Here is a 237,500-nt window from a genome sequence, read left to right on the forward strand (position 1 = left end):
CACGGTGGCTCGCATGGCTCAGGCTCGCTGGCTCGCAGATTTTGCAGCCCCATTGGAATTTGTCATAGCTCGCACAGCTCGTTTTATAAGGACATATGCAATCTTTATATTAATTTAGTATTTGACAGGAAAATATCAAGCTTGCAAGTCTGTAAGATCTGTGAGACTGCCTGGTTTTTTTTAGAGAAGCTCCAACAGCCCTTACCAAGACAATGGTCCTTACATGGAATCTTCCCTGTCTTTTCAGTTACTCTTCTCCAAAGTAAATTTTATGGTCAAGCAATATATGATCATGAATATTTATAATTGTTCTGTTGCCCAGAACTGTTATCCTATTCAATCGGTCATTGTGAAAGGAAAATAAATGTAACTTGAGTGGTTTCTTAACAGTAAATTATATTGAAAACTCCACGGGTAAATCGCAGATGCTCTCCCCTCACAAATTCCCATAGCAGCCAAGAACGATGAGAGGTGACTGCATTCATGGACTATTTTTAATTCCCGTAACTTGTACCACTGTGTTTGAGAAAATACAGTATAGCGATAAGCAAGGATGACTTAGGACCCGCATTCTTTTTGGGCTATTCCAGCTATTCTTATTCCGGTTTAGGAAGAACGACTACACCAAATTTCAATTTGGTAAAGATAGCCCTCCTCAAATCTGGAAACGGAATACCCTTGGCAGAGGTGACCTGAGAACTAAGTATCTCTGTGAGCGCGAGCGGCCACATAGGATTTCCTGCCAAAAGTTTCCTAAAAGAATGCATTTTCTGTCTATTCCAAGCAATTACCTAGCAAACCAAGTATTCCTATTCTTGAATAGTCCCAAAATATTGCGTCGACCCTTAGACACTGATCACTAATGGCATGGGGCTAAAAGAGTTCAAGCCTTTAGGCTCAATTTACAGAACTTAAGGGCATTCAATTGCAAAATGAGCATGCATGTACCTTCATTGAATTATAGAATTATTTTCCAGTTGACACACCGGATTTAATCCCTTTTATTATCTATTTAACAATTAGATTATGAGCTCAAGATTTCTATCGCGTGATAGTTGATGAGGGCGAAGCCCGAATCAACTATCACCCATAGAAATCGAGAGCGAATAATCTAATTGTTTTAGTACAAATCTACTTGTCGTTCAAAACTAAACAGGTAAATTATCTATTTCCCCATCGCAGACACTTCGAAAACGCGACGAAGAGGCCACCATTTTGTTGAAAACCGCTACTCACTATCTATCACCGAATAGATAGTGAGTAGCGTAGCCAATCAGAGAACGGCATATTTCGTGATAGAACACTAGTAGATTTATACTAAGCATTATTATAAGTCTCTTAATCAGGAACTTCATGGATTAAATTCTTTCCCAAGCCCTCTTAGAGAGGTGCTTTTTATCCTGCAGATATGCAGAGTTTCCTGATTGTCAAGAGGTTATTGCCAGGAGTCCTGAGACTGTTGGTAAACTCATGTTGATGGTGGCCAACCAGTTCCAAACAGATGGACCATACAGTCACACAACATACAATAAATACTCTGCCCAGATTGCTGCAAATTACACTTTGTTCTGCTGTGCATGCAGTATACAAACTCCAAAGGTGCTTGTTGAGTCTGGGATGCACAAGAGAATGATTAACCTTATGAACCTGTGGCCAGTTAGTGACTTGGTAGTCAGGTGAGTTGGTTAATATTTCTTATTTCTTGTACATGTGTTGTAATTCGCCTTTAAGACCCCATGAGATTTATTAATAAACCATCATCATTATTATTATTATTATTATTATTATTATTATTTAGTTATTCAGTGGTATTAAAAGGGAAGTATCATGTGAATTTGATGTTATTTCAAAACCCCAGAATGTTTGTCTGTCAACAGAAACAAAAAAAAAAACAACAACAACAACAAACAAACAAATAATTTTATAGTTTTGTTACAAATTATCATCCCAGTGCAAAAAAAATGGGATTAGTACCTCTGGCCAGAGACAAGAACAGGTCAGAATGGATTGAAACTTGAATAATGTTCTAGGTTAACATTTTTCAAGATCTTGCATTTTTGTTTTCAAAATCAGGTCCTAAAACCGATCACAATTTGTTCCTTACAAGAATTGAGTTGATTTCTTTCCTCTTTTTGTTCTGGATTAATTTTATTGTTATTATTATTTTGTAGCTACAGTAAGAGAAGGTCTTATTTTGCCATTCTTAACCAAAGAGCTTAAGAACCCCGTGACGCTTCCCCTTTAATTTCTAAAAGGAGGTTTAGGCAGCATGACTTATACAGACTAGTGGTTACTGGGCCCTAGACTTGTAATCCAGAGGTCCCCAAGGCCTCTCTGAGCTTTTTGAATTGTTTCACTGACAGTAGTCTGTGTACAAATCCCAGGCCACGCCATGTCAGTAGCTGACAGGTCAGCCTTGCACCAGCTGTGATTTTTAAAGTATTTATGTTCCACCTGTAACTTACATTACTTTCCATTATTTAGTGTCTACAGTTAGCATTGCAGGGTGCTATATACTTTGACAGTTTAATAATGATTGAATTCAAAGTGATTTAATATTTTGATGTGTTTTGTTTCCTACTGTCATCTCTTACTCTCTGTCAGATTGTGAAATGGGCTTAAATCAGGAAGAGAGAAGAACCAGATGAACAAACGGGGCAGGAGGGAAGGGGCGGGAGTTTGATCAACTGGCCACAGATCACTGTAAGTTGTTAATTTTTGTTTGCTGCAAACAGTGGATCAGGGCCATTTGACCCAATCATCAGTTGAAGAAAGCAGTAAATGGTCAAAACATCAATATAAAAAAATAAAATCATAAAAAAATAATAAATAAAACTGGGGGCTTATAATCAGGGTATTGGTAATTCCTCGCGAAGCGAGGGCCGAAGGCCCGAGCGTAGCGAGGTTAATAAATTTGTCGGGCCGAAGGCCCGCCGAAGGCCGCGCTCGGGAGCTAAGCCGTGAAAATTCGAGCCGAACATATATTTATATATATGTATGTATGTATGTATGTTTATATATTTCCGTGAAGGTGTCCGCATATTGCCTAGCAACGGTGAAAAACAAAGTATGAATGACGTCAGGTTGTCTGGCGTCGTCTGCAGCAAAATTTGCATACATCGGGAAAGTTTGCGTGTCGGATAAAATGTAATCAATATTCCCTGGATACAGATCAATCTCTCCAGAATCTTTTCCCTTTCTTCCAGAAATCTTTTTTGTGAAAGATTGCATTGAAGAAATTACACGTTTTGTGGCCGCGGTAAAATAATTTTCCGTGGGAAATAAATTCATCGATGCACGCCCGTTGTACATTTCATCTCGTCAGAAATAGATTTTTAACCGCAAACCGCAAACTAGCCTGTGGAACTACGAAAAGACCATGCTCATCAAAATAGTTGCTATGTTCACAAAACCTTTTAATCTCCTCATTCGATGCTACAATACGAGTAAAGAGGGCTTTCCACCCAGCCCCAGCCTCGCGAGGTTTTGCGAGTCACGTATTTCTAGTAGAAGTATAATGTGTGCAGTTCCAGAGAAATCCACACTTACCCCATGGAAGGTCATCAGAAATTCCTAGGGGGAGGGGGGTCTTAAAAGTCCTAATTTTAGAGGCAAGGTATGAAGTTAAACTGGAATTTTCTGGGGGTGAGGGGGGGGGGGGTACAAAACAAAAAACCTTCTGTGGGGGGAGTATGGATATTTTCTGGAACTCCACATGTTATTTAGTTTTTCAGAATGCTCGAGTATCTTTCTAAATAAAGCAAGATAAAATATAATTTCTTGTAGTATTCCATCGATGACCCTTCAAGAAGCTTTTAGAGCTGTTTTGGGCTGTAAACTTGACTTGTCTATTGTATAAATTCAGTGTATTTTGCTTAGATTTAATATCAGTCGGAAAGGGTCAATTATAAGGTATTTCAAAAGGTACACGCGCTAACAAGTGTTTTAACTACGAGACGTTTCATCGAATTTGATTTGCACAGCGTCGTGTACATTTCGACATTAGAATAAACAGTCTGCTTTAGCGGATTTATTCCATTCCACAATAATAACACACTTCCTCAGACTAGGACACCACGCCCGAACTCTTTTAGACTTGGGAAGTAAGTAGTAAGCCAGGAAACGACTAATGGAATCTCGCTCCTGTTTTGGGACAATCCTGGAACAAAAATTTATCGAACTCCATCGATAAACAAATAAAGAAATCTGAACGGTTTACGTTCTTCCTTCAGTTTTTCTCAGTATTATGGCTGCTATACCTGGCTTCCCTCACAAAAAGGGCATTTTGCAAGACTGGTTTAAGGATTCATGAAAGCGAGCATGTACTACAACTAGCAAGTTAACACTCGCCCAAATAGCTATTGGTACCACATTTACTATCGCTACGGAAATGTGCCTCTTCCATCGTCTTCGCCAGACAGCCATCGTAGCAATATTCTGGTAACGAGTCTCTATCGCTAGAGATACGCTGGTGAAAAACCATTCAATCACCAACTGAACGGAGGTATAAACAGCAAATGATTCTAGTAAATTAAAAAAGGACTTGTTTTGTAGATAAACAAACTGATACAAGTATAAGAAGCCGTTAGCAGCCACTATAGCAGTTGATTCAGACCACATGCTTATGATTGTGATATCAGCCATTAGTCTCTCACGGCGAGGAGTGCGAAAACTTCCCCAAGGAGCTGATCGTCTTTTCCATAGCGTGTGACAAATGTGATCAATGAAAACCATGCTGCTTCGTTCTATAACTTCTGCAGCGCCGTGAATTATCCCAAGAACAGCAATCGATTGCAAATGGTCAAGATCTGCTTGTAAAACTCGAAACGAAACTGCTGAGCCAAAGTACAGCGGTGCCAGCAAGACATACGAATATGCTGGATGGGTGAGGTTATGCATTCGTTGAACACAAATTCGTGAGATTACTTTAACAACGACTCCAAGGAGAGGAGAAAAGAGCGCGATTAACAGTTTCCCTTCTTTGGTTTGGTTGTTATAAGCTGGGTAAACTAAGTAGACTGCAGTGATGGAAATAAGTAAACAAAAGCAACCAGGTACAATAAGTTGGAAGGACAAAGACAGCTTCTCTCTCCTTGACCGCGTACACACGTGATTCGTTACCAGATAGATTTGTAAGCAAACGCTAATGAAGAATAAAATGTTGAGTGGAATCTTTTGCGCAACCGAAGTAAAAGAATGTGATTTTTGTAAGGCTAGTAAAGCAACACGGTATATGGCATCGAGGCAATAGACTAGATTGCAAACTAGAACCAGTTTTCTCTTCACACCCATTAACTGAAATGGACGGAAAAGGAAAAGGAGATTTACAAAATACCACAAGTATAAGAAAAAAGTAGATATTACGCCACTTATAGTTCTCATCCGTTGCACCTGTACCGGAATCGAGTTTGCGTTCTGAAATTGACAGTTGAGTAAGGTCTTGTAGCATAAGTAGGAGATCAGGATGTATAACAAACCAATGACAGTAGCGGTTAGAAGTGAAATCAATCCTCCAATGTACATTGATTGAGAAAGTGTACGCAGAGCAGATGGTCTGAGCCGCTTCCATGCCATGGCTCCATCTTCATCTTCCTGATCGTTATTCATTGCTTCATTTTCATTTTCCTCTACAGTACTTGCGTCGATAACCCTCACATTAAGTCTGCTGGAGCCAAGATAGTAGTCCGAGCTACTGGCTTCTCTGTCGCTATATTCTTGGTAAATAAGCTCGTTAACAGGACGACAATACCACTCTCGTCCTGTGCTTTCAAGAGGACTGTATCCGAACGATTCCGCGGTGAATTCAGGTTCTTCAGGGTTGTAGTGCTCTGTTACGCCTCGTGTAAAACTGAACACGACGTGGCCAAACAACTCTATCAGTGTACTGCCAGTCATTTTGATTACTGAATCAGTATAGCTAGTAATACTAATAACACTGTAAGTTGGTGCTCTTAAAGAAATTGGGGAATGACAGTTAAAATGAGTGATGGAAACTGAAATGTTCGCGTTGAGGGACATAACATATCACCAACCAAAACTGCCATCAGTCTACTGAAAAGGCATTAACAAATGACACTGAAACCTGAGATCAGAAAAAAACTGATATTCAGGCGATGACCGACGTGATAATTATATTCCAGTCGGAAACCGAAAACAGCTAATGAGCGTGTTTTTAACTGTCAAACTTTAAATCGATTCCACAATAATCGATTAATCGTGACTAGTTGTGAACCTTGCCAAGGAATTACAGTCAATCCACGTCACGTGTGACCAGTATTTCCGAAAATGAAATGAAAATGAGTTTCTCTTTGTAATGTCCGGCATTTGAATGGAATGTTGAACATTCAGTTTCCCTGGAAATCTTTCCGAAAAAGACGCATTAAAAAGATTAAAAAATACTTGAGAAGCAATAGGCCATTTCCGAGTTGCTGTGAAAGTTGCTGCGAAACGTACAAATAATATTCCATCAAGTTTTGATCTTAAGCCAAGACCAGTTTTTTTTTCTTTTTTTTTCTCGGGAAGTAAGTGAGCACTGCAATTACGTTTTCGAGGAGAAGAAAAAGAAGCACTTAGCACAACAACTGTCTTTCAGTATTTGTGACAGCCCTTTGAGCATTAATTTTTTTTTTGTAGATTTGAATAATTGCATTAATCAATTGAATTTATCTTCTTTTGCCATAGTTACTACTGTACTCTGTTTCTGGCCAGAACAAGAGGATCACCTCTGGTTTGGATGGACCCTCACACAGCAAATTGCATTGATAAGATCATTGCCTCTTTCTTGGCCAAGAACAAACTCGATGATATTTCAACTTGGGAAGAAAACCACAATTATGTGTGGGTCAGTATGATTCCATTTGTTAGCCTGGCATTTTCAGGCTAGCAAGCCAAGGAAACAGATGTCTCTTCAGTGTAAAGTGACTGCAGCAAGCATGAAGAACTTGAAACTTCTGCGATTTGTGAATGCTTAAGGATGTCCGAGAGTTGTCAAGCCATTGTGCTGGCAAGTCAGGATGAAGCGGATGGCCCAAGTCTGCTTATTGCAGAGGAGGATGTCATAACAAAGAATGATAATATTATCAAGGGCAACCATGAATCCTTTAAGGCAACTGTTGACATCAAGAATCAAATACAAGGATCTGGAAATTCAAATTCATCTTGTGTTGATATACCAAGTGCTCAACCGTATGGTGTAACAGAAGACAGAACAGGAGTAATGCTTGGATCAATACAAACTCAAAAGCTTGGGTTGCTTACACTGCTACAAGAAGTTCTAGTATAAAAGGGGCCTGGCCTGGCCATTCTCACCTTCAGCTGATAATCAAGCATCAGAGCATAAACAACTGACAAACAACATGTGGCATTTTCTACAGCCCTTACTGATAAAATTAACTTACCCGGTACGTAGTTTTCGGAATAAAAAATAATTTTATATTGCGTGGTGATATTATGAAATTTTGAGGCATGTTTTTTTCAGTGGACGCCCGAGTCAACAACTTGCCACGACTGAACGGCGTCTAAATTTGCATCTCACGCCCACAAAGGTGTGAAATGAAGGAGGGGCTTGGACCTTTATAGCGGAACTTCTTGTTTAAGGGTGTTTATATGTAAATCAGCATCTGGGTGGGGAAACCTACGACTCACTAGTTGTAGTTAGGTTTTTAAGTCTGTTAAAGTTAGGTTGCATTGGGGTCAGGTTATAGATTTGGGAGTCTACCAAGATGGTCTCTGAATGCTCAATTTGAATTGTTTTATGAAGTCTCTTGTTTTTCTCTGGGATAGTAGAATGCATGAGCAAAACACACATGAGCAGGCAAAAATTGCCTTACACACTGCATCTCCTCATGCTTGCATGCAATCACCTAACAAAATAAGAGCGTACCTGTAGGCTGTGCTACTGTAGTACAGATAATATTGTGTTACATAGTGGCAATGTGCATTTGGCAATGTGCAGATTTAGTTGCATAAATGCAGTTATAATACTTCACTACTTATATGACTTAACCTTAAGTCTAAACAAGTGATTACTGTATTATAAAATTAAAACTTGATTATTTACTAACTTTAACAAGTACTGGTAAATGTTTTGGAATGTTAATATAAACTGCGAACCTGAATTGTTTATGTTTATTTTATCTGATTTATTTCAAAGTTGACCTGCAATTGGAAGAGTTACATAGTGTAATTACTACTGCATTACAAAGATAAAGAGCTTGAGCATTTTACTAATCTTACGACGACTTTCAGAATTGCATGCATAGCCGGGAATTGCCCGTTCCGAAGATCATTAAGGGACTAGTCCCTAGTTAACTTATTGTTTAAAATGCGTCATGAAATAATGAACCCCATCACCAGAAAGATCACATAAAAATTAATACGTTTGGCAAATTCGGTTATGTTTCATTGCGCAGTAACCAGGCTGTGACCTGTCAGAGGTCGCCCAAATTCCATCCAAATGTCTCTAATAGTAATTCTGAGATGGCATCCCCCATTTCCGATTTTTGAAAGCCTTTTACATGGTTGCAATCTAACGACAGAACTTCAAACTTGGTAAACTGACTAATTTGAATGTGATGTTGTGATTCGACACTCTTCGCCTTGTTTTATTTTGCGTTTGCTCACAGTATATCTCCGAGATTTTTGTTGCGTTTCTGTCACAGAAAGAAAATTCTGTTCAATGGCTTTTCTGCGATTGATTGGCCACACCCTAGAATTTCATCCTAAGCTCAAATAAAGTGATTCCAGGGGTCCATACGCTCCTGGTGATTTATTTATTTATTTATTTTTTCTTAGGTGGGGAGAGATCTACTGCCGATTTTCGACCTATGTGTATAGTAGATTAATTGCACTCAAGTTATTAAACGGGGTTCGTAAGCTACGTCATTAGACCGTTTTTCATTGTTGTTTTGCAGCGGACGATTCTAACGTGCACCAAGATAAGCGTACGTGCAACGGAACGGAAAGCACGCGCATTTTGTTTAAACATTTTTAATTTTCTCGCTATCCCTGCGAGCGGAGCCTCTCGCGACACTAGTACTTGCAGATTGCAATTTTAATTCAGTATTTTTCCACAGCAAACTAAGTTTCTTCGATCCCAAGTTTGCATTTTTGTGCTTTTCCTTAAGTCCCTAAACTACTGTTTTCTTTATTTGTTGAGATTTCCACTCAATCGTTGTATGTTTGTACTTGTCTTTGTAATCTGCATTTCTCATCATGCAATTTGAATTGCAAATATAATGCGAAAATTCATCTTTAATTCATCTCTCATCTTTACGCACATGGTGCCGTTCGCAAAGTTAACCTTTCAGTTTCTAAATGCTTGTTTCTGAGCTTTTATGGAGTATTATCTATACTCATAAACCTCAAGGGTACAGGAAAACGCTGGGGACTTCAAAACTCTCGGAAGATAAAACGACGCAGAGAGCAAGGCTTTGACGCTCACCAATGGTGGATTAACGAAGATGAAACTTCAATGAACGTTCGGCATTTTAAGACAGGTAAATTATCTACGATTTATTCTCTTTTTATGAGTTAATCTTGAAATGGAAGTCAAGTTTCAAGTATGAAATTAGTTGAATTTTCGTGGTCGGTCATTTGTTTCGCTAAAAGTTGTTAACTTTGCTTCAATAGTTTGAAGCAGATGAGGAGCCACGGTGTTGTTTAGGTTTATCAGAGAGTGATAACCAGGCGATTTTTTTTCTGACAAAATGATTGCTTTTTTGTTTAGTGTTTTTGCTTTGTCGTTTAAATAATATTTTGAACTTGTTCAACAATATTCCAATTGTCCATGATAAAACATTTTTGAAACTGTTCAACATTTGCTAAACACAGGTCGCAACTTAATTAACGTACAACTGAGTTCTGAACCGTTTGTCTATAGCTTTTGGGTCATAATTAATGTATGGATGAGGCCCGGCCCCAGTTGTTCAAAGAGTGGTTACTTTATTTATCCCCTCTTGGGTAGTGATTTATCTAAGATGAACAATTGGAGCCTGGTGATTAAGTGTAGAGGCTTAATCCATTTTGAGGTGGGGGTTGGGTGGAAGGAGGAGCAGAAGGGGGTGGGGAGAGGAGTGCAAACCTGCCCTCATGAACTTTGGACTTCTAGATCCAAGTAAAAACTACCCCAAACATATTTTTGATATGAACTGTCACTGTTCATCTACAGCTTATTCAATCAACGTTGTCAGATTTCAAAGCGACAAGACCGAAATGTAGTATGGGTAACAGTAAATAGTGTAGTTTGGCTGCAATTTTACGATTAGCAGTGCTAGGGGATGGAAGAAAATACCACTAATATTTTGCCTGGTAATTTCTTTTCTGCAGGGGTCAACTGTAGTTGAGTTTTGTAAAGTTACTAAAATGAATTTCCCATATCAACTTTTGAGGTGGGGGTTGGGTGGAACGAGGAGCAGAAGGGGGTGGGGAGAGGAGTGCAAACCTGCCCTCATGAACTTTGGACGTCTAGGTACAAGTATAAACTACCCCAAACATACTTTTGGTATGAAATGTCACTGTTCATTTACAGCTTATTCAATCAACGTTGTCGGATTTCAAAGCCTTAAGTTTAAGCGACAGGACCGAAAGGTAGTATGGGTAACAGTAAATCACGTAGTTTGGCTGCAATTTTACGATTTGCAGTGCTATGGGATGGAAGAAAATACCACTGATATTTTCTCTGGTGATTTATTTTCTGCAGGGGTGAGCTATAGTTGAGTTCTGTAAAGCTGTTAATGAATCTCCCATATCAACTTTCAGTCTTGTCGCGTAGGCTTTTCCTCAACCTTTATTGAAATAGCCGTATGATATGAAAATGACTGTTACCATGGATGTTACAAGCCATTCCTTGACAAGCAGGGTATTGAACGGTTTAAATAAAAATTCGTAACTTATTTCATTGTTAGACTGCATTAATGTTCTTTGAGTACCTTTTGGTCAATTTTGGTGGATTCCAAGATGGCCGACGTTTTTAAATAGTAGGTGGCATCACCTCAGTGACAAAGGACGTGATTAGTCCTTTTTAAGAACATCAAAGAAAGCAAGTTTTGTGTGTCTTCTTAGGGTCGTTGCATAGCTGTAATAGGTTTTTTTGGGGTGGGGGGGGGGGGGGGGGTTGGGAGGTGACAGTGCTTTTGAGAGGGAGGATTCCACACTACTCCCTTCTCCCTAAGGTCTAAGATAATCTCAAAAAGCCTGGTTGATATTCTTTAATCCCATCAGCTTATACCTACATTGTGTTCTCAATTATCAGGATAAACGTTTGCAAGAGGTTCTAGGATTTCAATGGAGCTGGCAGCATATTACCAACCCTGTTTCTCAGTGCAACTCACAAGTTGTTTCGTCAGCACAAATGATATGCATCAGCAATGTCAAATGGCCCTACATTTGAAGGTGGTTTATGTAGGATGAAATTATGGAGATTTTAAGCGAAGTAAGTGATACCTTACTTTATATTCTCTGAGGTAGTGGTTATGTTAGCACATAAGAAGCCTTGATTTCAATCAGCGTAATCGAAACTTTTCTATTGTTATCAGTTAGTGATATGACCAATCACAGATTCCGGCAAAAATATGTATGGAGTTGTCAAGCGTTCGGATTTTTTTTCAGAATATGGTTTGGGATGTTGCTATCCATTCAGCAGTTTCACGAGCTCTCCCAATACAGCACGGTTATATCCATTAAGACGAGAAAAATAAAATGACTACAGCGGTCACTGTGAACACTGTGAACTTTCTATGGCAGCAAAAAGCCCTGTCCAACATATTAATCGCACGTGCTTTTAATTTTAGGGCAAACAGTGAATGCAACGGAACGAAGTTTAATCAGAAGCACAATTTAAAGAGCAAACGGGTAAGTATTTTAATTGCTTGGCAAGAGTGACAGAATTACTGGGCCATTTAAACAGCAATTAATTATTTAATTTGTAACGTGCCATCAAGCAGGGTAAGATTATCCCTTGTTGGTGCTCGATACCTTGTCTTAACTAAACCTTGTCGTGTACTTAACTGTATCTAATAAGGGGGTATTCAATATTTAGTATCATTGCCTGAAAAGTCCAGGCATTTATACCAGTTCATCATTCCACTGGCTGAGAGATGGACCAAATGAACTGAGAGAGATTACCAAAACAGAATTACTGGGCCATTTAAACAATAATAAATTATTTAATTTGTTACGTGCCTTTAAAAGGGTAAGATTATCGCTTGTTCGTGCTTGATACCTTATCTTATATCTAGTAGGGAGTAGTCAACATTTAGCACCAGTGCCTGAAAAGACCAGTACACTGATCTGGGTAAAATAAGAACATCATTTTACTGGCAGGGAGATGAATTGAATGAACTTAGAGGGGGTTGCCGTAGACGCCTTAACGCGTTACATTTACCTTACTTTACGAATGCGCCGCGCAAATTCCATTGACATCGGAAGCTGACTGAGCCAACTCTATGTCAGAGGCATTCCTAGGTGACACTATTGATTCGTTTGGCGTGCGTAACAACTGGGTAATATATCCCAATTAAAGTGAAGATAAAACTTGAACTCAAAGGAGCTGCCATAGGCGCCTTTAAATTATCTTAAATGACGCACAAATTCCACTGACATTGAAAGCTGGCTGAGCGTAAGAAACTTTAGTAAGGGACCCAGCTGCTTCTTTTGACGTGCATTACAACTGAGCAGTTTACACCAGTTAACCTCTGCACTATATTAATCAAACCTACGTTTAATTTTAAGGGCAACACTAAGCATGATGGATCGGATTGTGGTTAAAAATGGAAGTTCACCACAAAGCGAAAGAAGAAGCGTTAATCACAGAAGGTGAGTTCCCCTTTCTGATGTTCATTTAGATTGCTTGTTTTAGGGTATTAAAAATATTTATTGCCGTTTACGTTTTGGGTATCAAATACCAAATGTGGTTAAAGAGAACTTCTGCTCTTCGAACAAATTGACGTTAAATTGTTGGAAATGGTGTCTAAATTTCAAAGCTTCAGTGAAAAAATGGAGATAGCATTTTACTGTTCTACAAATTGGATTTATTATCGCGATCTTCCCCTTTAAATTTTCTGCGTGCCGCCAATTTGGTTTCCATGACGTCATACGATTGCTTCCTGACAAAAGTGGCAATCGTTTGACGTCATTGTACCCAAAATGGCGGCACGCAGGAAATTTGTATATGTAATAGCATGAGGCCGAGTAGAATTAAAGATTAATTTTCACGCGTATTTTCAGAGTTTCCCAAATTTGCGACGAGGGCAATTGCGAAAACCTTGAAAATACAACTGAAAATTAATCCTTAATTCCATGAGGACCATCGAATAAACTTCGTAAAACAGTCAGTCCCGGAGTAAAAATACTCACCCGTAAGCGAAGCAAACAAAAAAAATTATTTTATCGTTTCATAGTGTACAAAACAGACAAACCTGATAAAAAAATTGATTGTTATACACATGTAATTAAGAAAAGATAGAAGTTTAAAATTCAGAAGCAAACTAACAACGATGAAACCAATTGTTAGGCATAAATTAATATATTCGCCTGCTTCAAAATCGCACGAACACAGATCGATAAATATAGCAAACGGTGGATCCAAAGAAGAAACTTGCAGAGTAATTTCTTCCATTGAATTTGACCTGTTCCTTCCTCCCATCAAAAGGACACTGCTATGTTCGGTTATCGTTCGTTGGAAGAAGTCGTAGCACTTGGTCGTCATGACTGATTTCAGTTTTTCAAACAAAAAAAAAAAAAAACTGATCCAAGTGTTTAGCGTTTGGAACAAATAATCCTTTTGCTGTTTCTAGTAAGACACTAAAATTCACCTTTAGGAATTCACTTTACAGCTGCAGCACTTGATTGCCATATATTTTTGGCACAACAGTCTCGCTTATTAAAAAAATGCAAACTCCAAAGACCCTGAAAAGAACCTGAACGATTTCGTTGTTGTTGGGCAGAAATGAAAAATTGAACCAACTAAATGTAGAAATGGCGTGCTTAGCCAACCAGAAAGGGGTATTTTCGCCCTCGACCAATAAAGAGTGAGTAATTTTGCCCTCGGTGAAAGGAAAATTAAGAAAAATGTATTCTCTAACAGCCAATCAAAATTCAGTAATTTTACTCTCTATGTTATGAAAGCACGAAAATGGGCGATAATCACATTTCATAACTTTTAGGACAGTAAAATGTTATCTCCACTTTTTAAACTTAGCAATTTGTTTGGAGGAGTAGAGGTTCCCTTCATCAAACGCTCCAACTTTTTTCGTGCGATATTGTGCCACTGCTAGCCTCACTGTTACACCCCAAGAAAAATGAGGAAAGTTTCGAAATCTTGTTAGTGTGAAGCATCATGTAATTTAAAAATGAAATTTTAAAGTAACAAAATAGAATTCTAATGAAGTTTGAAATGAGGAACCCCTAAGGCGCAGCGAGCGAAGTTCGACTCGCCCGACAATTTTTAAGACGAAACCATCTATTTTCGGAGAAACCAAATTTTTGCGCATCAAATGGTATTTCTGTTTGCTATTTAGGTAAACTTGGGATAAATCGTCTAAAATGTACTACGAAATCCAGAAAATAAATGTTTAAGGGGTGTACCTTCAAAATTATTAGGCATGCGGTCACTTCAAAATTTTGCGAAAGTCCTTGAACGAGAGTTCTCAGCCAACGTAGCAGTCGCTTTCTTCCAAGCGTTCGTGAGAAAAGAATTAAAAAGTTATTGGAGCGAAGGAGCAAAATGGACATTAGGGAGGGGAGGGGAGGGGAGAGGAAGGGAAAAACTCCGCAAATCACTCATACAGGCTTGTAAAATTTTCGCGGGAAAAATTACTACGGCGTTCGAGTGTAAAAAAAAATTGTTGTCAAGAAATGTGTCGAGTGAACGACCGAAAGTACGGGATAGAGTTCATGCCACCCTTCTTTTGTGTTTTGAACAGCTACTCAAAGCAAAATGGATTTCAATTTTGATCTGCGAATGAATTGCCTAAGACGTCCTGAAAGGTTCCCTAATACCTTTTAGATTTCAGCCAAGTAGTTACACTGGGCATTTTTTGTCGTTCAAGGTTGTTTCCTTGGGATTCCGCAAAGGGAAATGAGGAAGTCATATGACTTCATAATTAAGTCATGATTGCGAAATGGCGGCCATCTTGGATTTCTGGATTTCCCCAAAACTTCAGGAGAGCGGCGAAATCGAACTAAAAGTAATCAAAACCAACAAAGGAACACTAATGTGAACTAAAAGTATAAAAGTTACGGCAAGAAAAGTAATTGCCCTTCATTTTAAGAAGGTTTTTTTCCATTTTCTGAAAAAACTGCCTGTCAAAAATTGGTTGCATTGGTAACATCAAAGTCAATGAATACTAACCGGCCACATCGAATTTTTTCCAGATAAGTTACTGAAAAAGTACTGAAGTACTCATGCCGTTTGCTTCAATATGAAAAAATTATTCAGGTTCAGGTTCAAAGCTTTCTACCCCTAAAGCACAGATTTCGTCGGAGTTTGTAGATTTTAAAGTTATCCCATTTATGACGTCTTCGATTTTTGCGATAGAAAATGTTTTTGACTAGCAACTTGCAGTTCCGTTTACTCTTAGTTTTTAGGTGTAGTTTTGTCTGACCGAAATATTGGGCAAACGTATTCCAGTAATGGCTGCTAGATCTGCCTTGTATCTCGAAGGTTTACCTAAATGAATAAGATCAAAGACAATTTACCAGTCATTCCTAAAACTAATAGAGCGGTTTAATCTGGGTTTGTCAGACTGAGGACATTTTGTGATTGCACTTCGTTCGAAAAGGTTTATTTTAGAGTCGCAATTTGACGATGATGACGTCATTACCTCTGATCGCTTACCATCTTCAATCGTTTCGTGTAACAGAGCTCTAAAGCTGAGACACGCACAATTTGTGAGAGCTCATTTTCCGGTAAGCGTAAATTTCTAAGGTTTCTCTCTCTTCCTTTCTTGAAGGAGAAACGAGGAGTATGCGGTTAGATTTTGGGAACGACGCTGTACAAGCCATTGAAAACATCCCACATATCCTTTAATACCCCACGCTCACCGGGAACTAAACAAGAACAATGACAGATAAAGGGGAGCTCTTTTGTCCTTATTGGGATTCCAGGGTTTATCCATAGCTGCCCAATTTTAAATGTAATTTGGCCGTTCGCGTACCAAAGGTTGTACGTAGCGAAATAAAGTATTAAAGTGCATTCAATTGTATCCCTGCTGAGCAAAAAGTAAATAGTATGTCCAAGAGACTAGTTATTTTTTAATATTTTAGTGGCGAAATCAAAAAATTTTGAACCTTTTAAAAATGGCTGACCTTATAGACTGAACCTATTTGACTAAAGATGATTAAAATTTAACTTTCTAATTGCAGATTTTGCTTAATTTTCAGGGCACTTTGTAGATGACAAGTCTTGACAACACAAGCATGGGAACAAGATCAAGTCAAGCACTTTTTATTCAAGGTAGAATATAAGCATTTTATTTTTCAAAAGCCGACTAACATCGAACTTTATTTCTGTACACACGAAGGCGCACAGTATCGAAAGGCCTCGATTGTCATTAAATTTTTCTCGTGAATTTTCAACACATTTTTGAGAATTTTCACTCTTCGGTAAGCCACATTTCCTGGTTTTCGTAACAGAACAGAGAGCAATGTTGTTTACTACGTTAAAGAAACTATTATTTATATAGCTGAGGCATGCATGTTCGGTTTAAGGACGTTCCCAACAGCTTTTCTGGCATTGGGGGGGGGGGGGGGGATTTTTTCAAATCAATATTTGGCATGGAAGACTTGCTTCGATTTCCGATGATTTAAACAACTCAACCTAGACAACTTAGAAAAAAAATCTGTAAGAGCGTTTTCATGTTGATAAAGAATCATTAGATTAGTTATTGCCGGATTTTTTGTTCAAATCGCAAGAAAAATAAAACTTATAACTTCTCATTTCTGTCCAAAGGTTTGTTATCACAGCAAAACATTCTTTAAGTACCTTGAGCTTCTTAGTTGGCTGCGATGTCAAGTTATTTGTGTTTTAAAACAGCTAAAATAAGTCGAAAGCTTGTAATTTGCATAAATCAAAATATTTAAAAAATTGACTTACAGACTTTACTTTTCAATTGTGAGGCTTAAGAATAATTATTTGTATTGATGTTTGAGCAAGTTTTAGGTTTAAGAACCATTTCGGGTGTTAGATAAGAAGGCTGAAACTCGGTCAAGCTTGATTCAGTCGCTGTTCTCTTTCTCGGAACACGAGTTTTATTTTGTTTTTCCTGGTCTATTTCACTGCTATTCTCGTGCAATGAATATGAATATTTATGTACATTACGCTTGTGTCAACTCACGGGTTTATCATTCACGCCTTACAATAAAACATTTTGTGATATCAACAACAACAATAGCAGTAGTAAGAAAAGTCTTCAACTTCTCAGTATTTTGGTGGTGTAGTATGACGGTAATCGAAGCAAGCCTTCCATGTGAAATATTGATTTGAAAAGATCCACCCCAATGCCAGAGAACCAGTTGCGAGCCTCCTTAATTTAAAATTATTGTAATTGTCTACAGGTTTGGTCAACTTCAGAAATTTGAAATTCTCTAAATCTTCTTGTTTTTGTCGGGTTTTAAAAATAATTTTTCTTATGAACGATCGTAAGCAAAATTCTACGTGTCAATGTAAACTGGATTAGAATTTTCTCTCAAGTCTTTTTCTTGAAGTTTAATTTCAAATTTTAGTGTACAACCGAGTTTGATGGAAAAAATCGTGAAAAACTTGTACTCACCGGTGATTATATTCAGTTATAAACTTTTCAAATTTACATTTTGTTTATTTAGCGAGCCAAAACATTTTCATTCGCAATCTCCGTTAAACCACGCATTTCAAAATGAAGATTTCGACTATAGCATTGCCAGTATATTTGATTCGCTCGTTAAAACAACAAATAAGCGAAACTAGGGTTTTCATAGAAAGTTCTTGTTTATAGTGCGCCTTCGTGTTTATTTTGAATTTGCAAAGTTTAGAAAACTGACAGTTTTTCTATGAATCAATTGCAAGACAGTTTTGACAAATTTAGTCTGTATAGAAATGGAAATTTTCAGCAAAGTTTAAGATGCCGCAATCGTTCATGTTTTAATGAAATTTTATTGACTAACGCATGTTCAAAATTAATACATTTTGGCATAACTTAATATTTTTTGTCTCTCGTTTGTTTTTATGGTAACCTCTGTTCAATTTTGTCTAATTTTCCCGCCAAAAAACTTAGAAAAAATACGGGCGCTTAAAATACGCATGCGCCGTTTTTTTAAAAAAAATATTTCCTAGCCAATTTTTATATTATTGTATTCTGTAATTAGCTTAATATAATAACGATACAATTAAAGAACTTAATTTCAATAATAAAAGTCACACTCAAGCAAACAATTGTTTCATTTTCATTGTGTCCTTTATTTTCTTTGTCTTCTTACACAATAAATATTTTAGTTAATTAATTAAGTAAAATCAATTAAATAATTAAAAGGTGCGTAGAAAATTTTTTCCTATATATACTAAGTCTTTTGGCGGGAAAATTTGGAAAAATTTGCACAGCGTTTCCCTTGGCAACATATTTGGCAAAAAAATTAACGGGGTACTCTTTGAACATTTCTCGCTCACAAAAAATTCAAAGAGTGACCCTACAAATTTTGCCCGTCAGATAAACATAAACCATCTTGGAAAGAAACTTCAAGCAACGTTCAATTTTTGGGCAATTTAAAAAGCGAACGTTTGAAATTTTCAAAGAAACGTTCGTTTTAGCGAAGTTCCATTTCCGAGATGGTTTATGTTTAAACAATCTAAAGTCACCTTCACAAGGCTAAGTAAAGTTTGCAAACTAGTGTTGCCAAATACAAGTTGGCGTGAATAAACATTGCATGTAAAAAAGGCTTTAAAATATCCTGAGAAACTCTTTCTTTTCTTTTCTTTTCTTTTTTTCTGCAACTTTTAATACGCCAAATTTTATTTGACAACACGAGATTGAAAACCTTAGTTTGACGAGTGAAGGTGACTTTAGAAATATCGAAACGACATGGCAATTCAAGACAAAATTTTGCAACAGAAGAAGAATCGTTTTTGGATTGCCGCGAAAAACTGAAACTGATTATTTCAGAAAAAGCTTGGTTAAAATTGACTTGATGTTTGAATGTCTTTTCCTTCTAACTGTTGCAAAATTGTCAAACTTGCAATGTCGCTTCTTGTGACCTTGTTCAACCGGCAGAGTACTAAACTCCACGACTATATACAGTGTTACATGTACACAGGACAAGACTTTTGTGGTGAAAGCATCTAGCAAATAATATGTGTACAACCCACACCCAAATTTGAAAGCTATTCTGGTTTGCAAGTATTAAGACAATTCGTCCTAAGTAATGTTCGAACTTTTTCCCCTCTATTTTTCGTTTGTTTTCTGAGATTTTACTTGTGTGATCGATAAAGACAATTTTCACTGGTAATAGCTTCATTCAGTCCTCTTGTTCTAACTCTTTTTGCATGGTCAGAATAATAAAAAAACTATAGTTTCTTGGTAAACAATCTGTAGTTCTGGTTGTTTAATTTCACTGATCGAGATAATGGATACCTTGCTTGTAAGTACGTTTTAGCGATTTCTTTTCAACTATCTATCAAAAGAATTCTATCCCCTGTTTACATCTCTTCAGTTTCAGTCAATTTTCCTTCAATTTCAACACTGCTGCTCCTTAGCGATTCTTTTTGTTTGTCTAGTTCCTTTCGTCTCTTTTCTAATTCTTATTAAAAATTAAACGTTCGAGCTTTCACTCATTTCCCTTGTCCAGTGTAACACTATCTACAGCTAAACAAGGTCTTAAATATCCAGTAAACTACTAAAACTAATGTCTGGTTGAGATAATGCAAACAATTAAAGCCTAAGAAACAAAAACTAGATTGAGAGAGAGCCAACGCCTGAACGCCAAAAAATTTGTAAACATTTATTTGTAAGTTAGAATGATGTTTGTTTATCTATAATTTTTTAGAAGTTTATATTTTCGATTTCCGAGGTAATGGAACACCAAAAATTTACTAAAATCTGCTTCTTTCGAACATCAAGAAGTTCCTTACATGCGACCAAAAGGTTCAAAAATAACATTTTGATGTTTTAATAATTGAAATTTTTCATTAATAGAAGTACTAAATATTCAAATGTACGAAAGTGATTAAAAATTGACTTGTGGTTATTATTCCATCAGGGCAAGTTTTGACTGCCCCAGAGGAATTTATGCCGAGAAATAAAGCGATCGCTGTCAACAAACCAAACAACCAAGTCAGCCAATGCAATAAGTTTGTTTTCCGAACTTTTTGAACAAATTGAAGATTTCGCGTACATGAAACCTACAAAAACAAGTTTCAGATCTTCTATTGCAATTGGTTGGCCGTTTGAAAATTTAAAATGCATGATTCGAGGAAATAAATACAAATTAATGCATAATCTTTTATTCCACTAATGTTTAAGTCAAATTTGCAAATTTAATTTTGTCCTTAACCTTCCTGTCAAATCATAGTACTTAAAAGAAAATAGTGAACAGCATAAAACCCATCGAATTGAATGACTACATGCTCCTTAACTGAGTTCCAATTGCCTGAATATTTTTGGTGGAAATGTAGTACTTTTGATCTAATAGTCTTTTGCGGTCTTTTTACTCTTATTTCCCGCCAAATTTGAATGCCGAAGGTGTTTGAAAGCGTTTTTGTAAACATTACCTCAACCAGACACTAGTTTACTATCTGTTGTAATATGTCAAGAGAACATGAGGGATTAAAGAAGCTTTTCATTTGTCCCCTTTCCCCAAAAGTTTTTGCTTAGAATGGAAATGATTTGATTAAATCGCTTCAATTAATTGCTGACTTTGTAAATTTGTAGAATGAGGAATATAGAAAGAAATGCTCGTGTGCATTAGCTTTTCTGCGACAATTTGGTAATACAGTTTCCCTTTTTCTTTAGAATAAGGATTCCTTTTGGAGCCTTATGTTCCCTCGACAACTACAAACACTTACAAGGTCCAACTGCCAGGTTCCATGTAAAATAATCTTTTAGGATTCATAGCTAATTTTAACAGCCACGATCAGAAAACATCCAAAACAGAAGAAATATTTTCAATGCTTATGATTTGTTGTCTTCTTCCCCTTATGAAAGTTTGAACGGAAGGTCACACAAAATCTCCGCGTCAAAACTCGTAAAGAAATTACTTTGTACACAATTGAATAACCCCCAATCAAGGTAATCCAGATTTTATAAGTACAGCGAGACAGCACCTAATATAACTAGCCATATTGAGAAGAGACTTGAAAACCCCATTTGAACTGGGTAAACCTCTGGTCAAGGTATCCCAAATTACACAAAACGATTATGACAACAAAAATGTTCAAATAGCAGAGCCGTACCTAGGATTTTTTGTCTGTGGGGGCAAACTCCGCACACCCCTCACGGGGGTCCACCGTATGCAGACAGGGTTTCTAGTTGGACATTAATTTTGTTTTCACTCCTACACAGAAAGTTGCCTCTACGACGTTTAGAGAAAAATAAAACACACCGATGCTTTTTGATTTAAATTGTCATGACTTTTTATGGAGTTAACGTCTTGTTTACCTTGAAGCAAATATTGTCTCTCATTTTAAAACACAGTCGATGCACTGCTGTAAACAAAGGGAGAAAATCACTGAGCTTCCACAATTCAAACGCACTATATCAGTGGAGCGAAGCATTTGAAAAAACACAGTCGTTATTTAAATACAGTTCAAGCCTTTTCAGTGTTACTGTGACACGTTGTATAGCTCTATAACACGCTACAACGATTATACAGAGAACCAAAAACCAAAATAGCCGTGCCAAGAAACGCAACTCCTTGTGACAAACACTAGCCGGGCCCGGCATTGCAACAATTACAGAATGAAGCTGATCGGATGATACCAGCAATGATTAATTTCTGTCCTAATATTGCCAAATCTCAACAAGAAAGGCAGTTAAAACTATCAAGCACTTAAAAGAGCCAAGCCAAACCCAGCTGAAATGCCCTATGTGGCATAAAAACACCGTCGTTGAACACACGGAATAAGAGGTCATATTCAAAACAAAGAGAATTCAAAAGAGGAAACACAAAAATCATTAGGCGCAAATGATCTGTCGGATGATGAACATATGATGGTTAAATCCAAACCCGCTACAAATACTTGCGAGCAGCGCAGGCTTTTAAAACCAATTTATCTCTGAAAAAAAAAAAAAACTTGTGTAAGCTAAATTTAAAAAGGCTAAAACACGCGCCGGAAAGTGGCGTAGGCTTGTCAGTCTTTATTTACACACCAAATTCTAAACCATAGGCAGCCTAAACTGACAAAGTCATTATTTTCATAAGAAAACCGGTACTGGGTTTTGCCTCAAAAGATTTTCCAAAACAATTATTTGGAATTCACGTTGAAGGAATATTTTTTCAGTCAATTAGTCGATTTTCTTGTGATCAGTGTGATTTTAGAAACAAATTGAGTTTTCCTGGCGGGGGCAGCTGCCCCCTCTGCCCCCGCGCTATGTACGGCCCTGAATAGTCTGGAGATGCCGGGAATCAGTTTTCACCGTAGTGGAATTTAGTAGTCAAATTTTGTTTGAATGGGAGAAAAAACTTTTGGATTTTGATATCAAGGCTAGACAAATAAATACTTGTGACAATGACAAGTTTTTTTGTATCATTTTCAAATTTTACCACTTCTTGTCGTTTTTGTAGTTCTTAAAACTCTTTGATGAATTTTGAGTGGCAATATTTGCATTTTGAACAACTATTCTTCATATAACCCTCCAAATTTAGTCCCACTGATTTAAGACACATGTTAAGAGGGGAGGGGTGCCGCCCACCACCCAACCCCCACCCTGTGATTAATCACTTTGGTCATTGACAGTCTGCGTTTTAAATTCGGTTTATTAAAACTGTGCTTTCTTCAGTTTTGAAAACGGTTGTCCTGTTTCGTCAGATATGACAGTAATATTTTCGTTTTGTAACCATGGTATCTGGCAGTTTAACCTTGTAATATAACTATCTGATAAACAACCCAACTTTGATCGCTGTCTTATAAAACATAGCTTTCACTGTCGACTATAAAATCGGCCAAGATAAATTAGATGAAAAGATATTCATCGAAGTCTCAAATTCTATCAAATGTAGAAATTTACGTAGATATGTAAATTTAACTGACCGACCGAAAATATGTGAATGTAGAAGATCGCTCAAAATTGACGTTAAAAAATATCTCTTAATGGACGATTGGTATATTTGGACAAAAGCAGGAAACGCGACCCACATTTTTAATGATTTAACAACAACAAAAGAATCGTTCAATGTTGCGAGCTGAAGTGTTTTGGCTAAAATTTGGCTCAAATTAGCTCAAATTTGCTTCGAGGGCCTAGAACCTCCCCGATCGCGGTAAATATAAAAACGAATTTTAGGTGTAAATTTTAAAAAACCTCATTTATCATTGTCACATGTGATCATCGTCCATCAGAGGTATTTTTTTAGCAAACTAAACAATCCATTTTCTTAGCTCTTATCTTCAATCCCGCTTCCTGCAGTCCATTCCTTGATCTACGATTCTTTTCGTCTTCTTGTGCATTGTTCCTTCCTCTGATGACTTCACCTTCAAGAGAGAAATAAAAAAGACTCGTGAGCTATTTGTCAGAAAATACGACATATACCCATTTATGCTAAGGTATGAAGGGGTTCTGTCGAGATTATTTAGTTTGCCTCTAGCCGGTAAATTTGAGACATGATTTGACAACTAAATTGTCATTGAAGCTTTTAACTAGCTCAAACAGATATTTCTGGAGTATATTTTCAAGCTTTCAGAACGTCAGAGAAACAAAAATACGAAATATGTTGATTGCAACGAAGTCCGTGAAAGGAACCAAGGCGCCACGTCAAAGCACGTGCTCAGTGTTTCGAACAAGTTGATCCATAATCGCTTGAACATTGAACGGCGAACAAAACCAACTTCCTCGCAGTCATTTCCTTTCTTTCCTTGTCTTTCTCAGGATAGAATTTTGTGTGATAGCAACTGCAATTGAACGTTTGCGAATTCTGATATTATTCTACCTCGGAAAAATACAGTGAACTGAATTTGCTCAAGCAAACCAAAATAATTCCAGGACCTTCTCGCTTTCTAAGAGTTCGACAGTTTGAGGGCTGAAGTCCTATGAAAATATGTACTCACCATTAGTTTGTTGGAAACGAAGGCCTTTTCTTAATATGTCCAATTCTTCCTTCCATTTCTGTACATTTTCAAGGACGGAGTTCGTCCTCACACGTCTTCACTCGTCGGCAAGTTCTTTGGTTTGAAGCGAAATTCTCGACCATGTTATGAATATGCATTAGATGCTGGAACCAATCAACAACGGCTAAAAATGGCATCAGTGCATGTTTTGACAAGAATGCATGCCTTTTGAAATACTTATGAATTAATTTTCTACCGCCTTCGTCCTTTCTTTTTACTCGCCTGGACAATTAACCGAAAAATGTTATTGAACAGTGTCTTACAAAAAGGAGAAAAAATTAAAGGCTTCTAGTCCCCCAAAGTAAACACAACAACAACAGTAACATGTTTTATTATATAGCTGCAGTGGTCCCCGCTGAAAAGGAGCATTCTGATTGGCTCTCCGGGCGGTCCGAATTTTCCTGTACGGATCGTTAAGCCCCGTCTACACGAGCAATTTTTATATGGCAATTTTTATGTGGCAATTTTTATTTGCCACATAAAAACTAACACGCCAGCTTTTCAGCAAATGCAGTTGTTACATACAAATTGGTCATTTCTCATCATCTACACACGCAAATAAAAATTGCCACATAAAAATTGCTCGTGTAGACGGGGCTTTAAGATTGACCGCTTGCGTTACAACGTACGTTTGAAGGGAGCAGACTGTTTCAGTTCTAGCAGAAAACAAAGCAAAAATGCTTTAAATTAAGCTTATGAAGTAGAAACCGTTCAAACCATCATGTCGCAGTTCTTACTATTTGATCTTTCATCCGCAGTTCAAAGGTATGTTTCATATATTTACATTTATTTAGTTTTTACTTTAATTGTTGCACTTTTTCTCGCACTGCTTGAACATAAACCAGTTTTACGCGCGGACAAGAAAGCAACAAGCGGGAAAGTCTATATAATAAAAACCTTACGGAACTATCTTGTTCATTCCTTCTGCTCCGTCCATAAACTTGCAAAAAAAAAAAAAAATTTATATATTTTCCCAATACGAAGCTCACATTAGTTCAATAATGTATATAAGTAACGTGCAAAATTCCTTATAGCCAATTTTATTCTTAAAACCATTACAATTTCCTCGAATTTGATTGGCTCAACAGTTGCTCTTTTTTGCACTAATTATCTGGCAAAGCTGTAACGGAACAGAGCAATCGGACAGTTGACTGTAATGGATAGTGTTATCGTACAGTTCTATGTGCCAATCACATTAAAAACTCTGCACTAAATCCACCAATCACATTTATCATTGTAGTTTCTATAGCAACATAACTCACAAGGTTTTCTTTGTCAAAATGGATGATTTCTTTACCAACAGTTTTCTCCATTTTTTCTCAAAACTCATTTTGCTTTCAATTAATTAAAGGTATTCTGAAAACTTATTTCCCGGAGAAATTGCACTGTAATGGTTTTGATTGATTTAACGTTAATTAATCAATTTTCCACCCTCGCGTCCGGTCGACTATACCCCGTGCAGCAAGCGTGTCCATTTGTGCGTTTTTCGCTTTTTGACGGCGCGGAAATTGGGACGAGAGTGGAAATCGGCTTTTAGTGCAGAAAACTGCACCGAAACACTTGCTTCGTGGGCTAATCATTTTGTCACATCCATTTGTTCTTAGAACATTGTAATGATTATGATTAATTCCTAACAGGACTTCATGTCATCCGATTCGGTCTGTAATCATTCGAGTGATTAAACAAATCGTACTCCCGCTGCGCAGTCGTCCAATGTTGTTATTCACTCGTATGATAACAGACCGAATTGGACTCCACACAGACCTATTACCATTATACATTATATAAGCTGCGGGTAAGAAGACTTTCTCGGCTCACTCGTGATGTTTTAATTAGTTCTCAGATCACACAAGCCGTATTTTAAGACCGTTTTAAACGTCACTGTTACCCATAGATCACAGAATTCACTCGCATTCATACCGATTTTTTACAATGTCGCGATATCTTCCTATAATACGATACCTGTACATTTCCTCTTTGCAGATCAATAAGTAAGACCCAAAAGTTACGCTCACTGTGTTGTTACCATGGCATCAATTTTGCTTTCGGGTCTATTTTATGCTCGATTGAGGTTCTCACTTTTTGTCTCAATCAGACATTGTTTATTCCCAATGAGCTGGCGAGGACCTGTAGGGTAATATGGGTGCTTCGTGCGTTTAAATAGACCTGTCTGCCTCTCCTTATCTGGTCGAAAATGAAGATATTTGGTTCATAGCAGAAAGGGACTGGGACCGAGACTTTTGGGTCTCATAAGGTACATTACTGGTGCCAAGTTTGAGCAGCATCATCCCAATATTTTTTCCCGAGATTCTTGATTTTGTGATTTATCTTTGCACTGAGATGATTTGTGACGACATCAGTTTTTTTTAACAACAAGACGCCTGGAGGCGTTTACACGTGAGGTTTTGGTCGCTGTAAGCATTAACTTTGAATGGGGTTCACATTGAATGAATGTAAATGCTTTTTTCTCTTTTTTATCAACTTAATGGCCTTAAAAATCCCACTCACATGTGCTTCAGCAATCACATTCTATAATTAGTCCAAGCAAAATGACTGATGACCAAAATTCACAGAAAATGCTAGTGGATTGTACTCCATTTTGAATTTAACGTTGACCCGTAGGATTTATTCCGCCGTTGATGTGTTTACAGTTATTTGCATGCGAAATAACGCAATCATATGAAAAAATTACCTCCCGAGTTACCTATTCCCATCCGAATGGTTCATAAACAGCGAATTAAATTAAACAGGCTTGGGTCATAGCGAGCAAAGGCGAAAAAGTATTTTGATTCATGGACATGCGCAGAACCGTGAACCTCTCCCTGTAAGCGGCCTTTTTTGCTCCATAGTACGCCTGGCAGATTTGTTGAACCCTTTTCCAGGCCCGATTGAGCTAACTGAATACTAGTTTTAGTCAGAAAGATAGCGTGATATTGTTTTGCTGACCTTAGCTAGCTTCCGTTACGCTGCTTGACGTCATGCCGGAAATTTCTTTATGATACCGTAATGACCGAGGCACACATTCCATCATTGCTTTATAGTGGACGAGCCTGGAACTCCTGCACTGTTTGACTGCAGCGCCAGCGATGATTTTACTTCAATCTGTCCCTCAAAGCGTAATTTAACAGTAACAGTAACAGTAACAGTAACAGTAACAGTAACAGTAACAGTCGAGTCCTTCTTAGAAGTTATTCTTTCGATTTACGGCTTCAAAAAGGTTTGCTTTCTTTCTGAAAACGGCATATTAGAGTCTTAGAAGCGTGAAAACAACATGGCCGCCAATTTGAAAGATCCAATTTACGCGAAGGACAAAAGCCTCCTTTCTAGGGCCTAGTGAGACCTATAAATACATGGGCAGAGAACGGATTCTGATTGAGCAGTGTTTTCTGCAGACAATTGGAACAATAGACCGAAACCATGATGCAGTCTGCCCCAAGGCATCCCGCGTAATAAAAAGAAATTATAATTTGTGACTACGACGAGGAAAAAGAGAAAAAAAAAAGATACCCCACCGAAACCTTGACGCATACCGCGTAAAAAACTTGAATATCACCAGAACGAGAGAGATAGATTCAAACCAAGAAAACGCCATTCTTGCCCTCTTTGAAGGGTCTTTCAAATAGACATAAATTAGTTTTTACTTCATAGGCACTTTAATACAGGTTCAAACACAATAAAAAAGAAATTTTTATATAATATTCGATAACTTAGCGTACACTTTATGCACAAAAGCGCTCACAAATCACTTACTTGGTTAAGAAACTGCAGAGATAAAATGGTATGACAAAGGAGAACATGGTATAAAAACGGACTTTTCTAATAATAATAAAAAAAACTAACGCCTCATGTCTATGGACCTACAATATTGACTGTAGGTCGTTAGAAAATCAGTTGCCTGGCACACTATTTGTTACGATATTTGAGTGGTTTCCTTTTACAAAGTGACGCTTTAAAAATAGGTCAAGGCAATAGAAACAGCTTGTTGGGACTTAGTAAAAGGGTGACCGCGACCGCTTAATAGAGGTCACTGTTTAAAATAGAGGTCAAAATTACAGTAGTAATTTTCGGGACTTTGACAACTTACCGCTAAATAGAGGGTGGCCGCTGAATACTGTGCCCCTAATACAGGTTTGACTGTAGCTGGAACTAATGACCTCAAACGACTGAAGAGATATTATAATATTCATGTATGCAAATGAGTACTGACGTCAGCATTCATGCATATTTAATGAGGGTGTCAGCATTCATACATAAGTAACGAATTGACGTCATATGCATCTACGTCCGACGTTTTGATGTTACTTCCAACATTTTCAAGACAAAGTGACTATTTCTTCATGGTTTGAATATATATGAGTTAAAACAAACAATATAATAGACATTTTGTTTTTTTATTCTTATGTAAGTAGCTTAGCACAGATGGAACCAGTTTGTACGTTCAAAGTTGGTTTAACGTCTTGGATGATTCGTTGCCGCATTTTTTCAGTACTGAAAAGTTGTTTATTAAATTAGGTCCTGTGGATATCGCGCATATGCTTGCCGATTGAGAAATTTGATGAACTGTGTTTGGCAACATGTTGATGTAAGTTGAAAGCTGAAATTCTTATTGTGGCCTTCAATTAAATAAAAAAATTTATTCTGGTGGCATGTTCTAGAGATATTTTGTTGAATGAAACAAAAAAGAAACCTTACTTTGTTTAAAACAAATATATTTTTAAAAGCTGTTTCTGAACAATTTGCGGCACGGTGGCGCACTGATTTCCAGAAATGCACACAATAGCAATTTTGGCCATGTGACAAATTTTGTTTGTCAAATCCACTATTTTTCTGAATTTTTCCTTTCATCTCTTCTATGGTACCCTTTGTAATCAGCTCATTCATAAGAAATCTAGACCTTTACAAATCCCATCCAATATTCCATACCACGTTTTCCACTTCTTCCATCAAATTCATTGCCTTTCGTGTAACATGCTACTCAGCTCATTCACAGCAAATCTGAACGTTTGTTTACATCCACCGTTTTCCTGTGTTTTCCTGCAGTTTTAAGTCATTCTAGACCAATGCAACTGATGCAAGAGCGATTTTCGCGCCATTCAACTGGTTAAACTGGCTCGAATTCTCCCATGAAACTCTTTTCTAATCGCACTTGACTTTATGCCTAAAGAAAACACAACATACAAAAATGTCTGTGAAAGCACATACCTTTTCATGAACTTGCAGCCCCACAAAAATCACCAAAGGCACTTCAAAATTCCCGCCATGGAATCTATCAGCATCTCACAGCCAACAACCCCACGGGAACATTACGCGGTCAACACTGGGTACCAGAGTCTAATTGAGCCCCATAGACCCTTCTCACTCGGTGGCCATGTTGAGTATCGTGGGAATAAAATGCTTTGGTTTTGCTCGGTAAGCCTCGGCCAGACGCGAATGCAGCGCGAGGCTTGCCGTGCAAAAACAAAGCATTTTATTCTCCTGAGAATCAACATGGCCACCGATTGAGAAGGCTCTATTCTCGTCTCCAGAGCCTCCTTTTTTCTCAGTCTTCTTCCTCTTTTTCTGCTTTTGGGAGTGGGAGAGGGCGGTTAAGATTCTATCACGTTCAAGAATAGGAAGTTTAATATCGCTCTGGCTTCTCGATGCCTGCAACCCCTCTGAGCTATGACGTATCTCCATGAGTCAGCGTTGCCGGGACTGAAAATCCATTTCCGGGAACTGAGGAGAGTTTATTTTTAGGACAACGACGTCACTCGTCGGAAGTCAAGTAATTGCGATTCCGCCATATTGGAACAATCTACAGTCTTGACGAGGCAAGAAACGTTTATTGAGGGCTACAATCGCCTCTTCCTCGTCTGTTTTTACGATGGGAATATTTTCAAATTCTTCAACTTTCGATACCTATGTTGGTAAGTTACTCTTGTCTTTTGCTAAACTTAGAATCGAAACTTATGGGCAACATTAAGAAGCTACTACGCACTTAAATTTTTCGATTGATATGCCTAGAAATTAAATGGTTTATGTAATACTTTCATTTTGTAGAAAAAGCAACAAGTCAGCTTCTTTTGGAGCCAGACTGGAATAGTATTCTTCAGATTTGCGACTGCATCCGACAAGAAGATGTCAAGTAAGCTGCAGTGTATTCAGTATTTCGTGACAGTTTGCAAATCACCTGGCAAATGCATGATCATCTCAAGTTAAGCTTACTGATATAACTGAAGCGAATTGCAAGTGTATAAAGGCTTAAACTTATCCAGTTTCCGTCTTATTACAGTCCCAAATACGCTGTGGCAGCCTTAAAGAGGAAGATACATGACAAGAATCCACACGTTGCTAAATTTGGGCTGATTGTGAGTATGTTGTTCTTCTCAAGCTAAGAAGGAAGGATACACGACTTTTGTATATGTATTTCCTTTCCATGTAAGGCAGGAGACGCTACTACCGTTTATACAAAAATTTCAAAATAGACATAAAGCTTCGCAGTAATCACTGCTTATTAAAGACTTAAATAGCCAGCAAAACACATTAAGAGATAAAGGTCAAGTTGCTTATAGGCCAAACAGAAGGCTTTGTCTCTTTACTCAATTTGGAGCAAAACAAAAGAAACTGCTGTATGGTTGACTTGTAACTGAAGCCTTGTTTGATAAATGTTGGATGTTCCATGATACAAGGTTGAGGAATTTTTTAAAGTAGTGTCATTCTTGTGTAATGTGACAAGGGTGTTATGGGCAGAGCTATCAGATTCATTTGCCACTTATCTCCTACCAGTATTAGGGTTTGGGGATGATACAGTGTATCTCCACTAACTACTAACAAAGAAGGAGAAGTAGTGCTGTCCATGTCATGAATAGGGAGCACAAGATTTGAAGTACTCCATCGAGGCCGCCATCAAGCAGTTATAATTTGCAACCTTGATGACAAAGTAATCAGGCATTTGTGCCAAGTTTGTGCAATACATTCACAAGAGCATTATTTAATGCTGTTGGCTGAATCAAATTGCTATAGATGAGCAAGTTTTGCTTGTAGATGATAAGCAAAGGGCACTTATTTAAGCTTCATGTGTTTTGAATCTGCAGAAAGCATTAGTGTTTCTTAGTACATAAAATGTTTTGTGTTGATGCAGCTTGATTACAAGATCCTTGTAGCTTAGGAAGAACAAAAATATTCCTTGTGAGCTGCAGAGTATATAACTTTTGTGTGCTTGTTTGTACGTCTACCATGTTGAGGTGTTGGAAGCATGTGTGAAGAACTGTGGAGCTCCTATGCACAAAGAAGTTGCTACAAAAGAGATGATGGATAATTTCAGAGAACTGGCTAAAGTAAGTACACAAAATATATCACTTAAGTGGTATATGGCAGTATGATCTCCAGCTGTAACATTGCTTGATATTATTAAAGGACTTGGTAAATATAATAATAATAATAATAATAATAATAATAATAATAATAATAATAATAATAATAATAATAATAATAATAATAATAATACAATAATACTTTATTCAATCTGATTAATGTAAACATCGATACCAGGAACAGGAGATATCAGAGGTTATCCCTATCGAGGGTGTCCCCTTTTAAATCAAGGCAATTCAATCAACTCAACTCAACACAACACAAATCAAATCAAACCAAATGTTAGTTTTTGAGGAGAGGGGAAAAACCGGAGTACCCAGAGAAAAACTTCTCAGAGTAGAGTAGAGAACCAACAAACTCAGCCCACTTATGACGCCGAGTCCAGGAATCGAACCCGGGCCACATTGGTGAAGGTAAGTTCTCGACCACTGCGCCAACCCTGCAACCTATGGTACATTTTAGATCACTTTTTTGCTGTTTTTAATTAGCTCAAATTCACTGGACATTTTGCATGTTGCCTTCAATTCCACCAGGAAATGATCCGCCAATGTTTTATTTAATGCTTTATGCTTCATGTGAAACAAAAACCTAACAGATGATTATCCAAGCCGATTATCCAAAATTTCCGTTTTTATGACAATATGAAGTGCAAAGCAGTGGATAAAAGATTGGGCAACGTTTACTGAAAGAATTGAGGCCATAGACAAAAAAATCTGGTAAATCGGAGTTAAAACAGAAAAAAGTGATGTAAAGGTTGGTTCAGTGCACCAAGTACTAGTAACTGTAAAGAATAATATACAGTTCTGTACCTCTTTATAATCCTAATTTTAGTACAGCCATAATACACTTTGCATAACAGTATCTGATGATGTGTTATTGCTGTCTTTAAGATACTTTAATTGTACCCTTTGTATTTCAGTCAAGCCCTGAACCAGTGAAGGAACAGATTCTGAGCATGATACAGACATGGTCAATGGCATTCCGAAAAGAGCCAAAATACAAAGTTGTTCAAGATACTTTTAATCTTATGAGAATGGAAGGTGAGGAACTGGCTTGTTGCAGCATCCTACAAAGTTACAAATACCAGCTGTTTTCTCTGCGGATAGCGTGTTGTTGAATCATAGACATTTTTTGTTTCAGTCTACTTACATTTTTGGCTTTGAATTGCATTAGCACATGCTAGCAATGCCTTGCACACCCCTGGTTGTAATGGGGTTGCTACTTCTATGCACAGGTGAGGGACATCACACAGCTGATCATTGTGTCAATCCTTATTTCAGACCAAAATTTCGTAAATGCTAATTGGCCTCCAAGGCTCAGAGAGGGAGGGGGGATTCCAAATCCTGATTTATGGAATGAGTCTCAATATACCGGTAATCTTTCCCAGAATAGTTATTTTCGGACATTGCACAAACAGAAACCTAACAGTGAATGTGTTGTCATAGTAGCACATTAATTCTTCTGTTCATTGAAGAATAAGTTTTGCTACTAACTGAATGAAACTTGATTGAATTTTTTTGGAAATAATTACATTTTATGTTTTGGTGGACTGAGGATCTGGTGACAGCTTTTATGGTATAAAGTTTTGCATGCCACATTTCAGACCTCAAAATACATGTAGTTCCCTTTTTGTTAGCCTTTATTATTTATAAGACTGGCTGCCTGGAAACATGTATGACGTCTTCAATGATAATGTAAACAATAGCATTTACAGTTTTCTCACCTTTTAAATAGGGTACAAATTTCCCCCAGTGAACGAGTCAAGTGATGCTTTATTCACAGCAGAAACAGTAAGTGGTTTTGTATTCAAATTACTACCTTGAAAAATCACTTAGTACATGTATGTACAATACATGCACCCTTATGGTCTCTGCAGTTTGTGACTCTCAACAACTGGGAGTAGCATGGTAACTATCACTTATTTAATGCTATACATGCAGAACATGGCCCCAAGTTTTAAGTAATTAATATGACTTATGTAAAGTTCTTCCTTAACTGTTACTGCCTTTCATTAGCTTGAAAACTCTAAAAATCAAGCTCAACTTCGTTGTTACCACTTAACCGTGTTTTGTTTATGGTTGCCAACATGTCCACGACCAAGAGACCACAAAAAGGCAGATCATCATCCACCTAGCTTATGCTGCACATTATGAGCTCACTGAGTGAACTTAGACATGTATGGTCTGTGAGACGTCTGCAATGATGATTTCAGATAGTAGTACTGTTGACTGACATTATGATATCTCGCGTGGTGATTGATATAACTTGATCTGCGTGACTCTCGAAGTTAGGATAATCCCACAGTGGCCAAACCTGTAAGAGCTTGACATCTACAAAATAAAATATTTGGTTGGACTCCTGAAGAGTCATTTGTGTCTCCACAAGAAGACAGACCCAACTTGTTACACCAGTAATAAAATTAATGTTAATTTTTTTATGTTTTATTCTATTGCCAGGCTCCAGAGTGGGCTGAAGGTGATGTTTGTCACATGTGTAGGGTGAAGTTCTCAACATTTCAAAGACAGGTGAACTGACAAAGCTTTGAACATTTACTTTGATTCTCCTTTGATAATTTGTGTCCTGTACAGTACTTAGGTGTATAAAAACCCCTACATCTAGGTGATGATTTTTTTTAAGTTAAGAATTGAAATAAGTATGGGAACCTGTTGTTTAGCCAGTTGCAGTTTGCCAGTGGAAGGCCCACAAATACTCACAGTGTATGTAGTGGTATTTACAGACCGCAACTGCAGCATGGCAGGTAAATACTATAATTATAATGCTTATGTAAGTGCTATTCTTCTACCATCCTCAGCATCACTGCAGGAACTGTGGTCAAGTATTTTGCCAGAAGTGTTCGTCCAAAGTCTCCATCATTCCACAGTATGGCATAGAAAGAGAAGTGAGAGTCTGTGATCCCTGCTTTTTCAAACTCAACCCCTCAGCCAGGTAAGACTTGAGAAAATAACATCAAAGGGCGATGGTGTAGTATTACCATTGATAATTACTTTTTCATAACTTTTTATAGATGGGAATGGGTTCATACCACCATAGAAAATTACCCATCCTTTGCTCAATAGTTTTTGATTGAATGTTTACATAATTATCAAATCACCTTCTAGGGCACAACATCAAGTATGAAGGGTTTTTATTTGAATTGACACATTAAGAATTTCTTCCACATCCTGTCATTCACTGAGTCAGAGTGAACCAACTAACCAACCAACCAACCAATTAATCGATCAATCAATCAATCAATCAATCAATCAATCAATCAATCAATCAATCAATCGATCAGTCAGTCAGTCAGTCAGTCAGTCTGTCAGTCAGTCAGTCAGTCAGTCAGTCAGTCAGTCAGTCAGTCAGTCAATCAATCAATCAATCAATCAATCAATCAATCAATCTATCAATCAATCAATCAATCAACCAACCAACCAACCAACCAACCAACCAATCAGTCAGTCAGTCAGTCAGTCAGTCAGTTAGGGTGGGGAGGGAGGCAATTCTCTAAGATTGGCCAAAATTATTTTCATACAGTACCTTAGGACAAACACGAAAAATGTATTTTTGTCTTTCAGCAAAAGTGAAGAAGGCTCAAAGAAGTCTGAAAGTGCATCATCAGACAGTGATTTGCCAGCAGAATACCTTAACAGTCCTCTGAGCAGAGAAGCTCAGGTAAGGGTGACTTTAATACAAATCATTTTACAGTGTAATTGTGATTTCAGTCTAGTCGATCATTAATTACCTGTAAGGAGAAACTTCAAGGAGTAAATAATTAAAGAAATGGTCACGATTGTATGCACTGAACAAAACATGTAGCTGTTTAGGTTTTGTTAAAAAAACTCATCTTCAGTCTGCATGAACCAATTGGTTTATTAAAACTAAAACATGTTGTGTTCACTGAACAAAGATGTGGCATGTACATGTAGTTCTTACAGTTGTGTCATGTAGATTGCTTTTACCATTTCACAAGGGATAGTCAACATAAATTATTTCTGCCACCTTGATGTGGCCAAGAGATTTGTGTCTTTAACAGGATAATCCTTTTTTTTTAATGCTAATGTAACTACTGTTGTTAGGTGCCACCCAAGAAAACTGCCAAGGAAATTCAGGAGGAGGAAGAAGAGGAGTTACAGCTGGCTATGGCATTATCCTTGTCGCAAGAGGAAGCTACTAAGGAGGTATGTTTGGAACAAGGCAGCCCCTGTTAAGGGTGCTGCCTCCTTTGCTACTGTGCATGTGTTCTGTGCATCCCAGCATGGTCAGAGAAACTCAGTTTTCTTAAGGACAGTGCCTACTTTTGTTACTGCGCATACGTTCTGTGCATCTGAGATAGTCGGTTTCCTATGGGTGGTGCCTACTAATACGGGGATATTTTTGCGCGGTTTAAAACTATGCGGAGAAGGCAGAACTCAGCAAGCGCTCTTGGTATCCAAAATGAAAATTGGGGGTAACCATGCATTTTTCAGAGATAGTAAAGCTTCAATTTGGAAAAAAAAGTTACAACATACGTTTTGTATTTTATGGGTTTTTAGAATAATTGTTGCTTAATATCTCTAAAAAATGCATGCTTACCTCCAATTTTCTTTTTGGAATCCAGTAACCCTTGCTAAGATCTGCTTTCCCTGCATAGTCATAAACCGTTCAGCTTTAGTAGGCACCGTCCTTAAGGACATGGTACATACTAATTCAAAGGAATTTTGTGCATGGTTTTTGACTATGCACAAAAAGAAGATCTTAGTACTGCAAGTGTTACTGAAACTTAAAAAAATGGAGTAACCTGGCATTTTCTTTAGAGATAATTAAGCTTCAATTTTGAATATTGCTTAATTACAGTATCTCAGTCTGAAAAATGAACATGGCTACCCCCAATTTTCTTGAACTTGGATTAAAAAATCTCTTGCTAAGATCTGCTTTTCCTGCATTGTCACAAACTGCCAAAAATACATCTGTTTCAGAAGGCACTGTCCTTAATATTATTACATCATACCTGTGAAGTGTATGGGGAATTCCTGTGAGCTTCTAGCTTAATCCTTTAAGTCTCAATAGTGACCACCCCCAGAAGTGACAGTTGAATCAATGATGGTATTTTTCTTTTCAGACCCAACTCCGTCCCAGCGTCAAGTCATCTCCCTATAGTGCAGCCACGGAACCACCCTACAGCTCCCACAGACAGGCCAGCAATCTGTATTCATCTCCTGTATGTGCATTTTCTATTTTAACATTCATATAACTGGTGATTGTTGTATTACTATAGATTGCTAAGATTGATTTGTTTGTCACAATTCTTACATAAGTATATACTGTAGTATAATTATTATACCCCCTGTTCTCAAATGATAATTATCCATCTAATTATCCATCCTTTCCCCTTCCAGGTTGCCCCTTGAAGAAAACTTCACCAACCTCCCCCCTCCCCCCCCTTAAAAAAAAAAGAAAAGAAAAGGTTGTACCATATTGTTTTTGGTGTTACATGTATTCACATATTGTTTATATTTTTTTCTCAGGATGTTGAGACTGACTCATCCACTATGGACCCTGAGGTATTCATCATATTGACTGTGGATTGATTTATTGAACCAGTTTAGCAGGAAGCTTGTTCTTACTACAAATATTACAATTGGTAGCAAGTGTTGAAAACCAGATACCTTTTCTTTTAGACCATCCTTTGTGCAGTTAAATATTAATTAAATGTTAACGGCATGTGATCCTGAGTAGTTTCTAACTGAAAACTTATACAAGGTTGAAAAATTTCTTATGATAGAGTAACTTGTACTTATCTCTCTGGCAAGTAAGAAACAGAAGGAATGTATTTCTACACAGTGTATGTGGCAGGAAATTTTAATTTTGGCTCAATAAAATCTTTGTTGTTGGAAATTGTTGGATCATCTAAAAGTTTGAAAGCTGAGTAATATGAAGATGAAAATTGTTTGTATTTGACTTGAGAAAAGTTGGCAGGTATGAAAGAGTACAGTGTAGTAGCGAATGCCAAAGTGTCAGCATTAACGGCTTCTGTTGTAGGTGTTTGAGTTGTTTGTGTTTAAACTGCAGCTTGCGCGATACCTGAATCGTTCTTACTGGGAGGAGAGGAATGAGAGGCAAACATCAAGAGATAGATCTAGTGCTCCTGCCAGCGCACCAGTACAGAGAGAAGAACTAAATAATTACTCAGATCAGGTATGCTATAGGGGCACGGCGAGAGCATTTACCGTCCACCAGTACATTCTCAGACTCAGACTTTTAACAGGGCTGCCATTGAGCGTTGGTGACGCCAGCTCAATAAGAGTAGCCACTAATAAAAGAAAGAAATTCTTCAAGTCTTTTAGTCATTTTCAAACTCCAAAGTAGACTGCTGTCTTCACTGTAATTACCAGCCTGGATACACAGCTGCTGCTAATAGCAGTCTGTCTTTAGCAGGTTGAGTTTGCTGGTGGCATAATTAATTTAGGGACTAACTGGTTATGAAACCTTGTCATGACAACAATAGTGCTGTAATTTATGTTGGAAGGACTGCGACCCTGCACAATCCTTTGTTTTAACATTCATGCTATAGTTGAATATCTTAACAGTAACGTTTCTACTGGTCAGTTGCTCCAACACAATTCAAAATCTATTGTAGTTTGTGAACGGTCAAGGCCAAAAATGCTAACAAACACAAATAACAAAAAAGTTTGTCAAGGCTTCATAACCATTGCCTTTCATTTTAAAATACGCAAGCAAGCCCATGCAGGGCAGCTTAAACTTGCTAACATCAACTAACGCCTTTTTGCTTAATCATCCTAAAAAAGATGTGAGAGCTCTTAAAATAAACAACAATATAAAAAAATTGTTTATTTCAGATAAGAGTGGGTGGAATCTTGAAAGGAAAAAAGAAAAAGAAGGGGAAGAAAACACGAAGCGACAACTCTGAGCCCACGGTTAATATCTTTTAAAGTATCTATAACCTGTCTCTAATCTGCTCCTGTCATTCAAGGAATAAATTTTAAGAAATTTAAGTTCCCGCCAGTGTGGCTTTCTTAACACTGAAATAAAGTTATATACTAGTAATATCTTGTTGAGGTGGAACTGAAAAACGAGGCCTCAGCAATGAGTTAGTTAACCTTTTAGCTCCTAAGAGCACTGACGAAACTAAGAGACCCTCTACCAAATTACAATTTACAAAATATTTGGAAACAAATAGCACCACAGAAAGTGCTGTTTAGTAGTTTTCCTTTGAATGGTGTACTTAAAGAGTTCATCCATAGACTAAAAGTTAGAACCACAGGAAAGTACTGCTCAGTAGCCTCACGCTTGGATTAATTACATCCACAAACTCAAAAAGATAGGGCACAGAGGAGAGTTACAGCGAATAGTATGAATGGTGTTAAATTACGTGAGACAAGAGAGGTTTTGCACTTTTCAACCCCCTTACAACTACACAACACTGCACAACAGGAACACTGCATGCTAACAAGTATAACCGCTAACTCCAAGAATAACTTTCTCACTGAAGGTGATTAACATACTCCATTCGAGCCTATTTAGCCTATAAAGCTGTAAAGTGCATTTAATCTTCCCCTAACCTGATTTTAAAAATTGAGTGCATCGACAAGAACGTTTTAAAACATGTGTTTTTTTACGTTTTTTTTTGTTTGAGTAATGCACATTTTATGTACATGCAATCAACAGATGTAAAGTAATGTTTTTATATATTCATTTTCTTGGACAAATTACATGAAAAATTGTAGAGGTAGCAGAACAAAAGAATCAACTTACTAGTTTTTCATTGCAGTTAGAAAGTTTGCAAAATTTCTGAAATTTCAAGTTGAGAAAGCCATTACATGCAAAAAGAACCTCATAAAAATTCTTTATAAATAAGGTCACATTTTCAAGATGGGCAACCCATTACCGCATCAGCCAAGTTTGGAGTGATCCTTAAAGTTTTGACCAACACACACATGGAAACTTTTTCACCATTATTCTATATCGCTCTATCTATCAACGTGTTTTGGTGTTGAATTTAAAGTGAAAACGACGTTGCCTTCAGCCTGTGAGACAAGATGAAGTAAATACTTAATTTTAATGGATAATTCTATAATCTGTGTCGCTTATCTTGTTTCTAGGTTGATGGCGGAACTACCGAAGTAGCTGAAGTGACAGATGCAATGGTAAAGAACTTTCAGAGCAGCGTGGAAATGCTGTTAGAGCGAATGCAGAAAGTTTCAGCTCAGGGGAAGCACATTGCTATGGACGCTACAGTACAGGTGCGTCAGCTGGTGAAAGTAAAAAGGCCACATTAAAAGTAACATCCTCATTTTCATTGGCTGCTATCAGTTATTTTGTTTTAAAGCTAATACTTTTGTATTGGAATCAAAATTAATGTGATGGAATATTTTAAGCCTGGTCAATAAATGAGAATGATGTATTAATCAGTAAATGACACAGGCATACTCAGAAAAAAATCTGAGTGCTCCTATCAGGAGTCGAACCTAAGACCTTCCAATGACTAGTTCGGATGCTCTACCACTGAGCTACAGGAGACTCGTGGGAGATAAGGCCATTAAACTAGGTTCATGGGACAAACGTCCTGAATACTGCTAGGATTGGAATGTCATGTGTGGCATATGCGCAATGGAAATAATGTGATGGAATATGTTAAGCCTGGTGAATAAATGAGAACGATGTATTAATCAGTAAATGACAAAGGCATACTCGAAAAAAAATCCAAGTACTTTTGTATCGTTAGCCAATTTTCTCATTTCATAAGTCGGTGAAGTATAATTGTCCGTGTGAGTGTAGTCCTGAAACGGACTGTTACTGCTGACAAAAGTTTCGGTACCCTGAGCGGACGTCCAACGATCATACTCTACCGTAGCCTGCGCAGCAGTCGTTTCCTTTTCCTTCAAGCCAAGCGGGGCAAGCGCGCGAGGGCATTGGGCAAAAAGGAGCAAAAAAGCTTGCAAAATTTCTGAAATATCAAGTTGAGAAAGGCATTACATGCTCCTTTTTGCCCAATGCCCTCGCGCTCTTGCCCCGCTTGGCTTGAAGGAAAAGGAAACGACTGCTACGCAGGCTAACTCTACCGACTTATGATATGACTTCAGTGTTCTAATCGTTCACACTATTCCCCTGATTTTAAGAGTATTTTGTCGCCGTTGTTTCTCCATTAGTCTTTGTTTCAAACTGTCAGCGCCATGCATCCGCAGATACTCAGACTCATTGAAGAGCAAGAAGAAGAGAAAGGTATGACATTTCGTTATTGTTTGCTTCTGTCGTTGGTCGTCCATTCACCAATCTCTTAGCTAGATATTTATCGTGGCAGCTGACTATTGGTCATCACAAATAACACTGACAGTGGTCTGTTGAAGTATGTAAAGAAGAAAAAATTATTCCGACCTGGACCGGAATTATTCATAATTTCACTGGTGACTATTTTACCTTTTCAAAGGTACCTACTAGGCAATATCAATTTCTGAAGCTTTTAAAACCAAAACACCTTTCCTTTCCAAACTTCGGAAAAGGATTCATGATTTTAAGTAGCTATGTGACGCGTAACTACAGATCTCTTTTTGGTATCGGTTCCACCAGTCATGATTCCGTGGACTTCTTATTAAACGCATTGTGAGCTAATGGCTCCTGGCGCCATTGAGCTTAACCGGCTTGAAATTAAAACTTTCATTTAACCAGTAACAATGGAGCATTAGAACGAAGTTGATTTTTAGCTCCCTTGTATGTTGTTCGTGTCACTAACTCTTCGTTTTTTCGTTTCAGCTAAATACGAAGCACTTCAAGTAAAGTTGGGTCTAGTGCGCGAGGCTCGTTCATCTTTGGAGGAGATGCGAGAGCAACACCGCGAGAAAGTGCGTCAACAAGAACTGGAACAGGACATGCTGCGAAGAATGCAGATCGAGCAGAAACTGGAGCTTATGCGGCAACAGAAGGCTGAGTACCTGGCTTATCAACAGCGGTTGCAGGCGGAGCGGCAGGCAGCCATTGAACAACAACAGCAGCAACAAAGACTGCAGTACCAGAGACAGATTCAACAGCAGCAGCATCCGTATGCTGGAGTACAGTACCCTGCGGCAGGAGAATCCAGTCCTTACTCTTCTTTAAATTATGCTCCAATGACCGCAGCCAGCACACAGCCTTACAATCCCCAGAATACACCTGCAGCTTACACCCCTGCTGTTCCACAGGGGTATCAGGTGCCTGAAGGTCCGCTGCCATCGCAGTACCCGTCACGACCCCCCACAGACGGTTACATGCAGACCTCCCGTACTGATTACATGCCGTACAGAAATGATGCCCCCGCACCTCAAACGGAGCTCCCGCCCCAACCGAGCTCCCTGGAGTACCAACCACCCTCCTATGCTTCTCAAGTTCCACCGGATCAAGGTCCAGCGTCTCTTCAGCCTTATAACCTTGGGGGTCCTCCCCCAGTACCTACTGCTCCTGCGCAGGTAATAGCCCAAGCACCACCCCCTCAATATGCTCAGGTTACTTCACAACAACCTAGCTCTCTACCACTGTATGGCCAATCAGGAGGCCAGCAGCTGCCAGCACAAGCCCCACCACAGAGTCAATTTTCAGGGGCAGCACCCCCTGCTCCCACGGGGCAACCCCAGTTTAATCAGATGCCACCACCTCAAGGTCAGCCGCAGTTCCCACAACAAACGCAGTTCAGTAACACAGGACAGCTCATACCTGAAGCCGCCCAACCACAGTTCGCCAATCCACCACAAACCCAACGTATACCAGAAGCTCCTCCGCCTCAACACGCCCAGCCACCATCACAGGCTAAACCTCAATCATTCCACCAGTCCCCTCAGAGTAATGGTTTTCCTCCGGTGGATGCCTCTCGGGGGTCCCCTCAGATGTTTTCTTCTGGCCCAGGGCAACAACAATTAAACATGGGTCCGCCAACGGGTCCTACCTCGTTTCAACAAGGACCCCCGATGCAACAAGGACAACAAGGAGCACCAATACAACAAGGACCTCCAGTGCAGCAAGGACCTATGCAACAAGGGCCTCCAATACAACAAGGACCCCCAATGCAACAGGGACCTCCAATGCAGCAGAGCCCTCCTATGCAACAAGGTCCTCCAATGCAACAAGTTTATGAACCTCAACAACAACAGCCTCAACAATTTGCACCTCAGCAAGGCTATCAACCCAGCCTAGGTCAAGGGCCACCTGGCCAACAGCAGCCACCACCGCAGTACTTTGGGTCAGCACCACCTCTCCAGCAGTCTGGCCCAGCTCCCCAGAGACAGCTGACTGATTTAGAACTGATCTCTTTTGACTAACTTATACATCAATAATATTTCATATCATATTGAGGAAACGTTACCCTCTGCAGACCGTGATTTTGTACAGTGGTGTGAAAGGGATTGCCCTGTCAAAGGTAATTTTTAAAGGACTGAAACTATTAGAATAATTTAAGTCCACTTAGTAATGTAAAAATTAAAGAATAGATAATACCCTGGTTCGAAAGTTAGTTAACATTGGATGAAAAGTTTATTTGTCTTGAAAGTAGTTTTTTGCTCTTATTCAGTTTACCATTAGCTAAGCCATAAAACTGTTAAACGTAGATTTTTTTAAGCGAGCGTGAATCATGTGATAACCTGAGCGTGTTTTCAGGAATCTTTTCCATGTATGTAAATGTAAATGAAATCCTTGGAGTCATTTAAGGGAATTTTAGTTGAGAAATGTGGAAATTAGTACCCAGTGAGGTTGTGCGGAATCCGTTAGACTAAGTATTTCATTAGCAGGAAAATCGCCGATGTAAAAGGTCAAGTGAATTTTTTTGTTGACCTTAATTTATTGTAAATAAACGGGGGAAACTACTTCAAAAATGTAATAAAACAATATAAACCAATTCATTCATGATAATGTAGTGTGTAAAGTAGAAGGCATGACACAACACGGAATATTTTATACCTTCAAAAATACTCTCCCCCCCCTCCACACCGGAGAACTATAAACGGCATCCCACAATGCTCAGCGGTTGCTACAAAGTGGGAAGATATTCCACAAAATACAGAATATCTTGTTTGTCAAAATCGGCAATATGTCAAGTCAAAACAGTCAAACAGATGAAACCAGATGACAACAGCTATTGAGCAAAAAAAAAAAAAAAAATTCATATAGACACCAAAAAATAAATGAATAAAATAGCCCCTCCATAACCTATTTCTGTTGTTTCAATATTCATGCAATAATGACTCTTTGAAAGGGAAAGCTCACAGATATTTCACATGCTTTTGACATACTGCAAATTTTCTGCGCAAATATCGATGGGACGGCTAGAAACCATCCTCGTTCCCAGAGCCATCCTCTCTTCTGGTCAGCGGTTGGATCGTAGGCCCTGGTAACAGCCGTTACCGGATGTCGCGAATTTCACGACATCCGGTAGCGCATGCTCAGTGTGATAAATTACCATTGCGCTTGCTCAGTATTATAACTGCTCAGTACTGCTCAGTATTAGAAAGTAAAGACAAATGCGCAGAAGCGTAGCATTTTTCACCTTATAGCGCATCAGGATTTCGACAGCCAATGAAAAAAAAGATATTTTTGGATGGACCCAGAGCCACTCGTTCATTAATTTAAAAAAAAAAAACGTTGGGGCTCTGGGGACGAGAATGGCTAGAAACTGGAAAAATAGCCTATCAATATTTGGGTGAAGTTGACCAATCACGGAAGGTACCTTGCCTAGTCCCTGTACGGCTTTCTCTCAGGCCCTCACGGTCAATTCGTTTCGGTGACGTATCCGAAGCGAACGGCCAGGGAAAGCCTAGACAAAAACAGACTGCGCATGCGTTTGTTTTATTTTTCAAAATGGCGGACTTTACGGGTCTATATAAGGTGAGATGTTGCAAACAGCGGCAAATTAGGGAGAAAGCAGCGACGACGGCAACTGCAACGAAAACGTCACCTGGAAATATGACTTAATTTCATTTGTGCTATTTCGCGATTATTTGAACTCGCTCAACTTTTACAAAAGTGGCGAACTATCCAGGAACCAAATTGGCGGGAATGGCGTACATGTTAAGAAAGAAAATGAAAAATTCACCGCCGTGCGTTCACGTTCTCCACAAAACCTTGAATGTGGTCATTTCACGTTGTTGTTTTGCAGAGGACGACAAAGAAATGTACCAAAATGTAAAACGCACGTGCAGAGCGATTGTTTTTGCTCATTAAGCCTATTGTTTTGCGGCGTTGTCTTTACTGTCGCCGTCGTCGTTGCTTAAGCTCCCTAATTATGGTTTCAAAACCCTTGTGGATGCATCTGTAATTGTAGATCGACTGTTGCCATCTTTGCAAACTCCTGAAAATGTAATGTATGGACCACTTGCGATCGATTTTAGCTCTTGCGACCATATTCCGATGGAGCTTTAACATTTAAACAACTGCGACTGAAATATGAAAGTTCTCTTAACTTTTTCTTCAACCGAATAATGTATCGAAAATTAAAAACCGGTCACGACTTTAATTCTTTTGCTGTATGATGCAAAAATGAAGAAAAGCAAAAGCTTCCACGTATTCCCCTGTGAAAAGTATAAAGTTCAAACTTAAAAGAAGGCTTCCCTTCGTCTTTCTCCTTCGAAGGTGTTGTTAAACTACCAAATTGCTGGGTCATACGCTCTAGTTCGCTTTCTAAAAACGTAGTAAATAACCGGTTGAAAATAGACAGCCTTTCATTACAACATGATGATTTCCATGGTGAAGCCGATCGCTCATTTCCCAGTTAAACAAACCTTATGTTTACCTTCAAATTGCTCGTCGAAAAGGCGCTTTCTAGAGGATAAAGCCGTACCGTATGGTCCATTTGTTTCCTTTTCAAAAATAGTATGAATTAACTACTCTTATACACTCGACCGAAGCATTTGCTTTGAAAATGAGTTCGAATTTACCTCTTCTGCCGATTTTTCCGCCATGGCGCGAACCGCTCGAAGTGAAATTTCGCGCCAGAAAAAATTGAGACATTTGCCTCAATTTTTGATCTTTGTGTAGGCCTCGCTTTTTCGCTCGGATTGACCGAGATGAAAAACAGAGAGAGGACTAGGAACTAGGCAAGGAAGGTACCCACTCAACGCCCTTAAACCATTGTTATCCCATGAAAAAAAGGCAACGGTGATTGGTCAAAACCATCCAAAATCATTGACTGGGTGTACCCCCACCCCCCTCCCCCATCTACCACAAACTTTAGTCTTCCCGTGAAAAGGAATGGCGATAATTCGTCAACTCCGTCCATAATCATTGGTAAACAAGTGTCCTTTGGATTTTCGAAGTACTATTACCTGTACGAGACTGTCCAAATTCACCAACGGAATTTAAATTGCGGACTTTTATTTTAAAGTAAAAAGCAAAGATTAAGAGGCTACTCGGTTAAAGAGATAAATCGTTTTATTATCACAATTTAGTCTGTGCAATATATAGAGAAATGACAAAGGAACCGCTGGCTTCTTTTTCCAGAAAAATAAATATATTCAAGTATAGTTTCATGTTCACGTTTGTGAAAGGGACGGCTCCGTTTAAAATTGTTTCATTGTAAAAAGACATTGAACTGGGATGTGATTTTCCTGAGAATCGCCAAGTTTCTTTTTCTTACCAGTATAAATTGTAGCTATCCATTGCCAAGGTTTTTCTGCCTTGAAGATAGGCAATCGTGTAACAGGCGGGACTTCTTCAGACTTCTTCAAGAGAAATGGATGTCGGGGAAAACTCTTCCGATCAACTTCCAGTCTGAAAACCCAAAGCCTTGTTACCTTGAAATGTTCCCGTCAGAAAAGACCGCTTCTGGTGGTGTGTCTTCATAACTTTTAGTCAAAAAACACCGCACGTCACGCCATGTTCCAAACCTCGTTCAGGTATATTACGTGACGCGTGACAGGAAGCTGGGCTCACTGGGAAGTCAAGAGCAAGTTTGATGATCCTTCCGCGAGTGCTAAGGATTGGCTGCTACAATGGTTGATGTTCCTCGAAGAAACCAGTGTAAATGTTTGTTACCATACCTCTCTAGAAGATCCTAAGGAGAGTAAAAAGGACAACATTCAAGTTAAGGGGGGATTTTACCTAAACGCCATTTTTCCGCCACTTGACATGGCTTTAATGGCAATATCTCGTTCACGTTTCAAGCAATCCAGAACCTCTACACTCATCCCGTGAATCTGTATTGTGGGGAGTTTTGTGAATTGTTGGGTGATTTTTGGGTATATTTGGGAGGAGATAATTTTTCTTGAAGGATTGGTAAAATTAAGAGAAATAAGAAATATTGAAGATTTAGTGAAGTTTTAAAATTAGAATTTTTAGTTAATAATCGATAGACGGATACCAAGTTAGTCCACTTGCAACCTGGGGTGCTCTTGCGTGGGTATCAACTGTCTGTTAGTGTTCCAAAAATCATATTCTTTCTTCTATCCCTTTCAAATTTCATTCAAATTTTGGTAGAATCCCCCCTTAAGATATGCTGGACTAAAAAGTAAGCAACACTTATCAGTAAGGCTGGCTGTATTGCCCGCCATCTCAAGTCTTCTCTGTACGGTCGAGGCATTATGGATTCTGAGCTTTTATTGAAATTTACTGGGTATTTCCCAGGCTACCTTTCGGCATTGTCGCGTACGCTTTTACGCTTTTTTGGACAACCTTTGTCGAAACAGCTGTATAGGCCGAATACAATGATAGTTTTGTTTTGGTACTTAATATTTTTCTGAACCTGTTTATGATGGCAATTTGGTTGCTTATCTTCTTGCATATTAATGCTATGTGTTCGCCGAAGTCCAGATTTTCATCTACATAGGCGGGGAGCGAGTATCCGGGCTTTAGGTTTAGTTTACAAACCTGCTGAATTATCATCCAGTCTTTTCTGCTAGGTACGGGCATATTTTCCTGCGCCACCCTGCTGTGGAATTCTTTCCTGGTCACCATCCACGATTTGCTGAACATGTCCAGCAACAACGCTCGATACTAAGACACAAATAACGTGATTAGAGAGAAACAAGCTTTCAGGACGTCGCGATGATTTTGCTGTATTTTAGTCAAAACTGCTCGAATATTTGACAAAGAACCTGTTTTGTAACATGAAATTGCTCTTACAACATCGGGAAGAAAATATTAAAAGGTTTTTCTCGTAAGAAGAACATACCATAATAAACTTTTAGTGACTTCTCTAAAATACACAGGAAGAACTTGAAAAAAATTGGCCAAGTTTTTCAAGTTGCAATCCACTTCCATCCTAGCCATCCGCAGCCAAACATAATTAATAGTAGTTTCTGTGCACTAGTAGCGTTATTGTTAACAAACCTCAACCAATATTTTAACGATTCCATTGGAATAAATATGTTTTTGGGCTATTCATAGTGACACTAAAAATACGTGACACTGCCCCTTTGATTTCTAATTCAAATGAATGGTTAGGTGATTTTTGTTTGTCGCGTCTATTTGGCGGCTTGGGAGAAAAGTCAAAACAAAAACGGAATGTTTTGGAGAAGTACTGCAACGTACGGAAGTTTTACTTTACTTTACGTTAATAGTTTGGCAATACAAAGAAAAGTATTGACAGGAAAACCCTAAACAGGAACTACGTCCCTCACTGAAGGGTTACTTAAAGCCTACAATAACTAAAAATTAAGGACGGTGCGTAATGTTGTTACTGCGCATACGTTCCGCGCATCTCGAGATACTCAGGCTTCCTATGGGTGGTGCCTACTAATACAAGGATATTTTTGCGCGGTTTAAAACTGTGCGGAGAAAGTAGAACTTAGCAAGTGCTCTTGGTATCCAAAAAGAAAATTGGGGGTAACCATGCATTTTTTAGAGATAATAAAGCTTCAATTTGCAAAAAAAAAAAAAAAAAAAAAAAGCCATACATTTCAGGGCAAAAAACTTCCACTCGTCCGCCCGTCCGAGACGAGTACTCTCGTATCTCGGACGAGTGGATTTCCAAAAGCACTTGTCCTACGGGACGAGTAGAGTTTGCCTAAAAAAAGATGTCCTTTTCTGCTGAGGTCTGAGTTCCCAAGCATTTTGGACATTGTAAACTAGCCTGAGTTTCACGAAGTTTGGTTTCTTTTCACGGTAACTTTCCCGTTTTTGCTTCTCTTTTTCGAGAATATCTGGTTCTGTTGTTTCGATGAAGACTGGGATCCACATACCATAAATGGGAATGACAACCTCGTTTGAGACAAGGCTTCATTAACACTTGAACGAGGTGATAACCGTTGTGGCAAGTTTTGTGATTATTAAAGAAGTAATAAAACCTGTAAAAAAATATGAAGACATGTGAATTCGAAAATTCCAACCAACATGGAAAAAAGAATTTCCCTGGGTTAAAATTGACGCGGATAAGAATGAAATGTTCTGCATTGTGTGCCGCAAGTATCCGACAGTAGCCGATAAAGCGAGCCGGCTTTATGGTGGATCATCCGTCACTGGTTTTCGCCGTCACAGATTCTCTTGTGAGTCACGAGAAGAGCCATTCTTATTACTTTTGTTTTCAACGAGCTAAAAACGAAGAAAAACCAGAGCAGGCGCCGCTACAGTGAATAAGCCGGAGTCATCTTAGATCGCAGTTTTAATGCCTCATAGATGTGCTACATTTTCTCAAGTCGTGTATAAAGAATGTGAGTGATCCCCGATGTGTCTGTATGAAATGGTGTTGTATTAAAAAGTGCAAAGAACAACATAAATTGAAATAACTGTTAAATTAAATACTAGAGATTTGGTACAAAACAGATTATACAATTTCTATGTTTTTTTTTATGACATTTTGTTATTCACTTTAATAATTTTTTCGGACTAGTAAATTTAACTTTCGGACAACCAGAATCTGAACGTTACTCGTCCAATGGGCAAGTGGAATAAAAAAAAAGTTTTTTGCCCTGACCGTGATTTCTTTGTAATTTACTGGTTTTTTTTAGAATAATTGTAGCTTAATTATCTTTAAAAAATGCGTGGTTACCCCCAATTTTCTTTTTGGATTTCTGTAGCCCTTGCTAAGATCTGCTTTTCCCGCGTAGTCATAAACCACAAAAAATACTTCGGTATTAGTAGGCACCGTCCTTAAACAGCTACTAAAGTCAAAAATAAGTGCATACATAATCAAGTGGAAAATATATACACTATATAACTAGAAATATAATAAAAGAAGAAGAATAAATCAAGAGAATATAGTAATATCCTTCAGGTGTAAAAAGGATTTAAGGCGATCCTTATATTCTGGAAGTTTTCATCAGTGCGTTGTCTTTTCTTTGTTCCCATAAAAATTATCGCAAAGAAAGATTCAACTGTGTAAACTGAAACGTACTCTTGTTTTATTTGGAGCAGATAATTGGCCCATTTCAAAGAAAGAAATACATGTTATTCTCCTGCCGGGAGGTCTGTATTGGCAAGAACTGTACCCGAAGCCGCACTCAAGACAGAGGACAGAGTTTTTCCCAATACAAATCGACCTAGGCTGGTGAAAAATATTATTTTTTCGAGAAAACAAGGCCCAGGTCTTGCAACAAATCCACCCGGGTTCGCGGGCAAGATGGAAAAATTCCGCCCGCTGCTGGAACCAATCAGATAACATGTTTTACAGAATTCCGCTCGCTCTTGCACTATGAAAATAACAAATGGTTTCTCTTGTATAGAGAAATTGTAGAATAAATTCACTAAAAGGTCGATTAAAATTAAGACTCGTGGATTTACAAGCGCGAGGCTAACGCCACTCAGTATTCACTTACTCCATTTATTTTGATCTAAACCGCGCATGTGTGCATCTTACCTCATCCGAAGAATCGCCTGTACTCCTGAAGGCAAACAGTCTCCGAGACTGAGGATCATTACTCAATGCTCCGGGCGGCCACTGAAAAGCAACAAAACAAACTTAGAATTCTGACCTTGGATTGACAGAAGCATGACTGGTGCAGTGGTGAAAGCACTCGCCTTCAGCCGCTGCGGCCCTGCTTCGATTCCTAGGCTCGGTGTGATATGTCGGTTGAATTTGCTGTTCGTTCTCTAAGATTTCTACACTGCCGTGACTACTGGCTCCTGAACAAGTTGGTTGCTAATAAAGTGTGAAAGAGAATTTCATTTTAAAGTTGAACGGACCTTTTGCAATCTGTAAATTTAAAAATCACTGTGCAAGGAAACCAGGGCCGGTTTGTTCGAAAGCCGATTAACGCTAATCTACGATTAGAAGTAAATCGAGGTTTTCAGCTCGCTCGTTAAAAATGGTTTTAAAGGCTTATTTCAAGCTAAAGGTAAAGAACAGTCTAAGTCAAAACGAGGGCCAAAAATCTCTTGGAAGAATCTTTATTGATTAGTAATTAAACTCGAATCAAAGTTTACGTCAATCCAGGACTTGCTTAATCGGGCTTTGAATAACTGGGCCCTGGCTGCGAAACTTGTACATGGAATTACAACCACAAAGATAAGACTTTTTTACGAGATCGCATGAGATCAAGCATATTTCTTTTATGGCCGACTTTTTATACAACACCGTTGATAAATGTCCATTCTCAGCTGCAGATTATCTTATGACTATGTGGATGAATGACTAAACAAGGAGAATGCCTCCTTTGCTCCAGGCCCAATGCAATGCCGTTCAGGGTGTTTGAAATCTTGTTCTCAAACTTGTTAATAATTCATATAGAGAAAACTGAGGAAATGCTAAAAGGAAACTGTGAGGGAGATTTGGAAAAGTGATCTTAATTGTCATAAAATTTAGAGAACTTTTCTTTGAATTTCTCCAAATATTAGTAACAGTTTGAGAAGCTATATCGAACACTGGTAAGAAGGTTTCATGCGATTTCCAGACACCTCGAAATACTTAATGCTGTAATGTAAAGAAAAAAAATCAGAGCTTTAAACCGTCAATAAACTAGGGAAATTTCTACGGGAACTCTGACATCTCGTTGGCGATGTTCAAAACTGACTTGTAAATTTCAAAACTCCGTTCAAATTTCAAAAAATACTGGTCACGCGTGATGTAGATTGACTGTAAATTTCGTACGAGGCTTAAAAAAACAAACAAACAAACAAACAAACAACAGAAATTACACTGAGGTTCACAGAAAAATAATTAACTTCTTTGTTTTATGCTCCTAAGTCTGGTCACCAAATTCTAGCTTTTATGAAAATGTACCGAAATTGGCCTGTTGCTTTGCACAAACACACAGGAAGAAAACCACGATACCAGTTAGTGCCTCACCTTAAAATCAATCTCCCTAGCTCCAGTGCGTAAAATCGCTTTCTCCAACATGACATCCGGGACACCAGAACACAGTGGGTCACCAGGGCTGCTTGCTAACGAGTAACATCACAGTTAGGAAGGAGAGAAGGAATTAAGACGATATAAGCTCTACCAGTCAAGATAAACTACATGCTAATACCGATGGTGTAACTATGCTAATACTTTGTTTTAATTATTTAACTGGGAGAGCCCATTCCTTATAAGCCCGGTGGCTTTCCTTGGGCTTCCTCGCCATTAGTGTTAAAATAATTAGTTTTTTTTTTCTTGCTTTTGAACAACTTATGGCAAAACAATAAACTGAACTGAACTGATCAACTTTGAAATATTCAGAAGAATTTTCACCAGGTGGAGTCGGTATGGATTAGGAGTGTTTCCAAGGCTGCGTGAATAAGCCCCCACCCACCCCCCCCCCCCCCCTTCCCCCGCTCTGTACCAGCTGGGTTTATAGGCGGATCTTAATTTGTATCCTCCACATTAGCATAAACGACAAAACGTGCTACAAATAGATGGAGTTCATAAACTGAAACAGCTAGACAAACTTTAGTATTTTCTGAAAATTTAAGTGGTACGTTAAAAGCTTTTACAAAAAATTCACGGTTGGGTTGGTTCTTTGTAAATCTCAGTTTTTAAAAGCTGATTTTTCTGAGGGTATTCAATATATAACATTTAGTCTAATATTTACACTGACTACCAAGTGTGACATGTTCTTTTAGTTTATAGTATCCATTTGTTCATAACTTGTTGTTTAATAAATGCTTTAAAAGTATGTATCAAAAGCTTTTTGCTGCGTTGGAAAACTCAAGGATTCCGTATTTCATCCACAGACTCGAAAGCAAGATACAATACCACAGCGACAAACTGATGAGTGGTGCCGGATCTAGAACCACCTTGCACAGAACAATGAACAGTACTAAAGGAAAATACTCTGCACATCGAGTGTTCAATGGCCACAAATTAGACTCCATGGATAGAACTTCATTACCAGATGCAAGAATTTAAAACAAGGTGGGGTGGAAGATTTGAATGAAAATTCAGAAAGTGGTTAGCACCAGATTACAATGTCGAAGTAATTCAGGAGTCCGGAATTTCAAGCCTTCAAGTGGCGCGTGCAAAACATCTATTGATCTACACAACCGAATGATTGTTATCACTATCTGTTACTTGTTTTTATAAAATCGCTCAATTAGTATGCGCGGTGTGATTGGTTAATTTTGCGGGCCGTATTTCACTGTACGGCCCGCTAAATTTGAAAAGAGTTTCTTTTCCGCGCGCTCGATTAACCTCAAAAGAGATATAATAAGTATCTTATTAACCTCGTTTTCTCAGTCCGTACTGTAAGTTACGGATCCTCCCGTTGATTTATGGCCCGCATATCAACGGGAAAAAACGAGGATCCGTAACTTACAGTACGGACCGAGAAAAAGAGGTTAGTAAGAGGTATATACTGCTAGATTTTATTTATACTCATTAAAAAATAGAGCCACTGTGAACCCCTAATAGACCCTTCTCCAAAATGGCGGCCGAAAATTCAAATAAGTTAAAATTAAAAACGTATACCAGCACTAGAAAGAGCACTTTTACTTAAGTAATCCTGCAAAGTTTCAGCATATCAGGTGTAATATCAGCTGAGAAAATGTAAGATGCAAAATGAAAAATTTACAGATGTTTGTATGAGTGGGGGTATGACGTATACCCCCAGTCGTACAAACGTCTGTAAATTTGTCAAATCTCATCTTACATTTCCTAAGCTGATATAACACCTAATATGCTGAAACTTTGCAAGGTTACTGAAGTAAAGGTGCGCTTTCCAGTGCTGATTTCAGTTTTTCGTTCAGTTCAATTTTAACTCATTCAAATCTGTTGCCGCCATTTTGGAGAAGGGTCTATTGGCCTGCTGGAGCTATCACTCTCCATTTAGCTGTTGTTCACTTCTGTACATACATAATATATAGAAAAAGTCGTTTTAAAAATAGCGTGCGTAGAAAACTGCATACAAGACACCTCTGAGGACTCACATTTTTCTTTGCCCCATGCCCGTAACAAGCTAAATGCTACATCTATCTCCAAGCTACTCCACTTACCAGTTTGCCGTAGAAGTAGAAGCTTTTTAAAATCAGCAAAACTTAAAACTGTCCGGTGTAATTTTTCTCTCACAAATTCTTGCAGAATTTTAAGCGAGTCACTGTTAGCCGATAGCGGCTCTTTCTTGAGTTCATGATTCGTGACGTCATTGTTAGTCACTTCTTTACAATCTACTTCCATTGGAGAGTGTTCCTCAGCGGTAACTACTTCATGTCGCACGTCATTGTTCATAACTTTGTCTGTTTTAGATTTAGATGACTTGGGAAGTTTCTTGTTTTCTGAGCTGGAGGCGACATCAGCTGATACAAAACAGATATGAAAATGCAGCTGTTAAACAACTGAATTTATGAGGGTGATTATTTCTTACACTGAAACCACCTAATAAGGACACCTAAAGGACAGACCTAAATGTCCAAAGAGCGGTTTTCAATAGGCCATTTCCGAGTTGCTGAGAACCTCACTATGAAAGCGAGGCTAAGTGCAAAACTTTTCATATGAAAATTAGTTTTGTTTGCATATGAATGAAAACTAATTTTCATAACAAAAACTTTGCACTTAGCCTCGCTTTCATAATGAGGTTCAAAGTAACTCGGAAATGGTCTATTGAATTCACTCCGCTGTGTAATTGGTTAACAAATTCGCCCAACTTGTTCATCCAATAAGAAGCAATCATGACTACTCGCACGCAAAGCAAAACTAAAACTAATCATGTAAAACTCACATGCGTTTTCCCGCGCTTGGTGATTGGTTCATTGCTCTGTTTGCGCCCGTTGTGATTGGCCAAAGAGATTACTTTGGGTTTGGTTTTACCAAAATTCAATACGCCATTTCCGAATTGCTTTGAACCTTAGTACATTGTATAAAGCGAGGCTAAGTGCAAAGTTTCTATTATGAAAATTACTTTTCATTCATATGCAAACAAAACTAATTTTCACATGAAAAGCTTTGCACATAGCTCCGCTTTCGTAATGAGGTTCAAACTAGCTCGCTATATTAAATTGGTTTCTGAATTACGGGGGAATTAAGGGGCGAGTTTCTAAAACAAACTGTGGGCGCTTTCCATTCAACAAAAAATTCCGGAATTTCGGGTGACGAATCCAATGGACCTGAAATTTTCCGGAATAAAATTTCGGCATGTTGAGTATACCTAGCAAGTTGCTCTAGCGCTCCGGAACAACAAAACAACTGAAAATTCCGTTTCATTCGTCCTTTCCAAGTGGGTCCAGTTTCTCCGACGTAAGTTGATTGTGTCAGTTCCCTTATTTATAGAGTGTTTTCACATGACGTCACGGCGGCCATGTTGGTGTCCCAAACTGCCGGAACCTCTGGGAATTAAACTCTATTTTTATGCAAACACTTTCTTTTGTTTCAGTAAACCAATATGACCGGCAGTCACGTGAATGAAAACACTCTATAGTGTCCCCAATTAGCACTGCTGCGTTGAATGCTTCAACACTTGATTCAAGTGATTTATTGCATTCATGACAGAGGAAAGCCCTGAGATTCCAATTAACTTACTGGCATTCATCTTCTTGGTGTCTGCTCCTGGCTTCTCCTGCTTTGGCACGTTAAGCTGTTTCTGAAGCCTGAGTCAATGAAACCAAAAACAATTTTTCACCAATTAGGCCCGATGCACACGGACGCGTTTTTGTTTGAAAACGGAACTTTCCTTTCCATTCTCATGTTCTGTCCACTTGAACACGCACACCAAAGAATGCAAAATTTACTTTGATAATGGTCTCCAGAGTAGAATCTTTAACAAAATCTATTACAGGTGGGCATGTTTAAAGGGGAAGTATCACGGGTTTTCTTATATCTCTTGCTAAAAATACTGAAATAAGACCTTCACTTAGCTACTAAATATTTCTGGAACAACAAGAGGAAAGAGATCAACTTAATTCTTGAAAGGAACAACTCGTGATCTCCTCTAGCCCATTTTGGAAACAAAAATGCGAGAACTTGAAAAACATTAGCCCAACATTTTTCAAGTTTCAATCCATTCCAACCTTCCGTCTCTAGCCAGACGCACTAATCAACAGTTTTATTGCACTGGGGTGATAATTTATAACAAACTTGACAATTATTTTTTGTTTTTGTTAACAGACAAACATTTTTTGGGTTCTGAAATGACATCGAATTCGCGTGATTCTTCCCCTTTAAGGCCTCAAGTTCAAGTTTATTCAAAAATGTTAATATACAATTAAGGACAACACTAACCCGCAAGTAGCTAGAGCTAATCTAGGCGGGTAGCGAGAAGACTAATTTATAAGTAGGCAGCCACAAACTGTAAGTTAATCTTTGCTGTTCTATCCTGACGAAGATGAATGTAAATAATCTAAAGAAGTCTGCGAAAGTAAGCCTCCAACAATGGTATCATATTCGTGTCTTTCGATATGAACAGATAAAACAATCCGAGAGCGGTCACATGAATGAAGAACTATCATTCCATTTTCGATAAAAATAAGACACCCGTGTGGATAGGGGATCAGATAAATCAACATAAATAAGATCAAATTACATAAAGAAAACATGTCTTACACTTGGTATTTGGCCTCCCACAAGGTAAGCTGCTGTTTATAAACATCTGGATGTCTGCAAAGAAAAGAGGAAAAACTTAAGATCACAAGCTCAAAAACTTACACTGAGTTTCATGAATATCTTACTTCTGAACAAACTCCAGATCATATGGCAGGACAAACTCCCAACCCATTGCAACTTTCATACGGGCCACCTGAGTAATGAAAGTAAAAAGCAACAGATTATTTCAAAAACTCATTAATAATTCATAAGCCCATTGACCTATCAAATGGTCGATAAAACATCACGTGCAGTGGTTTAAAAACCTGATAAAAACCTCCTCCTTCTTAGTATGCGGTGTAAAATGTTTTCTCGTATGTTAATTTCCAACGTTCACAAAAGCATCATTGTTATGAACTCTCTTGACACACGCTTTTCCAGGACTGTTTTTGAAGCCGTTCAAAAAACTCGCAGCACGTGTTTTATCGGGGCTAAAACCACTCAGCTGCACCTCGTGGATTAAAATCCCGATAAAACACTGCTGCTCGTGTTTTAAACATTACTTAAAAATTCAGTTTTGTTGACGTACACGTGTGTACAGCATAAGCCATCTTACAAACAGCTACACAAGCATACTTGGATTTTTTCACAAGTTTACCTGTGCCACCGACTAATAAAAATAATACAACTTTTTCAACCACTTGTTTAGTTCCTTGACCAAACAAGAACCTTGAAACTTTGTTTATCTGACACCAGTAATTTTTCGCGCTACTATCCATTTCAAATAGTTTCCATAGTTGTATAATACCGTTTTGTCATTCCTTTCCTTCCTACCCTATTTCATGTTTTCCTTGTCCCTTTAAAGAAGCTCAAAAAAGTTCTTCATTAATTTAGTCCTCCCAAAAACCTTTCCTTATTTTTGTATTTTTGATATTAAAGCTCAGTCTGCCTTCTTACTTGGCAGTAAAAGTCATTCTTTCTTTTTGTTATCCTGGCCCGCCTAGATTAGCTTTGCTACCTGTGGCGCCAAGAAATTGTACATTTAAATTTATACAAACAACTAATAGAGTTGAAGTTGGAGTCCATTTTCAACTACAGTTTGTGAGTTCTTTCCTTTTCTACGTGTGCTCGGCTGCAATCTTTAGTTTGAAAGAAAAGCTTGCAAGTTTCTTTTACCGACCTGATCTAACATTTCTTTGATGTCCTCACTTGGTAACTGAAAGATACAGCAAGTAATAAGAGAGTCAGAACCAATGGTTTTATTAACACTGTGAACTAAATAATTATATAAAACAAAAATTAATGAGTTTATCATTCGATGCATTTTTTTGTCCTTTTCATTTGCCAAGAGCAAACCACATGACCTGCAAATAACTGCCTACAAATAATGGTCTGCTCATGCGCAATACTGTCCAACTTTGTTTTTCTGCAAATAATATTCTGCTCATGCGTAATATTGAAACCATGCTCTTGTGTGAAAATGGTAGATCACTTCCCTGAGCTGTCAGAGAGTGATTTGACGGAAAATAATTATGAAAAACAAGCTCGGTGATCGAATGATAAAACAATTATTGAATTCGGTTATAGCAAAATATCGTGATTTGTCAGTGCCTCGCAGATCAATTATTTGCCTCGGCCACAAGAATTGATCTTCCCGCCACTGACAATCCCGGTATTTTCCTCAACCTCATCCAATAATTGTTAATTATTCAAGTGTCAAAGTATTTAGCGCTGTAGCAATAATTGGTGACACTATAAGTCAGTGAAATAAATATACAAACTGAACATAACATTTGCTGGAAATCCCAACTGGTGGAAGGCAAACCAGTTGGCTATTTACAAAGCATGGTCTTGGATTTGAAAACAGGGGCTACTGTAAAACAAATCCAAGTGGTCAGAGTGGGACAGTCAGGACCTCCGGATTACAAGTATGGCAGTGCCCTAACCACTCGGACATGCCGCCTCAATACAGGATCTTGACTTGCAGCATCTCACCTTCGTGACTGATTTTATATCTTTTCGTACAACCACTCGATTCTGGTTAAATCTCCACATCTGCAAAGGAATGAAAAACAATATTCAGGCTGTATTAGATCCAAGATGAGCCTGAACCACAAACATTAACACAGTAGAGATCAGTAAATATTTCACATGATAGTTATTTTGTAACACACACAAACATTTAACACACTTAACACAGTAAATGTCTTAATTGTGGGAGAAGGACTTTAGTGACGCGAAAATTTTAATGAACTCCCGTTAAACATTGCAAATGCCGAAAGCATACAGACTTTCTGCCACCGAGCAAGACATTTTTTTCTTATCATGACTTTTGATGTTGTTTCCTTGTAATTTTATTATATTTTAGGCTTCTTAAATGATGTAATTTAACTTCTTTTTGTAAGTAATGTAATTAAGTAATGGATATCAGCCTTTGAGCTGAATGGGCCACCCTGTTGGAATGAAGTTTTTACTTTACTTTTTTTTTTTACACAAACTCTTAAAGGCCCACCTTCACCCAACAGCCATTGCGGTGATTTGTTTTTGTTTTGAAATGCTGTATTGTCCAAACGCGTGATCTTATTGGCTGTACGAACTCAAGCGGTTCATGCGGGTGTCCTCTACGACTCGTGCTGGAGGAAAAGAATATTCGTGATCGCTTATTGCTTTCTCACTCGACTCCCGCTCAAATAAAATATGGGGGGGGGGGGGGTTTCATATATGAAAACTTTTCCTCGGCGCGCAATACATCTTGGGTGCATGTGGGCCTTTAAATTCAAACCCAGTGAACCATTATCTCACGTGGAAGACTACTGTCAGTCATAATCACAACAACACACTGATAAAGACAAACACAAAAGGAACTAGAGTACTTGCTTCAATCATGCTCATGGTCTGGCCTTTTGAACCTACTAAGCCGAGTGTCTTTGTTTCCTATTGACACCAACTTACAAGGCAACTAATGTTTCAGTTTTGAACTTTAGAGTTCACGTGTTATAGCTTTAAGGGCAGTGCAAGAAACTCTATTTTCTTTTGGATGGTACAGACTAGTTCAAAGGTGTTTTGCACGGTTTATGGGTACACTCTTTTTCTTATATATATAAGAATTTATATTATAAGAATGTCGAGGCTGAAATTTGTGTAATTTTAAGAATATTTAAAGAATAAACCCGAGGCTGAGATTTTGAAAAGAATATAATTTTGTGTGTTGAAAATTTGTAAATACAATACAATATTATTAATATCTTTTCAACTAAAGTATAAAATTCTTCCCTTCTCTAAACGGCAAAACTAGCCAATAAAACGATAAAAACCTACACTAGCCAAATGTTCGATGCTAATGACAGTTCGATACAGGTCTAGACACCAAACTCTTGTAATTGATACCCCAATACATTCTAAAACGAAAACGTCATATGCTATAATCTAAGAATATTCACAATAATTTTTTCAGCCTATCATCAGCAGAAAAATAAGAATATTCAGCCTGGGCTGGAAAAACAACATTCTTATAAAAAGAAAAGAGTGCATGCAGGAAGACAAGGTCTTAAATGTAGCAGGTGTTATGGAAATCCAAAAAGAAAATTTGGAGTAGCCACGCATTTTTCAGAGATAACCAAGCTTCAGTTTGGAAAAAAATTCCACACTTGTTTTGTATTTTAAAACTTGTTTTTGGGGAAAATATGGTTGGTTCATTATCTCCAAAAATGCGTGGTTACCCCTAGTTCTTTTTGGATTCCAATACCCCCAATTTTCTTTTTGTATTTCAATAGCCCTTGCTAAGATCTGCTTTTCCCGCATAGTCATAAACCGCGCAAAGATACTTCTGCATTAGTAGGCACCGTCCTTAAGAGCTACTTTTCCTGCATAGTCATAAACCATGCAAAAGTAGCTCTGTATTTGGAGGCAGCAACCTTAAAGGAGCATTAATATCACTCACTAAATAATCTCTTCCTCTGCATAAAATATCAGCAGCGATTCCACTGGTTGGACTGATGCTTCCCTCTGGATACAATAACTCACTGAAACAACATACAACAAAAATAATCACCACCACAACACTCAACATCAAATCACCATGTAATTTGAAGTTGTTCCTACTGCAACATCTATCACATTTTGTTAACACGACTGTTGTAAAATTCACTTGAGACATAATTTGCATACAATTTTTATTATTATTGAGAAAAACTGAGAAATAGTTCCACTACTATAGAACCACTGAGAAATAGCATATTTTTGTGTATTAGATGGATAGTCCTGCTGATGACAGACTTGTTAAATCATTTTCTAACATTAGAACTATCTAAGGTAGTCCGTTACATAAGCCTTATTTGCTTCCTCGGGTTCCCTTGCCTCGCTAATCTTTAATTTGTTAATGTTGTATTTGTGTGTGAGGCAATCAATAAACTGTCCATAGTTATTTCGAAATAAATTATCTTCCTAGAAACTAGTTTATTTCCCAGAAAGGTTAATTTTAGATTAGTGCAGTTCTAAGGACCTTTTGAAAGTCTGATTGTCAAATATTTTTTTAAAGCTTAATTCCATTTTTCAAAGTCTTTTTTTTGTAAATGTTTTTAGTGCTGGTTTGACAAAAAGCAGGTAATGACTCTTACCTTTTAACCACCCAACAACCCTGCACAAGAACAGCATACTGCTGGACACATTTTAACACAGAAGCTTCCTTGGCTGTGGGAGACAGCAGTCTACATAACTGAGAGAAGCTGATCACTTTAGCTGCAAAAAGGATGGCCAAGAAATTGAATGAGTGCCGTGCAATCTCTCATTTCCCCCAACCAACATTAGGGACTTTAAGAAACCACAACAGCAACGCCAACGAAAATGTCGCTTGAAAATATAAGTTTACATAACTTTGTACAACTTCAACTTCGCGATTATTCCAATTCGTTCAACTTGTACAATGTGGCTGAACTATCCAGTAACAGAACAGGTGGAAACGGCATTCAAGTTGAGACAGAGATTGAAAAATTTACCGTCATGTGCTCACGTTCTCCACAAAACCTTGAATTTGGTCATTTCATGTTGTTGTTTTGCAGAGGACAGCAAAGAAATGTACCAAAATTTATAACGCACGTGCAGGGTCTTTGTTTTTCTCATTAAATCCTATTGTTTTGCAACGTTTTCATTGCCGTCGCCATAGTAGCTTCTTAAACTCCCTATTAATTCAATTGGGACAAAATAACCAATAATATCATTGGCAAAAACACCCAAGATAAAAATAACTTAAACTGTATGGACAAAATGACATGGAAATGGGTGGGCCACATAGCAGGAATGATGAATAATAGGTGGACAATATTTACTGTAGAACTGCTACCATTGGTAGAAAAAAGAATGTGATGAGAACCAAAAATGAGATGGAGTGATGACATTACGAAATATACTGTGCTGTTATGGCTGAGAAAGGCAAAGAATAATCCAGAAAAGAAAGGAATGGCAGCAGGTTACACAAATGTTGTCTTATTACATTGAGTTTTTATTCCTTGGTTTTATTTTTGACCCTATTTTGTAAATAAATAAATAAATAAATAAATAAATAAATAAATAAATAAATAAATAAATATATAAATAAATAGGAATTTCAGTGGAATCCATGGAGTGGCTCTTCTCTCCACTGTTTCCAGGTCGAATTGGAATTTGGAAATGTTGGTTTTTGTGCAGGGAGGAAAACCGGAGTACCTGGAGAAAAACCATCGGAGCAGGGATGAGAACCATCAACAAACTCAACCCACTTATGACACCGAGACCGGGAATCAAACCCAGGCCACATTAGTGGGAGGCGAGTGCTCTCAACACTGCGCCATCCCTGTATGCACTTTCAAGTTCTAAATCAAGTCATGCCTTGTCACAAGTACAAAGTAGTCTAGTTGGTAGAGCACCAGTCTGCAGAGGAGAGGTCATAAATTTGACTGCTAAACACACCTGTACACAGAGTCTTTTACACAACTATTTAAAAAGGTGCACACTTTGCTCATATAATTATGGCATCTGTTAGGAGCCGGTATCTAGAAACTTCTAGAGTGTTCTGATGTTATTAGACCAGCCACCAGTATGGAGAAAGTTTGAGCATGTTCTTAGTCACCGGATGCCTTACACGTTAGAATAATCTAGAATTGCATGACTCAGCATCACCACTGATGATAGTTCGTCTATTCTCTACCGATGGTAGCTGTTCTACAGTATACCCTTAATGTATGGTCCCAAGGGAAACATTTAGTTTTCTTTCCCAAGAGTCCTGGTTGTCTCAGGAAACATCAGGACTCCAGGGAAAACAAAACTAACTAGTTTCCTGAGGGACCATACATGTACATTAAGTGGTTTGTTATATGTTGACAGACGAACTACCATGGATAATTTGTCTGGACGAATGATCCATCTGAAAGCCCATATTTATACACAGACGAATTATCAGACAAACTACTGTTCTTTCCCCCAAGTTCATCCTAAATGGATGATCCATCCCTATTATAAATTGAGCCAATTATACATACCCAGATACAACCATTATTTCCAGAGTCAAAAGTTAATGTTAGTTCTACACATATTTCTGACAATGATTGCTGACTCGAAAATGGAATGAAAATAGCCTTAACAAATATTTGGGGCATATCAAGACAACGTACATGTACACTGTACATGCTTTACAATGTCTTGACATCATAAGGAGAAATGGAATGATGACCACTCTTAATTCACCACAAGAGTTTTGCTGCTCATACATGTAACTCACCATTAATAAGAAGTGCTTTGACTTGATCTGGCAAGTCCATGTTTTTAAGCTGGGTCATGGATAACACATTGCTTGGTAGATTGGGCTTAGTACTGAAAAAATTAAAATATACCAGCAAAGTAAAGTACACAGAAATAATGGAAATTTTTAAGAATATAAACAACAAAAAAAGAGAAGTAATGTTTTTACTTCTTTTAAGGGCCTTCCTTAAAAATTATACCATCTTGCAAAACTATGAACACAACAGAATTGTGCAGAATAGTTTTATAACATAGCGCGCGTGCATCCTAGTCTAATTTCTATTGGCGTCATCATGGTACATTTCTCAACATACACACGGCCCTGCGTCCATTCGATGACGTGTGCAAATCAGATGAGGGAAGCATGCACGCACTGTGTCATTAAAAAACTTTCACAGAGAGACTAACACCATAAATAATGTATATTTATAAGAGCTTGAAGCTTAATGAAATGCTAAGATTAAACCGATATGAGAACCCAGTTTCGCCTTTTTTTGTACAAAGAATTTTGTAATTAATGAGGAACAAAACCTGTTTTCCAGGAATCATTTACTTTATTTTCACTATGTTATAAAAGAATTGGCTCATGCTTTTAGCTGTGCGTATATCGAGTTATGGATGCACTTGGGAAGTTTGGAGAGCACTCAAGAAGCTACGCCTCGAGCAACTCTTACGCTTCTCTCATGCTCTCCAAACTTCCCACGTGCATCCATAACTCGATATACGCACGCTAAGCATGAACCAATTCTTAAATAATGTTATAATAATAAAAGTTATTATTATACCTTTCTTCTTGAGATGCAGATGGTGTCAAGAGTTTCAAGTAATCCCTAAACAGAAATGCATGTTAATACAACTCACAATATTTTCAGGGTCCGAAATTGCGCTTTCCTGGTCGCTAATGCGACTAAACATTTTGCACTGGCGACCAGAATTTCACAACTAGTCGCCAGCGGGCGATTAACTATTTCATGCCACGATCATTATAAAGACAATAACTTTGATTTTCAGCCAAATCAATAAAAATAAAATTCAAAGCCGCCCGCCAATTGGTCACTTACTTTTTACCTTTCCACTGTTTTTGAAGTATAAAACCGATTTTCCTGTTATAATTATAAATCTATCACAACGCTTCACAGCTCGAGCAGTGCGAAGCTTCGCCGCCATGTTTTTTGAACGAGAAATGCTGCACACTTGTGGCCTGGTGCGAACAACATGGCGATCCGTCGATCGCCTTGACAGAACGCGAAAGGAAAGATCGTTTACGGTTTTGAACATAGAGCAAAGAACCAACCGGCAGTTTTTTCAGTCGGGTACATTTCTTCTCCAAAAGGTAGAGACAAGAGAAGGTATGACTTAAAACATTTAGCAGTCTTATGAAACTGCGTATATAGCTGGCATTCGATTCATTCGTCGTGGTTTTTCAGTGTTAGGTGTATAAATCGCCATTGGGGCCCCAAATGCAAACGCGTTCTCTTCGTTCTGATTCTTAAAAGAAAAATTGGCGACCAGAATTTTCCATCTGGCAACCAAAAATTTTGGTTTGTGTTTCGCTGCGAAGGAAAAATTTTATTGACACTTTTTTTTCTGCTTTTTGGCGACCACATTGTTCCATATGCCGACTGAAAAAAAAATTTCAGTAGCCACTTGGCGCCTGCCTAAAAAAGTTAATTTCGGACACTGATTTTAGTAAAGCACAATGATAGTATTAAGAGAAGGCTACTGTACAGTGAAAATTAGTAAATGCTTGACATTTACATGTTGTGTATTGTCTGGGGTGGTAAGACGCAAGTGATAAAATCTCACATTGTGCTTGTTTGTTCTGTACACTTCTACTACATGTAACAAGGATCATAAGTAGTGATGGTGACAATGCCAGGGAGAACATCAGAAAAAAAAGCAGTATCAATCAGCGAAACATTGGTCCTACATGTGTGTTATACACTTTAGTACATTTCTTTGCCGTCCTCTGTAAAACAACAACTTGAAATAACCAAAAATACGAGGGTAGGTTTTCCTTTCTCTTTGTGAACTTAGAAGCTGCCCCACACATTCAGTTCCTGATTAGGTAGGTTGTATTACGCTAATTAAATTAGTTGGAATTATTCAATTCAATCAACTTTATTTAAAGAGGGTAACACGGGACAGTACTTCAACTGAATAACTAGTGGCCCTCAATTATCACAAGTTTGTTTAGAGAAATTATACGGATTTAATTTTCAAGTTATGTGTTTGGTGGTGTCATCATCCTCACTGCATACATGTAACATCGCTATTAGTAGCTGTTGTGGTTGAAATTAATTTTATTCTTGGTTGGCAAAATTAAACTGGTTGGAAATTTTAACCACAACATATTCACAATCTAAACACATAAATGGACGTAGAATGAGTTGATTTTTAACTTGATACAAAGTGTTTTGGACCTTATTGCTTTCCTAAACTTTTTTTTTGTGACTAATGGATTTACATGTAAGTAATCAAAGGATAGTTATGTTTTACTGAGTCAATACTAGGGAACTTTTTTCTCAAGATGTCATGCACGTATTGAGAAGATTTAAAAATACCATGCACTGTTTCTTGAAACTGTCGATTTAAATAGAGTGTACCTTGGCTTTAGCTGGAACTCTGGTGAATAAGATTCCATCTCTCGGCAGAATAACAAACGATGCTCAGTTTCTGCTACATGATCCTAAAGATTAAACCGAGGAAGAAAAAAAAATAAAACAAATATATAATAAAGAAAGAAACCCAGTGTAAGTAAATAATCTTACATGTAAATAGGATCATACAGGGTCCTCGACCCTAAAGGAACCATTTAAGATCACATAGAAATCTTGATCTGATCTTATTATATAGGCTCCTACAGTATACATGTGAACATTTATGTAGTAAAAAAGGGTTTTTGCACTGTACATGATTATGAAAAATTCAATAAGATTCTAGGTGGGATACAACAGGATTCTGTAATGTTATATAGAACCCTGAGTAGTATCCAAAAGGTACATGTCTATTTGCCATTTTAAAATCCTGGGCAGGATCCTGCTGCAGGGCCGTCAATTGAGATATGAGCCAAGTGTCACAACAAAGCTTAACACACCTGTAACATACTTGTTGCTCTGTGATTCAAAATGAACCTGCAACTCACAACCCAAAACATCAAGAAGCTATCCAGGTTACAACCCTTAATGGTAGCTCTACTGTAGGATTTAAACCAAATCCTAAATCCAACACTGTACTAGCCTCCCTCACAGATGCTCTTTTGGCTCCTCACGCAATCTTTAAGATTGTGTGACAAGCCAAAAGAGCATCTGTGAGGGAGGCTAATACTACATACAGACCTGGGATGGATTTCTATCAAGGGAATTAACACAAAATTAATTTAATTTAAACTATAACTGTGAATAAAGCTCAAAAAAAAATTAAAGACTTCAACAAATTTGGAATGCATTCACGATCTCTGCAATACTAGACAGTGTAGCACTATCATCAGATACACTTGTAGTTTGGGAACATGTAAATAAATTATTGTGATTTACTTGCAGATGTCATGCATTCAAAACCTATTGAAACCTTCAATTTTTAAAGCTTAACATGGTAGATACATTTATACAGTAGAAGTTACATGTATTTCTACACTGTAAGTATACAAATTCAGATTTTAATATACATGTACATGTACATACACTGTACCAAGTAAGCTGATTTACATGCAGTTAAACACAAACAACTTTAATATAAAATGTACCTGTGGATTTGAGAACTGGACATTCGTCCAGGGCTCTTCAGCTTTTTTCTTTTCCAAGTATTTGAAGGATGACAAGCGCTGAGCCTTTGCCCTCTCTGTTTCAGGGCGTGCAAATTTAACCTGAAAAGACGTGTCAATGCCCATCAAAACATTTACAAGTGCAATGTCCTCCATGTTTTACTGAAACACATTTGGCATATAACAGCTTCAAGAGGAAGCTTATAATTGAAGGGTTTGGTCAAAAACTATGCGAAGTGGAAAATTTACCTTTTTTTCCAAAAGTGCCTGAATGTTTGCATGTAGCCCTCAAATTACTAGAAAAACATTGCGCTACACTTTTATCCGCTGGTTTACGCTTCGTTTTAAAGAAAAACGTATGCAAAAAAGAGAGGTTTTTGCGGCGGTATGTTTTTGAGATCTCTTGTAGAATGAGAAACAAAAGAAACCTTTAGTCTGTCTCAACATTGAAAGCGAAGGAGCATCGCATTGATGGCTAGTTGTTCGTTCTGATACGCTAAGACTTTGAAGCACAATAATTATTATTGTGCTGCAAAGTCTTAGAGTACGTTTTTTAGTCGCCACTTCTGATCCTGTTCTACACATGTAGTTTACTCTACTGCACTACCATATTTTTGCCAAAATTATGTCTGGCAGATATGAAAACTTGAACAAAAAATCAGAGTTCTGGAGAGAGACAGGTACAAATGAGGCAGAAAATAATTTTAAAACGTTTAAAATGATGCTGTAAACCAAGAGCTTCCCAACTCTCTAACTCTTGCAAATATGGCTACACTCCAACACATCCACTTTGTATTTGGCTCTATACATGTATGACCTGCAACACAGGCCAATCTGACAGGGATCATTAATAATTCTTAAATACATCAAAACAACATCGAGATCTATCATATTCTAAAATGTCCACTTTTAGAAGTCTTTGAGTAAAAAGTGAAGTTAGTTAACTTACTGTTAAAAGCTTGGCTTCATCCTCCTCGTCCTGAGAATCACCTGGCAATGATTGGTGTAAAACAAAATAATAAAGTTATCACAAGATACATTTAAAAATAAAACACAAAAGGTGTCTTGGCATAAGTACCATCAGAAGCATAAATCACAACCATGTGTAATTAATACCAATATTCCAGTAGAGAGTCTGAATAGTCAAAAACAACTGAAAACTCAGGTCATTTTCAGAGGAAACTGTACAAGTTCACAGATATGTAAAATACATAATTATGCTTGAATTGTGCAAAAAAAGGGCCTATAAATATTATGTACTAGTGGGAGTTACTTTGCTTAAAAGATTTACTAATGAAGTCATCTATATTATTTTATTTAGATTTCAGAATGGCAGAGAAAAACAGATAATCAAGATCTTGACAATCCGGGTTTAATGGTACAGTATCATTGATTTATTTGTTATATGTTGAGAAATCATTGAAAGTAGATCTTAGAGCAGACACCTACAGCGTGAAGAAGGAAAGCTTCCTGCTTTCCCTCTTCACACTACAGGTGTCTGCTTTGTAAGTGTCTACAACTGCAAACATTTCTGGAATGTCATTGAGTCCAGGGGGGGGGGGGGGGGGAGGAGGGGATACATGATGAACGACCTGCAGTATGTTTACATATAACCAGCTCGAATATAGTGAGTGATAGTTTATTCCCCTTCTGAATGGCCACGGGACAATAAATTAATGGCTGCAGCTTTTGGAATTTGCACAGAAAATGCATGGCTCATGTTTCAGAGGAGGTTGGACACGGTTCGAAAGGCATTGTTGTTGGTCGCATTAGCGAATCATGAACGCTCTTTTATCGTGGTCATGAAATCAACATGGCGGGCTTTTAGGAAGAAGTGAGTATCAATATTAATCATTTAACGTACTTGTTTTTAGCTTTGCGATTTCAACCCCACAGGACACGTTCAAGTTGGTACTGGTCTACTTGCAGGAAACTTTTCGACTCTAAACTTAATTTCTAAGACAAGTTAGGGCTCGACTTCGGTGCTTCATTGTCGGCCTTTGTTATGCTTCGTGAAATTTGAGTTGATGTTACATTTTGTCAATTTCCCTCCAAACTCAAGCTTCTCAGACTTCAAAATTAATATCCATTCCAAAGAAGGTTAATTTCTTAATAGAAAATGATCAGGCGCCCCTAAGCGCCTCTTTAGTTAGTGAATTATACGATGTTGAAGTAGTTGGATTTTTGCCACTATTTGCCTTTCACGCCATGAAACGTGACGAAGAACCCGCGAATTTTGCATGCAGTCCGCGTAATCTCCTGGTTTAAAAAAATCAAATTTATAACTACCGGTTCTTCATTTCACCAGGTAAAATCATGACGAGCAAGCGGCCAGTGGATAGTCCAACTGAGGAAAAGCTAACCAACTACGAGGAGAATAGATGGAATAATTGAAAGCATTGTTTTGTTGCTTGTACGTGGGCAAACATATCCGTTGGTTTGACGAGAGAAACTTAAAGTTAATTATCACAAGCACAGATCCACAGAAAAATTAATAACTAAAAAGGGGAACCACTTGCGACTTAGTTCCATAAATTAAGAATCAGTTGTGCAGAAATTACATTCTACTTATACTTTTAAACTATATCTTGTATGCTTGTACAACAATTTGCATGCTTGAGCTGTATACACTCTATGTACTGTATAAATTTCCATATATTCCCATACAAAAAAAATATTTAGTCACTTCAGGCATGTATTTTGCATCAAAAGTCAAGCATATATGAAATCTCTATTGATGATTTGACTTATTACCTCTGTGCTAATAATTTGTATAAATATGTAATTGTGTATAAATTGTATGTAATTTGTGTTGTTAATAAAAGGGATTGACAGCTGATTTGCAAGATGACCTTCAAAGTAAATGTATGCTAATTTGATCTTAATTGCACTTGACTATTGTCAGTAGCTGAAATCTCTGGTATGCTCTGCAAACTATGTCGAGTCATCCACCTTCCCATTGGTGTACAAAATACACTTCGATGTAAACAGGCCCTTAGTTTATGAGTAGGGGGGCATGCCTTGTGAGCAGAGTTCCCCTCAATTTGTATTTCAATATTTCTCCAAATTATCCAATAACATAATCATAATGGATATGTTGTAGATTTAAAGTGACTAGTACATGTAAAGGAGAGGAGGACATCTAGTGTGACTATAATACTGTGCCCCTTTGCCAAGTTATGAATCACATTTGCAATATGTACAGCAGTTTTCATTATTAATGTGATTGTTATTATTAAAGTAGAATAAAAACAGATTTTATAGTTGGTAGCCTGTCTTGTTAGTACTGAACTAAAACTCTCCAAGATTAAAGAGAATATTGCTCACAGGTTTTTTGGAGTTTTTCATCAGGCTGGACCACTATAGTAATGGGAAAGGGGGGGGGGGGGAGGGGGGCAAAACTTTTGTGAAGTCAATATTTTTATATTGTGTGCTATCATAGTTTGTTAGACTATGGAAACGAGATGCCTTTTTTGAGCAGCTATATGTACTTACTCTGAATTTTTATTGTTCATTTGTGATTCCTTACCAACTGACTATTTGGCTTTCACACTTTCTATGTTTGAGAGTACTAATGTACATAATCTCCATAACATTGTTTTGTGTATTGATGTTTGTATTAAAAGGGCTTATTTTCTTTTGAATATATAATTAGAGGGAGCATGCACTCAGGCCCTATGCCCCACTGGGGGCTCAAAGGACTAAGAGAGAGAGGGCCCCTCACTTTGATCAAATACAGTACACTGACTCTTTCATACAAAGTAATGGTCTGCCCAGTAAAGGAAGGTTGAGTATTTGGCATTGTTTACAAGGTTTTTTGACTTATTTCATTCAAGATCAATTTGATGTTTTCATTTCCCTCATGCAACATGTGATGTAATAAAACAAATCATCATTGAAGAACTTTTTATATCAAACATATTTAGTACTCCTGTGTGGCTAAAATCTATGACTCTTGCAAGCTGAACCTGTGTGAGAGCTTTTTTCCATGTCCCAGTCTCATTGGCAACCAGTATACAGAATGGTTAAACAAAATTCCTATCCAGTAAGGCCGTGAAAATCTCCATTTCCCTACAATCCTTGTTTACTTCATTTCGTATTATAATATTCGGCTATTTCCACCAGAATTGGATTCCAGTAGTTATGAACTCTGAATATTTCAATGCCAGATTTTCGAGCCCGTGATCGTACATTATAATTCAAAAGGTACGATTTCATAGAAGGACGACAGGATTGGTTTTGCAATTGTATGGAAGTGGTAATTACACTGATTACATGGAGCAGTTTCTGCTGTACCGGCTTTCGATCGATCGATCGCTAGGATCGCCGTATAAACCCACTGTTTGAGCGTTAAATTAGTCAGTCGATGTGTGCTAACGGTAACCAGAGAAAACTTATCGCATAAATTGCCGAATTAACCGATTTTCTGCCTTTTTGAGGCGAAAATTTGTCATTCCTTGAGGTCCGCACAGCACGAAGGTTTGTTACATCTGACCTCGAACCGACAACTCGTCCCAGCATGCCTTTCGAACCGTGTCCAACCTCCTCTGGCTCATGTTTCAATGACATTTTTTTTCTAATTTTCCAGGTCTCAACCATCATCAGCAATTCTACAAACACAAGTCTGAGTACATGTATGTACATTGCACATACATAAATGTTATTATTCTTCTCAAAACCTGTTTTATACATGTATGCCCTGTTTGTGTTGGCGGCTAAAAAAATAAAATGATAAATCCTTGGTAATTTTCTAATGCAGTTGGTGTGATTTAAATTTGCTTTTTGTTTGAAATTAATTTTTCAAATATTGAAAACAAGTTTAATTTTGACCTTTCTTTGTCTCAGATTCATTACCATAACCAGGGACAAAGACAAATTAAAATCAAACTGCTATTACAAACCAAAAACAAATTTAACTCACATTACAGACTCACTGCTCACAAGACACAGTCACTGACGTGCAAAAATTTCCAAGAGCTGTAACTTAATTTTGAGCCATCTTATTAGAACAAAGACCAATTTAAAATACCTTCCTCTGTGAGGCTGGCATTTTGTCGAGCATTTGCATCACCCTTGTTGAGATACTCAAAACTTGGTCTGAGCTGAAGTGCACCACGAATAGGTGTGAGGTGAAGCTCACCTGTGAACAAAAATAATGTTGTAAGTTTAAGGCATAAAATTAATGAAATTCAAACTGGTGAAAAGTACAGTAAACAATTTCTCCACCAATCAAAAGTTCACTGTATTAAACCCAAACTGTTTGTAATAGGTCTGGGGTTAGATCTATACATTATGAAAACATAATTTTCGGCAAATTGGCCAAGTCAGAGCATCAAGCATAATGCCGGCATAATGGGCATTTTTTCAGCACAACGTGTCATACACCTGTATTCCAGCGGTAATACTTAAATAACGGATTTATTTTAACAAAAATGCCTAAAATTTTGTTTCTGGGGATTTCATATACATATTTAAGGCTTGGATGTACCTCATTCAAGGCTTGGTTGCCATATCTTTTGGCCAGTTACAAGATCTAGCCTTACAAGATTATAGTGCTCCTTGACGATGCAGTCTAACAAGAGATGACCTATAGCTACATCATCAGGAAAAATGAAAAGAACACCTAGAACTGAGATTTGACTGCAATATTATTTATTGGCAGTTGTTCTTTGTCATTTGAACATTTTAAAGGATATAACATGTTGCTTTGATATACACTTAGGATGATTAGGATGATAGGCTGTTTATTTGTGTTGGGGAAGATGGGGTGTAAAATACATCCAATATAATTGAGCATAATGCTAAGACACAATAATTTATTTTCGGCATAATGCTACACTTTCAAGGGTGACCCTAAAAAACATAATGCTCAAATTTTCGGGCATAATGACTGTACCTTACCCTAGCACTGATGGGTCAAAGAAAAAGCTCTGGGTTTCGGTTTTACTAAGTTGAAAGCCCCTCTAATGCCCACTCACAGAATGACCAGGGTTGTTTGACTATCCACAAAGGAACTGCACGCAGTCTATGAATACAAAACATAAATCATACCTTCTCTAAAAACACCCACAGTATAACGACTAACATCCTCTGAGGCCAGAGAGGATGTCAAGACCTGCTTGTCCATCTTATCGCTGAGCAAAAAAGAAAGAGAAAATAACACTACAATGGCTGACAATTTAACGTACATGTAATGTCCAGCTCTTGATTGCTACTATGAAGATCAGGCCCTCGTCTCAACTAATCTGCAAATATAGGCTGTCTCCCTTAGTAATCACAGATTATATCAGAAGAAGATGTCATGATTGTAGTCTGATGCATACCTGGTGAAAAAAGAATCTTCACTAGAGGATGCTGTTGCAGAACCATCAACATCGTGAGCGATCTGTTCTCCTCTGGGGATATAGTAGTTGGAGCTATTGGTGTTTATTGATAGCTCAACTTCAACCTACATGTCAAGATATCACAAGAAATTATGTTGACTGTAATAAAATCTAACTTTAATTAGCTTATCATAATATTATCATCAAGTTTAGGAAATTAATTTGTGATTTTCTTTTTCAATTATGAAAATTTGGTAATGTGAGAAGAAAAGTTGTTCACTCATTAACTTAAGAAAATTTCAACAAAATTGACGTTGCAAAGTATTGTCCCTCCAAATTAAGATCATGAATTATTTATTAGGCATTTCCTGGAATAGGGCAAGATATAATTATACTAGATGATATTACATGGCCACGCAGAGATAAGAAATTTCTCTTCGAGTGTTGAAAAATATTTCACGAGTGAGCGCAGCGAACAAGTGAAATATTTTTCAACACGAGAAGAGAAATTTTGTATCTCCAAGTAGCCGTGTAATGTTCTGTTTATTATACAAACACCTATGAAATACCAAATCATTGCAAAAGGCGGGATTCATTATGTAACCCTAGCAACGGTGATCTTTTCACATGTGAAGATATCATGTTTTTGTGCGAAAGCTCACATGGTATTTCATTAAGGTTTATCTAATAAAGCTTGATATTATTCAACACATTGTAACACTGCCCAAATACGGTCATGCTGCATTGAATATTCGTTGCCGTAGCCATCAGATATCTTGCATGTGTACAAAATTTCGTGTCGGGAGAAAAATGGCAAAGTAAAGTTCATCTCTAGCTTTTCTGCAAATTCATGTAAAACTGTCACTAAAAAAAAGTGGGCTACTGGCAAATATTCTTGTCTGACAGAGATCTTATCATGGGTTGAAATTCCAAAAGAACACAAAATTAATATTTGATTGCATGAGGCTACAATGTAATTTCAAAGGTGCACAGTCTAAAAGATCTGGCTGGGTTTATTAATAAGTTGGTTGAGTTTTTTTGCTGTACATTCTGGATATTCGGGCTGAATGAGTACAATAGGCAAAGGATGTCAAGGTATAACCTTACATGAATTTTTAAATGTGTGGATTTGTGTTAAATGATATTGGTGTCACCTTTTGTTGCCGTGGTTTGATTCTTGCTCCAATATGTGGTATATTATCATAGGTTATATCAGCTGGACGCACTGGATACTGCAACAGATAACAGCACATAACTTACAGACTCATTCAAATACATGTCAGCTTCGTCATCAACCATTATGCTACTAAAGAAGATGTAATGAAGTTGGGTTGGCTCCCAACAAAAGAACGAACTCAAGTCCTTTTGTTTCGAACTGCCCATCGAGCGATGTAGGATCCATTGTGACCAGAGTACCTACCAGTAGAAGAGTATACTGTATGTCGAAGAGAGAGCTACGTTCAAGTGCAGACTCCACAGCTAGTTGTACTACTCGCAAAAGCAACTTTTCAGGATTCTGTACCTAAACTGTATAATGAGCTTCCCAAACAAATAAGATCATGTGCTGACTCTTGCTCTTTTAACCAAATAGTTAACGACTTTTTGTAGGACAAAGCTTATAAACAGTGCAGCTAACATTCAACAATACTAACTTTAGATTCAATGAGATTTTGAATTTTATGATTTTTTCCTTAAATTGAGTTTTTAAAGATCATAGTTTTCAAATAGCATGTGTGTATTTTTTTTATTTAGCTCTTTTGTATAAATTATAGTCTCTTTTACTGTAGTTAGTTTCCAGGTGTATAGGTACTATTTAGATATGCTGGAAATAAATTATTATTATTATTATTATTATTATTATTATTATTATTATTATTATTATTATTATTATTGTCACGACACTCCTCCGCTGAAAAGTTCACCTCCCCATTTCTAAAAGGATTTAGATGGTATACAGCATGTAGCTTGCTATACATATTAGTACTACTAATTTCAAATGTAATGCCAGTGGCCATTACCTTGTATACTTCAACACCGATAAATACATTTAAGCAGGTAGCAGATATCACAGGAATGCATTAAAAAGCTGATCTGTTATGTATTTCCCTGGCTGTGACGTTGTCATAGACTGCCATTTTTACACCTGATATTATTGTCTATTCAGCAAGAATGTTTTTGGGCTCTTTTATTTATTCAATGCAAGTGGTTAATAACTACTGTTCTGTGGTGAGAATCCATAAAAATACATTATGAAAGCTCCATTTTTATTTGAAAATTGCAAATGACCTTTGAATAACAAAAAAACATGCAGTCCAGCTTTTAAAATGATGAGGGTACGTTCCTACATGTAGGTACAGACTACAAATGAGTTCAGAGGTAGACGAAAAATCGCAAACTAAACTATTCTCATAGCAAAGGCTGTTAAACCCCAAAAGGCCTTTACTGTCAAACTTTTCTCAAGAGCCGGTAACGTATAAACTACGTATTTTTAGCTAGCTGAGAAAAAAATTCACCAAGATATTTAAGGTAAACAGTGAGTAAGCAGTTTTAGTTCCTCTGTTATAATTTATAGCGCTTTTGTGAAAAAATAATTATTAGCAAACATTAAAGACTTAATATTAATACCATGCTGACTTTGAGAAGCTTTCCGCATGTTAGTACTAGTTTGAGTAAGATTACCTGAAACAAGTAGAGGTTGTCGGCCAAAGCCTGGGCCAAATATACGTCCACCTGTGGGAGAATCAGAATGATGCATGCCTTATAAAACTTTTTGTCCTGTGTATTGTCCCATTAACTTCACAGACTTGAAATAAACAAACCTCTGCAACAACTGGGTCTTCCTCGTCATCGTCCGCCATGTTTCCTTCATCATCGATTAGCACATGCGCACTTCCCACGTGCGAGAAGCTCGTCCCAGGCTTACATGTGTCGCTCTGCATTTGGCCACTTCTGGTGACCGTAATAGCAGATATTTATTTCAGTCAAACGTCTGTAGTTTATTTTTGCCGGGGATTTAGCTGCTGTCCGTATAATCAGGGTTCCCATAATAGCGAGGTGTCCGCAAGGCGAGAGTTGACTGTAAGAATGTTTTGACAAGAAATTTATAAAGAAGTTTAAAAGCACTTTTTGGCCTTTAGGTTCTGAACGATTTCTCCCTCGGTTTCCAGGACAAGTCCTTTAGAGGACCAAAATTGATATTTTTAGCTAAGAATTAGCTAGTAACTTCTCAATCCCAATGTTTGAAAATTAGATATAAACTCGTCGCACGCGCGGAGCCCCATGGGTAAGAAAATATGGTAACCTATCGATCCGACAAAATTTGGTTTTTGTTATGATGCCGTCCTTAAGCAGAACCACAGAAAAACCAGTGCGACGAACAAAATCGGTGAGAAATTTGAAATCACCTCAAAGTAAGACATGAGCCGACAGTCACAAAGCCTGCGTAGACCAAACCAACAAGAAAACAAAACTGAGAGGTGGGAGGAAATTCACAACAGGAGTCGTAACACTATGCTTTGGACAGCAACGCGGTTAACATGAAGAAAACTGTATATTGGTGTTAGGAAGGTTTTGGCGACATTTGCTGTTAGTACGAGATATCTGTAAAACGTCAGTATCTGAGCTTTAGACCAACGAGTGTATTCGATAGTTGTATTCAAACCAGGTCCTGCGCACGTGGACTTTTAAACTTTCAGTTTGTCACCTTTTCAATAGCTCGAGTTTCTTGAAAAGAATATGTAATTTTTTAATTACTTTAGGATTCAAACAGACTCAGCTATCTTATGTTCCGTGCTTGTAGAGTTAGCCTAACTTTTGTTGATTCGCAAACACTGTCGGTGTTTCCTTCCGTTCATAAATACAGTTAATGTTGAGTTTCCTTTCAAGGGGAGTTTACTTGTACTGTCAATCTTAAGTAAAGTTAAGGACGATGCCTAGTATTGTTACTGCGCATACGTTCTGCGCATCTCGACATACTCGGGTTTCCTATGGGTGGTGCCTACTAATACTGGAATATTTTTGCGCTGTTTAAAACTATGCGGAGAAAGCAGAATTTAGCAAACGCTTTTGGTATCTCGAAAGAAAATTGGGGGTAACCATGCATTTTTCAGAGATAATTAAGCTTCAATTTAGGATAAAATCTCATACATTGCTTCATATTTTAGGGCTTTTTAGAGACATTATTGTTTAATTATCTCTGAAAAATGCATGGCTACCCCCAATTTTCGTTTTGGATTCCAATATGCCTTCCTAAGATCTGCTTTTCCCTCATAGTAATAAACCGCACAAAAATACTTCGATAATAGTAGGCACCGTCCTTATGTAGTTTCTCTTGTTGTACCACTTGTACTCCACGTTATTCTTTTATACAAAAAAGTTTCGACTCAAACAAAGAACAGATGTACATATATAAAGACGTAAACGTGTGCTTCTAAATCGGTTAAGTTTCTGGTTATGTTATGTCTTGTTATGAGACAGAATAAATCTATGCTGGTCTGAGTTCTGATTTGTTCTATGCTGTCGTCGAGTTCCAGTTGGCCAGATCCCGCGTACCACAGAAGTTGTGACGAGCTTCTTTCTCGCGCAAGTGAGTTGCTCTTGAGCTAATCTCTCTCCCCCCCCCCCCCCCCACCCCGTTGTTATGGCCGAAATCGCCAAGTTACATGAAAAGTCGTAATCTATCATCACATTAGTTGACTTCGCGTGTGCACGTCGGATAGTGCATTAATTCTGGCATCAAGACACGATAAAGCAATGAAAAGGCACAAAACTTGCATTTTTAAATTTTATTTCCCGTGTCTTACATGTCTAGTAGCAGCCTACCACAAGCACCTCAAGTATGATGACTCCTAATGACTCCCAAGCGCGAACACTAAAAATCGAAATCGAAATCGAAAACAAGACCGCCTCAGTAGGTGGTCTTGGATAGATCGGAGCGAACTGCTGTTGCCATAGGAATTGAAATGCAAATCCTTAATCTCTTACTTGTTCCCCTGATCCCTTAACGCTTTTTTACGATTCTTTGACGAGAGTATACTCGGAATTCAAAATGATTACACGCAGATGATGTCGCCTTTAAGGTCATCAAAGTTGATGTGACCCCAAGGTTCGCTGGTCAAGTCAACCAGTTTGACATGTGCTGTTTTGCCAATAAAGGCACCGACGTCCCAGGCCTCACGGCTCATCGTTTCAGTGCACTTCCCAGTGGCCTTCTGGAAAACCTACAAATTAAAATGCTGATCTAAATAGGGTCTAAATAACAAAAGAAGGACTTTACAATCAACAAATTAAAGGATCTAAGTATACTTGAAGTTCTCACAGCAGAACAATTGAAGTAGCTACTATTAGTCCAGTATAAATAGAAAGGAAATAGAAGAAATAATCTTTAGGCTAAACACTGGCTTAAACCTTGACAGAACATTCGCTAGTTTTAAGTTAAGACAACTGATTTTCATCCAACTCGAACTCGAACTCTTATGTAATGCCATTTTGATTTATTTTTATTACTATTGCTATTTTCGTTATCAAGAATTTTTTTTTTTAAAAAAAGATAATGTCCTTATACATATTGTAACGAGACTACCATTATGAGTTGCATGAGTTTATATGCGCGAGCTAGAATGTAAAACAGTTAACGTTCACAGCGAATAGTTCGCGTGTAGTGTTAGCGTAAGATTAAGATAAGGTAAGCTTACGGGTTTTAACGGGAACGAAGGATGCAAATACAGCAGTACGTTTAATTAAGGCTCGGTGATTGTGATAAAAACATTTGGCAGTTGCTGTTGTAAAGTGGTCCGCTGCGTTTTGTTATAATATCCTTAGTTAAAGAATCTGGAGAAACCACAAGAGATGCAACTCAAAGGTATTTAACTGTTGGCGCCATACAAACAGCAATTTGTGGAATTAAAACTACATTGAGTCTCACCTCGCCGTCGATTGTCAATTCTGCACGAACTGTATCCATATCGCAACCTCCGCCAATCAGAAACGAAATGTCTTTACCCACGATCTTGAAGGGAGGGGAAGTAAGCGTTCCTTGGGGCTTGTCTCCTTGAATCGCCCCTGCTGGTGCTTCTTTGGAGGGCCTGTTCTCATATCCTCCGATCCAAAAGTCTCCCTGTTGTTTAGCGGGCTGTTGCGAGCGGTTGGATTGTCACCATAGGTAGGCTGGTTGTCAAATACTGTACCAGTCTTTGTCCAACCACTGATGCCATTTTCGAAGTCAAACGTGCACGATAATGCTACAAGAGGAAAGCTGGCGTTAAAGTGAAATATTCAATGACATCGTGCTAAGCCATATCATCCCCATAACGTAATGACCGTTATCAAATTTCGATCTTATCGATCGATGGCAGGGGAATCGATACGCTGAATGGAATAGCTCTATTAGTGTGTCTAGTATGACAAGGAGATTGGAGGTTGTTTTTTGGTCAAAACTACGTTATCAATGAAGTAAATTATTTATATTTTGAGCCCAAAATCACTTCAGACGGAAGTTATTTGATCAAGTGCCAGTTTAGACGCAAATTAAATGGAGTAGATCATAAAGTGAGTATATTTGGAAACATGGAAACTGGTTTGAGAGCCAAAAAGTCCCGGATGAGCAGCTGAAATAGTGACATTTGAAAGACCTTGAAACCGTTTGACCGCAAATAGTAACTGCTTTTTTGACGGTTGACGGTTAATTTTAGGCTGTTTGACGGCTGGTGGTTAACCCCACTGAGAACCTCGTGAAGGTCTGGAGGTCGTCAAGAGAGTGTGTCCATATCATGAAGATGTCGTCTATAAAATGCCACCATATATATGGTTGGAATGGGGCACGTAGTAATGCGTCCGTCTCAGATTTGGCGAGAAACAAATTCGAGTAATAAGGAGCTCTACCTTTTTCAGTTGTCCTTAAAAGATTTTCCTGGTTTTTATCCGCTGTGAAAATTTCAGAAGATTTCACCGAAGGAGATTGCCTAACACACAGTGGCAAACGCAGTGTTTGAGTAGTTTTAACTCACGACTCAAAGGTATTATTTTACTAGCGAGAGTTCAAGGTCACAGTTTTATTCTTGATTGTTACATTTTGGGTGCATTCAATGAGTTGGTAGAAAGAAAACAAGAGAATTGGCTTTCGCTGTGTAACATAACGGGCGCCATATTATAAGTGAAAAGCCTATGGAGCCGCCTTAAGGTCATTCCTCTGTGTTTGCAGTGCGCAACTCTACTGCGTGCAATGGCAAAATAAAAATTTCTAGGTTCATTTCTTGCTAACTACTTAATATTACCTTAATCATCTAACTAAATTTTAAGGCCGTTTTCTTCGAATTGCACATTGTGCGACTCAGACTAGTAACGTACCAGCAAGCTTATCCTCTAGTTGTGTCACTCTTTTGTCCAGAGATTCAACGGCAGACTGGAGCGCTAAGAGATTAGAAAGGAGTATTACACCTATAGCCTTTGCCGAAAGTTAGTTACACATTTCCACTTGTTTAATAGGTCTTTGCCACAATTAGCAGCCTTACTGATTAACTTAATTTTTAGCTGTACCGGGATGATCCCTAAAAATGAAAATAGAATCTTTTATTTAGCTAGAATGTTGATTTTCAGACCAGTGAAAGGCGACAAGGAATAATACAGTTCCTGTACTTCGTTTCTCGACAAAAAAGCGGGTGCTGTATAACCGTTAGAAATCATGAGAGCATAATTACATCAAGGAATTTAAGGCCGTCTAACTGCAACCGGCCGGATGACTAGGGATTTGACGCCAGTTTAAAAACTTGATTTGTATGGAAAAATATTGGAGCGTGACTGAATGGCATGGGTGCAAGTTTTCTGGGTTGTTTTTCAGAATCAGAGAATTTCCAGGTTCGCCGGTTTGAATGAAAAGCTAAGCCACAATCGCAAAACGCTAATTTTCAACGGTTTGAGGGTTTGAATACCAGTAGAGAAATCAATAGATTATGTATTGAGGTGACAAGGCCAAATAAAATTTTTGTACTTAGCTATAGTTTCTGGATAAAAATCGGGCGGGGAGAGGTGCTATATAACTGTAGCAACCTATCCTGAATCTTTTCCTCCAAAGGATCAATTGTCTCCTCGATAACTAAGGCGTTAGAAAGGAAGAAAAAAATCATCTTATTTAAATGTAAATGTCTTAACAACTGTAGTGATGATTGTAGACACTAAACCGCAGCCCAGTTGCTCGAAGCATGGTTAGCGCTAACCCGGGTTAAATACCATGACAACCTATAGGTTTTAATGCTTCTTAACCAATGGTTAGCGCTAACCATGCTTCGAGTAACTCAGCCCAGAACAACAACAACAAAAAATGAAGATAACACCTTTTTCTTAAAAAAATTCAGCTTGTAGGAGGATGACTAGTTGACTAGTTAAAAGGCGAGGCTGAGAATTTGAACACGGGACATAAGGTCTCGGTTGTTCGAAATCCGATTAACGCTAATCATTGATAAAAAATTAACTGAGGTTTTCATCTCGCTGGTTAAAATGTTTTCAAAAGCTAATTTTAAGCTAATGGTAAAGAAACCTGAAAAATCTTTATTGATGAATCATTAACTTGAACCAAAGTTTATGTTAACCAAGGATTAGCTTAGTCGTGTTTCGAACAACTGCGCCAAGGATTAGAAGCACGCGGCTCTAACAACTCGGCCACACTTCATCGCCCCCTCATTTTTATTCTTTTACTCGTGACGAGAATTAAAAGAATATTTTTTTCAAAATGAGAAGAAAAGAACCGAACGACGAAAGAAAGAATAAAAGAAAGCAAGAAAGGGGTAAAGAAATTCGACAAAATTTCATGGAAAGCTCTAGTTTGGTTGGTCTCACTTACGGGTTGTGCAACCCTTGGAACACGCCCTTCGTGCGTCTGACGCAGTAAGCATGTGCGCCAGCAGGACACTTATAATGAGAACGTAAGTAGTCTTCATGATCAGTTACGAATTAACACGTCCAGATCTAGAAAAACAATTTTGTAAGAATTTGTAAGAAAGAAAATAAGTAAATCAGGCATATCTTGGCTTGTAGTACCCTATGCCAAGAGTAAAAATACTGATTTTAAGGAAACAGAATAACAGGTACACTACATTTAATTTGACTCTGAAAAACTCTCAAGATATCTTGCTCGTCGCAGGACTGTAGGCAGGTTTCATTTGGTCGAAACACCAAATCCAAAGTAATCACTCTAACCAATCACAAAAGACGTAAATACAGCAACGAACCAATCAGAGCAGAACACGATTGGTTTTGGTTTTGCTTCTCTTTGGTTTAGAAAGTGGCACGAGCTTTGCTAACCAATCAAAACGCGTGGTGAAGCAAACGCTTAAATCCAGGCTTTACTACAGCGGAGGAGTGACGAGAAATTATGACTAATGTCCCATTCACACCAAGACTTAAGCACGTTTAAAAGCTGTTTAGTTAAACATAGTTTAAAATTGTTTCCTTCGTAAAAGCTGCTTTCGCATTTTTTTTCGAGTACAGATTTAGCACAAGTGAAAGTATTAAGTTAAGGTTTACTTGAATCCTATGTCAAAGCCAATGGTTCAGCTTTCTGTTACCAATTTTCATTTTGCTAAAACTAGTTTAATTGAACATGTTTTGTTGGTGTGATTGGGGCTTTAGTGACACACGCAGACTGGAGGGAAAAAGAGACAAGCTAGGGAAGTTTGATTATAACATAGCGTCAGTAAAGGGCGCAATTTAGTCCAAGTTCAGATGAACAAATTACAAAAGTGGCTCGTATTCACAGGCTCTTCTTTATATCAGTGGAAAGTTCCATCCATGGCTTCGAATCCGCTTTTCTGTATTGTGAACAGTCGAGCGAATATGCAAACATCGCTGTTATCGCTGAGGCACAAGGACTTAGGAACTTAATTGATGTAAACGTTCAATTTTGTTCATCCGCGACACACTTCTGGATTTTTCTGACGACTCTGTTCTAACCAAAATACAAAATGCGAAGTCTATAAATCGATTTCACGTTCATGTTAAAGGGTAGCGAGCTTGGGCTGCCAGTGTATTACCTGTTATTCGTAGATAAAAAGAAAACCCCAAAAACATAACGGAGAATCGAACTCGCGACCATCAGATCGCCACGTTTTGACCGAGCGACAATTGCCAGGTTTTGGGTTGGTAACCATCACGTGGAAAAAGAGAGAAAACCAAAGCCAATAGTGCTTCATAGGCGGCCTCACTTATGCCGCATTGTACGCTGCCTCTATGTTTTAGTCGTTCCGATCAGCGTTTGCCGGTTTAGCGTGAATTTTACTTGCAAATAACTTGCCGGTAACCGTGTAATTAATGCCTCGAGAATAACTTAATGATGTTTGGTAAAAGCTGAGCGAACGTCCCTTGCAGCGCTCAGTTGGAGAGAAAAATAACTCCCCTGATAGCCAACCACGAAACTCGCTTACTTTATGTGAGTGATGCACTTACAAGTTATTTATCGGAATTTGGCTACGTTTAGTTTTAGATTAACGTTCTGTTATCTCACAAAAACGGTAAAGAGTCATTTTAATTTTTTTTCCCTCTTGAGCAGCGAAAGTCAATGTTATGTCTTGAGGCAAAGCACATGAATGTTCATGATATAAAATTCAATAAAATCGGCATAAGAACAGCGGGGAGCATTTTGATCGGCGCGGCTTCTATCATTAGCAGCGAAAAAGGGAATCGAGAGTCAACATCAGAAACTCAATATTTTTCTAAAAAAGGAAAAAAGGGACAGAGCCGAGATAGCTATAGTGCGAATTTTACTTGAAATAACTTGCCAAAAACTGTGTAATAAATTCCTCGAGAATGAATTGTTGATGAAGATGGCTCGGACGGCACCTCACAAGTCAAGTTGTTTTTAGAGGTCCGACGCCATGAGAAGATGATAAGAGTATACGTAAATTCTCGAACGAGGCTGGAATCACTTGAAAGATCGATACTCCACACTGTTCAATTTGTTACAGACCTTTAAATCAAGGACCGGGCCAGTTCGCATGCCGATCCAGCCCAGACGGACCCACTCCAACTCAACGACAGTGTTACAGTGTCATATTATGTACTGGTATCTCGTTCAAAAATGTTCCTCGTCAGGGGTATGGAACACGGAGCTGCTGTAATCTTTCAAAAATAAATTTCAAGATCACACTTCCCTCAAAGTGTGGCCATTCAAATAAAACTATAGAACAGCATGTTCATGGCTGTGGTGCTGTTTCGTTATAGGCTATATATGGACAGCGTGGACCTAACGTTAAAACTGTGAATGGACTCCTAACAATGGTTCTATAACCATTCAAATAAACACTATTAAACGGTACTTCCCTCGGCTGTGCTGTTGTTTAAAAGGGAAAAGAAAAAATCTTTGTTATTTTTATTCATCTCCACATCACAACATAATACATCAGAAACTAGTGTAAATATAACAGAGATAGGGCCAAAGATAGTTTAACTAATAGTTAACCCTTAACATACAAGGATGGTTAAATTATCGCTTTTTGTAGGGTGAGAACGAAAGAAAAAAATGTACATTATAAAACATAAACAGACATACATAGACACAGAACAAAACTATTAATAAGGGTGATAAGAGCAAAATAATTATACCATGTTTATCTTTCTAATATTGGGAGAAGTACACTTTCAAAAGAGCTTTCTTCACTAAATTTCTCGTGAGCATTATAACAATATAAGGACAAAATTTTCGGATGTTCCGGTTCCAAATGGAGGCATCTGTAACAGCTCGGTGGAGGCGCTACGAGTTCTAACTTGTGAGTCTTTAGATGAAATCCTAAAGTATGATCATTCAAATGAAAGCTATTGAGCAGTGTGTACTTTCCTGTCGTGTTGTTTATTATATAGGCTATGGAAAGTGACACTAACTTTTGAGTCTGTGGATGTTTGACCATCCAAATGAAAGTTATTGCGTAACACGTTCCTTTGGAGCTTTTTATTATACATTTCACGTTAGTTCTAACTTCTAACATTTGTCCTTGACACTCAATTTGGCTCAAATATTTAGTAAGGTAGAGGACTTGATGGGTATCCGGAGTCCATAAACTAGAGTCCTTGATCGTAGCATTCAATTCAAGATTATTTTTTGGCTATGCTTATTGGCCGGTTAGTTGACTGAGGATTGCGAGTTTCTCTATTTAATAGACGTTTGATTAAAATACGCACAGACATGCCCTTGAAAATCGTGGCTGATTAATTTGCAATGAAACAGGTAAAATAATTTGTGTTCTCAGTGTCAGCTGGTCTCACAAAACTTTGCTACACCGCTCTATCTGGCTTATACTTTAAAACATGAAGATCTAATTGCTCTACACAAAACACCTACACTGGTACTAAAACGAAATTTAACGAAATACCATCCGATTGCAAAATGCGAATAACTCAGTGGAAACGCAAGAAGGTCCCGGCGGTGGGAAGATGTTAAGACATGAAAAAGTGGCCATGTATGTCTTCAAGTTTGCTTATATATGATGACTTTCAACATCGGAAATTCGTCGAATTGGAGAGAACACGAGAGACAAAAAGGAAATCTTATTAGATCATGGCAATAAAATAGGTTCAGAGCGCACTTTTCGTGAACGACATGCTGAAAACTCAGAGAAAACGGAAGGAGGATACTTACCGATCTTCGTGCACAGTTGTTGGTCGCTGTCTTGTTCAACTCGCCGAGGAAACTAAAATTATTTCACTCTTGATCCTGTACATCCCCTGTCTCTATGAGGCGGAGATTGAAGTCACTTTTGTTTTGCGAGCCAATCATGTCCGTTGTTTTGATAACAGTGGGTGTCCTACTGCTAGCGGCAGCAGAAAAGAAAACAAATATGTTTTTAAGGACCCTCACGCAATTGATGCCGATACAAATGTACAGTTGGAATTACCTTCCCATGTCCAGCGAGGAAGGGGAGTTGAAACGGACGGAAACACATTTACTTTATTGACGAAGGCGAAAAAAAGGAGCAGTTTTGGATTTTTGTTTATGCTCGGCACGCCGAAAGCGGTCGTGGGTGGTGGAGATTGCATGTTGGTCGCCAAAGATCGCTATGGTTGCGTCCACTGTGATCTTACCATGTTGTTTATCTCTAAAAATAATCAATTCACCCGATGAACTGATGCCGATACAAATGTACAGTTGGAATTACCTTCCCATGTCCAGCAAGGAAGGGGAGTTGAAACGGACCGAAACACATTTACTTTATTGACGATGGCGAAAAAAAGGAGCACTTTTGAATGTTTGTTGATGCTCGTTACGCCGAAAGCGGTCGTGGGTGGTGGAGATTGCATGTTGGTCGCCAAAGATCCCCATGGCTGCGTCCACTGTGATCTTACCGATCCTTACCGTGTTGTTTATCTCTAAAAATAATCAATTCACCCGATAAACTGATGCCGATACAAATGTACAGTTGGAATTACCTTCCCATCTCCAGCGAGGAAGGGGAGTTGAAACGGACCGAAACACATTTACTTTGTTGACGATGGCGAAAAAAAGTAGAATTTTTGCATGTTTGTTGATGCCCGTTACGCCGAAAGCGGTGGTGGGTGGTGGGGGTTGCACGTTGGTCGCCAGAGATCGCCATGGTTAAGGTCACCATCACTAGGAATGCGTCCACTTTGAACTTACCGTGTTATTTATCTCTAAAAGTAATTAATTCGCTCGATAAATGGGTCTAAGTGAATCAATAATTTTAAAAAGGATGCGACGACACTTTTTCACTTTCACATGTTGGTTTTAAGAGTTGTTTCATGCTTAGCGTGCGTATATCGAATTATGGATGCACGTGGGTAAAGTTCGGAGTGCACGAAGAAGCGTCAGTCGCTAGAGGCGTAGCCGACAGCAACTCTAGCTTCGTCAACAAGCTGTTGTACTGATGGTAAGAATGCCATGGTCAATGTCATGATCTTACCGTGTTCCTAAACGCTACAAAATAATTAATTCGCTGGCTTTAAGAAATTTAGGGATGTTCTATTTTGTTTCGGCTTATCCTTGTTATTGTAATTTTTCCTTTTTTGGTGCAGCAAGTTTCCATTTGTTTATTGAACCCTGAAATTTCCTTGCGTCAGTAAGGCGCGCGCTCTGATTGGCTGATACGCGCCGTGCATTTGCCCATTTGCCCGTGAGCTTAGTTTTAGCTTGGCCTCTCGCTCGTTTGATTCCATCAAGATTTATTAGAGTTTTTTAGCAGATGACCTGCGTCAAGTAGGTTAACTTGAATGTTAAATCGATCACTTTAGCAAATTTGTCTTCAGCTGTGACGTAAAGAAGTTGAAATCATCGACTCATTTGAGATCTTATGCAAGGCAAGTGAACTCGAATACGTTTACCTTCAATGCGTTGAATGTTTTGGAGGAATTTTAAATGGAATAAAGTTTGGTTCATAACTTTACTTCTAGACTGATTTGTTGTGCCCATGGATCCGGAAAAGAGAACTGGGCAAACAGAGGAGCAACTGAACAAGCCACAAACGCAAATCACGAGCAAACGAACAATCGGATGAGCAAACGGAAAGCCGAATGACCGAGTAAACGATCAAACGGTCCACTGAGAGTTCACCGGTGAAAACGAATGAACGAGCAAAAAAAACCGAGTGAACGAACTCACCGAAACCAGATGAACAGCTGAACGACCAAGTAGAGAGCTCTTTTGTTTAGGCATCACTCTACTAACTATGGTTTAGGATAGATTTTCTGATATTTTAATGCAAACCTAAAAGCACATGTCCTTTCGGAATGAGTGAGATACGAGGTGGCTTTAGTTCTCATTGATTGTTTTAATTTTCAGTACGTTATGATAATCTTATGCACGTATTGTAATGAGCTCCCAAAAAAGAAAAATATTGTAGAAACAGCATAGATTGACAAAGAACTGAAAAAAAGAAAGAAAAAAGAAAAATTCGTCGGCTCAATTGGTGTGTCATTCTCGTCAGGGGCACAGTAAACAGACTCGGTAGAGAGTTCAAGAAACGCTAAACAATGAAAAACACGCAAAGCACCGCGCGGGAAGAAATGTAAACAAAATGGCAAGGGAGAAACTTTAAATAACATCAGGGTGAATGTCTGACCACACGTTTCAAACTGCGGCACCACAGCTGGCCCAACGTGCCTGAGCTGGCAACTATCATTTTATGAAGTTTTAGGTTTCAGTACATTGATAAAACTAATAATTATTTGTACCTGAAAAGTCTGGTTGGAGGAGAAAATAACTCCCCGACTGCCAACTGTAAAACTAGCTCACTTTATGCGTGCGATGCATTTACAAATTATTTAAACCAATTTGGCTGCATTTAGTTTTATAGATTAACGTTCTATTATCCTAAAAAGCGGTAAAGAGTCATTTTAATTTATTTTTCCCTCTCAGCTAAAGTGTATGTTACGTGTTGAGGCAAAGCACATGAATGTTCATGATAAAAAATTCAATAAAATCGACATAAGAACAGCGGGGAGCATTCCACTACTGAGTAAGCCCGATATTTTTTCTCAAGCAACATAGCCGAGCTCGAGATGGCGAAATTTATTTCCTGAGTACAGTACGAATTTCGATTGCAAATAACTCGGCAAAACCTGTGTAATTTTAAATGCCTCGAGATGTAGTTGTACATGAATATTGTTCGTGACGTCATGAAGAGATTGGAATCACTTGAAAGATCGATACCCCACACTGTTCGATCGGCTCCACACTGATCGATACTCCACACTGTTCGGCGAAGGAGAGAAAACCCATTGATACAATTACACAAAACTTCAAAAAACAAGTAATTAGCTGATAGCTGACAGAAATGGCCGAAATTTTAAGCTGTCAGCTGAGAAATGGCTGAGAGTCCAGCAACCCCATGCAAGCCGTCACTGTACTTTTGGCAATGGCAGACTCATCATGGCAAATCAAGATGGTGCCAGTCGTTCGATCGTAGCGCACGATTTCGACCATCAGATAAAAACAGGGAACCGAAAACAGTAAGCTAAGCTTACGGACCCGACGTTTCTCAGACAAAACTTCTTACAGAACACCACTTGTGGTTTGTTACAGAAGACCACACGCCGGTTTTTCTTATAAAAAAACAGCCGGAGTTCGAGTTTATAGCTAGTTTATCGACTCTTGGGGTCGTGTGTTTCACCGCCACTGTATTTTACAGTTTGGTCAATTCTTCGACCCATCATTAGTTATCTTAGTTGGCTCGTGTGATCCGGCGGTACGTAAGTTTCGTCGTGTATCGAACACGTGCTTTTGATGCTATTTAACGTATTCGCGTGCTTGAACTATGATTTCTATTTACTGGCCAAGTCAGTCTGCTCGTGTGCCTTTAATATCGCGTGAATATGTACATTCGGTCAGGTTTTCGAGCTTTGCAAGTTGTTTCGGAAGTGCAGGACATCACAATGACTAAATGCACGACAAAATCACATGAAACATATATACACCTGGCGACCAACCGCTGGTCAAAGGGCCTGAGGACTCTGGGTACAAGATTGTAGGTTAAGATCAGCCGCCTCAAGACTTGCTTCGCTCGCGGCTGTCCTAATAAGGAGCTTGCTCGCAGGCAACCATTGGCATCAATCTTTCAACAGACGCTGAATCTTCATCAGCCGTTCGGTCACGCTGATGTACTCGGCCGGAATCAACAAACTCGATTTGCGTTGCATTTTTACACTGAATTTAGCTGGAATCATGGTTAAATTTGACTCCTCTACGTCAGCTGAGCTTTGTCCAACTCTTTTCGCATCACTTGATAGTGTTTCTCAGTCTTCATTCTCATTTCACCACAGTTTTGGCAAAAACACGGAACCTTCTGTCCTTGTTGAGCACGTAACTATTTATGTACGGGCGAGAAAAAAACGCACTTCATGTATTTGAAGTTTGGGAGTGAGAGACGCTCTCATTTCTTCTCGCGCGGGCATCTCGCGCCTTGCAAATTACTCGCAAGTCCCCGACAAATCAAAAAGCCACATGATTACTCAAGTACCTATTTAATAATAGAGTACAGTATATGATGAGCCAAAGTTGTACTTTTCTCTATCAATGGTTTTCCTCAACAAGGAAGATTTTAAATGATACTTTACAAAACAAAGATAAAAACAACTTAAGAAGCGCTCCCACCTCCACTAGCCTGAAGGGCTTTAACATTACTCGCGCGCACGATCATTCTCGAACAGGAAAAAAATAATGAAGAGAAAAGCTCTGGTTAAAGGGGAAGTATCATGGGGTTTTTGGTATCTTTTGTTAAAAATGATGAAACAAGACCTTCAATCAGCTGCCAAATAATCGCGAGGGCCGAAGGCCCGAGCGTTGCGAGGTTAATAAATTTGTCGGGCCGAGCCGGCCCGAGCGGAGCTAAGCCGCGTGAATTCGAGGGAAAAATATATTTATATATATCTGAGCTAATTTTCAAAAAGGTGGCTACAGAAATTGAGCACATTTTGAGACTTTCTAAGCTGAAGGAATATGCTAGTCATTAACAATACTCCAGTTACGGTTCATCACAAGAAAGTAAGGTCAGGAAATACTATGCAAGAGGAAAGAAGGGCTTTTCTTTGGAATTAGACGTGACATTGACACCTGAATGAAATGAGACATGACCTGTGATCCGACTAAACAAGTGTGACACTTGGTAATTATTAACGGCGCCAACGCATCTTAAATCTCAACCAAAATCCGGTATTTAAGCGCTCAAGTCTCGCCTTCCACAAAAGAATCGGCTTAATCGTGGCAAGACAGCGTTTTAAATTGATTTTCCGTCTTCATTATAAATTCAAGACGTAATGGGAATCACGCCGATCGAACATCTGGTAATTCTTTATGTCATTGAGTCCGGAAATCCGACCAAAATCGCACCTCTCGACTAATAGATGACTAGCCTAACAACGCTACAGTTATAACGGCGAAAAATAATCGAATAGCTTTTCATACTCACGCTTTTTGAAGAGAAAATCCTTGCTTATTCTTGCTTGTGTTTTCCATATCAGCTTAAGTCCAGGATGTTGAAATCAACATTTGAAAAGGGAAGGGTTCGCGCCCTTTTCTACCACAAAAATTTACTAAGTCTTTGGCTGGGTCAAAAATTCGCGGAAATTTCACGTTGCCCGAAAAGAAATCATCCCAAAGACCTCCGTTTTAAAGCCAAAGACTGTCGCCTCCTCAAGCAAAGCACACAACATGCTATCCTTTATAGTTCAGGCCCGAGTAACTGAAAGTTACCCGTTTAGCTCAAAAAGAGAACTAAAAGAGGGAGCATATTAGACGAGGCAGGACGCTGCACTCGTAAGTCTTCTGGCATCACTAGACTTAATGATGTCTCCAGGAAAACTTTGCTTCAGGAAGCCAAACGAAACGCTAGCTCTAATGACTTAGTTCTGAGCTCATAGCGCGCGCCCAATTCAAAGCCAAATCGTTGTGCGGTTAGAAGACGTTTGAGAGAGAGTGGGGCTAGGTTAACAAATCAGGTAGGGAGGGGGGGGGGGGGGCTAGGAGAAAAATATTTTGGTTTTTTAAATATTTGCTAATGACCATTGTAATCTATTAACTTACTGGTGTGAAATTCAGTAGGAAACGCTAAAAGATAAATAAATAAATAAATAAATAAATATCTTAAGAAAAGTTAACAAAAACGTCAATTTCTGTAGCCACCTTCTGGAAAATCAGCTCAGATATATATGTTAATTGCTGCCGCAGCGAGGGAGCCTGAAGCGACCGAGCAAGACAGCAACTCTAATCGGCACAGAAATATACTTATGGGGCCTTGCGAGAGCTTTCTTGCAAAATGCAAAGGATTGTGGTCGCGCAAAGATCAAAGGAAAAAGGAATTGTGGTTAATTTTGTGGGCACCACAATGCAACGCGCTGCTTTGCTTTTTCCAGTTTCGAACAGAGCAAGGGAGGGGAGAGAAATCAAGGTGAGTATTTTTCGTCGTTTTGAATGTCCCTGATTTTGCGGAATGTTTCTACTTCGCTTATATTTTCTAAACTGAATCTCTTTTAATTTCAGAACGCAATATATTTGCAATTTCAGCGTCAGGTATATCCTCGAGAACCCTCGAGGTAAAAGTGAAGGCAAATTCTTGAAAGTTGTGTTGTTGATTACGTAAGCTTATCTGCGTTGATTATTTCCAACTTTGTTCATTTTTAAATACAAAACGTAGGCACTCAAGCTACGTACTCACACTATAATTTGAACACTACCTCATGCGAAAAGTAAATAATGCATACAAGGACTGTATTTGTAGAAGAATCATTCATGTTTAGCCATGTTTCAGAACCCTCGAAGCCGTCCGCGCCGAAATCGCTGAGACAGCGTATTTAATTCCAATCGTGCAATCTTCTGATTATATTTTTTTCAGCAGGGCAAAACTGCATTTTAGCTCATCTTAAGTCATGAATATGTGAATAACATACGCATTTCAAATGTTTTACTGGATGTTAGTCGTTTCCAATGACATGCTTGACATGTAAACAACATTTTATTTTCTATCAGATTTTTATTTACGCGAATCATTGTATTCACTGCAGGGTCAGTAAACTTTAGTTTTCCATTGCTTCGTTTGGTGTGAATTTTCACACTTCGTTCTAAACTTGATCACTTGGTGCATGTTTATACGCCTCGTTCCAAACTTGATCTCTTGGTGTATGTTTATACGCCCCGTAAAACAAAAGTTAGATTCATTATCTTACCAAATAAACAAGTGCAACAGGAAACAACATTTCAAATGTCCGATATTTTTAGCCTTGTATGTAGCTGTTTCACAGGTTTTATGTAATCACTCTAATAGAGGGCGTTTTAGAAACGCTCACTACTTAGTAACAGTAAGTATAACTCAGAAGTCTGTTCCACCGTTAAGTAAAATCACACTACAATTTATTGTATATTTACATGTAACAGTTTCAAACAAATACAATTGTAAGTTCTGTTTCCTTTGTACTTTCAACATGTCATTAAATACACATTTCCGTTGTTTTACACGTTTCTTGTCATCACTGTGTTTTCCGGTTTCAAATGAGCACCATGGGTCATTTTCAACTCTTTCAACCTCCCCTTCTTATTCTCATCATAACAGCAGTCACCTGCCTCCCCAAGGCAGCATTCACTGCCGTTCCGGTATACTAGTATATATTTCGTTGAAGGTGTCCGCACTGTTGCCTGCAACAGTGATAAACAAAGTATGAATGATGTCACACTGTCTGACGTCGTCTGGAGCAAAATTTGCATACATCGGGAAAGTTTGCGCGCTGGATCAAATTTCAACTGCAATGTTTATCAATATTCACTGGATACAGAACTATCTCTCCAGAATCTTTTCCTTTTTTTCCTGAAATCTTTTGTGTGAAAGATTGCATTGAAGAAATTACACGTTTTGTGACCGCCGTAAAATAATATTCTATGGGAAGTAAATTCATCGAACACGACAGCGCTTCAAGCACGTTGTACATTTCGTCTCGTCAGAAATAGATTTTCAACTGCAAATTAAACTAGTCTGTGGAACCTCGAAAAGACCATGCTCATCAAAATAGTTGCTATGTTCAGAAACCTTTTAATCTCCTCATTTGATGCTACAATACGAGTAAAGAGAGCTTTCCACCCGGCCCCAGCTTCGCGAGGGTTTGCAAGTCACGTATTCTCGGTTTTCACTGTCACGCCATTGAAAAAAAAAATCGAAACCATTCCATGAATAAAGTCAAGAAATTGACTTGGTATAGAGGATAAATAAACAAGGCATCTGTCCAAGTCTGAGGTCTGTGCGGCATTCCGTACTCGAGTTATTTGACAAAATGTTCCACATAAATTTATAGAGCTTAGTATGGAGACGCCATGTTTGTGTCCCTCTGAGGGGCACAAACATGGCGGCCGGAAATACGAAAAAACATCTGGAGTTCACTTTTGCCCGAAAAGAGGTTAGTTTGCCCTTGTGAATTTTGGAATGTTTAGATTAATATTTCTCCTCAAACTTAAATTGTTTAGAATGCTGAAAATCACCCGAAGAGTCATTCTTAAGATACGGAAAAGCTCTGTCACAGCCGGTCCTCCTTATGTCACGCACGATGGAAACTCGGAAATTGAAACTGTTCTATTTTCAAAAGGAAGCACGACATGGAGCTAAGAAATTGTGAACAGACATATTTTTAGGTAATCTTTCCTTGAATGAAGGTAAAAATTTTGTAGGCCTCCCAGTTTTGAATTCTAGAATTTGGTGACGTCACGTGAAAACCGAGAATTTCTACATGTTAAGTCGTAATCTATCATCACATTAGTTCGCGTGTGCGCACCGGATAGTGCAATTTTTTTTTTTACGCCCATTTCAAGATGGCGGATAGTTACCGTGACAGACTGGTAACTAGCAAGTCAAGTAGAGTAACACAACATTACTTCCGGTAAATTCGCGATCGCTTTCGCATGTTTCCACGGCTTCTCAAGACGTTGTTTTTACCTGTTTTTACACTGAGACACCAGACATCATTAGCGAAATGTAACTTTAATGAGCTGAGATCAATTAAAGTGCGGATAACCTTGTGAAGAATACTTCTCAAATCGCCTCCGAACATTTTTATAGTCTTTAGTGTATCGAGCCCCTTTATACGGCTAACCCAACCTCTACTACCTTTAAAAAATATGTCTCGAACTTTTATAGTGTCACCATTCCTTGAGTACAGTTCAAAGCTCAGAAGACATTTTTCTGGTGGGCGTAAAACGAAATCGATTTTCATATTACGCCCACTTTTACATGAAAAAAGTGCGATCGTTCGTTGGGAAGCTGGTAACTAAGAGATATGTAAGTTTTGGCGGCAAAATTGTTTTCATTTCGCGGTAATTTGTCACCCTCGTGGAAAATTCGTCTATTTCTCTGTTTACACTAGTTTTCTGTGCGATCGATTGGACATGGCGTTATCAGTTGACAAGTGGGTGTCAGTAAAGCTGTACCTTATACAGCTAGACATAAAACATGATTAAACCAATACTTTATAGAGTAATGATACACTTCCACTTAAGGCTGATGGTCTGTTTTTAGTGGTGCCTCTCACTTCCATGAAGAAATTGGAGGAGAGCTAACCAGTACAGGTTTGTATACATGCAATTATTAAAATAATACAAAAATAAAAAATAATGATAAAAAAAATAATAACAATAAATGAATAAATTAATGCCACAAATGTGAATCATGGCTGCCCCTAATGACTTTCCAGCACCATTTTATAACCAACTGGCAGGATGCTGACCAATGAAGGCTATTTACAAACTGTAGAGTAGTTGAATTTGAGACTATGGAAGAAAAATCCAGATAGTGGCAGGGTGGAGGATTTGACCCCTAGTGGGCTAACTAATAGGCCACGCCTAGTTATTAGTAGGCTTCCCATTGAGAAGTATTCTAGTTACTATAACAAACAAAAATAATAGTGCCCATGTTTGCATGAGGTATGTGACAGTTGTAATTTTGCACAGATAAACAAAGTCAATATCTCCAAATATGCTATTTTATTCTCCACTTCAGTAAAGTGTACAATGTGCCAACATGTCAGCAGCAGAACAATCACCATGTTAAATAACAGTATCGACATACAGGTCGATGTAACAGTTAACTTGCACTTTTCAATAACAGGTGGAATCTGAAATACAAAACACTGCATGAGCAGATGGTTGCATTTTTTCCTGCCATCAATCAAACAAAGTGGATCAAAATCCACCAATCACCGTGCACGAGCGTGACCTATTGATCCTGTTACTTTGTTTCTAAAGCTTCCTGTGCAGTCATTGACGGTAGCGAAAAATGCAACTGTCGGCAGTGATTTCAATTTCGGATTTGGCATGTTATAGCAAAGCACAGTAATCAACAATGATGGGTTATGCATAAGGGATTTGTGTCAATCATCAAGAATTTTGGTCATATTTATGCAAGCAGTAACTACATTTTAATATTAAAAATTTATTCAATTTTCTTATTTACAAAAACGTTTCCTATCAAATTAGCCTCTTAACCATCACCATACATAGTCAAATGGAATTATCTTTTCTTATTATAAAATAGGGGTCCTCCCAATCACTGGTTGAAGCACTTGATAATATACAGACAAAAATTCTTGATGGGGACAATCGATGCTTCTGCGAAAGGTTAGGAAGTCATGAATTTGCAATATGTCTCACAGAGATCATATTAGATTGTGTTTGCGTGTGCCCACAATACCTATTGTGCTTGGTGTTGTACACAGGTGTAATGAGCTGACCAGGGCTGAGAAAGACCAATTTGTTGGTAAATGGCCCAAAGTCCTCACATTCCATTTAAAAAGGTAGGTTTTTTTCGAAGAATTGGTTTTGAAAGTTACATAATTTTGTGGAGATATTTGTCTTAGCTTCTTGTATTTAATACCTGAACTCTAAAGACAAGGGATCCTTTTTTCCCTAATATTTGCGATAATATATTGCAGATTTGAGAGAACAGGAATTAACAAATTGAGGAAGAAATTGATATACCCTGCATGGTTTGACTGCTTACTATTGAATGAGCCATCAAAGGTATGATTATTTTTGATACAATAAGAAAGTAAAATATAATTTTGTTAGAAAAGCTGTAAGTAGTGACATACCCTAATTATTGTCTGCACTATCATTACTGGTATATAGCTTTATTTTAAGAATATTAGTATTATAGCTGACCCTCCGCCAATGCACAGCTCCCGTAAGTGGACACCTCTCAAAAGCAGACACCTGTGCTTGGTCCCAAAGGTGTCCGCTTATGGGAGGTGTTCACTTATGGGAAGTTTGATTGTAGTAATTTTGATCTCTACAAATAAACTGGGTTGACATTCAAAAAGGAAAAGTGATGAAATAGTCCACTTAGCTTTGTTGACCAGCTGATACAGGTATGAACAGGAAAAACTTGGCTAACACAACGATCATACTTTATTCAGGCTGTCGGCCATGTTTTTTACACACAACTCACACTCGTTCCCACGCGCAACACCGCTGACCAATTACAGCAGTCCTACCAACAGCTTGAAAGAAATACTCCCTTGTATTTATTTTGGTTGGTTGTTTAACTGTAACTCTATAGAAAAGATGTATAAATTCATACTTTCCTTATTTCCATGGTAACATTTGTGAAAGTTTTGGGATAACCTGAAACAGGCCACTAGCTGATGAAACACTTGCCTTCTGTTCATGTTTTCCACAACTTCCACTTGCCATATCCATCCCCATTTATAGAAATTGATTCAGGTTAGAATTAACAACATTACAGTCTGCAGGCTCTCTGACAGTGACCATCTCTTTTAGCCAACCACTTTTCCTGACATTAAATAGGAGGTTGCCTATACCAGTATTTGAGAGGTTCCACTGTATTACCATTTAAATGTTTATCTAAGAAAGGGTACACAACTATAGAAATGGTTAAGATTATGCCTTCTCTAATTGTTTATACTATAATTTTTTGCTTACATAGAACAGCAATATGTACGAGTTGCAAAGTGTTGTTGTACATAGTGGTAAGTAAGTGCAAATGTGGCCACCATTATAGCTACTGCAAGGTGGACCAGAGGTGGTTCTGTATGAATGATGAAGTGGTATGTTAAAGCCATACATACAGTTTCTTACTTTTACATTTTTTGCAGGTTTCTTGTGTATCACATAACGAAGCTCTTGGGCAAGAGGCTTATCTTCTTTTTACGTCCTTCAAAATAATCGTGATACAAAAGAGATTAGCCTTTATTTAAAAGGAGGGATCCCAGCCTAAAAAGATGTGCCTGTGTGTAGGGGGTGAGGGGTTTGGGGGGGGGGGGGCATCGGTACAATTTAGGGACAGGACGATCAATAATTTTGCCAACAATAGAACAAGGCCAATATCCTGCCATCTTGACCTAAGCTTGGCCAATAAAAGATTTATTATATGCATCCATGAGTGCACGGGTAACAGGTAATCCTAAGTGGGCAAGATGGCTCCATCTTCATCAGGCGAGTAGCCAATCAGAGCACAGGATTCACTTCATCTTGCAAGCGATGCAATAAAATTCCAAATTATACAGTTATATAGTTATTGTGGGTTCCAAAGGGGGGTGACAAGTTAGAAACAAGATCAGAATAACAGCCAGCATTAATTACTTTGTTAGTTATTAGCAGGCAGACGGTGTACACCAGAAAAATGTGGAAGAGGAAGCAACTCAAAATGGAGTCTGCTTCAATGGACAATCAGTGCTTGACCCCAATGTTCATTAGATTTAACCACACCATCACTAGACCCAACAGACATTACAGACAACAGCAGTCAAGTTGACAGTATTGATGAAATGCATCCAATTCATCCCATAGCAGAAGGTCTTTAGACAAAGGTCTATGAAGTGTGCAATGACATTGTTTCAAAATTAAAGAGTGGGGATGAAAATTTTATTGTGGGAGTCAGCTAGTTTGTTTCAAGGTATGAAAAACTCAAAGAAGGGAGTACCTGTAGCGTGATACCTCGAATTGCGTCTGCGCTACATACTTTTGCAAGCCGTCACCTTAACAGATTCCAGACTACAACCAAAAAAAAAGGATTGGAAAAAGAAGAAAGCTAGGTGCAATCTACAGTAACAGGCCAGAGAAGAAAGGGGATTTCCTGAAGGATGAAGAAAACTCGAGCAGACTGACCTCCAAAACCATTTACAAGAAAGGCTGAGGATGAGGGCAATGACAGTGATGAATTTGATCGGTTTAGTCTTAGATTTCGTGTCAGGAAACGACCAAAGGTACAGAAAAGAAAGTATGATCTTGCAAGTAACATTGCAAAAAATCAGCAAAATTCTGGAAAGTGTTAACAATTTAGGCAAGTGGTTGAGCTTAAAGAATCCCAAGTAAGAGGATGTGACTGTGATTAACAAGGTTAAAGGAACACACATTCAATTACAAACAGCATTTGAGGGAGTTTGGGAGAATTTGAAAGTTTATGCAAGGCAAAGGGGTACCCAAACTCCCTCAAGTGTCTGCATCAGTCTATGTAAACACATGCACAATTTTCTATTTACAAGTTTTGTGATTGGTTGCTTTTTGCATACCTTGATTGCACTTGATTACCCTCTGTATAAGCAGCTGTCCGTATTGAAACGAGCCGTACAAACTTGTACTCTCCAGAGTTCAACATTTATGTCTTAATTCATTTCCAGTCCCTTTTCTTGTAATCTTTCATGCCCAGTTTTCTCGTTAGTTTCCGCGGGCCCAAAAAGTGGGCGTAAAATGAAAATCGATTTCGTTTTACGCCCACCAGAAAAATGTCTTCTGAGCTTTGAACTGCACTCGAGGAATGGTGACATTATAAAAGTTCGAGACATATTTTTTAAAGGTAGTAGAGGTTGGGTTAGCCGTAGAAAGGGGCTCGATACACTAAAGACTATAAAATGTTCGGAGGCGATTTGAGAAGTATTCTTCACAAGGTTATCCGCACTTTAATTGATCTCAGCTCATTGAAGTTACATTTCGCTAATGATGTCTGGTGTCTCAGTGTAAAAACAGGCAAAAACAACGTCTTGAGAAGCCATGGAAACACGCGAATTTACCGGAAGTAATGTTGTGTTACTCTACTTGACTTGCTAGTTACCAGTCTGTCACGGTAACTGTCCGCCATCTTGAAATGGGCGTAAAAAAAAAAATTGCCCGGATAGTGCATTAATTCTTGCATCAAGACATGATAAAGCAATGGAAAAGCACAAAACTTGCATTTGAAATTTTATTTCCCATGTCTTACATGTCTAGTAGCAGCCTACCACAAGCACCACAAGTACGATGACTCCTAATGACTCCCAAGCGCCAACAGTAAAAGGCCCGAAATCGATCTAAACAAGACCGCCTCAGTAGGTGGTCTTGGATAGATCGGAACGAACTGCTGTTGCCATAGGAATTGAAATGCAAATCCTTAATCTTTTACTTGTTCCCCTGATCCCTTAACGCTTTTTTACGATTCTTTGACGAGAGTAAACTCGGAATTCAGAATGATTACAAGCAGATGATGTCGCCTTTAAGGTCATCAAAGTTGATGTGACCCCAATGTACGGTGCTCGAGTCAACCAGTTTGACATGTGCTGTTTTGCCAATGTAGGCACCGACGTCCCAGGCCTCACGGCTCATCGTTTCAGTGCACTTCCCAGTGGTAGTTCTGACAATCTACAATTTAAAATCTGAGGTAAATAGGGTCAAAATAATAAAAGAAGGACATTGCAATTGACAAATTATAGATGCTAAGTATACTTGAAGTTCTTACAGCAAAACAATTGAATTAGGTATTAGTCCAATATAGATAGAAAAGAAAGAGAAGAAATAATCTTGACAGAACATTCGCTAGTTTTAAGTTAAGACAAATGATTTTCATCCAACTCGAACTATAACTCTTATGTCCAAGAATTGTTTTTTAAAAAGATACTATCCTTATACATATTGTAATGAGACTACATGAAGTTTATGTGCGCGAGCTAGAATGTAAAACAGTTCACTGCGAATAGTTGGCGTGTAGTGTCATGAGCGTAAGATTAAGATAAGGTAAGCTTACGGGTTTTAACGGGAGATCAACGAAAGATGCAAATACAGCAGTACGTTTAATTAAGGCTCGGTGATTGTGATAAAAACATTTGGCAGTTGCTGTTGTAAAGTGGTCCGCTACGTTTTGTTATAATATCGTTAGTTAAAGAATCTGAAGAAACCACAAGAGATGCGACTCAAAGGTATTTAACTGTTGACGCCATACAAACAGCAATTTGTGGAATCAGTAAAACTACATTGAGTCTCACCTCGCCGTCGATTGTCAATTCTGCACGAACTGTATTCATATCGCAACCTCCGCCAATTAGAAACGAAATGTGTTTACCCACGATCTTGAAGGGAGGCGAAGTAAGCGTTCCTTGGGGCTTGTCTCCTTGAATCGCCCCTGCTGGTGCTTCTTTGGAGGGCCTGTTCTCATATCCTCCGATCTAAAAGTCTCCCTGTTGTTTGGCGGGCTGACCTCTGTTGCGAGCTGTTGGATTGTCACCATAGGTAGGCTGGTTGTCAAATGCTGTACCAGTCTTTGTCCAACCACCGATGCCATTTTCGAAGTCAAACGTGCACGGTGCTACAAGAAGAAGGCTGTCGTGAGTTATAGATCGTGTACCTCAGGTATTTCTACCCATGAAGTAACAAAGTTAAAATGGTAACATGATGAGTTATAGATTGTATACCTCAGGTATTTCTACCCATACTAACAACGTTAAAATGGTGACGTGATGAGTTATAGATTGTATAGCTCAGGTATTTGTAGTTATGAGGTAACAAAATTAGAAAATGATGTGATATGGTGAGTTATACATTGTCTGATAAATCATGCGAGGATATACATCATCAGTTTCTTCCTGTGGAAGTTCAACTTCTCAAAGGTCCAGGTGATCTGATAAGGAGGTACTCTTGCACCGGCAATGATATCTTGGGCCAGCAATATAATACCCATTCCACAACTTCCACTGCCAGCAGTCTTAAGCTTCCCATCGAGATTTTGCCGTGGAATAGAAATCCGCTTATGCCGCAATGAGGATAGCTGACTGGGCACGATGGCATTGAGGATTTTTGCAGATGGGAACATACCTAATCGAAGAAAAATATGTGTATCTCACAGAGGAAAAAGGCTAGGATGCCTATATCTTCTTTTTAGTTTAAACTAATCCTAACTGCCCCCACCCTGACCGTTATGAAAAATACTGAAAGGAGGACATAAAATTTACAGGTTAAATTTTCTTTTCAGTGACTTTAATCATGTCAATAAGCATATATATGAGCGTTAAATCCCCGCTTTTTCCCGGTGGTCGGGGGGGGGGGGGGGGGGGAGAGATTTCAAATGACTGGTGCGTTAAACGTTTGTATGCAACAAGACATTCGATAGTAAGTTTCGTCGCTTTAAGCAGCTCGTGATCTGTTACGTTTCACTCAGAGATACAAGTTTAATCTAGTGGACATTAAAACTACAAAGATTAATTAGGAGGGAAGCATAATGTAAAACTGATAAAATAATTATCTAGCTTAATGCTAAAAGGTGTGATACATTTCCTGGTATAATTTTGTTCTGAATCCAAGTGGGTAAACACAATAAGATAGTCAGAGTTTGGGACGCAAGGCGGCCTTTATTAACAGTTAACACGAGAAAATGCAACCAAGCTACGAATGTCGTCCGATAATATGAAATAGCTGTAAAGTATTCCTCCTATGGACGGTGGATTTCCAACTGAGTTAACATTCTAACTTTAAAGAGAAATAGGTAGTAGGTACGGAAACTGAATATATCTTTAAAAAAGTCACATTCATGCAGTCCAAATTTTGTATCCTAACGCTGGGTCTGGCTCCTTTCTTGGAGTAGACGTGACTTATAATCTGTTTCAATTCTAGTTGAGATAATTATCAGGCTTTTATAGGTGGATTAGATTAGCTCGACCCAGGATGTAACAAAGTGGTTTCCTAAGAATTGAAGGGTAAAAAGTGACTTTGAAATGTTGTGCTGATGCCTACTTAGAACCGAAAACGTGTCATTCCACGTGAGGGTTTATTTTTAAGGATTTCCCTTGCTGCGGGCTGTCAAGTATAAATACACATTAACTTTATACTACGGTCAGTCACAACATTCATGATCCAACTGATTCTTTGCAATGTGAAGTCATTTTTACCTACCTTCAAAGCAACTGCTGGTACGTTCAATCTCTGCGGCTATTCTGTCGATTAGGTTCTTAACCTTTTCTTCCTGTTTCTTAACCTCGTCGTTTTGTTTGCAAATCGCATCAATGACTTCCTTTTCAGCGGGGGTAGCTGCAAGAAATGTTTTTGGTAACACTCCGAATACATTATTTAACACCACGAGAAAAAATGTTATTTTAGTCATTGACAACTCTGGAGGAGAACTTTCGATAATTACAATTATCACGCTTTTGTAATACTTTTGGTTTTTCAGCCGATAAGAGACTAAACGACACATTCCATGTTTGTTTGTTTTAAAATCCCTTTCTTTATATTCAACAGTCAATTAACTGTTGCTTAACAACAATTAACTTTCCACTCCTTGAGTACTCCTAATCCCCTCCCCGTCTTGACCTCTTTTTTTTTTTTTTTCCAAAATCCTGGTTGAAAAGCTTCACAATTAACCAAGCCTGAGTTTCCCTGAGCTATGAGAAATAACAAACCTTTCAAAGGAACCGAGCTTAAACATTGAAACTTTTTCGGGCAAAAGAACAGCGGAATTGAACGATTCTTGATGCATACATTCAAAAACTTTCGTCCTCATAACTTAAAAACGTTGTCTATTGTAACGATGGCATCGTTTTTAATTATTAAAAATATCATGAAATTCCTTTCTTTCTTATTTAAGTTCTATAATCCCGGTAAAATTTCAACAGCAATAGGCCTAATTTTCACAAGAAAACGATAAAGTGAAGGATTCGGGCAGTTCAGTAATAAAGTGAGGCCCTTCTCTCGCCCCATGTAACGGAATCCGGAATCCGGAATCCAGAGAAATTTTCATGTTGGAATCCGGAATCCAGGACATTTTTTATGTTGGAATCCGGAATCCAGTGAGCTGGAATCCGGAATCCACTCAAGTTTTGGAATCCGGAGTATACTTGTGTCAGAATCCACTTGTGTCGAATTGTTTTGGTAGATTCTTCTATTTTTCTACCCAGTCACCTTTTAGCGGTCTACCTCTGACTCTTCTACACTTGCGACACTCGAAACACGTGTTCGAACTTGTCCACGCACGACACACCTCTCCCGGGGGGGATATTTTCCCCATGACGTCAGCTTCAAAGCACATGCGACAAAAAAGATGCTCGAAGATTCGCTCGTTGACGCTTTCGAGTGCTTGCATCGGAAGTTTTTTTGAAGTGTATCAAGTCGAAGCAAGTGGTTTTTAACTTCACTCCGGTTATGGGAAAGCACAAATCAAAGGAAGACAGGTAAGTTTACAGAAGTTTAACTTTAAGATATTTCGAGATATTGTTTATATGATTGATTGAGGCTGTAATAAGAAATACGTGTCGGATAAGTGAAGACAAAAAGAATCCAAAAAGAAAACCCGTCCTCAAATCAAAATTAAAGTGACTTCTCGATCGATCTCGAGTCTGATTCTTGAGAGTATTTCTTAGAACAAAGCAAAAAGTAGTTGAAGCCGAAATTAGAAGCAAAATGAAACTTCAGAAGCTTGAATGACTTGTTGATACTTGAATTTCTCGACATTTCTGCAGAAGAAACTTTGTTAACTTTAGAAAAACTCGAGGGAACAGTTTTCTGTAGTTTTGGGGCTCCATTTTTCATTTTGATCCGTTGATATAAGACTTTAAATCAGAAAAGTGAATCGTCGAAAAGGCAGATTAATTAAAAACTATTTCATTTTTATGGGCTTTTCGTTTTATTGTTTTTCTCGATGTTTTCTTTCTTAAGAGTCCAAAAACTCAAAACGCTAAGCGATCTAAGGTCTTTGACATACTCAGAAAAACGATGGTCGGTAAAACTCAAGTAAAACTGATGGTTAAAGAGCAAGTATCTACAGTGCTTTGTTTGAATTACTAGTAGAATAAAACACCATTTTGACTCTTTACAAGTAAACGTTTCGACGCAAAGAAATAATTGAACGTAAACTGTTAATTCTAGCTCAGAGTTTAGTTAGAGCAGTTAGCTATGATAGCTAACTTTCGATAACTTAATAATCACGAATAATCTAAATTTAATAATTCGACGCAACATTGTCTACAATCACCCTTTTTATAGTCTTAGAAAAACCAGAAGCCTCCAATTCGGAAAAACAACCGTGAAATTGGCAATTGGTACTGTTCCTTCGGTCGTGCGGATATTCGGTTGTGTATGTTCACTTTGCCTTGTGCCCTCGGGACATCTTGTCTGGTTATTAAGTTAGTCATTCAATGTCCTACGTGGTTCCGGCTTTGCGTTCATTCTTCTTTCCGTTTGTCTGTCTATTCCGTGCTTTCGTATTGATTCCGCCTTCTCCGCCAGTTCTGCTGGTGGCACAGCTTACTCAAAATCCTATCATGGGCTCATACATAAAATTTAACCAATAGAATTTACCAATTAAAAGCTGTATTAAAACATTACGAAGAAGCAGGGGCGGATCCAGGGGGGGGGGGGGGGTGGATTGGGTGGCTAGCCAACCCCGTCTTCAGGGTCGTTTAAGGTTAAAATATAAAAGGGATCCAAAGTATCTCGATCCAAAGTATCACAAATGACTCGACGAACGCTTTTACTCGAATGATGAAGAATGGAGCTGGGACACACATACACTAAAACAATGGACTGAGGCACATCATGACAACTTCTCACATATTTGAGCTTTATTTGCGCAAAGGAACTTTTGGAACCAATGCGACCATTCGCTGCTGCTCTACAAGGCCACCTATAGTTGAAAGTATACTGGAAATGAAATCAAAAGTCGTCGTTTGAACGCTTGTACGAAAAGGTCTTTTAACTCTTTCAGAACTAGTGGGGGCTACAGAACAACGTCCGTGTATTTGCAGTAGACAGCGGAATTGGGATAACACTCCCAACAGATTCAGTGGTACAGTACTGGAAGCCAACAGTGGCATTACCTTTACTGGACATAATTTTCCGCGAACTGAAATCTCGTTTCAGCAAACAAAAGTAGGCCCATTACGAACTCTGTGCTCTCATTCCTACTGTGATCGTCACGAAGTCCAAAGAAGCCTTGGATGAAATTGGTAAATTATTGCAACAGAAGTGAGATCACGTACTCTGGTAACTTCCGCCAACCTTTAAAAGGGACCTATTTCGCTGGACCAATTACTGGAAGCGTCAAGCAGTGTCAGACGAAGTTTCAATAACCTGCCTTATAGAGACACGTGCTAATAACATGTTCTTTCTTTTAATATCCGAGAACTTTTAACGATCCCGGCTTGCGATGCTACAGATGGGAAGCACGGAGGCTGAAAGATCACTTCACGCATGGCTAAGGAACGCACTAATAACAGAAAGAGTTGCTTGTTTGTGATTACAGCCTACTATACGTTAAATATAATCTTACTCTACAAATAAAATCACGATATAGTGCTATTTTATTGCTGTATTGATTATCATCGTAATTTCCGATATCGTTCTGTCGCGTCAGCCACCCCCTCTTCAAAAATCCTGGATCCGCCCTTGAAGAAGTTCCTTCATGTTTTAATACCCGTGGCTGTCTTGCTACAGAGAAAGACTTCTTCTTTCTCCGATCTGACACAAAAATCTTTGGTAGCGACAATTATACAAGTCTCATGCACGGGATGGAAGAGGTAACGCGCCCTCCTTATGCCTAGTTTTGTGAGTTTTGACTAGGGACATAAGCGGAAGCGAAAGCATACGACTTTAAGTCACTGAAAGCAGGCCCGAAATACACACATAAGCATGATGCTTTGAACAGCCACCTTTTAATAAATGCATGTGACAGCTTGTGCGAAAGAGACCAAGAAGGATTGTTATATTATTAGATGTAATAGTCCTTTCTGGTTATGCTTTCTGGTTAGCATAAGAGGAACATAATCATAATAGGAAGCATAACAAAAAGGGAAATTTTGGATTTTTATAAGCTTTTATACTTCTGCTTATATGCTCGCTTTGACAATGACATAGCGATGTTATGCATATACTTGTGCATATTTCGCTAGTGAAACGAACCAAGCTTTAATATAATAAGCAACCATTCGCAACCATGCTTAATGAAAGACTCAAAAGCAAAACCCTTTCAAAAAGCGCCGCTCATCATGATCTTTACTGTGACGCTCAAGTCGACGATGAGTAGAACTTTTTAAATTTAGTTAACGCACTTCCTAAGAATCAAATGACAAAAGCTTTCTCATTTTTGTGACGTGCATTAATTTCTCAGGGAAATCATTTTCCTAATAAACTAAGGGAACGAACGTTTAGATTTATAGCTTGTGCATCATTTGAACTTTCCATTGATGCCACTGATTTATGCAGAAAGTTACGTAATATATTGTAACTAAGTTTGAACATTAGCCGTCAATATTTGTTGTTCGGTATTTGTTGATCACTGATGTAAACGGTATAGGAATTGCCAGTAAATACTACATGTGACGTTGTTCGATATTTTTTGATCATGTAAATAGTATATAGGAATTGCCAGAATACTACATGTGACGTTGTTCGATATTTGTTGATCATGTAAATGGTATATAAGAATTGCCAGAATGACGTTTTCGAAATGTTTTGTTCTATGAGAGGGTATCTGTGTTTTTTCCCAACGGAATCATGACTTATTGTTCCACTACAATATGGGATAAAGGTATGTGTTTTGTTTAAATTATTACACTAGTACCAGAGCTGAAAATACGAGTAGAACCAAGGACGCCGTAATCTGGATTCCAAATTATTGGAATCCGGAATCCAGAGGCTTGGAATCCGGAATCCAGTGAATCCAGAGGGTCGGGATCCGGAATCCAGAGGGATGGAATCCGGAATCCAATACCTCTGTGGATTCCGTTACATAGGGCGACTTCTCTCTTACCTAGATCTTCTTACTCTTTGGTAACTGGTAAAGTCCGTTTTCATGTGTCAACCAATCTCGTACTCAGAGTCCTCAGGCTCTTTGGCCAGCGGTTGGTCGCCAGGAGAGACTTTGGAGAATAAAAAAATAATAATAATTTTTTTGATTGGCTACTCTGTATAAGCTCGTAACGGCTATTGTTTTATCGCAGTAATCCTCCGGTACCCGGCCAGAGTCTCTCCTACCGACCAACCGCTGGCCAAAAAGCATGTGGACTCTACATACGAGATTGATGTGTCAGGAATGTGACACAGCATAACTGCGCACGCTCAACATTTGTGGCAAAAAGGTTTGTTCACGTATTGCCCAAGATGGATTTTCAAATCACTTTTATCGCTATAAATGTCGGTAATATTTCACCTTCCGTATCCAGACAAAAAAAAATCAATTACAGTATAACGGCCCTGTATTAAGCGGCTACCCTGTATTAAGCGGCCAGTTTTTAAAGTCCCGATTGTTTGCTCATACAAACGCTGTATTTGTTACCTGTATTAGGAGGCCACCTCTATTTAGCGGCCGCGGCCACCCTGTAGCAGTTCCATGTTTGTCTTTCTTTGTTATTTTTACCTGTATTAAGCGGCCACCCTTGAATGGAAACTAAGCCATATGCGGTATTTTATTGTGTTTAAAATGCGATCCAGCATCACTATAAAAAAAATAACATGTACAACGCTACTGTAAGCTGATACTCGGCCGTTTAATATAGTTAACGCTTTTCATATGTCCGCAATGTGCTGAAGTACAGTACCATATCACGAACGCTAAAAAAAGTTAGTTTGAATATGCTTCAGTCTTTAGCAAGAAATTCCTCTCTAATTAACTTGCTCTTCAGCCATGTGACATTGAACGTTGAGCGTAACAACTATGAAATGACGGAATGAGATATTTTGTTGTGAACTGTAAGTCATAGTAATAGAGCACTGTATACCGTAGGAGAGCAGAGGAAAATTTATTGTATAGTACTTTTACACAATGTTACGTATATTATATACCGTTAAGTCACAATTTGGCACTGAACTTTGTTTAAAGTATTGATCTCTTGAAAGAGTGTTTATTGTCCTATTGTTTCCTTGCATGAAGTATTTTTGTATGATACGCCATTAAAATTGACATTAGACCACGCCCAGTGAGTATTTTCAGTGATCCTGTATTAAGCGGCCAATTACTCAAGTCCCGAGGGTGGCCGTTATATACAGGTTCGACTGTATTTCAAGTTTCTGGGAAAGAACAAAGACGCCGCTAATATAAGTTTTGTAGGTTGACAATTGTAGCCAAAGTGTGCGCGTTGTATCACGCGGGTGTTAGTTGTACGGGTCACATTGCCAAGCAAACGATTTTCACAAAACTTTGAGCAGAGAGACTATTAAACACTATTAAAACAATGTATGTTTATGAAAACTTGTCGCAGTTTAATCAACGTAAAGTTTAAACCGATAAAAGAAACCACTTTCAAAAAAAATGACAGAGGTGTCAAGATAAAATTTTCTACGAGCACGCAAACCAAAGATCTGAAAAGTTGTGTGCTCGTGCCATTTCCATTGGCCAATCAGATTGAAGAACGTGACTGATATTACCAGATGTTTTCACCGAAAATAAAACCTCTGGGTACCTTATTGGTACTAATTTTCGCGTCGCTTTAATTTCGCGATTTAAAAAAGACTCGCAAACTTAAGCGACGCGAAAAAAAATTCCCGCGAACTTAATGTCGCGAAATTTAATACCCTCCTATATTTCTTGTAAAACGGATCTCCCTCCAGAAGACCCATTCACTGACATCGAGCTCTCCCTAGAAATTGATTAGAGGCCCAAGAACTTTATGCCAATCGTAGACATAGCTCTAGTCCACTTCACGGCTACAATGTAAATATGTATTATACAATTGCAAAGAACGTTAAGCATAAGGATAATGTCTTTGACTATGCCTATAGTACACGATGCGGTTTCTGTAGTTTGGTTTTGTTACGAGTTGATGATTTACAGCAATAAGAAGTGTAAAATAATAACAAAATTCTCGAAATAATTTTTTTTTCATTTCCGCGAAAAATAATTCCCTAAGAAAGTAATTTCACCCAAATCGCGAAAATAAAGACCCGTGAAATATGCCGACCTTTTGTTCGCGAAATTAAGTGCCCGCGAAAATTAGAACCAATAAGGTGCGAGATCGGCGACGCCCATTTGCTCTCGCTGTGAAAACTCTTGCGTTCAAGCGAAAACGAGCGAGCACCTAAGACTCAATACTTATGAATTAGTTTAATTAAAGACAAACTAAGGAAACTATCCGGTGAATTCGAATCACTAAAAAATAATTTCGTACAACAAAGTCGAGAGTGTTTTATTTTAAAAGGAGTTTTAAGTGTGTTTATGTTTTAAGTACGAGAGGTTTTGAAGTGAATGTTTTCAGCTGACAAAAAGCTATTGCCACACGCTCTTACACTGCTTAGGTTAAATTATATGAAAATATATATGGTTGTTACAGCAACAGGAGTTGAACCTATTTACTAAGCTACAAGGGACTCGTGGGAGCTAGGCCATTAAACTGGGTACTATCTATTTCTACTCTTTTTCAGTTCACAACAAAACCTCTTTCCACTCTCCGTCTCAAATGTCACCTTAGGGTAAAAAGCTTTACCCACTCTTTGGAGAACTCTGATCACTACCGTGTAGTATGAAAATTTTGCGGGTTTTAATTTTTGCGGAGTTTGCGGATTGACCTCGATCCGCAAAAATTAGTTCCCGCCCCCCCCAAAAAAAACACAAAATAAAACGCCGCAAATTTTAACTCCCTTCAGTCAAATTAAATACTCCGCTCCACTGGGACGAAATACATTGAACTTAAACAAAAACATTAAGATGATTTTCCATTGGAAAAAGCAACCACGTGCACGGAGCTTAGATACACTCGGTAGTCTGTATCTTGTCTGTATTATTAAACCCTATAATGAACAGTGTTTTGTTGTGCATATGCATGGCGGGGGTAGGCTTTTTGTTTTGTTTTGTTGTTGTTCAGTCTCTTTTCGCAGTAAGGTATTACAGTGTAATATGTAAGTAGAGTGAAAAAAAGAATTTAAAAAAAGTAGAGTGAACTGTGACTCAACACACCGTACAAAAAAAGTTGAAAATATTAACGTTTATTCTACTTAATGTCTGCTGCTTGAACAGAGAATCGCAAAAATTTGTTTCCAGCCGAAATTTCAGTCATCTCGAACCACAAAAACTTGTTCTCGCAAACCACAAAAAATCGCCAATCCGCAAAATAAAACTCCCGCAAAATTTTCGTGCTACACGGTAGCTAAGCTTATGAAATGATGAATATTTACCTCCAGACGTCATGCACTGTTTTGCCATCACCACCACATGGAACACTGTGATGACGAAGACTAGGAACATTGTTTTTTCAAAAGCCACCTTGATTCTAATGAATAAAAAAAAAACCCAAGGGATCAGTTATACATTTGTTACTGTAGACTACGAGCAAGTGCTAATTTTTCTTAAGGACTATAAAGCGGGTGAACCTTGCGAGCAAGGGAAGCAATTTTCGCGTTCACTCGTGAGGTTCGCCAGCTTTACTCCCCGGCTAAGAAAATACAGTAAGGAACGGCTCATAGTCTAGTTACTGACTCGTATTGTGTAATTTGGCAGGGGTGAAAGATCGATATAAACGACTCCAATGTGAACTGTTTTCTCCTTTTTTGCCATAAATACAAGTAGTCTTAGTTGCACGTATCGATGCGTTATCTTAGTGAGAAAACTATGTTGACAGGCTACCGAAAGAAAAAAAAAGAGAGAAAAGAAAAGCTAGAAAGGAAATTTAAAGAAAAAGAACGAAAATAACACAGAAACAAGGCAAAAATCAATTTTCTACTCTGTAGAACATACCTCAAATTTGTATATATAAACGTTGTATTCTGATCAGATGTACGTCCTTTTTCAACTGGGTGTGTGTAGCGCACGGTAGGTATATATGTTAAAAGATAAGCCCCGTTAGTGCCTAGGTAAGTGCCTAGGTAAATTATTAATGTTCAAACTACAGTGTAAGTGCCTCGGTAATTTAAACTGTCTAGGTAAGTGCCCAGGTAAATCATTAATATTCAAACTGCAATGTAAGTGCCTAAGTAATCCAAAGTGTCTAGGTAAGTGCCTAGGCAAATCATTAATCCTCAGATCCAATTGTTTCCTTGTTGTTTAGCGGGCTGACCTCTGTTGCGAGCTGTTAGATTGTCTCCATGGGTAGGCTGGTTGTCAAATACTGTACCAGTCTTTGTCCAACCACCGATGCCATTTTCGAAGTCAAACGTGCACAATGTTACAAGAAGAAAGCTGGGGTTAAAGGGAAATATTCAATGATATCGTGCTAAGCCATATCATCCCTATCCCTTTATCCCTAGTAGGGACCATAATCAAATTTCGATGGCAGGGAAATCGATAAGCTGAATGGAATAGCTCTCTTACTGTGTCTAGTATGACATGAAGATTATAACAAGTATTGATATTTGTCAATAGGCTGTAAAGGTCGGTAATGATATTTTATTTGGGCGTACGTAGATGAAACAGCTTTACTTCTTTAGTGTACTTTACAATGTACTTAAAGTCTTTTTGTAAGGCTTATTGCAACAATAAAATATAACCTACCAATGGTAAAAATCTCGTAGAGGACGATTCCATATGATCACCTGTGAAGTAGAAATGCATATAAGTAAGAAAATCTACCTCCAATAAGGATCGATTTCGATATCATTTTACAAGGAAAATTTGCGATAAAAACGTTACGACGTTTCGATGACTTAACTAATTTCATCATTGTTAAGTACGGAGAAAAGAACATAAGTGGTATAAGTATACAGAAATTGAGTGAGAAAATATTCATGCACACTCTATCCGCGCGAAAATCTTTATTTGATTGCCAATTTAATTTACATGAAATTTTCCCATTCCATTTCTGTATTTATAAAACGAAACGTCGTGTAATGTTTTTATCGCTAGTTTTTCTTCTAAAATCTACCTTTCCGTTCTTATTTAATACTTATAAAATCATCTGCATGATATCACGGTTGTTGCGCACACTGTACAACTTACTGTGTTTCTTTGTTTTGACTTTGGATAAAATTTTTAGAACTGTGGTTTCAGCAGTCTTTGTCTTTGTTACATTTTATTATTCTTAACAAGGTAATTTTGTTAGCAATGAGCTCAATATAAATTCTTTAAGTCTTTTACTCAGTTTTGCTTTTGTAGTCTTACTCTTCCATAAATCTGTGAGTAAGTAAGCTGTGACAATGCAATCCGGTGATCCGCGATAGTACGACCTATAAAGTTTTGAGGACCCCAATTCCAGGAGCTGATGTTTAACGTCATAAATAGTTAAGCATCTGCCATTTTAAATACGTTGCATGAACTGTATCTCCTCAAGCAAAATAATTCAAGGAAAAGCTCGCTTACAAAGCGTTCGACAGTTTGAGGGCTAAAGTCCTATGAAAATATGTACTCACCATTTGTTTGTTTGTTTGTTTGTTGTCCAAGTCTTCCTTCCATTTCGGTACATTTTCAAGGACGGAGTTCGTCTTCACACGTCTTCACTTGTCGGCAAGTTCGTTGGTTTGAAGCGAAATCTCGACGATGTAATGAATATGCATTAGTTGCTGGAACCAATAAACAACTGCTAAAAACAGCAAAGTGATTCCTGTATTTAAAGGTGATGAACCCGATTTATTCACTAATTACAGACCAATCTCACTACTTCCTAATTTTTCGAAATTCTTCGAAAAGGTCATGCACAATCGACTGGTAGAATTCGCAAATAGCCATGATATTTTTTACCAACTCCAGTTTGGTTTTCGTAAAAACCATTCCACTGCGCTGTCGCTAACTTACCTTGTTAATAAAATTGCAACGTCCATTGACCAAAATGAAATCACGGCGGGTGTTTTTCTTGACCTTTCTAAAGCGTTTGACACGCTAGACCACCAAATCTTATTTGACAAACTTGAACATTATGGTGTCTGTGGACTAGCATTGCAATGGATTAAAAGTTATTTCTCCAACCGTATCCAATTCGTCCAGATTAACGATACCCGTTCCTCCGCACAGATAATTAGGTGCGGTGTTCCACAGGGTTCCATATTAGGCCCTTTATTTTTCATATTATATATCAATGATCTTCCCAAAACAACCAGACTGGCAGAATGCCTGCTCTTTGCAGATGATACTAGTATCTTTTACTCCAATTCAGACCCCGATCATGTTGCCTCTGTAATGAATAGTGAACTGACTAAGATTAGCTTATGGATGAAATCAAACAAGCTTTCTGTTAACATAAAGAAAACCAATTATGCTATATTTAAACCCAAACAAAAATCTGTCCACATGAGCTCCCAAATTTCACTTGACAGTATACCCCTCAAGCAAGTAACAGAAGTTAAGTTCTTAGGTATTTATATTGATGAAGGTCTCACCTGGAAATCGCATATCAGTTATATTTGCAAGAAAATCTCTAAGTCCGTTGGTATAATGTACAGTTTTCGTTTCCTTTTGTCATCAAACACTAAAAAATCTTTGTATTATACCTTAATTTATCCCTATTTAACTTATTGTACTACAGTTTGGTCTTCTACTTATGTAACAAACTTATGTAACAAAATTCTAATCACCTTGCACCTTCTGCACCTTTATTTGCACAAGGTTTAAGGTTAAGGTTTTTATTATCGGCACTATTTCAATGGCTTACAACAAAAGGAAATTACAATATATAAGAAAAGTAATATCAAGATAGCATTAAATTACATAAATGTGAAAAGTAAAACGTGCGCAGTGACCAAAGGAGCTTAGGCTTTCGAGTTGGTCACTGCCACGTGCAACTAACTGGCGTATAACGTGCAACTAAATAGCAAAAAAATTAAAGAATAATAAAAGCACAATTGAATATCCTAGATATTTTTAAAGTAAATTCCCTTTATGTTGCAAAATTTATGTTTTCCTATCACCAACGTTTGCTGCCTTCGCCCTTTTTAAATTTATGTCCGACTGGTGGTCAAATTCATAATTATGATACTAGAACCTCAGCTCATTTTCGACCTCACACCTGCCGAACTAATATCAAGCAATTTACTATACTCTATAGAGGGCCAAAAATATGGAATGCTTTGCCATTATCAATTACGTCTTCCCCTAGTATATCCACCTTCAAAAGAAAGCTTCTTGATTTCCTCAGTTAATTGCATGAAACGTCCGACTCTGTTATGTCTTTATAGTCTTACCACTGTATGTTAAAAAATCTAAATACAATGTCTTTACTGGTCTTACAGTCCTAACATATCTCCGAGGAGACCTCTCAGTATAAGCCCGGGGGTTTCTTGAGGTCTCCTCGCCACTTCTTCTTTTACTATTATTATTTACTCTAAACTTATGTACGATACTAATCTATTATTCATTGTAACTTTCTATGTTTGTATGTCGTAGTGAATAAATAAATAAATAAATAAATAAATAAATAAATAAATAAATAAATAACTAAATAAATAATTGAATAAATAAATAAATGAATGAATAAATAAATAAATAAATAAATAAATTGTGCATGCGCGCATTCACGAGTTAAAACGGGCAGCTTGACTAACCCTATTTTGAATTGTGCTTGAATATAGTCTCTTTTTTTGCTTGAAAATAGTCTTTTTCTACTTCGAAAAGAATTGTAAATAGGTTTTTTAAAAGAGCTATTAAAATAGCTCTTTAATTCTACTTTTAACTTGTAAATAACAATTTGCTTGGAATATTTCAGTTATTATTATTATTATTATTATTATTAATATTATTATTATTATCATCATCATCATCATTATCATCATCGTCATTATGACTATTATTATCATTATCATCATGATTATCATTATTATTATTATTATTATTATTATTATTATTATTATTATTATTGTTATTGTTGTTATTATTGTTACGTAGTATTGATGTTAGAAGATAATAGTAAACCTGGGGCCGGTTCTTCAAAAGCCGATTAACACTAATCCCCTATTGAAAGTTGATCGAGGTTTTCAATTTGCTCATCAAAAATGTCTTTAAAAGCTAATTTTAAGCTGATTGCTAAAAAACTGAAGGACTAAAGTTTTTTCGCAAAATATTCATTAATTAGTAATTAAACTCAATCAAAGTTCAGTTTAACCCAGGATCAACTGGCCTCTGAGCCACAGTACATTGTTTGTTTGTCCTAGATGGTTTAACCGGGGAGTCAGCTCAGATATAAGAAGTTCACTTTACACACACTCAGTTGTTCAAATGGTTGTGTTTTATTTCAAAGTTCACTCTACAGTTCAGCTTACAGAATTCTCTACCGGGTGAAGGACTTCTCGCGTTGCTTTTATGTTGGCCGGAATATTATTGACAACCTACTGCCAAACACTCGTCAACTACTAATATAGGCTTACGTAAGAATCCCTATGATTGGTTGGTGTTTGAATTTGTAATAGGCACCTTCCCTTTATTTGATGAGGAATTCAAAATGTACCTTTCTTTCAAAGTTTTCGTAACGTTCTTCGAAATGTCCAACCAAAATAAAGCAACGGCAGAAATTTAAAAATTACAATGAACATTTGTATCGATGAAAATTACACATTGACAATCGTAAGTTTGTTAAATAGTAAGTTGAAGTCTCAAGCAGTGTCCAGCGTACATATTCAGCAGTCAGTGCTATTTGAACCCGGCTTTTCAAAAGTGAGAAGCCACTCAATTATTTCGGTAGTTTTTCAGCCAGCCGGAAAATCTGCGCTAATTTAACGTCACAAACGATTAACCTCAAATTTTCTCAACGATGCACAAAATACAGATCCCACCACTGAAACTCTTTCCAGCAGAAACATCATCCACATAAATTCAAACTTGTTTAAAAATTTGTGAATATCAACCCCTGATTTTAGAATTTGGATATAAGGAATCTTAAAACCAACCTGTGTGTCGGCGAGTCCACTAAAATCAAATAATTTCAGTTTGTATGAGTTTAGTGGTTTGTTATTTTTTTACAACCGATTTCTAAAACCCGATAAAGTGATGTAAAATTCCGCAAAACGCAAAATAGCTGGCAAACGCAAACACAAACGCAAACCCACAGTTTGTACAAGTGCCACGGAAATCGTCTTTTCTCGCAGATTAAACAGAAAACATCGCAAACTAAAATTCTTCCACAAAAGTCGTTTATGGATGTGAACTGTTTCTGCCGCTGAGTTAACTACAGTTTTTCTTCCATCGTATAACAAGGTGAAAATGTTTCGCGTGATGCGAGAAATAGATTTCAATTCGTTTTTATTAAAAGGGAGGTTACTCCATTACTGCATGCTCCCCCCTAGATCCTACTATCCACGCAAACTACGCTCCCTCATCACGCGTCGTTTTCCCGTACATATTAGTACCATATGAAGTAATATTATCTGAAACTACGAATTTTCTTTTAGGTTCCAAACTTGTTGGACACGTCATAGAAACGCTGATTACTAAGACCGAATTAAACTGTGGATTACGATGCCTGAGAAATGGCCTTTGCCACTCTTTCAACCGCCAGTCTGATCGTGCCCATGGCAACATGATAACACAAACAAGTCCAGATAACTTGAGACGCAATTCAGGGATAACTTATTTCGGCACATTAAGTAAGGCTTAATGTCTAGAACTAAGACACAACACTGCTTGCAGAGTACGTCAAGTGCCAAGCCACTGTAACAAGAAGAAGCCTCGTTAACTTCATTCCTCGCTTTTCTTCTTTGGAACCGGCAGATCCGGTGGGATGGGGGATTTTAGATGGGAGTGGCCGGTAACTTTATTTCGAGATGAAAGACAGGGGATCATTCAATTAAGCTGGGACGAAGGGGGTATATCAGACTTGAAGCCATTTGTTTTCGTCTTGTGTAGCACGATGACGAATTTCATGCAGGTTATAGGCCATAACGCCTTCCATGGGAGTTCTGAACGTTTGCGTAAGTTGGAAGAAATAAGAAAGGATCACACTGACAAATTAATACTGCAAGCAAAAAAGCTTGCTGAAAAAAAAAAATTATTTCTGGTGACAGATTCAGTGTAAATCAATTTGCAAATTGAACTGTCTTGATAACACTTATTGTAAATCTTTCATTCCCTTTCAAATGAAGGGATCTGGGGTTGCAATAAGGCTAAAGGCTCCATGCTTTCGAAAATACAGTTTAAACTTATGTTTATCAGAGGATTAAAAGGTCACTTTAAACGACTTTTAACTCCAGTTTTCTTGCGTTTAATAGTGACATTACGACACGGGTTGTGCACAACTGTATGGAGGCAATGCACAACAATTGCGATGTTTAGTTTAAAAAGAAATACAAATTAACTTTGGCATATCTTCGAAATTCCACGATCCCGTTTTGTTTATCTTACAAAATATACAACGCCGTGTTTTGAGCAATGTTTGAGCAATTAGCAATGTAATGAAAACCTCAAATTTCAAAAGATTTTATTGTAATTAATCTTTTCTTTTTTGTACATTGTTATAAGAAATGATTGACAGTTCATAGTCACGTGATTTGGACCACATGCTTCCGCAAGCTAGCTAGGTTTCAGTTTTCATTACAATCTTGTATGATTCTCGCGTAGTTATGGTGGTGGACGAACTCGAAATATTTGAAAATTGTACATAATTCAGTTGTACGACTGCAAGGTATGATGTCTAATAAAATATTTATTTATTTATCTGGAAATTCCACAAGGCATAATTTTACAATTAAATCAATGCGCCCGCAGAACGTAAATCTGAATCTATAACCAGTGTAACGTCTTTCATCCGTAGGTTTTTTGTTCTCAAAACACTTTCGAGACTCAACAAGAAGACTACGATTGTCTGCCTGGATACAAGGGGCCAAAATGCCTGACACGTGAGTGAAAGTCAAATTCTGCCTGCCTGTGAACTTTTTTAAAAAAGGTGTAAGGGTTAAAACCCTTTCGTCTGTTTCAGTTACCAGAATCAGTTAATTTCGTTGGTTTGTATTTAGTTTGGGAAGTTTGGTCGGATAAAATCTGTGATTAACTCAGGGGGAACTCTAATCACCGTTTCTAAGAACGAGTGAGAGAAATGTAGTTTTGCCCACGTAACAGCCCTTTTCGGATGGCCTGTGTTTAGTCTGTGCACTGAAGATTCGGGTTTATTGCTTCAAATCCTGGACATTCATGTAAGCACATTCTCGACTCTGGAGATGCAAGAGGAGACGGGGACTACTGGATTGACCCAGAGAAGAATGGAAACCAATTAAAAGTTTACTGCGATATGACAACGGACGGAGGTTATTATTCATTGCAAAATTACACCCAAGCATAAATGCGGTCCATTTTGCATGCGCACGATACAATTTGCATCTGGTGCGTCTTTGCCTGTATCTTGAGCAGGAATACCTTAAGTTCCGAAAACATCGACAGTCATGGACCCTTGATAGTTCGTGTTCAACTAACAGCCTTTACCCTCGCTTGTCGTATAAGTTCGCTACAAAAGAATTTACAATACAATACAATACAATACAATACAATGTCTATTATTTAAACACGATAACAGTTTAAGCTGTTGCTTGTGGGGTCTTGTTACAAAATTAAAAAGACCAAAAAACTAATTTACATTCGCTAAAAAATATCTAATTCAATTCAGACTAGTCGCGCTAAATCTGATCAGTTAATTATATGGGTATTTTCGGTAGTTTAATTGCAGTTCACCATATTCTCAAAGATAAGATAAGAAAACTTTATTATACCGCATTCAGGATGTCTCTGATAAAAAGAAAACAATGTCAAAATTATCTGCAAGTAGATAAAAATATAAAATCCATCATACAGTTTTTCTTTCGTACTTCCTCGTCACAAGTTGAACTTGATATCATAATTTCCATGGGATAGGAATGATAATTTGGAATAGTCTCTATTTTCGGATTTTAGTCACGATATCTTCTTTCCGGGAACGGGGCTGAGATGTTGTTGTTTGGAAAACGTTGTAGAAATATTTAATCAAGATTACTTTATTTGGTGAAGCTTTAATTGCTTTCTATCATCATCAGGGGGCTGGCTACTTGTGGCTAACTTGATTATGGACAGTCCTAACCCTCCACCTGATTGGACTGCTGAGACAACATACCTCGGGATCAGCAACTATCGGAACAACCGAATGGGAATCACAAACACCGCCATGAATGAGCTCAGAACACACTTGTCTTTCACCCAGCTGAGATTCCACTGCAGAAAACAACAGGGACGTACGTTCCACGTGACCGCGGTCCTTAACTTCACAGGTGAAGCTGTAGTCCGATACTTCAGCGGACAGACAAATGTCCTGCCTGCCTCTTGTGGCTCGTTTGTTAAAATGGAAGATGACACCTCTTATCTGGCGGATAAATGCAGCGCATGGGGAAACGACGGAGCTTATTATGTGGGAAAATGGGGACACCACAACAAACAGGGAGGAAGGCGTCTGTACGACCAACCTGCATTTGTCGCTTATCTACATCACTGGAAAACCGTCAGTGTAATATGGCGATGTGATGACCGATCCAGTGATACTACATTTTCTAGAGGAGACTTTTGGAAAATTTTCGTGCGTTAAAAATGGCCGTTTTTAATTTACGACTGTAGATTGACCACTCTCAACTATGTGTCGAAAGTAATTCTTTTTGCTTTGATTTTTCTTCACAGCGCTTTGGGATTGATCATGAAAAGTCGTAGCACTTTCTCAGCCAATTTTCGCCACACTTGTTTTAACGCGCTGGACACCAATTACTTGCTCATTAGGGTGGCTACTTTTGCTTTGATTTTACCAGTACTGGATACAAAACCCACACATGTACAAAAACAAGTAGTCAGAAGCAACGTGACACTCATCAATATATATTCAAGTGTCACATTTTACTAAGAAGCTGGAATATGCGAATTCTTATATTGTAAGATCGATCCCTAGATCACACCCTTACGAGACCATCCTGAATTAAATTGAACATGAAAACTCTTGAGTAACTTAAATATTATCAGATACTTGCTTTGCTGTTTTCAACTTGAAATTCCTAAGAGTAATGGACCACAATACTGTTATACTGATCAGTGGAGGAGATCCAAAGTTTCTCATTAGAACCACAACACACAGTGGCGTGTTAAAGGGCCCTAGTCAGCCACACCTTTGTTTTTGTTTATGTGCAAGAGTTTTGCTATTATATTTTATTTGGAGCATGCTGAAATGAACGAAATCACTGTGAAACTACTAAACGAGATAATGAAACATACTTTCAGGAACACAACTTACAGTTAAGCAATAAGATTTCGCTTCACCATGCAACATCAATAATTTCGATGGCATCGAAAATGGCGGAGGCTGACTAAGGTCTGTACAGGCCCGCAAATGATCCCGGCCCGCAAATGATCCCCGGACCGGAAATGATCCCCAAATTGAACTGAAATGATCCCCGGACGGGAAATGATCCCCATATTGGACCGCAAATGATCCCCAATCGTCTTACCATAAATCTAGAATGGAATAGACTCAAATTTGGACAGTGGATTTAAACTTTATAGAATTCATTTTTTTTTAATACTGCACCAGTCGTTATATTTAACTATCAGCATGCAAATTTCTCAACTTTAAAAATTATTATATAGCAGCACAGTACAACAGAGCAATTCAGCTATAAACTGTAACATACATGTATATGATTTACTTATACCATTACAATGCCTAAAATGTGCAAGAACTGTACGAAACTCTTCCAAATTAAAGAGCGGGTCAGTTAAGACTTTCGCAAGGTTTTTTTTTTTTTTTTTTTTTTCAAAAAAGGAAGGAGAATCGGTCAATGCGCTTCAGATGGCGGTGAAATCTCACCCACTATCGTCGCCTTTGTTCTTAATCGGATCTTAGTTCTAAGCATAACGTTTAAGCCTCGGTCGTCCAATACGTTATCGTGTAATGTGTTGATTTTAATTTAGTCGTTCGTTTTCGTTTTGCCGCTAGTTGGAATCTCAGTCTTTTTTAATTAGTTTTTTTTTTTTTGCAAAACACACTTTCGTCGGTATAGACCTACAGAAGACCATTGTTCCCCTCCGCCATGGCGAGCCTCATGCCTTAGCAACCGATTTTGCCATCCAAATTTTTCGTCTATCGCTACAGGAGGCCAATTGTTTACGGGAGTGCTGTTGATAGTTTAAAACCACATTTTCCGTGCAATACGAGTCTCACCCGTTGTAAAAAGTTCACAGCAATCAAGATTCACTCACTGCGTGCAGTCGATTATTTCCGCTTCAGTCAAAAACCTCCGAACAATTGAAAAATCCGGAGTAAAATAAAGTTATCCTCGATGTGCAGCGAGTATTAAACGGCCGAGTTCAAAATCTCCCTCTGAAGAAATTTCTATTAAATATATCACAGTTAGCCGGCGTACGAAGCAAAGGCGACGAACCCAATTTACTTATTGTTCTCAGGAGACACACCTGATAGCCTGCGAACGTAGACGTATTTCCGGCTGTCGAGAGAATTCCGGTAGAGAGAATCTCGACAGCAGGTAATACGTTTGCGTTCGCAGGCTACACACCTGAGAGAACTGGCACGCATGTTCCAGTTTATACAAAGTAAATTGTTCTGTTGCACTGAGCTGCTATATTATAATTTTTAAAGTTGTGAAATTTGCATGCAGATGTTATTAGGAAAAACATTAAGTAAATAAAATTTAAATCCACTGTCCAAATTTGAGTCCATTCCATTTTCAATTTATGGTGAGGCAATCGGGGATTATTTGCGGTCCAATCTGGGGATCATTTCCCGTCCGGGGATCATTTGCGGGCCTGTACAGGTCCTTTAAGTCGTTCGCTAGTATTGCTGCTCGTTTTTAGAACAACCTGCCTTCGGCAGCGCGCGAGGCTCCAAGCCTGCGTACTTTTAAAAACATTATCCGGAAATTGAACCTTAACCTTTTATCTACTGTTAGTTATGTATATATTTTGTTGAGGAGGTCAATCGCCTTATTTTAACGTATTTTACATTATTGTATGTAGTTTTATCTTATTTATGTTTAGGGCTGTTTAGTTGCACGAGCACTATTTGTAAACGAGCATTTTTGTGCTCCCTAGCGAATCGTAGATAACTGATTGATTGATTGATTGATTGATGAGGGCGATTAAATTAATACAGTGCTTACCCAGTGCATGTCTGGTGCACACGTTGATAATCTCTGAATAAGTAGCCATCGTCACCAAACAGTGGGTTTAATTGACAAAAGCAACTACTCTAGTCTGCACATGCGTATTAAATTTTGGTTAATCTCTTTGTCGTCTTGTGAAAAATTACCTAACAACGTGAAATAAAAATAGCAAACTTACTTGTCTTCAGGGGTAGGTTTCATGGCGTTTGCTCCAATACTAAAAACGTTATTTAGGTTCAAAGTTGCCACGGGCAGAATCCACCCAAATGTAAGGTTTTGTGGAGAACTAGCTAAAACTGCGGGCCCCAAAATTATATCGCGCACAAAATATGTCACACCTTGCCGAAATTTACCGCCTGTTTCCTAGACGCAATACCGCGGAATTTGCCTTTCCTACATGTATATCCGTAGGTGTGTTCTTACGAAATGTAAACTCTAGTATGAGTTAGGTATATATACAGGTGCTTCGTGTTGTATTGTTAAACTCCCTGACGAAGTGTGCGTTAGTCACACGAAACGCGTAGGAGAAATAAAGAAGTTATACAACTACAGTTCGCAGAGTGCTGCTCATTAGTTTTTATTAAATTGTTTACCTGGCAGTTCGAGTTTTGACTGCCAACTGGATTGTTTCACAGTAGCTCCCTCTTCGTAACTCTAAATTCCTTAAAAAGCCAATTGGCCTGTCTCGTGACAGTTACGCTTTGCTTGTCATGTTTAATTTGGGATCTACATTTATAATAATTTCGGCTTCAAACTGGCAGGCATAATAAAAGATTCACAAATAAATTCGCCAGTCTCTTTTCTGACCTTCCACTTAAAGATGTAAAGTTCCATTCAAAGGGTGTGATGAACATCTTCTAAGTTTAGTTTTCATTTTGCTCAAGGTCAGCTCTTTAAGGTTTCCATCAAATTCCAGTCAAACGACGTCCCTTGCCAACTGATTTTCAGACCCGCCGATGTAGTGGCGAGGCATTTTGATCGTTGCTTGTTCTGTTCTGTCTCCATTTTACAAAAGTATTAAAAATTTTTCCTGTCTCGCTTTTTATCTGAGAGGTACTTCTTTACCCGGAGGCGCTTTTCATTAGCCTCTTTCATCCTAAAAAGTAACAAGTTCGGAATTTAGTTTAATTTCTGATAGACGAGAGAAACATGTTCTAGCCTTAGGTAAAGGGACAGTATCACGCTATTTTTAGTAAGACATTGAAAATCGAAAAGACGCTATTCGGTTGATAGCAGCCAAGATATAATGACAAAATTCCATTAAAAGACTATCAGAATGCAAAGAAACTATCCACGGACATTTTCGCCGGCAGATGACCAAGATAGAGGGGGGTTCAAATTTGAAAACGTCGGGCCGACGTTTTCAAGTTTCGCTCTCGTGACGCACTAAAAATCACCGGTTGTACTATATTTTGGTCCAACCTTTCGTCTTAAAATCACTATTAATATTTCTTTAAATCGGCAATTTAGAAATTAATTAGCACAGTGTTCAAAGTTTAAATTTAGTGAATTTTGACCAAAAATCATGATATCTCCCATGATACTGCCCCTTTAAGAAAGTACTGAAGAACATTTGTCCGCAATTTTTTATTAATTACTTCAATCTTAATAAGGATTGCACCGAAAGGACTACTAGACAGAGCAACCACATTAGACTACCGAGAGGTAAATTAGAGACAATAAAATGCATTTTTCTATCATGGCGGCATGGTTTTTAATCAAATTTGTAGTTTTGTAGATTTTTGATAGTTTTATATTTCTATCATTTTGATGTGTGTGATCTTTTTAGAATTTCTAGAATGGGGCTATAGATAGATAAATAAAATAAAATAATTTGTCGATGGGAACGGTACGGCGCATTACACTGTAAAGTGTGTTAATAGCCATTAGCATCTAATTTCTTCTTAAATTACCCCTACTAAATTAATCATACAGATATTCAAACAAATTCTCCCAACCTGTTTACAAGAAATCTATGAGAATAGAGCGGAGATTAAGCATGTTGATCAGTATTGGGGCTAACAGGGTTAACATATTTCATGTCTTACAGTTTTCGCACATGGGCCTTCTTCTCTGGAGTGGTTTCCTTGGGAACAAATGACGCCTCATCAATAATCATCTCCACTTTCTGAATGGCATCTTCCAAGTTTTTAAACTGGGTTCTGTATTTTGTGGAGCTGACAACAAGTTCACCGTCCTTATTAATACGATTTTTCTCCTATTGGAAATATAAAGAGGACAGCAACAATTTAAAGAGAGATCGTCCTACTTCTTGCGATCCTTCTTTAATTCGATGTCGATATTTTAAATTTTCAGCTGATGATAAAACTTTATACATACTATAAACAAATTGAACGACACTGCTTTTGAACACTGATGTGTGTTCTCATCGTGCAGTTAAATTGTAAGCACACTATTTTGGACATTCATTTGAAATAATCTGCACACTTAATAAATGCACTGCCATAGGTTTCTAAAAATTTAAAGCACTGTGTTTATTCAAATTCTGGAAAAACAGTCGTTTTGCCTCTTGAATTCGCGGAAGGAGACGGTCAATAGCCTCCTTTTGATATATTAAAATTCAACTTGCTGAGTGAGTGAGGCAAAGAGGACACAAACAAAGGAAATTGAATAATCATGTTTATTCATTTCTGTTGTTTGTGTCCTCTGGACCTCGATATCAAGTTGAAGGAGCCTATTGCAGCCTCGTTCCCAGGTCTCTCCTCTTGCTGTCCTCTCCCGTTCCAGGGAATGAGAAAATGAGAGCCCTGGAGTCCTGGGAACGAGGTTGCGCAAATTTCTGAAAGCGAGAACTCGTAAGACAGTAGCGCCGCAGGCGTGTGTTCTCGCGCGCAAGCCTCACAAACCTGTAGTTCGAGTGATTTACACGTTTTGTTCATCGGATCGTCACAGACGAAAAAAACGGACTGTTTGGAATGTGTGATGGACTATAAGAATCAAATACTGGGGCGCTATCTGTTTAGCTACAATGTCTGGCTCAACTGGTCGGTTAAAATACAAATGAAACCTACGGATGTACTGGAATTTTTTTCTGGAACAAACAGACGATCTTCAGAGCTACTCCAATTTTTTACCCGTTCCGAACGGTTGGAGCGAAAATTATCGTCCAATCAATTAGCGCAAAATTTCCATTCCCCTTTTGTTGTCTTCTTTCATTTTTTCGTTTTTATTTCGCCACTAATAAGTTACATTAAAACAAAAGAAAACAAATACACAACAAATTAAAAATATATATACTTAAAGTAGTTACATGTTGACAAATTTACAACACGTGATAAATATTACATTATAACTATATTTCAGTATAGTTATAACATATAGTTTTAAAAAAATATATAGTTTTAAAAAAACTATATTATATTAAAACTATTTTAAACTATATGAACTGGGTAGACACAAATGAAATTACAAATATAACATAATTATACGGATTTACAGAGAAAAACACGCTGATGAGGTATTTGTGGCGCAAATATGAATATAAATAGTGGCGAGGAAACCTAGTAATAATCAAAGATTAAGGAGTGCGTTTGATGATCTCGATCCCAGGCTCTCTCTCCTTTGCCCAATTGGTGATGTCATCCGCCCCTGCAAAATCTGCGGGGGGTGCCAGATACGCGTCCCAAGATCCATTTATTCGTTGATCGATTGATTGTCCCATTTCTAGGTCGAGCGCAACAAAAGAAAAAATAGAAAAAAGGTTGTATTTATTACTTGTTGGTAGAAAAAAAGGGCGGGTGCAGAGAGAAGCTAAAATGTTAATTGAAAGTCTTATTGGGTCAGTGTTTTTTAATTACAAAAGTTTTACGGCTAATTACAACACGAACTTTAATTCTGCTTTCATAGGGACATGACATCTCAATTTACTAAAGAAAATGAAAATTCAAAATTTATATATTTCCTCCAACATATAAAAGACGCCAATTTTCGTTATTGGCCTTAAATTATTTCTGTTTGATTCTTTTTTTCAGTTATGGAAAAAGTTTAAATCATAAAGGACGCAAGGAGCAAAACCGTTTCATTACATAACATTCATAGGTTGCGTAACTATTTTAGATAAGGCTAACAGATGATATCACACAACATAAAGTGCACTTTGTTCATCTACAATCTGATAAAAAGATGAGAATTTGAAATTATTCCAAATTTATTTTGACTTGTCTAACGTATGTAAGCAGGCGCACCATTTTTCTTAAGTAAAAGACTATAGATAAAACAAATTTCGTCGTTCAGTTTTATTATATGACGGTACAATGTCGCGTGTACTGTAGCAGGTGATTTGAAGAAAAGTGTGAATTCTCCTAAAATGAAGAATCTGTAGTTAAACTGCGCCTTTTAAAAGCTTAGTACACAACAAAATTCACCACATTTAGACTTTGAGAGATTAGAACCACCGTATTAGGCTTCTTCTTTCTCACTTTGTGTTGCGTGGCTCACGGCCTTTTTCTCACAAATTATAACATAGCATTAATAAACACCTCTCGCTTTCTTTGTTTCAGTGTTGCTTTTCGTTTTATGACATTTGTCTGTTAAAGTAACTAACCCGCTGCGAATAACATCAGTTACTTTCTGATCAGTGTATTATGTTCTTTTTTTTTCCAATAAATTATTTCTTGTGTTTGTTGTTGTGCAGCTGGAACAGGCTTAATTTTTTTAGCTATAAAAAGATGCACCGACACAAAAACAAACTTAAGCGTATAAATTACAGTAAAAACCCGCATATAAGAACCTAGAATTTTCGAGGTCAGGCTGAACCGGTTCTTATTTTAGGGTAGTTTTTCACAATTCGGGCTGATTAGGTTCTTAATAGGTTCGTATTTTTCAGAGGTTGTCGTAGTTGTGCTGTACTAAAACAAAATGGTTTAGCACTTGTATTTTCAACAACAAAAATGCTTGCCTTGTTGCACTGTAGCTTTATGGAAAACATATTTCTAGTGAAAAATCCAAACAAATGTAAATCAAAGAAAACATATACACAATAACTTTTTGTCAGAAGTTTCTCACACAATTAAAATCCAGAATTTTGACCATCAAAATTGGAGTGATTGTTTTTGTATAAGAACATACTTTTCTTTGCCAGGCTGAACAGGTTCTTATATTTTTGGGTATTTAAATGCCACATTTCAGTCTGTAGGTTCTTATATCACTAGGTTCTTATATGCGGGTATTTACTGTATTGACTATTTATTAATATATAATTCAGTGCTGTTCATCTATTTTACAGTTGATAAGATCCAAAGATCAGAGACCACAGTAACAGCGAACAGTCATATTTTTTCAGACTCTAATGGATGTCAGCCTGCGTTGCAGCCGGACTTGTCACTCAAGACCTATAGAGAACTCGATATCAGGGATTGTATAGACTCTCTGCGTCGCAGGCTAATGGCTGTTCAATTTATTCAAGTCCATAGTTATTGGAAAATAATTGTGCGGGGAAATTAACCACCCTTCATTTAACATGTTCGACTAAATTACTCATACATCAGGCTTGACAATAACCATCTGCGCTATCCTGAAATTAAAAACGGTATTTTACCGTCCCAAATAACAAAACTTTCGCTTCGAAAATAGCCACCTTCGAACAGGACCTCTTGAAATTCTTCAAAATCCCGTGTCGTGTCAGCAAAGTTTATATAATGGAAGCTGGTGGAGAATTCTACTCGTGGTACGTTGTGTATTGTGTTGTTAACGCTTTCTTGTGCTGTACTGCAATCATGTTCAACATAATAACAATCCATGCGATAAACAAAACTTCATCTTTGCCAAAACCTTTGAAAACATTGCTCCTGAGTCTGGCGGTTTCTGATCTTGGTGTTGGCTTGCTTGTTCATCCTTTGTACGTTGCAACTCTTGTCATGGAGATGAAGACGAAAGACAATCCAATACATAGTAAGACGTATCTTTCGTTTGCCAGCCAAGCGAATCTCTTTTTAAATGTTTCATTCGCTGGTGTCACAGCTCTGAGTGCAGACAGATTCCTCGCTGTTCATCTTCACCTAAGATACCAGGAACTTGTGACTCACAAGCGTGTAGTTGCTGTGGTGACCTCACTTTGGTTGTTGAGCGCGGTTTTTTCGTTGGTTACGTTGTGGACCCCGGTGAACGTCATTTACCCCATTGTTATCATTATTGTTGTTGCTTGTTTGATAACTGCAGCATTTCTCAATTACAAAATATACATGGCCGTTCGACGCCATGCACATCAAATCCAAGCTCTTCAGGTACAGCAAGTGGCACCAAATGGCGAAGTGCCGAATGTTGGAAGGGTAAGGAAATCTGCGGAAGCCACAATCTACATATATCTCGTGTTTTTGGTTTGTTATTTACCGCAAGCTTCTATGTTGTTGTTTACTACCATCACCAGCTCCAACTCATCGCTGAATACAGTAATCTTCCGTGGCACGCTCTCTCTGGTGCTTCTCAATTCGTCCCTCAATCCTGTGATTTACTGCTGGAAGATGAGAAACATTCGACACGCTCTTATGGAGATACTGAGAAACACGTTTTCAAGTGGCAACAACTGAAAGGACGCGAGGGTGGGATGGAGTCCGGTTTCATCAGACTGAGAACAGTACTTTAGCTTTCGATGCGATCATAGAAGAAAGACAATTCGGTCATACATACCTAACACGTGTCGACTTAATCATTTCTCGCTAAAAAGTAGGGAATGAATCAGGCGCTATGTCGCTGAAATTTGCGTAACAATCTTTCATTATAGGACCTTCAGTATGTCTACGCAAAGTTAGCAATAGATCTGTGCATGCTTTTCAATCTAAATTTACAGTGAGGGTCAACAACACTGATGTAGTACGCGTCTAGTTTCCGAGTGTTGTTAGCATAACACATATAAGCAGTAATAAAAAAGGCATTATTTTGCCAAAATATCGTCAGCGAGATGAATATCTCCTTTTCGTTTTGAGGTCGGTGTTTTTTATCTATTTCATTAAAAGCGTGAGCAGAATTTTTAAACTATGAACTTCCTATTTTTAGGGATTTGCTGGTTGAGATGTAAATGTATAATATTTCGCGCAAATTAGTTGAGAGAGAAAGGACGAGTTCCTTATGCAAACGTTGCTTATTATTCAGAATCGGCTTTAAAGCAAGTTCGGTAAATCAAATCTTTTACGAACGGCAAAAAAGCCCATTGGGACAAGTCTTGTTTCACCCAAAAAAGATTCTAAGGAACAAAATATTCCTGTCAGGCACGTTTTGCCCACGTTCGATCGAGAATCTTGGGCGAAGAACAACAAAAGGAAATTTGTTTTTCTTCTGTCTTTCGGCTGCTAACTTTTTTCAGAGTACATTAGATTCTACCAAAGCTACTGAAAGTACAGTTGTCTTATTACGTTTCAATTATGTCGAAATGGCAACTTTGTCAGTATTTAAGAAGTAAATGGTTTAATAAACTCACATTATTGGTGGAAAAATGTCATAAAACTGTTATATTACTTTTAGATTGGCGAAGCCAAGTGCTCCTTGTCGCAGAAAACGGAGCACGGATACAACCATTTCATCATCATTATTACTCTTCATAGGCTAAGTTTGCCCCTTCAATCCCGTCGTCTCAGCCATTCTTGTCGCTGGAACTAATTTAACTCCCGTCCTTTCTTTAATATTTGCAAGTCATGTTTGTATGCAGCCATTTCATAATAAAAATGAAAGATGCCCGGACGAATTCGTTTCTGTTAAAACTCCTGATGGAAACGTATCTCCAATCATTAGTAATATCTTCACGTACCCAGACAAGGGATGAAACTAATACCACGTGACTCGTTCAATGTGGACGGAGCATACTGGTGACGGAAACGGAAGTCAAGTTCTGCACTGTGCTACAGGGGCCATTTTTGATCCGCTAAGCGATATAAATAGTTAATACGGCTAAAACATTTGAGCGTCCCCCGTGTCGACGAGATACACAGCAACTGACGAGATTACAAGAGAATCGAAACTGCAGTCTTACATGAGAAACAACATTAGACACTCGCCAGAAGAAATGCCGACTGTCTTAGCTTTAAATATCTGCTGCGGATGCGAACTAAGCCACAAAATAATGGAGGTACATGTCAGCTCTAAGAACACAGTAGCTGTTTTTCAGATTAGAAGCGGCAACCCAGAGAGCTAAAAGACAGCGCAACAAGCTATAGCTCTCGAAAGCGAGAGACAACAATAATCAGCTTTGTAAAGACGAGGATCTGTTAGACACTCATATCCGTGATAAGCAAACATCCTGCAATCTTCCCTTAGCGAGATACAATAGCATAAGCATTAATTCACGAGTTAAGAAATCCACGGATCCTGTGTCTTCACAGATAACATTTTTTTAGCACAACCTGAAATCTTGCAGTTAATCCAAGCTGATAAGCCTTAACAAATGCCACAGAGCAAGTAAGAAGCCCTCCATTCAGTATATAAGTTGAGAATTCCCCCTCACGATCAAAGCCAAACACCATTAAGCAGAGTGGTCGCATCACATTTTGATCTTAAGGGAAGAATCTCTTATACAAAAGGAAAATCGCTTAAAGGACCCTAGTCAGCCTTCGCCATTTTCGATGCCATCGAAATTATTGATCAGTATTGCATGGTGAAGCAAAATCTTATTGCTTAACTGTAAGTCGTGTTCCTGAAAGTATGTTTCATTATCTTCAGTAGTTTCACAGTGATTTCGTTCATTTCGACATGCTCCGAATTAAATATAATAGCTAAACTCTCGCATATAAACAAAAGCAAAGGTGTGGCTGACTAGGGCCCTTTAATTAAAGACATGCTTGTAAAAGCGAACCTGATAAGGCTTTTATCAACACAACGGACACACAGTGGGATTCGCGTAGGCTTGTCAACCCCATTTTAACATGCTTGTGACGTATTTCCGTCACCGGTTTCCTCCGGTCCACATCGTACGACAGCGAACATTTAACCGTAAAAAAACCGTTCCCGAAAAGTTAGCCCGTGAGTAAGCTCTCTTGGAGGTGGAGGATTAAGGTGGCTCAATAGGCAAAAAAATGGCAAATTTTAGTTTTTCTGGAAATACTTGTTTTGGCATATTCAATCATTGTAGTTTCAAGGAAAATATATATTTTTCCGATTTTCGCATTGTTTTACTACGATATTTAGCTTTTTCTGCAAGCAGTCAATTCAGTTTTGTTGGTTGCCAAGGCAACCAGCATTGTTTACGCGTTGTTTTGGGTCCAAAACTCACTGTTTTTGCGTCCAATTTCAATGGAAGTCGCGTACGAGCAGCAATAAATATTCAAGAGGCCTGGTGACTAACTGGAGACACTACGGAATCAATACATGAAATAGTTTGAGAGGAGAGACGAGCGAGCAAGGATAAATTAGCGAAAATCACAGATTACTGAAGAAACATGCCGAAATTTAGAAGCACCAGAAGGAAAATTCGAAAATTTAATGGAAATCAGCTTGTAAAGAAAGCAAAACGAACCGAGTCAGAGAATTTGAATGTGGAGGAATCGACAGAACTAGAAAAGAGCGAAGAGTCCGAAAGCGAACAGACCGACCACGAGGGACCCGCTGAGCATGAAGAACCTTGCTGTTCATCCTCTGCATCTGCATCGAAACTTGAAAGCAAGTCTACTGATGTTATGAATGAAGTTGAGCCGGACAGTATGGAAGGATTCCGTTTTATCGACATTGCTATCCTTGCAACCGTTTTTAATTCATTGTGGTGCCCAGTTTGTAAATACGGCCATGTTGTTATGGAAGAAGACAGAGGAGCTAAGATGGGATTTGCTTCCCTTCTTGTTTTGAAGTGCACAGCTAGGAAGTGTTCTTTCGTGAAGCAGTTTTACACCTCGGCTAAAGTTGAGAAAAGCAGGGCTTTTGAGGTGAAGAGAAGGATTGTCCTAGCCACAAGGAACATTGGCGTAGGGCACCAAGGCCTTGTGAAATTTTCAGGTGTCATGAACATGTTGTCACCTATGAATGAAAACGCATACAGGGACCATGTGGATGCCATCCGAAATGCTGCTGAACGTGTGGCCAAACAGAGCATGATGAATGCAGTAGAGGAGGAAAAAGGATTTTATGAACCTGACAGTGATGGTGTATATGACATTGGAGTTTCAGGGGATGGTACATGGAGAAAGAGAGGCTTCTCTTCATCATCTGGTGTTGTCACAGCCATATCCCTGCTTACTGGCAAAACTCTTGATGTTGAAATAATGTCCAAGGAGTGTAGGGAATGCATGGGATGGAGAGACAAGCAAGGAACTCCTGAATTCGATGAGTGGTGGGAAAGCCATCAAGCATTTTGCCATGCGAACTATACTGGGTCGTCTGGTTCCATGGATGCCGCTGGGGTGCTTGCTATATTTCAGAGATCCATTGAAAATTACTCTGTGCGATATGTTGAGTTTCTCGGGGATGGGGACAGCAAATCTCATAACCTGCTTGTAAATGAAGTTGTCTATGGTGACATTGAAGTCACTAAACTTGAATGTGTAGGGCATGTTCAAAAGCGACTTGGATCCAGGCTTCGCTCACTGAAAAAGAGAACAGGACAGGCACGCCTTGAGGATGGTAAAGGTATTGGTGGCAGGGGAAGGCTGACTGACAAGACAATTGACAGTTTGCAAGTCTATTATGGAAAAGCAATCAGGGAGAACACCCATGATATTGGTGCTATGCAAAACGCAGTCATGGCCATATGGCATCATACCCAAGCTACCGATGACAACCCTGATCATGACCTCTGCCCACCTGGTGAACACTCATGGTGTGGTTTTCAGAGGGATCAAGCAAATGGAACTACAGATTATACACATGAGCACCCTTTTCCACCAGCTGTGGCCAAAGCCATTCTTCCTTCATTTGAAGCCCTGAGTGACAGAGATCTTCTCAGCAGATGTTTACATGGCGGGACGCAAAACAGAAACGAGGCCATCAATGCTCTCATTTGGCAAAGGGCTACAAAAGAAATGCATTCAGGCTTACCAGTGGTTGAACTAGCAACTTTCTTAGCTGTTGCACATTTTAATGATGGGGCAGCATCATTACTTTTGGTCCTTGAAGAACTTGGTATTGCTCCTGGTGTTCACAGTGTTGCCGCATGTGATAAATTAGACAGCACACGTATACGCCACTCCAACCGTAAAAGCTCTGAACCAGCCAAGAAACGCCGAAAACAATTGAGGAACTGGAAAAAGGGATATTCAGAAACTCTGGAGGCACAAGAGGGACCATCCTATGAAGCTGGGGTCTTCTAAAGTAATTTTATGTACTGGAACATCAATGAAACTCATACTTTAATTTTAGACTTAATTTTCTCAAATTGCGCAATTTTGCAGTTTTTTTTTCCACGAAAACAGTCATATCTTAAAAACTATTTAAGATATTGCCATGAAATTTTCAGGTCATTTTAAGTAACATTAGAGCTGTGCAATGAACCTCTGTGGTGTGGTTCTGACTTATACTTTGTATTCTAGTACAGTATATACCAAAGCGTCGTGATAAGGTTTTCTTGCATCTTTTCAGAGCAGGTTTTTTTCATGTAAACATTGACTTACAGTGCCACAAATGGTTCATTGCAAAGCCATGGAACTTATCTTACTGCTTGCCAAGTGTTAAGTTCATAGTCTTGGCCCTTCCAGAGAAATTGATGTTAGCGTGATCCATAGAAAATTTGTCTCGGAATTGGGTGTGGTCAGGCCTAGTGCCATATTTCCTAAGGTATTTAATTAAAGCCCACCAACTTTGGGAATATTAATATATAAGAACTAAAGGAAACACTGAGATAGGTTGATTGAGTTTCTTGCAATGAAAAGTATCTATAAAAACTGACCAAAATTAGTCGTTTTTTGCCTATCGAGCCACTATTCATATCGCTTAGCGGATCAAATTTGCCCCCTGTAGCACAGTGCAGAACTTGACTTCCGAGTTTCCGTCACCAGTATGCTCCGTCCACATTGAACGAGTCACGTGGTATTAGTTTCATCCCTTGTCTCTTTTTCTCTCTCGGCACTTCGTGCCTCGCTGTAAAAGCTTCGCTTTTCCGACGTCGTCGTTCGGGCGACGATCGTTTTCCCACAGGCGGTCATAGCCAGCTTGGGGTAAATCTTTCAGCAGACGCGTAATAAGATCCCATGACGCTTTGTTAGATCACGTAAATCGGTTTGCGCCGGAGAATTTAGCCGCTGATTTACAACAAATTTGACTCCTCTGCGCCCTGTGATTGCGACGGTGTTTTTTAATTACAAACGTTTTGCGGCTAATTACAACACGAACTTTAAGAGGCTGTCCGCGTTAGAACGGATAAGGCAAATTTCGGCTTTTCACCGATTTCGCTGATTTTTTCTATGAACATCAATCATTATTATCAGCGTAGAGTGCCCACAGATTTTATTGCATACATTGGTAGATTGGTGCTAATGCTTTTGAGTTAAAATAGACTTGACCCTAAGTCAGGTCCCACTTTTGAGAAAATAGGTTTTGACTACATGAATGTCACGTTTAATGCATTCTGAAGTTTAGAAGGAGGTATTTTGAAAAAATTGTAACTCAGTCAAAATTTCACAGAAAACAAAAGTTAAACATCTAAATAGTCATTGACAAATGGAACTTCAATGCGTAAAATATTCAAGCTGTTTGAGCAAGGAATGACGTTTTGGAAGCACCGGCAATGTACAGATAAATGGTTGAGTCCGCAAAGGTAAATTGGGTAGTTTTGAGGTCACCTTGTAAACTTTCTCGCCAACAAGGAAAAAAATCGCATTGAGCTCAGTAAATGTGATATTTGTTTATGGGATATAATGATTGATGGTCATAGAAAAAAATCAGCGAAATCGGCGAAAAGCCGAAATTTGCCTTATCCGTTCTTACGCAGACAGCCTCTTAATACTGCTTTCATATGGACAAAACAAAAAGATAATTCTAATCATTTAAAGTCCTATTATGTCGGTGTTTGTTAAAAGTAAAAGTCTCCTGTCTGCTTACTGGACGAAGCTTGATTAAGTATTTTGGGCCATCAATTTCTTGAAGAGAATGCAAATGCAGAAAAATATATTTGCCGCAACAAATAACAAATTGGCCTTTTAAAAATATAGCAGATGCTTTCTTTCGAAAATACCGACAATTTTGTTAGTTGGGCTAATGAACGGGGCAATGAACAATAAAGTTTTTATTAATTCTGTAACGCCGACCCTAAATAAAGGTTTTTCTGCTGTTTTGGACTGTGTTATTGGGTCCTGAAACAATCACCGCAGTAAAAAGATAGGAATTTAAAATTCTCCCAAACTCCTCTTGTATGTACGCACCATTTTTCTTTTAGAACACATATTCACAAAATTGTAAATTAAAAACAAATTTCGTCAACGAGATCGATGTGATGGCACATTCAAGTAGTGGTCAAGCTTGTTTTTTTCGTAGCAGCGGATTTTTGTCAATGTGTCCATTCTAATAGAAGATAATGAACCTACTGTAGAATGAAAAATGATAACTTAGTTGTCCTTTGCAGGTTTTTGAAAAGTCTGTTGCACAGAATGTTTTTCTGGCATATACTGCATAAAAACATTAAGAGTATAATTTCGTGGGATCTGTCTTCTTGTCCCTGTGCCAATAAAGTTTGAGAAAAGGTTGAGATATTTGTCGCAACAGTTGAAAGATGAACACTAAACAGGCAATTAAACTCTTTAATTACGTCCCCATTGCCTTTTCTTAACAAAATGACCTCTATTTCGAAATCGACAAACTTTTTAAAAGAGCTTATAGCGCTATCATGTATATTTTTCATCTACCAAGGAGACTGGAAGTTTAGAACTAAAGACGGGGATCTTAGCCAAGATAAAAAAAAAAAGCGCGCCATTTAACATCGAAAGTTTTACGGAATTTCTTACCGAAATTTCAGGATAAATAGAAAGTACCCATGTTTATTATGTTTAAAAAAAAAATGTTTATTATGTGGTTCGTCTACGACCCTTGTTGCTTGTGTGCACCAATATTGTTTTATAAAATTTCAAGGTTTTCAATAAAAGCTAGTGACCAGCAAAATGTATGAAATGTTATTTTAAAACGGCTACCGTTGAATTTCATCTGCCAGGCCCCGGTTGTTCAAAGTGCGGATAACTCTATCCAGCGGATAACTCTATCCAGCAGATAAAATACACGGTACTCCAACCAATACATTTTATCCGCTGGATAGCGACTTATCCTCTGGATAAAGTTATCCGCTCTTTGAACAACGGGGGCCTGAAGAATAGGGCTTAAACAGAATCTTGTTAATAACAGGTAGAAATGAGGTAGTAATGTGTCACTGTGCAGCTTAAGGGCATGGAACAATATTGGTGAGATGAAACGTTAGGTAAAGACGCACTTGAGTCTAAGTGGCCCACACGGCTGGAGCTTAGCCCGGTTTCTGTAGCATGGAGCAACAAGGAGTATTGCTACTCCCCCCTGAATGGGATGCTAGTCCATCGTAGGGTTACCCCCAGCAGTATGTCGCCGGTAGCCATTTATACACCTGGGCCCAGTTGCTCGAAGCATGGTTAGCGCTAACCCGGGTTAAATACCATAACAACCTATAGGTTTTAATACCTCTTAACCAATCGTTAGCGCTAACCATGCTTCGAGCAACTCAGCCCTGGGTGAAGAGAGACTATCTGGAGCAAAGATTCTTGTCTAAGGAAACAACACAGCAACGAAGAGACCAAAGTAGCCACCTAGACGCAAAAATGTTCTTGTTTTGTCAACAACTTTAAGAAGGGGGAGGGAGGGCGGAATCACTTCTCTGAGACGAATCGAATTAACCTGTGCAATCCTTACTTTTTTGGATGGCCTTCAAAGAGCGAACGAAAATTTTCCAGCGTACCATATTTCTTAGTGCTTTTTCATGTGATACTACTGATTTCTTCACAAACTTGGCTAAGACGCTAATTCTCATTGAGAAGAGTTTATCGACTCTTGGGGTCGCGTGTTTCACCGCCACTATATTTTACCTTTGGTCAATTCTTCGACCCATCATTAGTTGGCTAGTGTGTTGAGAACACCCGCACGTTTTTTGTTCGCGTGATCGGGTCGTGCATTTTGTCGTGCATTGAACACGTGCTTTAGGTGTTATTTATAGGACTCGTGGTTGCGTGCTTGAACTATGATTTTTGTTCACTGGCGAAGTCAGTCTACTCTTGTGCCTTATCGCGTTAATATGCACGTGCGGTCGATCGTGTGCGTTGACGTGTAAGCGTGCACGTGTACTCTTTAGGAATTAAAGGAGCAGTGTCACCTATCTTTAATGTCACATTGAGTGGTCAATAAACATATTTGAATCGGTGGAATCGTTAAAATAATTGTTTAGTTTTGTTAATAATAACCCTACTAGTGCACAGAAACCATCTTTGGCTGCGGATGGCTAGGATGGAAATGGATTGCAGCTTGAAAAAAATAAAAATGGCCAATTTTTTCAAGTTCTTCTTGTGTACTGATTTTAGGGAAGTCGATAAAAATTTATTATAGTTAGTTCTTCTTTGAAGAAATCCCTTAAAGGGAGGGGTTCACATTTCAGCGCATTTGCATGAATCTAAATGCTTTTTACTCTTTCTTATCAACTTTATGGCCTTAAAAATCCCACTCACGTGTACTTCAGTAATCACATTCTATTATTAGTCCAAGCAAAATGACTGATGACCAAAATTCACAGAAAATGCTGGTGGATTGTACTCATATTGTCGATATTGAATTTAGTGTTGACCCGTAGGATTTATTCCATGGTTAATGTGTTTACAGTTATTTGCATGCGAAATAACGCAATCATATGAAAAAATTACCACCCGAGTAACCTATTCCCTTCCGAATGGTTCAATAAACAACGAACTAAATTAAACAGGCTTGGGTCACAGCGAGCAAAGGCGAAAAAGTATTTTGATCCATGGACATGCGCACAACAGTGAACCCTCCCTTTAGTATTTTCTTCCCGGTGTTCTAAACAGCAATTTCATGTTAGCAGAAAGGTTTTCGTCAAATATTTGAGCACTTTGAACCAAAATACAGCAAAATCGCTGTGACAATGCCACTTTAAGTTGTGAGTCAGTCCTGGAGGGCGTCTGTTCTATCCGGCGAAAGTTTGGTCGTTTCTGCGACCAAACGTGAGTTTACTTGTGCTGGCCGTATTTCGGCTTGTGGTGTTTGAAAAAAATATACTGCACCCCTTTCTCTTAGCGCAAAAATGACTAGCCTGTTCCGATGACAGTTAAAAATTATATAAACTGTTCCGTAAAAGAACTAATAAAAAATTTGCACCTTAAACAACTAAAAAATAAAATAAGGAGAAAAGAAATTAAACGAGCGGATCCGTTCGGATTTAGTGCGTACTATCTCGGGGATCTTAATAGGAATTAGATCCACGGAGTTTGCAAGTTTTTTTTAAACCAAAATTTACGTCCCGAAGACATTAAGGACCAGTTATTTAAACTGTCTAACTTAGGGCGCGGTTTAAGACAATCAGTGAGCCTCCAAATCTGTTGATAAGTGGTTTGTTTTAAGTAGGTAAATAGTTTTCTAGTCTAGGATGCAAGCCTTCTTGTTGACAATGTTTAGATATGATTGTTGCCAAAATTGAAAATGGCTTAGAACGTGGTTTTGTTAAACTCTGTCGAAACTGTCATTTAATAACTGACCCTTACATTCCCGCATACAAAGCTCTTCAATTTGTACCATGCCTCTATTTTAAGCCTTCACACATAAAATGTCCTCACTTTGTAAAAATTGCGTATTTTGTGATGCTTTTTCACAAGACTTTACCAGTAGCCCAAGAACTTTTCACACTCACAAGTCTACAGTATCTTACCCTTTCTAATATCTTATGTCGAACATCTTCTGAAATCCACTCTGCACTTGCAACGTGGAATCGCAAGTCCACCTTAGTATTAACTGAAAGAAAATTCCTGAGGTTAGGGTTTATAAATGAGCTTCTTCTGGCAACGGGGTTGGAGTAGCGTTCTGTGGCACAAGCGTTATTTAGCATAATTTTGAAGTGTACATAAATTTAAATTAGCATCAAAACGGATATGTTGTGGTTTAATTTTATCCTTGGTTCAATTTCTATTTTTCTTTGTTTTATACTCATCATCATACATTACCATATACAAAAACAAAGGAAAATTAAAATTGAACAACCACAACAGATACATGACTTGGCATTCAGAGAGACTAAAGAGTACCCACCCTCTCATTTTACCCTAGCTGGACTGAATGGCCCAGTAAAGAAACCAAGGCAAGTCTGTGTACTGAAGCTCCACTGATGACACAATGCTTGAAAGCACAGATGACAATTCAGATATGATGAGGTGACAACACGTTATCTAGCCTCTTACGCAGACTCTTTGGGCTCGTCATGCATTTCTCCCCTACAAGCATCAGAATGCAAAACGAGCCCAAAGGAAGTCTGCAGAGGAGGCTAATTAAATTACAGTCGACTCCCGATAACTTGAACCTTCAAGGGAAATTGGAAAAGGTTCGAGTTATCGGGAGTTCGAGTTATCGAGGGTAAAATTATATAGAAAATGACCTGAAGGGAAAGGAGAATTGGTTCAAGTTAGTGCGTGGTTCAAGTTAAGGAGGGTTCGAGTTATCGGGAGTAGACTCTATCAGCATTGCACGTACATTGAAATTATACATTGATAATAACATGATAGCCACAAAGATAAAAGCTTTTGAAAAGTTTTGCCTTCTTCTCTGCTATTCTTGCTTCTCTACACAGAAATCATGGCCTAAGTCGCTACATACATTAATCAGGTTTGACATTCAAACCTATAATCATAACACAGCTGATCTTTGCCAGTGTTTTGCTTTTAAGTTCTACGTCCCTCAAACAAGCCCACCATCCCATAGGAGACAAATTCATGCCCAAAACTCTTGACTGAGGAATGTAGGGTATTATGGAAAGAAAATGGACAAATTTTTACAGTATATTGTTACTGTGAGAAAACAAGCATACTTTAACAATCTTTCAAGATCAAACCCGCCGACTGGTTGGCTCAGTTGGTAGAGCACCGGGGTCCCGTGCGGGAGGTCGCGGGTTCAAACCCCGGCCGGACCACCACTCAGGGTCTTTAAATAACTGAGGAGAAAGTGCTGCCTTTATAATGGCATCTGCAAATGGTTAGACTTTCTAGTCTTCTTGGATAAGGACGATAAATTGTAGGTCCCGTCTCACAACCCTTGCTCATGATTACTTTGTGGGACGTTAAAGAAGTCAACCCACACACTGTTTGCAAGAGAAGGGGACGTAGTTACCGGTGTTGTGGTCTGGCCTTCTATCTTTCATACCCATGCTTGGGTTAAGTGGGTGGGTGGGTGAGAGCTACTATGGACCGATAGCTGCTGCCAGAGGCGCCTTCACATGCTGACGTCCGATCTCACCCCATAGAAATGTAAACCGCCATGAGACTTGGTGATATGTGCGGTATATAAGAATTCATTCATTCATACATTCAAAACTAAAACTTGGTATATTTTTACTTTCATATTTGATTGATTCATTTGCATTTTAATAATCACTTCAATTTCAGTCAATACTATATTACCTTTGTTCACATTTTGTCCCCCTGGTCCTGAGCTTCTTGCATATTTAATTGTCAAACTATCTGTAATTCAATGAGACAGCGGAGTCACTTCTGAATCAATCATCGAACCTGTTCATTAAATCACTTTTAAACTGCCCTTTGTACTTGTTATTATTCAATAAAGCAATGTTCATCAGGGTTGCAACTTGTCATGATAATAAAAATTCCCACGCTTTTCACTGACGACAAACCACTTTTCAAGGTCTGCAGAAGATAATAATTTCTCGCCAATAAAGCCAGCAATGAAACCATAGAATATTAATTCCTTCCTAAAAGTCTTTTGACTGAAATGACACGACCTTTGCCAACAAGGAAATACTTTCCCAAACCTGGTAACTAACTTTGAGATAGAATTTAGTATTAATTTTCCGTGATTTGATACAAAATTCCCTGCCCTTTAAACTTGCGTCTGAAAACTAGAGCTTTTAATTTTATGTCGAGTATCCATTAACAAATGCTATTAATTGTCAGACAACAGTTTCACTGACAGGAAATTCAGTTTGCTGGAAGACGTCTTGCAAAAATACACTCACATGGAACATTATGGTGCACTAAGTACTCCAGCAAAGTGAATCTCTTGATGGCAAACTGTTGGCTGACAGCTTCTTACTTTGATTAGACAGTCAACATGAACAAATAAGAGATTTTTGAGAAAGTCTTACGTTTTATTTAGCAATAAAAATGAAACTGGAGTAATTATATTCCTTTGTGAGCAGCATGTTCACCTCAGCTGCTTTCCACATATGATAGATTTCTGCTATCTCCAACACTTGGGGAAATAAAAATTATTGATGGTTTGCATGTGACATCATGATGTCCATGTTGGTGGACAGGAACAATGAGATTTTTCTCCTCTGAGAGTTACCTGCCATTTTTATGCAAACTTTGTGAACATATTTTCTTTCGTTTAGTCCACCAACATGGCAGCGATGCAAACCACCTATAAAGAATTGTTTGAGAATGCCGGAGTTCTAGATAGGCAAGAACAGGAAGATGTCGGACACTGGGAATCGTCTTACCAAGTGGAATCCTCCCCTTGTAATAATTGACATGTGGCACATCATCATCCTTAACAAAAAAATATATTATATTAATAAACGCATATTTTTTTCAGTGCGTTTACACAGGCATACTCAGAAAAAGCAAATCTGAGTTCTCCTGACAGGAGTCGAAGCTAAGACCTTCGGATTACTAGTTTGGATGTTCTACCACTGAGCTACAGGAGACTCGTGGGAGCTAACGCCATTACAGTCAATCCACGTCACGCGTGACCAGTATTTCCGAAAATGAAATGAACATTCTAACTCTTTGTAATGTCGGGCATTTGAATGGAATGTTGAAATACTTGGGAAACAATAACAATTACTGTTATTCTTGAAAATTATACTTATTAATGCTGTAAAATAAAGAAAAATTCGTAGATTTATACCATCAATAAACTAGGGAAATTTGTACAGGAACTTAGAAATCTTGTTGGTGATGTTCAAAACTGACATGTAAATTTCAAAACTCTGTTCAAATTTCACAACTACCAGTAATATGTATCATGGATTGACTGTAAGCTAGGTTCATGTGACAAAAATTCTGCATACTGCTAGTACATGTAGACAGGGAGACCACAACCGCTTAACCAATTGTTATAGTGGACCCATGTGAAAGAAATATGATGCTATATTTCAAGCCTGCTTTATAAACAACTGATGTATTTTTTTCAACGAGTAACACAGGCATACTCGGAAAAAGAAAATCAGAGTTTTCCCAACAGGAGTCGAACCTAAGGTCTTTCGATTACTAGTTCGGATGCTCTACCACTGAGCTACAGGAGACTTGTGGGAGCTAAAGCCATTCAACTAGGTTCATGGGACAACCATCCTACATACTGCTAGGATTTGAATATATGTAGATGTACATTACTTTTGAGATTCAAAAGGAGAGCATCCACACCCTTCCTTCCCCTCTGTCCTCTAGCCCTGGCCTCTTTTAGAAAACATTTGAATCTTCATACCTGAAATCCCGAGCCATCTGACAATTTTAAATACAAAATTATGAAGAAAACAAGACCGAGAATTGATATCATTGTAGAAATCAAATTTTGGTTTATTACAAGATAGTTAAAACTTACAATATTTTTGCTCTATTACAGAGTTTATATGGCCTCGCTTTCTTCACTTCATATCTGAAGTCATGCAGTGATTAGCCCATGGACTTTTCTTGATTGTAAAATGGAAAACACACACATATCACTCATTCTAGAGAAGTGACTTAAACGTGGAGAGGGGTTGCAGGATATCACATGAGGAAAGCAGAGGAATATCACTAATTAAGTATATCGGGAGCTAGCTAGGAGGATGGGGGGCGGGGGGGGGGGGGGAGCTTCTAAAGATGTACAAGATTTCCGCACATTTTCCGACTCAAACTCTCTTCCTGCTCGTCATTTGCGGTAGAGGGCTACTATTTATATATGGGGCCATGCGGAAACCTTCCAAAATGCAAGGGGAAATATCAAATATCGCCATCTATAGTCCGCTCTTTTAACCTAGCTACATGTACAATAGCAGCCACTGAACAATTTTTGGCATCTTTGAGATTATTTACCTTGTTTTCAATACTCCTCAGCTTAAAAAAGGACGTGTGAAGATACAGTGCTGTAAGTGCGTTCAGTCTTCTCTGCAACAAACCACGTGAGGTGATGAAAGACGAACAAGAACGGTTTAAAAAGCTCCGCAACATTTCACCTTCATGGCCGCCATTAAATTTACCCAGCTGCCACAGCGTGCCTTCGAAAAATCATCAATCGCGGGAAATCTGTCACGCGTCACGTAATGCTCTTTGCCATAAGTCAAGAAAGAGCGAGTAATCTCGCAAAACGTCACGTACTCTAGGTCAACGCGCAAACATAATTAACACAAGTGTCTGAAGATTGTTCCTCTTTGATTGGATAGATTGTTGCATGTCATGGAAAAAGGCGAGATAAGCGGGAAAAAAGTATGAGTCATTTCTCCTATTTTCAGTTTTTCACATTCAATTGTCAATTGTCACGCAATTGAATATGCGTCTCCGTGTAAATCATTTAAGACAAATTCTGTGAATTAAAGACCAGTTATTTACACAATGATCAGTTATTCTACAGCTCCAATCAATATCGTATTGTACAATTTCTGATGTCAGACCGGCCATAAACGTGTGTCATCTGTGAAACGAGTTACCTTCTCCGTTTAGGGGGTTTAGACGAAAGGATGGAAAAATGGCTGACCAAGCTTTATGGAAGGAACTACGCACTTTGGTGGATTCTCATATTTTCGATAATGGCAGCTGGTCTGAGACGAGTTTCATGTCATACGAAGTTGTAAATTTTGTTTACAATCAGAAACTGTCGTAGATTGCAATATAAAATATAGTAAACTAATTGATTGAATTGATGACATCATAATTTAAATAAGTGCGGTTTTCGAATCACGGAGATGCGCGCGGAAAAATAAACCGAAAGGCTTGGCCTTTTGAGAACATGGTCACATGACTGAAGGTGGAAAAATTGCAAGCAAAAGTGATTTTCGATGATTTTTACTAAAGCACCGCGATGTTAAAATCTAACATCAGCCTTGTGAAAAAGAACGATTCATGGGTCCCAAAGAAGGAACAACAGCTTTCAGCCATAGAGAAACATGGTTATACTTTGACAAAAACCCTCGGAGAAGGGGCTTATGCGAAGGTCAAGCTTGCCGATTCCAAAAAGCACAATTGCCAAGTGGCCGTGAAAGTTATCAACAAAAGGAGAGCACCTAAAGATTTTCTGAAAAAGTTTCTGCCTCGAGAAGTTCATCTAATGCATCGGTTGGATCATCCCAATGTGGTAGGTGATGCGCTATTTGTTTGTTTGTTTGTTTGTTGTTGTGTTTTTTTGGCTTTGAATTTTGTCACTTGTTGAGAAAAATCTCCAGTGTCATGGCCATATGTTACCCTGGTTTCAGATTCCCGATGTCTAAAAAATAAAAATGAGCAAATAACCGCATCGGTGGTTTCTCTCAGTCTCTCTCGAAAATAACTGTGTAATAAAGACAGATTTTAAAATTGCATTTCGATGCATTTGAAAATCGAGATCGTGTAGCCTGGGTACCTGAGGCGTTTTGCTATATATGTAGCTTGGCATGAACCAATTCATGTCTTAAATTTCAAGTTTCTTCTATTTTTTTGCCCTGTAAAGTGAAGCAAGCCGAGAAAAAAAAAACGCATTGCTTCAAGTTTAAGTCGCCAAGGATTATAGCCATCATTTGATTGCTATCTCAAGGCCAGTCCAGTGTTTAATTACTTTAGTTCAGTGCTACGGCATTAGCTGGAGATGTCTTCAAGCTAGAAAGCTTTGGTCACTGGCGCCACTTATTTAACTTTTTTATTTTATATTTGTATGAAAATTATGAAACGTATGAAAAAAAAAAACTATTTTAGAAAACCTCACTGACAAAATTTCCTGGAGACTATCCCGATCTCGAACTTCTGACGAATCTCGTGCTTTCAAAGCTCGCTTTCTCTGCTGTTCACACTTTGCAAATTTTTTTAGATCCGCAAAACAAAAGCAGCGGCCTGAGTTAGCTGAATCTAATCTGTAAAAGTTTCACCAGGTGCTAGAAAACCTGTATTATGCCCTTTTCCCAAGACTACCCTAATGGGTCCCGATTTAACAAAGCCTTAAGAACGAACTTGGGTCACCTCCACCCTTACTTGAGTTTGCTGAATTAAGAAGCTAGAATCTACAATAATCTACCCTGTGACGACCCTGTGAGTATTATTTTCATAGATCAGACTACACGAAGTTGTGGAAACTTCAACCAAAGTCTACATCGTTCTTCAGTTAGCGTCTAAAGGCGATTTACTGGAGTACGTCAACAACAACCCCATGTTAAAGGAGGAAGAGGTGCGCATGTTGTTTTGTCAGCTGGCCGCTGCCATGGCATACTGTCATAAGGAACACGTGGTGCACAGAGATCTGAAATGTGAGAATATCCTGCTTGATAAAGAAGGAAGGCTAAAAGTAACAGGTATACAAAATGCTATATACATTTTACAAACCCTCAGCCACACCAAGCACAAACAATAACATGCAGCCAGTGTCCAGCGCGCGCGGAAACCGGCATACACTAACAGTTGTTGAATTATCGGAGATAAAAAAGCAAACGTTGCTCACAAGGAGAATGCCATCTTTGTCAAACGTGGTGTCAAACATGCACCGAACCACTGCGGAAAAAGGTCGAAAACATATGTGTGCTAGGATTGTATTCGTTTTGTTTTTGTGCCTTCCTAGCCGTCCTAAGAACAATATTTTTCTCTGAATTGTCCACACATTTCAAATGAGCTTATTACAGTAATCCGCAAGCAGTGACGACGATAGTGTCATTGCCTGGAACTCTTCTCCAAATCAGTGAAGGGCCGAAGGGCAGGCGCTCTCAACACCAACTTATTTAAACGTCTCTACTCATAACTACAGTACAAAAGCGTGCATGCTTCATTTAATTCTACCACACAATAACAGGCAGGGAAACAGTAAATGGCTTTTTCTGTGGAAACGATTAGAGACTGGAACCGGAACGTAGTTTTCGTGAGAAATCTGAAGACAAATAGAAACATATAAGCATTTTAAAGAGCTCTAAGAGCACATTTCTTATCCTTCAAGTTCAAGTTCAAGTTTGGTAAAGATTTAAACATATACAAAAAGAAGATAAGCACTGCTCGCAGTTAGCTACAGCTATTCGAGGCGAGCAGTGGTTTTGACGCATAACAAATAACAGCAGTTCAACCTTACAGAATCAAAAAAAAGTAACTTACAATACAGTAGCAGCTAAAACAAGAGAAAGGAAAATACAATGAGAAAGAACTAGGACTAGATGTGTACAGTTAAAGAAACGAGATTTACGATAAGAAGATACTTAGCCGAAAACTTATCAATATTTAGAGTAAAACAGGGAAGTTATACTACTTTGAGTACTTTTAAAGCTTAAAGTCAGGCGAATATCAGTCATAGTGCGAAACATAATACACAAGTACCGTTATAAAGTTGACAAGAGCAGGATGGATTTTGTATGCAGATATAATACGCTGAGTTGTCAAGATATTTTCACTTTTTGATCAAATCAGATAGGTCAATGTAATCATCTGCCTTCGAGAATTTTGCATTTTTGTAAAATTCGTTTTCGTTTTTTTTTTTTCGTTTTAAATCCCTACATCCAAGAATAACCTTGCTACACCTTATTTTCTTTCCAACATATAAGGACAGCTCGAACACCCTATAAACTAGTAGTGATTGCATGAAAACGGCTTTCTTTAAAAATATACACACAGCACTACCACTCTTGACCAAGTTGGCAACGTTTAACAAGTAACAAAGTAGATGTACGTTTAAGTATAGCGACTTAAAAGCATGGTTTTCATAAATTCCAGATTTTGGGTTTGCAGTCAGCACGATAAAGAATCGTCTCTTGGAAACCTTTTGTGGCTCGTTCGCGTACTGTTGTCCTCAGATCGTCCGCGGAGAGCCGTATGATGGCAAGAAAGCAGACGTGTGGAGCATGGGAGTGGTGCTGTATGCGATGGCTTGCGCTAGGCTACCATTCAGTGACGAGGATATGAACGCTTTAGCTAAGGGTACTTATCAAGGCAAGATCAAGTTCTCCAAAAGAGTCAGTAAAGGTGTGTCAGTCACTTAAAACTTTTAATTAATAAACGTGCCCAGCAAAAGTAAGGACGGCGCCTACTTTTGTTACTGCGCATACGTTCTGCGCATCCCGAGATACTCGGGTTTCCTATGGATGGTGCCTACTAGCACAGGGATATTTTTGTGCGGTTTAAAACTATGTGGTGAAAACAGAACTTAGCAAGTGCTCTTGGCATCCAAAGAGAAAATTGGGGGTAGCCATGCATTCTTCAGAGATAATAAAGCTTCAATTTAGAAAAAAAACGCCATACATTGCTTTGTATTTAAATGCTTTTTTGAATTATTGTTGCTAAATTATCTCTGAAAATGCGTGGCTACCCCCAATTTTCTTTTTAGATTCCAATAGCCCTTGCTAAAATCTGCTTTTTGACATAGTCATAAGCCGCGCAAGAATACTTTTGTATTAGTAGGCACCGTCCTTAAGACGTTTGATTTATAAATCTTTCCAAAAACTAAAGCTGAACTGCATAGCGTTGCTCAAAGACTATAATGAGCAACAAAATGATGCTATACACCTGCATGATAAGCTCCTCACAAAATTTCGTTACATACAACGGAAATTACATCCTTTGGCCCAAATATCCGTCCCCCCCCCCCCCCCCCCTTTCCTCGTACAACATTGAAAAACATTCCCCAAAAACTGTCTTCCTTGTAGAACCAAACTTTTTACCGTCGCAGGGGGATGTTGAGGGTTGAAGAAGAAGAAGAAGTGAGAAAAAGAAGAACAAGAAGATGATTTGTTCGAACAACAGGGTGGTTTATGATGTGTAGCAACTATTTCTGTCGATCAATGTAGTCTTCTACTTTTAGCAACGTTGCCAGATATGATGGGAAGTGTAACATGTGTTCTACAACGTTTCTCGCAATGCTGTCGCTATCGCTGTGTTCCAATTAAATTATTGAAAAGAAAATTAACAGCACCTTAAAAAGTGTCTTGTACATTTTGGTGTGAGCTAGGGTACAAAATTTGACCTTTTGCATTGCGAGGAAACTCAGTAGCTTTGATCATTTTTTTAACTTTGTTCGGAAGGAAAGGAAAATGTTCTAGGAACTGGTTCATAAATAGGATATATGGAAAACCACAAGTTGAATGTTTGAAACAGGATATGGAAGTCTGAGATCTACCAGAAATTCATAAAATTACCCCTTGTCGTCGATCTGTCTTCTCAGCCTTTTGACAGTTGACTCATTTACTTTCCTTCTTACAGAGTGTCGTGATCTGGTTCGCAATATGTTGAATCCGGACCAAAATGAACGGTTCTCTGCGGAGCAGGCCTTTCGGAGCCCCTGGTGTAGCAAGGCCCTTAAGTATCATCCCAATCTGCGTTATTTGGAAGAACATCTCATGCCGGTGCCCGTACGTAAACCATCAGAATGTGCTCCTCCTGAGACAGATGAATTTGGTAAGAATAAACTAGCTACTTTCACCAGTAATTTTACCTAACAAATAAAGCAAATGAGCACTGCATGTGAAACCAAAGCTTGCTGTGCTATTTTCTTTTCGATTTCATTGACATTTAGTCAGTGGAAATATTCATTCAAGCTAGCTGAAGTCTAAATTATACAGTTACGTTTAAAGATTTCGTATCACTTTTACGAGAGGGCTCGAGTGTTGTTCTTTTTACTGTAACTGTTAAAGTACTAAAAAATTCATTTGGATAGATACAACCTTTAATTTGTTCAAGGTAATAGATTAAACAACACCGCAAGAAAGACTGAGAAAGCATCATTGGTTTGCCTTTAAATAACCACGCAACGTGTCTGATTTTATGGGGTTAAAACTGGCTTGTACTAAACAGTACCAAACTCTTAAAAACATTTCATTCACAGCCCCAAACTTAAGAACGCACTGGACCAGCAACCACTATTTATATCAAGAACATATCATCGTATCAGTCAGCTAATTTTTTTATCCTTCTCTTTCATTTCTCAGACGAGGAATGTTATCCAGTCGAGGTCAAACAAGTCCACCCTAAACTCGGACAAAATCCCAAGCTGGTCACGTGTTTCACTTTCGCAGCCAGCTCCAGTCCCCCAAAGCATAAGAATGACCAGGGCCGGCGTCACACTATTTCTGGGTTCGAGATACACGATAAAAGTCATCGATTGAATCTGCGCGATGACTTGTTACGAACTTTAGCTAAAAAGGAGGCAAAATCACTGCACAAAATTGAAGAAGAAAAGAAAGCGTTGCCTATTGAGTCTTATAACAGGCATCGGACAAGGCGACGCAGTACTATTGTAACTGATGTATTAAAAGAAGTGACGCCGCCGAAGGAAGCCAAGGATCCCAAGGAAAGGAAACCTTCGTTAGTAACCGACGTTATCAAGTTTGATCAAAAGAGCAAGGAAAGACCCGGTTCCTTAATAGGTGCAAATGTAAACTTGCACGGGCCACCACAACCACAGCCTCGACCTGAAACACAGCTGCAGAGTCCAAAGAGTCATTTGGAGGGTCCTAAAGCGCCCGCGGTTAATCAGCGCACGGAAAGCCCGAACACGCGCATTCCAGGCGGGCGTGACTCGCGCTTCAAGGAAATCTCAAAGCTCAAGTATACGTCTGCGGCAAAAGCGGCCAAGATGGCTTTCAAAGAGGCGCATATTTCAATGCAAGCCAATCGAAGGCTGTCTCTCCAAGCACCCGATCATTACTTGACAATGCAAACGATGGTTAAGATACAAGGGATAAAAGATAACATTGAAAAGGAGCCAAGCGCTAACACAAAGTTTGCAAACTGGCAGAAGAAATTCCAAGTAGGTTTGAAACAAGACACCTGAATCACAGTCTTTCCTGTTCGCTCTTTGTCAGCGGCTCGTACAATGAATGATTAGTAGAGGAACAAAGTGTCCCTTTTGGTCACGTTTCCTAATGCTGACCTGCAAAACTCATGTTTACTGGCTTACATTTAGAGAGAAGGGGCTTAAATTTCAAGTGCATTTTATTGACAAATGAAGTAGAACCTTTCAAAGATTTTTTCCCAGAAGAGTGAGCCGCTCGTTTTTGCTGATACTCGACGGAACGTCATAAGTTCCCCTTGAAATTAATTAAGCTTTATGTGCTTAATACTACAATTCTAAGCTAGGCCGACTTTCAGTGTTAAATGTTACAAACTCTCTTGCAATAATAAATAATTTCAAAGCAAACTCTGTCGTTATTAGTTGCTCCGGGACATGTTCCTTCCTATGAACTGCTCATTTTCATGAAAATAAAAACTACTGTCATGGGGACCAAAAGTTGCTCTCGGCGTCATGCCCCCATGCAGGATTCGAACAGTAGCCAGGGATAACTTGAAGTCCTTCACTCTCTTCCCTAGACTTTGACCCCTTTTCTTTAGGCCAGCGCCAAGAGCGCTGGTCAAAAGCGGCAACTACACACTGATTATGAGCCGGAGCAGATGACCTCTGCAACAGGAACCGCCCACAAGCTATAAACAAGTCCCTGAAAACACAGAGAGGGGGATGGGGGGGGGGGGGGGGTGGGGGGGGGGGAGCGGACCGAAGAAGTATTCTGGACAAGTTGCTTCCTGTTCGACAATTGAGCAAAAAAAAAAAAAAAAGGAAGAAATTCGACATACAAATTCTACAAAGCAACATATTTCAACTGTTTATTTTAATTCAATTCGAGTATAACTTTGCCTTTCAAATACAGTAGCCACCACCAGTTTAAAGTACTTCTGTTATTTACTGTTGATTTTTGTTTATGTATATTGGCTTATTAGAAAAACAATTTTCCCAGGAGCTAAATAAAATAGGGCTTTTGGCGACTCAACTGGCCATTTCAGTTCGAGAAACCATTCCTTTGATTGGTTTAAAACGTTTCACAGACAAATAATTTTATCTTGAACATCAACACGAACAGGTTGGAGAGAAAAATTACTACACTGATACCGTTTTGAAATAGAGGCAAAGTTTGTGCCTACTCAGTAGGCAAATTGATCCAAGCAAGCGTTTCTTTAAATATACGGTAGTCTTTGAAGATCCATATCATTTAATCAAGATTAAGATGGATTTAACGCTACCACAAATGCAGCTTCAATCAAGTTTCACATTAACTTTGAAGCAGAGAGCACTGCTAATGTACACAGTGAAATTTCACTTTCAAGCAAACGAACCGCAATTTAATTCCGTCTGTGGGCTCGGTTCATGATAAACGTACTAACAGCCAACATAACCTCAGGGAATGATGTCAGACAAAGGATAGATTAAGAAAAACTAAATTAGCGTGCAAAACGTTATGAAGCGATGAATTCAATGATTGAAAACACCAATAGTGCTAATCCGCCAATTCAACTTGTAGTGAGGCATATTGATGTGCACGTGAATTTTGACTACGAGTTTTTTTTACGTTTAAGAATACTTACAGTCACAACGGATTTGAAAATTACTTAATGTTAGCTGCTTGAACCATAAAGAGTTATTTCGTGTTACAGAATCCAAACGTACTCTACTTTTGAGGTGACTTGGCAATTCGCCATGTCTATGCAAATTTGCGTCCATCTTTTTACGCCGACACAGACGAGTTTGATTGACTCTGCTTCTTTTTAATGGAATATACAATTACTGCACAACCGATATTTTAGACTGAGAAAAGAAACAATTTTCAAGATCTAACATTTTGTTGGTCGCACTGACATCTAATTTCATGGAGGAATGGGAAGATTAGATATGATAGGGCGGGTGATAGGGATAGTTCTATACAATAATATAAGCCAGCCCAAAGCTACGCAAATGCGACTTGTCATATCAGTTATAAACAGCATAACCTCATTCATATGTCAATATACATATAGCTATGTCTAGTCTTCCACCAGAAACGTCTGTTTTGTGGATAGCATTTCAATTTATGAAATCAAGGAGTTGAATCCTGCAGTTGAGTTTATCAGTGACTACAATTTTTCCTTGTGGGCTCACAGCCACGGCTTCCGGTCCAAAAAACTGGCCCCTCCCCTCTCCACTGGTGCCAACCTGGCTCACCATCCGACCGTCAAGAGAGAACACCTTCACGCAGTCATTGCTGTAGTCACAAACAATTAGATACCTGTTCTTGTATACTGCAATTCCTGAAGGCGCGTTGAAGCCGTCTCCAAACTTCCTCACAAACGTGCCGCGAGTGTCGAAAACCTTAACACAATCGTTGTCCGTGTCAGCGACGTAGAAACGTCCGGCGTGGAAAATTGCATAGCAGGGGTAGTTCAGTTTTCCTGGACCTTTATTTCCAAACATAAATAGAAAATTTCCATCGGGGTCGAAAACCTGGATGCGGGAGTTCATTGTATCAGTTACAATTATACGGCCTCGACTGTCCACTGATACCCCGTGGGGTCCCCTGAATTGCCCCTGTTCTTTGCCTTGTCGGCCAAAAGCGCGAAGAATTGTACCGTCTGGAGAGAGGACTACCACCCGGTTTCTCGCTTTTTCCGCTATTAACATGTTCCCCGCACGATCACAAGCGATCCCAGCAGGGGAGATGAATGCAAACCGCCTCCCGCTCTCCCTCGAGTAGTGGTCATGAACTCGAACGATCTGTCCTTCGTTGGATAGCACTTGCAACCTGTCGTTATTGTAGTCTGCCACAATGATCTCTCCTTCTGGGTTGAAAGCCACTCCAACTGGTTCGTCAAACTCTCCGAATGCTTCCCCTTTCTGTCCAGTATTGAACAACAGTTTGTACAATAGCAACTTGGATGATGTTTTTGCTCGAGCATTTTCTGTATGGACACCCGCATCGCGTTTGTCACGAATAATGGTGATGTTATGCATCTCAAAAATACCATGTTGCGTGTTTAACTGGTTCTTAAAGCCCGACAATGGCTTTGTTTGCGGTAAGGTCGATTGAATTGCCAAACAACTGTTGATACCAATATCCTTCCATGAGATATCATTGTTTCTTGTTGTCGTTTCATAAGTTTCGCAGACAGCATCTTTAGGATAGTGATTGCAATAAAACGGAGTGTCTTTCGGCTTTCCGGTATTATCGTCTTTGTCAGTCTCATCAGCAACTGAGTTGCACAGACTCGTTTTGATTTCCAACATACTTTTCGGGGTAATTAAACTCTTGGCCATTTTCTCTGAGAAGCCAGAAGGAGAGCCGTTAACAGCCGCTAAAAAATCAACTGGATTTGTCGTAGTGAGCTGTAATGAGCCCGGTGGAATTCTACGTTGCAGCATATTTTCGCGAATGGAGTTCAACACTTTAAGATTGTTCGGCATTTTCTGTTTCTCAGACTGTCGCCGAATGACTGGATTAACTTCTCAACTCAAGCTCATCTTTGCACTGTGAACATCGCTGTGTATCTACGTCATTTTAAACTTGGCACGTTTGGAGCTCAGCCAGTAAAATGGTTACTAGACGCAGGTAAAAAGCAGTGTCGCTTAGCTGGAAGCAATAAAATGTAGTGAACGCTTCAAATTAGCTTTGGTCGTTACACCCACCCTTGACCCGGTTATTGTTAAAAGTGACTCCATTGTTAGAACACTCAAATCTGATTGGCGAATGCATATTTCATCGGATTATTTTAACGTAGACTTATTAAAAAGAGAAGAAAAAGCTGTTCATTATTGTCATCAATCGTGTCGTTGAACCACAAAATGTTTTGTGACAGAATATGCAGTCCCAATGGGGTGCTGAACCGACAACCCGAAGATGGAAAGAAAAAAAATGCAATAACAATGTCTAAAGTTTAGAGGAAAACTTAACAATTACTGATGCAACATAAAATGTGCAATTGAAACAATGACTGCGGTGTTGAAATGCGCTTCTGAAAATGTGACCGAAGCCAGCTAAAAAGACTGGCCCCCTGTGGTTAAAACGGAAATGTACAGAAAGCATTGAGTCAAAACTTATCTGTGAACTGTTTCAGCGTTTCAAGGCAACTGACCTGAATCGATAAAGATCTAAGCCTACTGCCTTCTAGTCTCGAAATTCACTGTTTAGCTTGAAGTTGTTAATGTTTTTAAATATAAACTTTAAAGTGAGGTAAATAGTTTGAGTGCTGAATAACGTTGTTAAATTCCCTTTTGTTTCATTAGTTTACATATAAAAGTAGGAGCGTGCAAAACATTTATTGTTCAATAAACAATAGCGACATTAGGATTTGTGGACCAATAAAGTGCAGGATAAAAACCGTTTTAATTGGCACTTACTGTTTATGTTTTGCCGTGTTCGTGGCTAAAAGCGTGCCTCTTCTCGGCGGGTTATCGAGGTTTGAACTCGGTTGAAACCGAGCGAACATGATTGGCGTAAATGTAGATAACTAGAAAGTGACAGTAGAAGGAATCCAAAAAACGTGCACAGAGTAACAAAGTGTAAAGAAATATCTTGCAAAACTTCTTATAAAGATTTTGCTCACTTATAAAATCGACTTGAAAAATAAACGTCTAACTTCCAATCCCCATGGCCCAACGCACAACCATCCGTCCTCGAAAATGACTGATTCGTTTCTCGCTATAAAGTGCTAACAAGCTGGCACTGATGAGCAGTTAATTAAAAAGCCGATGAAAGAGCTATGGTGTCGGAGAACCAACTAGAATGGAAAGTGATCCAAAGCAAAGTAAATTGTTGAAGAACGCATTCTTGTGACATTGTTTTGAAGGGAAGGCAGTGATGTACTTCCCCCCTTGATATACGAGGGATATAAATAAAGTTTATGTCAATATTTGTCTAATCAAAAAGCAATGCTGACGTCAAGTTGTATAATGGTATTTAAAGCTCATGTCAGTATTGTGATGGAAAGTTGGCAAACGCTCAATAGACAGGGCAAAATTGTGACAAAATGAATTTGTAACATGATGACTGTGTACAGTGTCTCCGCGAGCCATCAGTGTTTAAAATATTTGAACTTGTTTTAATTGCTAGGTTGTGTGGGCGTGATTGTGAAAATCTGTTTGTCGGCACGGCAGGGATTAGAAATCGATAGTCTAGGTGTCTCGAAAGGATTACTGCAAAAAATAAGTGTCGGTAATTATGGTTTGTTGCATATTTGGTGGCGAAAGAAAGCAAGCATAAACGCACAATTCAATGGACAAAAGGCCAAGTCATGCGTGATGACTGTACAAGCAAAGTACAAAGTACAAAAACGGGTGTCAGTTACCTCGAGTCAAAATACGAATGACTTACCATAATTAAAAAAAAAAAAAAAATTCTAACCAAACAATTTTAGTTCGTACAAATGAGTTGCACTTTGTAATTTCAAATAGAAGAAAGATCCTCGCAGTTAGTACGCAACTTACGCAGTTGCGAACAGAAAGCCTGAAAAAAAAAATTGATTAATTAATTTGCATCCAATCTAGATCTGTTTGGGATTTTAAAATTTTTAAATGTAAGAGCTCCAATAACTGATTAATTAGTCACTTAGAGGACGGGAAACTAGGATAAGGCGGGAATTTATCAAATCATCTTATTTTGTACGAAGAATGCATGTGAAACACGATTTTAAATTTACGATTCACGTGAATAAAAAAACCTCGTTCTCTTTCAGTCATTGCGACCAGAAAGCCCAGCGAGACGGGAAGCGTGAGAAAAGCCTCAACAAAATTTATTTTGAACTTAATTTTACTGACCTTCACAGGAACAAACTTATGCTGGCAAAAAGAGATATTCTTTGGCCAGAATTAACGTCGGTTTTTCAGTTAATTAAGGATTACAGTGCAAGCACGTGCACGTGTGGTACACGAGGCACGTAGCAAGTAATTCACGAAAAGTTTACCCTCAATGGAAAGAAAAGACACAGCAGATTATCGCACGTGAGCCACATCTCTCCGTCTACCCCCAACCTTTTTTCCATTTCATCAAATCATGCAAAAAAAAAAAAAAAAAAAAGAAAAAGCAAGGTTGATTTTACGGTAAGGGAACTATATTATTCCAATATTTCGAAAGCCACGGCCTTTCTTCTTCATGGTACAGTGGAACCTCGATTTAATGAAGTGCTAAGGGAAATTAGTTCGTTATATCGAGGTTCTGTTCCACATATTTTAAAATTCCGGGCCGAGACATATACATCGTTCGTTATACCGAGGACTTCGCTATATAGAGGCTCGTTAAATCGAGGTTTTACTGTGTTACAGAAACGTACTGACTGTAAGGCGAAGACGATACAATAGCCCCTTCTCTAAAATGGCGGCCGAAAATTCAAATAAGTTAAAATTAAAAACGTATACCAGCACTAGAAAGAGCACTTTTACTTTAGTAACCCTGTAAAGACTCAGCGTATTAGGTGTAATATCAGCTGAGAAAATGTAAGTTGAAAAATGAAAAATTTACAGACGTTTGTATGACTGGGGGTATGACGTATACCCCCAGTCATACAAACGTCTGTAAATTTGTCAAATTTCATCTTACATTTCCTAAGCTGATATAACACCTAATATGCTGAAACTTTGCAAGGTTACTAAATATAGGTGCACTTTTCAGTGCTGGTGTCAGTTTTTCATTCAGTTCAATTTTAACTCATTCAAATATGTTCCCATGCACCATTTTGGAGAAGGGTCTATTGTAAACAAGAGGGAATCCAGTTAGGGGGTGTTTACATGTGAAAACTCGCACCGGTGCGAGTTTGATACCGGTATCATATTGTGATTTCATACCGTGTTTACATGAATGGACAATTCATGTCGACCGAAGTGATTGTGACGCCATATTAGATTGGATGTCGAAGACCGCGCTTGCGCTGCCCGTTCCAGACTCCCAGGAGAGTGATTTCATGCTGGAGCGAACGGCCGCATCGCGTTTACATGACATCGGAATGAGTTTTCGTACCGGAATGAAAATTTCGCTCCACTACAGTTACCGGGGTGAACTCACACCGGTGTGACTCGCTCCGGTATGAGATTTTGTGCTGGTGTCATGTAAACGAATACAGGGCCACAAGAGGGAAACGGAGTGAACTCGTACTAGAATGAAAGTCGCGCCGGTATCATGTAAACACCCCCTTAGATACCACTAATAACATAAGCTTAAGCAAAATAACTAAAGTAAAAAAAAAACTAGCAAAAATATTACAGTTTGGTGATTTGAAAATGCAACTTGCCAACTGAGGCATGAGCAACTGAAAATAGCTTATGTTACAATGTAGAAAACGCAAATAAAAAGCGTTAAATAAGAAATTTGAGAATGCAACAGAGCCTTGGAAGTGAATATGAAATAACAATATGCTATTATGTCAATTGATGCTACGTTCAAAGTGCACCAAAATAAATTTTTAGTTATATTTTGAATTTACGCTTCAATTTGGATCCCAACCGATGGGCCATCGGTTGTTCGCCGCTGCACAAGTTTGCCCCTGTTTCCCATCCCGCGGGAATCCCGCTGGGAGACTCCTGCCCGTTCCGGAGTTCAAATGGCGAATGGGGCAAGTTTTTAAATTTAAATTTCATTTTCATCAGAAATTGGAGTCCATCAAAAGAAAGATCACAGAAGAACTAGTCAGCTGACCAAGTTTGAGGTTCTGTCGTTAGATTTCAACCATATACATGTGGCGGTTTTCAAAAATCTGAAAAATTAGAGACTTTGTATGGATTAATATTTGGGCGACACCATCTAACTGACATTTGTATGGAATTTGGGCGACTTTTGACAGGTCACAGCCTAGCCTGGTTACTACGCAATGAAACATAACCAAACTTGGTAAACTTAATAATTTTTATGAGAAATTCCCAGACTGCTTCAATCGCCGTTTTTTTCATTATCAATTTTCGGCGGCAATGCTCCGAGTTCCTGACAGAATTCCAATTTAAAAGTGCGGAGATGAAACTTGACCTGGCGGAGAACTCAGCTTGCTAGCTTGGTGCGTGGGACAAACAGTTCGGCGCTGGGCAAGTTGAAATCCGGTTTTCCTCGATCACTTGTTCTAGTAGCTCCCCAGAGGTAGCCCAAGATTTAAACCACAGTGATCAACCCATCCATATTATTATAGAATTTGTATGGTGTTTCTTTCGTTACTAAGTGCTTTTACCGCGCTGTTCACAGGCCTTAAATGGCCTTGCAGGGACAGTAAAACGCTTTTATGATAGAAAAGCGAAGCCCCTGCTCATCACATACTGATTACGAGATGCGCTTTTGCTTGAAGGGAGGCAGTTGTTATCAAGACCACTTCAACTGCTAAGCTCAAACATCTCGGACCTTACTCAAGATCAATGTACTTGTATTGTACTCTCTGCTCTTGCCAGAGCTTCCGGTAATATGTACTTTAGCTTATATATTTTAGAATTATCTATATCATATATCCTTGTACCTATTTTTTTTTTTACCTAATCTGTGTTGATTTAATTTTTTCTCTTAATTGGTTTCTATTTTAGTGCTTACTATACACGTTCTGTAGCCGAACCAGTATAGGCTCTTTACAGAAAATGCATAATAAACACTTAACTAGAAACCAATTGAATAAAACTTACTTACGGTTTACTTGAAAACGATATTCCATCGAACTGATAATCGCTTTGCGACCGAAGGCGGGAAGATAAAGAGACTTGAGTTTCAATCGAATTGTTTATTTAAATAACAGAAATTAACCCTGACATAAATTATTGTTTGTAAGATTTCCTGTTTCTGAATACACTCTTTTCTTTTTGTAAGAATGTTGTTTTTCCGGCCCACACTGAATATTCTTATATTTCTGCCGATTTTAGGCTGAAAACATTCTTGTATTATTCTTAAATATTTCCGTTTTAGAATGTCTTTGAAAGAAATAATTTATCATGACACTTTTTGCAGTTTAGTTCATTTCTTTTGTGCTGTGGCTGTACATATATGTATTACATGCACCATTCATCACAAACATATCCTTTTCAATGCAAAATCTCAGCCTCGGGTTTATTCTTAAAATATTCTTAAAAAATTTTGCGAATTTCAGCCTCGATATTCTTATAAAATATATTCTTATATAAAAAAGAGTGTATTCCAAATAATTAGAAACCATCTATTCCATTTCTCTCATGATCAGTAAATAACCCTGATACCCAAACAACGGGTATTTTCATTTAGTTATATTTGCATACCCTTTGTGGCGGCATCGTAGATGTAACCTCCTTGTGGGTATATAACGATCAACTTTAGTTACAATAATAACAACTGAATAGTAACTGTTCATTTCTATAGCGCATTTTTCATACCAAAATGATCAGATGTGCTTTGCACAAAAAAATCCTGCATCTAATTAACTTCAAAAGCTGAAAATAACTTAAAACTCACAGAGTTAATTGTCGCAGACTCTTGATTTTGATAACCAAACGACAGACGACCAGTCTAAAAGATTTGGGGTTAGTTATTAAAAGACAGTTCAGACGGTGTTTATCAAAACCACGTTCTAAACCATTTTCAATTTTGCCAACAGTCATATTGAAACATTACCTGCTGCTAACGGTATCAAGAAGGCTTGTATCCCAGACTAGAAAACTATTTATCTGCTTAAAATAAACCACTTATAAACAGATTTGGAGGCCCACTGATTGTCTTAAACCGCGGCCTAAGTTAAGACTCTGTTTAAAAAACTGGTCCTTGGTTTTTATGGAGTATGAATATTTTGTCGTTTTATATGAACGAAAATCCATGAATACCTTAGACCTCCCAAGGGTTGTGTACGAGAGGGCATCAAAAACATCCCCAGCGTTGACTAAATGACATGGCCGACAATTTAACAAAGAGTGGGAAAACATTGAAGCAATAATATCGTTATGTCATATGCTAGCTCATATTATTTTCGCATGTCTTTTGGATTGTCAGTTTTGAACAATTCACATGAAACTTGATAATCAGATATGATAATACCACTAGAAAAGAAACCACAAAATAAAAACAAATGGTATGTAGCCCACTGTTATAAATAACCTACTAGTAGAAGGCTACTTGACCACGGTTAAAGAAGTCGACTAACTGATTAGGCCTTAATATCCAGTTTCTCCGTATAGTTTTGCCGCTGCAGTGTTACAGTGATGAAAAGATAGCTAGTAATAATTATTCTCGAAAGGAACATTTAAAATCAAATCAGGTGACTTGAATGATATTTTGAATTATGTCCAAAGTTATTCAGGTTGCTTCTTTGTTTTTCATACCAAGAGTATGAGCATAAGTTGTTTGCTAATACACCAAAAGAAAGACCGCTGCGACCGTCCTAATCAGTGGTTCAATAGATCCATGTCGTCCCTTTTTGCTTGTTTTCTTTTATTTTCAACCTTCGGACGATTTTGCTGGGTTGTTGTCGTGGCAAGTCCTCTACTGGAGGGGGCATATTCTGTGTTCATATTTTTTTCCCTCCTCTTTTTTTTTTTTTTTTTTTTTTCAACTGAGAGGTAAAATTTCACCGTATTTACTGTACTAAAAACGACATTAACCGTAATGTAGTGTTCTTCATTACAAGTATTTTAAAATCCATGTGAAGTCCGCACCGTTCGCCTTAATCACTCGAGAGGTTGTGCAGTTAGTTCATCGAATTGAGATTCTTAAAATCCCCAATATCCTCTTTTCGGCGGTCGAGTGTTCTCAAGCCTTTTCATGTAATTTTGATACCTTCAAAAACGTGCATCTTAATTGAAGGAGGAGAGAAACTTAAACGAGCCATGAGAGTCGGTACCCCGTATCTGTTGAAAGTTTACAGCCCATCGAATAACCGATGGAACCGGATGGAACGATGGAACGACCAAGAGAGTGTCATTTTCGTCTATTACGATAAGCTCGTTCATTACGCATGCACAATTCACGTGCTAAAAACATTGCATGCGATCAGAACGGAGTATTTACTACTGATTTCTGCCGTTGTTGATGTCTCATACAGGTGTTTCCAGGATGTATTTTGACCTGGCAAACTGCGTAGCGCTGATAGAACCTTTTCCTCTCCCCTCAATTTTGATAATCGTAATTTTGTTGGTATTTTTGTCGAAGACCTTGACATCACCCTCATCGTTTTCGCATTCTTTGTTCACTTGAGATAGGCATTGTTTTATTGCAAGGCAGTCTGTTGTGTCTAACATCTCGACCAAACTGCACGACCGCCAGAAATCGTCGACGCCGCCCTGCGTCAGGGCTTGGGAGCGACTTACGTTCAGGGATTTCAGCTTCTTGGAACGCCAGTAAGATAAGCTAACACCCAGCTCCAGCAGAATATGGTCATTCACTGCCTTTTCCGCTCCGATCGCACACAGTCCTAAGTACTCCAAGGTTTTGATCTTTGCTATCTGCGGCAGAGCTGATTTGAGTCCAGCTGGGGTGACAAGGCGACACCAACCTAAGTCGAGGTGTTTCAGAGAAGAATAACGCCAACCAACGTTCTGTAGTGTTTCATCGTCTAAACTGATGCCGTCCAAGATGAGAGTCTTTAACTCTACGCAAGAATCCAGAAAAACTTCAACGAAGGCACCCGTCAGAAAAGAACATTTTCGCACACTAAGAACTTCCAGTTCCCTACAGCGTGTGAACAGGGTCAAAGTGCTGTCTTTAAGCGTGCGACAATGACTCAGGTCAAGTTTACGTAGACACTTCATGCTGTTGATAGCTGTCTCTAATCTTTCGTCCGCCAGGAGAATCTGGAAAAAGCCGTCGCAAAGACCCAGCCATTTAACTTTGCTAAGCTCCTTCCCGATAGCACGGTACACGCGAGGGTTACCGTGGGAGAACCGAATGTCAAGGTACTCGAGGTTTTTGGGAAAAAGTACAGTTTCTTTGCTGCACATTTCCTTGGACGTTTGCGCAAATGTCACACTTCTCAATTTCAGAACGCGTAATTTCTTACACTGTGAAGCGAGAGCTCGTAGAGATCCCTCTGTCAAAACACAGCCGCTTAAATCGAGGCAAATTACGCTTTTAGCCAGCCGGTTGCTAACCAACTCTTGAAACTTTTTCGGGTCATCCAGAGATTTGGAAAAGCATCTTAAATCCAAGGTTTTCCACAACAGCATGTCAAATGACAATCTATACCACAACCGGCAGACTTGACAGGCGCGGAGCAAGTCCCTTAAAGGTAGGAAACTAAAAATCTTTAAAAGTGTACCTTCGTCCAGAGAGAGTACCGGCGTTGTGGCAGCTAAATCATTCTGGTAAGGTTTTACGAAAAAAAGGTTCGTTAAAAGTTCTCGTACAGTCATCCCTTCTACCAACGATTTTCCAAAAGAGTACATGATCCGAGCTTGGTGACTAGCAGATGTTTGTAACAAATAAATTTTGCTTCTTGTATATTCATTTTCCTGCACGTGCACTCTGCTCTCATGATATATTTGCACGCGTGTTTGGTCACCGATAATTGACCGTAATCTCGTGCTTCCACTCTTTCACGTGAACAGAAGCCCCGGCCACACGCATCAATAACAAAACACTTGAAAAATAATTAAAAGTAAATTAAACTAAAATTCGAGTCATGGTGGGTGATCGTTTTCAGTCACATATTACAGGGAAATTTTACTCGTATCAAAACGAATTGGCCCCTGTTTTAACTGTTGACTCAGATTTGAAGTCTTTAATATATTGACTTGTATTACCAGCGGCACGCAGCGCGCATTAACACGCAACAGCGTGAAAGACGAAGTGGCGATCTTTGGCACAGCGGGTACTCGCCGAAAAGCATGTGAACAGCTGCATGTTCACATCATCACATCGTGGAGGATGATGTGGCAGTTCCCATAAGGTCTCACGTGCAACCTCTCTAGAAAACAAGTACATTTGTTTCTGTAGTGTATGGAGCCGGCCCTACTTAGCGGGTATCGTAGTATTGTACAGATGGCTCCGATTTGGTTTTCGGCATTGTTGTGGGTGTCATTGCATTGTAGTCATGATCACCCATAGAATAGACCTTTGATATGCAAAAGCTATAAGCATGTCATCGCCTGAAAACTCTCGAACCCTTTTCCTGAAAACTCTTGACTATTTCCGCTCTATAGACATATTGTAAAATATAGAGTGTAGTGGATTTGTTAAACATGGACTGGTATGAAAACCTGAAGCAAACAGCAAAAAACAGAAACAAACAACGAAACGAACAATTATACGACTACAATTGTACTATTTCTCTCCTATTTTCGCCTTTCATCGCCCATGTAAACTCTAGCACAACTTTAACGACATTCCTTCGCGGCCAATTAATCTCATTACTTTTTTGTTTTTTTTGTTTCTCGATCTGACAAACGTGCTATACACCACAAACTTGGCGTCTTCATTTCTCTTACCGGAATCAGTTGAATAAGTGAGGTGCAAAAACTTACTGAGAGAGCTGGCGAACGACTTAACGAGAGTAGTATGATGCCCCTCCCCCCGGTCCCTCTCTAATCTATAAGCTACCACGAGAAGCATCGCTTTGTGAACTGAGTAGCGAGGGTAACAGATACCTGCCAGAAGGCTGGGATGACAACGTACGCGTTATGAGTGGCTTGAATACAATCAGTACTACAGCTGCAATGAGAACATATATTTTGGCATGAATATAATTCCCCATGCTCTTGTTGGCCTTTTAGGGAGGGGAGGGGAGGGGAGAGGAAGGGCGAGGAGGGGAGGGGAGAGGGGTTGTAATATCCTCTTAGCCATGATATTTTAACAGCGATTAAGAGCAGTTATTCCCACCAAGAATGTTGTCCCGGGGGAAAACCCCAATAGAAGTTATATAGTTATATGTACATATGTACAAGGAGCCAAAGGGTATGCCTTGTTTGCGAGCCCGTTTTGATCTAAAATAGGGTATAAATTAATAATTTTAAAGTTTGGATTTAAAAGAAACGGGAATAGATGGATAGATAGATAGTTTATTGATAAAATACTTGGCAGCTCGAAAGCTGAATTGCGTATTTACATAGATACAAAACTAGATATACGAGTATCAGAATAGATAAGAGTCTAAAATACGAAATGTATAATTACAGTCGGACCTCTATTAAGCTGCCACCCTGAGGACTTTGAAAACTGGCCGCTTAATAGAGGATGGCCGTTGAATAGAGGTGTCGAATACAGCATTTTACTGACAAAATAATAATTCGGGACTTTGGAAAGTGGCCGCTTAATAGGTGGCCGCTTGATAGAGGTCCGACTGTACTTAAAATGTACAATCGATTGAAAAATACTAAATATCTATAAATGTACAGTATCGATACAGGATCTTATAATAAAGCTTTTCTTAAAACGGTTTGTCTTATGTGTAGGAATACCAAAGCGCCTGTTGTGCTTCAGTGCATAACAGGAGGGTCCACAGAACGGTAGTGAACCATGCAGACGGCCAGGGTCCCTTACTATAGAATCGAAAGTTTTATTACATATCGCAGTGATAAAGTCTGTTATTGATACAATGTTCAGCAGTTCAATGGCATCCTTATAGGACAGTCCCGATGGATTCTAGGGACTATAGGTTTGAAAATGGGTACAAATTATATAGGTCAAATTTAACGATAGGTACCGGAAATTACATATTTTGGTCCGGAATGAGGTCAGAGTTTGGAGAACGAGTCGCACACACCCGGTACCCACCAGCAATTTCAAGCAGTATCCCCCTCGTTGTGAGATGTATAAGGTCAAGGTCATTTTCTGGTCCATCTTGCTTATGACTTGAAAGCACTTTGGACGTGTGCACGTTTGCAGTGAGCTGAATTCTACAGCATGAAATGGAAGGCTAGAAATCATAAACCGACTCGAGACCAAAAGGGACGGATCAAAGGTAGAAGTCTATTTATTTACTTTTTGGATCAAACGGCACAGATGAAAACTAGATTTAAGACAAACATGCATGTAAAAAGTTATCGTAATTTTCAGAAATTTACAAACCGGTAACACGTTTGGTAAAATGAGCTCCAAAGGACATCGGTCCCTCGAAAATAACAGGAGTGGTGATTGAACCATTGGGGTTAAAATTCGTAGTGAAAATCTAGTAGTAACCTTAAATAACCAAGGTTTGAGTTATTCCAACTCCGGTAGTTTTAAGGGTGTGAGCCCGGCTAAAAAAAATGATATTGAAATGCAACTACTTATCAGAAAATAACTCTTGTACCTTTACCTCTTAAATAGGGGTGAAAATTAGTCTTACCATGGCCAGAAAACAATTTTGATGCTTTTGATTTAAGGGTTCTCTACAAAAAATTTGTGAAATAAAGAATAGTAAATAGTGGTGATAATTTATTCCTTTAGTTGAAATTCGTAGTTATACGTCTTGTGATTCTTTACTAAAATGCCTCAGACAATTGCTCAGTTGATGCCTTTCATGACCAAACGACAAAAAATCGGCTTGAACATGTATCAGAGTGAAAACTCTCCTATCCACTATCCGATTTTAAAAACCGGAGACTCACCTTTTTCTCATCAAGTCAATTTATTTCAGGACCTTCCTAAAAACCAACACGGTGAGCCGGGAGCCTTCTGACTAAATATTTTTTATAATAATAATAACTCTTACAATTATATTCGCGCATAAACAAATCTTGTGCTTTGTGAAAAAATAAATTAGTCGGCTAAAAGCAGTGGGTGCTTAACAAGCGATACTAAAACTTTTTGGAAATAGACATGATAAACTAAGATCCACGGGCATTGCACGTGTACAATACAAACTTGTTTTATCATCCGAACTCAGGATTCCATGTGGCTTCATGCTGCACCAGCTTAACGCACGCAAATCCGTCATTAACGATCTTGCGTTTAAAGGCTGGGTGGCAAAATTTGACCTTTACAAGAAAATCCTCTTGATTTAAGGACAGAGAGAATAAAAAGCAATCTCATTGCATCATTTTTTGTTTTGATTTTCGAGCTACTCGATCCTTTTGAAGTACCGAAAATTGAATTGTTCCTTTCTTTTCCTTCCGGTTGTTGAGGTGAGTGATTTCCCGAGGGGGAGGGGGTACTGCCTAATTTGGCCTTGAAGAGGCAGTATCATGGGAGATATCATGATTTTGGGCAAAAATTCGCTAAAATTAAACTTTGGAAACTGTGTTAATTAATTTCTAAATCGCTAATTTAAAGAAATATTAATATTGATTCTACTGAGACGAAAGGTTGAACAAAAATATAGCACAACCGATTTTTAGTGCGTTCGGCGACAGCGCGAAAGTGAAAACGTCGGCCCGACGTCTTCAAATTTGAACCCATTTTTATTTTGGTCATCTGCCGGCGAAAATATTGTGGATAGTTTCTTTTCATAGTGATGGTCTTTGAATGGAATTTTGGTCATTATATCTTGGCTGCTATCAACCGAATAGCGATCAATAGCGTCTTTTCGATTTTCAATGTGTTACTAAAAATAGCGTGATACTGTCCCTCTGAACGAGCACGTGCTACCCCGCGCCCGTGAGGTGGAGTTTTCAAAACTTCACGTGCAAAGCTTCTCTAAACAGAGTATCGATTATGTTTGTTTTCTCCTTAAACCGGGTATCTTTTACAACAGGGAACAGGCAGAGGCCAGAAAAACAAAATGAATAAAAATATGTTTTGTGCTAGATATTTCGGTGTGGAACTTTTCGCAGGGAACTAAAACAAAAAATGAATATATACGTTAGGATCGTAACTGACAAATACGATGATATGATCGGAATGATAAATATACAATCATTCCGTTGTCATCCGACCTTTTAAACTACTATTTTTAGCGTCCGCATATTCTCTGTGAATGTAGCCAGTACCAATCATTTCTATGGTTTTATCCAGTTTTACTTGTAGTGGAAGTGATGAAATTCATATATAAAAGGCTGCGCCAGATGAAAGAATTAATAAAAGCTGCGTACATAACCGCGATGGGAAAGCCTGAAAAAATTCAGGCTTGAACGCGATTCGAACCCATGACCTCTGCGATGCCGGTGCAATGCTCTACCAACTGAGTTATTTTAATAGCCAACTGGCAGTTAGTCAAAAGGGGAATTTGTATTATACTCGAAGAAGAGAATCATGACAGATGGAAGTGAAATATAGGAAATTACATATAAGAACAGCGGATAAGACTTCAGAATTTTCGCATATCTGTACATGTGTTTCAGTTCTTGACCGTTCGTGTATTTGATATTTGAGACCATTTGCTATATTTCGCATCCAGGCTTTTAAATTGTCACGATCCTTACGTATATAATTTACAACTTTATGTTTTACCCCAACCCGAAGAAAGTTGTGTGCAAACCGAAATATCAGGCATTAATAATAATATACTTATTTATTCATTTTGACTCTGTCTTTCCTCCGCCGCAAAAGATCAGTTTGCAGTGTTGATCTAGCCAGTTTACTACTGATCCCGATCTTGTCACGGATTCACGGCCAGGCGCGTATCCAGAAGCACCTTTCACCATTTTACGGAAAAAGGTCAGATTTTTTTACAACAAATAGATATTTTTGCTTTTAAGCGTTTGTCCTTATGGCATTGGTTTGCATTTTTCATAAGCAATTGTCTTAAACGGGCAGAACTTTCAAGAGCAATTTTCTACTTATCTGGTATGGGCGCAAGGAAAACAACTTTGGCGGTAACAAACAATGTCAGTGGAATAAACTGTAGTCGTAGGTCCTTCCCGTGCGGTCCGTGTAAACAGGGAAACAAAAATTAAAAAAGCATAATTTGTCCTAAGACCTCCTCTACATGGAAATGTTTTCAAGAGATTGCGTTTTCATCGAAAAAGGAAACAAAAGTTTTGTGTCATCCTACACGATCGTTTTCAAATCGTTTTTCGGCGCTGTCTACACGAAAACGATACGACCCCTGATCATTTTCGTTCAGTTTCCTTCCGATAAATGCTCGCAGATCCTCCCAAAGCTTATGAAAAGACTCTTTAATCATCGTCCTTTGACAGAGCAAAACTTTTCCGTCAACAAAATTGTACCGCTAAACCTTCCCCTTCTCTGGATTCGGAGTTGCTTTGCTCGTTAACACACCGGTGTACGACAGGATCAACATCCGGGCGAATTTTTGCCTCCTTTCTTTGTGAAGTATTCACTATGTTAATTATTGTGACGTTTGTGTAACAACTCACTATCAGTATAGCCCGTAAACAGGCGCTCTTACTTTTCGCACGAGTTTTTAACGGGCAAGCTTGGCAAATCGGGAGAACCTGCCCATGACTCGCGCCTTCGTCACGCGAATTCTCACCCCCTCCCCTCCACCCCCAAACCCCACGAGAGTGACTTCAAGAATTCGTAAAGCAAAATGATGATTTTATATTTGATGGGAACGGAAGGAGAAGAGGCTTGTAGGTGACATGAAGACACCGGAACTGAAGTTCGTTTGAGCGTGCCAGTTTATTGATTAACGTAACGTGTTTTGTTTCACGTACTGTTTTGAGAAGATGCAAAGCAAACTGAGAGCAACAAACCATTTCTTCAAAAACTGACGAGTTGCTGTTCGGGGAAACGAGCCCTCGCTTCCGAGTCCAGCACTGACTCAGGGACTGTGAGAGTCCGAGAGAGCGGAAGAAATCAACACTAATCTAGTTTCGGGTTTCGGGCCAAAGCAAATTGAAAAAATCTTCGTAATTTTCTTACGCTTCAGCGAAAAACAGAATCTTTTAGTCATTCAGTTCCCCTACAATCTTGGACGGAAACAGGAAGATATATAAACCGGCCACACCCGCACCTCGAAATCAATTATGCCTTTCGCTATAAAACCAAACGTGCTCCAAAACACGTCAAATGAGGGAAGGGGTGGTCTTAGTTATCAGTCATTAATCGTCGTGACGTGTCATATTTTGTATTCCTCGGCAATTGCACAGTAAACGTAATCTTCATTGATCCTCACTTTCATTACCCTGGGTGCCAGAGGTTATTTAGGGTACACTTTGATTAATTACAGAAGAAGTATGATATACTTATATACAAGTTTTAAAATTAGAGAAAGAAAGGTAGAGACTCGCTCTGGACTCGCGACCAACTTCAATGTATGAACTTTTGATGATAGATAGACTTGCTTCAAGTCGACTTTCGCGTGTGCAGTCGAGTTAAGACGAGAGAGAAATTAGTGCGATGAATTAACGGACGACTTAAGTCAGCCAAGAAATAAGCGTAAGGAAAATTGTTTTCTTGCAATTACAACACAAACCTTGGTAATTCCAACCAAAGGCAGGTGATGATATAAAGCTATATAAGGAAGAGCTATTTTAAAAGTGGAGTACGGCCCGAAGTGAGATTTGATGGCATGTATTCACTTTCAGTTTAAGGCTTGTACTAGGTTTCTACATTTTGTAGAATAATCTCAGTTTCAGGTGGCTTGTCCCAGCAAGTGATTTCCTGATACCGTCCTGTCGAGTTCTGAGCGTGGCAGTAGTGAGTTGGTCTCTGTCTTGTGACCTTTGACTGATCACTCACTGGTTAATAAAACTGAATTTCTTTTTCCATAAGTTAATCAATCTTTATCATCTCTCCAACTGACTTAAACTGAGCGCTTTCTAGCCCATACAGGTGAGTTTTCGCCCGTTGATTCCATTTGCTTTTAGCATTTTGTTAGTATCAGTTTTGGTAAACATGTTGAATCTTAAGCTATAGAAAAAGTTCGAAACGAATTGTAGATACCTCTTTCGAAACGAGTTTGAGGTCTGCACTGTACGTTACGGACCGAGTTTTTTTCCCGTTGATTTATGGCCCAAGCGCGAAGGCTAAAACACGCGAGAGGCAATCTTTATTTACACAATGTGGCCGTTGCATAGCTCTATTAGAAGCTACAACAATAATGTAAGAACAAAACGACAAATAGCCGTGGCAAGAAACACAACAGCTTGGAACAAAAACTAATAGCTGGGCCCGGCATCACAAAACTACGGAGTGAGGCTAATTGCGCGATTCAAGCGATGATTCCTGTCATATATTTGCACAGATCTCAACACTGGAAAGGCAGTTAAAACTATCCCGCACTTAAACGAACAAAGCCATACTCAGCTAGTGAAATGCCCTATGCGGCATCAAAAACACCACCCCATCGTTAAACACACAAAATAAGGGGTGATATTCAAAATGAAGAGATTTAAAAGTTTGAGAAACAAAGAGGACCATGCAAAAATGACCTTTGATGGTTAAATACAAGGCTCTATTTTAAAAATCCTCCACATACGCTTCAAATACACTAGAGTAGTTCTGAAGTAGTGCAGGCATTAAAATAAAAACTAATTTAACTCTGAAGGACGTACACATACTCGTGCAACCTAAATTTAAAGAGGGTAAACACACGCGAGTCACTCTTCATTTACGCAATGTGGCCGGATCAGTGTCCTCCAAAAAGAACAACCATTTTACACAGAGATGTTTTTTTTTTAATTCTGGTTAAGCTGATTTATTTTGTATTTTATAATTTAGTTTGCCACATTTTCAATTTTCATATAAATTTTTACATACTTTTTGGATCCTTTCAAGATGTAGAATTTTAAATTTGTGAATAGTTGTTGTAGTTTTTTTTTGTAAGCATTATACTATAGAATTTTATCCTGTTCATTAATTAAATATAATTTTATTAAAACTTGATTACTTGATTTACCATTTTTTTGGTATCTACATTTAGGGTAGTTGTTTATTAATGAGGGGCACAGGGTTATTAGTACTCTGATGTACTATTTGGTGTTACCCTCTATAAATTAAGTTTGGTTGATAGATTGATTGACAGGTTTGGCAAGGAGACAAGTACGCCTAATTTTTAAACATAGAATTGGTGTTAACATGTGAAAACACGCACCTGTTCAAGTTTTATACCTGTCAGTGACATTGTGATTTCATACCGTGTTTACATGAAGGGATGAGATTTCATTCCGCGTTGACATGACGGGACACTTCATGCCGGACGACGTGTATTTAAATAAACAAATTTGTGATTAGATTATGACGCCATCTTGAATCGGATGTCAAGAACTACGCATGCGCTACCCGCTCCAGACTCCAGGGAGAGTGATTTCACACCGGGACGAACAGTCGTACCGCCTTTACGTGACATCGGCGGAATGAGTTTTCGTATTGGAATGAAAATCTCGCTCCGGTACAGTAACCAGGGTGAACTCGCACCGGTATGACTCGCTCTGGAATGAGATGTTGTGCTGGTATTATAAAAATGAATATAGAGCCACAAGAGGGAACTGGAGTGAGCTCGTACCGGAATGAAAGTCGCGCCGGTATTATGTAAACACCCCCTAACCTGTGTGAAATCGCACCAGTATGACTCGCACTGGTATGACTCGCTCTGGTATGAGATTTTGTGCTGGTATCATGTAAACGAATACAGAGCCACAAGAGGGAACTAGAGTGAACTCGTACCGGAATGAAAGTCGCACCGGTATCAATCATTCCTCAAACTGCTATCGTGTCACTCATGTCTTGAGTTTATTATGCTGAGTAGGAAAGTCATTTAAGAAAACTTCGGATCGCCCGAAAGTAATATCTTAGCTATAGAAGCCTTTTTAATAATTCACTATCCAGAACTTTTTAAATTTGATTTGAAAAATAGCTACACATCGAATCATATTCGGGTTTATATCTGCCAAAAGATTAGCATCATGTGATAGGGCATGTAATAAGACCAGGAACACCGGAACACAGTAACGGTATAACACAGTAACACAGTAACACAGTAACACAGTAACGCAGTAACGTAGTAACGGTGTAACACAGTAACACAGTAACACAGTAACACAGTAACACAGTAACGCAGTAACGGTGTAACACAGTAACACAGTAACGCAGTAACGGTATAACACAGTAACACAGTAACGCAGTAACGGTATAACGCAGTAACACAGTAACGCAGTAACGCAGTAACGATGTAACACAGTACCACAGTAACACAGCAACGGTGTAACACAATAACACAGTAACGCAGTAACGGTGTAACACAGTAACACAGTAACGCAGTAACACAGCAACGGTGTAACACAGTAACACAGTAACGCGGTAACGGTGTAACACAGTAACGCAGTAAACGGTATCCAATCAGACAGAAGCCGAGGACAGCTTCAAAAACATCACCAGCAGAAATGCATATTGACTTGTAAATAGGCTGATTTAGCAACATAACGGGAACGTCATTTGAGGACGCGAGAGTGCGCGGAATAGCTTGGACGCGAGTCCATTTCGACTATATATGGGCGTTCTTTATGCGCGCGCCGTTGTCAACTGACGTTCCCTTTCTGTTGCTAAATCAGCCTAATATCTCAAGGTTGGTGCGTTTTACTGATTTTTACCGTTGGGCTTTTTGAGTTTGTTTTTCAGTCAGAGCGAAGACGACGCGGCTGACTTCTTCGCTCATCGAAAAAAGAATGATTCAACCATTGCATCTATAAATAAAAGCTGCTTCTTCTTCCGCACAAGATCGCTTGCGTTGAATAATCCGTGTGAAAGAATGTGCATCAATTAAAAATGGCCACACTTTTGGGCTTTTTGCATAGTCATGTACAAATGTCAAAATGTTCCGGGGTGTATAATCTACGCTTTTGCCAAAAATGTTCTGGTGTTCCGGTTTACTGAGTTCCAGTGTTCCGTGTTCCTGTCTTCTGAAGTTCCGGTGTTCGGTGTTCCTGTCTTCTGGTGTTCCATGTTCCGGTGTTCCGTGTTCCGTGTTTCGATGGTCCAGTGTTCCTGTGCTCTGCTGTTCCGGTGTTCCGTGTTCCATGTTCCATGTTCCCTGTTCCGGTGTTCCGGCACATGAGCATGAATCAATTCCTTATCAATTTTTAATATGACTTTAAAAATCACACTCACATTCAGTAACATATTTAGTCCCAGCAAAATGACATGACCAAAATTCCCAGAAAATGTTAGTGGATTACACCAAGTCTGTCAATATTGAAATTAGTGTTGACCAGAAGGATTTATTCCACGGTTGATGATTTTACAGGTTTCTGCTTGAGAAATAATGCAATCACTTGAAAAATCATCAACCTTGAAATTTCCATCAGCAAATTTGCCACCCGAGTTAGCTCCTCAGCTTCCGAATGGTTCATAAACAATGTATAAAAAGTACAAAGTGCAAGTGGTTTCCTCACCGGACGCCGGTACGCTGGTGTCTGGTGGAGAAACCACCATAGCGTGCAAGGGAAAGGGCACATGCGCCGAACCGTGAAACCCTCCTTTAAAGGTCCGTTTTTTTCGCAGGTGGAAGCAGTAAGTTCTCGTACAGGCCGTATTGCACGGGAGAAAGGTGAACATGCTAGTCAACTAACTTTTCACGATTCTGGTGGTGAAACGAGAGCAGGAAAATGGGAACTGAAATATCACTGGGGCAGGTCCCTGCGAGCTGTGGCTCTGCTATTGCAGCACCGATGTCTTGCTTGCACGAAGAAGATTTGTTAAAGATTTTCAGCTTCCTTTCCCTGGGTGACCTACTCCATGTTTCGCAGGTTTGCCGACGGTGGTACAGATTGTCCTTCGATTGCATTTTGTGGAGAGATGTTGATTTGAAGCGCTTTGCGTCACGTTTTACCGATGCTGTAAAACTGGACTTGCTGATTTTGAAACGATTTTCCCCGTCAAAAATCCAGCGCCTCGATTTGAGTGGATTTAATATATCTGAGCGAACTCTTCAAGTCCTCGATTCGTCTTGTAAACAGCTCAAAGCCTTGACGCTAAAGAGTGTAACTTTTACATCAGACAGAGACAGGGCAATAGTAGAAGAGACAAATAGAGAAAGGTTTTTCCCTGCGAAACTCGAATATTTGGACATCAGATTTTCACAAGGACCCTGTCGTGTGTATCGAGAAATTGCGTCAAGTTGCAAAAACATAAAACATTTGCGACTCTGTGACGCCTTTCTGTATACACTTCTAAGAGATGGCAGTTTGGAAACAACAATTGAAAGAATGAAAAGTCTCCGCCAGTTGGATTTAAGTCACTGTCGGTTACTCAAAGACAACTCTTTGGCTCTGTTCGCCAGCTGCAGAGAGCTTGAGATATTGTGTCTGCACAAATGTTTTCTGTTGAGGGGCAGCTTTATTCAAGATTTTCTCCAGTCCTGTGTTCATCTCAAGACTCTTGTATTGGACGGGATAAATATAGATGACGATATGCTACAAGGTATAAGTTGGGACAGTTGTTGCCTGTCGCATCTGGAGTTGGGGTGGTTACCTCTCATCACTCCATGTGGACTCAAGTCAGTCTTGCCCCGGGTGGCAAAAGTTCAGACCTTGGAGTATTTAGGACTGTGCGCTATTGGAGACAGCAAAGCGGTGAACGATGAACTTCTTTTTCACCTTGCAGCCAGTTTAACGCGACGATCAAACAGGAAATTAAAATGGCTAAACGTGACTTGTTCACGGTGCATAACGAACAATAGTCTTGACAGGCTGCACCCGTTTTTTGAAGCCGTAGACGCAACAAATTGCCCTGCCGTGGAGTTTTCATATGACAAAAATAATAACGTTGGTTTGCTTGATGCCGGGGAGACCAGATATAACCGCTGCCTTAGTGGGAGTACTGATGCTTTCAGATTCAATTGGACGTTAGAGACCCCCGTTTAAAAATTCATTAGTGGATAAGGAAACATGAAAAACCCCAAAACCGGCCGACATAGTTTTCAGTACTTTTCATAAAGCCGTTTTAGCCCTAGCTTAACCGAGGTTTAGATAGAATAGAAGTGTTTCCTTTGCACTCCGCAATAGATGACGTCACATGACAAAATGTTGGGCAATCTTATTCAGAAACACTAGCTGTCCGATCAGCCATAAATGTTTCAAGTTGTTGCATTTAGTCCGTTGCTTATACTGATCTAAACTAAGATTGCTCCGGTTTATAGAAATGGCCCTTGCTATTAAACTTCAGGGAAGTCATTGACTATTCATTCAGTATGCAATGGAAAAAGGGTGGCTCCTTTTCAATACCGTTGTCGCTGATTACTTATTTTCTTGCCCCTCGTCCCGAACCTGCCCGAAGTCGTGAAAAGCTCTGCAAATAAATTCACTTCAAAGTCCTTGATTAAAATAAAGTAGAACTACTTCTCAGTTTTTGTTTCACATCACGGTTTGTTCTAGTGTCGGAGGAAACAATAAAAACTCATTCATCTTTTCGTAGAAGTTTTGTGTTTGAAAAATGCAGAATTTTTCAAGTCCGTCGTGTATATGGCTGGCTTTACGATTGTAAACTACACGGATGAATATTCAATAATCGTCACGTATGTTTTTTGGTAATCGTCTATTAGTGCCATAAAATGTTTTGTTTTTCATCATTCTCTTTTTATCCTGTAAAAGTAGCAGTTCGTACACCCGGTTAAAAATAAAAAGAAAAGGAAAGAGATATCGAATAAGAAACGGCTTAAAACATTTAACTATAAAAATCTGCGATAAATATCCCGACGACGTTGGTTGACCGTCAATCTCAATTCAAGTCAAAGTAAAAATAATAAAAAAAATTTAAGTCTATAAATAAAACGGTCCATAAATACTGAATGAGTCATTAGATGATTACCGGAAGCGAGTGATACAAATTGATGTCAGTTAAACAAAGATTGAGTTTCGCACGAATGGAATCAGTTTGATTAGTTTAAATTAGGATTGAGTTCCTTTTTGTCAGTATGCGGCAAGCGTAGCGTAAGAAGCACGTACAACGATATAGTAAAAACTTATCAACCCCTACTACATGATGTACCATAACAATCTGGGCCCAGTTTTTCATGATCAACGCCCGATTAAGCTAATCCTGGATTAACGTGAAGTTTGATTCAAGTTTAATTACTAAAGAAAAAGCATTTTCCCAAAAGAGTTTTGCTTTTCAGCTTTCACTTGGACTTTTCTTTGCCTTACCCTAAAAGTCAGCTTTTAAAAACATTTTTAACCAACGAAATACAAACCTCGGTTAACTTTTGATCGGGGATTAGCGTTGATCGGCTTTCGAACAACCGGGCCCTGAACGTTACAATGATTGATTAAACAATGAACCAGGTAAAACTTGTGCTTTGTTTGGTGCAGCTGAGTTTGCGATTAGAGCTTTTAATATAACTGTCAAAATTCCCGCCCGCTGATAAGCTCGTAGCTATTTTCTATAAGAATACAGACAATAAAAAGCATATTTAGTAAGCTTACGCAAAAGAAAAGGTCACGGTGAAGTATCGTTGTGTGACGAACATGACATCTTTGTACCTTCACATTTTTAGGCGATTTTCTACTAAAACTGATGTTCTCTAGAAATCTGGAATGTTGCAATCTAGAGTCATGAGAACTTGGCTGTCACGTTCGTCACACAAGGAGAATTTGCCGTCCCACCACATCAGCCATCCTGTTGCGTAAACTCGCTATTGTAAGAGAGTTTATTTAATATGGCTTAACGGCCATGGTAAATTTAACAATTATCCGACGAGGCCGTAGGCCGAGTTGGCTAAAATCAGAGGATATTCCGCAAGTTTGAGCAGGATAATTGTTTTGTTATTTTGATAATAACACAGTTTTATTGCAGAAGAGGTGGAGACTATCTTTATTTTCCCATTTTCCTCCCCAACACACAAAATTGCCTATATCGCAGGATATCTGTTGTATATGGACGACGAATATTGAGGGCGCCATGACAATATTTGGGCACGTAGTGTAACAATGTGTTGAATAATAAGAACTACAATACCAAGCCCGAGAAATACATAGCGACTATTACCTTAAATTTAGTAAACAGCCCAAGTTTTACAGTCTCATGTAAGCGGGAGACTATCCCAGATTCACATTCGCCTTTATTACTCGGGCCGTGAAGCGCCCAGTAAAGTTCTCGGTCGCGCTCTTTTTAATTTTTTTTTTTTTGTGTGTGTGTGTGTGGGTGTGCGTCGCGATTGTCCAAGAGATAATGCGGAAGACTTTGTACGTGACCAAATAACGTGTCACGTACAAGATGGCGGATGCAAGACAAATGACTAAAAATAAGACTTAGCATTCATAAAGAGAAGTATCTCGGAAATTCTTAATTACTATTTTAAATCATTTCTGTCCAAACCTGTAAATATCCGGACTTGAACAATGATGACGGAAAACGCTTGCAAAAGTTCAAGTACAATACCAGTGATCACCACAAGATTTGGTAGAAAGCGTAGAACACTTGAATGCAGCCTTCACGGCGACCATTCCGGAAATTGCGTTCTTTAAGCGTCATCATGACCCGGGGTCACACAGATACATATCTGAATCACGGTTAGTATTGAAAAAAACAATCAATGTACAAATGGTTTCTGTCTCCAAATAAAAGGTGAAAACGTCAGGATTAAAGCCCGGGAATTAATGCATGCGAATGAAGCACAAAGTATTCGACTTAACTTAAGTCGAATACTTTGTTTTCCCTATATTTCATTCTGACTGCAAGAAATGCAATTCTATCTGGTAAGTAGTTACTTATTGCCTCACTATATCTCTGTATCTATCGATTTGGGGGAGTTAGCGATGCTGGAGGTTATCACTGTTAAAAAATTGTAGGCTTATGCACCACGCGGTCAAATATGGCCCGAGTATATTTAGGCCCGGTTCATACGTCGAACTTTACATGAGCCGAACCTAATACCTATTAACGTCGACCAAAATAATTAAGTTCGGCAGTTGATTCAGACGTCGAACCTAACTGAAGCTAAAGTGAGAAAATAGATTTTCGTGGTCAGCGGCTGTTGTTTTTACTCAACAAGATTCAAAATGGCGGAAAGATGAATTCTGACATGGAAGAGCTTGTTTGGTAAAATAATGAAGGCCATGCCAAACACGGCTCCTATTGCGCGAGATAGGAAGAATATGACCTTCAAAGCTAATTTGCTCTTACGAGTACGTCTTTCAAAGATCTCCCTTTTCTGTACGAAAGTAGGGAAGGGTCTTTGTAGATCTCTCTTAGCAGAGGCTGATTTTCTATCAAGTGCCATTTACTCATCTGAATGGTTTTAGGTTAGGCACAGAAGGGCGATATTCCGTAACAAACGGCAAAATGTTTTTGCGCGTTTTTTGTTTGTTTTGTAGTGCCGACATTCTTTCGCTGAAATTGACTTCTGGGAGAGTTTTATCTATAAGATTATCGAGGTAACCTCTGTCGCCTAATCTCTGTTTGAATAGATTAATGTTTTCTTCAAATGTTGTTTTTGAAGATTTTGTTCTGAGAAGTCTTGCTGCTTCGCCTTTGATATAGCCTGTATTGGAAAGTTTCTGTCGGTTTGAAGTGCGTGTGCACATCAAGAATAGATTCTTTTTTTTAAAAATCTTTCGCATCTCAGACAAGTATATTTAGTTGTTTCTAAACAAGAAGAACAAGCACATTCCTCTTTTCCCGTCATCTTGTTCAGAATGAAGTCCTTTGCATATGCCAAGTCGATGGAACGCGCAGACCTCTGGGATAGATATAATTTATATTATTTATACGTAACGTATGCATTTGGTTCAGCACATATAAAAGTTCGACGTATGAATCGTAGTCGAACTGGTGCCGCTCTATTTGACTGGCGCAGTCGATTAGAACGGCGGGTCGACCCAAATACAAATCTGTCGATCTTAACTGATTCATACGTCGATCTTTACATGCGCCGAACCAAATGATTAGGTTCGGCTCATGTAAAGTTCGACGTATGAACCGGGCCTAAGCTGGTAACAGCTTCTTGTTTTTCATCAGCCCTTTCCACCATCAAAATTTTCTCATTACGAGGACCCAACTTAAGCCCCATCTCGTATCCCACCAAACCAGTGTTGGACCTCCCTGAATTACCTGTCTCCGTATATTTTCGCTCTTTTTACGCGGATATTCATTTTCAAAGTTTCGTGCTCGCCCAATCAAGAGCAAGTATGGCCCAGTTCACAAAGCCTGGTTAAGCTAATCCTGGGTCGACGTGAACTTTGATTCGAGTTCGAGATTCTTGAAAGAGTTTTGTTCCTCAGTTTTGACTACGATTTTTCTTTACCATTACAATTTGAGTGAGATTAAAACCTCAGTTCATTTTTAATAGGGGGTTTTTGAACAACCGGGCCCAGAAGAGAAATTTTGCCCTCGGGCAAAAAGATTTTAAAAACTGCCCTTTGTCTTGCGCATGCCCAATCAGCATTCTGCAATTTGCACACTCAGATGAAGGGGTGGGGGATTTAATATTCTGACCTCCATAAAGTGGGGGAAAGAAGAGGGTGGGGGAGCTTTATTAGAGGGCTGCCGAAAAAACTCGACTCCTTGTAGCACTTGCCGGAGGACCATGAAAAGTTGTAGATAACTAATAGCCGCCTAGAGTCAACAATTTGTTCATCAACATTTATACATGGCAAAGGTTGCCCATCGCGCCACGGTGTGCTGGTGCTGGTGTATATACTTGACACATTAATAAAAATACAGTGTTGTGTAATACACTGCTGTGTATGGCGTTTATACACGTGCAGAGGAAACATATATAAATATAATTAAAATTATTTAAATGTCAAAATGTGCCCACAGGGCAAGTTTGAAGGGGGCCTCTAATTGTATATTTGGAATGTCAAGTGGCAGTACATTGTACTCTTTAAGGACGGTGCCTACTAATACCGCAGTATTTTTGTGCGGTTTATGACTATTTGGCAAAAGCAGATCTTAGCAAGGCCTATTGGAATCCAAAAAGAAAATTGGGGGTAACCACACATTTTTCAGCGATAATTAAGCAATAATATCTCCAAAAAACGCCAAAATATAAAGCAATGTATGGGATTTTTTCCTAAATTGAAACTTAACTATCTCTGAAAAATGCATGGTTACCCCCAATTTTCTTTTGAGATACCAAATGCATTTGGCAAGTTCTGCTTTCTCCGTATAGTTTTAAACCGCGCAAAAATATTCCTGTATAAGTAGGCACCACCCATAGGAAACACGAGTATCTCGAGATGCGCAGAACGTATGCGCAGTAACAATAGTAGGCACCGTCCTTAATACTTCTTGGGAAGAACGAGTTCTTGTATATCTCCCCCCGTGCGCCAGGATTGCTAAGGGTAGCCTGTGATCTCGTATCATATCTATGTGGTGGTGTTCGCAAGTGTGCTGGTATTGTGATTGCGTTCCTGCATTTTAAAAGACACTGAAATTATTTCTAAACGGTCGCACCGTGTCTCCAGGGTTGCCCATTTTAGGTCACTCAACGATCTGGTTACGACGCCGTCCTCTCTATGTAGTTGCTCTTCACAAATCTGGCAGCCCGTCTCTGAACGGTTTCGATTTCCTTTATGTCTTCCTTTAGATGAGGGCCCCACACTGCCGATGCGTACTCTAGATGTGAGCGCACAAGAGCTTGATACGCAAGGCTCTTCTTTGTTCCTTCTAGGCATTTTGACAGGTTTCGCCTCAGGAATCCCAGAGAACGGTTTGCCTTTGCGGTTACTTGGTGTATATGTTGGTCCCATTTTAGATCTGATTGTAATTCTACACCAAGATACGGATGGTAATCAACCGATTCGAGTGTTTGCCAATAAAGGGTATATGCAGTAACAACGTTATGTTCTCGTTTTCGAACACTCAGTTGGCGACACTTTTTGGTGTTGAAGGTCATCTGCCAATTATCTGCCCACAGCTGGAGCTTGGTAAGATCATCCTGTAATTTATCTTTGCTCACAAAGAGAGCAGTTTATTGAAAATTAGAAATATAACTAATTATATTACCTTTCCCCCGATAATAGCTTATAAATTAATCGAGGCGGGGAGATCTGAGGACATATTACGAGTACAAAGTCTATCTATATATAGATGGACTAAATAACAGTGAAGACACTACTATACAATGAATAGGATAAACTAACATAAAACAAAGCAAATACATTAAAATTACGAAGAGAAGCGAACCTAAAGTCTTAAATAACTTAGTAAGACGGGAGACTTCGACATAATCATTTTCAGTTAACTACAAATAAACAAAAAGCCAATAGATAAAAAGTCCAATTTATTTCTCAAAAGTTCATTAAATACAAATTTCATTGAATTATTTATTTCTTGAATTCTTTGGTATACAGACCGGTGGGCCGCCATCTTGTGGAGCATGGTATCCAAATCTTGCTTGTTGAGGTTATGGCCTGCAAGAGATAAAGGCTGACAAAAGGAGTGCAGTCAGCAACAGCAACAGCACCAGCACAAGCAGCAACGGTAGCTCTTTGTACGTACAAACCCAAGCACGGTGATTCATCTGCTACTCTCTGAGGACAATGCTCAACACTCAAGTGCATACTTACGGAACATAAACATTAACTACTACTATTACTATATTTGTACAGGAGTCGGCAACAGTTCTCAGTTCTCGTCGTATTTACAGAGATAAATTAGAAGACCAAAATATTCTAATAGTTCTACTCTTTCCCATACCAACAAAACACCTGTTAGCAAATATGAGGAGGGCATAGCGGAGACAAGCCCACTTCACATTCGCTTGAAGATAAATTTATTTTCCCTAATAAACACTAGTTGATGACTTGTCGGGATTGTCGGGGCGGGTCAGCTGGCTGTGATGATTCCCTGGGATTGCTTGCAGTCGATCTTAGTGCCATCTGCAGTGAGGACAACGCCTAGATCTTGTAAGAACTTGACACACTGGTCCTCTTCAGAGAAACCTAACTCGCATTCAACGAAGGAGACGGCTATTGAGGGGCGGTACCTACAGCACACACGGGACAACATCAGGAGCAAGGGAGAAAGTAAAATAACACAAGTTAGTAAAACAATAATACGAACAGAGACAAACTACAGCCATCATAGAAATGAATGTGATGGAATATTTTAGGCCTGGTGAAAAAATGAGAATGATGTATTATTCAGTAAGTGACACAGGCATACTCGGAAAAAAAAAGTTTGCGCATATGCCACACATTGACATTCAAATCCTAGCAGTATGCAGGATGTTTGTCCTATGAACCTAGTTTAATGGCCTTAGCTCCCACAAGTCTCCTGTAGCTCAGTGGTAGAGCATCCGAACTAGTAATCGGAAGGTCCTGAGGTACGACTCCCGATAGGAGCACTCGGAATTTTTTCCGAGAATGCCTGTGTCATAATACATCATTCTCATTTACACCCATCATGTTGGCTAGTTGGCTTTGTACGAGTGGGAAGACACTGTATTGATAGTCCTTATTCAATCTTTCTTCAATTCAAACTTGCAATGGTCAAACCCACCCTGCACCACTCCACATAGCATATAAACTCAATCCCAAAACAACAGAAACTCAAACTACATGGCACATGAACCTTTGAATTTGCTTGCTATCAACGTGGCTGAGGTCACTTGCCCATTAAACGCCTTTTCTATTCAAAGAGCTGTGTTAGACTAGGACAGGAACCAATTGAAAGTAATAGAAACACGAGTTTAAAAAAGTATAAAAACACTAAAGTGGAGATTACAACAAGCACAAATCACACAGTAAAAACAGTCTTGGCATAGAGCGGTTTTCTAATGAAAAACAAGTATAAAACAACAACAACAACAACAACAACAACATCTAACACATACTACTAAAATGGCAGGCATGAGGCAAGTTAATAATAATTTGGCTCTAATATAACACAGCACAAGCAAAGTTACTTCAAAGAACATCTGCACAAAACTACACAGAAAACCGCTCCATCAGCCTGGGGCCAGATCCATAAAGGCTTCCTAAAACGAAGAACCTTCTTAGTATTACTCCGATACAAAGTATATCGTAAGAAACAATACTAAGAATGTATCTCAATCCTAGGAAGCCTTTACGAACCTGGACCCTGGGGCACAAGTTTGGCGATCAGCTCATTCATGGCCACTTCTAAGTTTCTTTTACACAATCTAGAAAAACCATCTCTTCACAGACAAATTATTCCTTTTCCTCTATTTTTTCTGGGTACTGCCAAACTTTCAATAACCAACTAGTGCAAAATGAACAGATCGCCAACGCCCCAGTAAATAGAGAACAAAAACAACCCACGATTTAACCATGGCCTTGAGGGCTTGAACTCTCTCACGCTGTACAAAGAGATCTAATAGATAGCCTGACATGTTGGGTGCACTCAAATACAGCTGGAAAAAAGTGTGATAATTAGACAAAGCCCAAGCTGAACGTATTAACAATGCATGTCTTATAGCCGGGTCTGCTTTTTCTTCTTTCGTCAAACGTGCTAAGGCGGTGGTCAGATCTGATAATCTTCAGTTAAAGAACAAACCACTAAAACTCTTCAACAAAAGGCAATTAAATTACAAGGGGTATTAGTACTTGATTTGAAAACATGAAGCCCTAGGGCTCAATCCTTCAAAATTTTCAGGTTTTGTTTACACTTGTGAGTTAAGTAGAAGCATTAAACAATAATAGCGAGTTTACGCAACAGGACGGCTGATGTGGTGGGACAGCGAATTGTGTATATGTGACCAACGTGACGGCCAAGTTTACATGACTCTAGATTGTAACATTCCTGCCGATCGTGGTTTCAGGTTGTCACAGATGAGAGAACACCAGTTTTAGTCGAAAATCGCCTAAAAATGTGAAGGTACTAAGATGTCATGTTGGTCACACAACGATATTTCACCATCCCCTCCCATCCTGTTGCGTAAGCTTACTAATGTGTGAACCAGTGTGAGTCATGGACTACTTTCGATTTTCTTGCGCTTATGTTTGTGCTTACAGTATCTCGCACAGGTCCCCGCTACTGAAACAAGTACAGAGGCAACATATCCATGCACAGTGAAGCTAAGCTCACATGTCCTTATCTCACAATGATTCACAGAAATAATCAATTATAACAATCACTTATTGACATAAACTCAATTGCCTCTGAAATAAGCACATGGACAAGTATAACAAAAGAAAATAGCCACTTTTGTCTTTGTTTTTGTCCTTATCTCACACTGGTTCTCACAATTTTTCTTATGGGTGTTCTTGTTCCTATGCTTATCCTTATAAGACAAGTGAGAACCATGCTTAATGATCAAAAACAAATTTTAAAAGTCTGGCTCAGGAGACCTTTCCAAAAGCCTGTGGCTTGTTGGCTTCAGTGCAATCACCTGCTTTTTCCTTGAGTTTTATTCGTTATCAGTGATGGTTTTTTGTTTTGTTTTTGCATTTGATAATTTGTCCAAGCATATCAACCCCCATCATGCAGAGAGCCAATGTCAGGTTTGCTATGCAAGCCTCTAAATGTTTCCTGTTGGCTATCGTCTTAAAAGTTAACGAAACAATAATTTCTTGTGTGCAGGGGATGCAGTAAGCACAACAACTGAAAGGTTCTGTTAATATTCTCACTGCAATAGAGTAAGAATACAAAATGCATTAACACAGCCTTCCTAATTTGCAAGCGAGCTTGTAAAGTTAGGTGTCAGCAGTTATCAAGGATACCCAAGGTATTTTTGGTGAGTATGTAGTAGAGCAATCTATAGGCAGTGAACTCTAAAATATTTCCCGGCAAATTCTCAGCGTACAGGGCTTTCAGCTGTGTCTGGCACTGGTTGAACTCTTCACGATCTCCCTGTAAATCAAAGCACAGTGGACCACAAATATGTCAGATGGTTATATTTTAGAAAACATATGAGATGGTTTGAGGAGTCCAAGAACACAACCAGGCTAACCTTTTCTAAGGCTATCCTTGCATGAATTTCGTAAACTTGAACTGTGAATGAATCTCTGATCCCTTGCACCTAGTAAATAATGAATGTTGAAAAAGAAATTATCAAAGAGGTCTTTATACTCTGCAGCATCTACAATCCACATTTGAGTACAAAAGCAATAGAGTGGTACTTTTTAACTTTAAATCAACGATCATCCAAAAAAAAAAAAAAAAAAAAAGAAGAAGAAGAAGAAGAAGACAGAAGGAAAAGTTTGTACCGTAAGATCCTGGCGGACAGACTTGAGCTGTTCACAAACATACGTATAGTCTTGTTTTTCCTTCCAGCGGTTCTTTATATTTTCCATAGCCTTGGCTAGTACTTCTGTAGGACGAACAGTGGATGGGTCTGGTGCCTGATTAAAAAAAACAACTTCATTAGTAATTACAATTTGTACATCAAATTGAAGGAGTTTGACTTTCGCTTGATGAACTAATTGAGGTTTTGCATTAAACGTTTTGTGTTGAGTTCTTCATTCTTGATTCCATAAAAGTTCAAACACTAATGAGAGGGATTTTTGTACTGCCCACCTCAAAATTTCCCCTCAAAACATGTAAGGCTTTTTTCAATGCACCCTTCATTACTGTCTTCTCAAAATAATGTCTGTGTGAGGTACATACAGTACAGGCTTTTAGCACAATTTCACAACTAGGTGTCCAAGAGAAATGTTATCCTTCAATTTTTCAACCTATGTGTTAAATTTTCTACATTTTTTCACCCTCTTGGATGTCCCCCTACCTGAGGTGCCAGCGGCTGTTGGTTAATTTTTCTTTTTCATACAGATGTATGAAAATAGTGAGGATCTAGAATTGACTTCTGAAGCCAGGTTACACTTCACAGTAATAGCGCTCCTTTTTTCAACGCTGAATTAATTCACGTACCATCTGGCTCATTTATTCTTCTACACTGTATGAAACCATTTTTTTTTTCTGCCTTACCTAAAAACTTGGAGGTTACTTACAGAAGTGAGTCTGAGATAAGGCTTCTCTAGATCCTGACATGTACCAACCACATGGTATTTACTCCAATCCATCTCCTCACCATCTTCAAATGACTACAACAAAAATTCACCAAAGAAATTCTTCAGACACTTTCACCTTTCCTCTTTCCTATTGTTATGTGCAGAAGCAGGACGCAATGAAGCATTTTTGTAATGTGTGTGGTGACAAAAATAGATGAAATGAAAAAAAAAGGGTGTAAACTTCACGGCATGCTTCCAAAATTTCTTTTGGTTCCAGCTGCAAAGAAATACCAAAATCGCATGCACAACAAAAAAATTCACTCATCTGGTAAGAACAAATAAAAAAGGAATAATTTGAAGTTTAAAAATAATAGCTTCTTACCATTGTCTGTATGGTGTTAAGAATACTTGGTGTTGTTGACCGTTGTTGGTTCAAAGATGACTTGAACCTTTCTGCACGTCTTTGGATTTTTTCTTGCGCTTCTGGGTCAACACTTGCATTATGTACAATCTGTTGCCTGGAAAAAATGCAATGTACAAACAGTTGTGCTTGTTGAGCACATTAAATTTTACATGTACTGCATTTTCTTTTCTTTTCTTTTTTTTTTTCATCCATCTCACTAGAAATCAATGTTTCTTTATTATTTACATGTACATGTAAGCCAAGTAAGAATATTTATGTTTTTGTTTCACCTCAAAAGTACAATCAGTAACTGTCCTAATGTGCTTAGTTTAACCAATTACTCTTACCCTTTTGCATTCTTCTTTCCTTTCAGGGCCTTCACTCCTTTGCCTTTTGCTTTTGGAGTTTTCTTTCCAAGTCTTTTGGGATCAAATGCTTTTGGTCTTGTCTTGTTTTCTGGACTATGGCTTCTGCTCCTACTTCTACTGCGACTCCTTGAGCGTGACAAGCTTCTGCTTCTTTCTTTTTTTCTTCGGGTTGTTGGTGGGGACCTCCTCCGTGAAGGATGCCATCTGGGTAGCTTTTTCTCCTCGTGATGTGATCTCTTAAGGCTGATTATAAGATTTAGGGTATTGCAATCCAAGGATTAGTTACCTAAACACTTCCTATTCTTTGGATAATAGTGTACAATTACCCTGTACCATTTACGCAAACCACCTGGCCCCGGTTGTTCAAAGAGCGGATAATTTTATCCACTGGATAAGTCGCTATGCGGCAAATAAATGTGTGCAAGAATTTCCCTATAGCCCTATAATTTGTGTATAGAGTAGAAGCGTATGTCGAATTTAAGTATGGGACTGTGTGAAAAACTTCCCAGAGACGTTTTGTGGAGTACATTTGCACCGCTGAATACTGACTTATTCAGTGGATAAAGATATCCGCCCTTTGAACAACTGGCGCCTGATTGGAAATTTCAGCACACATAAATATATAAACATTTAATGATTTAGCTTGGTCTTAACACAAGATGGATAATGTGCAAAAATAATTTGTGTATCACCATCAACTGCAAATCCCAAAAGGAGCAGTAAAAGTGCATCACTTCAATCACAAGCCGATAATTTCAGAAATGCTCTAAACAGAACAATGTATACATCTGTACCATTAATATTTTGATTTTTCAATTGGAATTTCCAGGTTTTCTGTGTAAACAGTATGCACCCCTGCTCTCCCAGCAAAATACAAATTACGTACATATGGAGGCAACATCCTGTAACCAAACAATGCCAGGGGATTATCCACCATCCCCTTCAAATTTGAAATTAACATCCCTGCAGGGTTGTCATTAGAAGGCGGGACCCGGGTACCAGTACCAGGATACACAAGAGCCAGTACTTGCCTACTTTCAAACTGAACATGAAGAAGCTCACTTCAAGTGTAATTTTCTGCCCAGCTTCTCTCCTATAGGTGCCCCCCTACTTCAAAACTTCGTGAAACCCCTGCCCTGCCTGAGTAAGCAATCAGCTAACCTAAGACAAGCACCTCTAGCCATCAATAATTTATTCAAAGACCTTGGTTATTTGTTTAGCTGGATATCAAAACTCTGATCTCCCTCTCTGCATTCATGTACCGAACCAATGTAAGTTGCCCAGGTGATGGTTATTACTAGTGGCTACTTATTTAATTCACCTTGGCAAGGATTCTTTGTCCCAATCTATGACCCACGCAGTGCCATCTTTAAATGAAGTTGTCAGCATATTCTTCAGAAACTGCTCGGTCTGATCTTTATCTGTTTCTGTTTCACACTTTTCAAATGCTCTCTGGACATACTCCCTGCAAGAAAAACAAACAACACATGTACTATAGTACTTCAGTCACTTGCCAAAAGCAGAATAGAAAGGGACTGTTTGGAGACTCACGATGTTTTCAAGCAGAAGGGCAGCTACTCTTAAAGACAGCAAACCCAATTTGATAATTTAACTTAATAAATTATTACATGTATTAAAGGGGAAAAAAAATTAAGATGCTCAGGGCTGGTCAGTCAATTCGCCTTAAAGAAACCCTTGCATCATAAACTGCCAAATCTGGGAATGTTCTAGAGAGATTCTTTCCCAGTTCTAGCAGTTTGTGACGTTAATCATGATGAGAAACCTGTGAATAAATAATTATTCCAATTTTAGTAGAGAAATAATAACATTATTGTAAAATATTCTATCTGGAGAGATTCTTTCCCAGCTCTGGCAGTTTGTGATGTTAATCATGACTAGAAAAGTGTGAATAAATAATTATTCCAATTTTAATAGAGAAATAATTGTAAAATGTTCTATCTGGACAGACAAAACTCATTTCCAAGGTAACAAACTTGTGCCCAATAAAACAAGAGAGGTTCGGTGGTAAAGTACACATAAATTTATTCACCTCAAGCTTGGTGGCCACTCTTGTGCTGACAAAGAGCTGTCATCTCTGCAAACCAAAAAAATACAAAAAATATAAAAAAATATTACACAAGTAGATTTAGAAAAAAAGGCTTACTTTTATCCTGGCCATTACTTTCAGCCCTCACAAAAATGACAAGTTTTGTAGAAGTATCTGGAACAATAGTACTACTGAAAGGATATGTGATGTACATAATATTTTAAGCCTGGTGAACAAATGAGAATGATGGATTATTCAGTAATGACACAGGTTTAACTGGAGTACAAGTAAATTATGTCGTTCATGAGGACTATTTACTGAATAATACATCATTCTCAACAGTAGTACTGTACAGTAGCGAGTAACAATATACTGGCCAGTATCCAGTACATTGTAAGCAGCAATAATCACTTGTAGATGGCAGCCACTATGGTTTGAGAGAGCTAACTTGCCATTCATCAAGACACAAGGCTAGCTTTGTAACTCACTAGTCCACTAGCTAGTGACAGGTCTGATTTCACTAGCCAAAACAAAATTTTCATGTGCCCGAATTGCCACGCACAGTTCACTAATTCGTTTTATGAAAAGGGGGAGGAGGTTTTGCAATCTCAGCATATTAAATAGTCCTCATGAACGACATAATTTACTCCAGTTTAATTTTTTCGTGTTTTGAATTTGAAACCATGTATGTTTGGAGTCAAATCAGTTCTGCATGAATTCAGGCATGGCTTATCACTAGCAAGAAGTGAGTTCTTTTGTCTGTCGCTTTCATAACAGGAAAACTAAAAAACTGAATGGTTTGTTTCCTTTCTACTAAATATATCAACTAATCATTTAAGGCAGTAAATTTATGAAATCTGCTAACAACTAAAGTAATTTTCACTTTTTTTTTTGTTTTTTTGTGGAATTCCATACTCTTTATTTTTTACAGTTACTACATCAAATACCAGTATTATTAATACTAAACACTTATATTACTGATAATAACAAACTAACTTACTTATTCCTAATTACAAACTATCAATAACATATTAACAATTTTTGATTAATTAACTAAATGAATTTGGTAAAATAGCAATATAACAAAAGTAACAATTAACACTTACACAGCACATAGCATCAAATTCTTTTCACTTTTGTTTCTGTCCAGTACTACTTATGCTTTGAAATTTTTACCAGCCAAAAATGGCTAGTGAAAGGGCAAAGCCTACAAGCCAAATATGACATTTTACTAGTCTATGACTAGTTGGCTACCATTAGTCTTGTTAAACATAGCACAAACCAACCTATTGTCTATCTCAGGTGGAGATTTCTCTCGTTTTGGTTTTCTATGGGGTGGTGGCTGCTGCTGCTGCAGCTGTTGCTTCCAGTTAGGACAACTCTGTTCGGATGCTTCTGTGTGTGTCGGAGGGCTATATCGTTCATCTTGGAAAGGGCCATTTTCTCCCTCAAATGAAGGTCTGTACTTCTTTGCATTTGATGAAGGAAAATTACTGTCATTCATATTTTTACCTGCAATGAGATTATACAGATTACTTTTCAATCAAGGAATAACTCTAATACCAAACAAAAGGAACTGCACTTATGTACATGTATAATGTATAATGTGCACATACAAATCAAAAGGTGCAACAACATACACATGGATAAAACATTTAAATCTGCAAATGCTTAGTACTTCACATGGCAAAACTGTTCAACTACATTTAGAAGGCCGGACAACTTTATCCTGTGGATAAGTCACTATCCGACAGTTTCCATCTGTGCAAAGATTTCAGCATTTCCTCTTGTACTAGCAAATATACCCACTCTAACCACAGTTAAGTTTGGGAGTGTATGAGAACCTTGGACAACGTTTGACGTGAAGTATATTTTAGACCTTGAATAGTGCCTTATCCAGCGGATAAAGTTATCCGGCCTTTGAACAACTGGGGCCTGGCATGCTTTCACTCATTCTGATTACTCATAATAATTATTAGTGAAAAATAAATATTGAGAGTTCAACTGTGGAGGATTTGCACAGTTACCAAACCAGTGACTGTAAATTCATCACCAGGAGATCCCACCATTGCATACAGTACCGCTCAAAAGTAAGTTACCACCCTCTCGCGAGACGCGATTCTCGTCTCGCGATACGAGATTCTCGTCTCGCGATACGAGATTCTCGTCTCGCGATACGAGACTCTCGTCTCGCGATACGAGATTCTCGTCTCGAGAGACGAGACACTCGTCTCGCGAGAGAGTGAAAAAACTGTAAGTACATTTACTTAGGCTTGACTTTTCTCGCGAGAGTTTCGTGAGAATATCAAGTTGAGTGTCGGTGCTGTTGATACGGCAGGACGCCCTTGTCACGCAGCAAGTTGAATTATGGAGTTCGGTCGCAAGCTTATCGATCGTGAACCAGGTTGCAAACAAAATCGAGGTTGCTTTGTTAAGCGACTTACCGACTGATCGAGGACTTAATGTTTGTAAAAACACTGTACTTTGTGATTTAGACCTCTACAGAGCGATTCAACGATGTAAGCGAACGACGGCTGCAAAGATAAGCGAACTGATCAATCTGTCATTGCGCATTTATTCGGAGGTGGCACGTTGGGTTATCGGAGCTAATAAATTTGCAGAACCTAATAAAGCGTCTTCGTGTAGAAGAGATTGTAAATGCTGTGTATGTCTTTATATCTTTTTTTCTCTCAGGGATTTAGAAAAAAAAAACAAACCCACAAACACATACACTTTATAGAGCTGGTGATGACCAGTTAGACTGTTGCGGCCTCTGTTGTACGTGCGCTAGAGATTATTTACGTATTACATAGGCGTGAAACAAATATACGAAAACTTACATGTGATTTGCATTTATAAAACCTATCTGTTACTTTTCAATAATGGGTTGTGGCTAAAATGTAAGTGTCAATCGAGCGACGACTTTGCGGGTAATTGCTAATCGTTAATAGGGATAAGTTTATATCATAAACATAAAAGGCAATCAACATAACAAATCTTCGGAAAAAAAGCTTCTTTCCCCGAGGGCAAATGTTGTAATAAATATCTCCAAGGCCGCTTTGTTTTAGAAAAAATGTTCCTCGGTTGGTAAAGTCGCACAAGAGCCTAAGTGGCCCATACGGCCGGAGCTTAGCCCGGTTTCTGTAGCATGAAGCAACTAGGAGTATTGCTACTCCCCCCTGGATGGGATGCTAGTCCATCGCAGGGTTACCCCCAGCAGTATGTCGCCGGTACCCATTTTATACACCTGGGTGAAGAGAGACAATGTGGAGCAAAGTTTCTTGTCTAAGGAAACAACACAGCAATGAAGAGACCAACCTGGCCTCGAACCAACGACCCTCAGATCCTCCGACCGTCCGATCGAAAGTCCGACGCGCTAACCACTACACCACCGCGCCTCCACGTTCCTCGGTTGGCTTCGCTTTTAATCATGCGACCTGTAGCAAACTACGCTATCGATAAACAACACACCTCTCCTTTAGCCTGCGAACGCAGACGTATTTCCGGCTGCGGAGACAATTCAGCGACAGCCGGAAATACGTCTGCGTTCGCAGGCTACACACCTCGTCGCCAGGCTGTTAAATATCATTGATCGATAAACTTGGATGTTAGTGAAGTACATGCAGGGAATGAATTTGGATCAGTGAAATCCATCAATTGTTAAACAGACCACGTTGCTAAGCGCCCACTATTGCTTTGAAAATCGGCGAATGATTCTATGGTTTTCAAGAAATCATGCTCGTATTAAATATCATTGATCGAACTGTCATTATACAAATCTACAATAATTAAGGGAAAGAAAGTGTTGGTCATGACTTTAATAAATGTGGTGGCTCCTAAAGGAGCCGTTGTGTTTTGGCTCTTAAAAGAACCGTTTGTTTTAAAGGCCTGATGCACGGCCTTCACGTTGAATGACTAAGGGGACGACTTTCTTCAGGTGATTAATATAGGTGGAACACTTCTCTGCAGTCATTCTCTCTCTCCAGAACCGCAAAATTCCAGCAATGAGCTCATCTTTGGTGGTCGGCTTCACCAACGTTCCAAGGAAATGCTTTAACTCGTACCATACCAGCTCGATCGGGTTTAGGTCGGGACTCTCCGGAGGCGTCTTCCACCAGTTGATTCCCTGCTGCTCCATGTAGTCTTTGGCGAGTCTGCTGGTGTGTTTCGGGTCGTTGTCCTGCTGGAATCTGTGGCCCTCTGCAAATTTCGACTGGATGAACGGTAGTAGGGTTCTACCCAGGATCTCTTCGACATAAAACTTTGCGTCCATATTTCCGTCGAAGATGAGTATCTTCGTCGCCCCTCGCTTCGATATCCCGGCCCAGACATGCACTTTATAGGGATGCTTCGCTTTGCCCTTCAACTTGGGTTGCTCCCACTTGCGGCGGAAACAGATCTTCGCGTGTTTCTCCATCTGCACGGAGCATTCGTCCGAGAAAATGACGTCGTCGAAAGTTTCGTCGTCCTCCAGGCACTTCAAGCAAAACTCCAGGCGTTTCGCTCTGTTCGGTTCGCGAATGAGCTGGCAGTACCGCGTTCCCGTCTGGACCCAGCCTAGCTTGCTACGCAGCCGCTTCACTTTGCTTTCGGATAAGTCCACCTGAAACTGTTCGAAGATCTTTCTTCGGAGGTTGGGAGAGGTGAGTTCGTCGTCCTTCTCCATCTCGGCGTCGATGAAGTTAAGCAATTCAAGTGTCACATGTTCAGCAGGTCGGCCGGGTAGAGGGATATTTTCAAAGGACCCCCTCTCTTTGAAGCGCCTCAAGAATAGTCTTACACTAAGACGACTAGTTTTGCAATCGTCTTCTGCGAGAATTCTAACTATCTCACTAATATTCTTATTTCGCGCTCGAAGCCTGACAATTTTTGTTTTCTGCTCGTGTGTTAAGCGACCCATTTCTACGGAATGGTTACAAGTAGCGCATGCTTTTTACACAAAGGAGCAATAATAATTAACTACATTACGAACAAAGAACTTTAAAATAGCCAATACATGAAAATGACTCTGAACCTTAAAAAAATTAGCATTTGGCGCAGCCAATGGACGATAAGGATTTTCGATCCACTGTTAACAATAGCCGATCCAAGCTTACACCAAACTAAGTTGTTGAAGCGTGCGTTTAATGGAGAATTCAATATAAGCAGAAGAAATGAAAGAATCAACTTATCTTCTCTGCCTTGATGAAAATCTTTTGAAAACAATTTTTCCAAATCCGCTATGCTTAAGAACAATTTGGCTGCCTTGAGAGTTTCGATCATGATCGGTCGTTTCGCTAACGTTGTTTTCTAAGAGGTCCGCTACAGTGATTGACCGCAACGAAAGGCGTAGCTGTTGTTTAATTAAATTTTGAACTTCAGAGTTCGCATGTTCTTGAAAGGCGCAGTAAGCAGGTACAGGAAAGAATCTAAAACAGTAAGCATTAGAAATAAGACTATCACTATACAAATATACAAGAGTTGAGGGAACGAAATTGCTAGTCATTGTATGCGGTGTGCTAACAAAGGAAAATTAATAATTAACTACATTACGAACAAAGAGCTTTAAAATAGCCAATGAGTGAAGATGACTCCGGACCTTAACAAAATTAACATTTCGCAAAACCAATGGACGACAAGGATTTTCGATCCACTGTTAACAATAGCCGATCCAAGTTGACATTATTTAAGGTCTCTCGATCCTTCAGGTAGATCACACTGATTCATTTACCTTGTGTACCGATTACAACAATTTCTATTTCTCATCAATATGGCCGCGAGGAAGTTGTGCCGCGAAACAAAGATGCCTGCTAAGACTCTTCTCTATTTCATGGAAGAAGATATGACAGGAATCGCCCCAACCCGCCTAATCTTCGAACAAGACAGCGTGGCTGTCGGTAACGTCGTTAGAGTCAACTGGCAGGGAAAGAAAGTTCGGGCTGAAATACTAGCTCTGAATGGTGAGTAATTTTATGTACTCTTGAGCTTGAGGTGTTTTCTTGGTTTATATTGTGTGAACTTTTAAAAATCGTTCCCTTACCTTTTTTTGCTCTTGTTTCACTACAGACAATGTCGACGAACTAAATGCGAAAGATCTTGCCTGGTCGGCTGCAAAGTTCAAGGACTGTGAAGATGACGAACCGCCAACAAAAACTAGTGAAGACGACGAACCACCGAAAAAGAAAGCCCGTGTCGTAAGTGAACAGCTGTTTCTTTATTAGTTGACATCACAGTTAAGCACGCGCTCGAATCTTAAGCTGCTTCTTCAAGTCAACTCACGATGAAATTACTTCACAAGCTATCGGTTTATCAGTTCGCAACAAGTTATTAACAGTCAGCAATAAAATTTGAGAGCGTGCTTGGTTGTCATACTATTATAATGGGAATTACGGTCGTTACGTTCCAAGTCACTTTGGTCCATACCACGTACCACGCATTAGTCAACTGAATTCGTTCCAGCAAAATAGTCTTGAAATATTTAAGTCAAGCAAAAAAAAAAAAAGCTTACAATTGACCTCTAAATTTCGAATACTCACTTTAAAACTTTGTAAAACTGTTAGGATATGAAACGAAGTGACTTTGACTTGGAACAAAACGACTTGGACACCCCGACCGTGTGCTTACCATGTTAAACGATTAACATGACAAAATTGACTTCCAATTTCGAATACTCACTTTAAAACTTTGTAAAACTGTTGTGTCACCATTCCAACACACCGTTAGAATGGAAGTCGCACGCGCTCAAATGTTCGGCATTTTCAAAACAACTCACGTAACGCTTGTTAAAATTTACATGTATTTTAAAATGCACGCTCATGCTCGTGACTAAAAACCAACATAACCTCTAGGAAACGAACGAACGTCCGATAAACTTCAAAATGGAGAAAGCGTTCTTTTTTTATTTTTTTCAGGAAGATTTGATTTGTGTTACCACGCTGATAAGTCTTGTTAATTAGACACCTCTAAATGTATTCGATAATCTTAACAAGACTTTTCAGCGTTGAAATGAATTGACATGGTTTGATTTTTTTATTAACAGAAAAAGAGTGTAACAAATGGCAAAGGAAAGAAACAGAAACGGGATACCTGTAAAGAAAAGAAATGCTGCCGGGTTATACAGTCAGGTGAACCGCCATCACCAATAATGGTAGAACCGGATTATGGCGAAGAAGAGGAATTGGTAAATATAAACTGTCTAATTTTTTTTCTTAGTTTTTAGTTTGTTTACCCCAAGGTTATCATCATTTTGTCGCCGTAAGGATCAATTTAATACCGGAATTTTCGTCATCACATTCAGTTAGAATTTAAGATCAAGCAAACATAGAGATTGTGCCGGTTCAGATCTTTTCATCACAGCCATTTGTTTGTTGACGGCTTCGTTTATACACTCTAACTTTTTTTATATATATAAGAACGTTTATCCCAAAGTAATCAACATTTTGTCGCCGAAAAGATCAATTTTGTATTGTAATTTTTGCTATCACATTCAGTTAGAATTTAATATAAATCACATTCAGATCTTTATAAAAGAAGGTTCTTATATATATAAAAAAAAAGTGTAGTGACGTGCTTTTTGAGTGTGCATTTTTCACCGATACATTGTTTCCATCTTTCTTTGTAGAACGACCAAGAGTTGCCTCCACCGAGCTCTCCTTTAATGTCCTTCTCGCCACCGAGCTCTCCACCAACATCCCCCTCGCCACCGAGTTCTCCACCGACATCCCTCTCGCCACCGAGCTCTCCTTCGTTGACGATTTCTCCGCCTCAGTTGGATGACCGTGGTTTTTTAGATGAGCTTATGCAGGATGAAGACCTGACAGACTTGAACGTAAATCAGAAACTGAACCGTATTTTAGACAACCAAAGAGTTTTATTTAAGTTAGTGTCAGATTTGCTAAGGGAGACAAGGGCAGTGAATAATGGGGGTGGTACGGGTGGTTGTAGTCAAAGCGTCGATTACGTGGAAAGGGTGGATTTCGTTCAGTCATTTTCGGGAAGTCCTAGTTCGGATGGGAGGGCAAGTTCGGGTAGGGACACTGGGGACCGGGAGAATAGTTTCGGGAGGTCGGCCACGAATTTAAGCTTAGGACACGAGGGTGGGTTAACCCCTTTTCAAACATCTAGTTTTGTTGGGGATGGGAGGGCAAGTTCGGGTAGGAACACTGGGGACCGGGAGAATAGTTTCGGGAGGTCGGCCACGAATTTAAGCTTGGGACACGAGGGTGGGTTAACCTCTTTTCAAGCATCTAGTTTTGTTGGGGAGGGGGGTGACATGGAAGGGGAGGAAGGGGACAGTTTTTTGCAAGATGCAGTAAAATTAAAAAGTAATAGTAGCAGTGTTGGGGTTTTTGCGCGAAAAATCTTGCAGGCTGTATTTCAACCGGAGGAACTGGAAAATCGTAATTGTTCGGGGACTAGGGGGAAGGAGCTTTTAGATCAAATTAAGCTGGGTGTAGTTAAAAAATATGTTTTTAAGTTGTACCCTTGTGTGCAAACACAACAAGCTGCGCAATGGCGTAAGTGCGTCGTCGCAATTGACGAGTTTTTGCGTAGGGGGAGAAGATCAAAGGGTGGTCTTAGACAACAATAAGTTTAGGCAAATACGGGGGGTGGTCAGTCCGTAAATTTGAAAGGCTTATCGTTTTGTAAAAGTAGACTAGTGTTAAGGAAACATGATCTGACGTTAGACTTTTGTATAAAAATTACTAGATTTTCAAAAACAATTACCAGTATCATAGTACTTAATTAATTGTATTTATTTATTTGTAAATGTAAATAAAATGAAAATGTAATAAACATGATAAGTTGGTAGTAGTGTTGTAAAACGTTGGTATACATTAGGATCGGGAAACGTATCTAGGAGTACTTAATGTATTGTATTTATTCAATTGTAAATGTAAATAAAATGAAAATGTTTTTTTTAATGAAGCCATTGCCTTACACTTTCTCTTAAGTTTCACTTGCAGCTTGCATGTCATGTTTATTTGTTTAAATTGCCATAAGTTCGCGTTGATTTGGTTTCCAAGTGCAAATTGTTTTTTTGGTAATTTAGTTTAATGCGTATGAAGGCGAAATCGCAATGCTTTGCAAATGAAACCCGATCAAAAAAATCCGGTTTTTGAAGGTTGAGATGTAAGCGCGGCGCGGTAACCTTTGACATCTTCGCGTTGTCGATATGCAAATTCGGTGCACGATAAACTGAAATCAATTCTCGACTAGAACTACGCATTTTACGCTAGCTCTTCAACAACGTTTCTGTTTTCGATTTTCTTTAAACACAACTTTGTTTTTTCTTGGCAGAAAAAGTCTTTGAAACCGCAAAGAAGTTCGATTCAATAGCGGTTGGCGAAGCATGATACATGTACATGTATGCAAATTCAAACCGCAGTGAAATTGAAAAACATTGTAAGTGTCAGGGTTATTATTTCAAAAAACTGTTTAATAGATACAGGCACAGAACTTGACTTTAACAAGGCTGGGATTTTTTATGTAGGAATTGTGTGTGCGGGAAAGTTTCAACTGCAAATTGATATGTCGGCGAGCTCGCTAAAACGAAACCTTCGAAGTGACGGAGGAAATAAATCATCTCTTACACTGTGCGCGAATCAAAACCTTTGAACTGAATGAATACAAAATTGTTTCGAATCACATAAGCTCTGATAATGCGAACTTACTTGTCGACGGAATCAACCACCGTTGGCACAGGCCGTTTTAAGAACGGCATACAGTGTAAATAAAGGCAACACAAGACAAGTGCGCGAGAAATTCAGTTATTAGTTCTTCTCGCGAGAAACTCGGTAATATTCCAAAATTTCCGCTTCAGTGATTCTCGCGAGACGAGAATCTCGTCTCTCGATACGAGACTCTCGTCTCGCGAGACGAGACTCTCGTCTCTCGAGACGAGAATCTCGTATCGAGAGACGCGACTCTCGTCTCGCGAGAAACGAGACGAGACTGGTAACTTACTTTTGAGCGGTACTGTACCTTTACACACATCACACAGACACAACAATGACCATGCCTTGGAAGCAGTCTTGTCCTTGATTATAAGCCAGCAACAATTTATTAAGCATTATTGTTTTTAGCTGTGCCCTTCAAGATTAAAAGTTCCCTACAATCTTGTTGACAAAAAGTGGTTAATTCTTAAAAGTGATTTCCAATGTAGTATTAAAGTGTACAGTGTAACTAGCCCAAACAATACAAAAACTAACCTGATGTCCATTTCTGCTGATTTGACTGTTTCCAAAACTGCTTGCCAGTATTGCTGTTGTTTTCATTGTTCCGTTTCACAGCATCTGCATAAGAATTGCGCTGCTGCCGTGGCACAAAAACTGGGCTTGATGGCACCTGTGAGCCAAATCTGTTTTCTTGTTCTCCGTTGTTGTCCTCCTAAATGTCAAGTTATTGAAATACATGTACATTATCACAAACGAGATCCGTCAAGGATGTTTCTTAACTGCATAGGAAATTAAAAGGTGGCACAACAACTTGTAGCTGGTACATGGAACACTAGCTTGACCTTGTACACCACACATCATAAAAAGACACAACACAACAAAACACAATCCTTGTCTGCAACCGTGAATTTTTTTTTAAAATTAATACAAAACTGAATAGGAGATTTAACCAGAAATTGAAAATTGGGTTTGTGATTTTTTTTTTTCAATCAGTGACACCTGTCTGGATAAAACCCTTGTGCTCAATTCTTTGCTTAAAGTACTTGTTAAAGATTAGGAGAGTTCAAACGATAATGAGGGAACACTGGTCTACAACCTTTTATTCCAAATTTTTGTGTTCCCCTCTTGCGCCACCTCAACTAAACAAAAACACAAAAAGTTTTCCATTTTTTTTTTTACATTTTATTTTAAATGGGGGATACAGCTATTTCAATTAATGTTGTTGGATCAAAGTATAAAGCTATAAGACAAGGCCTCAAGATTCTGTGGATTTTTTTTTTAATAAGTTCATCAAAATCAGCTATGCCTCGTCCGTCCAGTGACGATATACGATGGCGAGCCATTTGGATGAAAGAAATGTTAGGATATCAAATGGATGAGGTGGCAGCCTCTTTGAAGATGTCTAAGCTTTAAGCTTTGATCCGACAACGTTAATATTATTAAAATACACTGTACACGTTACCTTTTCTTGTTGCTGAGAAAATGATGGACGCTGATGATTTCTGGCCTGCCATGGTTGCCTTGACTGATAAGAGTTTTGCTGTGAAAAGTTATTGTAGGACTCTTTGCTCTCTGTATTTTTTTCACTGGCGGACGTATTGTTGTTATCATTGGAGTTTACAGTGCTAGCTGTTGATGCTGGTAATGGTGGTGATGGTTGGTAGGGCTAAGAGCAAAAAAAGTATAACATTTAACAAGAACAGTACAGAATGTCTCAATCAATCTTTATTTGTACTCACTCTTGCTCAGAAAATATTAAAAGTAATAATTAGAGTACTGGGCCCGGTTGTTCGAAAGGCGATTAATAGTAATCCACATTTAAAACTTAACCGAGGTTTTCATCACACTTGTTAAAAAATGTTTTCAAAAGCTATTTTTAAGCTAATGGTAAAGAAAAGTCTAAGTCAAAACTGAGGGACAAAAATCTTTTTGAAGAATAATGTATTGGTTTGTAATTAAACTGGAATCATACATGTAGTTCCCGTTAATCCAGGATTGGCTGCCTGGAATAACCATACGGGCCAGGGGAGCCAGGCAGCCAGTTGACATCAGTATTAAATAGAAATAAAATACAAGTCAGCAAGAAAGCTGAAGCACAAATGCACACATACAAAGAAAAAGAGGAGAGGAAAACGCTAATTCTACGCTATAAGGGATGTCTAGAATTGTTAAATTTAAATATGAATACAAAACAGTAACATAAGAAGAGCACACAATAGCTTTGGCAACTAATAACAAGCTATATATAAAACTATAGCAGAAAAAAAAGCATTAAGGCTAGGAAAGGTGACAAAACTAAACAAAATGAACAGAATACTATTGTCTTGAAAAAAGATGCTACACATAAAATAATATTCACATAAAATAATATTATCGTATGTAGTGTTTACCGTTGGGAGTAACCTATGTGTAATCAGCTTGTTACTACCCGCTCAAAAGAGAAAAAATGCTCAGAATTTGGTACACCTGTACATGTATGACATAAACACAAGTGGAAAAGCCAGCCCTTGTACGTAATCACCACTACTGGAAATAATTATGTTTTAAAACATACAGAAACCAGCGGTTTTATTGAAAGCCAGAACCTGCTTTTGGACAGATTTAAGACCAGTCTAACCAATACAAATTACAGTCAACTTCCTTTCTTGCAGTCAAACTTGGGACCGCGAGTAAGTGTCCTTAATAGCGAGAATCCGTAATAGCAGGAATATATTTCAGTCAAGCGTCTGTATTGTATTTTTGCCAGGGATTTAGTTTTTTTTGTTTTTGTATTTTATATATTTTGCCAGGGATTTAGTTGCTAACTGTATTATCAGGGTGTCTGTCATAACAAGGTGCCCGCAAGGGGAGAATTGACTGTAATGAGTGATGCCTGTCGGCTGTGTATTCAACATTAACAACCCTCCTACAACTGTAATCAGTGAAAACCCTACAGAAACACTAATGTGAAGAAAGCTCCACTAAACAAGAACTCCCACAACCCATAATACACGTACACGTGCACGTCTGTACTGTAGATTTACCAGTAGCAGAGAAAATGAACAATACTACATGTCTACTGTCTACTGAATTGGACTTAAGATGGTGTAAAACTTAACAAGACTGTCACAATGAACAACATTTTAATTCACAATTAATTTAATCTAGCTTTGGGAGACAATAAACAGTATTTTATTTGCAATAAATTTACAAATGTACTTTAAGGTTTAGTAACCAGTTACCAATAACAACAGGGGATTCATGCCCCTTTAATTAACACCCAAGAATTGAACTCTGCTGTGGAACATGTACTTACTGGAGGCGGAGGTACACTTGGCTGATGAGGAGGCACTGTGTATGCTGGTACATAGCCTGGATATGGAAATTGATAAGAGGTATAACCATTCCACTGCTGATAGTATTGCTGATAATACTGTTGATACGCCAGCATTTGTTGTTGATTGGCTGTTGCAGCATTATTGCTATTTGTGTTGTTGTTTGGTGATGATTTTGCTGGTGATTTGGTTAGATTTTGTGAACTAACTTTCGCTAGTGCCTGCCGCGCTCTTTCCCACTCTGGAATCTCTGCCTGTTTAGGTCCATCATTTGACCCAGAATTTTCATTATTTTCTCCTGTACCAGGAGCTGCTGCCTGATATTGACGAGACCTGTAAAAACAATCTCAATTCAAATCAAGGGGAAAATCTTTTTTTTTAAAAAAAGTATTACTTTTCTATCTTCTTTAGATCAAAATTAAAATTCTTCTAAATTAACTTCTAAATCAATACTTCATTTTTATAGAATCATATGACAAAAAGTATGTGGTTCATTGCCATACTTTTGTATGAAAACTAAATTATGATAAGAAGTTAAGTTAAACATAATAATAACAATGCTTTATTAGCACAAAAAAACATTGTGTGGATCCAAAAAATATCCATACTCCCCCCAAGGAAGGTCAATGGAAATTTCCGAGGGGTTGGGGGTGTTCATATGAACATATCCATAGGGTAAGGAGGTTCAGGAAAAAATTGTAATCGTAATGCATAACGTTCGCAGACACAAATTTTCATTTGCCAAGTCTGCGAAAAAATAATTATTATCCAGGACAAAAGGAGCCTAACAGACAACTCTTTCTGCAAATAGTCACTTTGGTAGAAGTGTTCATGTTCAGTTTTTGTCACGCTACAGGCAATAATCACTGAGCAAAAGACATAGTTTCAGTATAATTCTTGCTGTCTACCCCACACAGTCAAGAAAGATATTCTATTCGTTTGATAAACCTCCTGATAACCCTTCCTACTGATGTAAAGTGCGAAACAAAGTTCAATCAAAATAGCGACGCTGAATTCAAAATATGCAATCGGATTTCAGTACGGACGCGGAGAAAAACAAAGTGAAAATCCCTTCAAATGTATTGCCAATGTAATCCGGATTCGAAAAACTAAAACTTCGTAATAGATTTGATTCGGTATCGAGTGTGAGCGATAAGATCGATTCACTTGGAGCAATTACAAATGCAGAAAATTACCGCAACGCTTAACGTATTTCTATTAATATTTACTTGGGATAAAACGAAAACGGCAACTTTAGCAAAAGTGAAAAGCTCCTTCCGATGTTTTAAAACGTTGAGAGACGCCGTCGTTTGGACGTGGAAAGGACCGTGCCATGATGAAAACACCGCGAAGATTTCAGTCACGTGCTAGGAAACCAAATTCCTTCATGTGTATCAAGTTTCATTCTGCAACAACACAACGCCGAAAAAAAATTATAGTGAGTTAATTTACGGCGATTCTTGGTAGGAAACCTGGACGCTTGCAGTTTATTATTCAGCCACAACGGGAGAAGTAGTGCCTTTTCACTCATGCCTAACTAGTTCCATTGTAATTCCTTCAAAAAGACCTGGAAGCGCTCTCTTCTTTCGTCGACTAGCATTCGAGCTTTCACTGACCTTTGCGTTGCTTCGCGTATCGAAAGGAATTGTGCGAGTGAAGGTTAATGAATTGTTTTGCACGTTAAGCAAATAATTTTTGCCATACATGTAATTCGAAATATTATTACATTTACGAGTTCAATTCACGAGTTCGCTTCCGTGAAATTTATCAAACCTAAAACCCGACAGTTCGCTTATTGTCCTCGAAGAACATGAAAACAAAGCAAACAATAACCTATTCAAACCCAACCGCGTCCTGCCTTTCACCGCGGTTTAAGTCAACCGAAAAAAACCTATGTGAAACCGAGGTTTTTATTGCGGTTAGACGAGGTTTTGCCTAGGTGAAACCGCAGATCAAAACTGCGAATCGACCGAGGCATATTCGCGGCAAATGGTCCCATAGTTTCGAGCGGTACTGTAAGTGTATAAGAATGTCAAAAGATATCTAAATGTACTATTTTAACCAACATTACATGTACACTGTACACCTTTGCTCCCTATAGCATCACAGAAGAGAAAAGATGGATTCACATTTGGCAAGGATGCACACTCTTATGAACAGGAGACAGACTTGGCAGATTTCAGTTTTTTTAAAACCCAATACGTCTTTTCTCTTATCACAGCTGTCACTAGTTACAGCTATATGGCTCATCACACATTGTATATACAGTGGATTGATCCCCAATACATGTAAAACCTTGCTAAATGGAAACCTACTTATCATATCATCTTGCAATGACTTTTATCATTCGTTTCAGTATTGTTTAGCTTGACATGGGAGGGTGCATTGCACTTTAAAGTTCCACTAAGCTTAAGTAAACTTTGCAATACTTTAAATTGATTAAAACCGAATTAAAATTAAAATTATTGCCCCCTTCTTCAACTGGTGAATGAAAGGAACTACATATGGCCACAAAACATATCGTGCAGCTTCGCTAGAGAAAATACTAGCTGATGTTTTAAGTATAAAAACAAAGAAGTACTTTGGTCGTCAAACTGAAATATTCCAAGTTTAACCCGACAGCTAAACTCGCCAACTTTCCGTGGATTTTCCAGCAATCTACTCACCAATTCGCGGCAGCAGCTATCTCCTTCGCGTTCCAACTTGTTATCATCTCTTTCTACACTTTATCATGCGTCCTAAAACGGAAAATAAGCCCAATCTTCCGAAAACGAAATTACAAATTCACCAACATATCCGTCGTGGTTCATCACGTCACAAAACTATGAGAACTATTGTCAAGAGGGTATATCAATTATTGGGATCCCTCTCATCATCGTACGAAAACGCATGCGTAGTCACATTCACCGGTGTCCGCCATCTTGAGAAGCCATATTGAACACGGTTGTTTAGGTACACTTTTTCAGTTGTTTATTGGCATTTAGGAGTGGTAAGTTGCACTGATTTCTTTACAATAAATCGAAAACTAACTGTTAAGATAGGCGATCGCTTGATTATTTTTTAAAATGTTGTTTTGAACAAAAATATCAAAGGCCGAACTTTCGGAGGCGCTTGGCATCAGTTTTTCCCTGATTTTCAAGTAGTAAGGGTATTATAACTATTTCTCGAGAGATTAACGTTTAAAGCCTATTTTGCCCAAATTAAAACCTTTGTCGTCTGGTTTTTCACCTGTAACTATTGCCTTTTGTGATCAAACCATTGGGTGAGCTTCGGGGAAATCATATCAGGGGGGACATCACCCAGGTGCACCCCTGAAATTTGGCAGGAAAAAAAGGTAAGATTTCTGCACAGCGCCATACATTAATTTTGTATACATTTTGTGGCTCAAAATTCATTCATTCTCTCTGTTTTTGGAAGAGGGTTAGTATGGCAGTGGTGCGTGCACAATGTTTAATGGTGTATGGGGCTCTGCGGAAATCTTTCCAAAAGACATATGGGAAATCTTGACATGTGCTTCTGAATTGATTTTACTTAATGATTTGTCTGAGAGTTTGAGTTTTGATAGTCTGCATGCAGGTATCTCCTATTTCCTTCCTGCATTAGAAAAGGGATGTCCGTGTGATACTATGGTTAATGTGACTCCACTGAATTGCATGCGCATCCACGCTGCACATAATCTCTTGGGTCATCAGCACTCGCTTGAGTGCATGCACATATGGAACATTGTGGTTTTGCTTGGAAGCTAAGTTTGGTGTAGAAATAATTCAGGATTAATGATCCAAGATGACTTGGATAACAGTGCGTCAAAGGAACCAACGAATCCTTGCCCAGAGTGGACTCCTTGGTTCCTTTGGTGCACCATGATCCGAGTGATCTTGGATCATTGATCCTGATCTGGATTATCTCAAAGAAACGCACCCATTGTTTTAGGGCATTTCACAAGGGTGTGCAGATGACAAAATTACCCCATCATTTCCTCAGTTCTATTTTTGAGAAACTACATGTATAAAAGCAGTAACTGTTTGTTATAACAGCTGCCACAAGCTACAGCAAGTCATTGTATGCTATTGTGATTCCTGTTTCATTTATTCTCTTTTTTTATGTACTAGATGTAACAAACAACTGTGGACAAATTATAAAACATCTCTTCATAACTTTGTTTTTGAATCACTTAATTGTGTCCAATTATCCTGACATTTCTCATGAGTTAAATTGAATTCACTGCTGATTCTTCATTATTTCTACAAGGCAAACAAGAACCATGAGCGAAGAAGAAGGTAGAATCACTGAAGTTGTCTTGAAGACTGCTCCATTTGATGCAAGGTTTCCATACACCAACCAGACAAAAAACTGCTGGCAGAACTTTGTAGACTTCCATCGCTGTTCAAAGAAGTTGGGAGAGGAGCATGAGAATTGTAAATATTTTAAGAGAGCTTATATGTCTCTGTGTCCCAAGAGTTGGGTAAGTATGCAGTGTTAATGTAAAGTTACACTTGAGTCACTGGTGGCTGTACCAGTGGATCTTAACCCAGGTTTTGTAGCATGTAGCAATAACAAGGAGTGTTGTTTCTTCCCCCTGGATGGGATACTAATCCATCGCAGTGCTGGAATCACTTTACTACAACTACATGTACCTATTTCAGTGGTAAAGCTGGTCTTGTAACTTATTTAATGGATAAAGGCAGTGCAAAGTGCAAACTTTGATATATCACATAGAAATAAGTTTATTGGTCAGCTATAGGAGTTGTGGAATGCCATCTTCCCATTACAAAGTCATGCAAATTACAATCCTGACTTTGATAAATGTGACTCATTGGAAGTGGAAATTTCTTTAGTCATGAAAAGCTAAATTTCTGTAAGTCTTGTGTTGCAAGGAAAAATGTGGTACCATATTTTAACACGATCGAGAGAAGTTTGTCATTACTTTGCTTCAGGCCATTTGTGACAAGAAAAAGCAATATCAGTTTTACTGGCATTCATTTTGTCACTGGTTTCACAGGAAAATACTCTCTTTATAAGGACAGCAAGGTCTAAGATGAGGCTAATTAAATTTTGCTTTATTTATTTTGCTTTATTCACAAGGCAAACTGTCAACTTTCAACTTTATTAATCTTTGCAGTTATTCAAATACAAATTTCAAATTATTTTGTTCTGTCGATATCTACAGCTGTATTGTATCTTGCCGTAGTGACCATGCGATGTTCACAGCTCAGAATCTACAGTGCAATGACTGGCAGCTTTGGCCAGGCCATGTTTCCTTTTATAGATTTTTGCCAATGGGAAATTTGTCTCTTTTAGGTTGACAACTGGAATGACCAAGTTGAAGAAGGCAGGTTCCCTGGTCGTATTTGATGGCATTTTGTGAAAATGAGTGTGGCTCAGTTTTTCCTTCTTTGATGACAGTGTCTTTTTGTAAAATTATGGTACGCTTTGATGGCATTTTCCAAGAACTCTGTTCTATAATTATGATGGATTTGTTTGTTTGTTTGTTTGTTTCCAGGAGAAGGTGATATGTTTTGTTATAAGAGGCTTGTTGAATACCACAATGAAAGTAATGACAGGTTACAATCTTGTGGGTTAAATTTAAAATAAAAAAGCTGATCGCAAGACGAAAGTCCTATTATCTTTTTAAATGCATGTGTTTACATGTTTATGCAAAGATTTCAATCCCTCGAGGACCAAATCAACTGTTACCCATCCTGAGTGGGACGGAACAAACGCTAAGAGAATATCTCTAACAGGACACCACTGAACCTCAGAAGTTGGTGGTTTCTTTTAGTACTACCCCATCCATCACTTTTAAAGATAATGTCTTTATTGCATAGCCACTTCTCTATCAAAACAAAAAAACTGATTATTAGATTCAAAGCTCACTGCTCTTGTTTAACTAATCTTTTTGCTAACAAAACATAGATGGCCCATCTCCAATTTTAAAGCCAACACTCTCTCCTCCGCAGAGGCTCCATCAGTGGAGAAACGTAGAAAAAAGGAGGGGAAAGGAAGGAAAACGGGGGAAATAAAAAACCGGGGGCGCGCGGGGGACGATGGGAAGGGGGGAAAGGTCTTTTCTTCTCCCTGCCCAGCGTCCCCAGCGCAATTTAATATTTCTTTCCCCCAGGCTCTACTCGTTTAATTTCCCTCTCCCCAGGCTTTGTTAGATTCCTCGACCATCAAAGAAGCCTCTGCGTAGGAGACAGAAGCCAACAGATTTTAGCTGTAAGGCTTGGCAGAAAGGACGCTGGAGATGTCTTGTGTTGTTTTCCCCCTCCTCCCTCATCAAGTGCACTTGTTCTGACCACCCAGCAGGGTTACAAAACTGGGTTTAGATACAGTTGTATTTGATCCTTACATGCAAAGGCAGCCACTATCTTCTAAGTGAAGAAGCTGTCTTGGCCTCAACCACACAAGAACAATTTAATTCTAAAACAAAAACACAAATCCACTTTCGAATAACTGCAGTAAAATTTAAAACTGGAAAACCAAGAATTTCAACTTAAGGTACCAGGCAAATTTTTTTTGCCAAAATGTGTGTGGTATAACTGGGTTTAAAAAGTGAGTTGTTGCATTTTAAATTGCCTGCAAATTTTCTGGCAAACTTTGCCATGGTTTTACAGAAAACCTGATTACACACTTTATCAGTGGCTGTTTGTGCAAAAGTCAATAAACGCTAATCTGCAATTGAAAGTTAATTTGAGGTTTTTAGCACACTCATCGAAAATGTTTGTAATGATTACGGTAAAAATATTGTAGTCAAAACTAAACAGCAAAACGTTTCTGTCAATCATAATTGAATGGAAAATAGAATCCCACACTTCTGCAGAAGTCAGTGTCTTTCTCCAGGGTGGGGGGAGGGAAGGATTCGGGCATACCAACTGCATTTGTCCAATTTGACAATTTTACGCAGCCTCAGGGTCGGGAAGATTGAAATCACAAGGGTGTTTGGTAGATGAAAAAAATACCTATGACGTATCTACCCTTCCGTTCATGGTAAGATGATAGCTAGATTGCCTCTGGTTCATTTCAAAGAAAATAATATAATTTGCCTGTTTTTTTTTTTTTAAAAAAAAACAACATACTGTCTGCATGATGCTTCTAGCCTGTGCCTCCAGCCACCTCTCACCGCTCCCTGACGCTAGGGGCACTCAGCCTGGATGGTACAGTACCTCTTCCAGACCTGTATTTTCATTGGTCCCTTAGTACTGTAGCTCCCATTGTTTTCTGTGGGGGGTTCATTGTTCCCAACCAATGACCTTTTGTTTTGTTCTCCAATCACAGACCTCGTCTGGATAGCTACTGTCTCTCTTCCTCGGCCTGGAGAAATGAGAGGTGGCTGTATTCGCAGGCTACAATTTACCTGAGTTTAGCAGGTTAAGGCTTCGGTTGTTTGTTTTTGTTTTACTTAAGTTGTTGTTTTAAAATAGAGTCCAATGGAAGTTAGAGAGATCCAAAATTTTTCACGATTGGAAGATGGATGATGATAGAAGATTTTTAATTTAATCATGCGACCTCGCTAATTGTCATTCTACATGTTACTACTACATGTAGTAACATTGTATGTATACCCAGTTTACATTGTTTTCACGATATAGAGTACATGTCAATGGAATCGGGTGCATGTGATCTTATTCAGGCTTTAATAGGGTGGAGGGTGATAAATTTTACCAGAAGTGAAATCCCATCATATGCCCGGTCCTCCCACCCCATAAGAGAAACCATTGACTGGTACATTACCCCAGGTTCCAGCACAATATGGGCCCAGCTTGTCCTAGTAATGTTCTGAATTTTTTGTTTCGTTGTGGTTTGCCCGGTGCTTCCCTTGTTTCCAGAACGGCAGTTTTGTTTCTTTTTTTTTTGTTTGTTTTCTAACGCGAAAAAGGGCAGCATAGGCAACCTTGACCCCAGCGTCTTCTTGAAATTCAAAATGGCGGTGAAATCCGGGATAAGGGAGGAATTGGGTGCCCTGTAATCTCGTACCCAGATCTCCCATGGTCCAGCTGATCTCTCGTTAGAAACAAGAAAGGGAGTCATTCTTTCTTATCTTTATTGTGTTCTTTTTTTTTTTTTGTTATTTACTTTAAAGTGTTTTTTATAATAATTAGAACCATAGCAACAACTAAATCCACACTCTGTGAATCAATTATTTATACAACACTCGTGAACTACACAACTGATTAAAAGAACCAATCAGAACTCGACGCAAATACCAGTAAACGCGTCAAAAACACAACATAACAGTGATGCGTGAGTGATGCATCATTTATACTCGCTAATTTCTCAAACGTGTCCTATGGAAGAAGCGTTGGTTTCCTCAGACCAACTGTGACCGAGTAGAAATGTACCCTTGTCGAGTTCAAGGTTCTCATTTTTAAGTCGTCTCTACTATGTGTACCAAGTTAGATGGTACGTGGGTGGTTGTCCTCCGAGGAAGAGCTGGTCTATTCTGCTCGGCGTTTTTTGGCATTAACGATCCCCTTCTGTCGAACGCACCTAGCGTAGGGCCCTTTCGGTCGTTGTTAGCGGATAGAGTCGACCTTCGAAATGAAAAGCCTGGCGCCTCAAGAAGGTTTTTATTTCCAAGCATTGATGACGGAGTAATTGAAGCACGTTTTCCCATTCCCGGGGGAAGGCCTGTCGGCATCATAGACCCTCTTCGAGCGTCACGAAAATTGACATTGCTACCTCGGCGACCCATTTCCGGAGCTCCGGGAAAAGCCGAAGACCTCCGACGACCCGACCCGCGTGGCCTGAGCAAGTCTAAAAAGTTCATCTCAATGTCCTCATCAGCAATTGATGAAGCATTGTCTCTGAGATGGGCCAGTGGATCTGGCCAGTAGCCACTGGGAGGCAGTAATATAGGGTCAAAACTATGTCTATAAGAATCTGAATGTTGAATGCCGTACAGACCAAGAAGCCGACACATTTCTGATTTAGCAGTGAGCGGTGGTCCTCCTTTGATTTTATCTTTCGGCTCGCTTTTTCGCTTGGTTAAAGACACAGTAGTGTTGGTGCTTCTTGGAGAAACAGATCCCTCCTTTTTACTTTCGCCCTCTTTTTTGTTGTCTGTTGGCTGCCATGTGTCGTGCAAATGACTTTGTGATGTGGTGACCAGTAACTCACTTGTCCCTTTCAACTTTTTCTCGACCAGTGAGTCTCTTCTTTGCCTTGTCATAGATGCAATGTCATTCGCATTGCCTTCCTGGCCGTGGTTGCTTTTCATGTCTTTGTTTGTTGAGTCTGCTGTCGGTCTTGGGTTTTGAGCATCAAGCTCTGCCGCGGGTTCATTTTCAATATTTTGAACGGCAATTTGCGGAGAGGGGCTTCTTCGTGCCGCAATCAAGTCCGACAAGTTAGTCAAAGAACGCTTCTCTGCCCACTCTTCTGCGTTAAGAAACGTTTCTGGGTCTCTGATTGTCAGAGACGCTTTCCCCTCGGTCATAAGGACTTGCGCGCATTCATCGTGCCCTTGTTTCGTAGCTTCTAAAATCGGCGTCATGCCCTGTGCATTCTTTTTATCAATGTCCAATCCAAATCTCTTTAACGCTTTCACAAGTTGTTTCACTGTGTTCACCTGGCCACTAGACGCCGCGTAAAATAAAGCTGTATTCCCGTACCTATCTCCCGCGTTCAAATCGAGATCCAAAATTGAAACGTCTAGTATTTTACGGACGACGTTCTCTTGTCCCCGAATGCAAGCCCACATAAGAGCAGTTCTTCCTTCGCGATCCACCAGGTTTACCCGTGCACCATGCTCGAGTAAAATCTTGACGATTTTGTACCGCGTGCGATGCATTTTATCGGGTAGAAAAATCGCTTTCATTAGAGCTGTCTGTTTGTTTTCGTCCGTCCTATTCACATCTTCTGTTTCGGACTCGAGTAGGAATTTAACCTGATAGATTCTGCCTCTTGTTACCGCGTCCAGCAACATGGCGAAGTCTGGTTTCTGCTCGACAATGTTCCAGTACTATAGAAACCGCTAGCAAAACAAGATACTAAACGACAAATATTGACTATTCATTAAATCTACGAAGCTAATCACCCGGCCTCCTCTGAGAATTACATCTATTGTAATCGACTCCTATAAAAGGTAAATTGGAAATCACTTACGCGGTGAGCTAACAACGGCGTTTTATAACTAATGGAGTTTAGTACTCCAAGGACCAATTACTACTCTGTGACCGAATTCTTCTTAGAGTACCTTAAATTTATGACCCTTATTAGCTTGTCAATTATACGTAGTTGTTTTATCTCATGTGCGCTTTGCTTTGTCTCTGTTATCTCACGCGTATTTGCTTAGGACAATGGACGGTGTTAAATAAAGAGCAGTGAGGGATAACGAGATTAGATGTATGAACAGTAAATACTTTAAGATAAAGTACTGTGAAAAGTAAACAACGTAAATGGAGTTTGGTAGATTAAGGTAACGTGAACTGAACGCACGAAAGCTGAACTTCAAGTTTTGTAAGTTTGTTTTAAAGTCGAAACAGTTGTTGGCCGGAAGCAATAAACTCATGCAAATTTTGCAATTTTAATAAAAGCAACATGACTTTTTTCATCAATCATTATGTTAAACCAAATTATAGCAATCGTGCGATTAGTCGGAATGCTAACAAAACACATTGTTTCCCTTCAGAAATTTTTAAACAAGACTATTTTGAGTATCTGTGTGCGTCATTAAAGCTTCATAAAAGTCAATAAAGCAAAGCACGACTTTATCTCCAAAATTGCGGGCTAACGTAATTAACGCTGACTCAAAAGCGCACTACACACAAGTTTTCTGCTCAGCGATTCTACAACGAGTGTCATGATTCGTTCGACCAAATCCCCCCCCCCCCCTCCCCTGTACAATACGGTTGGATAGCGCAAGGAACGCGCCATCTTCAAGTTTTTCTTTTGTAGCGCGTTTAAGTTTCTAAACAACATTGAATAGTGGAAATTAAAAGGGAGGGGGACGCAATCAAGGCGAAACTGCTAATGTGTAACAACATATTGCCACTGGTTGTAGCCATCCTCCCCAAAAGGTCTCTGTAGGATTCGGCCAAATCTAAAATTTAAGATAAGTCAACTTTTTCTGACTCCACCACACATCAGTCTACTGCGGCCTAGTGCTTAGCCATGCCCAGCAACACTGAGAGAAACACTCCCCCCCCCCCCCTCCCCCCGGGCCAAAACCCGAGAAGGCAACCTTTGGATTCCCCGTGTAATGGTGCTTACAGTTGAAATATAAAGTTCGTACTTAACAGCTGAAGTATACAGTTCGTATACCGGATGAACTTTCTCAACTTTGCCTGAACAGGGTGTGCATGGAATAGATGGGTAATGTTGACGTGGTATCTAGAAAATGTCCGAACGGAATAAATAGGTGACGATGGCGTAGCACCCTCGGGGGCTAATCGACAAATATACATACAGTAGTGGGGTCTGAGCTACAAGTCGGTCGTAAAGTGGGGGCCAATTTTCTGCTTGCACGTCATTTTACGCCCCTGAAATGTCGAAAGAAATGGCCGAATTCAGGGAGGTTTATTAAAACTGTGGAGAAATCATTCTTCGAGGACGCTCAAAGGACTATTCGATGGGTTTATGCAAGCGATGAAGGATTTGCCATCTCGAGATATCATCCGAATATCAGACTTTTCTCAGAAATGCCCGAGCGATTCTTTGAGCGAGTTAAGTGACCTATGCATCCTTTACTATCGGTGAATTTGCACTGAACTTGAATTTGATCGAGATTGACTGGTTGTTGGTTTTCCTAACAGCTCTCCCAATAAATTTCCTAACAGCTTTTCACTGTAACAGCGAAATTTTTGAAAAAAACCTGCATAGTTTCGGGTAAAATACTCCTCGCTGCTGAATCCACATCGAGTAGCGCTACGAGTAGAATTGTTCACAAGCCTCGTTCGCTGGTATCGGGGCGAATACGGAACGCGTTGGGTTCAGCTCAAAAGTGAACATGGCCTTATCTGAACTAATTTTCTTGTTTTTGAACTTTTTGTCTCTCTTTCCTTGTATCTTCATCAGGAACGGGTCGGAAAAAAAACAATCACTGGTGTGACGACATGATAAGTCTTATGCATACAGTAATTGTTTAAGTTGTCCTCTCAGCAGATAACAGTGTGTTTTAAGCTAGGTATCATAATATTCTTCACTGGGTTAGTGTTATTTTTTTCCGATTGCTAAGTCAGTGAACAAGTGAGCAACTGATAAGAGATACAAAATAAAATAAATCACTTTATTAAAGTGTCAATGTCTTTAGCGCAGAGCACTAATTGGGGACACCTTCCAAATTGCAAGGCGGTCACATTGTTGAGTCATCTTTGTCTTTCTGCGCGCTAATTACTGTTCGGATTTTCTTTGATTTCAAAGCATACCCATATAATTACAGCATGAGTGACCAATCTTTACCGATGTAGAGGTGCGAAATACCACCGCATCATTTTCCAAAAACGAAATTCTTCGCACATCAGATCGCAGATGAGTGGCTGTTGTAGTGTAACTAATTCTAGTTAGGCTAGATACACACTGAACGGCAAAGTTGTCAACATTCTTTAGCCTCCTAATTGGCGTAAGAAACTTGATCACAGCAAGAGAGGATGAATCCTCTCTTGATCACAGAGAAAATCAGAACAGAACTCTTTCCAGGAGTCATCGAAGTCATTAGAAGGATTTTCATATGTCGGACGTACGCCATTATCAGACACTTTGTCAGCAAATTTGTACGCCAATTGGACCTACATAATATGATTTGGTTGCTCTGCGCAGTCGCCAGCAATTCTGAGGCCACACCAATCTCGTTCCCAGAGCCCGCGTTACCCTTATCCAGCGGAACAGGCAACGAAGATAAGGGCCTGGGGAGCGAGAGAGGGACGCTCCCGACGCTCCCTGGGACGTGAAGAGGAGAGACCCTGGGAACAAGGTTGCAGACTTATTTGCATTCTCGTCCCCAGAGCCGCCTGGTCCACTTAGCCGCTGGAGGCTGGGCACGAGGACCCACCAGTTAAGAGGGACAGGAGGCTTTGGGGACGAGAATGACTTATTTGATGTTCATTTATTAATCATTAACCTCAGATAATAGTGGAGAAACAACACACTACTTTTCGACACATAAATCAGTCAATACATTTTTTTATTACTTCTTCTCCAGTCATCTCCACAATATACATTAGGAGAATAAAGGTATTAAAATAACGAAGAAAGGGCCAAAAATAGAAAGACTAATACTTAGCCCTAAAGATGGAAAAAAAAAAAACAAGGATCATATATTATTGGTTTTCAAGGGAGAGATTATATAATATACGTAATAGAACTTAAACACACATACATAGACACGAAACAAAACTATTAATGAAGGCAACAGAGCCGGTGAAATAATTGTAAAAAGTCATACTTAATATTGGGAAAAGTAAAATTTCAACAGAGCTTTCTTAAATAATTTCTTGTACGTTTTTGTTCGAATATTTGAAGGAATGTCATTTCAGAAATACCGTCCAATAATAGAAGGACAAAATTTACGGACATTAATTCGGAATGAAGGAATCTGTAACAGTTCTGTAGAGGCGCTACAAGTAGCATATTATGTTGCTCTGATATCAAAGAAAATGAAAACTTGGAAGATTTCTTGCCATGAATGAGATCATAAAGAAATAAATGACTGAATAACAGACTAAAGGAAGCGGGAATGGATATAAATACAGATCATTAAAAATAAATCAGTAAGTAATAAATACAAATGTATTTCCACTACCGTAAAATATACAAATATTCTATGCAATAAAATTGAACAACTTGAAGGATGATCGAACAGCCAGTCAACATTGCCCAATATTTCGGTAAGACAAAACTAACCTTCATCAGGGGCTAAGAAAACCTGAGTAAAAATGGAAACAAACAGCAAGGGATCCTTGCTAAGTTTATAAAGTTATTATATAAAGTATGACTTAACAAATTATTGGAGAATGTCTATCAATATTCTGTAACTTACAATATACGGTCGATTCCCGATAACTCGAACCCTCGCCGGCTAACTCGAACCTCGCGCTAACTCGAACCAATTTTCCTTTCCCTTCAGGTCATTTTCTATATAATTTTACCCTCGATAACTCGAACCCCCGATTACTCGAACCTTTTTAAATTTCCCTTGAAGGTTCGAGTTATCGGGAGTCAACCGTAAACATTTAAAAAAAAGTTCTTAACAAAATAAAAGCAAATTAAAACGACTCAAGAGAGGATGATCCTCTCTTGAGCAAATCTAAACTTTCAGTCAGTTTCCCTCAAAAGTTATCATCCCCCCCCCCCCCCCCCTGTTCTTTAGAAGCATCCTAAAAAATCATTAACAAATCTCAAAGATTGATGTGGCCGCGTATTATGACCCCCCTATTGAGCCATCTTTTAGATTGCTTAAACTTCAAAAAGATTCCAAAAAGCTGAAAAAACTGACTACAATACAAAAAACACATGCAGCATTCAACAATCCCCCCTTCCCTTAGTTGGTCCAAGAGAGGACATCCTTTCTTGGTTGGTCACAATCATGCAGTCTGCTCGGTTGCACACGAGCAAGTTTTCTTTCACAAGACTCGACAATTTGGACCACACTGTTTGGAGTTATCAGTGTGGAAAGAGTAAATAAGTTTTTTCAACTTGGTCAGAAAACAAGGAAATTTTGTCAAAGAAAAACTTGACAAATTTTGTCGTTCACATGAGAAACTGAATTGTTGTGTTAAAATCATCTGAAGGGTTTAAATCATAATAAATAATTTTTGCATTTGTACAATTTATGGCAAAACAGTAAACTGAACTGAACTGTTGTTAAAGTCGAAATTTGTCAAAGAAAACTTGCTGATGTAAAATTAGCCGAAGAATCAAAGGCAGTCAAGGCCGTGCGTTCTGTACATTTTTCTCATTTTGTCAAAACGTGTATTTCGGCAAACAAGCTGGCAAAAGACGTCACCCTCGTTTAATTTTGAGTCAGTAGTAAATGAAGAATTGACGGCAGTGGTTGTATAGAACAATCAGGGCCGTACCTAGGATTTTTTTCCTGGCGGCAAACTCCGCACACCCCTCCTGCAGGGGTCTCCCGTATACAGAGAGGGTTTCTAGTTGAAAGTTTTTGTTTTCATTCCTACACAGAAAGTTGCCTTTAAGACCTTTAAAGAAAACAAAACACACTGAATTCACATTGAAGGGAGATTTTTTCAGTCAATTAGTCGATTTTCTTGTGATTTCGGACCAATGTAGCTACAAGAGCTCAAACACTTTGTTAGAAAAAAAAAATCAGTTTTTCTGGCGGGGTCAGCTTTCATCCTTAAACGGCGGGTGTTGGTGAGGTGTCTTTTTGTTGTTGTTGTTTGTTTGTTTGTTATTTTTTTTTCATTGCTCAGCTTTGGGTTATTAATTTACACCTGTTTGTTGTCGTAGTAAACAAATCCCGTTAGTAACCGGCATCTTATATCTCCCTTCAAGATCCTTAGCTGACCAAACATACAGGTGATGAGAATTAAGAAAAAAGATGACCAAACCTAAAATGTCTTGATATTTAAGGAAACTGCGGAATTAACTTCATAAGAAATGTATGTAGAACAGTCAGGAGAAAATACATAATATTGCAGCTTAAAAAACGGCCTCTCTAGCTGGGATTATGCAAAAAAAAAAAAACGGTTTGCCTTTGATTGTGCAAATGTCTATAAGATGTTTTAAGAAAAATAACCTACATTATTGTATAAAGAATTGAAAGCTATCTTTTTAACAACAGAATTGTCGTTGAAATTCGCAATTTTCTTGTTTCAATGTACTGCAGCTTAGCTTAAGTCCTAATACGTGACGGAGATTGTGTAAACATTTATTTTTCGCCCAATCAGTGAATTCAGCGGGTCAGTGAAGCCTGACCTACCATGTAATAGAACCCAATATCAGCCGCTTATCACAACAAAGAACTGAGAGACAATAGGAAGGGAATTATGAAATGAATTATTTTTAATCAAAGAAAGTTGAACGAGTAATTACAACGCTATGAAACTTCTAAACAATTAAACACATCACCTGGTGTTCTGTCCGTTCAGATTCGGTGGTAACTTGGCTTTACATAAGGTAAATATTTTAGGTAACACTTAGCCTGGCGCCGTGAGTGTTAAGCACAAGAGAAGGCGGAATAATGTTACCTTCTTCGTTGACGGTCGGTAACCAAAGACAACCGCTTCCTAATCCTCTTCAAAAAGTAGCATGGATGGACACTTCGCCGAACGATGCTAGCAAAGATCGGGAGTCGCCAGCCTTTGGAAGACCGAGAATACTTTTAGAAGCGGTCACACAAGGCAGACTGCGGCAGGTTCGGCTTTTATTAGATGCGGGTGTTAACGTAAACTGCAAAGATTTGGACAATGGGCAAACAGCGTTGATTAGAGCAATGTTTCTGGAGAACGCAAAACTTCGACGGAGGACCGCGAAGATGTTGTTGAATTACGGCGCAAAGGTAAAGTTGCTGGACAAGTTCGGTCGTTCAGCTCTTTCGTGGGCTTGTATGTTAGCACGAGAAGATATGATCAAGCTGTTCTTCAGTCATCCAGAAGTGGATCTTGCGTTGGGCAGCATCGATACCGATGGGAATACAAACTTAATGTTAGCGTGCATGTCTGGAAATGTAAACATTGTTAAAACGATCTCAAGGGTTTTTAGGAGAAACAGACTGGACGTAAATAGAGTAAACAATCAAGGTAAAAGCGCTCTGACCATAGCATATGGAAAAGAATTTACAGAATGCGTGGAGGTCTTGTTCAACGAAGGACATGTGATTTCGTGTGGCTACGAAACGAACCTTACGCGTGATGCATTCAGCGCTGGAATAGCACACAAGAGAAACAAACCCGGTACAGGGCTTCGACAAAATTCTTGCAATCTTCCTAGATTATTTGATCTGTACACAGAACAGCTAACAAACTCGTACCCGAGAAAGTGCCGTTCAGGAGGAGCCAAGTATTCAGCTTTTTAGCCTTTCATCTTCAAGAGCTGGTGAACGTGACCGGCAAGTTCAGATCTCGCCGCGTAGGGCACTATAAGTATCGATAAACAAACAGAGCTATAAAGGGAAAGTATTTCTCAAGACTGGAGCGCTCGCTTGGTTGTTCGGTAGTGAAGAATATATATCTACCATTTCAAAAACTCAAACTACGTTTGAGGTTCCAGTTAGCAAAGGGGTTCATTTAAAAGTTATTACAAGCTGATATAAATTATAAAGTGAAGAGCACAATGCTTCTACAGGTGACTGCATGCGGTGCGCGGAATGTATGAAATCCCATACTGTTTTATATCTTCAGTGTTTCTAGGGCCTCGATGAGAACAAGACGGTATTCGCATTTGTAAAGTTAATTATATTGAGCAACTGAAGATTGTTTCAAGCAAAAGCAATGAATACAAGCATGAAGTGATGTTGTGGTTCACGGTGTTAAACACCGGAAATAAAAACAAACAATAAAAAACATCATGATCAGGCAGAAGAAAGCCCGAGATGTTCACACTTTGCGATGAGGACAAAACGATAAACAGCACGCGCAGTGGTGAAGAAATCACCACAGTTAGAAAAAAAAACTTGATGATAGTTAAGTTAGCTTAAAAAGGTCATCATTGATTCATGATTGAGCTTGTAAGATCTCAACTTATAGGGGAAGACAAGTATCATGGTGATATGTCAAAAACTCGAAATCATTTTTTATCAACAGAAATCTAAGAACATTGCTCAAATTTGTTGTAAGTTATCACCCTAGTGTACTAAGATTATCGATGAGAGTTGCTCGCCACAAATGGACTGCGGTAGAATGGACTGCAACTTGAAAAAAGTTAGCCTAACTCTTTTTAAGTTCTCGCACTTTTGTTCCCAAAATGCACTAAAGCAGGTCATGAGTCGTTCCTTTCAAGAATTCAACTAATTTCTGTTTCTTGATGTTCTAGAATTGTTTTTTAACTAAGTGAAGGTGTTGTTACACCATTTTAACGAAAAAAGGGTCAAAATCCCTATGATACGAGTTTCTTCTTTTAAGAATTGAGTTGATTTCTTTCTTCTCGCCATTCCAGAATTATTTGGCAGCTGATTGAAGGTCTTATTTCATCATTTTTAACAAAAGATACTAAAAACGCCATGATACTTCCCCTTTAACCAGAACTTTTCTCTTCATTATATTTTTCGTGTTCAATGTCGAGAATGATCGTGCACGCGAGTAACGTTAAAGCTCTTCGGGCTAGTGGAGGTGGGAGCGCTTCTCGAGTTGTTTTTATCTTTGTTTTGTAAAGTATCATTTAAAAACTGCCTGGTTGAGGAAAACCATTGACAGAGAAAAGTACAACTTTGGCTCATCATATACTGTAGTCTATTATTAAACAGTACTTGAGTAATCACGTGGCTTTTTGATTTGTCGGGGACTTGGGAGTAATTTGCAAGGTGCGAGATGCCCGCGCGAGATAGCCGAGCTCGATTTTTGTCTTCGCCCTATATATACCCCACTTGGGAGCCTGTTCACAGGCTATAGCACGAGAAGAAACGTACATATTCACGCGATAAGGCACACGAGCAGACTGGCTTGGCTAGTGAACAAAAATCATAGCACCAAAAGCACGTGCTCAACACACGATGAAACTTACGACTCGATCACACTAGCCAACTAATAATGGGTCGAAGAATTGACCAAAAGTAAAATTTTTACAATAACTGTCCAAATTTCCACGCGCTGATTGGCTCGTAGCTATTGTCTATAAGAGTACAGACAATAAAAATGACGTCAGATGTAACGCGCGCGCTTTCTCAACGAAAAAATAGCCAATTCCGCTCGTCCTTTTTCCATGTTATTGTAAAAAACAAATCGACGGCAGTTTTCTATGGTCTATACTCTTATAGACCATAAAATGACGCCATAAAATGTCCAAAACTTGGCAGTGAAACCACTCGCCTGCGGCTCGTGGTTCCACTTGAGTTTTGAACATTTTTTGAGTCATTTTATGGTCTATAAGGGTATAGACCATAGAAAACTGCCGTCGATTTGTTAAACAGTGGCGGTGAAACACACGACCCCAATATTCAGGTATACGGTATAGCTATTTTGCTCTTTTTACCCTTATTAATAATTTTGTCCTGTGTCTATGTAAGTGTGTTTATGTTTTATAATGTATATATTTTTTCTTTCGTTCTCTCCCCACAAAAAGCGATAATTTAACCATCCTTGTATGTTTAGTTCAACTATTTTTTGCCCTATCTCCGTTGCATTTATACGAGTTTCTGATGATGTTGTGATTTGGTGATGAATAAAGAAACCGAAGATTTTTCCTTTCCACTTCAAACAGCAGCACAGCCGAGGGAAGTACTGATTCAGATAGCTTTCATTTGAATGGTCAGAACCATGGTTTAGTCCATCCACAGTTTTAAAGTTAGGACCACACGGTCCATATACAGCATAAACGAAACAGCACCACAGCCGTGAACATGCTGTTTTATAGTTTAATTTGAATAGCCACACTTTTAGGGAAGTATGATCTTGAAATTTATTTTTGAAAGATTTCAGCAGCTCCGTGTTCCATACCACTGACGAGGAACATATTGAACGAGATACCACTACATACTAGTAGTAATCAGAGATTAGTGAGATGCGTTCGACCATTTGGGAAAAGAAAGTTACATTAACTGCCAGATATTTTTCACGTTTATTTAAATTGCAAAAAAATGTTATCATTGTATAACCCAGTGTTTATAATATAATGGATATTTGGTGCGCTTGCTTGTCGGGTTTGACCTTCTCTTCACGTTTGGTGTGCTTGCTTGTCGAATTCTGGAGTGTGCTTCCTTGCTGTGTGGACTATTATCAGGGAAGATGCATTGTTTACTTTTGAAGTTAGAGTTACTGGCATTTGGAATCTTGCGAAAGCATAACGATATGTTCATTTCCTTTGTTTGTTGCGGGAGTTGAGTTTCACGTTAATAGAGGAATAGAAGCCAAAAGATTGATAATTATATAATAAATAAATAAATAAATAAACAACTAAATAAATAAATAGCTAAAATATACTAAATGAAAGAAAAAATATATAAAAATATATTTGCTGCGTAAGCAGTACGCAACGCGAGATTATACTTGATTGTACTTAATCTTTTGAATGAAAACTTCGAAAAAAGCATTTCCTTATTTTAAAGCGTACAACATTTACGGTAGAATTCGGCAAGGAACCGGGGAAACTTCAACGTGGCCGTTCATATGCCATTGCCTTTGAGCAGACATTGAAAGCCGCCACGAGACATCTTCGGCGTAGCGTCACAAATTTGCATAAATATTATTGAGATCATCTCAAAAGGCAATGTCACGTTTTCTCCATTTTCTATCAACTGATTCAGATTGTAACCGTGTCTTCCACTGATAGATGACTGGATAACTTGTTCACTTAACCCAGTTTTAATAGTGAATGAAGCGAAACTAAAATATTGCGACTTTTTGGCCGCTGTTAATTCACAAGCCGAGAATTGAAACACGCGCGATCGCTTTTAACCTCGCTAAACCAGTGCGCTGCACATAATTATGGTTTAATCTTTTGAATCAAACCTTCGAAAACAGCATTTCCTTGATTAAAAAAACGCACAATACTTTCCCTTGTAATTGGCAAAGAAGCGAGAAAACGCTTGAAGAGCGAACTCTTTCCAGCTCGAGCATACACGTGCGCACATCCATCGCTCCAACAAAATTAAAAACGCAAACAAAGTTGGCGGCTGTCTCGCCGTAAAACGGAGCCGAACTGTGGCCGTTTCACTACAAGAAACCAACGTTGCCTTGCAATAACAAAAACTGGGTACCACCGAGTGCTTGCAATCCCTTATAATCGAATGACTCGATAAAGTGTTTGCCATTGCAACTTCACCAATTCGTTTCACTCGCACTAGGAATGTTGCTTTTCTCGAAACAAATCATGGCCATTTGCCGAGCTACACAACTCGGCAACTTTTTGCTTTGGTGACCACAAATCATGGCCATTTGCCGATCTACATAACTCGGTAAGTAAATTATTTGCCGAGCTACACATCTCCGAAAGTAAATGTAATATATTTTGCTGAAACTACGCAACCAGTCAGCACAAGGCAGCGTTGGTTTCTTGTAGTGAAACGGGTAAACAACACTATGCTGAACTTATCCATGTGTCTTCGCAGTCATACACACTTCGTGAAGGCGTTGATAAATCTAAATTTAACCCGAAAGTATTTTTTTCTAACTTAAACAACGCAACTTCCCTAACGAAGCACAGCCGTCCAGCCAGCACACCAAAAGCGATGCAAGAACGTGAAACTCCACTCCCGCTGGAACGAAGGAACTGAACATCGATAAGCTTTTGCAATAATTTCGCAAGATTCCAAATGCCAGTAACTCTAACTTCAAGTGTAAACAACACAACTTATCTGATAACAGTCCACACAGCCAGGAAGCACAGTCCAGAATTCGACAAGCAAGCACACCAAACGCCAAGAAAAGGACAAACTCCCAAGCAAGCACACCAGCAAAACGTGAAACTCGACCCGCTAGCAACATTAAAAGATGGCTCTAGCGCGAAAACGAGGGGGCGACTCTTATACGAAAACGAGACTAAAAAGATGGCTCTAGCGCGAAAACGAGGTCAGAGTCGTCATAAGTTCGCACCAGTTTCCCGGCCGACACATGCCCCTGCAAAACTCAAGCGGGGGGGCTATTTGGGTGTCCTTACAGCAATCTCGAAAAGTTCTGCATAGCCGTACACAGGCACACCAACTCAAAAGACACAGGACGCAAAAACGAAATTAGGCTTGCGTTCTCCTTCGTCGAACGCAAATATAACACTCTAACACTGTCTTTGATTGGAGTGAGTCCGTCTGGGCTGGATCGGCATGCGAGCTGGCCCGGTCCTTGATTAAAAGGTCTGTAACAAACCAAACAGTGTGGAGTATCGAACTTTCAAGTGATTCCAGTCTCCGGCGTTCGAGAATTTACATATACTCTTATCATCTTCTCATGGCTTCATGACCTCTAAAAACAACTTGACTTGTGAGGTGCCGTCCGAGCCATCTTCATCAACAACTCATTCTCGAGTAAAATTCACACCATAGCCATCTCGGCTGTGTCCCTTTTTTTTTTTTAGAAAAATATTGAGCTTTTGATGTTGACTCTCAATTCCCTTTTTCGCTGCTAATGATAGAAGTCGCGCCGATCAAAATGCTCCCCGCTGTTCTTATGCCAATTTTATTGAATTTTGTGTCATGAACATTCATTTGCTTTGCCTCAATACGTAACATTGACCTTCGCTGAGAGGGAAAAGCAAATCAAAATGACTCTTTACCGTTTTTGGGGGATAATAGAACGTCAATTTAAAACTAAAGGTAACCAAATTCCGATAAATAACTCGTAAGTGGATCACTCACATAAAGTAAAAGAGTTTCGTGGTTCAGTGGCAGTCGTGGGAGTTATTTTTCTCTCCAACTGAGCGCTCCAAGGGACGTTTGCTCGGCTTTTACCAAGCATCTCTTGCATCATTAATTACAAGTTATCTGCAAGTAAAATTCACGCTAAACAAACGCTGATCGGAACGACTAAAAGATATAGGCAGCTTACAATGCGGCATAAGTGAGACTGCTTATTAAGGACTTTTGCCTTTGGTTTTCTTTTTTCTTCCTCGTGCTGGTTACCAACTCAAAACCTGGCAATTGTCGCCCCGTTAAAACATGGCGATCTGATGGTTGCGAGTTCGAGTCTCCGTTATCGCAGAGAAAATTTTTTGGGGGGTTTCTTTTTATTTACGAATACCAGGTAATACACTGGCAGCCCAAGCTCGCTATCCTTTAACATGAACGTGAAATCGATTCATGGACTTCGTATTTTGTATTTTGGTCAGAAAAGAGTCTCAGAAAAAGCCAGAAATGTGTCGCGGATGAACAACATTGAACGTTTACATCAATTAAGTTCCCAAGTCCTTGTGCCCCAGCGATAACAGCGATGTTTGCATATTCGCTCGACTGTTCACAATACAGAAAAGCGGATTCGAGTCCTATGCGGAAGCCATGGATAGAACTTTCCACTATCTACAAGAGCCTGTGAATACGAGCCACTTTTGCAATTTATTCCTCTGAACTTGGACTAAATTGCGCGCTTTACTGACGCTATGTTATAATCAAACTTCCCTATAGCTTGTCTCTTTTACCCTCTAGTCTATATGCATCACTTAGTCATAATTTCTCGTCACTCCTCCGTTGTAGTAAAGCCTGGATTTGAGCGTTTGCTTCACCACGCGTTTTGATTGGTTAGCAAAACTCGTTCCACTTTCTAAACTAAATAGAAGCAAAACCAAGACCAATCCTGTCCTGCTCGCACGTATAGCTTCGAGTTCTGATTGGTTCGTTGCTGTTTACGTCTTTTGTGATTGGTTAGAGTGATTACTTTGGATTTGGTGTTTCGACCAAATGAAACCTGCCTACAGTCCTGTGGGGAAAAGAATGCGCCAAGTGGCGTACCAATCGTTTAAGAAATACATTTATTATGTCCTCATGTTTGAAGAACAAAGTTTTATCAATTACTGAATAATATTGTGATTAGGTTTTAAAGATGTTGTATGTATTTTCCCTTCTATCCATTTAGCTTCATCTATAAAGAGTTTACAGAATAGATTGCCATAATAATTTTTTTTTAGTTTTTTAGTTTTTGTATATTAGTAAATGATATGAGTTGTAAATAAGAAATTCAGCCTTTGGGCTGCAATGTATTTATTTAATAAACTATCTATCTAAAATCTCTTGAGAGTTTTTCAGAGTCTAATTAAATGTAGAGTACCTGTTATTTTGTTTCCTTAAAATCAGTATTTTTACTCTTGGCACAGGGTACTACAAGCCAAGATATGCCTGATTTACTTATTTTCTTTCTTACAAATTTTCTGTTTTAGTTTCTAGATCTGGACTTGTTATCTCGCAACTGATCATGAAGACTACCCATGTTCTCATTATAAGTGTCCTGCTGGCGCACATGCTTATTACGTCAGACGCACGAAAGACGTGTTCTAAGCGGTGTACAAAATGTAAGTGAGACCAACCAAACTAGAACTTTGTACGAAATTTTGTCGAATTTCTTTCCTCCTTTCTCACTCTCTTTCATTTTTTCTTTCGTCGTTTGGTTCTTTTCTTCTCATTTTGAAAAAATATTCTTTTAATTCTCGACATGAGTTAAAGATTAAAAATGAGGGGCGATGAAGTGTGGTCGAGTTGTTAGAGGCGCAGGCTTCTAATCCTTGGCGCAGTTGTTCGAAGCACGATTAACCTAATCCTTGGTTAACATAAACTTTGATTCAAGTTTAATGATTAATCAATAAAGATTCTTCAGTTTTCTTTACCATAAGCTTAAAATTAGTTTTTAACCAGCGAGATGAACCTCGGTTAATTTTAATCGGGGATTAGCGTTAATCGAATTTCGAACAACCGGGCCCCGACGTCCCGTGTTCAAATTCTCAGCCTCGCCCTTTAACTAGTCAACTAGTCATCCTCCTACAAGCTGAATTTTTTTTAAAAAAAAAAAAAGGGTGTTATTTACAGTTTTTTGCTGTTGTTGGTCTGCGGTTTACAGTGTCTACAATTATCATATTATTAAGACATTTAAATGTAATTAAGATGATTTTTTTCTTCCTTTCTAACGTCTTAGTTATCGAGAAGACAATTGATCCTTTGGAGGAAAAGATTCAGGGTAGGTTGAACTGCCATTAACTAAATCTCCCCGTTTCTACAGTTACTACAGTTATATCGTCCTCCCCCCCCCCCCCCCCCTCCCCTTTTTTTGTATCCAGAAGCTATAGCTAAGTACAGAAATTTTGTTTGGCCTTATCACCTCAATACAAAATCTATTGATTTCTCTAGCATTCAAACCCTCAAACCGTTGAAAATTAGCGTTTTGCGATTGTGGCTTGGCTTTTCATTCAAACCGGTGAACCTAGAAATTCTCTGATTCTGAGAAACAACTCAGAAAATTTGCACCCATGCCATTTAGTCACGCTCCAAAACTTTTCCATACAAATCAGGTTTTTAAACTGGCGTCAAATCCCCGGTCATCCGGCCGGTTGCAGTAAGACGGACATGAATTCCTGGATGTAATTATACTCTAATGATTTCTAACGGTTATACAACACCCGCTCTTTTTTTATCGAGAAACGAAGCACAGGAACTGGATTTTTCCTTGTCGCCTACCGTCTTAAGTCACTGGTCTAAAAATTAATGTTCTAGCCAATTAAAAGATACTATTTCCATTTTTTGGGATCATCCTGGTACAGCTAAAAATTAAGTTAATCAGTGAGGCTGCTAATTGTTGCAAAGACCTATTAAACAAGTGGAAATGTGTAACTAACTTTCGGCAAAGGCTATAGAAAAGTGTTTACTATTAAGGTTTAATACTCCTTTCTAATCTCTTAGCTCTCCAGTCTGCCGTTGAATCTCTGGACAAAAGAGTGACACAACTAGAGGATAAGCTTGCTGGTACGTTACTAGTCTGAGTCGCACAATGTGCAATTCGGGGAAAGCGGCCTTAAAATCTAGTTAGATGCAAGTAAGATTAAGGTATTATTCAGTAGTTAGCAAGGAATGAACCTAAAAAACTTTATTTTGCCATTGCGCGCAGTAGAGTTGCGCACTGCAAACAAGGTGGCTCCATAGTCTTTTCACTTATAATATGGTGCCCGTCATGTTGCACAACGAAAGCCAATTCCCTTGTTTTCTTTCTACCAACTCATTGAAGTCACCCAAAATGTAATAATCAAGAATAAAACTATGACCTTAAACTCTCGCTGGTAAAATAATGCCTCTGAGTCGTGAGTTAAAACTACTCAAACACTGCGTTTGCCACTGTGTGTTAGGCAATTTCCTTCGGTGAAATCTTCTGAAATTTTCACAGCGGATAGAGACCAGAAAAATCTTTTAAGGACAAAAAAGGTAGAGCTCCTTATTACTCGAATTTGTTTCTCGCCAAATCTGAGACGGACGCATTACTACGTGCCCCATTCCAACCATATATATGGTGGCATTTTATAGTAAGACGACAATCTTCATGATATGGACACACCCTCTTGATGACCTCCAGACTTTCACGAGGGTCTCAGTGGGGTTTAACCGTCAGCCGTAAAACAGCCTAAAATTTAACCGCCAACCGGTGTCAAAAAAGCAGTTACTATTTGCAGTCAAACGGCCTCAAAGTCTTTCAAATGTCACTATTTCAGCTGCTCATCCGGGACTTTTTGGCTCTCAAACCAGTTTCCATGTTCCCAAATATACTCACTTTATGATCTTCTCCATTTAATTGGCGTCTAAACTGGCACTTGATCAAATAACGTCCGTCTGAAGTAGTTCTGGTTTCAAAATATAGATGATTTATTACATTGATAACGTATTTCTGACCAAAAAATAACCTCCAATCTTCTTGTCATACTAGACACACTAATAGAGCCATTCCATTCAGCGTATCGATTCCCCTGCCATCGAGCTTATTGATCGATGGCAGGGAAATTTGATAACGGTCATTACGGGATCTTAAGGGGATGATATGGCTTAGCACGATGTCAGTGAATATTTTTCACTTTGACCCCAGCTTTCTTCTTGTAGCACCGTACACATTTGACTTCGAAAATGGCATCGGTGGTTGGACAAAGACTGGTACAGTTTTTGACAACCAGCCTACCTATGGTGACAATCCAACCGCTCGCAACAGAGGTCAGCCCGCCAAACAACAGGGAGACTTTTGGATCGGAGGATATGAGAACAGGCCCTCCAAAGAAGCACAAGCAGGGGCGATTCAAGGAGACAAGCCCCAAGGAACGCTTTCTTCCCCTCCCTTGAAGATCGTGGGTAAAGACATTTTGTTTCTGATCGGCGGAGGTTGAGATATGAATACAGTTCGTGCAGAATTGATAATCGACCGCGAGGTGAGACTCAATGTAGTTTTGATTCCACAAATTGCTGTTTGTATGGCGTCAACAGTTTAATACCTTTGAGTTGCATCTCTTGTGGTTTCTTCAGATTCTTTAACTAAGGATATTATAACAAAACGCAGCGGGCCACTTTACAACAGCAACTGCCAAATGTCTTTATCACAATCACCGAGCCTTAATTAAACGTACTGCTGTATTTGCATCTTTCGTAGATCTCCTGTTAAAACCGTAAGCTTACCTTATCTTCATCTTACGCTCAGACACTACACGAGAACTATTCGCCGTGAACTGTTTTACATTCCGTTCGCGCACATTAACTCGTGCAACTCACAATGGTAGGCTTACAATATGTATAAGGATATTATCTTTTTTTTAAAAAAAAAAATTCTTGGTAACAAAAATAGCAAATAGTAATAAAAATAAATCAAAATGGCATTACATAAGAGTTCGAGTTCGAGTTGGATGAAAATCAGTTGTCTAAACTTAAACCAGTGTTTAGCCTAAAGATTATTTCTTCTTTTTCCTTTCTGTTTATACTGGACTAATAGCTACTTTAATTGTTTTGCTGTGAGAACTTCAAGTATACTTAGTATCGTTAATTTGTTGATTGCAATATCCTACTTTTGTTATTTAGACTCTATTTACCTCAGCATTTTAATTTGTAGGTTGTCCTGAAGGCCACTGGGAAGTGCACTAAAACGATGAGCCGTGAGGCCTGGGATGTCAGTGCCTATATTTGCAAAACAGCACATGTTAAACTGGTTGACTCGAGTAGCGAACCTTGGGGTCACATCAACTTTGATGACCTTAAAGGAGACATCATCCGCGTGCGGGAGTAATCATTCTGAAATCCGAGTTTACTCTCGTCGAAGAATCGTAAAAAAGCGTTAAGGGATCGGGGGAAAAAGAAAAAGATTAAGGATTTTCATTTCAATTCCTGTGGCAACAGCAGTCCGCTCCGATCTATCCAAGACCACCTACTGAGGCGGTCTTGTTTAAATCGATTTGGGGCCTTTTAGCGTTTAGTGTTGGCGCTTAGGAGTCATCGTACCTGTGGTGCTTGTGGTAGGCTGCTACTAGACATGTAAGACAAGGGGAAATAAAATTTCAAATGCAAGTTTTGTGCTTTTTCATTGCTTTATCATGAGTTGATCCAAGAATTAATGCACTTCTCGGCGTGTACGCGCGAACTAATGTGATGATAGATTTTTCTTACCCGCGTGTTCTGTCGCACTTTGTAATAATCATCGCACTTTGTAATACCTGTCGCACTTTGTAATAAAACTGTCGCACTTTGTAATAGCTGTCACACTTTGTAATAACACTTGTCGCACTTTGTAATAAAATAGATGTCACACTTTTTAATAACAAGTTGTCGCACTTTGTAATAAGCTTTTAAATTACTTTTGAATAGGATGTTCTGTGGAAAATAAGTGAATTAACTGATCATCCAGGGCACAAAAACGTTCTTCTTTGATATTTTACTTTGCATGCTAAACTGAGGGTATGAAAAAGAAACGCGTTCTCCTTCACGCTTTCTCCTCGCAATTGTTATTTTGGAGATCACACAGCTTGCTTAGCAATGATGGAATGCAATAAGTGAAAAGAGAGGAGATAACTCTTGGTTAAAATGAAAAGATGCTCGAGAGGGTTGAGTCAAAGGGTTTGTAAGGGAGATAAGGTCTTCTGTATATGAGTTTTTTGGAGGGAACGAGGGCGGGAGGGGAGTCACAGGAATGAAACATGAAAACAATAAACATGAAAAAGAAAATTTTGATAATAAAAGTCTTTACAGTCATTATTTTGTAAAGTTTCTTTTATCTGCAACTGTGCCTTTTGTTTGCAAAGCGAAGCTTTTTCAAGAAGGGAAAATTATATTCATTTACTATCCATTTTCTGGCGAAAACATCAAAAGTAGCATGTTGTTGAAATCTGCTTTATCACAACCCATCTAGAATAGAATCACCCAGATTGAAAGGAAAAACAGTTCCTTAAACTGAGGAGAGAGAGAAACATTCTGTTTGTTCAGTTGTTTATGAAGTTTTTGAAAACAACTAGTTAATACCGTTTCATGTTATAGTTCGTTGTTGTTTATTCAAGGTTGAAAAAAACAATTTTTATATTACTCTGATTCAATGCACTAGTACTAATATCACGTAAACTGATTACGCTATGATGGTTGCTGTTACATGTTCTGGCTTACGTTAAGCTATGCAATTTTTTTTAATTAAAATACGATACTATTTCACAATTATTCTATTCAATTATAGTCAACGGTACCTTCTTAGAAGACTCCCAGCCAAAGCCTATGTTTCCGGATCGTACCATTTTTTGTTCTCAATACAATGTACCCTCTGCTCTTTTACTGATACAGCATGTCCCTGCAAGTTGCTTTTCATTTTCTTCCTCTCTTAAACCCCACGGAAACAAGCGGTTTTTTTTTTTATTTTCATCCGCAGGAGATGCCAGTATATTTCAAATTCGAATCTTTATTTAAGATCTTTTAAAAAACCCCATGATAACTACCTTTCTTAATACCTGAATTAAGCTATCATTTACAATTAAACTAGTACCTAGCAATGGAGCGGCTTAACAAAACCGATTTTTAAAATTCATTATTTGTGGTGACAAAGTGTGTCTGTCAAGATACTGATCTTAGTCAAGACAAATAACAATTGCCAGGAGAAAGCGTGAAGGAGAACGCGTTTCTTTTTCATACCCTCAGTTTAGTATGCAAAGTAAAATATCAAAGAAGAACGTATTTGTGCCCTGGGTGATCAGTTAATTCACTTATTTTCCACAGAACATCCTATTCAAAAGTAATTTAAAGGCTGATTACAAAGTGCGACAATTGGTTGTTACAAAGTGTGACAGCTTAATTTATTACAAAGTGCGACAACTTGTTATTACAAAGTGTGACAGCTATTTTATTACAAAGTGCGACAAGTGTTATTACAAAGTGTGACAGGTATTACAAAGTGCGACAGTTTTGTTACAAAGTGCGACAGGTATTACAAAGTGCGATGATTATTACAAAGTGCGACAGAGCACCCGCGTGACTCGACTGTAGAAAACGACTCTTCATATAACTCGGCGGCTTCGGCCATAACAACGGGGGAGAAAGGGGGGGGGGGGGTCGGGAAGATTGGCTCAAGAGCGACTCACTCGCGCGAGAAAGAAGCTCATCACAACTTCCGTGGTGCGCGGGATCTGGCCAACTGGAACTCGACGACAGCATAAAACAAATCAGAACTCAAACCAGCGTAGATTTATTCCGTCTCGTAACATAACATAACCAGGCACTTAACCAATTTACAAGCACACGTTAATCTTTTTATATATGTACATCTGTTCTCTGTTGAGTCGAAACTTTTTTCGATAAAAGAAGAACTTGGAGTGCAACAAGTGTTACAACAAAAGAAACTACTTAACAAAGCTTTGCTTAAGATTGGCAGTACAAGTAAACTCCCCTTGAAAGGAAACTCAACATTAAGTATTTATGAACGGAAGGAACGTTAATTAACTGGAACCGACAGTGTTTGCGAATCAACAAAAGTTACGCTAACTCTGCAAGTACGGATCATAAGATATACTGACTCTGTTTAAATCCTAAAGTAGTTAACAAGTTAAATATTCTTTTCAAGAAACTCGAGCTTTTGAAACGGTGGCGCAAAAAGTACAAAAGTCCACGTATGCAGGACCTGGTTTGAATACACTCATCGAATACACTTGTCGGTCTACAGCTCACATACTGAACGGATTTACAGATATCCCTACTAACGGCCAATGTCGACCAAACCTTCCTAACACTAATATACAGTTTTCTTCTTTTTCTTCTTCATATTAAACGTTTTGCTGTCCAAAGCATAGTGCTATGACTTCTGTTGGGAATTTCCTCCCATCTCCCAATTTTTTTTTTTGGTTTGGTCTAAGCAGGCTATGTGGTTGTCTGCCATGTGGTACTTTTAGGTAATTTCAAATTTCCGACCGATTTTGTTCGTCGCATTGGCTTCCCCGTGGTACTGCGTGCGAATGGACGGGGAAATGACATCAAAACCAGAACCATATTTTGTTGCATCGATACGTTATCGTATTTTCTTACCCATGATGCCCCGCGCGCGTGGAGCCCCGCTATAATTTCGCCTTATATCTTATTTCAAACGTTGTGATATCAGTTTTGGTCCACTAAAGGACTTCTCATAGAAACCGAGGGAGAAAGCGTTTAGAGCCCAAACGAAGAGTGCTTTTAAACTACTGTAACTGGACAAAGTGTAAGATATGAGGCAAAACTGATGGAGATAACCATATAAACTACCTCAACGACTAAAGAGTTTGAAATATTCGACTGATTTCTTGTCAAAACAATCTTACAGTGAACTCTCGCCTTTCAGACACTTCGCTATTATGGACACCCTGATACTGTAATACGGACGGCAGCTAAATCCCCGGCAAAAATAAATTACAGACGTTTGACTGAAATAAATCCCTCAGTGCTATTACGGACACTAACTCGCGGTCCCAAGGGTGTCCGCAATATTATTTAAAAGGAGTTGACTGTAATTGGGAAAGCTCCTCAACGGGGATTTTAAAGGACAGTTTTCAATTCATTGGCGCTAAAAAAAATACTGATTTAAGAATCATAATCAGAAATGATACACGTGCAGCATTAGCCTCCCACGCAGTCGTTTATAGGGGACTCGTATTACCTCCTCCCCACAAACGCCTGCTTACCCAAGCGTCACATTCCTTTCCCATTGTTTTACTCCCCAAGCACCCTAGCCAATCACCATCGTGGCATTGTCTAATGATATCAAATCAAATTGCTGGTTACAATGGCCGCTTCCGTTTCCCGCTTTGTACAGTCTCTGGTACAGTCTTGAGAGATGCGGGAGTTAAGTTGGAATATATATATATTTTTTTACTTCTGGAATGTGCTGGTCATAGCTTAAACGTACGCCAAAACAATTATCGAATGTGAATACCAGCGCTTCTTGTGCGACGTTTTGACACTGTTATCTGCTGGGAGAGTCAAAATCTTCGGGATAGTGTAATCGATCTTCCCCGCCTGATCGAGTTGAAAGTCAGTGAAGATATCATCGCGGTCTGGAGCAGATTTGTTTGTTTGTACGAAGTGCTCCTAGAGACTAACTTGATTCGTGAAAGCAAAAAAGAATGTAGAAGGTATAAGGAGAGATCTGCAGTATTTATCAGTCCATTAAAAACTAAAAGTTAAACAACAAAGAGCCGATCAACTTGTGGTCCTTGTGGAAAATGTCGCACATGCCCCCGAACAAATTGCAACAACAAAGCGAGTTTCAACTGCAAAATCTTAAAACTTTACCGACATATCGGGTAATATTTGGGTTTTCTCTACACCGACGAGGTCGACGAGATTGAAGGCAAAGCTTGATAAACATTAAAGTGACTTTGCTTAACCAGTCGGCAAATTGACGAAAATATCGTTATCTCCCGTCACGAATTCTTTGATTGCAGTCAGTTGATAGGCATTTAAACGAGAAATTTTGAACGTGTTGCACACGGTGCTCAAAGCTCACGTAAGCTCCGTCTTCGCCGTGATGTTGTTCACTGTTCCTACGAAAGGCGTTCTGGGGGTCAAGGTCAACCTTCCAGATTTTAGAAGGTTCACTGTGATTGGCTTAGCGGCGGAAAGGAATGTGGCGCTTGGGTAAGCAGGCGTTTGTGGGGAGGAGGTAATACGAGTCCCCTAAAAACGACTGCGTGGGAGGCTAATGCAGCATGCAACTCTCGAGTTTAACCGAAGTTGTTTAAGCGCGAAAGAAGCATAAAAGTACTCTCGGCTTCTTGAGTGCTTAGTAAACCTCCAAGTTATCCATAACTTGATGGTCACACAGCTGTGCCATTTGATTTCCCAATTCATCAGTGGATATATATTAATCTGGAGGTTTTCTTAATTAAGATTCTTTTTAAAAATACTTACATGCTGGCAAAATCTGGCATGAAATTGAATTTATTTCTGCAATCACTAGCTTCTAGATTTCTTTATAGAGTACATTGTTTCTCATGCTAAAAATCTCAGAAATTCAGCGAAAATGGTGTCAGTATTAAATCTAGCACATACGCCTTCAAAGAAATTTAAATTATTATAAGTTTACAAGTTTTTTAATCGTAGTCACTGTTAAAGCGCCACTTTCGCATATCGATTTTCAGTACAGACAGTGTGATTTAGAGAACTAGAAGTAAAATTTAAAAACCCTTCCCTGCCGGTAAACCGTCTCCAAGCTCAGGTTGAATTTTCACTTAGCAGCCATTCGACTCACCTGCAGCGTGACAACTCTCCTTAGCCTCCGGAGACCCTACTTTTGGTTTTCACGTGACGTCACCAAATTCTAGAATTCAAAACCGGGAGGCCTACAAAATTTTTACTTTCATTCAAGGAAAGATTACCTAAAAATATGTCTTTTCACAATTTCTTAGCTCGATGTCGTACTTCCTTTTGAAAATAGAACAGTTTCAATTTCCGAGTTTTCATCGTGCGTGACATCAAGAGGACGGCCGTGACAGAGCTGTCCCGTATCTTAAAAATGCCTCTTCGGGTGATTTTCAGCATTCTAAACAATTTAATTTTGAGGAGAAATATTTATCTCAACATTCGAAAATTCACAAGGGAAAACAAACCTCTTTTCTGGCAAAAGTGAACTCCAGATGTTTTTTCCTATTTCCGGCCGCCATGTTTGTGTCCCTCAGAGGGACACCAACATGGCGTCTCCATACTAAGCTCTATAAATTTGTGTGAAACATTTTGTCAAATAACTCGAGTACGGAATACCGTACAGACCTGACACTTGGACAAGTTTCTTATTAACATGTCAATTTCTTAACTTCATTCATGGAATGGTTTCCAATTTTTTTTTCACGCACACGGCAATGGCGTGACAGTGAAAACCGGCAATTTGCTTTCAGACCTCGAGAAAGGAGGGACTTATTGGAGAGGGGGACTGGAAAGAGAGAGAGAAAAATGGGGGAGGGGGGTTGGGCTTCGTGGAAAGTAACCTTACAACTGATTAAGGACGGTGCCTACTAATACCGAAGTATTTTTGTGCGGTTTATGACTATGCGGGAAAAGCAGATCTTAGCAAGGGCTATTGGAATCCAAAAAGAAAATTGGGGGTAACCACGCATTTTTCAGAGATAATTAAACATGAATATCTCTAAAAAACGCGAAAATATAAAGCAATGTATGGGATTTTTTTTCCTAAATTGAAGCTTAATTATCTCTGAAAAATGCATGGTTACTCCCAATTTTTTTTTTTAGATACCAAAAGCATTTGGTAAGTTCTGCTTTCCCCGCATAGTTTTAAACCGTGCAAAAAAAATATCCCTGTATTAGTAGGCACCACCCATAGGAAACCAGAGTATCTCGCGATGCGCAGAACGTATGCGCAGTAACAATAGTAGGCACCGTCCTTAACACATAGGAGTAATGGGTCGTGAATCACAACGTCATTTTTACCACATCACAATAACACTTGTGCACATTGAAAACCAAGAGTTCCTATAGGCAAGCTGGCTTTGAAAAGAGGATATCCATCGTACAGGGAAAAAGACGGCGGCTGTACATCTTACCACAATACCTTGCGAACTTAACCTGGAACACAGCCAATAGGCACAAAGAAAGCAACGCTTCTTGCAAAAATCGTCCCTGTACTAACAACATTGTGTATGCTAGGTTTGAAATTTTTAGAAACTTTTTTTGTGCGTTTTTATGAGTGTTTTTAGGGTTTTCGTTTGCTAAGTGTTATGGGTGTCTCCGATAAGCAGGTATGCTAAAGTACTTTGACACAAATAAAGTTATTGTTGGGTAAAGGAACTAGTCGCCATCCTTTTCGGTGGATTAATCCGGAAGTGGCCAAATGCAGAGCGACACATGTGAGCCTGGGATGAGCTATCTCGCACGTGGGAAGTGCGCATGTGCAAATCGATGATGAAGGAAACATGGCGGACGATGAACAGGAAGACCCAGTTGTTGCAGAGGTTTGTTTATTTCAAGACTGTGAAGTTAATGAGACAATACACAGGGCAAAAAGTTTTATAAGGCATGCATCATTCTGATTCTCACACAGGTGGACGTATATTTGGCCCAGGCTTTGGCCGACAACCTCTACTTGTTTCAGGTAATCTTACTCAAACTAACATGCGGAAAGCATGTCATGT

The 237,500-nt window shown here is 38.8% G+C and overlaps 19 protein-coding genes and 2 pseudogenes across 22 annotated transcripts in view; 13 read left to right on the forward strand and 8 right to left on the reverse strand.

Moving 5' to 3' along the window:
• Positions 1-418: 418 nt before the first annotated feature.
• LOC146450875 (uncharacterized) lies at positions 419-11,850 on the forward strand (the record flags this gene model as incomplete). The annotated part of the gene is made up of 6 exons (XM_085099836.1): positions 419-471; positions 1,407-1,676; positions 6,682-6,882; positions 6,928-9,497; positions 11,252-11,431; positions 11,790-11,850. Coding segments are annotated over 4 exons (879 nt in total), but the record flags the coding sequence as incomplete, so codon positions are not given.
• On the reverse strand, positions 3,660-6,447 carry LOC146450876 (uncharacterized). The gene has a single exon (XM_085099719.1). The coding sequence runs from the start codon at positions 6,016-6,018 to the stop codon at positions 4,270-4,272; it is 1,749 nt and encodes a 582-aa protein (XP_084955845.1). The 5' UTR covers positions 6,019-6,447; the 3' UTR covers positions 3,660-4,269.
• An 18,188-nt stretch (positions 11,851-30,038) lies between the features above and the next one.
• LOC146450877 (hepatocyte growth factor-regulated tyrosine kinase substrate-like) lies at positions 30,039-43,490 on the forward strand. Of its 2 annotated transcripts, XM_085099783.1 has the most exons (17): positions 30,039-30,189; positions 30,323-30,407; positions 30,555-30,630; positions 31,507-31,599; positions 32,556-32,676; positions 33,371-33,426; positions 34,093-34,161; positions 34,449-34,582; positions 35,212-35,308; positions 35,713-35,814; positions 36,735-36,833; positions 37,141-37,176; positions 37,685-37,810; positions 38,473-38,550; positions 39,736-39,876; positions 40,783-40,855; positions 41,384-43,490. In XM_085099783.1, exons 1-17 carry the CDS (start codon positions 30,147-30,149, stop codon positions 42,916-42,918), a joined length of 2,964 nt encoding a protein of 987 aa, XP_084955909.1. In that variant the 5' UTR covers positions 30,039-30,146; the 3' UTR covers positions 42,919-43,490. The 2 variants fall into 2 exon arrangements, with proteins under 2 accessions (XP_084955909.1, XP_084955910.1); XM_085099784.1 differs by lacking the exon at positions 38,473-38,550.
• A 2,510-nt stretch (positions 43,491-46,000) lies between these two features.
• Positions 46,001-76,209, reverse strand: LOC146450878 (DNA-directed RNA polymerase III subunit RPC5-like). Its single transcript, XM_085099787.1, has 23 exons — positions 76,124-76,209; positions 75,984-76,034; positions 74,459-74,536; positions 73,305-73,429; positions 73,033-73,115; positions 72,011-72,121; positions 67,931-67,971; positions 66,964-67,083; positions 65,825-65,907; positions 64,004-64,048; positions 63,199-63,290; positions 61,064-61,184; positions 60,388-60,469; positions 58,443-58,502; positions 57,628-57,663; positions 56,594-56,661; positions 56,469-56,522; positions 55,449-55,516; positions 53,930-54,229; positions 51,807-51,901; positions 50,379-50,459; positions 47,453-47,578; positions 46,001-46,640 (listed from the first exon to the last, which is right to left on the reverse strand). The coding sequence occupies exons 1-23, from the start codon at positions 76,160-76,162 to the stop codon at positions 46,560-46,562; spliced, it is 2,040 nt and encodes a 679-aa protein (XP_084955913.1). The 5' UTR covers positions 76,163-76,209; the 3' UTR covers positions 46,001-46,559.
• Positions 76,210-78,097: 1,888 nt separating this feature from the next.
• Positions 78,098-103,123, reverse strand: LOC146450879 (uncharacterized; annotated as a pseudogene). The gene is made up of 6 exons (XR_014860163.1): positions 102,916-103,123; positions 101,598-101,841; positions 101,016-101,349; positions 100,236-100,395; positions 79,228-79,543; positions 78,098-78,523 (listed from the first exon to the last, which is right to left on the reverse strand). The product of XR_014860163.1 is annotated as an uncharacterized LOC146450879 (transcript).
• Positions 95,285-97,759, forward strand: LOC146450880 (uncharacterized). Its single transcript, XM_085099826.1, has 5 exons — positions 95,285-95,334; positions 95,765-95,835; positions 96,299-96,557; positions 96,696-96,783; positions 97,709-97,759. Exons 3-5 carry the CDS (start codon positions 96,406-96,408, stop codon positions 97,757-97,759), a joined length of 291 nt encoding a protein of 96 aa, XP_084955952.1. The 5' UTR covers positions 95,285-95,334; positions 95,765-95,835; positions 96,299-96,405.
• A 15,558-nt stretch (positions 103,124-118,681) lies between the features above and the next one.
• LOC146450881 (uncharacterized) lies at positions 118,682-123,398 on the forward strand. The gene is made up of 4 exons (XM_085099827.1): positions 118,682-118,692; positions 118,952-119,097; positions 119,857-121,166; positions 122,626-123,398. The coding sequence occupies exons 1-3, from the start codon at positions 118,682-118,684 to the stop codon at positions 120,396-120,398; spliced, it is 699 nt and encodes a 232-aa protein (XP_084955953.1). The 3' UTR covers positions 120,399-121,166; positions 122,626-123,398.
• Positions 123,399-123,534: 136 nt separating this feature from the next.
• LOC146450882 (large ribosomal subunit protein mL62-like) lies at positions 123,535-144,339 on the reverse strand. The gene is made up of 6 exons (XM_085099803.1): positions 144,156-144,339; positions 142,580-142,628; positions 141,522-141,581; positions 139,784-139,866; positions 125,022-125,191; positions 123,535-124,069 (listed from the first exon to the last, which is right to left on the reverse strand). The coding sequence occupies exons 1-6, from the start codon at positions 144,288-144,290 to the stop codon at positions 123,991-123,993; spliced, it is 576 nt and encodes a 191-aa protein (XP_084955929.1). The 5' UTR covers positions 144,291-144,339; the 3' UTR covers positions 123,535-123,990.
• LOC146450883 (melanocortin receptor 3-like) lies at positions 127,894-131,872 on the forward strand. The gene has a single exon (XM_085099718.1). It carries the CDS (start codon positions 128,631-128,633, stop codon positions 129,516-129,518), a length of 888 nt encoding a protein of 295 aa, XP_084955844.1. The 5' UTR covers positions 127,894-128,630; the 3' UTR covers positions 129,519-131,872.
• On the forward strand, positions 132,902-134,757 carry LOC146450884 (uncharacterized). The gene has a single exon (XM_085099856.1). The coding sequence runs from the start codon at positions 132,912-132,914 to the stop codon at positions 134,214-134,216; it is 1,305 nt and encodes a 434-aa protein (XP_084955982.1). The 5' UTR covers positions 132,902-132,911; the 3' UTR covers positions 134,217-134,757.
• A 644-nt stretch (positions 144,340-144,983) lies between the features above and the next one.
• LOC146450885 (uncharacterized) lies at positions 144,984-151,409 on the forward strand. The gene is made up of 5 exons (XM_085099789.1): positions 144,984-145,410; positions 146,353-146,593; positions 147,990-148,238; positions 149,472-149,666; positions 150,197-151,409. The coding sequence occupies exons 1-5, from the start codon at positions 145,138-145,140 to the stop codon at positions 151,039-151,041; spliced, it is 1,803 nt and encodes a 600-aa protein (XP_084955915.1). The 5' UTR covers positions 144,984-145,137; the 3' UTR covers positions 151,042-151,409.
• A 445-nt stretch (positions 151,410-151,854) lies between these two features.
• On the reverse strand, positions 151,855-154,712 carry LOC146450886 (uncharacterized). Its single transcript, XM_085099702.1, has one exon. It carries the CDS (start codon positions 154,471-154,473, stop codon positions 153,100-153,102), a length of 1,374 nt encoding a protein of 457 aa, XP_084955828.1. The 5' UTR covers positions 154,474-154,712; the 3' UTR covers positions 151,855-153,099.
• A 5,025-nt stretch (positions 154,713-159,737) lies between these two features.
• On the reverse strand, positions 159,738-163,425 carry LOC146450887 (S-phase kinase-associated protein 2-like). Its single transcript, XM_085099853.1, has one exon. It carries the CDS (start codon positions 163,363-163,365, stop codon positions 162,019-162,021), a length of 1,347 nt encoding a protein of 448 aa, XP_084955979.1. The 5' UTR covers positions 163,366-163,425; the 3' UTR covers positions 159,738-162,018.
• Positions 163,426-170,535: 7,110 nt separating this feature from the next.
• Positions 170,536-176,500, forward strand: LOC146450888 (S-phase kinase-associated protein 2-like). Its single transcript, XM_085099822.1, has 2 exons — positions 170,536-170,575; positions 174,242-176,500. The coding sequence occupies exon 2, from the start codon at positions 174,346-174,348 to the stop codon at positions 175,600-175,602; it is 1,257 nt and encodes a 418-aa protein (XP_084955948.1). The 5' UTR covers positions 170,536-170,575; positions 174,242-174,345; the 3' UTR covers positions 175,603-176,500.
• A 5,444-nt stretch (positions 176,501-181,944) lies between these two features.
• LOC146450889 (leukocyte receptor cluster member 8-like) lies at positions 181,945-205,203 on the reverse strand. The gene is made up of 15 exons (XM_085099785.1): positions 205,046-205,203; positions 202,361-202,712; positions 200,528-200,731; positions 199,600-199,777; positions 190,696-190,921; positions 189,413-189,457; positions 188,684-188,827; positions 187,342-187,605; positions 186,974-187,109; positions 186,592-186,684; positions 185,851-185,985; positions 185,595-185,663; positions 185,365-185,494; positions 183,964-184,171; positions 181,945-182,666 (listed from the first exon to the last, which is right to left on the reverse strand). Exons 1-15 carry the CDS (start codon positions 205,090-205,092, stop codon positions 182,507-182,509), a joined length of 2,391 nt encoding a protein of 796 aa, XP_084955911.1. The 5' UTR covers positions 205,093-205,203; the 3' UTR covers positions 181,945-182,506.
• LOC146450890 (uncharacterized) lies at positions 195,159-196,712 on the forward strand. Its single transcript, XM_085099829.1, has 4 exons — positions 195,159-195,348; positions 195,455-195,582; positions 196,428-196,568; positions 196,686-196,712. Exons 1-4 carry the CDS (start codon positions 195,159-195,161, stop codon positions 196,710-196,712), a joined length of 486 nt encoding a protein of 161 aa, XP_084955955.1.
• LOC146450891 (uncharacterized) lies at positions 197,034-199,160 on the forward strand. Its single transcript, XM_085099798.1, has one exon. It carries the CDS (start codon positions 197,046-197,048, stop codon positions 197,976-197,978), a length of 933 nt encoding a protein of 310 aa, XP_084955924.1. The 5' UTR covers positions 197,034-197,045; the 3' UTR covers positions 197,979-199,160.
• A 53-nt stretch (positions 205,204-205,256) lies between the features above and the next one.
• On the forward strand, positions 205,257-207,993 carry LOC146450892 (cytochrome c oxidase subunit 6B1-like). Its single transcript, XM_085099814.1, has 3 exons — positions 205,257-205,368; positions 206,628-206,841; positions 207,678-207,993. Exons 2-3 carry the CDS (start codon positions 206,641-206,643, stop codon positions 207,729-207,731), a joined length of 255 nt encoding a protein of 84 aa, XP_084955940.1. The 5' UTR covers positions 205,257-205,368; positions 206,628-206,640; the 3' UTR covers positions 207,732-207,993.
• On the reverse strand, positions 207,757-212,981 carry LOC146450893 (uncharacterized). The gene has a single exon (XM_085099790.1). The coding sequence runs from the start codon at positions 212,302-212,304 to the stop codon at positions 210,745-210,747; it is 1,560 nt and encodes a 519-aa protein (XP_084955916.1). The 5' UTR covers positions 212,305-212,981; the 3' UTR covers positions 207,757-210,744.
• Positions 212,982-218,280: 5,299 nt separating this feature from the next.
• LOC146450894 (ankyrin repeat domain-containing protein 63-like) lies at positions 218,281-220,752 on the forward strand. Its single transcript, XM_085099703.1, has one exon. The coding sequence runs from the start codon at positions 218,521-218,523 to the stop codon at positions 219,352-219,354; it is 834 nt and encodes a 277-aa protein (XP_084955829.1). The 5' UTR covers positions 218,281-218,520; the 3' UTR covers positions 219,355-220,752.
• Positions 220,753-226,324: 5,572 nt separating this feature from the next.
• Positions 226,325-237,500, forward strand: part of LOC146450895 (uncharacterized) — a 110,286-nt pseudogene continuing 99,110 nt past the window's right edge. The window contains exons 1-3 of the transcript XR_014860194.1: positions 226,325-226,421; positions 227,039-227,080; positions 227,800-227,862. The product of XR_014860194.1 is annotated as an uncharacterized LOC146450895 (transcript). The remainder of the gene's footprint in view (positions 226,422-227,038; positions 227,081-227,799; positions 227,863-237,500) is intronic.

This window comes from Pavona decussata, unplaced genomic scaffold (genome assembly GCF_977016875.1).
Source record: "Pavona decussata unplaced genomic scaffold, jaPavDecu1.1 SCAFFOLD_416, whole genome shotgun sequence".
Classification (NCBI taxonomy): domain Eukaryota; kingdom Metazoa; phylum Cnidaria; class Anthozoa; order Scleractinia; family Agariciidae; genus Pavona; species Pavona decussata.

Excerpts from the sequence above, each read along its gene's own strand:
- LOC146450876 (XM_085099719.1), bottom strand. The coding sequence starts at position 6,018 with ATGTCCCTCAACGCGAACATTTCAGTTTCCATCACTCATTTTAACTGT.
- LOC146450877 (XM_085099783.1), top strand. The coding sequence starts at position 30,147 with ATGGGAATATTTTCAAATTCTTCAACTTTCGATACCTATGTTG. Across the intron at positions 32,677-33,370 it reads TAATCTTATGAGAATGGAAG|GGTACAAATTTCCCCCAGTG; the intron begins GTGAGGAACTGG and ends CCTTTTAAATAG. Across the intron at positions 38,551-39,735 it reads GCGACAACTCTGAGCCCACG|GTTGATGGCGGAACTACCGA; the intron begins GTTAATATCTTT and ends TCTTGTTTCTAG.
- LOC146450878 (XM_085099787.1), bottom strand. The coding sequence starts at position 76,162 with ATGGCGGACGATGACGAGGAAGACCCAGTTGTTGCAGAG. Across the intron at positions 76,035-76,123 it reads AAGACCCAGTTGTTGCAGAG|GTGGACGTATATTTGGCCCA; the intron begins GTTTGTTTATTT and ends ATTCTCCCACAG. Across the intron at positions 74,537-75,983 it reads ACAACCTCTACTTGTTTCAG|TATCCAGTGCGTCCAGCTGA; the intron begins GTAATCTTACTC and ends TATCTGTTGCAG.
- LOC146450880 (XM_085099826.1), top strand. The coding sequence starts at position 96,406 with ATGTCTCACAGAGATCATATTAGATTGTGTTTGCGTGTGCCCACAATA. Across the intron at positions 96,558-96,695 it reads CTCACATTCCATTTAAAAAG|ATTTGAGAGAACAGGAATTA; the intron begins GTAGGTTTTTTT and ends AATATATTGCAG. Across the intron at positions 96,784-97,708 it reads TATTGAATGAGCCATCAAAG|AACAGCAATATGTACGAGTT; the intron begins GTATGATTATTT and ends TTGCTTACATAG.
- LOC146450881 (XM_085099827.1), top strand. Across the intron at positions 119,098-119,856 it reads CGATATGACAACGGACGGAG|GGGGCTGGCTACTTGTGGCT; the intron begins GTTATTATTCAT and ends TATCATCATCAG.
- LOC146450883 (XM_085099718.1), top strand. The coding sequence starts at position 128,631 with ATGGAAGCTGGTGGAGAATTCTACTCGTGGTACGTTGTGTATTGTGTT.
- LOC146450884 (XM_085099856.1), top strand. The coding sequence starts at position 132,912 with ATGAACATGTTGTCACCTATGAATGAAAACGCATACAGGGACCATGTG.
- LOC146450882 (XM_085099803.1), bottom strand. The coding sequence starts at position 144,290 with ATGTTGCGGAGCTTTTTAAACCGTTCTTGTTCGTCTTTCATCACCTCA. Across the intron at positions 142,629-144,155 it reads TGAGGAGTATTGAAAACAAG|GATGATGATGTGCCACATGT; the intron begins GTAAATAATCTC and ends TTTTTTGTTAAG. Across the intron at positions 125,192-139,783 it reads GACATAAGATATTAGAAAGG|GAGAAAAATCGTATTAATAA; the intron begins GTAAGATACTGT and ends TATTTCCAATAG.
- LOC146450885 (XM_085099789.1), top strand. The coding sequence starts at position 145,138 with ATGTTAAAATCTAACATCAGCCTTGTGAAAAAGAACGATTCATGGGTC. Across the intron at positions 145,411-146,352 it reads GGTTGGATCATCCCAATGTG|ATCAGACTACACGAAGTTGT; the intron begins GTAGGTGATGCG and ends TTATTTTCATAG. Across the intron at positions 149,667-150,196 it reads TCCTGAGACAGATGAATTTG|ACGAGGAATGTTATCCAGTC; the intron begins GTAAGAATAAAC and ends TTCATTTCTCAG.
- LOC146450886 (XM_085099702.1), bottom strand. The coding sequence starts at position 154,473 with ATGCCGAACAATCTTAAAGTGTTGAACTCCATTCGCGAAAATATGCTG.
- LOC146450887 (XM_085099853.1), bottom strand. The coding sequence starts at position 163,365 with ATGTACTCTTTTGGAAAATCGTTGGTAGAAGGGATGACTGTACGAGAA.
- LOC146450888 (XM_085099822.1), top strand. The coding sequence starts at position 174,346 with ATGGGAACTGAAATATCACTGGGGCAGGTCCCTGCGAGCTGTGGCTCT.
- LOC146450890 (XM_085099829.1), top strand. The coding sequence starts at position 195,159 with ATGGCCGCGAGGAAGTTGTGCCGCGAAACAAAGATGCCTGCTAAGACT. Across the intron at positions 195,349-195,454 it reads TGAAATACTAGCTCTGAATG|ACAATGTCGACGAACTAAAT; the intron begins GTGAGTAATTTT and ends GTTTCACTACAG. Across the intron at positions 195,583-196,427 it reads CGAAAAAGAAAGCCCGTGTC|AAAAAGAGTGTAACAAATGG; the intron begins GTAAGTGAACAG and ends TTTTATTAACAG.
- LOC146450891 (XM_085099798.1), top strand. The coding sequence starts at position 197,046 with ATGTCCTTCTCGCCACCGAGCTCTCCACCAACATCCCCCTCGCCACCG.
- LOC146450889 (XM_085099785.1), bottom strand. The coding sequence starts at position 205,092 with ATGATAACAAGTTGGAACGCGAAGGAGATAGCTGCTGCCGCGAATTG. Across the intron at positions 189,458-190,695 it reads CCACCTGAGATAGACAATAG|AGATGACAGCTCTTTGTCAG; the intron begins GTTGGTTTGTGC and ends TTTGGTTTGCAG. Across the intron at positions 185,664-185,850 it reads CTGTCCGCCAGGATCTTACG|GTGCAAGGGATCAGAGATTC; the intron begins GTACAAACTTTT and ends ATTATTTACTAG.
- LOC146450892 (XM_085099814.1), top strand. The coding sequence starts at position 206,641 with ATGAGCGAAGAAGAAGGTAGAATCACTGAAGTTGTCTTGAAGACTGCT. Across the intron at positions 206,842-207,677 it reads CTCTGTGTCCCAAGAGTTGG|GTTGACAACTGGAATGACCA; the intron begins GTAAGTATGCAG and ends TGTCTCTTTTAG.
- LOC146450893 (XM_085099790.1), bottom strand. The coding sequence starts at position 212,304 with ATGTTGCTGGACGCGGTAACAAGAGGCAGAATCTATCAGGTTAAATTC.
- LOC146450894 (XM_085099703.1), top strand. The coding sequence starts at position 218,521 with ATGTTACCTTCTTCGTTGACGGTCGGTAACCAAAGACAACCGCTTCCT.